The sequence below is a fragment of the Martes martes genome, assembly GCF_963455335.1.
Source record: "Martes martes genome assembly, chromosome: 6".
Classification (NCBI taxonomy): Eukaryota; Metazoa; Chordata; class Mammalia; order Carnivora; family Mustelidae; genus Martes; species Martes martes.
The window spans coordinates 111,224,704-111,513,061 of record NC_137893.1 but is presented as its reverse complement, the minus strand read 5'-3'; the positions used below and the strand labels follow the sequence as shown (position 1 = coordinate 111,513,061).

At 38.3% G+C, this 288,358-nt stretch overlaps 2 protein-coding genes across 5 annotated transcripts; one reads left to right on the top strand and one right to left on the bottom strand.

The window, feature by feature from the left end:
* Positions 1-45,874: 45,874 nt before the first annotated feature.
* B3GAT2 (beta-1,3-glucuronyltransferase 2) lies at positions 45,875-117,959 on the top strand (the record flags this gene model as incomplete). Its single annotated transcript, XM_080807186.1, has 4 exons — positions 45,875-46,489; positions 92,276-92,420; positions 117,639-117,787; positions 117,873-117,959. 4 exons carry the CDS (start codon positions 45,875-45,877, stop codon positions 117,957-117,959), a joined length of 996 nt encoding a protein of 331 aa, XP_080663312.1.
* A 307-nt stretch (positions 117,960-118,266) lies between these two features.
* SMAP1 (small ArfGAP 1) lies at positions 118,267-273,353 on the bottom strand. 4 transcript variants are annotated; one of them, XM_080807182.1, is made up of 11 exons: positions 272,801-273,353; positions 235,480-235,613; positions 217,184-217,269; positions 209,134-209,209; positions 197,977-198,057; positions 186,542-186,622; positions 143,143-143,233; positions 128,040-128,167; positions 122,566-122,737; positions 121,447-121,760; positions 118,365-119,386 (listed from the first exon to the last, which is right to left on the bottom strand). In XM_080807182.1, the coding sequence occupies exons 1-11, from the start codon at positions 272,916-272,918 to the stop codon at positions 119,252-119,254; spliced, it is 1,416 nt and encodes a 471-aa protein (XP_080663308.1). In that variant the 5' UTR covers positions 272,919-273,353; the 3' UTR covers positions 118,365-119,251. The 4 variants fall into 4 exon arrangements, with proteins under 4 accessions (XP_080663310.1, XP_080663308.1, XP_080663309.1 ...); XM_080807183.1 differs by having other exon boundaries at positions 143,143-143,227; XM_080807184.1 differs by lacking the exon at positions 197,977-198,057 and having other exon boundaries at positions 118,267-119,386.
* Positions 273,354-288,358: the final 15,005 nt, after the last annotated feature.

Sequence of the window (288,358 nt, the reverse complement as noted above, 5' to 3'; positions counted from 1 at the left end):
GATTTATACGTTGCACCTAAAGGCTTAAGGACTGAGTGGTACAAGGTCTTCGATGTGCCAAATCTCTTCTAAATGATTTTCACATAGGAACTCAATTAATTATTACAAGCACACTATTAGTATTTTCCGTTTAGAAAAGTGGAAGCTAACACCCAGCTGGGGATGATAATGGTCCCCATACAGGGTTATGGTGAAGAGTAAATGAGTTGATGTGTATAAGGGTAAGTCACTGGTCCGAAGTCCCAGAGTGTCAAACTCAGCAACTGCCTCCCTGAGCCCAAGCCCTTAGTTTTTTTAATCTGTAGCTTAAATTAAATAATAGTTTTTAAGACCAAGACTGTCCCTGAAAAAATATCTTCCCTGTGTGTAAGAGCCATCTTCAAAGATACCAAGGATGCCAGAAGGCACATAGAAAATAGCAATCCTGTAAGTTAAGATATTACTGTTAGAGAAGAAGAAATCTTTACTGAGGCTCAATCACTTGTCCAAGGCCAACCATCTAGAACTGACTGGGGCAATATTCTTTCTCAAGTTTAACCCAAAAGCTGATAGTCTGACCCAAAAGCTGATAGTCTGACAGTGCCCTAGCACCTTGCTTTCAGTGTATCCATGGACACATGGAGGCATAGCTTGAGAGTTGCTAGACATGCAGAATCTCAGGCCCCAGAGAACACAGTCTGCACTTTAGCAGACTGTGGTGATTCACATGCTTCGTTAGAACTGAGTAGCTCGGGGCACCTGGGTGGCTCAGTGGGTTGGGGCCTCTGTCTTCCGCTTGGGTCATGATCCCAGGGTCCTGGGATCAAACCCCGCATCGGGCTCTCTGCTCCGCGGGGAGCCTGCTTCCTCCTCTCTCTCTGCCTGCCTCTCTGCCTACTTGTGATCTCTGTCTGTCAAGCAAATGAATAAAATCTTAAAAAAAAAAAAAAAAAAGAACTGAGTGGCTCTGCTCTTATTAGCCTGACTTCGGGCTCCCTGCCATTTAAGACCTCCTAGGCCTCTTCCTACCTGAGTTACAGCCCAAAGCTATTTTCTGCTTCTGCAGGCCAAAGGGAGTGAGTAAGTGGGGAAAGATAGCTGATTGGTGAGTGTCAGAGAAAAGAGGCAGGTAATCAAGGAGAAGGGGAAGGTTGAAGCTTTCCCAGTTTCAATAGAAAATCTCACCCATATCTAAATCACTGTTGGTATGTAAAAAGTCTTACTTTATGTAAAGTCATTTCAAGTATCCTTGTTTTATCTTTCCAATCGTATTTTAAGCATATTATAAGTAGTGTGTGAGTACTGCATTGGATTTTTTCTTTTTCGAGGTAGCCTTGGGGTGCCTGGGTGGATTTGATGTTTAAGGGACTGACTCTTGATTTCAGCTCAGGTCATGATCTCAGGGTCCTGGGATTGAGCCCCGCATCTGGCTCTGTGCTCAGCGCCGAGTTTGCTTGGGATTCTCTCTCCCCCTCTCCCTCTGCCCTTACTTCTGCTCGCGTTCTCTATCTCTCTCTAAAAGAAATAAATAAAATCTTAAAAAAAAAAAAAGTAGTCCTAATTACATGAACCGTTGGATCTCCATCGGCTATGTTAAAAAGGAAAATGGGAGTTTATCTTTCTATGGCTTAATATTTAAAGGATGAATGTGTCAAAGAATGAAAAATCAACTAAGTAAATTTTGAAGACCTAATTGGCTTTATCAAGGCACTCTCGAATCCCACAGCTTCCCATCTAGCAAGTGGAGGGGCGCTCCTTGGAGGAGTACAGAATGGACTCCATTGTACAGAATGGAAGGCTTTCATAGGAAGGAGGGTGGGGCAAAGAAGTTATTAGCAAAAGAGAAGAAAGGATTGTTCCAGGCAAAGAGGTCAACATCCCTTAGGGAGCATGGGAGGGGGTCTTATCCTGAAGATCCCCTGGGCTACTTGTAGGGGCTGGGGGAAGGCCCTGGGCAGGGCCCCGGTGCTCCTTGGAAAATGACCGATGGGCCAGTGAAGACTACGTTTCTGAGGACAGTTGAAACCACAATTACATTAGGCATTAAGACTCGGTTTGGTGACTTGGCCTAAGTGACACCATTCTGGGCCTTCAGTTTTCTTTTTAACAAAGGTAAACATGAACCCAGCACCAGTCCTTTGATTTCATTAAGCTTAACACAGGCACTGCCCACCCCCATTCATTTTTTTTTCTTCTCCCCCCTGTAATGTTTTAAACTTAGTCTTCCCAAAATCGAATGAACTGTCTTCCTTCAAAAATCGCTCTTTATCTTATAGTATCTCAGCTTCTACCAAGATGTTCAGCTCAGGTACCTCAGCATGACCTCACAGACCCATTCCCCGCTCGTCCTGATTTCCTCAGTGTCTGGAATGTAGATGTCTTTTATCACCCACTACTGCAGATGATATGCGTGTGGCTTTTTACAATCCGACCCAATGTTTCTTCCTGCCACTCTTCAGCTTTCCCTCAGTTACCAGACTCTCCACAGATGTCGATCCTTTGCGGTGTTGGTTGATTGGACAACGGCTCTTGTCCCCCAAAGAACAGAGTGTGAAATCTCACTTGGGGAGGCAGCTAGGCAGACCCCCAGGACCAAGTCTTTTTCTCTGATGGCAGAGCCCATGGAGCGAGATTTTAGGAACCTAGACTTTGTCTAAAAGCCTGATGACTTTTTCATCATTCATCTGAAACTGCTTCCAGACTGGTTATAAAGGACAATTGCCAGGAGAAAACTCCGTTGAAGGCCCAAGCATTTACTCTTCTCAGTAAGGATAATCTCGTCAAAGACCCACGAAGGAGGAAAAACTAATGGCTAAGCTGAATGTGTTAGGGTTTTGTTTCTCTTTTAAGAAAACTGTCTCATACCATAATGGTATTTTAGTAGAACTCTGAAGTGTATTTATACAAAATGAGAGAAATTTTGGTTCCAAGTGTGGCAGCACCCTGTATCTGTAACACAGGACACAGAGTATTAAATACTAATATAGAGGGCAGGAATTTTAATGTTTATTCCCCCTAGAGGAATGACTGATACTAGGCAGGCACTTGATAAATATTTATTGATTATTGATTTTTTTTCTTGGTCTTAATAATTTCATTTTTTAGTTAAGCAGAAGAACTCACATGCCATCCATATGCAGTTTTCATATTCTTTTTCTGTAAAGAGAATTAATCATGACTAACCCCATTTTGAACTAAAAAATGCAAATTAGTTTTGTGTTCCATCTAAAATGCTTCAATCTCCTTCAGCTCTCACTCCGGAGGGTTCAGGATCTCCCATCTAGTGGGTAACTTCCCAACACATCATGAATAGTAACAGCTGATACACTGCTTTCTGGCTGGAACTGTGCCGGGAAATCAATAGTTCTTTGTTGATTAATAACTGATTTCTCCACTGATCAAAATGTACAGATCAATGCACTGTTTCATTGGATGGCAGCCTCCCCGCCCTGCCCTACAACCTACAACCACAGGGCAGGTTCAGCTCATGCCACCCTACTTGTGTTTCTCTCAGGCTCACAATGTGGCTGGGATACTCTATGAGGAACCAGAGTTGGGCCACACCTGAAATTTGACTTTCAAATTTTATAGCTCGTTATCGGTGCACTAGCCCCCCTTCCTGTCCACTAGATGGTGCTGCAGAGCCGTGTTTGTAACAGTTCACTGGGTTTGGAGAAAGGAGTGAAAAATATAGACAGGTGAAATGCTGTGGAATGCTTAAAATTTATGAAAGTTAATCCTTTAAACATTCTGGTCTGTGCATGTGTCTTGGCAGGCACTTGAATAAAAGGTCCAACCAAATGAATGGAAACACACAACATGCCCATTTATTTATTACTTCGGGCAGCCTGGAAGACACGTTTTCACGACAAGTACCTCCTGGCGCTTGTGTGTGTAAAATAAAGCAGCTGTGTACTCTGCGCATAACAATTAACGTGCTCCTTAAAGAATACAGTATACGGCACTGAATTCGTGAGAGAATGTATTGTGATCTCCCAGGACACTGCTCAGTGAAATCAACGGGTTGTCATCTCTCAGGTTCCTTAATTGCTCTAGTATCTTAAACCCAGATGAATTTAGAAGGAATTTAGTCAGAGATGAGCCTTTGTATTTCCAGTAATCAGCTTTCCCTTAGGACGGAAGGTCAAATTCATGGAAGGATCCCAGTTAGTCAAGGAAATCTTGGCATTTCTTTTGACTATGAGAGAACATTCCCTCTGGGTTGTTGCTATCCAAATTTTGCTGGGGAAACGGAGAAGAGGTTAACTAGTAAATGTGGCTCATTTGGAGAGCCATCTGAATCCTCTTTGGTGAAAAGGCTAATTTTGTCATTCTGTTGTGTTCTTTCCCTTTGTGGCACTGAGAACCTCTCTCAGCGATAACATAAATCAAGCAGATTTGGCTTGGAGGCAGCCATCAGCTTCCTGTCCACAAGACAAAATGGAGTTAACCTCATTTGCAATTGACCGCCCCCTTTTCACTGATTTTGAATTGTTTGGTTAACTCGCTTTGGGAAGGAGTATCAATAATTCAACATTAGCCAGTTGGCATGTCACCCTGACAGATGGAAACAGCAACAGGGCTATCGATTTGGTTATTCCCTCTCTGGGGGCAGCCGTGAAATCCCCCCCCCCCCACCCCATCTCCATCTATGGGATCAGTGAGAGAACACAAAATGGTTTCAACCCAGTTGCTACAGCCTGTCCAAGACCTCCAGAGGACGGCCAAATATGCAAATTTGCTGGGATGTTTTCACCTCAGGGAGAAAACAGGAATGAAGAAACAAAAGCGGAAGATTAACGATGCACCTGAGAAGGGAATTGAATGCCTGAGGGGCAGGCAGGAGATGGCCCAGAAAAAGTTCTGAGCCAGGGATGAGGCCCGTGCTTCTGGTACAACCTGTCTCTCTGGCCCCTGAGCGATGAATGGGAGGGAATAGAGGAGAGAGAGAGAGAGAGAGAGAGTGAGAGGGAGTGTGTGTGTGTGTGTGTGTGTGTGTGTGTGTGTGTGGAGAGAGAGAGAGAGAGAGATGGTAAAATTACAGAGTCGTAGACCACATTTATTGTGGATTTTTGCCCCTGGTTTGTCAGCTACTGCCACTAAGCTATCTTAGGAAGGCAAGGGACGATCAGTGTGTGCAGTCTGGCACACCTTGCTAGTAGCTAGAGGCCTTAGTTAAGGGATGAGCGACGCAGATGTTTGGTGCATGTCTATAGCAGCAATAAACCTGTTCTTGTTTTCTGCTTTGTGTCTTAGTTGTGTTAGGATTCATACAAATGATCATCCATAAAGACTTCAATCTTACCACCCAGTTTTTCTACTCTTCATCCCCCAATATAGTGTCTTTGAAAGTGATTAAAGTAGATGAGGATATGAATTTATTTCTGGGAGAAAAAAAGCTATTGTTTGACCAAGGTGTTGCCTCTTCTGTCTTATCTGACCAAGATGTTGTCGGTTCCAGGGACCTGGAAATCCTTACCTTTGATTGGCTCTTCTAGGTACTTTTGCAGTGTCCCCTCTGATTTCCTGTTCCAAAAGCCCATCTCTGCTTCTGTTACCAGCAGGGCTGCACCCCAAAGTAATGTCAATGAGCAACAGGGCCGTGCTGGCCAAGCCTTGAGTTCAAAGGTCTCTCTGGGGTCAACTGTGCCGTCCAGTCCACTGTTCCCACCACAGCGGCTCTTTGCATGACGGCTCCGTGCCTGCCCAGGTTCTCCCTGCTGATTTGGGCAGCCACGAACATAGCTCTATTGGTCCCCTTTCCTTTGGTAAATGCTCACCAGACTTGAGGGCTGACACCGATAAAATCGCTAAAAGACAATGTTAAAAAGAACAAGCATATGTCCATGCCGTAGGACTGGGAACAGGAGGGTACAGAGTTCAGTCATTTCAATTGGTGCGGGCTGAAAACCTCTCCTAGCCTCCCAATCTTATTGATGATTTATTCTGACACACTCACTACACCGTCTTCTTTCTGCTTAACGCTACTAATAACCCACATTTGCATGAAGTTTTAAACTTTGTAAAAACTCCTTGGTTCACATTACTTCATTTAATTATCACAAAACCCTTTGATAAGACATTACTTTTAAAGATTACTAAAACTGAGTTTCAGTGGAACTAAGTGATTTGGCTAAAGTTTCCTGGCCGATCAATGGCAGGGCCTGGTCATTTGAGTCTAAATCCCATAGCCTTTTTCCCTGATTCTGTCTTAATAATGGAATTCACTGGCTTTATATTGTTCAGTTAATTTCCTGACTATACTGGAATAATATTGGCAATAAATCCCAAAAAATGTTTTATGCTGTGCTCTCTCCTCACAAATCCATGGAGTTTCAACAAGAATTGAGTGAGGTCAGAGCAGAGTGGAAATAACAGGATTTAGGGTGTGGCTGAGGGCCAACATTACCAACCTATGTGCAAAGTATTTAACAACGCTGAGCTTCAGTTTTTTTCACAAATAAAGTGGAGATTATAATTCCTACTGAATACACCTGTGAGCATTAGAAATTTTTACAAATACAAAACAATGCCTGTTCTAATACTTGGTATCGGTAGACTAGCTTTTCTCATCTATTATGATTACTGGTATTAACTTCAACATCATTATTACTGAAAAAAATACGGGCCTAATATAATTACGGGACAATCTGTAAGTTCGGAACACTGACTTTAGAAGGTGTAATTGTACGCCTTTCCTCTTTATGGGTGGTAAAGATCAGTTGATTGGCTCCTACTAACAACTTAATGTTTTTCCACCTTCTGGATACTGGCAACTATATTATTGTCTGTGAAAATAGGGTTGGTCATAGAAACGATCATTTCTAGAAATATGGAAACTCTAGAAGACTTTGGGCACTTTGTCTTGTTAACCATCTGCCACTGATATACCCAATTTTGCATCCGATTTTCCCTTGTCCCTGCCATTGTCAATTACTTTGTACGATATCAAGATTTGGAAAACAGTTAATCAGGTTGGATTGCTAGGCAGCCTTGAGTCGGCCTTTGATTTAATCACAAACACATGCTGCTGCATTCATCAATTTTCCTTTTATGTAAGCTTCTTCATTATTGCGATGCTTTACCTTTGTCCGCAGCAGACGTGTTTGCTGATTTCCATGTCAGAGAAAAGAAATGTGATATAAACAGAAGTCCTCATGGGAAAGGGCAACCAAAACAAAAATGTGAAGTGAATTTAAAGATGGAACTTAGTGGAAAATCCAACGAGTCCAAATCCATGAAGTCTGTGTAAGAAAATGTGTTGTGTCAGAAGATGGTAGTGGCGATGCCTACATCCCACCAGAGCAGAAATACAGTTAAAGCAGGATAACGAAAACACAAGGAAACATTTCAAGGATGGGCTGAAGATAGACTCCAAGAGTGTGACAAGGATTACACGGAGAACAATAGATATTGTGCACTTAAAAAATATGTCAAGGGGCTAAGTCTCATGTTAAGTTTACCACAAAAAAGGGGAAGACACAAAACTTTTGGAGGTGATAGGTATGTTTATTACCTTGATTATGGTGATGGTAACATGGAAGTACATATATGTTCAAACTCACCAAATTGTATACATCAATTATGCAGTTTTTTGTATTCCAGTTATACCTCAATTAAACTGGGAGGAAAAACATTTATTGAAAACTAAAACAAAAACAAAAAAACACCAAATGCCTGATTACATGGAGACACTGAAGGTAAGAAAACAATGGCAATGTATCTCTTTCATTATGGCCTCATGGCTTACATCAAGGGCCATTCTGTTTTTTTACAAGGGAAAGGAATACAACTTCGTAGAACATCTCTGTAAGAACCAGGGAGACTCACAGTCACTGACTCTCAATGGCCTGTGGCCACTTCCAGCTGGAAATGTGAAAATATGAACATCATGTTCCCATTCATCAATGTAGCAGGTTCAGGAAATTCCAGCTGCTTGCTGTGGGTGTTCTTGCTTTTCTGGGTCTCACTTTTCTATGTCTAAAATGGAAAACTTAGACCTCTAAAGTCCTTTTCCAGTCCGCCATTAACAAACCTTGTAGCACTTTATATTTAACTCATTGATTTGCTCTTGTGACCCCCATTTAAACTTTTAAGGTGAGATAGACCAGGAAGGTGTGATTATTCCCATTCAACCCATGCAGGAACGCTCCCCAGAAGCCACCGCCAGGCCAATTGCACACTAGACTGCGTCATCACTGGGAGGACGGGCCATGCTGCCAAAGCTAAACCATTGTGGGACGTGCCTTGAGAAATAATTTGTCTCATTATGGTCAGGTGGCGTATACAAAGGACTGCACACTTGTATGGGCTCTCATGTGTGTGCGTGTGTGTGCCTGTGTATGCGTGTGTGTTACGTTACCAAAAAAACATTTACCCAAACTTGATCATTCACTACATTCACAAGAATTGGCTTTGGTTACTCTTGAAAGTATCCAAAATTCAAATCCACCTTTTTCCAGAAGGAATGTGCTTGCCGGGTGCTGCTGGCTAATTGAAATAAATGCAGTGTAGCCTCTGGAGACAGCAGAAGCCTCTCCTGCTCTTTCTGGGTCTTGTATCTTATGCCTTCCTCTTCTTAAATGGAAGAGGAATAGAGAGCTGATACTTGCTGATTACCAGAGCACAGGTTAGTGCACTTTCCTTTAGTCCTCGAGTCCCCCTGAGAAGTAGGTATTATCCCCACCACTTACTAATTACAGATACTGAGGCCCAGGTAGGGAGGATGGCTTGGTCATGAGTGGTGATGCCACAATGAAGGCCTGACTCATTTAGGCTTAAAAGCCAGTAGTCTAGGGACCCTACTGCCACTGTTCTGAGGGTGACAAAATTCATTTTACAGGTATAAGTTCTGATACTAGATACTTTCGAAATGAATTATATTTATAATCATGCTTATATTTCAGAGATGTCATAGTTATGGGAACTTTGGTGTATATATAGCTTAATTTCATTTTTTTTCACAGCAATATGTTCTTGGTTTCTGTTTATCTCATACGACTTATACGATGTTATTTATATCCTTTCATCTGAATTAGCTAACAGGAAAACCTAGAGTAGTGCTTAGCAATCTAAATGATTTTAGATTTGTTGTACCAAAAAAAAAAAAAAAAGTGCAGATGTCAAAATCATCTGAGTAGACCCCGCTAACCTTCCTAATTCTCTACCGTCTGAGTTGGTACAATACATTTATCCAATTAGGTTTTTCCAATGGTTGAAGAAAAAGGGAGAACCCTTTTTTCCCCTTGCCATGATCATTTCATTATATAAAAGGAAAATATCAAACAGATTTAGTAGAGTAGTAGCTTTTATAGAAGGAAGTAGGGCATGCCGTGTTTATCAGGCAGAACGGAGAACTTGAACAAAGGCAGAAGGATTGGGGGAACAAAGAGTACCTTCTGATTAAATATGCATTACTCACCAGCTCAGCTCTAGTCTGTCATTAACCCCCACTAAGCCCTTTCAGATGACACATCTGGAGATGAGTGGAAAGAAACATTCTCTGGAGAAGATGTCAATTTTTTAAACTAAGACAATGTATAAAATAAAAGATTAAATTATGCCAGGCGTCAATCAGTACTTTTCTCAGTGCTTGCTTACTTGGTTTACTGTCTACGCACGAGCCAAACATCATAATGCCTTTTGGAGAGAAACTGAGAAAAAAAATTTTTTTTGGTGTGGTTGGATATGATTTGTTGCAAACACATGCATGCTCAGAGGAGGTAATTAGCTATAGAATTTATAGAATGTTAAGGTATATTTTTTCGTGCATATTTTCTTCTTCCTTGAACATTAAAACAGTAGTAAACATTCTTTTCAGAGAACTTACCTAAAGTGTAGTCTGCTTAGCTTTTCCATAAAGGCAAGAAAAGATAATATCCCTACAACATATGTACTGTTTATCTTGGAAAATACACATATCCATGCATTTATTATCATTGAGAATGTTCATTTAGATAAATAAAGTTTAGGAAAACAAAGATTATACAGGAGGTGATAACACTTCAGCACTTACGCAGGCCATATACAGGCGCACTCACTCTACAGATACCGCTCTAAAATGTGTTACGCTTCCCTGAGTCATGAACAGATGTGTGGACGGTCATTTAACCTCCGCTTATTATCTCATGCTATCATATAGACTTTGGTTTCAGTATATTATGTTTTGATTCTCAGTGATGACTTGTATACATCTTAGTATGTATTTTTAATTTTCTGTGAATTCTGAAATTTTGACTTCTTAAAGAAACTCTCTGGCTGTGCAGAGAACACCTCTCAGAGCTAGCCAATTCTTAGAGACGGCAAAGGGGCCAGCTAGAAACATGCTTTTTTTTTTTAATGTAAATTCAACTAGTCAACATATAGTACATCATTAGTTTCAGATGTAGAGTTCAATAATTCATCAGTTGCTTATAACACTCAGTGCTCATCACACCACGTGCCTTCCTTAATGCCCATCACCCAGTTACCCCATCCACCCACCCACCTCCCCTCCAGCAACCCTCAGTTTGTTTCCCAGAATTAAGAATCTCATGGTTTTAAGAGACTCTTAATCTCACAAAACAAACAGGGTTGCCAGGGGGAGGGGCGTAGGGAAAGGGTGGTGGGGACATTGGGGAGGGTATGTGCTATGGTGAGTGCTATGAAGTGTATAAACCCGGCGATTTACAGACCTGAACCCCTGGGGCTAATAATAAATTATATATTTATTAAAAAATAAAAAAAAATTATAAAAAAAAGAAAAAGAATCTCATGGTTTGTCTCCCTCTCTGATTTCTTCCCATTTAGTTTTCCCTCCCTTCCCCCACAATCCTCTGAGCTATTTCTTATATTCTGCATATGAATGAAACCATATGGTAATTGTCTTTCTCTGACTGACTTATTTCACTCAGCATAATACCCTCCAGTTCCATCCACATCCATGTAAATGGTAAGATGTCATCCTTTTTGATGGCTGAGTAATATTCCTGTGTGTGTGTGTGTGTGTGTGTGTGTGTGTGTGTGTGTGTGTCACATCTTCTTTATCCATTCATCTGTCAGTGGACATCTGGGCTCCCTCCATGGTTTGGCTATTGTAGACATTGGTGCTATAAATATTAGGGTGCACGTGCCTCTTCAGATCATTACATTTGTATCTTTGGGGTAATTACCTACTAATGCAATTGCTGGGTCCTAGGGCAGATCAATTTTTAACTTCATGAGAAACCTCCATACTATTTTCCAGAGTGGCTGTACCCACCAACAGTGGAATTTATTCCTGGGCTGCAAGGGTGGTTCACCATCCCCAAATCAATTAACATGATTCATCACATTAATAAAAGAAAGGACAAGAACCATATGATCCTCTCAATTGATACAGAAAAAAAGAATTTGACAAAATACAGCATCCTTTCTCAACTAAAACTCTCCACAGTCTAGGGATAGAGGGGACATACCTCAATAACATAAAAGCCATCTACAAAAAGCCCACAGTGAATATCATTCTCAATGGGGAGAAACTGAGAACTTTTCTCCTAAGATCAGGAACAAGACAGGGATGCCCACTCTCCCCTATTGTTCAACATAGTACTAGATGTCCTAGTCTCAGCAATCAGACAACAAAAAGAAAAGGCATTCAAATTGGCAAAGAAATCAAACTCTCACTCTGCAGATGACATGGTATCTTGTGTGGAAAACCCAAAAGACTTCACCCCAAAATTGCTAGAACTGATACAAGAATTCAGCAACATGGTGGGATAAAAATCAATGCACAGAAATCAGTTGCATTTCTGTACACTAACAATGAGATAGAAGGAAGAGAAATTAAGGAATCAATCCCATTTACAACTACCAAAAACCTTAAGATACCTGGGAACATTCCTTTGATTTGCAAACTAATTTGTCAAGAGAGCCATACCTCCTCTATCTGGCCCCTATACCCCAGGAGGCAATATTCCTCTGCCTTAATCATCCCAGGGCCAGGTACCAGACAAATACAGAATACCCTCATAGCCCAAAGCTCACCAAAATTATTCCAACTAGCCAATCCTAGACCGTTGTTCTTGCCCTGTCTTACCTTTTCAGAGGAAACTCCAATAAAGGTAATGGCTTGACTGTTCCCCTCTCCTGTCATCTGGCTCCTGACCAAGCTGATGTCTTTCCCATGTGGCCCTGCATACGCTATACCTCCTGCTTCTAGAATGTGTGTATGTAATAGACTCTTTTCCTGAGCCTCTCTTCTGTTTCCTTCTAGTAACCGCATCTAACTGACCAACTCGTAAAAAATTACTAAACAAGGGCTGATAAAGTGTGTACTTAATTTTCTGAGGCAACTGTATCATTGAAGAGTCTGCTTTTTTCTGTGCCATGATGGTTGCCATTTCTCTATGTTGACTTCCCAGTCAAACCTGCCAACAGTACACTCTCTGACACATGTGCACACTTGTGAGGTCACACTCTCAACACCACAGACATCTCTACCCATCTTGTTTCTCTCCATCTCCTCCTCATTGCATCTAATTCCCTGCCTTCTGAAACCTAGAAAGTACTGAAGATCACCAGAGAAACCAAGCAAGCTTGTTAAATCAAGTTTTCCGTTTCCTAAGCAGGTTCTAATCCCATCCTACAGAATTTCCTCACTAAAAGAGGCCTTTCCTATTTTAGTTTGAATGTGTACCTGTATGGGGAATCATTGAGAATGCCAGATGCCCAACCACCACATGGGTGGGGCATGCCTTTTCTATCTCCATCCAGTAATTCAGTTAAAATTTCCTTCTTTATTAGAGATTAAATATTCTCGCTAGGCTCTAATTATCCTGCACTTTGTCAGATGAGATTCCTTTTTTTATCCTCTCTTGCACAATTTTAATGTATTGCTTCTGCTAAAAATACATAATTTTCTTAATTTAAAAATTCCCAAGCAATATTTTACTGAATTTTCAAAGGCAAATTGAGGATGAGAGGGTCCTTCCAAGTTTTTCATTCCATTTTAGGAAGCAAATGATCTCATCCCTAATTGTCGTGCCACAGGTCCAAAGCTATAAATAATAAGGTCTCAATCAAAATGATTCATTAAATTAATCAGATAAAGTGACCTTAACATCATCTTCAATTAAATATTTGTTTCTTTGTAAGGGAGTGGCTAGGGGGATTTTGTTTGCTATCAGTTGCTATCAGGAAAAAGAAATGAATGACTGACAACCAAACCGAGAGAAGAGATTTAGGGTTTTTTGGTCGGGTTTGGTTTTGTTAATCGACTTACAATTTGTCCTGGGGTTAGTATAAATTCAGCCTCCTCTCTTAAACCTTGTATGTCTCCAATTACGGTCTAATCCAAATTAATGTTCACAGTGCCATCCCTGGGCCATTGTGAGAGCCTTAGTCACCTAAGAAAAAAATCAGTTATGTTCAGTGCATTCCACTCACTAGACGAAAACAGCAGCAAGATAATTTCAGGAAGATTCTTAACAATAGTTGAACCACAACCATCTTCTGATTAGCACTCACTTAACTATACATTCATTTGACCGGAATTGCCTCTTTACCAAATTAAGATTAATTAAAGTTTTCTCATATGCTTATTCCCTCTTGAAAATATTTTCATATGGTTCTTAAATGTTAAAAATTACTATGTTTTTGCTTTCTGAAATTTGCACACAACCTACCTTGTACCCAGAAAAAGATCTGAGTACTTATAAAATTCAAGTATTACAACCAAATCAAATACATTCAAAATAGGTATAAGAAAGCAGGAAGTTTAAGCTGGGACCACAAGTGAGGTAAGCACAAAAAGTAGGCCATAAAGCCCTTCACATTTGCTAATGTAAATAATTCTTTTGCCTTTAGCGGCCCAACATTTTGTTGTATGTTTCATTTCACGGAAACCAAAATAGAGCTATTGTGCTCAAGGTAGTAAGCACCTATTAACATTAGCTGAAAACCAGCTGCTGAGATTCCAGCAGGAAAAGAGGCCAACAAATTTTCAATAATCTTTATAGACCATAAAATGCCAGAAGCAGAGTGTGGGGGTGGGGCGGGGCTTGTGTCTCCAGAAGCCAGTCTGTTCCAACCCACAAAAACCTGGTCTCATCGAATCAGAGTGCGTAGGGAAGAGACATGAAAACATTACTTTGCCCACTCGGTGCCATTTACCCTATCTCTTGTCACAGTGAAATATTCTTATTGTAGAAGATTATATTGCTGTTTTCCATACACTATTAAAAGAGCCTCAAGAGTAAAAACCTAACCTGAAGGAACTTAAATAACACAAAATTAAAAAAAAATAAGGCCCATGTCTACAAAAAATCTTCATTCATTTTTACTTAGAATATTAATATCATTTATTAATATATTAATATTGAGATATTAATATCATTTATTCCAAAATTAATGAATTCCATTAATATCGCTTAGAAGATGATCAAAATTGAGATCCTGCCCTTGGTAAGAAGGGTCAGGGGCTCTGGAAGCCAGAGCAGGGCCCTGGTGTGGCCACAAGAAGAGGTTTCCTAAGAAGCCAACAGGTTATGGGGTGGCTGGGTGGCTCAGTGGGTTAAAGCCTCTGCCTTCCACTCAGGTCACGGTCTCAGGGTCCTGGGATCAAGCCCTTCATTGGGCTCTCTGCTCAGCAAGGAGCCTGCTTCCCCTTCTCCCTCTACCTGCCTCTCTGCCTACTTGTGATCTCCGTCTGTCAAATAAATAAATAAAATCTAAAAAAAAAAAAAAAAAAAAGCAAGCAGGTTAAGACCCTGGCAGACCAACTGAAATCCCATCGTGAACTAATGGCACAAGGTAGAGGTGGAGGCCAAGCATGAAGTCCAACAAGCCAGAGATGAGGGGAGGAGAGGATGGAAGTCACTGAGGCAGAAGTGCACTGTTTAGACGCCAGTCTCTCTTCGTCCATTCTCCAGAGTCATTGCTGTTGGCTAAATGAGAGCATTTAAGGGGAGCAAACAAATGTGAATGTTAAGAGGCTCAAAATGCAACCCAAATGCCACCTGACTCAAACGCGCATGCGCACGTGCACACACACACTGACACACACACACACACACACACACACACACCCGGGGTTAGCAACACAGTAGGCTCAGACCGTAATAGTTATCATCTCATAATGGTTTGGGGTTACATATTTTTATGTCAACTTCACGGGCACACCAACGTCAGTTTATAATTCAAGTAACACTTTTCACCACCTTCTGTGTGCAGAGCCCTGGCCTGAGTGTTATGGGGGAGATAAAAACATGGCGCTTCCAACAAGGAACTTATTGGAAAGGGGGAAGCTGGAAGGAGGCTGGGGGGGAATGAGAAATACATGTGAAATGCTAAGCCAAGGATACACTGATGAGCACAATCTCCAAAATGCAGAATGAAAGAGAGAATCTGCTTCGGAAGAAGTGCCAAAAAAAAAAAAAAAAAAGACCAACCCCAGATCCTGCAATTGTTGAGATGGGATCTAAGCCTTGAAATGTGGGCAGAATTCCAATAGGAAGATACAGGGTGGAGATGCGGGAGAGCATTTCAACTCCGCAGAAACAAACTTAACAAAGCAGGAATTGAAAGGTGTGTAAAGGGAACAGTGACTCGATGTGTTATGGTGATTATTAGTCAGGTGACTGCTGTTCTAACTAACTTTGTTTGTAAAAGACCTACTCAATTGTCTTCAAGCTTTCAAACTTTCCCCAAAAGATCAGTAAAACCTGAAATAATTAATTCTAATTCTTCTGGTAAAGCCACAAAAGACTCAGTGTTTCACATATAAATCTTCATGAGTTTTAAGAACATTAACTCCTTTATTTTGCAGAATTCTGTGGCTGTGAACTTCTAATTACACTGACCGGATGTCCAGGAGAAACAATTACAAAGGTGTTAAATTAATCCCTTTAACAGTATAATCACATTTTAGCTTCCTAATTTAGGTGTGGCTAAATTGGCGATTGCAGTCTGTGTTATGGTAGATTTTGCATTTCATAGTTATAGTAGCTACCTTTTCATGAAATAACCAATTTATATACAGGGAAGTAAATTGGTTTTGGAGCCCAGAAGTAGTGCAGCAAGAAATGAAGCAAAATGAAACTTGATTATAACAAATCTGATATGGTAGATGACATATTTAATAAAACTCATTGCTCTTCATAGATAAGGAATCCCTAATACAGATGTGTCAAATAAAATGTTAATTATGCCATGGGAGAATTATTCAATATCTCATCTTTAGTGGAAAAGATAGGAAGACTACATAATTGCTTCATTGAAAAATTAAATAGTATTATCTTCTTTGTAAAAAGTTATGCCAAGAATCTTAATGAATTCTGGGCCTACCTTTTCAGAAAAAGTGTATTATTTTTTAAGTAGTGCAATACAAAACATTTTAAGTAGATGAAATAAGTATTGCAGAACTGTTCGAAATTCATATTTCCAAACTGCAGAACAATTATGAAATGGAACCACTTATTTAACATACTTTTCCAATTGATGAATCAAAACTATTGTATTGTAGAGATTTAAAAAAAATGACTTGAAAAAAAATCAATTACTCTTCCGGGATTCCATTCTAAGTCAATGTAAGTTAAGGTTGAAATTTGGATAACAGAGAGCATTTGTTGGGATTTGATTCCTATATGTCATGTTCTTGTTCCTCCTGTTGAAATTAATTTGATACTTAGAAATCATTTTTTTTCCTGGAGGTCTATTTTAGTTAATTTATATCTTAGTTTTCCCCCAAGATTATTTGCAGTGATTCAGAAAGATACAGGAAAAGACTGCAAGAGAAAATAAAAGTTGATGAGGAGAATGAAGCCAAAGGAAAATCAGGAGAGGAAAGCAATATGAAGCCAGAGGGAGGTGAATGACCACAATGCTGGGCATGAAGTCACAGAATCTCACTGAGGTGGCCACAAATTTGCCTCTAGGACTTCCAGTAGTTAGTGTATAAAGTGGACCACGTATCAGAAGATCCTGTGGCCAGTCATGTTTTCCAAAAATGGACATCGCAATATTTCCATACCTCATGTTTCCCATGTTTCCCCCATTCAAGAAGTAAGCTCTATTTCCCTTCTTGAACCTCGGGGATGACTTCATGACTGCTTCAACAAATGGAAAGGAATAGAAATGATGCTATGTGATGTCGGTGGCTAGGCATAAAATTTCTACCTCGCTCTCTCTCTTTGGGGATTATCACACTGGAACCCAGTTGCCATGTGTGAGGACTCCCAGGCCGCATTGGAGAAGGTATATATTAACTCTTTCTACCAACAACACCTGCAAAGATCTTAGCTAAATCCAGCATCAGACATATGAGGGAATGAGCCTACAGAAGATTCTAACTAACTCCTGGCCTTTGAGTCTTCCAGACACTGTAGAGCAGAGACACAACACCCACCATGCCCTCTTGGAATTCCTGCCCCACAGAATTCGTGAGCATAATAAATTATCATTTTACACCACTAAGCTTTAGGGAGACTTATTATGTAGCCATGGTAATTGCAAAAGTCCCTTAGAGGAAAACAAATCAGAAGATGTGGAACCATTCCCAGTTCTGAGAAACTAAAGACAAATTTCTCTTGTAAGACTTCACTGAAAGAATACTGTGAAATAATGAACAAGGATTTCAACAGTATCTGTACAGCAAATACGGACATGTTTTCCTTGGTCTCACCTTATAATAAGTGTCTGGGTAGACCGATTGCATCTGAGCAAAGGGCAGCGTTGCAAAAGCAAATACAGGAAGGGAGTGTAAAAGCAGCTCACGTTTACAGCTCTCTGATGGCCTAAACTGCTGCAAAGACAAGTTGTGATAGGTAGAAGGTGTATTCTCACATGTAACTCAAAGACACTATTGAGCTTAGTACTGAGGGGTAGAGACTCAGGGTGGTGGGGTGTGGGCCAGGGGATGTAGGACAAAAGTAGAAGGATAGAGAAGTTTTACTTCCTACCCTTTTTAAAAAATTTTTCTCTCTCTTTCTTTCCTTCCTTCTTTCTTTGTTTTTTTTTTTTGTTTGTTTGTTTTTTAAGATTTATTTATTTGAGAGAGAGAGCAGGGGAAGGGACAGAAGGAGAAAGAATCCCCAGGCAGACTTCCTGCTGAGTGAATGCAGAGCTTGATCCCAGGACCCTGAGATCATGACCTGAGCTGAAAGCAAGAGCTGAGCTACCCAGGTATCCCAACTTCCTATTCTTTATTGTTATTTGAAAATTGACTCTAATCATGTCCTTACTTAAAAATAGTTTTAAGAGTTAATGAGGCTTTCTGTCTTATATGAGAAACTTACAACCTTCCAAATTGGGGGGGGGGGAGGTGTTTTGTTTCTTGTTTTCCTTTTTGTAAGCCTTACTAATATATTTTGCCCTTGACATATTCTCTCCAGTAGAGATATCTGGGGGTGTATATAACTTTTTTCCCACATTTGTCATAACTGCAGGCAATTCTCCTTTTCAGTTGACCTGTATTGCTGTGTAGAGCTAAATTAATTACCACTATGCTTTAGTTACTGACTTTTGAGAGCTGGCATCTGTGTGATGACCAAGACCAAGGAGTAATCAGGGCATCGCAGAGTTCTGATTGGTTGAATTCCCTGGTGTTCTAATTAGTCAGAATCTCAATCTGTGATGTGTCTTCCCAAATGAGCAGGTTGTAGTAAGAGCACTTCCAGTGACATGATGTTGAGTTCATTTTTTATGTTATATGGCACGTAAGAGTATTTATTTGTTCCAAGTAGCTGGCAATGTCTAGTTGCACAGATCCTAAAGGTTGATAACACAGTCTCTTTCTGCAAGATAGCATATATTTTATAATGTATGCACTCAGGTGACTGAGATAGAAGAATGCCTATATGAGACCCTGAGCCAGGCAATGCCTCCAGGGGTGACCTAGACTTACCGTATATGTGGATTCCATCTGGCTATCCTTCATAAACATCCTTTCTCTCAGTGCAACTGCTGATTAATGAAGTTATGCCCCTTGAGAAGTTACCTGAAGTGCAGTTACTCTGTTACCAGTAAAGTTCAGATCCTAAATTAGGGTAAGTTTGACATCTTCTTAGGGAAATTAGAATGAGACGGGATGGATGGGATGGGATGGGATGCCAACTTTGTGGCTTGCCACCCCAAATACTGCTGCTCTCAGTGACATACCATGACAGATTTGGTCTTGGTAACTGTGTAGTCAAGGATTTAACCTTACTGAAGGAGATGTCTGGCCTTCTCCCTTTAGCCCTGAGAGGTAGTCTTGAAACCCTTGGAATTGGAAGTGTCTTTGTTTACCTGGAGGCTTTGAGTCACAACAACAGTGTGATGTAGGGTGGGGACTTTCAGTCAGGCGGTATCTGTTCAACTTCCCAAGAGACTGGAGATTGAGGTCTGACTTTTAGGTGACTAGCTGGGTTTATAATAAAGTTCCCGTAAAGAATCTGGGTACAAAGACTTGGGTGAGCTCCCCTGGTTGGCAATGCTCCATGTGTATTATCACACATCAGTACCAGGAAATTAACACCATCCATGATTCCACGAGGAGAAGAAAATTGGAAGCTCCATCTTTGGAACATTCCAGACTCTGCCCTATGATCTTCTTCTCTTGGCAGAGTTTAATCTGTGTCTGTTAGATCTAATAAACCAGAACTATGAGAATAGCAGCTTTCAGTGAGTTCTTTGAGTCATTCTAGTGAATTGTTGAACTTAAGGATGGCTTTGGATTTCCAAATTTGCAACTGGTATAGGAAGTAAGGCAGTTTTATAAATCAAGCCCCTTCTGTTATTGCAACAATTGGGAATCCTATAACCTGCAACTGTATCACTGGCAGTGGGATGAGCCAGACAAACAGCAAAGATTATCCAGGATTATGGGGAAAATAAAATAGGGGGACAACAATGGGCACAGGGAGCTGAAGAACAGTTTGTGAGTGAGGACTGATGGGACTTTCTGGCATTGGGTGGGAGGCTTAAACAATCAGGTTAGGGATGCCTGGGTGGCTCAGTTGGTGAAGCGTCTCCCTTCAGCTCAGGTCATGATCCCGGGGTCCTGGGACTGAGTCCCTCATCAGGCTGCCTGCTCAATGGGAAGCCTGCTTCTCCCTCTCATTCTGCCTGCTGTTCCCCTCGTTTATTCTCTCTCTAACAAATTAATAAATAAAATCTTTAAAACAACAAAAACCAGATTAAACAGAGGCCAGTCAGACAAAGCCCATCATAAGGAAGATCTTGCAAGGGGACCCACATATCTCCTGGTAGAAAAATGCCCAAATTGGAGACTTGGTCTAATCTTGAAGGGACTTCCAGGGCTCTCACCACCTCCAGTAGGCTTCCAAAGGGATGGAAAAATCCAGTTTCAGATGCCTCAGAGAATCCTAATGCCGTTCCTGCTTCCCTGCCTTGCCTCGCCTTTATACCCCAGTTTTCTGAGAAGGTGTGGGGAGGCCCAGTCTAGATCCCAATTAGTTAAGGAAACCACTGAGCATAAGCATAACTGAGCTAGTTATTCAGATTTAACACTCACCCAAGCTAATTTCTCTTGGACTTCATGAGAAGAAGAAACTGAGGGAGCCACATACCAAGGACCATCTATTACGGTTGTGCCACTAAAGGAAGTAATCAGTGTGGAATCAGGCCACTGTTAAAATGCTGCTCAGCATCAGGACCACGACTCTAGTACCTGCACTGACTCTCCTCCATATCTGTCCGTGTCTGTAAATGACCTCTTACCTGCCCATGGGACTTTGCATTCTGGCTCATGACATTATTGGCATAATCTGCCCAAACTTCAATGACTGCATGTGCTAGAGACCAAGGGTTTTAAAATCACAATTGAGATGACTTTCAGGAAGCATCATAGTTCCGTAAGAACAACTCCTCCCCCTGCGCCCCTACCCCGAGAGAGACTTAGACCTGCAAGTCTCCTGAGAACCAATGAAAGAGTTTGGGGGAACCTACTCTGACGGTGTTTAGAACTCCATAGAGCGATGCTTCCTGAGCTGTGGTCCCTGGACTAGCAGCACCAGCATCACATGGGAACAAGTTACCAGGTTCCACACAGACCTGCTGAATCAAACTCTGGAGCTGGGGCTCAGCCACCCATATTGTAGGAAGCCCTCCTGCCACGTGGTTCTAATGCATGTTCAAGTTTGAGACTCATTGCCCTTGAGGGGACGGGAGGGCCACTGCCAGAAGAGGGGAGAAGAGGATGGTGTATGGCCTTACCACTCTCTCACTACATCTGTATTTATACCACTGATAATCAAAGACTGCTTTTTATATATTTATTTTTCAAAGATTTTTTTATTGATTAGAGAGAGAGAGCCATCATGGGGTGGTGGGATGGGCAGAGGGAGAGGGAGAAGCAGACTCTCTGCTAAGCAGGAAACCCACATGAGGCTGGATCCCAGGACCCCGGGATCATGATCTGAGATGAAGGCAGATGCTCAACTGACTGAGCCACCTAGGCGACCAGAAAGGCTACTTTTATTTATTTTTTTAAAAGATTTTTTTTTATTCATTTGACAGACACAGCGAGAGAGGGAACACAGCAGGGGGAGTGGGAGAGGGAGAAGCAGGCTTCCCGCTGAGCAGGGAGCCCAATGCGGGCTCCATCCCAGGACCCTGGGATCATGACCCGAGCTGAAGGCAGATGCTTAACCACTGAGCCACCGAGGCGCCCCAGAAAGGCTACTTTTAAAAAATAACCAAAAGTGTTAAGAAAGTAAGAGGAAGGGAAAATTTTAAATAAGACAATAAAGGGAGGGGGTAAATTAATCAGAGGAGTAAGATAAGGAAATAAGAACAAAGTGAAGGAAAGAAAACAGAAAAGGAGCAAATGTAATTAGCTTATTTTTACATGTAATTTACTTACTTTTAAAATGTAAGTAAAAGGTAAGATGGAAGCAGGAGGTCTGAACGAATGGGAGAGATTCAGGCAAATTAAATAGAGCACCACAGCTGGAGCTTAGAACTGCGTGGTGGCTTTCTGCAGGCCTGGGCTCCTAGAGCATTTCCATGACCCGCTAATTAAATGACCTCTCTAGGCCATAGTTTCTTTAACTGTAAAATGGGTAGTATTGTTGTGAGGATTCCATGATGTACATGTTCAAAATGCTTAGCATAGTGGCACATAATAACTACTAAATTAATATTTTTTATTAGAAATAAAAATCTTTTGCTAAGACAACAGCATCACTAAGACGGCAAATTCTGATGTATATAAGGGTATATTTGTAACAAAACAAGTCAAGAGAAGCAGGGAGAGGAGAACAGAGAAAGAAGAAAAAAAGAGAGAGAGAGAGAGAGGAAACCCAGTTGAGACAAGTGATTTGGTAATATGGAATCCTAATGAAGTCTTCAGTAGAGTGGTTTTGTGTATCCAGCCTCTCGCTGCCCAGGCTTGATCCAGATCCTTTTTCTCAGGGCCTTAGAGGAGGCCGGCAACATCCCCATCAGTGGCCCTTGCCTTCTAGCCCGCTGGAGAAAGAAACATCTCAGCCATCTCAAGCCCACCTGCACCTCGCTGGGCTTCATCTCCGAGTTCCGCTGCTGATCTGCTTGACTTGAGACAGGCGCGCGCTGGGACTAGGGTTACTGGCTACTAACAGACTACTAACGGGGCAGGCCCTGCACCCCAGACGCACAATTATGCTCTGCCTTCCTCTCTCTACACTCAGCTTCCGGCCTCCACAGGAAAACCAGGCTGGGAGGAGCACCCCGACGAGGGAGGCAAACCCAGCCCCCCGCCCCGTTCCGGGTGCAGCCAGTAGATAAGCGACTGGATTTTTCTTGGCCTGCCCCAGGCTTAGTCTCCTTCCTGCCTCGCCCTTCAAATGTGCCTATGCTAAAGGTCCCAGATTTCTTCGGGAGAGGGGAAGCGGGTCTCTGTCAGGGTAGGTCCTGTCCCCTTTATGAAGCGGAACTCCACGTCTGTGCAGCTGCAGCCGCCCAGAAATCAAAGCAGCAGCAGGTGGTCAGCTGGTGCCTGGGAACTTGGGTCATTTTGGAGTGCTGAGACTTTAAGCTTCTATTTTTATAATACCGGATGCATCACTAGGGTGGTCGAGCTAATTAATTGTTTCTAGAATCTTCATTCAACAGGCATTTGCAAAGCAGCTGGGAAAAGCACACAGTAAGCAGAGGAATGTGCCATCGCTGTGCTAGGTTGTGGGGACAGGAAACCACCATACGGGGGCCTTATTCAAAGGTATTTTGAGCAGGTATAGTTTGGTTCACAAGGGACTTCTCAAGCTGAGTGGGAGGAGAGCTGACAAAAGGAGAGCTTATGAGCAGTTCCTAATTTTAGGAATTATTACCAAGTTCTGACCTGTGGGGCAGATCTAAAGTTTTTGGTTTATTTCTTGTGGCTCCAGGTAGGTTGAGAAAATACCGTAGTAACATTCCTATCTGTGCTGTGTGCTGGGGGTACGAGATGTAGCCATTCCATAGAACCTCAACGCTCAGTTTTGCCTGAATGTTCTGTGGCCCTGATCCCACAACTGACTGCATTCTCTCTCCCCTACATTCGTTCAGGTGCCTTGTCCCTGTCCACCTCCCCTCTTCCTGGTGCCCAACGTGGTCCAATAGCAGTATGATACGAGCCGCGTGTGGTTCTTAAATTAGTAGATTAAAACATAGAACAGAGAAAATTAATAACAATATATTTTATTTACCCCAGTACATCCAAAATATAGTGTTAGCCCATCATCGATATAAAAATTAAGGAGATCATTTACATTCTTTTTTTTTTTCCTGGAGTCAGACTTCAAAATATTTTGTACAGTTTATACATAGAGCACCTCTCAGTTCTAAGTAGCTGCATTTCAGGTGCTCAGCAGCTCAACCCTACCAGCCCGCACAGCTTTTGCACCTTCTCTCTTCAACTTTCTCCCTTTCTCCACTGCAACTTTCCCTCTGCCATTCCCTCCTCTCCTGTTTAACTTCTATGTAGATGTCTATAGCTGTTCGCAACTTGAAAGAAGGCATCATTTTATTACTTGTGTCAGAAATGTAAGCTTGTTTATTGCCTCATTATGATTTATAAATGGGTTTGTATAACATTAGCAAGTATGACCTTCGTATCAACCCTGTGAAGCAGGGCGAGCTGGCTCGTATTATTTGCCCTTGCCTTAGTCCATTCCGGCTGCTTTGACAAAATACCATGAACTGCGTGGCTTGGCAACAACAGAAATGCGTTTCTCACAGTCACAGAGGTTGGAAAGCCAAGATCAAGGTGCCAGCATGGTCAGATTCTGGTGCTGACTTAGGAAAGCCTCACATGTTGAAAAGGGAGCTCTTCCTTCCCTTGAAGGGCGCCAGTCCCGTCACGAGGGCTCTACCCCTATCACCTCATTCAGATCTGATTAAATCTCAAAGGCCCTGCCTCCAAATATCATTGTATTGGGGACTGGGCTTCAACATGTAAATTTGGAGTCGGGCATAAACATTTAGTCTATAGTCATAGATTGACTATAAGTAAAAATAATAATAGGGATGCCTCGGTGGCTCAGTTGGTTAAGCATCTGCCTTCAGCTCTGGTCATGATCCCAGGGTCCTGGGATGGAGCCCCGCACCAGGCTCCTCACTTAGCAGGGAGTCTGCTTCTCTCTCTGCCTGCACTAGCACCTTCTCTCTCTCTCTCTCTGACAAATTAAAATAACAATAACAGTACTGGCTAATACACGTAGCACTTAACAAATGCAGGCACTGTGTGAAGAACTCTGCATCAACAAACAATACACTAAATGAATTTTTTTTAAATTTATATTACCAGGGGTGCCTGGGTGGTTCAGTCTGTTAAACATCTGCCTTCAGCTCAGGTCAAGATCCCAGGGTCCTGGGATCAAGTCCCGAGTCCAGCTCCCTGCTCAGCTGGGAGTCTGCTTTTCCCTCTCCCTCCCCCTGCTTGTGCTCTCTCTCTCTCTCTCTCTCTCTCAAATAAATAAAATCTTTAAATAAATAGATAAATAAATAAATTTAAATTACTGGAGATTTTTTTCTCCTGTTGTCAAGTGCCCTTGTTAAAAGGGGCAGGGGAGAGAAAAGAACTATTTCTTTGAACCTACAGTTGTATGCCATATTACATGGTTAGAGTTGGTCTGGTAAACACCCCTTTCTCTCCCCAATTACCAGAAATCTGATGCTGGCAGCAACAAAGGGGGAAACCCAGAGTATCAATAAATCCTTAGGCCCCAAAGAGATTACCTTCTTTAAATATTGACTAGCATTTTCCATAGGGTTGTGCCAATTACAATTGGGATTTCGCGCACACCTTAGAAGTTAATCCTCATGAACCCCCCAGGTAGTTCCTATTGTTAAGAGTGACAAAATTGGGAGGGGCCAAAACTGGGACGCTGATCTTCTGACCTCAAACCCTGGCCTCTTTGTTCCACCAGTCTGTGTTTTTGCATAACAATGACCACTTGATTGCTCATTTTTTAAAAATGTGTGCAAATCAGTCCTATTCTAACTGTCCTGATTCATTGCATGTTCTGAGGCCAAAAGTGCACCCTGCATTACCGTCATCATAATAGCACCAGCCAATGCTTACTGAATACTTACAATGTTATTGTTCTAAGGGTTTTACATATATCAACTCACGCAATCACGAGGACTTGAAATTCTGAAATAACTTACATTTACACATCTCCTCTTATCCATTCAACTCTTTTACGTTTGTGGAAAACAGCCACAGTGGAAAGAATGTTGGCTTTGGGAAAAAAAAAGAATTGGATTCAAATTAAGTTTCTGATCCTTACTGGCTGTGACCTTAGAAAAATGTCTCTCTGTCTGTACCTACTTTGCAAGGTTGTTGTGTTAAAAGTGTGCCTACTGCATTGACCAGAACCTGGTTCACGTTAGCACTCGGCAGCATCTCTCAGTTTTAGGAATAATGACAGGAGGTAAGTACTGTGATCATATTCACTTGATAAGTGAGGAAGGAGTCTAGATAAGTAAGCCACGAGTAAATATCCAGGATATGGACTCGCTCAGGTCTCCTCATTCTGAGACAGCTCTTTTTCCCGGGGGGAGGGACATGTCATCACCCACTTGAGAAAGTTGACCTGGGTCTCAGGTAACTTGCCTGGCAGACTGTTTCTTGGAATTTGGGGGCTTTTGTTTTTAGTTAGTTGAAGTGTGACTCTAAGTAATTATACCATAGTTTGGGAATGATGATTTTGCTAGCTTAATTGCACCCTATTTGAATAGAATTCCAAACACTTTTCTTGCAAAATAATGGACTCAATTTTGCAGCCCTTATGCTACAAGTCTTCTTAATGAGCTCCTTTTTTTACTAAATCTGTGTGGGTAAATTCTTAGGCTGAAGCTATAAACTCCTGATGGGCAAAGGAATAAGGGAACTAATGCCCTGTTCGCTTTGTTTGAGGGATTCATATTCTACTTAGAACACTGAATACATGCCCAAGCCACGTCCTACTTAATTTGAAACTCAAGAAATAGAAACTAATAAATGTAGGCACTTCAATTGTCTAACTGTAGGCTCATAAATTAATTTGTTATGAAAGTAAAAAAAAACTAATTCAGGCCACTACCGTATTTAGAAGAATTTGGACCTAAGATACTGACAATATTCTAATTCCTATATTTTGGAGGTGGGGAGCTCATATAACCTGTGGTTACCTGCAGAGATTAGATTTATTTTGAGATAGACAGGAGATACTTTTTATTTAAGAAGACTCATTAAAACTTCTTTAACCCAAGCAATAGACTAAATGTTTGTGATTAGGTGAGGTGAATAGTGTCTCAGGAGGGGGATCAGTGCCCTTATAAAAGGGACCCCAGAGAGCTCTCTGATCCTTTCTGTCTTGTGAGGACCCATGAGAAGTCAGCAGTCAACAGCTCAGATGAGAGCTCTCACCGGACACCAGACCTCCTGGCACCTTGATCTTGGACTTACAAGCCACCAGCACTGTGACAAATGAATGTTTGTTAGTTAAGATACACAGCATCTGTGATTTTGTAATAGTATCCTGAAGGATGGTGGAATATGCCACAGAAAAATACACCACTTTGGGATTAGATTTATTTTGAGTTAAAAGGGCTTGAAAAACAATAGGTATAAGAAGCACCCGCTGATGCTTCCCTTTTCTTCCTGAAAACAGGAGATAGAACTCCCATGTGAAAGATGTCCTCCCTATACCAGGAGGAAAGAAACATTCCTATCACCCGAGACAAAGATCTGAGGCTGAGGAAATTCTGTATAGACCTTGTTAAAATAATTTTTATCTTCCTTTAGCCTCCCCATATATTTTAGTTACTTTTCCACCAAGCCCCTCTGTCCAACCTGATATAAAAGCATAGGTTTTTCCACTTCTCTGGGCTCTTCGTTTCCTCATGTGGGCTCCTGTGTCACATAAGACATAAAACATAAGTTGGTGTGCTTTTCTCCTGTTAATCGGTTTTACGTCTATTTAATTCTCAGGGCCTGCCATCGACCCGAAGTTTTGCCTTCCCTCTGGTTTCCAGACAACGAGGATGCGACCGTAAAAGTCTGAGATGCCACCACTACTGCTCTGTCCAGGGCCTGTGGATGGAATCCTGGGAGAACTGACAACAGCCAGCAGAATTCTTACTATAGTCAGCTTTCCCGGATCTCTGGAGTTCTAGCCAAGAGAAAAGGTAAAAATTTCTCCTTGTCCCTTCTTCTCCAGGTTCAGATTGGCAGGAGAAAAGAACATTTGTTTAAAAAACATAACAAAATGTAGTTCTCTGGACCGTGACTCTTGTGAATTTGGTTTTGCTTACCCATTGAGTATTGATCTCTACCAGGGTATCGTACCCTCCCTGCTCCCTACCAGGGATGGGGATCACTTTCCTCTTTGCCTCATCTTGTGTGCTGAGAGCTGGGCTTGGCTTTCCATCAGCCAGGGTGTACAGATTGGGCCTCTGGCTACATGCAGCCAGTTGTCAGACTGGGGACCCTGGGAATTTGGTGAAACAGGAATGAGGATTGCACACCATTTGCAGCTAGCATCTTACCAACAATTACTGGTTCTTAGAGGGGGTTGTCTTAGTCTGTATTTCTTTTGGCTGTCTTTGGGAGTGGATCTGGGTCTTCAGAGGGCTAATCTTTTGCAACATCTTTGGAGATGCCTTTTGAGACCACCATTCTCTATTAAAAGGCCTAGGGGTTTTAAGCCATTAAAAGGCTTTTACTGGTTTATATAGTCACATTGAAAGAGATGTCCTTTGGAAGATGTGGACTTCTATATCTAAAAGGATTTTTTAGAGATCTCTCATCTTAAATAAATGTCCTATTGTTACCTATGAGAAGATCAGATTGAAAGAAAAAATAATAAGGCAAAGGTGAGAATCAACTCTTAGATAAATTAGTACATGGTGTGTTTCTTTGTTTATACCTAACTCATGGTTAAAATTTAGAAGTAAAACTATAGCATCTCTTTTTACAATTGTATGTTTATGTCTATATATGTTATGTACATGTGATCTTTTTTCTACCTCCAGATGATATTGGTGAAATTAATTCATAAACAAGCTCTATGTAATTGGCTTAAGAAAAATAAGCACTATATTAATATAAAATAAGCACTTAATTTATAAATTAAGTGTTCATAAAACTCTCAGAAATATAGACATGAGCCCCAGTGTTTTTCAAGTCCACAAGATCTGGGATAATCTTCGATAAATAAAAGCTAGTTTAAGTTTGGTTGTTTAATAAAAATAGGCATGTCTTCAGAATTATCGACATTAAATATAGTACAGGCATACAAATTCTTCTATCTGGGCTTACTAGTCGAGTAAACTTATATTACCTCTCCTAGATGTTTTTAAGATTGTAAGTGTATAAATTCAATGTAAGAACAAAACATACAGTAAAAGATAAGTTGTTTAATGTATGTCAGGCATAATAGGAAGAAAAAGAGTTGGAGAAAACTATGTGTTGTTTTGTTTTTTTTTTTTAGATTTTATTTATTTATTTGTCAGAGAGAGAGAGAGAGAGCGAGCACAGGCAGAGTGGCAGGCAGAGGCAGAGGGAGAAACAGGCTCCCCGCCAAGCAAGGAGCCCGATGCGGGACTCGATCCCAGGATGCTGGGATCATGACCTGAGCCGAAGGCAGCCGCCCAACCAACTGAGCCACCCAGGCGCCCCAAAACTATGTGTTTTAAGGTTTAGGTTATTTGCTTCTGTGACTTCTAAAAAATATTTGTCTGATTTGTCTACAAGAAAAATAACTTAAGATGATGGATTGCTTTGTTTAATGTCTCATGAAATTTTGATGAGTAATTCAAGCATAACTAAGGTGAATAATTAAGTGAAATGAAAAATAAGTGAATTAAATGGATATAAGTGGGATAAAAGTTTATAAATGAACTTTTTCAATAATGATTTATGTTTGTAAAATGTATCTGCATTAAGAATAGTTTCTAAAATTTCCTAGTATCTTGAAACCTTAAAGTTATACTAAGTTCAATGATGGATATTCATTACATATCCAGATCCTTTCCAAATAAGATAAAATCCTAAAACATAATGGCTAAACATAAGTTTATCTATTTTTTTTAAAGATTTTATTTATTTATTTTTTTTGAGAGAGATAGTGAAGGAGAGCACAAGCTGGAGAAGGTTGGGGGGCAGGCAGGGAGGGACAGAGAGAGAAGCAGACTCCCCACTGAGTAGGGAGCCCAACACAGGGCTCTGTCCCAGGACCCTGATATCATGACCTGAGCCAAAGGCAGACACTTAACCAATGGAACCACCCAGCAACCCATTTATCTATTTTTGACTCCTTAAGTTTTATAAAGACAAAAGATATTTGAGTCTTCTAATAAATATGTTCTTGCTCTCTCTCTCTTTTTCTTTTTTTTTTTTTTTTTTTTTGCCACACTGGAAAACAGTGCTATGAAAAAACAGGTACCTATAAATTGTGAAATTGTATATTCATAAAATTTGCTAGTTTGCCACAAAATGCTAGTGTATGACAAACAATCTATATATGTAAATGAAAGTTCTAGAAACCTTAAGAGTGAATAGAGACAATTCTGTATGCAAAGTTCGCAAGGAAAGTGGGATGCATTTTTTATTACAAAAGGAAAAGAAAAATGTGTGAAAGACATGGTTTTGTTAAGGGAAAAAGAGACTAATTTTGTCTAAAATGAAATGACTGGTTGTTCAAGAATTCAGAAATGGAAAAAGTTAAGACAGAACCTAAATGATTAAAGAAAGTTGCAGAAGGTTTATGGGGAAAAAAATGTATATGTTCCAAAGTCAAAGCTGACTAAGATTAAATGGATTTATTTATAAGTTTTTTTTAAAAATGAGGTGAATAATACACTGATACAAAACCAGTGTTCAATTTTCTCTCTATTAAAATGACGGGGTGCCTGGGTGGCTCAGTGGGTTAAGGCCTCTGCTTTCGGCTCAGGTCATGATCCCAGGGTCCTGGGATCGAGCCCTGCATCGGGCTCTCTGCTCAGCGGGGAGCCTGCTTCCTCCTCTCTCTCTGCCTGCCTCTCTGCCTACTTGTGATCCCTGTCTGTCAAATAAATAAATAAAATGTTTATAAATAAAATAAAATAAAATGACAAAGTTTCTAGATTATTGGTCTCCTAATCCAAGAGCTATTAAAAGGTTTTCCCTTACCTGTGGAGTAGTGTGCCTAGGAAAAGGATTGTGTGTCTTATCAAAACAACTTCCTGTGTTTCATGTTAGCTTTATTAGGTCTTAGATTACTTAAAACTGAGTCTTCTCAATATTTGAAAAGCTAAGGGTTGTTTGTTTGGGTTTTTTCCCCTTTAAGGATATTACTTCCTGTATTTGCCTTTAAAATCTTTTATTGTCACTTTGGCTAGGTGGCTAACTGGATAGTTTTCATAGTGATCTGTGATCTGCTTAATCAAATGTTGAAACTTTTTAACACTTTACACAAACTTCCCAAAATCAAATTCTGACTAAGGTGTTTTTGATGTCAAACTAACTTTGGGATTTACTAAAAGGTCCCTGGAAAATTTCAAAAGATTTGTTCTCTCTCCTTATAAAAAGAGAGATGTGAAACTAATTAAGCTTATTTGATATGTTAAATTACATGGGAAACATAGTCAAATAAACATGCTATTTAATCTTCTTTAGGTTATATTTGTATGAGTATATACTACTGATGTATTTTGAAGACTGTATAAAATCCATAAAAATTTGTCTGGGTCCTTACTATCCATAAAAAGAGTCATAATTCCAATTATTACCTTAAAATGTTAAATGACACAGAAATAACCAAATTTCCTTGTAAATTACATCAAAATGAACTCTCACCAGATCTTTAACCATGGCTATTTTTCAGTTTTTTTGTCATTCACAGATAGTTATTTTTCACTCTGATGCTTCTCTGAAAGCTTTTGCAATCAAGTGCAATCAAAAGAGCTTCAAAGAGATTCATGGAAAAGACTTGGACATACAGGTTTCTGGTTACTTAAAATCAAACCACTAAACTAAACAAGAATTTCTAGAAATCTGGGGCACCTGGCTGGCCCAGTTGTCAGAGCATACAGCTCTTGATCTTGGGATCATGAGTTCCAGCCCCATTTTGGGTGTAGAGATTGCTTAAATAAATTAAAAAAAAAAAAAAGAAATTTTAGAAATCTAATGGAGTAACTGATTGATTCAAAGAACTGCTAACCCAAGATCAAACAGAACAAGAATTAACTACATGGACTAAATAAACTGAGTTTTTTTTTTAATTATTATATATTTTTTTTTGCTATAACATGACTTTTTAAAATACTTTGTTTGCCAGATTTAAAATTTTCATTTTCTCTTTTCTCTTAAACTATCTATAATTTGAAACAGTTTTGTAGATTATATCTTTGTAAACAGGAGTAAATCATTTATGTTTTCTCTCTACTGATCCCTTCAGAATTTGGAAATGCTTATTAACTGTTCTTATTTACATGACAATTTAGTTGTTTGCCTAAATTCAATAATAATCTGTTCTTCCTCTAACAGGACATAATTCATAACATCATTGTATTATTAAGGCTTTGACTTGGATGCCATATTTGAGAATGACATTCATAGAATTAGATATGATCAGACAGATTTAGGGAATTCAGGTTCATCTTATGGAGCCAATGCTAATAAAATCCCTTGAAGTCCCAGCCTGATACCATACTTACAGGGTTGCCAACCTTACAGGTATCTAGAAAGTTCACTTACTGGCACACTCAGGAAAATTAAGCTTTATGGAGGACCTTCAAAAGAAAGGAATTTACCCTAATCTATAGGTATTACAGGCAAAGTCTGATGGCAAGTTCCTGACTTGGCTTATTAACCTCTGTAGGCTTTTTAAATTTAATTTAATTTTATTGTTAAAGATGTATTTATTTACTTTTGAGAGAGAGAGAAGGAAGAGGGATAGAGGGAGAGGGAGAGAGAATCCAAGTAGACTAAGCACTGAGCACAGAGCCTGATGTAGGACTTTAGCTCATGACCCTGAGACCACAACCTGAGCCTGAACCAAGAGTCGGAAGCTTAACCAACTATGCGACTCTGGTGCCCCAACCTCTACAGGCTTTTAAACACTCAATCTGAGAATTTTTTATTGAAGTTCCAGCAAAGTAGACTTAAAAAGAGCCCATATGATAATTCACTATTCTTGTTGCACTTACATAAATAATCAAGCCAAACTTAATGGGAATAAACTTGTTTTACAAACAAATTAGTCTTCTTCAATAATCTTTAATAAAAATGGAGGGTAATTTTAGACAGGAAATTCTTTGTTTTTTTTCCTTCCAACTGACAGAGTTATTTATTTACTTATATCTCTCTCTCTCTCTCTCTCTCTCTTTTTAAAATTACCGTATAATGTATTATTTGCTTCAGGGGTACAGGTCTGTGAATCATCATGCTTACACATTGCACAGCACTTGCCATAGCACATACCCTCTCCAATATCCATAACCTAGCCACTCTATCCCTCCCCCTCTACCCCCCAGCAACCCTCAGTTTATTTCCTGAGATTAAGAGTCTCTTATGGTTTGTCTTCCTCCCGATCCCATCTTGTTCCATTTTTCCCACCCTGCCTCTCAAATTCCTCAAACCAGAGAGATCATATGATAATTGTCTTTCTCTGATTGACTTATTTCTCTCAGCATAATACCCTCTAGTTCCATCCAAGTCATTGCGAATGGCAAGATTTCATTTCTTTCTTTTTTTTAACAGCCTTTTTAAAAAAATTTATTTTCAGTGTTCCAGAATTCATTGTCTATGCACCATACCCAGTGCTCCATGCAATACATGCCCTCCATAATACACACCACCAGCCTCACCCAACCACCCATCCTCCTTCCCCTCCAAAACACTCAGATTGTTTCTCAGAGTCCACAGTCTCTCATGGTTCTTTTGATGGCTGCATAGTAGTCTATTGCATATATGTACCACTTTTTCTTTATCTATTCATCTGTTGATGGACATCTAGGTTCTTTCCATAGTTCGGCTATTGTGGACATTGCTGCTATAAATATTCGGGTCACGTGCCCCCTTGGATCACTACATTTGTATCTTTAGGGTAAATACCCAGTAGTGTGATTGCTGGGTCATAGGGTAGCTCTATTTTCAACTTTCTGAGGAACCTCCATGCTGTTTTTCCAGAGTGGCTGCACCAGCTTGCATTCCCACCAACAGTGTAGGAGGGTTCTCCTTTCTCTGCATCCTCTCCAACATCTGTCATTTCCTGACTTGTTAATTTTAGCCATTCTGACTAGTGTGAGGTGGTATCTCATTGTGCTTTTGATTTGTATTTCCCTGATGCTGAGTGATGTGGAATATTTTTTCATGTGTCTGTTGGCCATCTGGATGTCTTCTTTGCAGAAATGTCTGTTCACGACTTCTGCCCATTTCTTCACTGGATTATTTGTTCTCTGGGTGTTGAGTTAGATAAGTTCTTTACAGATTTTGGATACTAGCCCTTTATCGGATATGGCATTTGCAAATATCTTCTCTCATTCTGTCAGTTGTCTTTTGGGTTTGTTGACTATTTCCTTTGCTGTGCAAAAGCTTTTGATCCTGATGAAATTCCAATAGTTCATTTTTGCCCTTGCTTCCCTTGCCTTTGCCAAAGTTTCTAGGAAGACGTTGCTGCAGCCGGGGTCGAAGAGATTGCTGCCTATGTTCTCCTCAAGGATTTTGATGGATTCCTTTCTCACATTGAGGTCTTTCTTCCATTTTGAGTCTATTTTTGTGTGTGGTATAAGGAAATGGTCCAGTTTCATTCTTCTGCATGTGGCTATCCAACTTCCCCAACACCATTTGTTGAAGAGACTGTCTTTTTTCCACTGGACATTCCTTCCCGCTTTGTCAAAGATTAGTTGACCATAGAGTTGAGGGTCAATTTCTGGGCTCTCTATTCTGTTCCATTGATCTATGTGTCTGTTTTTGTGCCAGTACCCTACTGTCTTGATGATGACAGCTTTGTAATAGTTTGAAGTCTGGAATTGTGATACCACCAGCTTTGGTTTTCTTCTTCAACATTCCTCTGGCTATTCAGGATCTTTTCTGGCTCCATACAAATTTTAGGATTATTTGTTCCATTTATTTGAATAAAGTTGATGGTATTTTGATAGGGATTGCATTAAATGTGTTGATTTCTCTGGGTAGCATAGACATTTTGACAATATTTGTTCTTCCAATCCATGAACATGGAAAGTTTTTCCATTTCTTTGTGTCTTTCTCAATTTCTTTCATAAGTATTCTACAGTTTTCTGAGTACAGATTCTTTGCTTCTTTGGTTAGGTTATTCTTAGGTATCTTATGGTTTTGGGTGCAATTGTAAGTGGGATTGACTCCGTAATTTCTCTTTCTTCTGTATTGCTGTTGGTGTATAGAAATGCAATGGATGTCTGTGATTGCTTTTATATCCTGACACTTTACTGATTTCCTATATGTGTTCTAGCAGTTTTGGAGTGGAGTCTTTTGGGTTTTCCACATAAAGTATCATATCACCTGCAAAGAGTGAGAGTTTGACTTCTTCTTTGCCAATTTGGATGCCTTTAATTTACTTTTGTTGTCTGACTGCTGAGGCTAGGACTTCTAGTACTATGTTGAAGAGCATGGTGAGAGTGGACATCCCTGCCATGTTTCTGGCCTTAGGGGAAAAGCTCTCAGTTTTTCCTCGTTGAGAATATTCACTGTGGGTTTTTCCTAGGTGGCTTTGATGATATTGAGTTATGTACCCTCTATGCCTACACTTTGAAGAGTTTTGCTTTTTCAGCTTCTATTGAGAGTATCATAGGGTTCTTGTTCTTTCTTTTATTAATGTATTGTATCACACTGATAGATTTGCAGTTGTTGAATCAACCATGCAACCCAGGAATAAATCCCACTTGGTCGTGGTGAATAATCCTTTTAATGTACTGTAGGGTCCTACTGGCTAATATTTTGGTGAGAATTTTTGCATCTGTGTTCATCAAGGATATTGGTCTGTAATTCTCCTTTTTGATGGGGTCTTTGGTCTTGGGATCAACGTAATGCTGGCCTCATAAAATGAGTTTGGCAGTTTTCCTTCCATTTCTATTTTTTGGAACAGTTTCAGGAGAATAGGATTTAATTCTTCTTTAAATGTTTGGTAGAATTCCCGTGGGAAGCTGTCTGACCCTGGGCTCTTGTTTTTTGGGAGATTTTTGTTGACTGCTTCAGTCTGGTTACGGGTATGTTCAGGTTTTCTATTCCTGGTTCAGTTTTGGTAGTTTATATGTCTAGGAATGCACCCATTTCTTCCAGATATGCTGGCATATAGTTGCTCATAATATGTTCTTATAATTGTATTTATTTGGTGCTGGTTGTGATCTCTCCTCTATCATTCATGATTTTATTTATTTGGGTCATTTCTCTTTTCTTTTTGATAAGTCTAGCCAAGGGTTTATCAATCTCATTAATTCTTTCAAAGAACCAGCTCCTAGTTTCATTGATATGTTCTACTGTTCTTTTGGTTTCTATTTCATTGATTGTTGTTCTGTTCTTTATTATTTCTCTTCTCCTGCTGGGTTTAGGCGTTCTTTGCTGTTCTTTCTCCAGCTCCTTTAGGTGTAGGGTTAGGTTGTGTACTTGAGACCTTTCTTGGTTCTTGAGAAAGTCTTGTATTGCTATATACTTTCCTCTCAGGGCTGCATTTGCTGTGTCCCAAAGATTTTGAACAGTTGTGTTTTCATTTTCATTTGTTTCCATGAAACTTTTTTAAAGATTTTTTTTATTTGACAGACAGAGATCACAAGTGGGCAGAAAGGCAGGCAGAGAGAGAGGAGGAAGCAGGCTCCCCACTGAGCAGAGAGCCCGATGTGGGGCTCGATCCCAGGACCTTGGGATCATGACCTGAGCTGAAGGCAGAGGCTTTAACACACTGAGCCACCCAGGAGCCCCTCCATGAATTGTTTTTAAATTCTTTAATTTCCTGGTTGACCCATTCATTCTTTAATAGGATGCTTCTTAGTCTCCATGTACTTGAGTTCTTTCCAAATTTTCTCTTGTGATTGAGTTCCAATTTCAGAGCATTCTGGTCTGAAAATATGTAGGAAAGGTCCCAATCTTTTGGTACCAGTTGAGACTTGATTTGTGACCCAGGATGTGATCTATTCTGGAGAATGTTCCATGTGCACTAGAGAAGAATGTGTATTCTATTGCTTTGGGATGGAATGTTCTGAATGTATCTGTGATGTCCATCTGGTCCAGTGTGTCATTTAAGGCCTTTATTTCCTTGTTGATCTTTTGCTTGGATGATCTGTCCATTTCAGTGAGGGGAGTGTTAAAGTCCCTTACTATTATTGTATTATTGTTGACATGTTTCTTTGATTTTGTTATTAATTGGTTTATAGAGTTGGCTGCTCCCATGTTAGGGGCAGAGATGTTTAAAATTGATAGATCTTCTTGTTGGACAGACCCTTTAAGTATGATATAGGGTCCTTCCTCATCTCTTATTATACTCTTTGGCTTAAAATCTAATTTATTTGATATAAGGGTTGCCACCCCAGCTTTCTTTTGATGTCCATTAACATGGTAAATTGTTTTCCACGCCCTCACTTTAAATCCGGAGGTGTCTTTGGGTCTAAAATGAGTTTCTTGTAGGCAGCATATTGATGGGTTTTGGTTTTTTTTTTTTTTTTTTTATCTATTCTGATACCCTGTGTCTTTTGATTGGGGCATTTAGCCCATTTACATTCAGGGTAACTATTGAGAGATATGAATTTAGTGCCATTGTATTGCCTGTAAGGTGACTGTTACTATACATTGTCTCTGTTCCTTTCTGGTCTCCTACTTTTAGGCTCTCTCTTTGCTTAGGGGTCCCCTTTCAATATTTCCTGTAGGGCTGGTTTGGTGTTTGCAAATTCTTTTAATTATTGTTTGTCCTGGAAGCTTTTTACCTCTCTTTCTATTTTCAATGATAGCCTAACTGGCTATAGTATTCTTGGCTGCATATTTTTCTCATTTAATGCTCTGAATATATCATGCCAGTTCTTTCTGGCCTGCCAGGTCTCTGTGGATAAGTCTGCCGCCAATCTAATATTTCTACGATTGTATATTACAGACTTCTTGTCCCAAGCTGCTTTCATGATTTTCTCTTTGCCACTAAGACTAATAAGTTTTATTATTAGATTACAGGGCGTGGACCAATTTTATTGTTTTTGAGGGGGGGTTCTCTGTGCCTCCTGGGTTTTGATGCTTGTTCCCTTCACCAAATTAGGGAAATTCTCTATAATGTTATAATTATATAATTATATAATTATATAATTATAATGCTATAATTTGTTCCAGTACCTTCCAGTAACTTCTGCCCCTCTCTCTCCTTCCTCTTCTTCTGGGATCCCAATTATTCTAATACTGTTTCATCTTACGGTATCACTTATCTCTCAAATTCCCCCCTCCCCATGACCCAGTAGTTATTTGTCTCTCTTTTGCTCGGCTTCTTTATTCTCCATCATTTGGTCTTCTATATCACGAATTCTCTCTTCTGCCTCATTTATCCCAGCAGTAAGAGCCTCCATTTTTTATTGCACCTCACTAATAGCTTTTTTTATTTCAACTTGGTTAGATTTTAGTTCTTTTATTTCTCCAGAAAGGGATTCTCTAATATCTTTCATGGTTTTTTTGAGCCCAGCTAGCACCTTGATAATTGTCATTCTGAACTCTGGTCTGACATAATACTGATGTCCATATTGATTAAGTCCCTAGCCATTGGTACTGCCTCTTATTCTTTTTTTTTTTTTTTTTTTTTTGTGGTCAGTTTTTCCACCTTGTCCTTTTATCCAGATACAAATACATAAACAAGAGAATAAAATTCTAAAAGGGTGGCAAAGATCCTAGAAAAATATATGCTAGCAAAATCAGAAGAGACCCAAAACTGGGGGAGAGGAAAGGGAGGGGAAAAATGTGTTTACATTTATATATGTGTATATATACAAATAGATAGATAGATAGGTATAGATATATGCTGGTGAATAGAACAGAACCACACACTTGATTTTGGGTGTATTTTGGTCTCTCAGAAGAAACTACCTTCCAAAATTTTAAAGAAAGAAAAACTTATAGACATACAAATAAGGGTAAACACAATGAAGGGATGGAATATGACTGTAAAGATAAAAATTTTAAAAGATTCTAAAAAAGGAATCGATACAGTAAGAAGTTGGTTGAAAAAATAGAAAAAAAAAGAGGAAAGAATGTGATCAGGCTGGAGACTAAAACAAAGCCATGTGCTAGATTTAGGGTATATTTTGATCCATTAGAAGAAATTGTATCCCAAAATTTTAAAGAAAAAAAAATCTATATGTATACAAAAAATAAGGTTAAATACAATGAAGGGATAAAATATAACTATAACAATGAAAATTAGAAAGATTTTTTAAAAGGTATTGATAAGATAAAATAGTTTAAAATCTAGGAAATATGAAAGAGGAAAAGTTTAAAAATAGAATAAGAAAAAATAAAAATATTAAAAATATAAAAAAATAAAATTAAAATTAATAAAATTAATTAAAAAATTAATAAAATTAAAAAAATTTAACTGTGCAAAACTAAAAGATCACAGGGGAAAAGCCATGAATTCTATGTGTTGCTTTCCCCTAGCTCTGGAGTTCTGCAGTTCTTGTTGATCAGTGAACTTGGTCTTGGTTGGTTGTTTTTGCTGCTCTTCTGGGGGAGGGGCCTGTTGCAGTGATTCTCAAGTGTCTTTGCCTGGAGGTGGAATTGCTCCACCCTTGCCAGGGGCCAGGCTAAGTAATCTGCTTGGTTTTCTCTCGGTAGTTTTTGTTCCCTGAACGCTTTCTGTACAGCTTTGGAGGACAAGAGTGAAAATGATGGCCTCCCAATCTTCAGCCCCATAGGAGCCAAGAGCTCGGGGCCCCACTCCATAGTGTGTCCTCAGAGAAGAGCAATCAATCCCTCCCATCTCCCTGGTCTCCAGCCGCCCTCCGTGTTCATCCAGCCTGTGACTGAGCATTTCTGTCTGTGGTGTTCGGCCCCATTTGGAGTCTCCAAACCCTGCAGATTCCTGCAGCCTGTTCCTGTGCCACTCCTCCTATAGGAGGAAGGAGGGGGTCTCTCCGGATCTGCCACTTGTGGGGTCCCTGCTCGAAGACCAGTGGCCCGACTGTGACTTGGTTCATGGTTTAAGGTAACCACAATGTGAGAGCTCACTCCTTGGCTCTGTCTCTGTAACTGGCTTCTCTGCTGTAGTACCTGGGAGCTCTGCCACACTCAGACACTCCCGGTCTTTCTGTGACCCTGCGGGACCTGAGACCACACTGTCCCTGCAAGGGCTCCACCCCTGCTTAGCCTCTGGAGTGACATACTGCAGTGGAGCAGACTTCTAAAAGTTCTGATTTTGTGCTCTACTGCTCTCTCACTTGCCTGGAGCTGGTCCCTCCCGCCGCAGTCTATCTTACTGTTGCTTCGGAATCATGTCTCCACACGTCCTACCTTCCAGAAAGTGGTCGATTTTCTGTTCCTAGAACTGCTGCTCTTCTTCTCTTCGATCTCCTGTTGAGTTTGTAGGTGTTCAGAATGGTTTGATAACTGTCTAGCTGAACTCCTGGGACCTGATGATATTTCAGTCTCCTACTCCTCCGCCATCTTTCTTGTCCTCTAGGCAGTAAATTTTGTTTCAATACAATGTACAACAGTCTCTTATGGGTTGTTGGACACTGCCATGTTTGTTGGTTTTAAGGTTTTTTTTTTTCTTCTTTGTAAACTGCCTCCTGCTGTTTTGTACCTTTTGTGAATGCTTGTTTCAGTTCTTCTTCTACCGTCCTGACTTAGCATCATTAAAAACTAAAATTGCCCTTTTTTTCAAGGCTTGCAAGCTGAAGCTAAATGACTTTATATGAATTTCAAAGAAATCACCACAAAAGAGCATGTATAGATAACTTTCATGCCAGTTGCTATATAAGTCACTCAGAAAGTTCACCATAACATTTGATGCCATCACTAGAGACATTTGAAGAAACCAAAAATTTTAAAATATAAATAAATAAATAAATAAATAAATAAATAAATTGGATTGCCACTGTTTGTCTTCACTCCACCATCTAAAGCTGCTTCAAACCCAACATCTAAAAATCTTGACTTTTGAGCCCTCTGGACTCAAAAACTGAGTTTATAGTTTGTTTTAATCATTAACCTTTTTTTTTTCTTCTGTTTCAAAGAAAGGCCCCTCATTAAATGACTGCTACTCATACTATCTAAGGCCTAATTTAGATGCCCCTCCTACTTCCCCATACACCAGTGACCCCTGAAATAGGACATAATCATTTAACTGAACTGACCTATTTTCAGGGCTAAGAGACTGATTCAATGAGTTATGGAAATCTACCAACTCAGTTTCTGGACTGTGGTATCAGTATTATCTTGGTAAACAAACTGTGATACATAATAACTTGTTTTATGTATTTTAACTTTCTATAATAGGAGTTCTGAAACATGTAAAAGTAGACTCAGTAATACAAGAAACCCCACGTATAATCTCTCAGCTTCAATTATCAGCTTATGACCAATCACCTCTATTTTACGTGTGTAAACTATAGCGTTTAAAGTACATTATCTCCTTTGGTTCTTGTAACAACTGTGAAAGGTAGGTTGTGTAGTTTTATAGTAAAATTCTATTGCTAACAAATTCTCATTTTAATGTAAATGACAATTTTTAAGATAGCAAGGAAGAAGATATAAAGAATGCTAGTGTGCCTTTGTACCTGTTTTATTGGGGTTTTATGTACCATAATTCATTAATAAAATGAAAAGGAGGAACACTGGCATGTTTTACTTTCAGCTGGCATTCAAACTGAATAGAATTATTTTTCAATGAAATTGTTAGGATGGATTGCCAATTTCTACTTTTCTAGAAAACCACTTTTACTGAATAACCTTGATCCCAACCCATTACATAAAAATGGGGTTTTACTCAACAAACTACTTCTAACATCACATTTTGTACATAATAGCTGCAAATGTCTAAATTTTAAGGAACCGTTATAATTTAGAACAATTCTAGGCCAAACGTGATATTTGTAGAGGATCCAGATGCAAGAAAATAAATCAAATGAGCCATTTAATTTGTGGTTTGGATGTCATTTTTCTGACAGTTATCAATGAAACTGTCATGTATCCCTGGAATTTGGGGCTGTTAGAATTATTTATTTTGAATGTCACTCTTTCACATAACTGATATTTTAACAGAAAGTTATGTTCACATACTTGTGGGTATTGATTATCGATACCTTCACATGATGTTATTACTTACATGTGAATTAGTTCTGATTCTCTTTTCAACCTGATTTGCATACCCATATCATCATATAGACATTTACAAATACTTAATTGTGTACAGATTTTTTTCTTGAGCTCTTTCTCACTTGACTAAGAATATTCAGGGTGTCCCCAGATGCTCATTTGAAGGTTGATTTAGTCACACTGGCAGAACCCCAGGCTCAAATGTCAAATGGGATCAGTTCTATACAGTGCACTAATCGGGCTGCAATCTTTTTGCTCCAGAAGTTACAGTTGCCTATTACTCATCAAGGCAAAATGTAAATGTTTAGTGATTATACGATATGTTTTTGTTAACTCCCCAGATGGGATTTTTTTTTTTTTTACCTTTGTTTATCTGAGAACAACCACCGAATGCTGATGAAATGCTGTGGCTGATGCCAGCAATCTAAGGCTTCATTAGTACAGATGAAGCAATGCTCACTTTGTTACACAAATAATTAGAGAGATTAAATGAAAATAAACACTGAGAGGATGTACAGAAGCTCTGAAGTTAGGTAATTATTTTAATTACTCTAGTGACTTCCACCAACCTTCATTATCAGCCGCAGATCAAGTTTAAATTCTTTTATGTAAAAATATCATAGACTATATGGAAAAGTACTACAGCTATTCAGTGATTATGCTTCATAAAAATGACATTTTCTTCAAGCTTCCACTAAAAGGAGTTGTTTCCATTCTGGTGCCTGATAAACTCTCTAAATATTTTAGAAGTATGATACATTTTTGCACTTAAAAGTGTTTTACCCTGGTCTTATGTTTCAAATGGATATTCTTAATAATTTTGTATCTTTTTCTTGACTCAGACTTGCTCATGAAAGATGTGGGCTCACATTTTTGAGTTACTGAACGTAAAACAAAATGGCATATTCAGTCATTTGAAATAAATGTCACTGGGATTCATGTCATCCTTACTGCATGACAAGCAGCACCTTGTATTTGGGGTAAATATTTCTTTATTCCCCTCCCTACCTCAGATGGGGGAAGACTACCACTGACAACTTCCTGACAGGTGGGGGCCCTATTTAGGGGCATTGTCAGTCCTGTTTAGAAAGGATCTCATTTTTATTCCTGTGTGATGATGATTCTGCAAGATCTCCTGGGTTACCTGGAGATCTTTTGAACAAATCTTACCTGCATTTAAATACCATTCACTGCCTGCATAATGCCAGTTCTCAGTGAAATATTTCACCTAATTTATCCCATTGAATCCTTACAAGATTTCCATGGAGTATGTATTATTAACTCCATTTTCCAGGTAAGGAAACTGAGAGGCTCCCCGAGTTTCTAAAGTTGCTCAAGTGGTCCAGCTGGGAATCAAACAGACCAAGTTCCGCCTGACTTCAAGAACCATGATGCCCCCAACAGATGATTGAATGAGGTAAACCTGGATGCAAATGCTGACGAAAGATACTAGAAACAATGTAGTGACCTCCTTAATGTGAACAGGCTAGTTAAATGTATTGTAGGACACCTGTGACTTCGGAACACCTTTCAAATTTCCAAAATTTGATTCATTTTGAAAGTGTCTCATCTGTGAACAGGCTGGTTGCTGGAGAAGAAAAAATTAGGAATGGGTTTTTATGGAATAATAAGAATAACCAAGAATTCCCGACTAACAAAGGTTAGTGAAGTTTCTTAATACAGTTCAATAACCACTTGAGCTGCACTCCAGCTAACACACAAGACCTTTTTCTTCAACTACATTAAAAATTCCAGCAGGATGAACGAGACTTCAGTAATCTTGGCAAGGGTCGCCAGGTGTGTGTGCTGTTTTCTAGTATTTAAGAAAAGCCTTTCCTGGGTTCCCTCCCCCACATAATTGCTCCAAGATATTGACATTCGTTTCAGGTGGTGCACCCCCATGCCTAATCACCACACGTTTTCAGGAGGGTGTGTTATAGTCAAAGGACCATTAGGGTAACTGGAAATCAGGGAAGAGGTCTAATGGATTCATTGTTTCCTATGTTAGGAGACACTAATCTGCCAAGTTTGTGGTATGAGTTGTGGCTGATACCGGGAGGTCAGGACAGAAGACTAGCACTCTTGGTGCAAGGGTAGGGAGAGAGTGCCTACTAACTCCATAAATTTCACCCACAGGTTTCAGACCCTGAGCAGGAAATTAGGGAGATTCACAGACGCTCCAGCGCCAGGTGATAGATCAACAAGGGTAGAGCTAAGAAACTGAGGACTCTCAAAAAGGCTGGAAGGGGTGGGGTGGGCTTTCTGCTCCAGAGCTTTCCAGCGCGCCCTCACACAGAATGCGTCATGGGAGGGATTTGTGAACAAGACTGGGGAAGACAAACAACTGAGAGAAGATGGGCTCAGAAATTATTTATCATGGCCTGGGGGGGGGGGGGAGGCTTTCCTGCTGCTTTGGAAGCACCTCCCTGGGACGTGACTACGAAGCCTGGCCCCTCTTCTTTCTTCCTGGTACATGATAGACAGCCAGGGACTCGGCTAGTAGGTCTGCTAGATAGAAAAAGTCCCAACTACGCACCAGTTGTTTACTTGTCTTCCAGGCACTGTCATGGTTCTATATGTCTGGGTACGCTCTCTTTGATTTTGATTGCACCATGTTTATACATCTGGGAGGGCCCACCCCTCCCGGTCGGCTGTGTCCAGAGGGATTTCTTCCGGCAGAGCAGTGAGGAAGCGGCCACGGGCTGGACTCCGGGGACCCACCGTTCTATTTCCACTTCGCCACTTGCTACTGACCTCGGAGAAATCACTTTAAACTCTGAGCCTCAGCTTTCTCAGCCATAAAATGAAGGTGATTCCACTTTCCAGGCCTCTTTAAAAGGATCGTCGGGAGGGTCAAACGGAATAATTCTGATGGCAGTGAACTATGAGGAAATGGGACTCCAAATAACTGAGGGAAAAATAAGTTAAACCTACTCAGCTGGAGTTTCAGGAACCCCCCCCCCCCCGCCCCCACCGATCTCACTGCAGGCCTGCAGCAACCGTTTGGATGGATTTTTTCTCATGGACCATCTCACAAGCCAAACACCTATGCATCGCACCCTTCCGTCTCCCAGGGCTTCTATTGATTTTTGCTTTCCATTGGAAGCATTTTTTGCTGCCGCTGTCGGGTTCACACCCCAGCACACTAATCTTGCAGTTGGGGACCAGAAAAGGGATCTTTTACCCTCTCCGCCTTTCTCCCCTCACTCTCCACCCTAGGTCTCCCGAGTTTTTCGCACGTGAATGGGGTTTCCTGGCTGATCTCTGAAGACCTTGCAGTATTTCAGGAAGCTAAGAGCGTGCGGAGATCGGCTAACGAGCTTCCAGCCCTTCCCGCAGGTCGTGCAGCCCCGCGGGGACCCTCCTCCCGCTCCTCCGCGGTGCAGCTAGCTCTCGGGGCCGTCAGCGGCAGACCCCGCGGAGAGCCGGGGCCCCCCTCGCAACCTCCCCCTCGCAGCCCCTCTCCGCCAGTAGCAGCGCTGCTGTCTTCCCACAGGAGGACTGGGAGGACGCTGGAGTCTGCAGCGCCCCCGCCCCCTCGCTTTTTCTTTCTTTCCTTGCTTTGGGATCTTGCTGCCGGAGCCTGGAGAGGTTCAGAGAAGAGAAGAGAGGAGGACGGGAGTGCAGGCTTCCGCTGCGGCGCGCGAACAGAGCGGGGGGCTCCGGCGTCCCCTCCCGGTCCTCGCCGCCCCGGCTGGGATGTGACCAAGGAAAGCCCTCAGCGCCTGCCTCCCGCCCTCGAAGGTGCCCCCCAGAGAGCGCACTGGGAGCACCGCTGGAGTCCCTGCGCCCGCAGCGCCGCGGGACGGGAGTGGCAAGGAGCCCTGGGGCCGGTTCCCAGCTCCCACTCTTCAGAAAGAGCGGCTGGGGAGCACCGCTTTCCTGGCGCTCGGCTCAACTCCGGGGCCAGCGGCGCGCGGCTGGACAGAGTCCCGCGTCCCGCCGACTCACCGGGAGTGGGGGACAGCGCCTGCCCGCCCGCCTGCGCTCCCGGCAGCCCTACCTTCTCGGCACCTGCGCCGATTTCCCACGCCAAGGGGCTGAGCCCCGCGGCTCCCGGCCCCCGCAGCCTCCTCCGACCCCATGGAGAACGCGCCCGCCGCGGCTTCCTGAGTGCGGGCGCCGCCGCCGTCCAAACCGCGCGCTGGGGTCCTCCATTTCGCCCCTCTTAGGGGCGTCCGAGAGGCCAAGGAAGAGCGCACCATGAAGTCCGTGCTGTTCAGCCGCTTCTTCATCCTCCTGCCCTGGATCCTAATCGTCATCATCATGCTCGACGTGGACACGCGCAGGCCCGCGCCCCCGCTCACCCCGCGCCCCTACTTTTCTCCCTACGTGGTGGGCCGCGGGGGCGCCCGACTCCCGCTCCGCAGGGGCGGCCCCGACAGCGGCCCCGGGCGCGGCTGGGAGAAGCGCAACGACTCGCGGCCACGGCCACAGCCGCGGCCGCGGCCCGAGCCGCCTCTGCCCACCATCTATGCCATCACGCCCACCTACAGCCGCCCGGTGCAGAAAGCCGAGCTGACCCGCCTGGCCAACACTTTCCGCCAGGTGGCGCAGCTGCACTGGATCCTGGTGGAGGACGCGGTGGCGCGCAGCGAGCTGGTGAGCCGCTTCCTGGCGCGGGCCGGGCTGCCCAGCACTCACCTGCACGTGCCCACACCGCGGCGCTACAAGAGGCCCGGACTGCCGCGCGCCACGGAGCAGCGTAACGCCGGTCTCGCCTGGTTGCGCCAGAGGCACCAGCACCAGCGCGCGCAGCCCGGAGTGCTCTTCTTCGCCGACGACGACAACACCTACAGTCTGGAGCTGTTTCAGGAGGTAGCGGCCGGCCCGCCCCAGCTTGGGGGGTTGGGGGGTACGCAGGTGGGGCCTCGGGGCCGGCCGGGCTGCGACTGCACTTGTGAGTTCTCACTTCTCTGTACTCCCATTCGGGACTGCAGGTGGAACGCTCCTCGGGGGCAGCCTGCAGCCTCCAGGTGCCCTGGTGTGTTTACGCGGGCCATGGGGGTGGAGAGTGGACGAAAGGACCGCTGTGGTTCAGGAGAGGGAGTGTGGCCAGGGGCTTCGCAGTCCCCCTGGTCCTGAGATTGAGCCGAGCAAGTAGCACAGGTGAGGCGCGAGGGTGTTGCCAGCAACAAGGCTCTGGTTGGCTTGAGGATGCAGCCCGGATGGCAGGGAGAGCCTCTTGGGGAGGCGCGCTGTCGGGAACAGGTGTCGCAGGGACCCAGCTCAGTGCAGGCGGTCTTGGTGTACTTCCGAGTCTAGAACCATAACAGGGAGGAAGGTGGAGATGGTGACTAAAAATCAGCCCGGAGACAAACTTCTCTTAGAGTCTGCTGGCACTGAAATGGTTATTAGTGGAAACTGACTTCTCCGGGGTGTATGTGAGCCCAGCCTCTGTCTCTTCTTGCACGCCACAAAAGCCCTTTCTGATTCTGGAGATTGCCTCTTTTTCGAGGAAAACCTCTGGTAAATGAGTTGAGACTCTTCTGCCCTGTGGTTATGTCTTTCTGCAGCCCAAATTATCAGGCGGACAGCCCCATTCTTTTTCTCAACCTTTCTCTAAGGCCTCCCTCTGGCCAGTTAGCCAGGCCACTCTTGCACGTTCCCATCGCATCTTGGTGCTCCTTGTGAGGTCCTGGGTGCAGCGCGGTCCCCTGCTGCCGAAATGGCTCTTTTCCCTCTGAGGCCAGTCGTGTACAGAGCCCGCAGGGGTTTAGGACAGGTGTTACTGCTTGAGGCTGATATTTTGCAATCTGTGTGTGTTCTGTGAATGATTCCAGATTGCATGGTTTTCACTTTTCTTCCTTATACACAAGGATACCTGGGAGAAAACAAAAACTTGGATTCTTTGACACTTGGTGGAACTGTTGCTTTCCTCTACCCCAAATTCCCTGACCTGCTTCTGAGACTCCATCACACCCCCCACCAAGCCAAGTAAACCGTGTGTGTTTAGTAAACATAAACACCCCACAATTTCATCCTAATATTTGTTTGGCGTCCTTAACCTCAGGACAAAGTGACTTTGTACCCTTTCAGTTTAATTTTCTGCATATGTGGCTTTTGAGAATCATTTTTTTTAAGCGCAGTTGCCACCTTCATTTCTATTCATCCTCTCCTTCATGAATAAAAGGAGCAGTAATTGCTTTCCATCCTTTCTTCTCCAAATTTTTGCAGTGTAGGGCTTTCTTTCCATGTTCCTTCAGAAGAAATAGATAAGCTTGACATTGTAGAGGGTAGTCTTTATTATAAATAAGATTAGAGCTATTATCTGATTTTTTAAATTGGGCTTTAATTTTGATCCTGCTTACATTTTCTTTCCCCAAAAGATACGGTGGTTTGTATTCTGAAGCAAAGACCTTTACATTTCAATACACCATAACTTTAAACTCCAAAGTCTTTTTCTTTTCTTTTTGGACGTTGCCTTACCTGTAAGAACGTGTAGTCTTGTATAGGTAATGCACATCATCACTAGTCAGCTTTTTAGGGGGATGGGCTGTGAACGGGGAGTGACTTTTCAGTTTCTCTCCAGTTCTAGCCCATTTGGTGTAAAGAGTTAGATGACTAGAAGAGCCAGCATTACAAGCAGTGAAACAATTGAGCACAGTCTTCTTTTGATGCTCCCCAAACTGAAAGGAAGGCTTGTTGGGGAGGGATATTAAAGCAACAAGAGAAAAAACCACTAGATTTTTTTTCATTGGTCCATTGGAAAAAAGGAAAGAATATAGAGGAGGAGAGGGTGAAGAGAAAAAATAGTAGTGGCCCAGAGGAAACTATAAAGGGAAAAACAGGCAAAACTTACAAGACACTAACATTTTGTACAGTTGGAAGTAATGAAAAAAATCAAACTTATTTTAAGAGCATGTGCAACTCTTTTTTAATGGAGAGGTGCCAAGTGGTACAAAATATACAATAGAAGAACTGTTTAAAAAACGCCATACCCATGATACACTTGGAATTGAAATTCTATAGCTCCCAGAGGCCACTCCCAGACAGTCATTTCAAGACCAGTCCCTTTCTCTACCACCTCTCATCCTCCCCCACACACAGTGTTTTTGGACAGAGTGGGCATCTGTTCACCATGCATATATGTTGATACATTCAGCTTTCCTTTTTGCAATGCATTCTTCTCCTTGTAAGGCAAGTGATATTGAACTCTCTAAAAAGTCAGGTTAGTGGGATTTATGCATCCTTGGATTTGTGCAATAATGGGATGGCCTGCCTTATACCCGTTCAAAGATTAATGATTCCTTGTGGATTATAGTCTAGACATTGTTCTCTTGGAGAACCAGTAGGACTAGATAAAACATCTAAAAACTGCAACCCCTTGGGGGATGGGAAGATGCCGATAAAGGATGCTGTAGGGGTGAGGCGTGTAGATCTCAGTCCTCTATATTGTGCATCCACACAAATTAGTTTTTAAGTAATTCATGGTACTTAAGGAGAGAATGTCCCAAGTCAGGCTTCATCTTTTATTCATAGTGCTTCTCATTTCCATGGATGATGTTAATGTAGATAAGATAAAAGGAGGAAAATGAACCAGGTACAAATTAGCTCACTAAGCATTGGCTGCAAATGAAGGAAACTAAAAGATGAAAGGTCTCCAAATTAAATTAAAGGCGCAACAGGCAATCTGTGTTCAATTATTCCTCCCTGGTAACTGGAGAGCTGCTTTCTTCTTCCATACAGCTAACTGATTTTCAGCTTCCGTTCTCAACTGAGCTATGCTGCCAGGAAAGAAGTATTTGCTCCCTTATGGCCAAAGGCACTTGCAAATGAAGCTCAGGGGGAGTGGTAGCCACAGAAACTCGGCTGTCCAAGGCAGGAGATGGACAGAGCTTTTCAGGTTTGCAGTATCCCAGCAGGTCCTTTTGCTCTTCCTGTGGCCCGGATGGGGTTGTACTCTGCAGACCATAGGTAATCCTGCCTGCCAGACCACCTCATCTGTCTAACCCTCCGGAAAAGCTTATTTGTGAAGGATTTAAGCTAATTTAATACAAGCCACAACTGCAGATAAATGTGGCTCTCTATCTAGTCCTATTTTCAATAACACTATTGATGAGACTTCTGTTCTCCACTAGAAAACCTTCCAGTGTTTTCTGAGTTTAAAGCTGGTGCTTTTCAGGTGAAGTTGCTTTCACCTTTGGAAATCAATTGAATCAAAGGTTAAAAAAACAGTCCTTTCCCAGCAAGAAGGAAAAACTTTTAAAAATTTTACTTTAAATTTAATGAGCGAAGACTGGAAGACAGGCCAACTGTGAGACATTTAAGAGGGGACGTGAAAGGGCTCAGTTAATGAGAAGGCGTCTCGAAGATGCCTTTCTGGCAAGCAGTGAACTAAAGAGGCCCTTTGTTTCGATTTTTCTGTTGGGTGCAGTTAAGCTATTCGTGAGCTGGGCAGGTGGAGGAGTTGAGGCTTATTTTTCTGTCTCATTCCTTTCCTAAAGCATCAGTGTGCTCCCCTCTTTATATGCAGCTTATTGGAGCCACAATCCAAAGGATTTTCAAATTTGCAGTGTTTGGCACTTTCCCCCAAGTAGTAAATTCTGCCTGTTTCCGGAAGGGAGACCAGAGATCTATCTTTACTTTTACCTTTGATACAGTTACTTAGTGTGGGCTAATAATCTTTTCCAAAGTGAAGAAATCTAGAAGAATCTCTTAGGTGTAGCATAAAGTGACTATTTTACCTGAAATGTGCCCTTTTGTGTTTTATTTCTCCCCATCTAAAACCATATTAATAATCATGTTGTGGGGTTGATGAAACGTGAGAATTTTCTAAAAGTGTGTGTATAAAACTGCAGCCAATTTTCTTTGTCAGTGTTCAATCTAAAGATTTTCTGTATTCAGCCCTGGCTGTATAGTACTTGAGTTAGGGCTGATTTTTGAGTTTTCTATGAAGACCAGCTTTCATTTGGATTTTGATATTTTAATGGACCAGATATAACAATTTGGGTTTAAAAGACATTCTATCTTCTGCCTCTTCTTGTTGTCTTTTTCCATCATTCTTTGTCCTCCAACCTACTTTTCACTGATCATCTTTCTCATGAATAGCCATAAAGACATGCCCGGATTATTGTTTGGTGCAATGAACGTGTCTCTTTTAGACTGTTGTCTCCTGCTTCTTGGAAACTAGAGTGGGTGACTCCATTTTCTTCTGTCTACTCCACTTGCCTCTAAATTACAAGCTGGTAAATTTTCTCTTGTGTGAACAGTAATGGAATAGTAATTGCTTTTAAGGCATGCTACAAAAGCAAAATAGAAGAACCAAAGTCAATAGTCTTATTCATTAACTATTCCAGGTATTCAAGTAGTGCTTTTTTTTTTTTTTTTGGTACAGAATTCAATAATGTTCAGATATGTCTATTCAAACATTTTGAAGTCTGAGGAAATATTTACTCAGTCTGTATAGTTAACACATTATATACTCGATTTGCAATGCTGTTGAAGCATGATATTTAGGTTTTGCATGGATCTCAAGTCCTCCCTCCAAAACACAAATAAAATTGTTACACCAGTCTGTAGGTAGGCAGGTAAGTAAGGAAGTAGGTAGGTTTAGAACAGATTTCCAATTCACAGCAATAAATGAAGGTAATCCATTTTTCGTTCCTGGTAGTTCTTGTGCATAATTTGAAATAAATCTTAAAATACTCTTTATTGGGATGCCTACATGGCTCAGTCAGCTAAGTGTCTGCCTTCAGCTCAGGTCATGATCTTAGGGTCCTGGGATCGAGTCCTGTGTCGGACTCCCCATTCAGCAGGGAGCCTGCTTCTCCCTCTGCTTGCTGCTCCCCCTGCTTGTGCACTCTCTTTCTCTCGCTGACAAATAAATAAAATCTTTAAAAAATGAAATAAAATACGCTTTACCATGGATACAAGCAGAATGTAGTTGACATCAGTTGAGCACTTCACTATGGGCCAGGAACGACTCTTAGTGTTTGGACTTCTTTGTTCCTCACAACAGCCCCTGAGGTAGGTACTGGTATGTTCCTGTTCTTTCTTCCTACTGCTGATGTTTAGGTCTGAGCATAGTACTTCGGTGAGCGTGGAGATTTTTACAAGTGTAGCAGGAACCCAATGTAGTCATTTACTCTAGTATAATTGGCATCCCTATTTCATAGTTGAGTAGAAATGCCTAGAATTAACTTGAACAGGTCATGCAGGTCATTAACTCTGAACAGGTTCAGAGACAGAATTTAGAGTCCAAGTCCTCTGGTTCTAGAGCCTGCATTTTTCTTTTCTTTTCTTTTTTTTTTTTAAAGATGTATTTATTCTGGGGGAGATGGGAGGAGCCAAGGGGAAGAGAGCATGGAGCCCAGCACGGGACTCCACGTCATGACCAGGAGATCACCACCTAAATCGAAACCATGAGTCAGGCACACCCAGGTGCCCCTGGAGCCTGCATTTTTTACCTTTCTGAGGCTTATCTCATTTAACATGTGCAGTCAGATGGAAATATGTCATTGTGGTGAGTAAAGCATTTGATCAATAGAAGTTTTTTTTTTTTTTTTAATAAATAAAGGACCTAACAGTATGTATTTTAGGCTATTAGGCTTTACAGGGCACATATGGTCTCTGCTGCATATTTTGTGTGTGTGTGTTATGTTTTATTTATTTGACAGAGATCACAAGTAGGCAGAGAGGCAGGCAGAGATAGAGAGGGGGAAGCACGGTCCCCACTGAGCAGAGAGCCGGATGTGGGGCTCGATCCCAGGACCCTAGGATCATGACCCGAGCCGAAGGCAGAGGCTTAACCCACTGAGCCACCCAGGTGCCCCAGGAGTATTTTTTTTTTTTTTAAGACTTATTTATTTAGAGAGAGAGAGACAGAGAGTAAGAGTAGAGGAAGGGGCAGAGGGAGAGAATCTCAAGCAGACTCCCCACTGAGCACAGAGCCCAAGGCGAGGTTTTATCTCACAATCCTGAGATCATGACCTGAGCAGAGACCAAACAGTCTGATGCTTAACCAACTGAGCCACACCCAGGTGCCCCTCTGCAGGAGTATTCTAACACTGTTGCTGTCTCCTGCCACACTTAAACTCAGGTCTTGTCTTCTTGGATGTATCAACTTGCAGTTTCCCTTTTTGACCTTCCCCCCCCCCGCAATATCATTTGATCTTATGAACATTTTATTTCATCTCACGTTATCTTATTTATAGCCCACTGGATTTTTTTTTTTTCAAGTCAGGTGAAAACTGCTAAGTTAGTATATAAACTGTAGCCTTTTATACACACACACACACACACACACACACACACACGTAGTGGTTTTTAAAACTATTGTGAAAAAGGATCATTTCTGTGAGAAGATAAAACATTAAAATTAATTTTTCCCTCACTCGATATACAAACCTCAGCAACTATAGCTTCTGAGCACACTTGTTTTCAGGACAGACAGAACTGAATGGACGAGTTAAGTACTGGGGTAGAATGGGGGTCAGGGACAGTACTGAGGTATTTCACGCGGGAGGAGCTGGGGACCCGAGTCAGTCTGAGCTGAGCTCATGCAGGATAGGACAGCTGCTGGCTGTGCTGTCCCCAGGCTGAGGCAGCTCCTCCCTGAGCACAAAGGCGCACTTGCAGGAAGCTTCCGCAAGCGTGCGGCTCATGCCGGCCAGTGATGGCCCACACCGTCAGGTTCACAAGACTGGTTACTTGTTGGTAGAAGGCTTAAGTGTCTTGTCAGTTATTCTGGAGGGGGAGGGGATTAGGAATTTCCCTGCATTAAAAACAAAATGAATAAATCATTGGTTGAGTCTTTCTGCATGTTGGGAAAACCCTGCAGATGTCTATGCTGGGGGCAGTGATCAATCAGGTTCTCTACAAGTCAGATTATTTGGTCTTTTCTTTAAAATAACTGAAAACTTTAAAAGAGTTGTTTTTTTTTCCCCCCCAATCTCCAGCAGGGAAAAGAGAACTTTAAATAGTACAGTATGGGGATGCCGGGTGGCTCAGTCCATTAAGCATCTGCCTTCAGCTCAGGTCATGAGCCCTGGGGTTCTGGGATCAAGTCCCACATCCGGTTCGCTGCTCAGCAGGAAGTCTGCTTCTCCCTCTACCTCTACCTGTCACTCCCCTGCTAGTGCTCTCTCTGATAAATAACTAAAATCTTTTAAAATAAATAAATAGTAAAGTGTGTTACGTGCAGAAACTAAGACAGTCATTCCTTCAATTTGTAAGGCAGGTATTTATAAATTGTATTTTCATCTCTTTCATGAAAGCTGAATTTGCTAAATGCTGAACATTCTCCATTAACTGAGATTTCAGTTATCTAAGATAATTGTATCTTAGCAGTAATAGTGTATGGCTCTGCAAGATTCCTTCCACCTACTTGAGCTTAAACATTACCACATTGAGAAGATATTTGAATATAATTAGAATGCTTTCTCTCCACTTAACAAATGTTCATTGAACATCTACTGTGTGCTAGGTACTATGCTTTATCAAGGCAGAGAGTAATACAGCTGTGAGCAGAGAGGGTGCATCCCAGTCCTCACAGATCAAATGTCTGGACTAAATACGCATGCTAGGATCGGTGCCTGTTGAGGGAAATGCAGATGCCTGGGAGCATAGAGCAGAGACAGCTAATGGGGTTGTAGTGTGGAGTGATTATAGAGAAAGTGACATTTGAGCTGAGACCTAAAGGTTGATGGCACCTAGTGGGTGACAGGGCAGGGGGCAAGAGCTCTCCCAGTGGACAGAGCCATAGTTAAGAACCTGAGCAAAGAGGGTGTGTGAATATCCAGAGAACAGGATGATATCCTTGACAACAGGGGATGGGATGGAGGAGTAGGCAGCCATGTCCTCATCTCCTGCATGCCAGGTGAGACACTTAGTTTTGGGAGAAGAGTTAGCATCTCTCCCCAAGCCTGTCCTATAAAGAATAAAGTCTTCATTTTTTGTGTAAACCTGTGGCTTTGAAAAGTCTGTGCATAGCAGTGTACGGAGCATGCTTTCATTTGTTCCCATCTGGTTTTCAGATCACCCACCAGGCAAGTCTTTGACCTTTCACTATTTATTTATTTATTTATGTATTTATTTATTAAGATTTTTGTTTATTTATTTGACAGAGAAAGAGAGTGAGTGAGCCAGCATAAGCATGGGGAGCAGGAGAGGGAGCAGCAGGCTCTCTGCTGAGCAGGGATCTGAGAGACAGGGCTCCATCCCAGGACCCTGGGATCCTGACCTGAGCTGAAGGCTGCGGTTCAACCGACTGAGCCACCCAGGCACCCCTTAAATAGTAACTTAAAGATAAATGTGGCCTCTATGCTGACTCTAAGAGCTTTCATGCTAAAAGGGAGGGGGGGGGTGCCTGGGTGGCTCAGTGGGTTAAAGCCTATGCCTTCAGCTCAGGTCATGATCCCAGGGTCCTGGGATCGAGCCCCCACATCGGGCTCTCTGCTCCGCCGGAAGCCTGCTTCCCTTCGTCTCTCTCTGCCTGCCTCTCTGCCTACTTGTGATCTCTGTCAAATAAATAAATAAAAATCTTAAAAAAAAAAAAAAAAAGGAAAGAGAGATAAAGCCCGTGAATATTCCCTTCACACTCAAGAGGCTGGTGGGCAGCTCAGGTAGGTAGGAGTTAAAGGAGTTAAAGAGCCCCGGGTGCAAATCCGGCTTTACCCCTCAGTAAATGATTTTGCAAAAGCTGCCCGCCTCATAGGACGGCTGTTTAAGAACTGACCTACTGGCAAGTTATAAATATTAGTTCTTTTTCCCTTGTTCTCCTGTGTGGGTGACTGCCCCCGTTGAGAGGTATATCAAACAGCTGCTGCACTGGTTCGTTGGTGAGATGTCTCCAAATACTCAGTTTCTGCGATCTGGACTGTGCTTCTGGGGGCGAGGAGGAGGTGCAGGTGCCTGACTTTCCCCAATTAGTCTGTACCCAAGTGGGACTACATAAATTGGGTGTCTCATCGACACCACTGGGTGTTACCACAGTGATTAGAGGAACAAGATTTAAAAGGGGCTTGATACAAAGAGTCCTGGGAGGATGCAAGAGAATAAAAAGCATCTTAAAGGACATTTTAGGTTGAGAGGAGGCGGAAGGCCAATTCTCCTGTGGGTTAAGAGGTCTGAAGCTGATTCCTGGTTCAAGTTGGCCTGCAGGTAACTCAGAGAAGGTCCTAGGTGTGATTTTTAGCTACTTGGCAGTCCTAGGGCCTAGCTTGGACCCCAAGCCTGTTAGAGGATAGATTGTGGCTGGCACGAATGAATGAATCAGAGATAGTATGTTACAAAGGAGAGGGCAAATTACAAGGGAAGAAGACAATGAATCTATTTTTAAAGCACAAGATTAAAAGCAATAGCTTGGTTTTTAAGGTCATTTGCTAGGGCTGGGAAGGTCAGGAAAATTCCTCTTTCCAGTACCTATTGCAGAAGGCAGAGAAGATCCCTTTTGACCACCTCACCTTGTGCCCAGCCCTCTCCAGCCTCAACTGGGACACTGAGCAGACCTACAGCTGACTGGCAATTATTGGGAAGTCTACCCTGAGCTTGTTTTCTCTTTTTTCAAACATTGCTTACATTTTCCTAAGTAAAAAGCTTACAAAGCTTTTGAAGCTTGTTTCCTGCCAGAATGGGGAATGTAGCAGTTGGAGTGGGGTGTGTGTGTGTGTGTGTGTGTGTGTGTTTACCCATAAGTCCCCTCATTGCTTCCTTGCCTGCAAATGCTGTGAGTACTGTCCCTGTTCATTTCTCGTAGACCTGCACATTCCATGTCGCGCTCTCACAAGAATCGTCACACCTAGTGGTCTGGTGGGATGATCCTCACCTAACTCCTAAAAGAATTTAGTAAAATTGTACACTCTAGGATGTTTACAAATTGACGTCTAAATTTTTAAAATCACTTAAAATGGTTGCAAAGCATGTGAGTTTTATTGAATTATAAGTACATTTATTAATGAAAACTACATACAGCAGATATTATAAAAACTAGAACAGTTTTATACTGAACATCTTTTGATAAGTATGTTTTTCAGTAACATCTGGAAATTTTATATTGTTCCTTTTTCTATTTCCATTCTCCCTCAGAATTTTATCTTAGCACAATATTTTAAGGTTCAAGATCCTTTATTGATCCTCTAGTCACACATAACTGCAGTAACAAAAATGATTATAGATAGAATTTCAATTTTTTTTTAAAGATTTTATTTATTTAATTGACAGACAGAGATTACAAGTAGGCAGAGAGGCAGGCAGGGAGAGAGGAGGAAGCAGGCTCCCCGCTGAGCAGAGAGCCCGATGCGGGGCTCGATCCCAGGACCCTGAGACCATGACCTGAGCCGAAGGCAGAGGCCTAACCCACTGAGCCACCCAGGTGCCCCTAGAATTTCAATTTTTAAAAAAATTCCTATGGCTATAAACTAAGGTCTTAAAAATTCTTTAAGATTGAGTTAACACTACGATTAGTAGCAGTAAACAAGGAATCAAAAGAACATAAATGCCATGCATATGAGTACATATCATTTTTGTAAAATTGTTACTCATTTGTAGTAAAAAGCCCATAAATGTTGCCAACTTGGATAATTAACTTTTAAGCATAAAAGCTACATTTATTGGAAATTGGATTCTTAATGATATGGATGGAGCATTTTATTGTTGCTATCTCTTCACTGATGAATATTACTGATTACTAGAAAGAGATAGGATTTAACATAATTCTGTTCTCATTAGGTCAACCTTGTCTACATAAAGAGGTAAATAAGATGGAAAGCATTTTCTTGTAGTGGTGTTCTTCTGTTTTTTGAACTCTCAAGCTCTAAGCCAAAAACCATATGGTGATCTCTCAGCAAAAAAAAAAAAAAAAAAAAAAAATTTTAATGATCTATTGATGACATTAGGTCTCCTTCAATTTTGTTGAAAGCAAATAATTAGAAACCTCTCATCTTCCAAAGGGATTTATTACCCATTCATTAAAGACATTAACTTTCTTAATAAAGACAACAATGTTTCTAATTACCTTTGTTTAGTGCCCTAGAGATTTGACCATGGTGAGACAGTACATGTACTGTGATTCAGGCTGGGTGAGAAGTCTGCCCTTTTCTGAGCGGAGGGAAGAAGAACCAACCCCTCTCCCCAAGAACTGAGTTTTAGGAAAGCAGGTAAGAATGCTGAGGGTCTGAGAATTTCTTCCCTTCAAGCTCTGTGCTCGAATATTGCATGCAGAGTCTTTATTCAGGGACCATGCTCCCCAAGTCCGAAAACTGCAGTTTCGGTAGAAAGAGCACTAAGTTAGGAGGTGGAGAATGTGTGTTCCGCCCTCATCTCAGGGGAACCGAACTCCCGTTTTCTGATGGCTTGCTGTGTGCTAGGCCCTTCCCGAGTGTTTGGGTGTGTACGCTGCTGTTTAATTTTCATGGCATCTCTGAGGCAGGAGCTATGCAGCCTATTTTACAAATGAGGGAAAGTCCTAATACTCAGTTGCCTTACAGGGCCTGATACAACTGTAGGTAGTTGTTGTGAGATTTAAGTGAGCTGGTGTACCTGGAGAGTGGGCAAATGGGGCAACTTCCCTAACCATTCGGACATAAACTTCTCTCAGAAGCTGGTGGCCACAGGAGCAGTGGAAAGGTTCCAAAAGGCAGAATGTCAGAAAACCCTGAGCCACCATGACTGTACCGACCCTGACAGTCTCTGTGGCCTCAAGATGCTGCTGTCAGCTGATGGGAATGGGAATTTAAGTATGATCCATGTGTGGATGTGTTGTTTATCATCTAAATAAACTTGGCATTGCAGGATTGAAATGCCAGTGTCAATTTTAAAGGTCAAATGACAGTTTGGGGATATTTTTATAACTTTGGAAAGTTCTTCAGCTACATCTGTTCACACTGGCAAAAGTGCTAGAGACCTCCGCGGGGAGTCTTTTCTGTTGGGGGTGCTGCAGCCTTGCCTTGCAGAAAAGTTCTATTATGCACAGTCATTGGAGCTGGTATTTGGGCCTCAAGTCCTATTAATTGTTTTCATTTTTCTTGAATGGTTCTATTTAACTATTTACCTATTACCTTTCATTCCTGCTGGACATACTGAAAGGATAAGCTCTGTGATTTTTTATTTTTATGTTCTTGTTTTCCTCTTTAAGGATTTTTTTCAAAGTTTTTCTTTAAATTCCAATTAGTTGACATACAGTGTAATATTAGTTTCAGGGGTACGACACAGTGATTCCACACTTCCATACATCACCCAGTGCTCATCGCAGCAGGAGCCCTCCTTAATCCCCATTACCTGTTTCACCCATCCCCCCACCCACAGCCCCGCTGGTAACCATCAGTTTGCTCTCTATTGTAAGGAAACTGTTTTCTTGGTTTGCTTCTCTGTTTTTTCCCCTTTGCTCATTTCTTTTGTTTCTTCAGTTCTGCATATTAGTGAAATCATATGGTATTTGTCTTTCTCTGACTAATTTTACTTAGAATTATCCTCTAGCTCCATCCATCATTGCAAATGGTGAGATTTCATTTTTATGGCTGACTAATATTCCATTGTATGCATATACCACATCTTTTTTATCTGTTCATCAGTCAGTGGACACTCGGGCTGTTTCCATAATTAGGCTAATGTAGATAATGCAGCTATAAAGATTGGGGTGCATGGATCCCTTTGAATGAGTATTTTCGTATTCCTTGTATAAATACCCAGTAGTGCATTTGCTGGATTGTAGGGTAGTTCTATTTTTAACTTTTTGAGGACCGTCTGTACTGTTTTCCAGGGTGGCTGCTCCAGTTAACATTCCCACCAACTGTGTAAGAGGGTTCCCCTTTCTCTGAATCCTTGCCAGCATCTGTTGTTTTCTGTGTTGTTGATTTTAACCATGCTGACAGGTATGTGAGGTGGTATCTCATTGTAGTTTTGACCTGTACTTCCCTGATGATCAATCATGATGAACATCTTCTCATGTGTCTGTTGGCCATCAGTGTGTCTTCTTTGGAAAAATAACTATCCATGTCTTCTGTCCATTTTTAATTGGATTAGTCATTTTTGGGGGTATTGAGTTTTAGAGATTCTTTATATATCTTGGATATTAGCCCTTTATCAGATATTTAATTTGCAAATATCTTGTCCCATCCCATAGGTTACCTTTTAGTTTTGTTGATTATTTCCTTCACCATGCAGAAGCTTTTTATTTTTATATAATTGCAGTAGTTTATTTTTGCTTTCATTTCCCTTGCCTCAGGAGACCAATCTAGAAAGAAGTTGTTATGGCCAATGTCTAAGAAGTTTACTGCCTTGTTCTTTTCTAGGATTTTTATGGTTTCACGTCTCACATTTATTTCTTTCATCCATCCATTTTGAATTTATTTTTGTGTTTGGTGTAAGAAAGTGGTCCAGTTTCATTCTTTTGTATATTGCTGCCCAGTTTTCCCAACACTATTTGTTGAAGGGACTGTCTTTTTTCCCCATTGGATATTCATTCTTGCTTTGTCAAAGATTAATTGACCATATCTTTGGGGGTTTTCTGAATTTTCTATTCTGTTCCATTGTCTGTTTTTGTGTCATCACCATACATACGGTCTTGATCACTGTAACTTTGTAATAAAACTTGAAGTCCGGAATTATGATGCCTTCGGTTTGCTTTTCTTTTTCAAACTTGTTTTGGCTATTTGGAGTCTTTTGTGTTTCCATTCAAATTTTAGGATTATTTGTTCTAGCTCTGTGAAAAATGCTGTTGGTATTTTGATAAGGATTGCACTAAATGTATAGATTGCTTTCGGTAGTATAGACATTTTAATAATTGTTCTTCCAATCCATGAACATGGAATGTCTTTCCATTTTTTAATGTTATCTCCTTTTCTTTCATCACTGTTTTAAAGTTTTCAGAGTATTGGTCTTCCACCTCTCTGGTTAGGTTATTCCTAGGTATCTTATAGTTATTGGTGCAATTGTAAATGGGATTAATTCCTTAATTTCTCTTTCTGCTGCTTCAGTATGGGTGTATAGAAATGCAACAGATTTTTGCATCCTGTGACTTTACTGCATATATCAGTTCAAGCAATTTTTTGGTGGAGTCTTTTGAGTCTTCTACCAAGAGTATCATGTTGTCTGCAAATAGTGAAAGTTTAAGCTCTTCCTTGCTGACTTGGATGCTTTTTATTTCTTTGTGTTGTCTGATTGTTGTAGCTTGAACTTCCACTACTGTGTTAAATATCAGTGGTGAGAGTGGACATCCCTGTCTTGTTCCGGACCATAGAGGAAACGCTGTCAGTTTTTCCCCATTAAGGATAATATTAGCTGTAGGTTTTTCATATATGGCCTTTATTATGTTGAAATCATGTTCCTTCTAACCTACTTTGTTGAGGGTTTTTATCATGAATGGAGGTATTACTTTTTCAAATGCTTTTTCAGCATCTAATGAAAGGAACATATGATTCTTACCATTTCTTTTATTAATGTGGTGTATCACATTGATCAATTTGCAAGTGTTGAAACACAACTTGCAACCTAGGAATAAATCCCAGTTGATCGTGGTAAATGATTTTTGTAATGCATTGTTGGATTTGGTTTGCTGGTATTTTATTGAGAATTTATTTTTACATCCATGTTCATCAGGGATATTGGCCTGTAGTTCTCTTTTTTAGTGGAATCTTTATCTGGGTTTGGAGTTAGGGTAATGCTGGTTTCATAGGATGGATTTGGAAGTTTTGCTTCCTTTTTTATTTTTTGAAAGAGTTTGAGAAGAATAGGTATTAACTCTTCCTTAAATGTTTGGTAGAAATCACCTGTGCAGCCATCTGGCCCTGGACTTTTGTTTGTCGGGAGTTTTCAAATTACAGATAGAATTGCTTTGCTGGTTGTTGGTCTGTTCAAATGTTCTCTCTTCCTGTTTCAGTTTTAATAGGTTATATGCTTCTAGGAATTTATCCATTTCTTCCAGGTTGTCCAGTTTGTTGACATAGTTTTTCATAATATTCTCATATTTGTATTTCTGTGGTGTTATTTCTCCTCTTCCATTTGTGATTTTATTTAACTTTGTTTTTTCTCTCTTTTATAAGTGCATCTGGAGGTTTATCAATTTTATTACTTTTTTCAAAGAACCAGCTACTGGTTCCATTGATCTGTTCTATTATTTTTAGTACCTATATCACTTATTTCTGTTTTAATCCTATGTTCTTCTTTCTGCTGGCTTCAGGCTTTATTTGTTCTTTTTCGAGCTCCTTTAACTGTGAGTTTGTTGTTTGAGATTTTTCTTTTTCTTGAGGTAGGCCTTTAATGCTATATACTTCCCTCTCAGGACTGCCTTTGCTGCTTCCCAGAGGTATTGGACCGTTATGTTTTCATTTTCCTTTGTTCCCACATATCTTTTTTATTTCTTCTTTGATTTCCTGGTTGAATCATTCATTGTTAATTAGCATGTTTCACCTCCATGTATTTGTGGTCTCTTCAAATTTTTTCTTGTGGTTGATCTCTAGTTTCATAGGATTGTGGTCAGAAAAGGTACATGGTATAATTTCAGTCTTTGTATTTGTTGAGGCCTGATTTATGACCTAATATGTAATCTATTCTGCAGAATGTTCCATGTGTGCTTGAAAAGAACATGTATTCTGCTGTTTTAGCCTGGATATTCTGACTGTATCTGTTAAATCCATTTGGTCCAGTGTGTCATTCAAAGCCATTGTATCCTTGTTGATTTTCTGTTTAGATGATCTGCCCATTGATTTAAGTTGGGGTGTTAAAGTCCCTTACTATTAATATGTTATCAGTTAGTTCCTTTGTTTGCTGTTAATTGTTTTATATATTTAGGTGTTCCCATGTTGGGAGCATAAATATTTATAATCATTATGTCTTCTTGTTGGATTGTCCACTTTATGATTATGTAATGCCCTTTTTTGTCTCTTTTTACAGTTTTTATTTTAAAATATAGTTTGTGCAATATAAGTATTGCTACTTTGACTTTCTTTTGATATCTATTTGAATGATAAATGAGTCTCTTGTGGGGAGCATATAGATAGATCTTGGGTTTTTTTGTTTGTTTTTGTTTTTAATCTATTCTGACATCCTTTGTCTTTTGATTGGAGGAGTTAGTCCATTTACATTCAGAGGAATTATTGGTAGTTATGTATTTACTGCCAATTTTATTACTCATTTTGTTGTGGTTTCTGGAGATTTTCTCTGATCCTTTCTTTGTCACTTTTGGTCTCTCTTTTGCACTGAGTCTTCTTTAATATTTCTTGTAGGGGTAGTTTAGGTCACAAACTCCTGTAGTTTTTGTTTGTCTGGGAAACTGTTTTTTTCTTCTTTTCTGAATGATAACCTTGCTGGATAGAGTATTCTTAGCTGCAGATTTTTTTCCCATTCAGCACGTTGAATATATCATACCATTCTCTTCTGGCTTGCCAAGTTTCTGTTAAGAAATCTCCAGCTAGCCATATCGGTTTTCCCTTTTAAGTTAAGAAGTTTTTTGTCTTCCTGCTTTTAAGATTTTTTTTTTAATCACTATGTCTTTCAAATTTAATTACAGTACGTCTTGGTGGTGTTGATGGGACTTCTCTGTGCCTCCTGCATTTGCATGTCTATTTCCTTCCCCAGATTAGGTACATTTTCTGCTATTATTTCTTGAAATAAATTTTCTGCCCCATTTCTCTCCTTCTTTTGGGACTCCTACAATACTGATGTTATAACATTTTGTTGGAATCACTGAGTTCCTAAGTCTACTCTCATGTTGCATAATTTTTCTTTCTTTTGTTCAGCTTCATTATTTCCCATTATTTTGTCTTTTGGGTCACTAATTTGTTCCTCTGTTTCTTTCAGCCTGCTCTTCATTGCTTCAAACCTATCTTCAATCTCATTTATTGCATTCTTCATCTCTGATGGATTCTTTTTTAACTCTGTAATGAGGGTTTCACTAATGTCTTCTTTTCTGAAGCCCATTACGTATCCTTATGATTGTTGCTTTAAATTCTCTATAGGTGTGTTACTTATATCTGTTTCTCTTAGATCTCTGGCCACGGCTTTATCTTGTTCTTTCATTTGGGATAAATTCCTCTGTCTTGGCATTTTGTCCAGTCTCTGCCTTCTTCTCTGTGTTAGAAAAGCCAGTTATGTCTCCTGCTCCTGAAAGTAATGGCCTTTTGAAGAAGAGGTCATGTAGTGCCCAGAACCTGTCACTTGAAAGAGTATCTCCGTTGTGTGCTGCATGTGCTCTGCTGTTGTGTCTGTTTATGCCTCTCTCCTTTAGGCCAGTCCTTACCTTGTCTCTCCTTGCCTGCTGTGGGCAGTGTTTGGTCCCTGGCCTGAATGTGTTTAAGTAGGTGTGCTCTGGTCTGCTTGTGAAATGAAACCTGACACCACTTCCAAAAGGACTGAAGAAAAGGCTGTGCAGAACCCAAAAGGCTGTGCAGAACTCTCTGGTCAGGAGATCCAGTGTGGGCATGGGTTTGTGCTGGTCTTCTGGGGAGGGGCCTGCCAGGCTGGGACTGAGGCAAACTTGACTGAGAAGAGCAGTTCACCAGAGTGCTGGGGGATGGGGCTTGGTGTAAGCAAGTTAGGCAGCCAGTGTCTCTGCTGTGCTGCTGCCCACAGGTGGCTCTGTGTTTATGCTGAGGGATGGGGGAGGGAAATGGTGTCAGCCAGCTCCTTTGTTCCCAGAGAGGCACCTCCATGAATGCTGCCTCTCAGGGACAAGATCTGAGGAGAGTGAATAATCTCCCCAGTCTGCTCCATGCATTCTTCAGATGGCTGTTTCCATACCATGTGCCCCCAGGTAGTTTGCCTGCCTTCTGTCCTGGAGCAATGCAGTGCCCTGTGGGCTTTGTCTTGGCCAAGCTGGCTGACCTTTAAAACTCCAGGCTTTAAGCCCCACTGGTTGCAAGAACTCACAAAATTCAGCCTCTCTCAACTTCCAAGCCAATGGTTTTGGGGAAGTGAGCTCCTTGTGCAGTCCCCTGTGTGATCCTCTGTCCCCCTTTTCTAGGATCACAGTTCTCTCCTGTTAGTACTGCCCGTGATCCATTTCTCCCTTAAACCATGTCTCTGTACTTCCTACCTTCTTCGATGTGACCTCTTCTCTCTCTTTAGTTGTGAAGTTCTGTCAGTCTTCAGGTTGATTTCTCTGTTTAAGGATTTAAGAAACTAGAGTGTTAAGAAGATGGGTTGATGATGCTTGTGATTTCTGTGCACAAAAATAAGGTTTTTACAACAACCCTGGGTTTCCTCTGAAAATCAGTTGATTGTCCTGCAGTTTCAAATCTAGGTGTTCATTTGGTTGGCTCTTGTAAATCCAGTGACATTTAAAAGTAAACCCCTATTCTCTGTTTCTTATATATCTCTTTTTCGCAAATGATTAGTCAGATTGACCATCTTTCCATGTGCTTATTGATCATTTGTATATAGGTTTTGGAGAAATGTCTATTCATGTCCTTTGCCCATTTTTAAATTTAGTTGGTTTTTGTTTCTTTGTTGAGTTTTAGGAGTTCTTCATATATTATGTATATTAATCCTGTATCAGATATGTGATTTTCAAGTATCTTTTCCCATGCTGAGGGTTGTCTTTTTATTTTGATCATAGTGTCCTTTGATCCCTTAAAGTTTTGACTTTTTTAAAAGATTTTATTTATTAATTTGACACAGAGAGAGATCACAAGTAGGCAGAAAGGCAGGCAGAGAGAGAGGAAGGGAAGTGGGCTCCCTGCTGAGCAGAGAGCCCGATGCAGGGCTTGATCCCAGGACCCTGGGATCATGATCTGAACCAAAGGCAGAGGCTTTATCCACTGAGCCACCCAGGTGCCCCTAAAGTTTTAAATTTTGATGAAGTTTAATACAGTTTTTGTTGCCTATGCATTTAGGGTCCTAGCCAAGGAATTGTCACCAAATTCATTCTTTTTCCCTGTTTTCATCTAAAAGTTGCACAATTTTAGCTCTTATGTTTAGGTAATTACTGTTGATCTATTTTGACTTAATTTTTGTACATAGTGTTAGGGATCCAAATTCATTTTGCATGTACATATCTAGTTTTTTCTTTAGCACCATTTATTGGAAAGACTACCTCTTCCTCATTGAATAATCTGGACACATTTGTCAAAAATGATTTGACTATATATGTGAGGGTTTATTTCTAGGCTTTCTATTCCATTAGTATATATGTCTGTCTTAATGACAGTAGCAGTGTTTTAATTGCTGTTGTTTTATAGTAAGTGTTTAAATCAGGAAGTGTGGATCCTTCAATTTTGTTCTTTTTCAAGATTGTTTGGGTATTCAGGGTCCCTTGAGATTCCAAATGAATTTTGGGTTTATTTGGGGATCTATTCTATTGAGCTATGTGTCTGTGTCAGTAGCAGCCTTCTTTGATTACTGGTGCTTTGTAGTATAGTTTGAAATTGGGGATTGTGAAGTCTCCAGTTTTGTTCTTTTTTCTCAAGATTGTCTTGGCTGTTTGGGGGTCTTTTGTAGTTCCATACAAATTTTAGGATTATTTTGCTTTTGTGTAAAATGCTATTGGTATTTTGGTAAGGATTGAATTAAATATGTAGATTGCTTTGGGTGGTATGAATGTTTTAACGATACTAATTTTTCCTGACCATGAGCATGGAATAGCTTTCCATTTGTTTGTCATCTTCATTTTCTTTCTACACCTTATAGGTTTCAGGGTGTAGTTTTTCACCTCCTTGGTTTAAAATAGCTGTAGATATTTTATTCTTTTTGATGCCATTGTAAATGGAATTATTTCTTTTCTTTCTTCTGTTTCATTATTAATGCAGAGAAATACAACAGATTTCTTTATATTAATTTTGTATAGTGAAACTTACATTCTGCAACTTCACTAGATACATTTACCAGTTCTAACTTTTTGTGCTTAAGTCTTTTGGGTTTCCTATAGGTAGTATCACGTCATCTGCAAATAGAGACAGTTTTACTTCTTCCTTATCAATCTAGATGCCTTTTATTTCTTTTTCTTGTCTGATTGCTGCAGCTAGGATTTCCAGTATTATGTTGAATAAAATTGGACATCCTTGTCTTCTAGCTGTTCGTAGAGAAAAGCTTTCAGTTTTTCCTCATGCAGTATTATGTTACCTGTGGGTTTGTTATATGTCCTTCATTATCTAAGCCCACTTATCAGGAAGGGGTGTTGAATTTTTTCAGTTGCATTTTCTGCATCTATTGATGAGATCATGTTTTTTTATCCTTACTCTTGTTAATATGATATATTATACCAACTGATTTATGAATAGTGAACCACGCTTGCATCCCTGGAATAAATCCCACTTGATTGTGGTGAATGAATTTTTTAAAAAATATATTGTTGAGTTTGCCTTGCTAATTATTTTGTTGAGGATTTTTGTATCTATGTTCATATCTGGAAATATTAGCCTATAGTTTTCTTTTCTTTTCTTTTTTCTTTCTTTCTTTTTCTTTCTTTCTTTCTTTCTTTCTTTCTTTCTTTTTTTTTTTTTTTTAATATATCTTTGTCTGGTTTTGTTTTCAGGGCAATTCTGACCTTATAGAGTGAATTGGAAAGCTTTCCTTCCTCTGTTTTTTGGAATAGTTTGAGAAGAATAAGTATTAACTTTTATTTAAATGTTTGATAGAATTCACCTGTGAATCCATCTAATCCTTGACTTTTGTTTGTTGGGAGCTTTTAAGTACAAGTTCAATTTCATTACTAGTAATCAGTCTGTTCAAATTTTTTTATTTCTTCCTGAGTCAGTTTTGGGAGAGTGTATGTTTCTAAAAATATATCAGTTTCTTCTAGGATGTCCATTTTTTGGCATATAATTTTCTTTATAATCTCTTATAATCCTTTGTGTTTTTGTGGTGTTGGTTTTTCTTTCTCATTTTGTCCTTACGTGGGTTTGTGCTCTTTTTTCCTTGATGTCTAGTTAAAGTTTTATCAATTTTATCTTTTCAAAAAGCAGCTATTGGCTTCATTGATCTTTTCTATTTCATTTTTTTCTGCTCTAATCTTTTTATTTCTTTACTTCTACTGACTTTGGGCTTTGTTTAGTATTTTTTGTCTGGGTCTCTTAAGTGTAAGTTTACGTTGTTTTTTTGAGATTTTCTTATTTCTTGAGCTAGGACTGTATCACTATAAACCTGTCTTAGTACTGCTTTGCTGTGTCCCAGAGATTTTGAACACTGTGTTTTCACTTGTCTCCATGTATCCTTTGATTTCCTCTTTGGTTTTTTTCATTTTGGTTTTTATCATTTCATTCACTTTGACCCATTCATTTAGTGGCATGTTGTTTAGCCTCCATGTGTTTGTGTTTTTCCCAAGTTTTTTTCCCCTTATAACTGATTTCTAATTTCATATTTTTGTGATTGGAGAATGCTCAATGTGGTTTTTTTTTTAAGATTTTTTATTTATTTATTTGACAGACAGAGATGACAAGTAGGCAAAGAGGCAGGCAGAGAGAGAGGAAGGGAAGCAGGCTCCCTGCTGAGCAGAGAGCCCAATGCGGGGCTCAATACCAGGACCCCAGGATCATGACCTGAGCCGAAGGCAGAGGCTTTAACCCACTGAGCCACCCAGGTGCCCCCGCTCAATGTGATTGTAATCTTTTTAAGTTGAGACATTTTTTGTGGCCTAATTTGTGATCAGTCCTGGAGAACATCACATATGCACTTGAATGTGTATTCTGTATTTTGTGCTTTTTGGATAGGATGTTCTGTATGTATCTGTTAAGTCCATCCAGTCTGTTGTGCTGTTCAGAGTCACTCGTTCCTTATTAATTCTGTCTGAATGATCTATACATTAATATAAGTAGGGTGTTCAAGTACTCTATTGTATTACTGCACACTTCTCCCTTTATGTTTGCTTATATTTGCTTTATGTTTGGGTGCTCTTATGTTGGCTGAATTGATATTTACAATTGATATATCTTACTGATTAATCCCTTTATTATTATGTGTTGCCCTTCCTTGTCTCTTACTACAGTCTGTGTTTTAAAGTCTATTTTGTCTCATATACATTCCACTGTCTTGGCTTTTTTTTTTTTTTTTTTTAATTTCTATTTGCATGGCATATGTTTTTCCATCCCTTCACTTTCAGTTTGTATGCATCTTTAGGTCTAAAATGAGCTTCTTGTAGGCAGCATATAGATGGATCTTAGTTTGGTTTTTGTTGTTGTTGTTGTTGTTTTAAATCTATTCAGTCAGCCTGTGTCTTTTGATTGAAGTATTTAGTCCACCTATATTTAAACTAATTATTGATAGGTATGCACATTTTGCTGTTTTGTTAACTGTTTTCTGATTATTTTTGTAGGTCTCTGATCCTTTCTTATTTTCTTGTTCTCTTCCCATATCATTTGATGCTTGGATTCTTTTCTCTTTATTTTTTGTGTATCTATTACAGGTTTTTGATTTATGGTTACCATTGGGCTCTTATATAACATCTTATGTATATAGCAGTGTATATTACATTGATGGTCCTTTAATTTTTTTTTAAGATTTTATTTATTTATTTGACAGAGAGATAGAGATTACAAGTAAGCAGACGGAGGGAGAGGGAGAAGCAGGCTCCCCGCTGAGCAAGGAGCCGGATGCGGGGCTCGATCCCAGGACCCTGAGACCATGACTTGAGCTGAAGGCAGAGGCTTAACCCACTGAGCCACCCAGGCGCCCCGGTCCTTTAAATTTCAACACATTCCAAAAACACTAAATTTTTAATCCCCCCCCTTAATGTTTTATGTATATGATGTCTTATTTTACATCTTTCAATTTTGTGTATCCCTCGACTAATTTTTGTAAATGTAGCCAATTTTACTCCTTTTGTGTTTTAACCTCTATACTGCCTTTAGAAGTGATTAACTTACTTCTTCTATTTGCTTGGTTTTACCTGTGAAATTTTTCCTTTCATACTTTTCTTCTATTATGGCCTTTATTCTACCTGTACAGTTCCTCCTAACATTTCTTGTAAGGCTAGTTTAGAGTTGATGAACTGCCTTAAGTTTGGTTTGTCTTTATCTCTACTTCTGTTCTGAATAACAGCCTTGCTGGGTAGAGTATTCTTGATATAGGTTTTTTTTCTTTCAGCACTTTGAATATGTCATGCTGATATATTCACTGCTTTCTGGCCTGCAAAATTTCTGCAGAAAAATCAGCTGATGGCCTTGTGTGGCTTCCCTCGTACATAAGTGTTTTCTCTTGCTGCCTTTACAGTTCTCTTTATCATTACTTTTTGCCATTTTAATTTTTGTGGATCTTAATGTGGGCCTTTTTGGATTTATGTTGTTATAGAGTTTCTGTGATTTCTGGGCCAGGATATCTTTCTTTCCCTAGGTTAGGGGTGTTTTCAGCCATTATTTCTTCAAATTAGTTTTCTGCCCCCTTCTCCCTTCTCCTGGGATCCTTATAGTGCAAATTTTACTATACTTGATGTGAATTCCTTTAACATGGTCCATTTTAATTTTTTTAATTTTTATTTTTTTGCTGTTCAGCTTCATTGCTTTCCATTATGCTGTCTTCCAGATCACTGATCCATTCTGCATCCTCTAATCTCTGTTTTTGTTTCAGTCAATGAATTCCTTAGCCCTGACTGTTTAATTTTTTTATATATATATTTTCTCTTTGTTGATGTTCTCCCTGAGATCGTTTACTTTTCTTGAGTTCAGCGATTATCTTTTTGACCATAGGTTTCAATTCTTTATCAGACACTTTGCTTACCTTTGTTTAGTTTAGCTCTTCTGTGATTTTCTCTTTTTTCAGTTTTTCATTATTTTTCACTTATTCTTCTGTCTCATTTTGTCTGGTGGTCTGTGTCTGTTTCTATGTTTTATATAAGTTAGATTTCCTGATCTTTAAAGGAGTGGCCTTGTGTAGAAGAGGTCTTGTGGTGCCTGTAGTTTAACCCCCCCCCCCGTCACCAGAAAGAGGAACTCCAGTGATGTTCTTTGTGTGAGCTGTGTGCCCCTTACTGTTGTAGATGAGGTGCTGTTGTCTTCAGCCCAGGAGGCTGCAGTGACCTGCTTTGCCTGCTGCAGGGACACTGGTCATGGTTTATTCCTTAAGCTGTTGTGAGGGTTGAGGCCACCATGGGTTTGTTGGTAAAGGGGCCAGCAGTCAATCTAGCTGTCTGCAGTTAGCCTCTCTATGTGGGTACACCACAGGGCAGAGAATGACACAGATACAGATACACTGAAGGGCATGGCTTGCTCCCTGTGCAGCCAGCTAAGAGTGTGAGCTGCTAGAACTGTGGACACACTGCTGTGTAGGGTTATCTCCTCCCCTCCACAGGACAGGAATCACTTTGAAGCAGTATTGGTCCCTGCTGGGGTTACCTAGAGCGTTCGGTGGGTAGGATATGATTTGAGGAGGTGCCTGCTCAGGCAGATAGGTTGGATGGGGCAGTCTGCAGAGGAACAGGGGTGGGGCCTGAGGACGTAGCAGGATCAAAGGAGTTAGTCCTGCTTCCTGCAAGTGTCAGGCTCTGTAGGCTGGAAGAATGGGAGGAGAAATGGTGCCTGCCATCATCGTTTCTCCCAAAGAAATCTCCTGGAGATCTCTGCTTATCTGATGCACGTTCCAAGATCATCAATAAATTTCCTTCACATATACCCCAGGTATTTTTCAAACTGCTGTTTCCGAGCTAAGTCCTGGGCTGGCTTTCTCAGAGTCAGGCTGTCTGATTTTTCTAGCTCCTGAAGTTAGCTGGTTTTCAGAGCCAGATGTTATGGGGATTCATCTTCCCAGTGCAGGTCCCTAGTGCTAAGGGTTCCTGGTGTGGGATCTGATATTCTTGCTTCTCTGTGCTTATGGGGTCCCTCCCTTTTGTGGTTAGTCCCGCCAAAGATTTGGTTCTTAACTGTGCCTCCACCCCTCTTACCCTTTTCCCGGTGGCCTCCTCTCTACAGTTATTCTGGAATATTTGTCCTGCCAGTATTTGAGTTGTTTTCAGGGCTAGTTGCATAAATGTAACTGTTATCTTGTGTCTGCGGGAGGTGAGCTCAGGATCCTCCTAGTCCGCCATTATCCCCAAATTCCCTTTCTCCTTTTAGATTTATGTATTTTTTTGCTTCATGTATTTTGAAGCTGTGTTATTTGGTGCATACACCTTTACATTTTTGCTTTTTTCTTGATGAATTGATCCTCTTATCATTATGAAATTTTCCTCACCTCTGAAAATATGTCTTGAAAACTGCTTTGTTATTAATATAGATACAGTAGCATTCATATGCTTACTAGTTGTGTGGTATATCTTTTTCTTTCCTTTTTATTTTTTTTAAGATTTTATTATTTGTCGGGGAAGGGGGGAAGCTCACAAGCAGGGGTGAGTGGCAGGCAGAGAGAAAAGCAGGTTCCCCGCTGAGCAAAGGAGCCCCATGTGGAACTTGATCCCAGGACCCTGAGATCATGACCTGAGCCAAAGGCAGACACTTAACTGTCTGAGCCACCTAGGCATCTCTCTATCCTTTTACTTTTATCCTATCTCTGTTCTTCTATTTAAAGCATGTCTTGTTTCTTTGTCCATTTTGCTTTTTGATAGTCTTCTCCCAAGTTAAGGGCTTAATATGTAAATAAACCTTTTTTTAAAAAGTTACTGAATAAACAGCTTCTGCAGTGTGTGTGTGTGTGTTTGTGTGAGAGAGTGAGCAAGTGAGAACTGGGCTTTCTTAGTAAGGTTCACTTCAAGATCCACCTATATCTGTATTTTCTTTTAAAGACTTTAAAGTAATCTCTAGACCTAGTGTGGGGCTTGAACTTACAACCCTCAGATCAAGAGTTGCATGCTCAATTGGCTGAGCCAGTCAGGTGTCCCAATTGTTATTTTTGATCAGTGTAAAGTTTGGTCATGATAACTTAGTAAACCTTTTACTGTGGGCACAAAGTCTACTTACTATTCTTAGGAAAGTCCTATCAAATTTTAAAAATTTCCTTTCTTCTTCTGTTTGTTTTTTATGTTTTATGCTCTTATGTTTATCTACAGGCATTTATTCTAACATTTGTGCTGTGGATTATCTTATTTGTATGTGTCCTTGTGAAATGTATAGCACTTTGTGTGCAGTACTTTTAGTGTGTATAATGACATTGTAAAATAGATTTTTCTTTGTATTTCTCCAAGTTCCATATTTTAAAGATCTATGTTTATTGCTGTGTACCTCTCTAATCTATCGTTTCTCACTGTGAAAACTTTTTTTAAATTAGAATTCTCATAAATGTTCTTATTTACTTTATTTACTTGGGAAATTAGAACTTGCCATGAGGTACTTCACTGTATTGATCGCCGTAGCACTCTAATGCTTTATTAATCAATGGAAAAATTAAAACTCTAGTTCTGCTCAAAGAGACTATTTAGTCAAAGATTATACCAAAATGCAACATTCCTAATTTCCTGTGAATTAAATCCCTGTAAATGTGAATCCTGCACAGAAATGACCAGTATCCAACTCCTAGGACCTACCCCCTGGAGGATAGGTCCCTGATGCTCCTTATCCTCCTTCATTCAGGCACATACCTTCTTTAGAAGCCTTAGATTTATCTTCTTAAATTCATATCACATTTCCCCCTGATTGCAGCAGTTAGATTTTATAGCACTGAACCAAACCAATAGCCCAGAATAAATATGGCCAAAAAAGCTATTGTTAGGGATCTTTACTTTAGGCATCAATGTGAAGAATCCTGTAAACTTTTGAGACTTCTGGTCCAAGAACATGGCACATGTAACAAACAGGAAGCTTTTGACCACAAGTTACAAAACCTCAGACTAAATAATAAAAAAATGGCTTAAGCACTAAGCATGTAATCTCAGTTTACTTGGAGAATAGTACTGGCTACTGCAACAGGCAAAGCCTGACATCTGATAAGCTTGATAGAATAAGAGCTTCTTGTTTGGCCTTACAAAGTTTGCTGGGGATTGGTGACTCTTCTGGGCAGAGCTGGTGATTCTGACATCCCAGGGCTTCCATCTTGTCATTACACTAAGTGTCACACATGGCTTCTTCTGAGGTCATTCTAGTAAGGGAAGAGGGCGGGTTGATTGCCCAGGCTTTTTTGTTTTTAAGAGTTGTTGCATATTTAGGCACTACAACACTACAGTTTCCAGTTTCTTGCTTTTAATTTTAATTTTTTAAAAGTTTTTTTTTGTTTTTGTTTTTTTGACAGAACACACAAGCAGAGGGAGCTGCAGGCAGAGGGAGAGGGAGAAGCAGGCTCCCCGCTGAGCAAGGAATCTAAGGCAGGCTTGATCCAGGACCCTGAGATCATGGCCTGAGCCAAAGGCAGACATTTTACTGACTGAACCACCCAGGCGCCCCTTTAATTTTTATTTTTTATTGAAGTATAGTTGACACACAATGTTATATTAGTTTCAAGTGTACAGCATAGTGATTTGATAAATCTGTATGTTTTGCTCTGCTAATCACAAATGTACCTACCATCTGCCACCATACAGTGCTATTACAATACCATTAACTGTATTCCCTATGCTGTACCTTTTATCCCTGTGACTTAGTCATTCCATAATTGGAAGCTTATGTCCCCCAACCCCCTTCACTCATTTTGCCCATCTCCCCACACCCCTCCCCTATGGAAACTATCAGTTTTCTGTATTTATGGATCTGTTTCTACTTTTTGTTGTCTAGATTTCACATATAAGTGAAATCATGGTATTTGTCTCTCTCATCCTGACTTATTTCACTAAGCCCAGTAGCTTCTGGGTCTGTCCATGTTGTCACAAATGGCAAGATCTCATTCTTTTTTTATTGCTAGGTAATATTCCATTATATATACGACATCTTTTTTATCCATTCAACTATTGATGGATACTTGGGTTGTTTCCATATCTTGGCTACTGTAAATCAAATTGCAGTCAACACAGAGGTGTAAATATCTTTTCAAATTAGTGTTTTCATTTTCTTTGGGTAAATACCCAATAGTGGAAATACTGGATCATACAGTATTTCTATTTTTAATTTTTTCGAGGAACCTCCATACTGTTTTCCAGTGTCTGCACCAGTTTGACTTTCCCACCCACACTGCCCGAGGGTTTTCCTTTCTTCATATCCTCACCAACACTTGTTATTTCTTGTGGTTTTGATACTAGACATTCTGATGAGTGTGAAGTGATATCTCAATGTGGTTTTCATTTGCATTTCTCCAATGATTAGTGATGTTCAGCATCTTTTCATGTGTCTATTTGCCACCTGTATGTCTTCTTTGGAAAAATGTCTATTCAGGTCCCTTGTCCATTTTTTAGTTGGTTTGTTTGTTCTTCTGGTGTTGCATAGTATGAGTTCTTCATATACTTTGGATATTAACCCATTATTGAATATATAATTTGCAAACATCTTCTCCCATTTACTAGGTTTCCTTTTTGTTTTGTTGCTGTTCAAAACTTTTTATTTTGGTGTAGTTCCAGTAGTTTAGTTTTGCTTTTGTTTCCCTTGCCTAAGGAGACATATCTAGACAAATGTTGCTAAGGCTAATGTCCAAGAGATTACTGCCTATGTTTTCTTCTAGAAGTTTTATGGCTTCAAGTCTCACATTTAGGTCTTTAATCCATCTTGAGTTTATTTTTGTGTATGGTGTTAAGAAAGTAGTCCAGTTTCATGCTTTTGCATGTAGCTGACCATTTTTCCCAATACCATCTATTGAATTGACAGAGACTCAGAGACTCAGAGAGATAGGGAACACAAACAGGGAGAGAGGGAGAAGCAGGCTTCCTGCCATGCAAGGAGCCCCATGTGGGGCTCGATTCCAGAACCCTAGGATCATGACCTGAGCAGAAGGCAGAGGCTTAACGACTGAGCCACTCAGGTGCCCCCATTTCTGTTCTTTAATAAAGTTTTAAAATTTCCTTCCTGTGGTTCCTGCACTGCTCTCAATAAGTTTATGCCTAACACTCCATATTTGCTTTTGCTGTGGTAATGCTTCTTTTTGTGGTATTTGCTGATATATAGGAAAGCTATTGATTATCAGTCATCTCTGTTTAATTTTCTTTTGTGTGTGTATCTCTGTAAATTGCCTTCAACCTTTTTTTGTAGTAATAGTAAATGTTAATTAAATATTGGGAAAGAAACCTCCAGGTAGAAGGGTCTTACACGAAACAGAGGACAAGGCAACAGGGTTGATGTGTAATAAAACAAAGAATATTTTATTACTTTCCATTTCTGTGAAAAGAGAGGTTATATCTTAAGGCCTGGGAAAGAAACGTGAGTATGTGTTTTTCTTAGAACTTGTCTTAAAAGAATGCTGTGTGTGGTTTGCATGTGTATGGTATGTGTGTGTCCATCCTAGAACATACTTCATGTTGAAACTAGATGACCAGTAACTAGCATCTTTTAAGAATATCTCAGCACTTTAAAGGCCGCCCCCAACCACCAGCACAACTTTTCTCCATGAGAATAATGGGAGATGGGTAGTTGGTTTTCATATGGAGAAATTAGACAGAAATGAAGGAATTGGAAATTTCTCACATAATTATTATGGTTCTGAGAAAACTAGAGCAAAAATCTTTGGGATTAGTCCTCGTTCAGGAAAGCAATTGAGCATGACCAATGCCTCCATTCTTGTAGTGAATCCTGCTACCTCTTACATAATGATGAAAAAGAAGTTGAACAGTCCAGTATATGCTCCCAGTATTGCCCCCCCCCACATGCATGCATGCTCATATACATAGCACTAGAGTACATACTCTAAGACCATATTAATTTTTTAATGCTTTCAAGTCCATAGTATTTATAACTTTTTTTGAAATGTGGGTTAGCTTCTTTGCATATGAGTCATGAAAGAGCTAGGACAAAAATGAGATTAGCCATCAGATGTTGGTTAGAGCTCTAAACACCCATAATAAGTAAAATCTACAGTTTAATAAACACTTCCTTTCACGTGCTGAATATCACTGCCACGGAGATGAGTAACATGATCTCTACCATTAAAGAACTCAGGACTCTTGAAACATCTTGGGGAATGTGCAGCAAAAGGATCACATTTTAAAGGAGGCACCAGCTTACAATACTGAGCTGTATTGGCATGTTTGCCATATTTTTTGCAGACCTGGCTATATGTTTGATGTTATGTGAAGTTTAACTTTTTAATATATCCAAATGAGGATTCATGGTCATTGGCAATTATGTTCATATTTTCAGTAAACAGCAAATTTTACTAAAGTATATAGATCTATACAAGGGATAATAGAATAGGTGAAACTTATTTGAAATTTTTAGAAGAAACATATTTTAACATTGATGGCTGGAGAGAGGATAGGCTTTTTGGGGTGGGTGGATGTCCAAAGTAGGAATCCTTTTCTCCAGTCTGATGTGGTCACCATAATGTTCTACTCTTAGGCTGGGATTCTTTGCTGCAACAGTGTCTACTTTCCTAGAAGCTTTGAGGAAAGTAGAAATTTAAATAGCTTATAGGTTTAACCATGATGTTAAGTCCACACACACAATTAATAAGTGGCATTTGGTTGTTATCTGTCAGTCATCTGTTTCCTCATAAATATATTCAGGTCAAACCCCTTTAGCCAGGATACCACATGGATGACCTTGTCTTCCTCTCCTGCATTCAGTGGGGTGGCGTATATTGTTAGGTCATGTTATGGGTGGTGACACCAAGCTTGACCACTGGGTCGAGGCAGTGACTGCAAAATTTCTCCATTGTGAGGACGTATTTTGCTTTTGTGTTTGTTAGGTAAGTCATAGGTTGATACGAAAGTAGTTAAATGTCTTGTTTCTCAACTTCTACCCAAGAGTTCTAACATCCAGTGAACGTTCTTGCTTCAATTAGTACATTGTGGGTATGAAGTGGTTATTTTCTTGTTGCGTCCTCCTTTTTTCCTCTGTTAGTTGGCATCCTTCTTAAAAAGCAGCTTCACTCTCACACATACACCCCAAGTCGTAACCTTAGACTTGTTGGTCCTTTTCCCCTCAGTGTTGTTTGTTTAATCTATCAGAGTCCTTCTTCTTCTTCCATCTCCTGATGCTCAAATTGTTCCCACAATGACCAGCAACACTTCATACCTGCTTCTGTCTTCATTCCACATGTCTTTTGTTGTCTCTGAGGGCATCTTTGGTTTTCTGGCACAAAATATTCTAGACTCATCTTATACATTCCTTGTGCCAGTCCCGGAATCGGCCACTATTCCAAGGAGTAGGGAGAATGGTATTTACAAACTAAGATCAGGGTGCTAGATATAGTTATTGCTATTGAGGTGTTGATATTTTTAGGTCTTCTAATCATGAATTCATATCAAAACCTTTTAATTATTTTGTTTTGAGTTGTATTTATGAGGTATAATTTACTTATGATAAAATGTACTCATTTTAAGTGTAGAGTTAGCTGTATTTTAGCAAAAACACCCTTGTAACTATCACCTTATAACCATTTATAGGCAGTTTCATCATGAGCTCCAATCTGCTTTCTCTCATTATAGATCAGTTTGCCTAGTCTGGAATTTCATGTAATTGGAATAGTACCATATGTAGCCTTCTCTTCTAGTTTCTTTCACTCAGCATTATTTTTCTGAGGTTCATGCATGTTATGAATATTAATAGTTCACTACTTTCTATTGCTGAGTAGTAGTCTATTGAATGGATGTATCACTAATTGTTTATCTGTTTACAAGCTGATGTATGTTTGGGCTGTTTCCAGCTTATGGCTATTAGGAATAAAGCTTCTGTGAACACTCAGGTGCAGGTTTTTATGTTGACTAGGCTTTCCTTTCCCTTGGGTAAATATCTAGAAATGGAATTGCTAGGTCATAGGATAAGTATATATTTTTTAACTTTATAAGAAACTGCTGCATTGGTTTCCAGAGTGGTTGTACTATTTTATCCTCCCAACAGGAATGTATAAGGGACCCAGTTACTCCACATCTTCATCACTACTTGGTATTGTCAGTCTTTTAATTTTAGCTCTTCTGGTGGGTATATAGTGGTATCTTGTGATTTTAATTGCTGGCTTTAATTTGCTAATTTTTATTTTTCATGACTAATGATAGAGAACATCTTTTCATGTGCTAATAGTTCATTTTCTTTGATGAAATATCTGTTCAAATCTTTTGACCTGTTTTTTAATTAAGGTTAACAGTGGTTAAAGCTATTCATCCTTTAGACATCTTTGTTGAGCTATAAGAATTCTGTGTATTCTGCATATAAGCTTTTTGTCAGATATAGGTATTGGAATGTTTTCTTCCAGTCTGTGACTTGATTAAAAAAAAAAAATTGCTAAAAGTATCTTCTGGGAGAGTAGAAAATTTTAATTTCAATTTCTGATTTGTTTTTAAAGTTGGCATTTTTAGGTATTACCTGAGGAATCTTTGCCTACCCTAAGACTTCAGAGATTTTCTTCTGTATTTTCTTTTGCAAGTTGTATAAATTTAGTTTTTGTACTTAGGACTGTGATTCCATTTTGAGTTTTTATGAATTTGTGAGACATGGAGACAAGTTCTTTTTTTTTTTTTTCTCTCTCTTCTTCCCTTTCCCCTTCCCTCCTCTCCCTTTCTCTCCCCTCCCCTCCCCTTCCCTTTCCTTCACTCCCTTCCTTTCCCCTCCCCTTTCTTTTCCTTCCATAGATACCCAATTCTTCCAGCATTATGTACTGAAAGCTTTGTCCTTTCCCCCATTGCAATGCCTCGGCACACTACTTTAAAAAAAAAAAATCAACCAACCATCTATGGGAAGAACTCCTTATGAACTCTGATCTCTTTCATTTATTTACCTATCTTTACACTAATATCTCACTGTCTTGATTAGAGTAGCTTTATAATAAGCCGAGCCCAAGCTAGCTCCTCCCAGACAATCCATACCAGGATTCACAAATTGATATGCTTTTAAGCAGGTGGCGTACTTAAGTTGGCCATGTGTAAGCATTTACTTAATTGGTATTAAAACTTGAAGGACTGAAACTACAACCTAACTTATTTTCATTTATTAAGGTTTTAATGTTCCTTTTTCATGTATTTCTTGTAGTTCCTATGTTTCTAATGCTGTCTTAAATACATACTTTGAATATTAAATATACAGGAACATCTCTCATTTCCATACACACAACAGTGTTGCCTCCCTGTTTCTTGAAATGTATGGCCCATTTGGTGTGTTTCTCAGTTTTCCCACTTTGGAGATAAGAACACTTCCTGTGACAGCACCAACTAGTAATCATGGTGATTGACACTCAGCTTTGGGGCTGTGATGGGAGAGGTGGGGGACCATGGACAACAGGGGATGGCTATGTAGTAGCCTTGCCGTGCCAGCGTTGCCATGTGTAATGCTAGCCCAGCTTGCCGAATTTTCAGAGACACCAGAAATCTTTGGATTGTAACATGTCTCCATTTAAAACACAACATCTCTGTGCAGACCAAACCACACTTTGCTGCAGGACCACGTTTGGACCCGTGCTCCTTTGGTCTTCACAATACCTAAGAGCACAAAAAGTGAGAGAAAAATTGACACCCAAGCTAGAAAATAAGTCTGCATCATACCTCACAAGGGTGGATGGAAAAGGAATGATTGCCTTAGAAACTTTTAAATTATTATTTTTTAAATAATGGACTTTATTCTTGTAAAGTAACCAGTTTTGTTTACTTTTATTTTTAATTAAACTGTAGTGGATGTACATTAGTTTCAGTTGTATAGCATAGTGTAGTGATTCAACAAGTATAAACATAGGGACAACTGGGTGGCTCAGTTTGTTAAACATCTTCCTTCAGCTCAGGTCATGATCCCAGGGTCCTGGGATCGAGCCCCATACCCAGCTCTCTACTCAGTGGGGGGAACCTGCTTTTCCCTTTCCCTCTGCCTGCCACTCCACCTGCTTGAGTGCTCTCTTTCTGTCTCTGTCAAACAAATAAAACCTTTAAAAAAAAAACAAGTATAAACATAAAATTCTCACCATGGTAAGTGTAGTTACCATCTGTTACCATACAGTGTTAATACAGTGTTATTGGCTATATTCCCTATGCTATATTTTTCATCTCTGACTTCTAACTGGGAGTTTGTATCTCTTACTCTCCTTCACCTATTTCACCCCTCGCCTCACTCCCTTCCCCTCTGGAAAGTACCATTTTTTTCTCTGTATTTATGAGTCTGTGTCTGTTTATTTGGTTGATTGGTTTTTAGATTCCACACATAAGTGAAATCGTAAGGTGTTTGTCTTTTTTGGACTTATTTCACTTAGCATATTACCTGTTAGGTCTATCCATAATGTCACAAATGACAAGATTTCTTTCTTTTAATGGCTGGGTAATACCCCATTGTATATACACCACATCTTCTTTATTCATTCACCTGTTGATGGGCACTTCGGTTGCTTCCGTATCTTAGCTATTATAATTAATGCCACAGTAAACATAGAGGTGCATATATCTTTTCTAATTTGTCTTTTTATTTTCTTCGAGTAAATATAGAAGTGAAATTACTGGATTTTATGGTACTTCTATTTTTAGTTTTTTGAGGAACCTCCATACTGTTTTCCACAGTGGCTGTACAACTTAAATTCCCACTGACAGTGCACAAGGGTTCACTTTTCCCACATCCTCATTGACACTTGTTATTTCTTGTCTTTTTGATACTAGCAATTCTGATGAGTGTGAGGTGGTATCTCCCTGTTGTTTGGATTTGCACTTCCCTGATGTTGAGTGATGAACGTCTTTGCATGTGTCTGTTGGCCATCTGTATGTCATCTTCAGAAAAATCTCTGTTTAGGTCCTCTGCCCATTTTTAAATAAGATTGTTTGGTTTATTTTTGTGTTGAGTTGTAGGACAACTTTATATATTTTGGATATTAACAGCTTATTGGTTATATCATTTGCAAATATCTTCTCCTATTTATTAGTTTGCCTTTTCACTTTGTCTATGGTTCCTTTTCCTTTGCAAAAGCCATTTTGCTTAATGTAGTCCCCATTGTTTATTTTTGTTTTTGATTCCCTCACTTGGGTAGACTTATCCAGAAAAATTTTATAAGGATGATGTCCACTAGATTACTGCCTATGTTTACTTTTAGTGCTTTTATGGTCTCAAGTCTCACAGTTAGGTCTTTAATCCATTTTGACTATTTTTATGTATTGTGTAAGAAAGTGGTTTAGTTTTATTCTTTTGCATGTAGCTGTCCAGTTATCCCAACACCATTTATTGAAGAATCTGTCTATTCCTCAGTGTATATTCTTGCTTCCTTTGTTATAGATTAATTGGTCATATAAGTGTGGGTTTATTTCTATACTCTTTAGTCCATTGATATGTGTGTCTGTTTTTGTGCTAGTACCATACTGTTTTGATTACTACACTTTTGTAGCATAGTTTAAAATATGGGATTGTGATACCTCCAACTTTGTGCTACTTTCTTAAGATTACTTTGGCAATTTGGCTCATCTTCTGTGGTTCCATACAAATTTTAGGATTATCTTTTCTAGTTCTGTGGAAAAAATGCCATTAGTATTTTACTTTTTTAAAGATTTTATTTATTTATTTGACAGAGAGAGAGAGAGATCACAAGTAGGCGGAGAGGCAGGCAGAGAGAGAGGAGGAAGCTCTGCTGCTCTGCTGAGCAGAGAGCCCGATGCGGGCCTTGATCCCAGGACCCTGAGATCATGACCTGAGCTGAAGGCAGAGGCTTAACCCACTGAGCCACCCAGGTGCCTGCCATTAGTATTTTGATGAGGATTGCATTGAATCTGTAGATTGCTTTGGGTAGTATGGACATTTTAACAATTCTTCCAGTCCATGAACATGGTATATCTTTCCATTTGTTTGTGTCATCTTTATTTCAACAATATCCTAGTTTTCAGAGTATAGGTCTTTTACCTCTTTGGTTAAGTTTATTCCTAGATATTTTATTCCTTTCAAAAAAAAAAAAAGATTGTATTTATTTGAGAGAGAGAGAGAGGGGGCAAGAGAGAGCATGAGCATGACTGTAGTGAGGCGGGTGGGGCAGAGGGAGAGGGAGAGCAGACTCCCTGCTGAACAGGGAGCCTGACCTGGGGCTCCATCCCAGGACCCTGAAATCATGACCTGAGCTGAAGGCAGACTTTCAACTGACTGAGACATCCTGGCACCCGGTATTTTATTATTTTTGATACAATTGTGGATGGTATTGTTTTCTTTTTTCTTTTTCTTTTTCTTTTTTTAAAGATTTTATTTATTTATTTGATGGAGAGAGAGATCACAAGTAGGCAGAGAGGCAGGCAGAGGGAGGAGGGAAGCAGGCTCCCCGCTGAGCTGAAAGCCCGACGTGAGCTCAATCCCTGGACCCTGAGATCATGACCCAAGCTGAAGGCAGAGGCTTAACCCACTGAACCACCCAGATGCCCCAATGGTATTGTTTTCTTAATTTCTTTTTCTTGCTAGTTTGTTTTTAGTGTATAGAAATGCAACAGATTTCCATCTACTGATATTTTATTCTTCAACTCTACTGAATTCATTTATTGTAACAGGTTCTTGTCATGAAGAGATGTTGAATTTTGTTGGTTTTTCTGCATCTGTATGATTTTTATTCTTCATTTTATTAATGTGGTGTATCATGTTAATCAGTTTGCATATATTGAACCGTCTTTGCATCCTGGAATAGATTCCACTTGATTGTGGTGAATGATATTTTTAATGTATTTTTATATTTGATTTGCTAATATTTTGTTGACAATTTTTTCATCTATGTTTATCAGAGATACTGGTGTATAATTTTCTTTTTTTTTTTTTTTTTTTTTTTTGTAGTGTCTTTTTCTGGTTTTGGTATCAGGGTAATGCTGATCTCATAGAATGAATTTGGAAACATTCCTTCCTCTTCTATTTCCTGGGATAGTTTGAGGATAGTTATTAAGTTGTCTTCAAATGTTTGGTAGCATTCACTTGTGAAGCCATTTGGTCTTGGATTTTGTTGGGAGTTTTTTTGATTATTTATTTAATTTTGTTACTAGTAATTGGTCTGTTCAGATTTTCTATTTGTTCCTGATTCTGTCATGAAAGATTGTGTCTAGAAATTTATCCATTTCTTCTAGGTTGCTTAATTTATTGGCATATAATTTTTTTGTAGTAGTCTTATAATCCTGTTATTTTTTGGTTTTGTTTTGTTTTTGGGGTGTGTGTGTGTGTGTGTGTGTGTTTATTTTGAGTGTGTTTCTTTTCTTTCGTTTCTGGTTTCATTTGAGTATTTTTTATTACCCGAGTCTGGTTAAAGGTTTATCAATTTTGTTTATGTTTTCAAAGAATTAGCTCTTAGTTTCATTGATCTTTTCTATTTTTTTTTTCTAGTCTTTATTTCATTTATTCCTTCTCTGTACTTTATTTTCTCCTTCTACCAACCTTGGCTTTGTTCTTTTTCTAGCTCCTTTAGTTGTAAGTTTAGATTGTTTATTTGAGATTTTTGTTTGTTTCTTAAAACCTACATTGCTATAAATTTTCTCTTAGAACTGCTTTTGCTGTGTTTCAAAGATTTTGAACCAATGTGTTTCCATTTCCATTTGTCTCGGGTATTTTTTTGTTTTTCTCTATGATTTCTTTGTTGACTCCTTGGTAGTTTAGTATTATGCTTTTTAGTGCCACATTTGTGTTCTGGTTCTTTTATTGTAATTGATTTCTGGTTGGAAAAGATGAATATAATTTCAGTCTTCTTAAATTTATTGAGACTTATTTTGTGGTTGAACATGTGGTCCGTCCTGTATAATGTTACTGGTGCAACTGCTTATGTGGGCTGAAAGAGAGCAAAAAAATTGGTGCCCAACAGCACTTCTGTTCCTGGAGAAAGTTCCTGCAGATCTGCCTCTGTGGCACAGGTACTAAAATTAGTCAGTAAATCTTCATGTGCTTTTTCACTCCCAGGTGCTTTTCAAACTGTTACTTCTGTGCTGGGTCTTGTGCAGAGTGATACATTGTGCTAGCTCTTTAAGGCAGAGACTTGGCTTCCTGTGGCCTCTCTGGCTCTCCAGGAGTCCAGACCTGCTGACTTTTAAAGCCAGTATTGTGGTGACTTACCTTCCCAGTGCAGGTTCTCAGGGCTGGGCATTCCTGGTGTGGGCCTTGATCCCTTTGCTGCTCATGCTTGTGATGTCCCTTCTGACTGTGGGTAGCTATGCTGGAGGTTTGGCTCCCAGCTGCATCTCTGCCCCTCCTACTCTATTCAATGTGGACTTCTCCTTAGGACTTTAGATGTGGAAGGTTGGTTCTCCCAGACTTCAGGTTATTTTCAGAGTGAGCTGCAGTATATGTAGTTGGCTTGGTTTGTCCCTGGGAGGTGGTGAGTTCAGGATCTTCTCCCATCTCTTTCTGTCCCATCTTCCCTCTCTCCAAAAAACCGAAGTTTTTGATTTATAGAAAAACTGAGGAGATACTAGAAAGTTTCCTATACTTCATATCCAGTTTCCTCTTCTATTAACATTTTACATTATTAGAGTACCATGTATTATAATTAATGAACCAGTATGAACCAAAGTATATTCTTTATTTAGATGTGCTTGGTTTGTACCTGATGGCCTTTTTCTGTTTTAGGATCCCATCTTAGATGCCACATTACATTGAGTTGTCATGTTTGTTGAGGTTCTTCTTGGCTGGGACAGTTTCTAAGATTTTTCTTGTTATCGATAACTTGACAATTTTGAGGAGCACTGGTTAGGTGTATTAGAGGACTCCCTTCTATTGGAATCTGTCCGATGTTTTTCCTGAGTAGATTGTGGGATTACTGGTTTCAAGGAAGAAGACCACAGTGGTAAGTGCTACGTTCGTAACATCACATCAAGGGTACAGAGAATCAACATTATTTTATGATCCAAGTTGTTCTGGTTCTGACCATTGGAACTCTTTCGGTCGACTGTGTCCTTTTGACATACCTCCATCACTGTGGGTTTGGTTGAGGTTCTCGTGTGTTTGTTTGCTTTTCAACACTTCCTTACTTCCTGGTGATATAAGATGCTTCATGCTCACCTTGTGTCTGTTCTGCCCACTCCTAGAATCAGCCATTTCTCCAAGAAGCCCTGGTTCCTTTTATTGAAGAATGATATTAGAAAATATCATTTTCTAATATCATCTAATATCATATCATTAGAAAAATGATATTAGAAAAGACCTTTTCTAGAGGTAGCCTTTCTTGGTACATCATGAGGAAGATGCATACTATCAACGTGACTTACCAATGTTGATGTTAACCTTGATCATTTGTCTCATCAGCTCTCTTTACTGTAAAGCACCTTCCCCACTCCAGACTTCCTTCCAGGCTTTTCTTTTGGAAAGAAGTTACTGTGTACAGCTCATGCTTAAGGAATGCATTCCACCTCCTTGTTGGGAAGTTATCTGCATAAATTTTTTGGAATGCTTCTGAATGGGAGATTTGTCTATTGTCCATTTACTTATTTATTCAATCACTTATATATTTCAGGTTATATTAGTGTTTTGTATTTATTTATACTTTTAAGGTATAATCCAATACTCCTTAATTTGTTGTTCACATTGTTCCAGCTTTGGCCAACTGGAGCTCTTTCAGTTGACTCCTGCATGTCTTTTATATCCTCCGATCAATGTGCAGTTTTTTATTTGCTTTTGTTCTTGAGCACTTCCTTACTTTCTCACTGTAAAGATACCTTGGGATATGTCTTGTGTATTTTTTGCCTCAGACCTAGAATCAGCTACTTCTGCGAGTGGGTCTGGTTCCTTCTATTAGAGTATGGTATTAGAAACCAAGATCTGGGCACCAGGTGGGCTCATTGCTACTGGAGTGTCATTATTTCTGGGCCCCGTCTGCTGATAGAGCAAGGAAACAACCATGTGATACTAATCCATGTATACACATCTCTCTATCTGTATAACCATCTCAATAACCATCTGTATAACTATCTGTGATACTAACCCATGTAGACACATCACTCTATCTGTATAACCATTTCAGCTAAAAATGAGTTCATATTGATGTCTCCAGCTCTAATCTATAACCACATGGATAATTCCAGCCTTCTCTTCTGTTTGTCTGTAAATTCTTACTACAACAGTGAGAAACTTGACTCCTAACTGCCACTGTCCACAATAGATTTTCTGTTTTGTTTTGTTTTTTAATTAAAGAATGCAGGGGAATATTCCTGTTAGGAGCCCATGAACCTGAGTTCCTTTTCCTGGAATATTTTTGGTCTTCTTGTCCACAGTGGTTCATGCTTCAGGCTTTAGACTTAGCTCATGCTGATGTCCTCAAGGAAACTTCAGCAAATCCTAGATCACATCAGATCCTCCACATCCTGCTCCTATAGACTGTCTTCTTCCCTTACAGCCCTTATCAGCATAGAAATTAAGTAACTAATTTTGCAATTTGATGTGTCATTGCTTTTTCTGTCCTGGAATGTTGGCTTGTTAAATGAGAACATTGTCAGCCTTGCTCAGGGCCTAGCACAGCACTAGACACACATTATGTGATGGATGGTTTAGTGAAAAAATACAACAGGTATGGAAGAAATGTTAGACTTGATCTTCTAACCAATAACATAGGAGATGGGTTTGGAATATAACATTAGGAACATTTCTGCTTTCTAGAATTCTTAGATACTTTATGCACCTCAAAAGTTCATGCTGTGGGAATGGAGGTATAGGGAAATCAGGCAAAAAAAAAAAATCCTAGGCAATGTAAAGTTACATGAAGGACTCTGGAATGAGTAGCATTGAGCCAAGTGTCCATTAGTTGAAGGAAATTGTTGCTAAAACTATTAGGGGGCAGATGCAAGAAAGAAAGCACAGATATGACATTAATTTTCAAACTTGTTCCCAAAGAATTTTATGGGTACGTTGGATTATGTAATGTTGTTTCTCTGTTGGAAATATCAGATGTTTATGGACAGTGAAATTGGAGAAGGATCCTCAACTCCAGGTCATCATTTTTTTATTTCTTCCTTGTATTTGTTCTGCTCTTTCCTTGTGTCTTCTGTTTACTGGATCCTTTTGGATTTAGGGTGTTTTTCTTTCCCATTGCAGTGTTTAAAAAACAGGATACAGAGTGTCATTCTTTATTGTAATTCTCCTTAAGGTTACCTATAGCATTTTAATTTTGATTTATTTACTTATTAAAAAAAATTTTTTATCTTATTTTCAGTGTTCCAGAATTCATTGTTTATGCACCACACCCAGTGCTCCATGTAATATGTGCCCTCCATAACACCCACCACCAGGCTCAACCAACCCCCCATCCCCCTCCCCTCTAAAACCCTCAGTTTGTTTCTCAGAGTCCACAGTCCCTCATGGTTTGTCTCCCCCTCCAATTTCCCCAACTCACTTACAACATTTTAAATTTCAGAAGATCAAGAACTTTATTCATTTCCCTTTGGAAAAAATAAGACAAGACTTCACCTTACTGGTGTGTCTTAAAGGAAGCTAAAAGCATTTGTTTAACTCTTTCTGCTTTACTCTAGGCATTCTGATGATCACCTAGTATGATCTTCTGAAGTATTCCAGTCCCTGGAGCTGGCTCTTAGCTATTCCCCAGGGAGGGACCAAAAGGTTGTAAAGCTGCAGAAAAGAGTTGGCTAAAAACCCCAGGGGCTGATTGTTGGTGAGGGTCACCAGACACAGGTGGGGGAAGTAATTACCTGCCTCCCTCCTTTCCTCAGAAGATGAAGATGAACAACCACCTGCCCTGGGATAGTTTTTGTTGTTTTTGGCTTTTGGTGTTTTTAAAAGTAGTCTCCACAGCATTGAAGAGTGGAGCTTATCGCAGGCTTGATCATACAACCCTGAATTCAAGACCTATGCTGAGATCAAGACTGCTTCTTAACTAGCTGAGCCAGCTAGGTGAGCCAATGAGGCACGTCTGCCTTTCGATAGTTTACATGGCATTTAGGAAGAGTGTGGAGATGTACCAGAGGTATCTTTTGTGTCCTTAGTAGCCCTTGGGACTATGGAAATAGTCCACAATTTTGGCTGGTTAACCTTGCTGTGCAAGTTCCATCTATTTAATCGAGGTCGTGGTGGGAGAAATAAATGATAGATTATGACTTTGGCATTGAATAAATAGGAGGAGAATGCCTTGGGGATCTATTTGTACTATTGTAACTCTTAGAAATATGTGAATTGCTTCCTCTACATCTTCTATCTAGTGGTTTAGTCCTCTGTTTTAGATTGGGGCTCACACAGCCACTTGAGGTTGTGCCCCTTATGTAACTATTATTTTGTGTTAATAAAGTAACAAAACTTTTAAATACCGAGAATATTTCAGTTATATGAAAGTGCTTTTACTTTTAATAGTAACAGTCATTGTTATCTTTCCCCCTTCTCAGAAAAGGTGGCTGCTGAGGAATTCTTAAAGAGCATAGATTGAGTGAAAAGGACACAGAACAAAGGATAGCTCCCAGGGGTGAAATGAAGAAGTTCTGTAAATAGCTGTGCTATTTTCCTTTGAAATGTCTGGCACATTCCATGTGATACAGCGGTGGGGTACTGAGGGGCCGTGTGTCTAACTCTGATGGAGCGTTCCACGCTGACTCTCAGAGCAGTGCACACATGGCAGGGGCATCTGGATCCTTCCAAAGTATTAAAATACTTAAATGATAAGCTTTTTTTTTTTTTAATTTCACATACATAATCCTGCCATATCACCTGTGTTCAGATAGTCACTCTTTCACCTTTGAACACCCAATTCTCTGAAAAAAATCCCCCGTAAGTAAGTGTTAGCTCTGAGCTGCTCTCAGGAATTTGGAATGTGATAAGCCAAACCTGCATTTTCTAGCAAGAAACTGGCACAGAAATGGGAAGTTTTGTTTCTTGGGTTCATCTCATTACCTAGAACCTGAGGCTCTTCTGAAGTCTGTGGGCCAAATCCTGCATGTCTTTCCTGGCCCAGCTTAAGAAGAAAGCCTGCCGCAACACAGGTTTGGCCGTGTTTAATTCCCTCACACCAGTGGTCTCACAGTTATGGTTTATTATTCTCCTTAATGGTGATTTCTCTATTCCTATTTTAAAATTATTTTAAACTTCTGTTCGTTTATTGTCTGTCCTTCTCCTCTTCTGATGGTGAGCTGGTCCCTTGGCCTGCACAGACACACACTGCTTGCTTGTTACACGTGGTCTTCCTTTCAGTTACTACCTGATGCTTATCAAGAATTTTTTGGCACCTGACATACGTAGGGCACAACCTATGCATTTTCAAGAGGACACACAAGGTGGAGAAGGGGTCTGTTTCCCAGCATTTGGCAGATTTGAAAATTTAATGCTCTGGGTAAAAGCAATTTAGGAACTGAAAAATCATGCACATTTTAAGGAAATACCAACAAAGAACAGTACTGTTGTTAATACCTTAGAGATAGATATAAGGCCACTGTGTTAATTTAGGAAAAACGCATGTATTTAGATTTTAGTTTTTTCATATGTTTGCACGTTTGATACATAAGACAGATAGAAATGTTTACACTTTCTGGAGTGTGTGAGGGAACAGGAGTTTGAAGGTGGAGTGAGTTGGGGAGAGGGTGATATTTCTGTGGAAATTTTAGTAAACTTTCTGGGTTTTCTTTTCCCCACCTACAGAGATGACATAGGACACAAAACATTAAATGTTAATACTGATTCAAGAATTGAATCACGTGGGTGCCTGGGTGGCTCAGTGGGTTAAGCCTCTGCCTTTGGCTCAGGTCATGGTCTCAGGGTCCTGGGTTCGAGGGCCCCCGCCCCCGCCCTGCATCCGGCTCTCTGCTCAGCAGGGAGCCTTCTTCCTCCTCTTTCTCTCTGCCTGTGTCTCTGCCTACTTGTGACCTGTCTGTCAAATAAATAAAATCTAAAAAAAAAAAAAAAATTAAATCATGAAAATATTGCTGAGGAAAATGAGAAATCTACGTAAATGAAGAAAAATCTACGTAAATGTCTTATTCATGACCCGATTTTGTTAAGCTGTCTCTTCTCACCAAATTGATACATAGATTTAATGCAATCCCAATAAAAATTTGCTAAAATGTTCAAGGTGCATCTGAAACTCATATGGAAAGGAAAAGGAATTAGAACAGTCAAAACAACTTTGATGAAGAAGAACAAAGGATTAATACTACTGGACTACCAGAGTACTCTAGAGCCACAGTAAATCAGGACAGGGTGTTAGCATCAAGATCAACAAATGGACCAGCAGATCAGAGGAGAATGTCCATAAATAAACCCACAAAGGTGCAAAGACACTTCAGCTCTGGGACAGTCACATATCCATTTACATACTGTGGTTGGAACAGTTGGATATCCGTATGCAAAAAGGAGAAAGAACAGGGGCACCTGGGTGGCTCAGTGGGTTAAAGCCTCTGCTTTCGGCTCAGGTTATGATCCCGGGGTCCTGGGATCGAGTTCCGCATCAGGCTCTCTGCTCAGCAGGGAGCCTGCTTCTCTTCCTCTCTCTCTGCCTGCTTCTCTGCCTACTTGTGATCTCTGTCTGTCAAATAAATAAATAAAATCTTTAAAAAAAAAAAAAAAGGAGAAAGAACATAGCTTCAGGGGTGCTTGGGTGATGCAGTCAGCCCCTCATAGCATACTCACAAATTAATGCTAAATAGATCATAACCTAAATAGATCATAAACCTAAAAGTGACAACTATAATACTTGTAGAGAGGAGGAGAAAACTTGTGATTTTGAGTTAGGCAAAGATTCTATTTTTTTTTTAATTTTATTTGTTTTAGGAAGAGAGAGAAAGAGCATGTGCTTGCAAGGAGAGGAGCAGAGGGAGAGGGAGTTAATCTCCAGCAGACTCCATGCTGAGCACGAAGCTTTGGTGTTGGAGGGGGAAAAAAAGCTTTGGTGTTGAAATTGTCATTACAACAGTCCACCAAATGCAGCTGTGTAGGTTATACCCAAGGACACCCCCAGCTGAGAGGGTGAGTGGAGCTGAAAGCAGCCTGTACTTTAATGGCCAAGACATGGGCCCAGCATACGTGTGTGCCCGAGGAAAGGGAACTTTCTAGTTTGCTGCACAAAGGTGTCTTGTGGGCTGCTTATGGTCCTGTTTCACACATGTTTTAGAAGGTGGTGATGATGGCTTCCCCCCAGAATGCTGCCCTGCCATTAGCAAGCTTTGTTGTGAACATGTCTTTTCCCTTAAAGAAATCCAGTAAATCACTTTCAGCCGAGGGCCGTCTTTAACCAGAATTCCACCAGATACTACAGTGTGTGCTGGAAGAGAGAAGGCGAGCTTCTCCAGCGGCCCTCATGATGCCCTTCCTCCTTTAGTTGGGCTCAGTTGCCCTTGAAAGGTGGAATGTAGGGTGTGGGGTTTTTTTTGTTTTTTGGTCTTTCTCAAGGATGCCCAGTATCCCCTCTCTATCTGGATGCCATTAGTAACAGCCTCAGCCAGTATGTCTGTGTCTGTATAAATAAACAAGTCATAGAAAGGCAACTCCTGCGGCTTTTCTGAGTGAACTTTTTGCTGTCACTGAGCAGTCAAGTTTCCTAAGGGGAAGTCAACCCTTTCACTTCCAAAGATGCCAAGTATGAAGATTCAAACTTGGAAGCAAAGAGAAAATATTTTTGACAGTCACAACCTAGCTTCAAATAAGTGACGTCCAGATACTGACACCCACTTTCTTTCTCTCAAGCCTTGAGCCACCAGCTGACTCTGTGACAGAGGGTGGCTGATGGCGCCAAGCAGCCGGGCGTCGGGCATCAGTCTGCCAGTAGAAGCGTTCTGTCGGGACCTTCAGCTTCTGAAAATCTATGCCCCGCCTCCACCCCACACCGCTACCCCATTTCTACTATGTGGTTCACATTTCTTTCCTCCCTTCGAGTTGTTGTCCCTCAGGAAACTTAAACCACATCTCTTTCCCCTTTTTATAGATGCGAACTACACGCAAAGTCTCTGTCTGGCCAGTGGGCCTGGTTGGTGGGCGACGCTATGAACGTCCGTTGGTGGAAAACGGCAAAGTCGTGGGCTGGTACACCGGCTGGAGAGCAGACAGGCCTTTTGCCATCGACATGGCAGGTGAGGAGTGTGGACGGTGACCTTTGCTCCTCCCTGATTGTTCTTCCAGGGTCCTGTTTGCTGTAACAGTGTGCTGGAGGAAGGAAGCCTTGAAAGACCCTACGTCGTATTCTATTCAGCAGATAAACTAAGTAAACCTTCGAAACAGGCTTTTTGATTAATTCAGGTAGAGATGGACCTCATGGGTGCTTAGAATTGATTATTCTATCAGCTGTCCATGCAGCCATCTCTTCAACAAGCGTGTATGTGCCGGGTGCTGGGCTGAGTGTCCCGTCAGTGGTGGCAACCAAACTTGGCTCCTCCTCACCGGGGCTGCTGCCTGTGCCTTCTGGTTCCCCTCTCTAGGAGTCCAGTTGGTTTCAGTATATAACATGCTTACTGATAAGCTTAATAGTGATATAAAATTGACAAGCTAATCATTTTCATGCTTAATTGATAAATTCAGTGCTTATTGATACATTTAATAGCTGAAACATAAAATTGGGTTTCTGGTTTTTCAACCATTGCTTAACTGAGTATAACTATCTTTTAAAGTTTATATCCCCTGGAACACCTGGGTGGCTGTCAGTTATGAGTCCAACTCGTTGATTTTGACCGAGCTCATGATATCAGGGTTGTGAGTTCAGGCCCCACATTGGGCTCCATGGGCTCCACGTGGAGTCTGCTTAAGATTCTCTCTCTGCCCTTCCCCCCTCTAAAAAAATGAAGTTTTTATTCTCTGACCAATCCACTGAATTGAGAAAGACCTGTAGTAGTCCACAAATCCTAAAATGTTACATTATCATAAAGTGACTCCTTTTCAGTGGGTTATATAAGACAATGCCTGTGGTAACTGTGGAAGGAAGTACTTTAAAACATGAGGCTTAGAGGCAAGAAAAATCACTGACATTTATAACCTAGAGGATGGAGGCAGAAAAGCTTCAAGATTAATCTCCTCCATCTTCAACTCTAGAGCACAGCCCTGTCTGTCTGTCTGTCTGTCTGTCATCCTGTGCTTGGCCAGTCCTTTGTGGATATTTCCCAACTGCTCTCAAAATCTCTACACTCAGAATACTGATGGGACGAAGACTGCGTTTTGAACTGGATTCATCACTTTTGTTTTGACGATCCTATAAATTTGAGGGAGCAAGATCATGAAGAGTGCGCGGAGGGAGAGTTGTTGGGGCAAGTTCTGGTGCACGATGCTGTGGGGGACCTCTTGCCCTGCATCACGGGAGGGAACAGACTAGGATATTTTCACTCCGTGTTTAACAAACATTTCCTGAGTGTCAGTTTTATGGAAATGTATTTCATGGTCTCTGACCCCAAGGACGGTTTGGAGCTCTTACCCTTACCTGGTCCCCCTGTGCTGCGCTCCCCTCTCTATTTTCTGACCTCCCCCAACATAAGCCTTACCCGTTGGCCTTCGGTCCCTGCGGCCTCAGGGCTGAGTGCCGTCTCCACCGAATCCTTCACCTGAAGGCCGACAGAGGCGAGGTCAGCCATACTTGGAAGGTCCCGAGGGTTCCCAAAAGAGGCCTTTCCTCAGTGAAATGGGAGTTCATCGCTCTGAAATTAAAAGGCTGTGTCTTTGGAGAATCTGGCTTCTTGCCGAGAGGAAGTATAACTCTGAGCAGAAAACTTCGAGAACATTAGACAAAGTCTTTGGCTTCCCTAGGGCTTCGTTTCCCAGTGTGTAGAATGAGATGCAGCGTGAACCACCACTGAGGTCTTCTCTGGTGTGTTCTTCCTTCTCCAGGCTTCTGTCCTTGGGAAGCTCAAAGAGAAGCCAGGTCCCTAGTCCCCCCCCCCTTTTCTTTTAAAGATTTTATTTATTTATTCATGAGAGAGAGAGAGAGAGAAAGGTGGAGGCAAAGGGAGAAGCAGGTTCCCAGCTCCACAGGGGCAGGACTCAATGTGGGACTTGATCCCAGGACCTCATGTATTTTATCCTGAGTGGAAGGCAGACGCTTCACTGACTGAGCCTCTCAGTTGTCCAGCCTCTCAGTTGTTGAGACTGCTAAAGCAGCCAGCTGATGGGTGTTTGGTCCTTACCTTTCCCAGAGCCTTGCTTCACCACAGGCTTGGCATACGTGTCTCCTTATACACAGGATCTCTGCCCGCAACCCTGCAAGGTAGCTTCAAGGTGAGGACAACTTGGATTAAGTCTTTCTGGATTTTATTATAGGAACTTTTACGTAGATGATCAAGTATCCAGTAAACCCACTGAATATTTGCATTGAGGGGCGCCTGGGTGGCTCAGTGGGTTAAAGCCTCTGCCTTCGGCTCAGGTCATCAATATCTGCATTGATTCCCCCCAGAGTTTGAATCCAAATAGATATATCTGAAATTCAAGAAAGGCACATGGGTTTTATGCATTAGGCCTGGCCTATGACAAGATATTTGGTACCTTTTTACTTCTATGACATGACTGATGTTTGGCTTTTTGTGAACATTTCAATATATTTTCAAAGCATAATGACTATCATAAAGTATGAACGATTTGCCTGTTTCTTAATTATCCTTGTTTCAAAAGAGAAATATAATTTTTGTGTCTAAGAAAATAGGTTTTGCCACACTAAATTATTTTCTTCACACATGCACTTGCTTTTGCAAATTAGTTTTCAGTAAATTATTTAGTATTTTTGGAAGCCTTTAAGTGAGAGTGATTTGGTTGATCAGGTGATGATTCTGATTTGGAGGGAGTTTGTTCTCCTCCTAAAACTTAAAAAGTCACAGCTTTGTTTACATTTCACGCAAGATTCACGTACTCTCTGTGGGAAGCCAGGCCAGACCTCACAGACCTTCACATACAAACAGTACTTCCCACTTCATTTCTTCTTTTTTTAAGATTTTATTTATTTATTTGAGAGAGAGACAGTGAGAGCATGAATGGGGAGAAGGTCAGAGGGAGAAGCAGACTCCTCATGGAGCTGGGAGCCGCATGTGGGACTTGATCCCAGGACTCTGGGATCATGACACAAGCCGAAGGCAGTTGCTTAATCAACTGAGCCACCCAGACGCCCCTCCCACTTCATTTTTAAGTTACATGCACTCACAGTGTCTAGAAGGGGAGAGAGAAGCCAGAAAGCCGGTTTCGTGCTGGCTTCTGGACAGTCGGGACAGCTGCTCAGGAAACGGCCTGTGGGAGTGGAGTGAGAGGACCGCGCTGGAGCCTGGGCCTCTCCTGGATTCCCACAAGCTGAGTGAGAGACTTGACGGCTCACCATCAGGGCGCATTTCTACAACGGTCTTGCTGTGGGGGTGGCGAGCCCCTTCACTGGAAGCCCGTCGGGGTCTGTCCCGCCTGGATTTCTGTGAAGTCACAGCCTCACCTGTCACTCGAAGCTGATTTGAGTATCAGACCTTGGAACTGTAATGTTTGACGCCATTCAGGGAGTTTGACTCTGTGTCCATCTTTATTTTGCCATATTGGACTTGGCAGGGGCGATCTTTGCTCTCAGGTGAGGAAACACTGTTCTGGAATTACCTTGTAGGCACGTGTAGGGGTGTTAATGGCCTAAGCAGAGATTGTCGTACTGGGTGAAAGCTAAAAAAAAAAAAACAACCCAAACTTACGAACGATGACTACTGAAACCAGGGGTTAGGTAACCACCCACAGGATGGCTTGGGAGGGAGCGCAATGGCGGCCGTCCCTGCCCGGGGAAACAGCACGCAGGTGGCTTCTGCCCTGGCTACTGGCCACCCTGCTCCGCCGGGCAGGGAGACCCGGGAACACCTGCCTCGGGCTTCCGCTCCTACCCCTCGGCATCTGACCAGCAGCTAGCTCTGACTGACGCCAGCGAGGCACTCCACACGAAGTGTTTAGCTCTCTTTTGAAGTCAGGGTGTCATTTTCAAGTGACAGACTGCCTTTGGCCACTTCCAGGAAGGTGACAATAAGAACCATTGCTTGAAAGAACTGAGCTTAAAATAATCTTGAGCCTCGCTGGGAGGTGTGGATTTGTTCAAATTCAGAATTTAAGGCTGAGATCCCTGTTTTGAATTCTCACTGTGTGTGAGGTGGCAGGCAGGGCTCTGTGCTCCTTTAATGACAGTCCCATAGGGTTCCCAGTTGAGTGCCCAGCCCAGAGTAGGGCCTCCATTCCAGTAAAAACCCAGTGGGGTGCGCCGTTGTTCAGCTCTGCCCTAACTGCCCGGAGTCAGCTCAGACCCCACAGGTTAGCGGGCAGTCCCCACACGACTGCCTTTGCTTAACCAACAACAGTTTGGGGGTCCCAGCCCAACTGCACTCCTGACTAGCTGTAAATCTGTTGTTTTTCTCTCAGGTTTGACAATTTGCTAGCAGGACTAGTAAACAAAACTCAGGATAATGCTCTATTTATTATTAGAGTCCTTTTACAAAAGGTGCAAATTAGGACCAGTGACATGAAGAGACCCGCGGGCTGAGGTCTGGTAGAGAATGCAGAGCTGCTGTGCGATTCCTTGCAGAATGAGCTCTAGCCCCCTGCCAGTGCATTAATGCGTTCACAACGTGGGAAGTTCCACGGATCCTCTGCCTCCACAGTTTTTAGATAGTTTCATTATGTAGGCACATTTGATTGACTCAGTGGCCACACAATGGGACTCAGTCTCCAGCTTCTATCCCCAGAGGTTGGCATGGCCCCACAGCATGGTCCGGCATGGCCCCATGTTCCAATCCCCTAATCCTGTGCTTGATTTTTCCAGGAACCCGCCCGGCCCCCACTGTGGAGCTCTCCTGAGACCCTCAGCAGCCACCTAATCATTAGCACAAAAAAGTCACTCCCATCCCTCAGGAAATGCTAAGGGTTTTACAAGCTGTTGGCCCAGAATTGGCTGTCAGCTTTTCCCCATTGAGGATGATATTCTCTGTGGGTTTTTCATAGATAGCTTTTATGAAGTTGAGGAATGTTCCCTCTATCCCTTTTTGAATCGTTTTAATCAGGAACAAATGCTGTATCTTGCCAAATGCTTTTTCTGCATCAATTGAAAGGACCATATGGTTCTTTTCTCTTCTGTTATTGATTTGTTCTATCACATTGATTGATTTGCGAATGTTGAACCACTCTTGCATCCCTGGGATAAATCCCACCTGGTCATGGTGGATAATCTTTTTAGTGTACTGTTGGATCCTATTAGCTAGGATCTTGTTGAGAATCTTGGCATCCATATTCATCAGGGATATTGGTCTGAAATTCTTTTTGGTGGGGTCTTTGCCTGGTTTGGGGATCAGGGTAATACTGGCTTCATAAAAAGAGTCTGGAAGTTTTCCTTCTGTTTGTATCTTTTGAAACAGCTTCAGGAGAATAGGTATTATTTCTTCTTTGAATGTTTGGTAGAATGCTCCAGGGAATCCGTCAGGTCCTGGTCTCTTGTTTTTTGGGGGGTTTTGATCGCTACTTCAATCTCGTTACTAGTAGATATTGGTCTATTCAGGTTGTCAATTTCCTCATGATTCAGTTTTGGAAGTTTATAGGTTCCTAGGAATGCATCCATTTTGCCTAGGTTGCTTAACTTATTGGCATATAACTGTTGATAATAATTTCTGATGATTGTTTCTATTTCCTCAGTGTTAGTCATGATCTCTCCCTTTTCATTCATAATTTTATTAATTTGGGTCCTCTCTCTTTTCTTTTGGGTTAGTTTGGCCAATGGTTTATCAATCTTATTGATTCTTTCAAAAAACCAGCTTCTAGTTTTGTTGATGTGTTCTACTATATCTCTACTGTCTATCTCATTGATTTCTGCACTAATCTTGATTATTTCCCTTCTTGTGTGTGAAGTTGACTTAATTTGTTGTTGATTCTCCAGTTCTTTAAGGTGTAAAGAGAGCTGGTGTATTCTGGATTTTTCAACTTTTTGAGGGAGGCTTGGATGGCTACGTATTTCCCTGTTAGGACTGCCTTTGCTGTATCCCATAGGTTTTGGACTGAAGTGTCTTCATTCTCATTGGTTTCCGTGAATTGTTTAAGTTCTTCCTTAATTTCCTGGTAGATCCAAACATTCTTAAGCAAGGTGGTCAAGTGTTTAAATTCTTTCTAAACTTTTTCTTGTGGTTGAGTTCCAGTTTCAAAGCAGTGTGGTGTGAGAATATGCAGGAAATCATCTCCATCTTTTGGTATCAGTTGAGCCCTGATTTGTGACCCAGTATGTGGTCTATTCTGGAGAAAGTTCCATGTGCACTTCAGAAGAATGAGTATTCTATTGTTTTAGGGTGGAATGTTCTGTATATACCTGGAAGATACGGTCCATATATACAATGGAGTATTATGTCTCCATCAGAAAGGATGAATACCCAACTTTTGTATCAACATGGATGGGACTGGAGGAGATTATACTGAGTGAAATAAGTCAAGCAGAGAGAGTCAATTATCATATGGTTTCACTTACTTGTGGAGCATAACGAATAACACAGAGGACATTGCGAGAAGGAGAGGAGAAGTGAGTTGGGGGAAATTGGAGGGGGAGACAAACCATGACAGACTGTGGACTCTGAGAAACAAACTGAGGGTTTGGGAGGGGTGGGGAGTGGGGGGTTGGGTGAGCCTGGTGGTGGATATTATGGAGAGCACGTAGTGCATGGAGCACTGGGTATGGTACACAAAGAATGAATGCTGGAACACGGAAAAGAAATAAAATAAAATGGAAAAAAAAAAAAGAACGAGGCACAAAGACCAGATAATTTTTTTTTAATATACCACGGGCTCAAAAAGGATAGCTTTCATACCCTAAAGAAGGGTGTCTACCACATCCCTGTTTTACTAGTGCTTTCCTGCACAAAAACAGAGGGCACATTGGTGATGTCTCAGGGTCACTTTCAGCTTTGTCTGTGGATGTTTGAGTGACTTGTAAAAATAAGACGTGATTGTGAAGTGATGAAATCGTTTCATTTATGGCTTATGAGATGGATGAGAAGTCTAGGAGGACTCTCAGTTTTGGGGGCTGGAGTCCTGTGGACACGGGTGTGTTGAAGCTCTGGAAGTAGTTGAGGTCCCTGGAGGGCATCCCAGGATGGAGCCATTTCAAGTGGCTGCAGGGGGAGTGGCCAGGGAAGGGAGCAGGGCCTAGGCCGAGGGCAGAGGCAACCAGAGGCAAGAGGTGGGTGAGTCATGAATTTGACTATTGGCTGCCTTGTGTCTTGGATGTGAAAGAGGAGGGTGCTTGGTGGGTGTGGGAGTGTGAGAGCCGGGCATCCAGATGGTGTCATTAAGATGGTTGGCAATTAGGTATATTCCCTGGAACAGGGGATATACAGGAGAATGGGGGGCCTGAATTCAAGAGGAGTAAGAAATAGGCAGACTCCTCCAAGGAAAGTTAGATTTCCAGTAGAGCAAGAGGAAGTGGATGTTCAGTTGAGGAGAGGACTGGGGAGGTTTCACTTGGGCAGGACAGTGATCACAGAGGATGTCATGGAAGTAAGTAGCTGGAAGGGCTGCAGGGAGCTATGTGCAAGAAGGACAGGGGGATTATTTCTGAGGTCCAACTTAGGTGGCATGAGTTTTGACGGGTTTTGATTCTAAGGATTGAGGTTGTACGTGGGCCACTGTATTTATACTTTTTCTATTGGCACCTACCTTCTCCATCCCTATGGCTTATCCCCATTTCCAGTATAGTCTCTAGAGATGCAAAGGGCCCTTTTAAAAATGAAACTTAGATCCATGCTTTAGAAGAGACCTCTGGGGAAGTAGGATGAATGGTGTGTTCAGGGGTGGGGATGGCGAACACCACTAAGAGGCAAGAAGGCCAGGAACAACTCTTTCAAGAAATGTGGCAGGGTTGAGAAGGGAAGAGAGATGGTAACTGTTTCAAGGCGTAGGAGAAGTGTTTTTTTGTTTTCCTTTAATGAAAGAAGAGAAGCTGAAGTTTTGTGAGAAAAAGAGATGTGTTGAAGGCCCAAAGAAGAGGAAATGGGGTGGAGGGACTGGGGCTTCAGATGGACAAGTTGACTTTGGCAGAATCACCTCTTATTCCTAATAAGGAAGTGAGGTAACTAAGGAAACCGAGACCCGGGAAGGTGGAAATGCTGGTTGTTGGAGGCTGGCTGTCTGCTGGATATTAATGGGGTAGGAGGAGCACCGTGGACTGAATCCCGCAGACACTGCTGACCGTGGGACTGCATGGAGCCTGTGGGGAACACTCAGCCTCTGCCCCCAAGTAGTTGGTATCTAGCAGAGAGAGAATGGTTATGATAAATGTGTAACTTCCTGTCCCATGACATAGAAAATGAGGTATGAATGGGAAATTTTGGGTTTTTGTAAGAGAAAAGAGAACTGCTGCTGAGGACGGTTTGGCAAGGGCATTGTGGAAGACATAGCATGGGAGGGGTGCCTTAGGCGCAGGCCCAGGTCCGAGCGAGTTCAAGGAAGAGCAAACCTCAGGGTATATGCAGCTCTCAGGCGAGAGGCAAGCTCGGGGAAGCCTATGAGGACTGATTGACAAAATAGAAATTTGTCTTCATTTCTGTGGGTGTAGGGGGATTTGTGACATTTTTTAGTTTAGCTAGTTGAACAATGTTGTATGATATGGTGATAGTGGACATGTTAAATTTAATTTTGGTTTTATTATAATTTGTTGAATTATACTTTGAGTTGTAACTTAGGTGCAAAAGTAGATGGTGATTCAGGTAATTAGAACATTCTGTTAACCAGAATGCCAGCTGTATAAAAATAGGAAAATAGTAATAAAAATAGGAATCTTCATAATAGGAAAAAAGAAAATCCCATTGCCTGACAAGTTTCCAGGCTCTGGATTCATTGTGGGTGTTCTGTCCTTATGGAGGGTTGTGGAGTTTGGGCTCTCAGCCAATCACAGTTACACAGGGCCTTCTTTCTCTAGATATTTGTTGAGAAGGAATTTTGTCTGGATTAATTTCCTTGGCCAAACCCTTTCTTGGTAGATAACATAGTAGTAAACATCAGCCTGGGTTCAGATCAACAAAGCCAAATGAACATAGCCAGAATTGGCAATATTTTACTTTGCCTCGTGAATATAATTACTATAAGAAAGAGAGGTATGGGAGCTGGGTGGCTCCAGTCGGTGGAGCGTCCCAATCTAGGTTTTGACTTGGGTCATGATCTCAGAGTCATGGGATTGAACCCTGTGTCTGGTTGGGATTCTCTCCCCCTGCCTCTGCCCTTCCCACCACTTACACTCACTAGTGCACGCTCGCTTGCTCTCAAAAATTTTTTTTTTTTTTAAAGGGAGGTAATAACCTTGTTCTGCCACTTTGAGGCCATTTGTAAATGTATTGTTTTCCATGTGTGACTGCTTTGTGTAAGGAAGATAAAAATTAGTGTTCTCAGTAGAGTGACGGTGTGTCATACAGTTCAGTGCAGGGTCTGGGGACCAACATGGGACCTTGTCCTTAGGTTGGTGCGGCGTGACTGTCACTGGAGTGGAGTGTGGGCTCCCTGGGATGGAAGGAGAGCTGGGGGGCATGATGATTCCATCCTGAGACTTTAGATGCCACAGGGATGGTGACGGAGTGTTGGGGGGAAGGGCGGCCTGTTGCCCATTTGTTAGATAGCAAATCCAGAATGAGGTACATTCTAGAGACCAGCAGATATTCAGTGGCCTCGCCGACGTGTTCTGTTCTGTCCACAGGGACCGCATCTGTGCGCGGTTACGGTGGGCATGTGGGGTGAGGAGCGCCTGCATGTCTGTGTGCCCGTCCCCAAGGGACTTTGTCCAGGGCAGCTGAGGGCGGGGCGGCTGTGTTCAAGTGGGGCTTGGTGGAAGTGGAGGGGTATCCTTCAGAATTTCGGCAAATAAAACATTCAGGACTCAGAATTTTGAAAATGAGAAGTTATCGCTTCTCTCTGGGAAGCCCAGCTGACTTCATGATTATCGCTCGCTGAGCATCAGGCTCGTATCCCAGGCGTCAGGCAGTCTTTGGTGCTCTGGGTGCTTTCTTGTTCCATCTTCACTCAGTCCGGCAAGGGAGGTGCTAGTATTCTCCTCCTCCTTTAAATACGAGGAAATGGAGGCGTGGACAGGCGAAGTCGCTTGTCCAGAGTTGCACGGTGACCCGGCTCCTGTTAGCATGTCTCCAGAGATGGCACTCCCACTGCCCGCCAAGTGACCAAGTTCTTGATCAGTGAGCCTCCGTGCTCTTCATGTGCAGAATGGGGGAAATGGAATTCCTCACAGAATACGACATCAAGTGCAGGGCACTTGGAACAGCTCTGCTGAATGATGGGTCTCTTCACCAAGAAGCAAGATCAGACTGTGTCTGAGTTCCCCTGTCCCCTGGGTTCAGACGGCTCATAGGCCTGTCCGGGGGAATTGGCCCAGTGCTGTGTGTGGCTGATGACCATGGGGACCGGAGCGCTGATGAAGATGGACTGTGGGGGAGGGGCATCGCTGCCACCCACGCTCCACTGGGGCACAGCAGGCCGTGCTTGCCGAGTTTCCCCACCTAGAGATTAGGTGTCCAACCACCTGCCTTCTGGGGTGTGGTGAGGTTGAAAGGAGAACAGATTCTGCAGAAGTTTCTGCTGCTCTGTCAGTGTTTGAATTCTCACCACACAGAGCCGCTTCAGATCATTCCTGACGGTAACACCTAGGAGCATGTGAACTCGTTGCTTTGGGCTCATGATGGACTTTGTCTCTCTCCTGGCTGGTGGACCTGTGCTCATCATCATCCAGGGACCGAACTCTGCGTGCAGGATGGCATGTGGAGATAAACAGCATCCCTGGCTTTAGATTAAGTACTCCAAAAAGAGACTGATCAATAAGAGAAAACCAAAACAAAAGATCACTAGAAAGTTGAGAAGTAGATTTATGTTCATTTTCATGATTTCCCGGATGGCAAATCATTTCATAATTATGGATGGCACGTGGAGGAAGGATTTCAAAGAATGATTCTCACACTTTCTAATCGGGTCACAAGAGGGGAGAAACATCCTTTGTCACCACCTTGACTTTCCTAAGAGCTTGTGGGAGAGCGTCTGGAGATAGAGTTTTCATTTGGAGTCTATCGAAGAGGCAGACAGTGTGTTAGTGTAAATGAGAATTAAGGGTCATTGCCGTGCATGGTTGACCTGGGGGCTGGCGAGGTCAAGTCTCTGCACTGGCTTCAGAAGATGAACTTAGCAGGCGCTCTTCCTGAGCCCCCTGAGCAGCTGTATCACCCAACCCCAGACGCTGTACACTTGAGTCCACCTCATTTCAAATCACTTCACCTTGACCCACCACCAGGGTCAGCCAAGCACTGCCCCTTGCTCCTGGGCCCAGGGTAATCCAGATTGACACACGCTGCCTTCCAGAAAAGAGAATGTCACTTTATCTTCCCAGGTTTGCCTCACTAATTTCTAGTCCCTTTTCAAGGCTCATAAAGAGATAGCTTTTTCCGGAAAATTTTTCCTGATTTTTCCATCCACATAGAAACTGCTCCCACATGTTCCCCTCATGCACTTGTCGTTGGGGTAGTACTCACATGGGTGTCCTGCCTGCCCCAGGCTTCCTCTGCTCATGGAGCCGGGGAGCTCCACTGGGAGAGGCGTCATCTCTTCTACCTGCCTGGGCATGGCCGCTTAAAGTAGTAGCTTGAACAAATGTTTGCTGAATTCTTGAATTCTAACTTGTCTTTATTTCTGGTTTAAGGGTTATCAAAATTCAAAGTTTTACAGCTTCTTATTCCTTCTGAGCCCTAATTGCCGTTCTTTCTTTTTTTAGAAAATATTTTTATTTATTCATTTGAGAGGGAGAGGGGGCAAGGCACAGAGAGAGGAAAAAGCAGACTTCCCACTGAGCTGGCACGATTCGATCCCAAGACCCTGGGATCGTGACCTGAGCCGAAGTCAGACGCTTAACCGACTGAGCCACCCGGGCACCCATGCCATTATTTCTAAATGGTGAGATTTTTTGAACGTTGAGTTCTACTCCAGAGAGCTCTCTAAGGAGTGTCTAAGTTGGTGGGTCTCAACCTGGCTACACATCAGAATTTGAGAGAACATCCATATGTGGGCTTCTTCACTGATAGTTAAACCATAATCCTTGGGTGTGTGTGGGGGGGTGTCCGTAATTTCCTTTTTTTTTTTTTTTTTTTAAAGTCTGAAGTGGTGATAAAGTGCAGCTAGAAATAAGAACGGCTCGTGTAGGTGGTCAGAAGCTACTCTTCCGTTTCTTTCGGGGGCTTGTAGGTGTGGCCTCTTGCCCTGCCACCCACTGAGTCTCATCTGGAGGTGGGAGGTAGGGTAGCCCCTGCTGAAAAAGTTTGAGAATGTTCAGTAAAATTAATTTCCATAGAAAACACTTCCATGGGTCAAGCAAGAAGAGAATTTGAGCATAGGAGAGGAGTTTTTAAAATTACAACAACTGAAAAGCACCACCAGCAATCTAAAAGACAGTTTTCACCAGAAAGGCAAGTTTAATCTTTTTAAATTATGGTATAATATACTTGACGTAGAATTTACCATTTTAACTATTTTTAAGTAGAAGATAGTATTAGGTACATTCACACTGTCATGCAGTGATCTCTACTCTCCATCTCCATAAATTCTTCATCATCACAAACTGGTACTTTGTACCCATGAAACACTAACTAGTGCCCCACCCCCACCCCCACCCCAGTCCTGGTAAGAACCACTTTCTATCTCTATGAATTGGACTGTTTCAGGTGCCACATGTAAGTGGAGTTATGCACTATTTGTCCTTTTTAGTTCACTTAGCGTGATGTCTTTAAGGTTTGCCCGTGTTGTAGCTTGTGTCAGAATTTCAGGCCTTTTTTAAGCTGAATAATATTTCATTGTATATACAGACCACATTTTGTTTACCCATTTACCCATTGGTGGACATTTGGGTTTCCATCTTTTGGCTATTGTGGATAATGCTGTGAACATGTGTGTACAAGTAACTGTAAGGCACTGCTCTGAGTGCTTTTGAGTGTACACCTAGAAGTAGAATTGCTGGACCATATGGTATTGTATGTTTGATTTTTGTTTGTTTGTTTGTTTTTGAGGAACTGCTATACTTTTTTCCTCCGTGGCTGCATCATTTTACATTCCCATCAGTAATTCACAGGAGTTCCAATTTCTCCATATTCTTGCTACATCGTTATTTTCTGTTATTTGAAAAATTATTTTACTTCTATGTGCTGGGGTCTGAGGAATAGGAATACAGATACCTTCTTCTCCGGTTCTGCTGTATTTTCTGGGTTGGAATAGGGTGGCTTAGGGGCACATTCAGTAGTATTCATGGATAAGGTAAAGCAGAAAATCTCATAGGCAAAATAAATCATGAGACAGTGATTCTTCATCAGACACTGTCAACCTTGTTGACTGAGCCATTCTCAACACAGACAACACTTCATGTCCCATCAGAGTCCTTTTGGCTTTTGAGCCAAGAGACCACTTCCCCTTCTGAACTTCAGTCTTAGGTGTGTCTTAGTTCTCTGCCACCAACCTACCAAAAAAAAGCCATCATGGGTATTTTTAGTATCAGTTAATTAAGGCTTCTTAATTTATCTTTGATTCTTTCCATCCTGATTCAGCATCCTGACAGTTTCCTTAGAAGACTTAGGTTTCTGTGATGGTTTGTTTTCAGAGTAAAGATTCAAATGAATTGTTTATAGATTAAATAAAGAATAGGTCTTAGAAATGAAAAGTGTTTTATTTTTTCCACAAAGAACAATGACTGCTAAATGGCCTTTTAGGAGTTTTAAAAACTGGACCAAAAAAAAAAAAAAATAAGGCTTATCCTGAAGCAATTATAAAGTTTCAGTCTGTATTATGGGGCAGATTAACAGATCCATTTAACAGCCAGGTCATGCTTTTTCATTCCTTTTCTGCACTAGAAGAAAATCGTTTGAAGGTATAATTGGAAATAAATGTGGAAGACCAGAGTTCTGCCTGTCCCCTAGGAGCACACATGGCACACGAGTATTTAGGGTCAGGGCCATGAACATCTGTAGTTGAACATTTACGTGAAGTAGTGGCAATTTAGACATGATAGTCACTAAGTAAAGGACACATTCCTTTTATACAGCCCCCTTTAATTCTTTCTATATCTGATTTAAGCATAGTGAAAATGATTCCTGAAACAGTACTATCAACACATCTGTTTTTCAGGTGGATAGTTCACAGGTGCCAAGACTGGAAGGTACAAGATTATGGAAAGACAGTACTTAAGTAGCAGATTTCCATCTTCTAAATTGAGATATAATTGACATATAACATGCTAGTTTTAGGTATACATTTGTCTATATTGCAAAATGATCACCACAGTAAGTCTAGTTAATATCCATCACCATGTAGACTTAAAATGTTTTTGTTGTGATGAGGACTAAGTTCTGCTCTCTTTAACTTCCAAACATACAATATAGTATTAACTATAGTCACCATGCTATAATTCCATCCCCAGGAATTATTTATTTTGTAACTGAGGCTTGGTACCTTCAGATCACCCTCTATCTGCCTACTTCTGGCAACCATTAGTCTGTTCCCTGGATCTGTGAGTCTGTTTTTCTTTTTTAGATTTTACATATAAGTGAGATAATTTGGCATTTGTCTTTCTATGACTTATTTCATTTAGCCTAATGTACTCAAGGTTGACCCACGTTGTTGCAAAAGGCAAGATTTCCTGTTTATGGCTGAGTAATATCCCAGTGGGTATATATATATATCTTCTTATCCATTCATCCACCAGTGGACATTTAGGTTGCTTCCATGCATTGGCCATTGTAAATAATATCACAGCGAACATGGGGCAGAGGGCTGTGTGTGCATAGATCTTTTTGAGTTTTTAATTTTCTTTTATAAATACCCATAAGTGGTATTGCTGTATCATATGGTATTTTTAATTTTGGGGGGAACCTCCATACTGTTTTTCTTAGTGGCTGCATTAATTTGCATTCCTACCCACAGTGTGCATGGGTCCCCTTTTCTCCACGTCCTTGCCAACACTTATTTCTTGTCTCTTTGACTCTAGCCATTCTAACATGTGTGAGGTGATATCTCATTGTGGTTTTGATTTCCATTTCCCTGATGGTGAGTGATGTTGAGCATCTTTTCATGTCTCTGTTGGCCTTGTGTATGCCTTCTTTGGAAAAATGTGTATTCAGGTCCTCTGCTCATCTTTAAAATCAGATTGTTCTGTTTTTTTTTGAGTTATAGGAGTTCTTTATATATTTTGGATGTTAACCCCCTTAGCAATATGATTTGCCAATATTTTCTCCCATTCTCTTTTTATTTTGCTGATGGTTTCCTCTACTGGGCTGAAGCTTTTTTTATTTTGATGTGGTTGCATTTATTTGTTTTTGCTCTTTCTGCCTTTTCTTTTGGTATTAGATCCAAAAAATCATCACCAAGATTGCCATCAAGGAGCTTACAATGTATGTTTTTGTGTAGGAGTTTTATGGATTCCAGTTTTAATATTCAAGTCTTTAATCTGTTTGGAGTTAATCTTTGTGTATGGTGTAAGATAGTGGTTGAGTTTCATTCTTTTCATGTAGTTGTCCAGTTTCCCCAAGACCATTTATTGGAGAGTCTGCTATCCTTGTTGTATAGTCTTGGCTCCTTTGTCATAAGTTAATTGATGATATATGCATGGGTTTTTTTATGGGCTCTTCTGTTTCATTTATCTCTGTATCTATTTCATGCAAATACCGTACTGCTTTGATTATTATAGGTTTGAAATCTTCCTTATATTTTATTCTTTCTGAGGCAATTGTAGGTGGGAATGTTTTCTTAATTTCTCTTTGTGATATTCACTACTAGTGCATAGAAGTGCAATAAATTTTTGTGTATCAATTTTGCAAATACCATCAACCAAGAATGCTATATCTAGCATAAGTATCCTTCAAAAATGAAGGAGAAATTAAGATATTCCTGATAAACAAATGCTAGAAAAATTTATGACTAGCAAATATGTCCTGTAAGAAGTACTGAAGGAGTCTTTCAGGCTGAAATGGTAGGATACCAAACAGTAACTCTGATCCACACAAATATGAGTACCAATAAAAGTAAAGTATGGATTAATTTTTAAGAGAGTGCAAATGTAATTTTTACCTCTCTTTTTTCCCCCACTTTCTGATTTAAAAGACAACTGCATAAATAATAAATAGAGATCAGGGTTGAGAGATACAAAATATAGACATAATTTTGTGATAGTAGCACAAAGTGGGGAGGAATAATGGAGCCTACTATTTTTTTTAAAGATTTCATTTATTTATTTGAGAGAGAGAGAGAGAACATGAGAAGGGAGAAGGTCAGAGAGAGAAGCAGTCTTCCCATGGAGCTGGGAGCCCGATGCAGGACTTGATCCCAGGACTCTGGAATCATGACCTGAGCCAAAGGCAGTCGCTTAACCAACTGAGCCACCCAGGCACCCTTGGAGACTACTATGTTAAGAGCAAAGTTTTTGTGTACTCTTGAAATTGATATTGATTTAAGCTCGACTGTTAGAAGTTAAGATGCTAATTACAATCTTCAGGGCAACTGCTAAATAAGTCACTCAAAAAATATTATACAAGAAAGGGTAAGTGACGAAATGACACACTAATAAATATCTTTTTAATGCAAAATAAGATGGTAGGGGAGGAATAGAGGAATTAAAAGATATTAGACGTATAGGAAACAAATAGCAAACTGACAGATGTAAATTTTAATTTACCAGTAATTCCATTAAATATAAATAGATCAATTCAGTCAAAAGACATATGGGCACAATGGATTTAAAAAAAACAAACAAACAAACAACAAATCAAAAAGCACCATGATGGAAGTATAATGCTCTTTATGGAAAACATTTTGTATCAAAATAGGTTGAAAGCAAAAGAATGTAAAAAGACTTGCCATGCAAACAGGAACCAAAAAAAGAGCTGGAGTGACTATATGAATACCAGACAAAATAGACTTTCAGAATTGCTACCAGAGACAAAAAGTTATTTTATAATGATAAAAGTGTCAGTCCCTTATGAAGATAAAACAGTTGAAAATATATATGCTTCTTCCAATAGAGCCCTAAGATATAGAAAGCAGAAATGACCACACTGAAGGGAAAATACAATTCAACAATAACAGTTGCAAACATCAATATTCCATTTTAAATAATAGAACAATTAGAAGACAAACTAAGAAGCCTTGAAAAGTACTATAAATCAAGGAGACCTGTGACATCTAGAGAATACTCCACTCAACAAGAGAATATGCATTCTTTTCAAATGCACAATTGAACATTCTCTAGGATGGACTATAAAGTAATTTTTATGTTGGGCCATAAAACAAGTCTTAATAAATTTAAAATAGTTGAAAGCATACAAAGTGTGTTCTTGGGCCATGCTGGAATGAAATGAGAAATCACTTCCAAAAAGGAGTTTGAAATTTAAAAGCATATGGAAATTAAACAGCATACTCATAACCACTTGGTCAGAGAAGATATCACAAGGGAAATTGGAAAATATTTTTAGATGAATGAAAATGGAAAGACAACATACTAAAACTTAGGGAATGCAGCTAAAGCAGTACTTAGAGGAAAATTTACACCTACAAATGCTTCTATTAAAAAGAAAGATCTGAAACCAATAACCTAATCTTTTACCATAGAGACTAGAAGAAGAAGAGCAAACTAAACCCAAAATAACAAGTGGAAGAAAATAAAGATTAGGTTAAAATAAATGAAATAGGGAGTAGAAAAGCAATAGAGGAAATCAGCAAAACCAAAAGTTTGTTCTTAAAAACATCAAGAAAATTGACAAACTTTAGTTAAACTGCCCAGGGAGAAGGAGGCAAGCCTCAAATTACTAAAATCAGAAATGAAAACAGGAGCATTACTACCATTTAAAAAAGACTGTAAGAGAAAAGCATGAAAAATTTTATGCCAACAAATTAGATAATGTAGATGACATGGAGAAATTAATGGAAAGACTATTAAAAGTGACTCAAGGGGCACCTGGTTGGCTCAGTTGGTAGAAACATGCAACTCTTAATCTCAGGGCTGTGAGTTCAAGCTCCATATTGGATGTAGGTGTAGAGGATTACTTAAGAAAACAAAACTGACTCAAAAGGAAATAGAAGATCTGAATAGACCTATAAAAAATAGATTGCATTAATAATCAACAAAACTTCTATAGAGAAAAGAAAAGCCCAGTTCCAGATGGTTTTGCTAGTGAATTCCAACAAACATTTAAAGAAGAGTTAAAACCAATCCTTCACAACATTTCCAAAAAATGGTAAGGAGAGAACATGTTTGAAGTGATTGTATTAGGCCATTGTTATCCTCATACCAAAACTGGTATAAGAAAAAAAAAAAAAACAACCCATAGACCAATATCCTTCATGAATATAGATGCAAAAATTCTAAACAAAATACTAGTGGAGTTAATCCAGCAACATACAATAAAAAGGATTATATATCATGAGTAGGTGGGATTTAACCCTGTAGTATAAGGTTGGTTCATATACAAAAGTCAGTAAATATAATACACTGTATCAGTAGAACAAACAAGCGCCACCTAATCAAATCAATAGATGCAGGAAAAGTATGTGACAGAATTCAACATTTTTTCATGATAAAAACACTAGATTGATAAATGGGGAATGGAAAAGAATGTCTTTTATCTGATACAGGGCATCTATGAAAAAAAAATACTTAATAGCTGAAGATGAAAGCTTTTCCCCTAAGATCATGACAAGGATAATCCCTCTTCACAGTTGTGTTCACTGTTGTAGTGTAGGTTGTTGCCAGGGTAATTAGTTGAGAAAAAGGAACAAAAGATATCCAGGTTATAAAGGAAAATATCTTCAGTTATCAAAGCATGATTTTTTTACATAGAAAGTTCTCATGAATATATATATAACTTGTTCCACTCCATGCTGGGCATGGAGCCTACTTAAAAAAAGGAGGGGATGGGCGCCTGGGTGGCTCAGTGGGTTAAAGCCTCTGCCTTTGGCTCAGGTCATGATCTCAGGGTCCTGGGATTAAACCCCGCATCGGGCTCTCTGCTCAGCGGGGAGCCTGCTTCCCCCTCTCTCTCTGCCTGCCTCTATGCCTACTTGTGATCTCTCTCTGTCAAATAAATAAATAAAATCTTAAAAAAAAAAAAAGAGGGGAGGGGCATGCCTGGGTGGCTCAGTTGGTTCAATGTCCAACTCTTGATCTCAGGAGTATAAGTTAAAGTCCTGTATTGAAGCCTACTTAAAAAAAAAATCACAATTATTCATGCTAGTAAATAAATTCAGCAAGGTTGCCAGATACAAGATCAACACAAGAAATCAATTGTGTAGATGGTGCAACCACTCTGGAAAACAGTGTGGAGGTTCCTCAAAAAACTGAAAATAGAGCTACCCTATGACCCAGCAATTGCACTCCTGGGTATATATCCTAAAGATACAAACGTGGTGCTCCGAAGGGGCACGTGCACCCGAATGTTTATAGCAGCAATGGACATTATATAGCAGCAATAGCCAAACTGTGGAAAGAGCCTAGATGTCCATCAACAGATGAATGGATAAAGAAGATGTGGTATATATACACAATAGAAGACTATGCAGCCATCAAAAGACATGAAATCTTGCCATTTGCGATGACATGGATGGAACTAGAGGGTATCATGCTTAGCAAAATAAGTCAGTCGGAGAAAGACAACTATCATATGATTTCTTTGATATGAGGAAGTGGAGATGCAATGCGGGGGGGGGGCTTGGGAGGAGGTAGGAAAAGAAAAAATGAAAAGATGGGATTGGGAGGGAGACAAACCTCCCAATTGTTTTTGACAATCTCAAAAAACAGACTGAGGGTTGCTGGGGGGAGGGGGGACGGGAGAGGGTGATGGGGAAATGGACATTGGGGAGGGTATGTGCTATGATGAGTGCTGTGAAATGTGTAAACCTGGCGATTCACAGACCTGTACCCCTGGGGATAAAAATACATTATATGTTTATTAAAATAAAAAAAAAAGAAATCAATTGCGTTTCTATACATTGGCAATGAGCAGTCTGAAAAATGAAACTAAGACAATTTTATTTACAACAGTGTCAGTAACAATGAAATACTTAGTAATAAATTTAGCAAAATAAGTATCAGACTTGTATAGTAGAAACTATAAAATGTTATTCAGAGAAATTAAAGAACTAAATAAATAGGCATCTTCTGTTCCTGGATTAGGAAACATTGTTATGGGTTAGAAGATCTATTACTCAAATGGCAATATTCCCCAAATTAATCTATAGATTCAGGGTAATTCCTATCAAGATTCTGGCTGCCCTTTTTGCAGAAATTGTCAGAGTTACCTTAAAATTCATATGGGAGGGGCACCTGGGTGGCTCAGTGGGTTAAAGCCTCTGCCTTCAGCTCAGGTCATGATCTCAGGGTCCTGGGATCGAGCCCCGCATCGGGCTCTCTGCTTGGCAGGGAGCCTGCTTCCTCCTCTCTCTCTGCTGCCTCTCTGCCTACTTGTGATCTCTGTCTGTCAAATAAATAAAATCTTTAAAAAAAATTCATATGGGAAAGGAAGGCACTCAAAATAGCCAAAACAATTTTGAAAAAGAACAAAGTTGGAAGACTTAAACTTCCTGATCTGAAAACTTAGTACATAAAGCTACAGTAATAGTATGGCACTGGCATAAAGATAAGCATATGAATGAAAAAATGGAAATGACAGAGCACAAATAAACTCTTATGGTCACTTGATTTTTGCCAGGGGTGCCAAGACCATTCAATAGAGAAAGAAGAGTTTTAAAAGGTGCCCAGAGTTATGAATATAATAAAAGCCACTTAATCCCATCCTTTGAAAAGTCAAATTTCAGTATCTATGAATTATATCTCAATAAAGGGGTGGGTAGATAAGGAAGATTCATACACACACACACACACACACACACACACACACACACTCACTCTCTCTTTCTCTCTGAAAGACCAGATGTGCTCTGCTAGGAAGAGCTATGAGAGTGGATCACCTCAGAAAGAATTACAGAAGAGAGAAGTGCCACACACACATCTTTCTTTCTAAGACAATTCCCTGAGACAATTTGTGTGTGTATATATATATATTTTTAAGATTTTATTTATTTGAGAAGGGAGAGAGCAAGTGAGCTTGTGCTCAGGAGAGGGGTAGGGACGGAGGGAGAAACAGACTCCCCACCAAGCAGGGAGCCTACTGCAGGGCTCAGTCCCAGGACCCTGAAATCATGATGTGAGCCAAAGGCAGACAGTTGACCAACTGAGCCACTCAGGTGCCCCTACATGTATATGTTTTAATTTGGAAATTGTTATCTTTTTTTTTTTTTTTTTCAAGTGAGTAGAGACTGACTTTTGAAATTACCTGATACCTATTGCCAGTAGTAGAAGTGTGTCAGGAGCCCAGCATTCTAATACCATTATCCAGAGTGGCTGTCAGGACAAAAATATCATTAGTATCTTTCTTGTGACCAGACTAGTATTGTTGCCAAAATCTATCCTTTGGGAATTAGGAATAGTTTTGGCTTTTAACAGCCTTGCTTGAGATTAGATTATGTGTAGTTAGAAAAGAGAATATTCTTGTGGGACAAGTATATAGAGGTGAGACTGATACACAATAGAAGGTACTGGTAAGCACTACTGATGCTTTTAACTAGGGCTGGAAGGAGGAAGAGATTTGCTGGACTTGCTTTTTCCTGGACTTGGTTTTTGTTTTTTCCTTATTGCAATGACTAGGACCTCCAGTACACTGTTGAATAAAAATTGAGAGCAGACAACCTTGCCTCATTCCAGTCTTCAAGGGATTAACACTGTTTTCCACCATGAAGCATATATAATATCGGCAATAGGTATTTTGTAGATGCCCTTTATCAAGTTGAGAAAGTTCTTTTATTAGTTTGCTGAGTAGCTTTTAAAAAATCTTAACTTGATATTGGATTTTGTCAAATTCATTTTCTCCATCTATTATGATAATTTTTTTCTTTTTAAGTCTAACTTGGTGAATTATACTGATTGATTTTGAAAAGTCAAACCAATATTGCAGTCTTGGAATAAACCTCAGTCATGATGGAATGCCATGAATCCAACCAATTGAATCCAGCAAGATTTGGAGCTCACAACCTGAGCCAGAACCAAGAGTCAGATGCTCAACGGACAGAGCCACCCAGGCACCCCTTCAGTACTGTTTTAGATGCATCCCACATTCTTGTTTTTGTTTTCATTCAGTTAACCACTTTTTCATTTCTCTTTTGATTTCTCCTTATATCCTAACTTATTTAGAATTACATTGTTTGGTATCCAAATATTTGGAGATTTTCCAGATATTGTCGTATCATTGATTTCTATTTGAATTCCATTGTGGTCAGAGAAATACTTTGTATGATTTGAGTTCTTTTAAATTTATTGAGATTTAATTTATGACCCAGACTATGGCCTGTTTTGACAATGTTCCATCTGTACTTGAGAATATTGTGTATTCTGTTTTGTTAGATGGAGTGCCCTAAATGTCAGGTCAAGTTGGTTAAATCTTATATATCCTTATTGATCAAATTCGTAAGTTTTCTGTTATTTCTTGAATTTTTATTTTCTATCCCCTTTCCACCTTTCATTCGGTTTCTGTGACTTGTGTGTCACAGAAAAGGTCACTACCTTTTGGTAGTTTCAGTTGTTATGTCTTCAAGTTTACTAGTCTTTCATTCTGCAATGTCTTATCAGCTGATAATACCAGCCAGTGTATTTTTTACAACAGTGGGATACTTTTGGGTCTTTTTTCTATCTTCTGTATCTCCTTAGCATGCTCAATCTTTCTTCTACCTTTTTGAACATATGAGGTTTATTTATGTTTTAATATCTTTGTTCTGTATTATTTCTGTTGACTAATTCTGTTGATTTCTGTTGACTGTTTTCATTATGGGGTTGTATTTTCCAGTTTATTTGTGCATATGCTAATTTTTGTAGCTGAGGTATTTTGAATTTTATGTTGCTAGGTATTAGAAAATATATGTATGTTAGGTTATGTTTATACAGAGTATGTGTAACATGAATTTATTACATACATCCATATATTTATATGCACACACATGCATACATATACACACACAGGTATACACACATACGTAAGAGACAGTTATCTCCACCCTATCTCTACTTCATCTGAAGTCAGGAAGTCCTGTGCTAAGATTGGATAACCAGTTTTAATTTGCATTTTATTTTTTATACATCCATAGGACAGAGAATCCTACTCCCATGATTTTTGTAAGGCTCCTAGTATCTCAAAAACTACTGCCAATATCCTTAAAGCTAAATTAATTTCACTAGTAAAAAGGGTACATATAATACTTGAGGCATAAATACTTGGAAATTAAGAAAAGCCAAAATATCCATCTTGGGTTGGAAGCAGTGGTTTAAGGAGCTACAAAGTCTTTGTGCTGCTTTTAGAAGGTGAACTCTCTAATTCCCTCAGTTTCATAGCAGGTCAGATGATTCCCTGAAAGGCAACCCAGAGTTTGAGCCTAGTGTGTGGTTCCTACATGCTGGCTGTGACCTGCTTCCTTTGAAAGGCTCATTGAGCAGGGGCACAGCAAAGGGGGTAGGAGACTGAAGAGCATCTGAATTGCCCACCTCCCCCTTGTGTGTTAGAAAACAGAAAACCACTTTGTTACTGTGGTGAGCCACCCACTACCATCTCTTTCCAGGGTGCTGGCCTGCCAGGTGCACCCTTTCCTCCAGTGAGGCCAGGAAAGGGCCAGCCATCAGCTTTGCTTGTGGAAGTTGTACACTGTGCTATGTAAGCTTGCTTATAAGAAACAGAAGGTTGTTCCTGAACCAAGAAAAGCAAGAAAATATACATTCAGTGGTCACCATGATGAATGTGTTAAAGACAAGGGAAAATGAAGAGAATCAAAGTGGGTTCATAGCATTTTCTGACAGACTTCTCTACATTTTTGGATTTTGTTTTTTAGTAAGAATGGGGAAATAGTACCTTGAAGCCATGTGAAAAATATACCTGAATCTTGAGTGATTAAGGGCAGTCCTCATCTATAGAAAAAGAAGCAAGGCATCATAGGACACTAAAGTCAAAGTTCACCTATTAGAAAAGTCACTTTTTATGTGTGAATTTGAACCTTTGGCTTTTTGCTGAAGAGGTCTGTGGCTGTTTTAGCTGTCTGAGGAAGGCTTCAGACTTGTTAGCCCAGGGGTGCGAGATGCATGCAGGTGGCCTGATTCTGCCACCACTTTCACAGGCCCTTTTCCTATCATCAACCGTTGTCCAGCCGTAAGCCACCGGCCCTTCATGATATTTATAATGGTGTTTTTATTTATATACTGTGTTGAACACTGCTTTGCGGTTAGTGGGGTCTTTCCATTCGCTAATTTTACAGTGAGCTGAAAAGGTGTCACACCTCTTGCAGATGAGGAAATGGGGAAGTTTCAGGATCAAGAAAGTTTAAGTGACTTGACCAATGTCCCAAGTACAAGGATCCAGGCAAAAACAAAAGGCTTCTAATTCCAGATTTAATGTTCCTTCTGCTAGAATGTGCTGCTACCCCCCAGGATTTGTGGAGGATACTGGGCGGCCAGTCCTCAGGTTAAGGCTTTATTTATTATGTGTCACTCAGCATGTGATGTGTTTGTAGGTGGCTTAGCGGGAGGTATTTCTGTAGAGGAGGTAGGGCCTAGATGTGGGACTGGCCCAGTCTGGCAGGTGGAGAGGTGATGAGAATGCTGGTTGTGGTTTTCTCACAACTCCCCAATTACTGCCTGGGATCATTTGGTACTTACTTTGTTAACTATACTTTTGAAAAGAAAAAAAAAAAAAATCAACTCAGTTAATGAAGAGGACAAAATGTTGCTAAGAAGTGCTCCTGGGGATTGGTCCTCACAGCTAATTCTGGGAATTTAATAGCTACTAACAGCAGCACTGGTTCAGATAAGAGCACACATAAAAACGTTAAAGAACAGGCAGGAGACCTGGGTGGGCACACTCATACCCAGAGGATAGTTAGGGTAAGTCTGTGTGCTCTTCAACTACATGTAGTTCTTAATTCCCAGAAAGCCGAGTTTCGGGCGTGATGACCTCCATGAACAAGCAGCTGATTAGCAACAGCCTAGACTTTGTATTTTACGGTAAATGTTGTCCCTGCTCCCACCCCGCACATGCACCTTTGTTGTGGCCCTGAAGGTACTACATTGTAATGATTGGTTTTCCTTTTGAGACTGTCACACGTGTAATGCTCCAAGACCTGGCACATACTTGGCATTTAAAAAAATTTTTGATGTGTCCGAATTTTTAAAGAAAAAAGAGAAGTACACCAGTATTTTATTTTAAAGTCTTTTTTTTTTTTTTTAACTTTTCACAAAGGATTTGCTGTAAGTCTTCAAGTCATCTTGTCCAATCCAAAAGCCGTATTTAAGCGTCGTGGATCCCAGCCAGGGATGCAAGAATCTGATTTTCTAAAACAGATAACAACAGTTGAAGAACTGGAACCAAAAGCAAGTAACTGCACCAAGGTATTCATTTCACTTGTGCTGCTTGACCTTGTTGAGTGTCAGCGTTAAGAAGTGTGGCTACCCAAAAGATTTCCTTCCCCTCCAGGTTCTCGTGTGGCACACTCGGACAGAGAAGGTTAACCTAGCCAACGAGCCGAAGTACCGCCTGGACACAGTGAAAATTGAGGTATAAACTGAAGCAGCAGCTGGTGCAGTTTGCAGGCTAGTGGACGTGGGAGAGGAGCCCGGAGGTCAGGCTGCAGAACATTCAGGTATTGTTCGCTTGGCTTCAGGATGACAGCCCATGTTGGCATCTGACCGACATCTGTTTCAGCAGAGCTGGTCAGTTCACACAGCTGATGGGGTGGCAGCAAGTGTATGTTTTTGTTTTCATTTGTTCTGCATGTCTTCCCTACAACTGAACTGGTTCTTTGTACAGTACAGCTAGTGCCACTGTGGGATACCATTGTGAGTATCTTATGTACTTTTTTTTCCCATTTGGCCTTATAACTGGTAGAACTTAGCAGGTTTTAGAAACAAATAACAGGCATTTTGTCAACTAAATGTTCCCAATTCCTCACTTTGCAATGTTAAGTAAGTTCTGTACGGTTGGTGGCAGTATACACTGTAGGAAATAAAACCCACAAAAATAAAAAGGTCTATGGATTCATCTGTTTAATATAGGGATATAACATTTTGTCAATACTAGGCACCATAAGATGTAAACACAATTACTGTCATAAACCTGGATATACCTTCAAGGATTGAAAGTGGCTTTGTTTAGTTACCCTGTTTGCATATAGTGCAGAGAAAGGTCTTCGTGTTATTAGCACTATGTACATAAGAAGAGCTCCAAATTACAAGAGAGGCAGATAAAATTTGAGTTCTTTAAACATTTGTTAAACTAAGTTTTGTAGTAACATCCAGGTTTATCTTCCTTTCACTAACCACGTTCCCTGTTAAGCACATCATAACAACAGCACAGTGAAGTGAATGATGAAATAAAAGAATTTTGATACACTAGAAAACAGTGCTCAGTGATACATTTACATTCTATTTATATGATTAAATGTTCGATCATACAGTACCTTCCTACAGGATTACTGGCTAATTTGGGGGTGGGGTTTATACTGTTAGAGGTATTACTAACATGATAACTACTTCCCTTATATGCAGACATTAGAGCTATAATTTTATTGAGAGTAAAACTGATTACGCAAGTTGACTGAGCAGCTTCTCAAATAATGCGGTCTATGAAATCATGGGAAAGGAGCTAAGCTGCCCTTGACATAAAATGGTTTCTCAACCTGCTTTTCACATCAAATTTAATCAGTACAGACCAACACGGTCAGTCAGATAATTCTTAATATGAACAAATGGGGAAAAAGAAAAAAAAATATATGTACATGAATAAACAGGGGAACTAGATGCGTTTTAGCAAGGAATGTCAGGTGGTAGTTCTGGATGAAACTTGCATTGCAGTTTTCATTTCCACAGCTGTGTGCTGAGAGTCTGACCCGATGAGCTTCCAGACCATCCTGCTGTTGTGTTGGGGGGCTGGCCAAAACCCACTGTTGGGGTCGTACTACTGATACTCATGCCAGCCATTTGCTGATTCATCTGTGAAACATAAAAATCTTATTTTAAGAGGCTTACTTCACTTTTAATTCTTGTTTCTTTAGCCATAGTTAGACATTTTTAAGTTACCCTGTTGTATTAGAAGCTGCCTTTATTTGAAGTTAATTTATCAGATAATGAAGTTTAATAGCAAATGTATTTTTCATCAATGTGAAAGTTAGTCAAACCACAGGAGTAAAAGCAGACTACCAAACAATATTTCCCTAGAGAAAGCTACTTTGTTCCCTTCTTGTTCTTTATTTCCTTCCACCTTTTTTAACACTGTCCATAAAATGATCTCAATTATATTCTATTTATTCATTTTCAAGACTTCATTTTTTTTGTCCGCCAAAGATTAACCTCAAATGAAAAAAAAAAAAGTAGCAAAGCAATCTTTGAATTTGTATCTGAGTCCACTATCCTAACTTTCAACTCTACCAGCATGTCGTGCTTTAATGGTAAGGATTGAGGAAATTTTAGAAAGTAAAATATTCCAAAATTATAGGTTGTGTATGACAGCTATTATTCTGTCTTTATTAAAATGTTAAATGGTTCTATATATTTTCTAAATATTAAAAAAGGTCATAAAGCATAACTTTTCTTTAGTTCAGTTAACCATTAAATATCTAAAATTAATTTTCATTATATAAGGTGTAAGATTACCTGTATTTTTATTCCAGACTGGAATCATATATGTATAGAAGCATCCTAACCTTCTCCCTTCTAAGACTGATGATAAGTAAAGGAAAGGTAAGATTTATCACAAAGCACAGAGTAGATTCAAAATCTATGCTCAGTGTTGGAATGTACTCTTAATAAAGTTCATTTGTTATTTTGCAAAGACACTAATGTACCCCACATTGCTGATAAGGCATAAGTGTCTAGTTCCTCATACCTACTAAAGGATGCTATAACAACCTTGCACTGAAAGGGTTCTGGAAAACAGCAGCACCCCTCAGCATGCCTGGAAGTAAGGGCCAACATTAACTCCTTACGGATTCATCTGGCACCTAACCCGAGCTGGATGTGCTTCAGCACTCTGTCTACACAAAAGCTGTTACTGCCATTTGGTTCTTGAGGTTCCCAGAGGATAGAGATCAAGAGTCTGATGCATAACCAACTGAGCCATCCCCTGGTAATTCCTTTAAATAATGACTAGAGGGGCGCCTGGCTGGCTCAGTTGGTGGAGGGTAGAACTCTTGACCTCAGGGTTTTGAGTATGAACCCCACACTGGGTGTGGAGATTACTATAAATAGTGACCGTAAAAGCATTCATGTGATATACAGTGTTTTGGTAATGTTAATTATCACTATAGACTGTTCTCAGAATGCTCTCAAGGTAAACAGCTGACCAGAACAGAAACCAAGATCCCCCAAATGCTAGAGGAACATCAGATGAGAACTGTGAAGGGAAGAGTTGATGCAGCATGAACCCGAGTCTAAGGTCAGAATAATGGAGCACTAAAATAGAAACTGATTTGAAAGAAGGTATACAAAAATGTCAGCTTTTGGCTTTAAACTAACATACGAAGTGATGTCTGAGACAAATGTGGACCTGTCCCTAAGTAAAAAGGAAACCCAACATTATAAAGGTTTTTAAACAAAAGTATTTCTTATAAAGCCAAGGGCAGTAGTCAAATGACATAGAGAACAGCCTAGATCCCTCATAAAATAGTGCTTTGAGAAGAGGAGGCTGATCTAAGTGGACTATTAAAATATTCCACCAGGGAGCTGTTAAAAGCTTGATGCTAATTTCCATGGGGGGTGGTGGGGGTGGGCGTGGAACAGACAAGAAGTCTCTCAAGATGCCCAAGATAATTTCTAGTGATTACAAATAGGATGTTCGCCAGTGTTATAACCTGAAAGGAAAAAGTGCTTAACATTTCTTTACAGCATATTCTAAATACAGTCAGTGACAGCTCATTTGTCTATGTGATGTAACTTTGTAATACCTATGAACAGTTCTCATCTTATACATTACCCCTACTCAAATGGTTGTTAGATTAAATAAAACCATTTAGAAAATAAATCCAGTCTCTTTGATTTTGGAAATGACCCCTTACCTGTGAGAGGTTCCATTGGGGCTGTTGAGCTTGCGGCAGGCCAAACTTACTCTGGGGTGCACCCATCTGTCCCACCATTCCTCCTTGCGGGCCAACCACATTTGGAGGAAGTGGCATCACACTGGTTTGTGCATTTCCCATAAACCCATTGGGCATGGGCATGCCCACCATCATGCTCGCACTCTGTCCCATCACATTTCCAAGGAGGCCAGGAGCTGCAGGTGTAGGTACAGGCACGCCCATTGATGGAAAACCTTGAAATGCAGTCGGTGCTTGTGAGGTAAATGGTATATTTGTGGGTCCCATAAACACACCTACATTTTAAGAACCATGAAAAGAAAATGAGAAAACAGGACTATTGTATACAACTGCACTTACCTCTGTAATCACAGAAAAAGGATCACCATCTTTCTGAACTACCATGGCAAAAATTTTAATTCCAGTCTGCTCCTACTGCTCAAACTCATACCAATACTCTCATAGCTGGTTACTTCCAGAAGGCAGTTATAAACCTGAGCACATTTAATTAGGACAAATAAATCTTATGCAATAGTTATAAAAAATACCCAAACTATGTAGCATAAGATTATGTGCTGTTAGTGCAGATGTGTACCACTGGGCTCTCACTATCAAACACACAAGTGAGAGTTGATGGTGTCTGCCTTTAATAGAAGCAGGTGGGATGTTCTCTAACTTCAGCTCACTATTTAGAGGAAAGGGGTCTAACAGATTATGTAAACAACAAATCTTACTGTGCAGTATTTCATTTTAATTATTAAAAACTCAAAGTTTTGGAATTCTTGTGATAACCATGCTTATTGTTTACTAACAGAAAAATACTGTACACAAAGTTGTAAACTTCATGCAAATCAAGGTAATTCTTCAAAAACCATGTCCTGTAAGCTTGTGAAACAATATTAAGTGATACGTGAACAGCTTGTTAATTCTAAGTGAATAAAGTTTTGTGAATCCTGTAATATGCTTAATTCCAATGATTCATTTCAATTTTGTATTTGCACAAATTGCAACAAAAGCACTCATTACATAGAAAAATAACAATGGGTATATTTCTAGTAATGTTACTACAAGTTGTTGACAGCAGATTTTAAAATGAATTACCAGGAGTACTCTGTTGCTGAATGGTTCCTGTACCATACAAAGATAAGATGGAGTCTTTGGAGAGTTGTTTCTTTGCCACCTCTTCTGACTTTGTAGCTTGCTCAGTGAACAGATCCAGATCCCCAGATATTACTGTAGACAGAGTGGCAGCTGCAGGTATAGAAGGCGTCCCCTGAGACAAATACCAAAACAAGCTGTCAAATTCTGCACGCTAAAACACAGTTCATCTGTTACTTAAAATCTAAATGAAATTAGAAATGAATTAAAGAAGGTAATATGGTGACATTACAGGGGATCACTCATTCACAAGCCCACACAAAAACATCTAGGAGGAAGGTACAATGTTTCCTATTTTGAATCTGTTACTGTAAGAGAGGCAGGCTGAAGCTCTTTCACAATGAACTGCGTTTACTTGCTAAACTGACACTGAGTTTTTGCCCATCACATCCTGACCACAGTGGCTTAAACAACAGGTTGTAGATGGCCTTGTGAGGACCACGACTCCTGGGAGATACTGGGGCATCCCCTTTGGCAACCACTACTCCAAGGAACTGGTATCCCTTGGAATAAAGAACATTGCTACAATGACAGCAGACTCCAAGAGGATCCTGCAAAGGCTGATCTTGTCATCTTTGAAAAAAAGAAAAGGCTTTTTCAAAAGCTGCGTCAAGATATTTTTATAAACCTAACCTAGATCAGCTTTAACCACAACATTAGGATGTTTCTAGTCTATCCAGTAATGAAGCACAGCAAAACTTCAACCAACTATACTCTCAACCTTATCTTCAATCTCACTTTCGGACAAGTAGCAAAGGAACACAAATAAAAATAAACAAGTAGATACAAAAAAAATTTTTCACTTAATCTGTATCTGCATACAGATTAAAGTGAGGTTATTATAGTTGTGACTGTATAATGATCTCTACAGACATTAAATATTCAATCACATTTGTTTACATGAAATTGTTTTAAATATGAAGAGTTTCAAAGAATTCTAAGAACAGTAAAAACTGGGCAAGAGCCTTAAATTATAGAACAAAGTGAGAGTGGTAGATACAAGTTAAAGATCATGCATATGTTTATCTTAATTTTTTAAAAATTCAGACATTTAATAGCTTGGCTAAAAAACCTAGCAAAAAATTGCCATCTTAGCGTATACATAAATTCAAACAGATCATGTTGAATCTATTATGACAAATTAAGCAAAAATTTTGAAACAGAAAAGCCACTTAATTTTGCAAAAGATCTAAATGTGTAAGGCACTGGACATAATGGAATATCAAATATAACAATATGCTTGAATAAAGTGTTATCTGAACTACCAATGATGCAACAGAAGCTCACAGAGGCTATAAGCAAGAGCTCTGGAGCCAGCCTGCCAGGATTAGAATTCTGGTCCCACTGCTTACTAAAGAAAACAACGTATCCTTATATTGTCACTGAATCTCCATTGTCTCACTTCTCTGAACTTGGGGATAATAAAGATTTCCTACTTTACAGAGATGCTTGATGACCACAAGAAGGACTCTGTGGCAGGGTTAAGCACAGTGTTTACTATTAATGCTGTCAGGTAATGAAGCAACCATCTCACTGATATTTTCATCATGTTTAGTTTCTGTTCAATCTAAGAACCTGCTCAAAATCCAAAATGGCTGGGAAACCTATTACAGTAGGTCCCTCATTTCCACCCCTTCCAACATACATTCCAAGTACCCTGTGGATGCCTGAGACCACAGAGAGTACCAAAACTATATACTGTTTTTCCCCCCTATACATCCCTACCTCTGATAGTTTAATTTAGAAATTAGGCACAGTAAGAGATTAATAATAACCATAAAATAGAATATAACAATATACTGTAATAAAAGTTGTGTGAATGTGGTCTCTCTCAAAACACACCGTACTCGGGCACCTGGGTGGCTCAGTGGGTTAAGCCTCTGCCTTGGGCTCAGGTCATGATCTCAGGGTCCTGGGAGCGAGCCCCGCATCAGGCTCTCTGCTCAGTGGGGAGCCTGCTTCTCCCTTTCTCTGCCTGCCTACTTGTGATCTCTCTGTCAAATATAAACAAATGAAATCTTAAAAAAAACAAAAAACAAATACACTGTACTCACCCTTCCTGTGATGATGTGAGATGATTAAAATGCCTATGTGATGAGATGAAGTGAGGTGAATGACAAGTGAGGCATTGTGAAGACTGTTAAGCTACTAGTCATCACCTGGCAATACATCAGAAGGAAGATCATCTACTTCTGAACTGTGGGCAAATGAAACTGTGGAAAATGAAACCACAGTCTCCTCCTAGAGAAGCCTAATATTCACATGCTCTAAACATGTATATTTTTTCTGATGAGGGTAGATAAAATAGAATATCTACCTCAACACGGTCACAGTCTAAAAAGAGCCAAACCAAACAGCATGATGAGCAAGCACTCATATGTCTATTATTATTTTTTGGTGCTCCATTTGAGAGCAGTACAACTCAAGAATAAAATAATAACCTCTGCCTATCAATTTACACTTCAGGATGCTGCAGAATCCCTAACCAGAGGTTCTCGGGCTGTCAGGATCCTAGGGCTGATCCAAGGAGAGCGCACAGCACTTGTGCAGGTCTAGATACTGTTGGTATATGTATATTATAGATAGAAGGAAAAGGATGGCTTCTACAAGTCCCCTTTGGGGACTCTGAACCTCTAATATGCATGTACATTCTAGTCAGCTGAGTATATCTAACCCTCTTCAGAAGACTACACAGCCAAACTGGTACATCTCATTTTCACATGAGTAGGGAATCTCTCTCTCTCTTTTTTTTTTTGTTAACATTTTATTTATTCAATTGAGAGAGCACAAGCAGGGGGAGGGGGCAGAAGGAGAGAGACAAGCAATTGTGGGGCTGATCCTAGGACCCCGAGATCATGACCTAAGCCCAAGTCAGATGCTCAACCTTGATTGAACCACCCAGGCGCCCCTGAGTGGGAAATCTTTAAAAAAATAATAATAATAATTATGAATAAAATCAGCACTGAAAGAATTATAGGGGTTCAGAGTAATTCCTGTTTCTGTACAATCAATTTTACATAACAGAAACCCACCAAAATTAGTAAGTTACATAGCAGGAGTGTATGTATAAAATGTGTACTTTAACCTGCCTTTCCCCTTTCCCCATTTTGAAAGACGTTATTTGGAAAACACATGTGGGTTTTAACCTTTACATGTAGTTCAGATGAAAGATAATTCTGGTCCCCAAATATTTTATAGGGCTCAATACAACTGGCACAGTTTTGGTCCAAAAACAATACTCTAAAAAAAGAATTAGGTGTGATTTAAAAAAAGCAGTCCTGTTACTCTTAGTTATTGATGCAGAATGCACAAAGCATGAAGGTCAGACCAACCCCTCATAAAGGCAGGAGCTACTCTCCATATTGCTTGTCACAGTGATACTTAAGAGTTAAATAAAGTCTGCATTGTTCTACTTGCTTTGATACTGAACAGAATACATGAAGTAGTACACTGAAGCCTCAGATGTGGGGTCTAATTCTCCAAGCTGTTGCAAAGCAACTCTCGTAGTCCAGCGGAATCGAAAGAAGTCTAGCAGATAAAACAGTCTCACTAGAATGCTAGACCAAAAGAAACTGCTTTTCCTGCTCAAATTGTCAAATATTCTAAATGCTTCTTTTTGAAGCCACAACATTAGCATTAGACAATTTTTATCACCACATGAATATCCCTACCTGGACAAATTCACAAGATGCTTAATGTTAAATGAAGTAACAGTGGTAACAAACAGTTCCTCTTATGTGCTGGGGAGGGGAGAAGGAGCAAAGTCATAAATTAACGCTATCTTTTCTGAAAATAAACATTAATGCTGTAGACAATTTTGATAAATCTTTATCAAATAAAAAATTATTTGATAAAGATAATTTAAACTAATTCCTCAAATTTATTTGCTTAATTCTATTGGTAATTATACAATACAATACTATCATAATAACAAAAATATGTGTAATAAAAGTATAAGTAGTAAGATATAGATTCTTATTAAAACTTTCCACCCAAATAATATACATTTGCCTCCATTTTTCCAGAGAAAGGGGAAATATTTTACCTCAAAAATTATGCTGTACTGAAACAAACTGTTGTTCATTTATAAAGTATAAACTTAAAATAGAATCTTAAAGCTGTATCCTTAAGAGTAACCTATATACCTAAAAAGTTCATATATTCACCTTAAAGAAAGCTAAATACTTCATGGGATCACTTGCATGTGGAATCCAAAAAATAAATGAATGAATGAATGAATGAATGAATAAATAAATAAATAAATAAATAAATTTGCAAAGCAAAATGGTAATTTGCCAGAGCTCAGGAGTAGAGGAAATATAGGGAGGTTGGTACAAAGTCAGTTATAAAATGAATAAGCTGTGAGGACCTATAATGTGACGACGGCTGATTATACTATACTGCATAAATGAAATTTGTGAAGAGGGTGCTAAAGTGTTCTCATCAAAAAGAAAAAAGGAGTAAATACATAAGGCAACAGAAGCATTAATCAAATAAACACCTTAAGTATTTACCATTTTATTTGCCAGTTATACCTCAATAAAGCTGAAAAATATTTAAAGTATTGTTTAAACAATTTACAATATTAAAATAGGAATGAAGGCAAAAAAAAAAATTCCATGTAAAGAACACAATTCAAAATTTTTCCCATCAACATGTAAAAAAATATTCTGATCATTAATATTGTCCTAAATAATTTTTTAAAAATCATTTTAAAAAGTAAAAATATTGTGTCCATTATACTTCAATTTTTTAAAAAGATGGTTTTTTTTGTTAGAAGATTTTAAGACTAACTTAAAACAACTAATCTTCTTAAAAAAGAATATGAGTACTGAATTTGCTAGAATTTCTTATTCTTGGTTTTCCTGTAGCCAGAACTAAACACTATCTTGGGAATGGCTCAATAGAGCATTAAGAACTACTGGCTTGTAATCAATACTTAAACTCCATGGTTTAAAACCTCTGAAGTGACCATGTTAATCTCAGGTATGGTTGAAATAGTCTGAGTTTTCCCACTGGTTCACTCTAAACATCACTGTTTGCCTAAAGCAAGAGTCAGCAAACTTTAAACAGTGACTATTTAGGCCTTGTGGGTCAAGTGTCTGTTGCAACTACTCAACTCGCTTTTGTAGTGTGAAAGCAGCCACAGACAATATATAAACAAATGGAATGGCTGTTTCGATAAAAGTTCATTTGCAAAAATGAGCTGCAGCCTTAATTTGCCAACCCCTGGCCTAAAGAACAACACTTTCAAATCAGAGACTGCTCAGAGACAATTCTTTCAAAATTGAAATTTTGAGACTTTTTTTTTAATTAATTTTTAAAATTTTTATTAACATATAATGTATTATTAGCCTTGAGACTTTTCAAAAAGGGAATAAGCAGTAATCATGTAAAACCATATTCTTACTACATACCTGAGCTGGGGGTACGACAGTTGCAGGTAAGGGATTAGAAATCATTGGTCCAAAGATGTCTAGATCATCATTTAGGGATGGCACTGTGGATGCATTCCCATTGGTCACTGGTGCCTCAGCAGGGCCATCTGAAAAGAATACAGATTCTCATCCTAAAGTAGATTCTCTTAAATTACTTGAAACATGGCATTATTTTGAAAATATATGGTTTAAAAAAAAAAACAGTTCAAAAGTTGGCAACAAAATCTATGTCCCCCTTCTACCTCAGACTCTCTCCTCTTTCCCAAAGAAACTATTTCCAGTTTTATTCTCCCCAAAATATTCTTTACTCACTGGTTTCTAGGTATAATATATCCAAGTTTAATATATCCCGTTTTAACAACTGGTATTACACTTCATATTATTCTGTATCCTGGTGCTTCCTTATGTGCCAGGCACTGTTCTGAGTACATACATTAGCTCATTTAATCCCCATTACGTTATGAGACAGACACTACTTTTGAGATAACTGGCTAAACTGGCATTTGATACCATGTTCTTACAAATAATGTCTCTTCATAAATGTGCACATGCTACATGTGTGTATTATGGACATCACTTCACATTGTTTACCTACACTGGAATTAATTTTGAGGATTTAAAATGTCTGAAATGTTTAATTTTCAAGTTACAAAAAGAGAAAAAACTGCATGGAAAGTAAGAAAACAAACATACACTATGTAAACTGATTCTATAGGAAATATCCATAAAGCTTTGAAATAAACCCTTTTTTACTTGAGAATGGCCACCTTCAGCAATAGCAGTACCATGCCACTCAACTGTACTAGGGAAGGAAGTCTGACAATGACAATATCCTGTATCAGCTTCCTACTTACTCTCTATTCAAAAAATTTTCTATCTCCTTTTTACATTAGTGCAGATTATAAAATGTAAGTGGTGAGACTTGGGAGTGGGCTGAGTAGAGAGAGTTTGAGAGCACAGTCCACGGAATGGGACACCTCACACAGTTTACTGTGGCCACAACCAAATAACAGTTCAGAGTACCCCAATTCTAACCTCTTGGGACTTACCATCCTTATTGAGCTTCTAATTTAACAATTTACAATCTCATTTGATCTCTCTTTGATATACTACACACTCCTTAAAGATAAATCAGTCATCGTTCAAAATTTCTTCAACATTGAATGGGATGTCTTACACACGGCAGGCTTCAAATATTTGGCAAATTTAATGGAAGGTCTACCATATACTGGGTATTTCTGCCACAACCCATAGAAACTCACAGGTTTCTTCTCTTTTGTGAAATATAACTACAGAAACTGGTATATTTTATGTCCCTGTTTAAGCTTCAGTGAATCACAGATTATCATTAATTTCAATGAATAAATGGTCATAATTATGTATTTTTTACTCCTTAACTTAGAAAAGACAGTATAAAATTCATAAAAGATTAATTTTTCAGTGATGTCATATTATCATAACCACAAAAAATGTCTGTTTCCTATATATGTATTTTCTATCTGTATTAAGCACTATGGACACTTTTTAAAGGTGAAGCAATAAAACAATGCACAGATTATTACTAATTTACATAGAATTTTAAGCTAAGACACAACTATGACACAAAAGAATTCAAATATGACTCATGAAAGCATTTTTTTTTTCATTTCTAACCACAAATGGCAACATTCGTTTTGAAGTCAGACCTCTTGAAAGAGCTATTTCATGTTTTACAGTCCATTCCGCATTCCACTTAACATCGTGTGTAATACATCACATAAATAAACTATTTTAGAATGACAAGATATTCTAGGTTAAAAACACAATTAAAGGAACATCTTTGTGGTATCTGTAACAGCTCAGTAAAGAAGCTGAAAAAAAGTAACAAGGACATGTGAGCCAGTAGTGCCCATAAGCTGCAGAGCTGGGGACAGGGAAACAACCTTGTCAAACAGACATGTTTAATTCTAGCATATGAATAAGGAAGCATTTTATTAGTAGAAAATACAACTATATTTTATATATGTAGTTTAAATTCACATAAAAAAAGCACATGTCCTGTAAAACAGACTATGATGGTAAATGGTAAAAAAAAAAAAGCAAAAACCTGACAAGTTGAGTATAAACTTGTATTTCTAGTTTTTTAAACATGTATTTCTAGTTTTTCAGTTAAAATTCTTTGCTTCTTCAAGTAATAGCCAACACTAATAAGTAGGACAAATTTATGAAAAAAAGTACCTTACAAATGAGAAAATATTCTCTTTTATTTTTTTGGTGAAGCGAGAAAATGTCATTAATTGATTTTTTTTATTAAATTTTTTATTTATTTTCAGCGTAACAGCATTCATTGTTTTTTCACCACACCCAGTGCTCCATGCAATCTGTGCCCTCCCTAATACCCACCACCTGGTTCCCCCACCCTCCCACCCCGCCCCTTCAAAACCCTCAGGTTGTTTTTCAGAGTCCATAGTCTCTCATGGTTCACCTCCCCTTCCAATTTCCCTCAACTCCCTTCTCCTCTCCATCTACCTTTGTCCTCTATATTATTTATTATGCTCCACCAATAAGTGAAACCATATGATACTTGACTCTCTCTGTTTGACTTATTTCACTCAGCATAATCTCTTCCAGTCCTGTCCATGTTGCTACAAACGTTGGGTATTCGTCCTTTCTGATGGAGGCATAATACTCCATAGTGTATATGGACCACATCTTCCTTATCCATTCATCCATTGAAGGGCATCTTGGTTCTTTCCACAGTTTGGCGACCGTGGCCATTGCTGCTATAAACATTGGGGTAGAGATGGCCCTTCTTTTCACTCCATCTGTATCTTTGGGGTAAATACCCAGTAGTGCAATTGCAGGGCATAGGGAAGCTCTATTTTTAATTTCCTGAGGAATCTCCACACTGTTCTCCAAAGTGGCTGCACAAACTTGCATTCCCACCAACAGTGTAAGAGGGTTCCCCTTTCTCCACATCCTCTCCAACACCATTAATTGATTTTTACCACAGGTCATGTCAATCTAGTTTTTAAGATACCAGTGAGCCCAGGATACACTGTATGAGAACCAAGAGGTTCACTTACTCTAGGTGAATGATCGGTTTCCATACTTTATTTATAAACTATACATCTTTCAGAAACTTGTGTCTGTTCTAAGTAGTACAACACTGTACTTCGTTAAGAATATTTATTTATACTTTCAAATCTAAATTCTATTCAGTATCTAGGAGTACATTATCTAAACTATAAGACAACACACAGTACTTTGTTTTTGAAGTCTTATCCTTCAGACCCTTCATGTATCCTTCACACCCTTCACACTTCATACATGTGACTAAGAAAAATAACAGCCAACACTCAGTATAGTGCTTGTTTTGTGCCAGTCTAAAAAATACAAATACACAAACACATACATGCACTTCTTTAGTCTTTACAATGATGCTATGAGAGAGGTACTATTAATTATCCTCATTTGCAGATGACAAAACCATTAAACTTGTCCACAGTCACACAGTTAGAGCACAGCCTTGGAAACAAATGCTTAAAAACATGCTTAAGAATGTATATATAAAAAGTCATTTTCTTTAGATAAAATTGTATATGTGTGGGTAAGGGTAGGCGGCATTCTATATTACATGGGCTTAAACTAACTTATTTATTCAGTCCTTCACTACTGTAATTTAGGGTTTCCAGACTCTCACCACTACAGAAACAGTAAACAGTAAATATGAACAGTCCTTAACATAAAGCCTACACAACTCACTTCCTTCACATGACTTCATGTTCTACCACTGTAATGTAAACAGCTTCATTTTCTCATTCCATTAAAAATATATTTGCATTTAAAATCGGACTTTTTGAAATCTCAGAAAGGCATTCCACGTAAACCCCACCTACCATAGTGGAGTTGCCATGAAAGTCAACTCATTAAGTCCAAGCAACCGTGGAATCCTTTAGAATGAGGTAGATGAAGCATTTCCTTAGGAATACTGATCTTAATGGCAAGGTTGCCACTGTTTCCAAGTGATTAAGGAAGATACTGTTTTAATTCCAAAAACCCAAGATGAGGAACTTTCTCCCAGGTCTGACCAAGATTTCCAATCCAGCCTCATGACAGACATGGTGACTCTTCTCTGCTTTCACATCTACAACACATTGTCTTCTTTTCTCTTTACCCTGGTTTTCTCCCCATATAATCCCCTAAAAATGACGGATTTTACCCCCATCAATTCTTTTTATTACTACAAAAGCTAAGCATTCACAGAATTGTTGAAAAACAATCTTTAACCTAAACAAAAACTTAGCCTTGTATAATCAGTAAATACAAATTCTCAATGGTTTTTCCCTATGGGTTTTAATGTTTGTGAATTTGACTTCCTACCATGGCGTGCTGTTTAGCCTTCTCTATAAAGGATTGTTTCAATTCATTTTGAAGGTTGTGTTTTTGATTTTCAGTATTTAAAAAAGACAGTTAAAGACTGTCATTATCATCACTATAAACACCGTATTTCCTGGACATTTTTAAAGAATATTTACAGGTTATCATTTTTGTCTCTAGGAAAGACGGGAAAGGCATCTCCTTCCACTGTCTCCAGTTACAGAAACCAGGGCACCAACAGATTAAAAGACTTGTTCAATGTCACTTCCCTAGTTAAACAGCAAAATGTGCACTAGAATGGAGTCTTCTGGCCCCTAGGTTAGTGAATGCTCTTTACTTTAAACCACATTTTATCAGAAATCATGTAATTAAAACTGTGCCTAATTATAAAGACGTCATTTAAAATTCTGAAATTTAAAAGCCAACTTTTAAGTAATTTATAATTATTTGCACTAAGAGCAGCAGTGATACCAAAGGCTCAAAAACCATTCAGATGCACAGTTCTTCTTCATCTCCCCATTCCACTGTCCTACCAAGCCTAGTATCTTCTCAAATTTCTGGGGAAAGACATAGGTGGATGTGGTCATCAATGAGCAAACTGGGCTGAGGGAAGCAAGTGTGGGGTATAGTCAGCCCTGGGTCAACAGAGTATTTACATACCACAGTGAGTTCAATGAATCCTTTTGATCAAGGGTCCACTAACAGCTCAGTCTTTGCTGACTGAATAAAAGCTCAGAGGCCACAAAAGCAATGGAGAAGTGGATGTCTGTGCAAACTAATCAGAATTCACTGCAGACATGCACCTTGGTTTGAGTGCTGTGCTCCTTCCTCAGCTACAGAATGGTGGTGGGAGCAGCCAGCAGCAGGAGGAGGGAGCAGCCCCCTTTCATCAGTATGCAGAAACAGTAGTTGGTGGACAATAAAAATAATGGGAGATCCAGAGTACAAGAAAAGCCTAAGGCAAATGGAAGAAATTTAGCTGGGGACAACATCATAAAGAACGATAATGAAGCACAAAGGACCCCTTGAAAAGGCAATGAGCAAACTGAAGAAATTAGGACAATGCAGTAAAATGAAGAAAGAATTTCAATCTTAAGGATTATAGGATCAAGCCTATAGTTAGCTGCCTGTGGGTAACTATTTTCTTTCAATGTTACCTTAAGGTTTCAAACCAGTGTTTTATCTGAAAACTGAGTTTGTAGATGACTGCTTTAAATTACACACATACCATAAATTTACCAGAAAATGTTAAAATGTTTTGAGCTAAAGAAAAAAAGTTGTTAAAATCAGTGCTACATCTCACATGAACATAAGGCATGCCCAGCATGCATTTACCGGCCTACTTTGCATCATGACACTGATAGATGCCTAGAAAGAAGGTAACATTTCAAATATGACAAAGTCATGAAGGCCAGTCTCTGTCTTCTAGAAATCCTCAATATGGTGAATAAGACTGCTGATTCTATTAACTGTGGCTATACCAGAACTTACCTAACACCAATAATCCAAAAGAGTAAGGGTAAAAAACCAAAAATGCCAGGTACTTTCATCACTGCCTTACATAAAGTATCTGACTTTAATCATATCACCTTGAGAGAATTTTACACATTAAATCTAGGATTTCAACAGAAGTCTGGTGGTGTACTTAGAAAACTCAAGTGCCATAACCAGTTTGAGAAGCTTTTTCTGGAGCACCCAGGCAGAAACATCTTCCCATCTAGGGTTAAAACAGGTAAGTGGAAGTTGCCCTATGTCTCTAAATAAAACACATGGAGGGTAGGGTTGGCTTTACTACTACCCCGCCCAGGCACAGTACTTGACCTGAGCTCTCTTCTAAGGCAACTGATGACTCCCAAATCCAGAAGACCCAATACCACTTTCATTATAGACTCATCACCCACATTTGGTCAGCCAGGCCTACTGATTTTTCCACCCCAAATCCAGGGGCTACAAAGTGGTGGCCTTCCCAAGTACCTCAATATTTTCATTTATAGGGTTTTTTAAAAAAGAAGATTTTATTTATTTATTTGTTTGTTTGTTTGTTTGAGAGGGAGAGGCAGGGGGGAAGAAGCAGAAGAAGACAAGCAGACTCTGCACTGAGCATGGAGCTAGGTGTGGGGCCCCATCTCATGACCCCAATATCCCTACCTGAGCCGAATTCAAGAGTCCGACGCTTAACCGACTAAGCTACCTAGGCGCCCGTCATTTTTAGTGTTTAATGGCATCTGAATACACTTAGATTGATAGGCAGCCCCAATATGCCACAGGCCTCATTACTGTACCCTGGCACCATGTTTATAGCCCACAGTCCTTGTCCATGTCCTCTTGTCTTACCCGGAAGAGAGTAGAGCCACCTTCTAAATTTGATGCTTGACACAAAGCCCCATCCTGGGGCTTCCTCTCTCCAGTTCAATGACAATGAGGCTGGAATTATCTCTCCAAAGCAGAAATATGTCCTCCAGAGTCTCTCTGTCCACACGCCAGTGGATCCCTGCTGCCACAGCACCATGCACAACTAGTCACACACAGGTACAGGTAAGTCTCCTCCACCAACCATTACACCTTGTGAGCCAGAAGCACATCTTGCTCTGCTCACCTACAGATCTGTTCCAAGGGTGCTATCACAGTACCTGACAAGTAGTACTCTGGAGGTGTATGCTCGATAAGATGCAGATGGGTTTTAAGTCATAAGATGCCTTACAAAGGTAAGGCACTAGGAGACATGTTTACTGAGTAGCTGGTTATCTGAATAGTAATAAACACATTAGATCTTACTTGAAATAAATTTCCACAGGACAAAACAAAACAAACAAACAAACAAAAAACTTCTTTGGTCCTCCTCTGATCAGCAGCAGCAAGAAAATTAACCTTTGATTTGAGGAAGATAAAATTTAAGTTGGGAATTTTAGCATTGTTCCATATTTCAAACTGAATTCTCTCAACCAATTCTCTTACATAATCCCACTCTTCCCTCAGCAATAATTCTCTACCCTCCAGTTTCCAGACTTCAATCTCATCCCTGACTCAAATTACTACACACACACAAAAGCTGCATTTTCTGGTATTTACTAGAGTTCCATGAACTCTGCTGGCACTCAATAAATATTAATTGAATTATTCCTTTACTTGAGTGTCAGATACATTAGCAGGTCATAATCTATTTGTACAAATAATAAAAAATGTCAAAGAGCAACATGAGATTTTATGTATTACTAATCTAGTTTAAGGCAGATAAGAATATGATAAGTAAGTGGATGTTATGTTTTTCATTATCGTTTTTGACTAAGCATGAGTACACCCTTGCTACAACGAACACTGCCAAGTCTAATTCTTCATCAGTAACTACTGAGGCGTCATCCTAAGAAGGAATGAGTTTAAGTGGAAACTGTACTGATTAAAAAAGGCTGCTTCCATGAGATGTAGTAGTGTTCTCCTTCATGGCAAAACTTCTTAAAGCTTTATACATTTTCATGTTACTCAAAGAACGCTTTTTATTTTCTACACAAGAAACCATCTAAAGCTCTTTCCCTAATAAAAGTGTTATTTGGAATTTCTATGTACTAAAACACATGAATTGCTTTATGGAATGAAATAAACCATGTGTGTTACTTCGTGGATTCAAGTCATAAGTGTCCATTTGAGGGGCGCCTGGGTGGCTCAGTGGGTTAAAGCCTCTGCCTTCGGCTCAGGTCATGATCTCAGGGTCCTGGGATCGAGCCCCACATCGGGCTCTCTGCTCAGCAGGGAGCCTGCTTTCTCTCTCTCTCTGCCTGCCTCTCTGCCTGCTTATGATTTCTGTCAAATAAATAAATAAAATCTTTAAAAAAAAATGTCCATTTGATGCATATTAAAATTTTCAAGCTTCAAATTCTTTTCAAATGCTTTTTAAAAAAAGAAAGAAAGAAAGAAATAGGTGCCTGAGAGTTAAATGGAGCTATTTGTTTTTATTTTTTAGTTAATAAACTAAAAATGTAGTATTTAGGCTACTTTAGTAAAATGACCGAAGTGGCCTTAAAAGATGACCTTAATCCTCTCATTCTATTTGTTCTCCCTTTTGAGCCCCTCCATGCATGCTACCCATCCCCACGCTCAGGTCAGCTCTGGAGGAAGGGACCCCTTTATGAGTGGGGGCTACAGTGCTGTGCAGCAAGCCCTGCAGTGTTGTCCATCTTTCAGGAGACCCACACACATCAATTTAGAGCTGCTGTCTGAGAAGTGCTTTAAGGAGTAAATGTCATAGAACTGACTGTTTAAATAAATAAATATGTGTCTATATATTTCTGTACCATTTTATAGCCTCAGAAGACAAGAAATACATAAATATAAAACCAAATTGTATAAAACAAATTTCTTTCTAAATGTTTAAAACAGGGTGACAGACTCAATTTGAGGCCACCAGATTTCCTCAGTGCTTTTAAGGGAGCTACAAACCCTCTATTAGCCAAAGACCATGCTGTATGACAACAGTCTGGAGGTTATACAGCATAATTTGACTCCCTCTTCTGCACATCCCTTCAAAGGCCTGAGCTATCTCCTACTCCTCTCCTCTGACCCAATATTCAGGCTACAATCTCAGCACAGCCTTGCGTGCAAGTTACTGTGCTGTATGCCTCACATTTATTTATTCATTTAGATTTGGCCGTCAACCCTGGGTTCTTATTTCCATTCCCCAGATGAAATCACTAGAGCCCACATAAACTACAGGTTACTGCCTCTAAATTCAGTGCTGCTTTCTTATGGCACAAGGTCACCCTTGTGTCATAAGCAGTCTTAGAGTTTTATTTTGTGTCACAGCTTTAACATAGTGTAATAGTTAAGAACATGGGCCTGGCCTTGTAATCTACTAACTAGGTGACTTTGGACAACTTAACCTCTCTGTGCCTCAATCTCTTCATCTGTAAAATGGAAATAATGACAGTTCACCAGCCTCAGGTGATTTACCCTTCACTTCTCCTCAGCATGGACTCAGGACCACTTGCAAGGATTTGCCTATTGCCAGTTCTCTAACAGCAATATATTCATCTACCTGCATTTTCTTTCCTCCACAGGTGTGCTTATACAGAAATAAAACCAGTTCCTCCTTTTTGATAGGGTAATATAAGAGTTTACAATAGTTCACTGAACATACTCTTCTGAGCAGAAGCAATGGAAGTCTTCACTAGGTTTAAAACTGTATCGGAAAAACAAAACAGACTACAAAATTATTTAGGGCACTTATGCTACAGTATTCCTTCTCTTTGCCCCTCTCCTTGGAAAAATGGATGTGTATCTAACTACACAAACATCCTGCTGATCTGGGCAATGCAACAGGACACTGGTGGTGTTCGAGGGCCACTGCTGCTATGTCTGGCATTTAGTCCACTCATTTGCAAACTTGTTTCCATCTACAGCTTATGAACTTTGAAAAACAGAAGTTTCCCTGTAGGAACTTTCTGCTTTAAAAGTTAAGTAGAATGCTTTCTTTGGGGGTTTCATCCCTTAGTTTGTTTCTGTCCAAAAAATCTTTTAAAAACAAAAAATCCTAAAAAAAAAAAAAAAAGGGTAATGTATTCATTTCTCTCATCAGAGAAAACTGGAATGTATGTTACTAGAAAATTAAGTAGGTTATATACTGGTAACTACATTTAACTAGCATTGTCAGTGCATTTGAACTAGGCCATGATGATGTTAAGTTAAAGCTTTTATTTCCTGAAACACAAACAATGAGAAAACTTGAAAACTTGCCTAAAGCTGTATGTTCCTTTGAGCTTTTTGAATTAAGAAAAAACTGAAGGAACCTTTCTACCTACTTTCCTCTATAGAGTTCAGTATTTAAAATAATTTAAAATGAAAGTTAAGAACTTAAGAAATGTTTAGGCAGAAATTTCCCTAGATTAAAGTGAGTAAGCACAAAAATGATTATTTAAGCACTTGAATATACCCTGAGCTATATTTTCATTACCAAGATCATATCCATTCTTTGTACAATGCCTTTTAGGGCACTGAGGATCCAATCCTCTCATACACTTTCTGCAGTCCACCCCAGCCACACACACCCCTCTGTGCCTGGCAGGACTGCCGGTCAAGCCTCCTGGTAAGAAGCTAGGTTACGCTGTGGTGTTCCTGCAGTGAATGGACAACCACAGACAGAAACCCTGCAGGAGGGCTTTCTACCTTTGGTGACATATTGAACTGAAACCTGTAAGGTCACGTTTAACACGAGCAATTTATGATTCTTCTCAAGCCTTATGCTTAAAGCATTTGCTCAGCCCTGAAGCAATTCTCAAATGGGGTTTTCTACTTAAAAAAAGAAAGAAAGAAAGAAAAAGAAAAGAAAAAGCAAATAGCACTACTAGATGAGGGTATTAGTCCGGGAGGGTTATCCTAACCAACTGCTAAGCTGTCTGTCAGTTTTTATCATGTAAAAACTAAGCAGCAATCAACAACAACAGCAAAATGGAGACTAGTGTAACAGCATAATGCCCAGGGCCAGAATAACTACACAAGTAGGGACCATGAAGACCACCCCCAAACCATGCCCTAGAAACTGATTTTAATTCTCTTCTAACATAGCAGGTATACAGTCAAGTCAAGATGTATCTGAGTCTGGAGTCTGATTCAGGGATTTTCAGTCTGGCCCTTAGTGAAGAGGAACCCCTAAGACATTGGGTTATTTCCAAGATTAGAGGACAATTAATAACCAAGTATCTGCCCCCACTTCTGGTATTAGAGAGCAAAACACTGAATAAATCACATATTTACAGGTTTCAGACTCTAATTAATACCTAAAATATGAAGTAGTTCTTGCAGATAAATTGGGAATGTAAGGCAGAGGTCAGCAAATTATAGTCCACTGCCTTTTTAAACATATTTTGGGAACACAGCCATGCTCAATTGCTTATGTATGTGCTATTACAATGGGAGAGTTAAGTAGTTGCAGATACCATGTACCTTGCAAAAGCCAAAGTATTCGGCCTTTTCCATAAAAATCTTGCTGACCCTTGCTAAAAAGCATATTGAGAGCGTTTTATGTTTGACCTTGGGATGGGGAGTAGATCAGGAAAGGTGAGCTGAAGAAAACAGGTTTAGCTTGAGTCAGTAAGTTGAAAAAAAGACCATGGACTCACCAAAGTGCCATTTAAAGGGAAAATCAAATTACTAAAAAATTATCTTAATGGTTATCCTATTATGAGATTAAAAGTGATCCCAGGGGCACCTGGGTTGCTCCGTGGTTTAAAGCCTCTGCCTTCAGCTTGTGTCATGATCCCAGCGTCCTGGGATCAAGCCCCACATCGGGCTCTCTGCTTCATGGGGAGCCTGCTTCCTCCTCTCTCTCTGCCTGCCTCTCTGCCTACTTGTAATCTGTCTGTCAAATAAATAAATAAAATCTTAAAAAAAAAAAGTGATCCCAAATACAAACAGTGAACTTTAGGATTCACGGGCCCTCCATGGTCGTGTAACTAAACTAATGGTGAGGGTTTTCTCTGTATTTTCTGCAAACACTTTAAGTTAACACCTGTTCCAGTCTCAGTCACATGGGGATATACTGTCATCTTTGCATGACCATAAATCATACTTCAGGGCGCCTGCTCCCTACACTGTACCATGTTTCAATTTACAGGAGAAAACCAGAGCCCACTTAGGGGACAGTGGTATGCTTACCTTGGGAAACAGAAAAACAAACAAACTGCTGCCCAAAGTAGATACCAATAATCAATTCCGATTTAGGATCACTGTTTGTTTTGAGCTGGAAGGGACCTCTGATTCTCTGTGGTCTCCTGGACTTTCAGAAACTCATTAAATGTCATGCTTTGTAGAGCTTTAAAAAAAAAAGTCTGAAAAGATTTTTAAAAACAATTTAAGATGTTGATAAACCAGCAAGAGTCAAGAGTTGTACGTACTGTAGGTAAGATAACCCCCAATTCCTGCTACTAAAACTTCATCAGCAAAATAACCCTCTTTCTGATATTAGCTCCTATCCCTGCCATCTTTGGAACTCTCCCAGTATATGATCTAAAACTGGTAGTCACCAGCAAAATCCCCTATATATTCTTACCTTCTTCAAATATTCTCTTCACTTTCCTATCCTAAATGAACCTTGGTTCTCCCCTAAATACACTGTTCCCCAAAGCTCTCCCACTTTCAAAAAGAAAGCTGAGTCAGAAAACCCAGAGACTGTGAGTGAGAGAAAGAAATGTTAACTGCTACAAGCCAAGGAGATTTTGGAGTTGTTTGCTCCAAAGCTGTGTAACATGGGCAGCTATCACAGAAAGTGATACCAGAAGAGGGGTGCTGCCATCACCAAATCCTAAAATCTGTGGTACTGGCTTTGATGGTGGGCAGCAGAGGACAGGGAAACACTTATAGGATCTTGAAAAATGGAGACACTCCATGCGACAGTGCAACAGTTGGTAAGCAGTCCCCAGCAATCATTTGGAAAGTAGGAAACACATCAAAAGTTCTAGCAGAGATGCCCCCGCTGACCACAGAGGAGAGTAAGAACAAGAGATGTGTACTGATGTAAGCTTCTGAGCTCTGGTGGTTATTACTACACAACATTGTGGCAGCAAGAGTGGAGTATTTAAGGCCAGCCACCCCATTGGTTTACTAGATCCCACTGGCTAGTTAAGACATTGTTAGAGCAATTTTCTTGTCCTGAACCAGCAGATTTGCCTGTTCTACAGTTTCATTCTCAAAGGTAAACATTCTATAATTTCAGTTGGTCAGCAAATCCTATTGGTTCCACCTTCAAAATATATCCAGAACCTGATGACTTCTTTTAACCTCCAATGACACCACGGACTCTAAGCCACTGTCATCTCTTACCTGTATTATTCTAATAGTTTCCTTTTTGGTCTCCCTGCTTCCAGCCTTGCCCTGCTACAACTTATTCTTAACAGAGTAGCTACAATAATTCTTTAAAAATGAAAGTCAGTTCATGTACATTTTTGCTCAAATCTCTCCCCTGTATTTCCAGGACACTCAGAGTAAAATAAAAGCCACAGTCCTATTCAATCTACCTGCCTCTCTCCTCACCTGGCACACTCCCCTCCTCTGTCACGACTCTTCCCAGAGATCATTCCACTCTGGCTACATAGTCATCCTTGCGTTCTTGCACACATCAAGTAAGCCACTACTGCAGAGCCTTTGCACTTGCTATTCTCTCTGGTTAGAATGTTCTGCCCCACACATAGAGATACCCACAACTTCTTCAGGTCTTTGCTCCAGCAATACTCAGTGAGTACCTTCCATGCCCTGGCCACCCAACTTAAAATGACAACAACTTAACTTTACTTTACATATAGCACCTACCATATATGACCCATAATATACCTGAAGTGTTATTTACTGTTTCCCCAGATAGAATGAAAGCTCCAAAAGGTCAGGTACTTCGGTATCTGTTTCCTTTCACAGCTATCTCCCTAGTGCCTACAATGGCACCTGGAAACATGGTAGACACTTAATCAGTATTTGTTAAATCAGTGAATGAATCTGTAGGATAAGAGGTCTAGTTTATATTATATACTCCTAAGTTATAAAGTAATAAACCAGACACTTAGAGTGGAAAGGAAATGCCACAATGAAGATAAACATTCATATAGTTTTGTTAGGATTTTGGTATTAAGTCTTTTTTTCTTTTCTGTCATTTATAGAAAAGAAAATAAAGAAATTATATGAACTAGAATTCAACATAATTATTTCAGAGCCCCTGGACTAAAGCCCTATTTTCAAAATTACAGTTATATATATTTATTTTAACTTATACAGTTATATATACTTATTTCTACCACCACAGAAAAGTTTTATCTACAGGGATATATTTCCATGATTTACCAGTTACCTAAGAAATGAATAAAACAGTCAACTATAATTCTTAAAACAGAAAACAATATAATCAATAAGAACAAATATCAATTTTTAGAAAAGCAGTATATGAAGTTCAACTTTCATTTTTTTCTTTCATTTTTTCCTGTTAATCCTTCTCCAAACTAAAAACAAACAATAAAAAACCATTTATATTAATCACTAAAGGCTCAGATATTATTAAAAATAACCATTTATTTAAAGCTATTTTTGTAGGAAGAGAAGAAAGATATAAAAAGAGCTGACAGTATTTGTAGATAAGCACATATAAATATTCCTTGGATGGAAGCTTGTTTATTTACCAAGCAGACAACATATATCTGTCAGCCATAAGAATAAATATGACATTAAATTAAAAGGAGCACTTCCTATTGTCACTAAATAAATGAAATGAATTTAGCCACTAGACCTAAGTGTAACGCGCATTGCTTCAGTTAACCAAAATTAAATTTTGTTTTAAACCAGCACAAATTTCAGTAAGGCTACCCCATAATTATTTTGCTAAGGGAATCCCCCAACAAAACTAAAGAAAGAGAAGTGGGGTAAGAGGGTGGGAGGGAGAGAAGAGAAAAAGAAATCTACTCTTAATTTTAAATGTTGAAATGTCAGTCTACTAAGCCTCTGAAGATTACTTTGGTATCTCTTCTTTTCCCTAAGGAAGTCATTACTTATATTTCAGTGGAGACAATGCTGGCAGACACTAGCTCCCTTATTAAAGACTTCCCTTTTTGTGGGAACTGAGCACACTAATCATACCATTTTCAAATTCAGTTAACGGGTATCTTTTGGCATACTGATGACAAAGCCATTATATTCATTTCAAGTAAAGATTTCAATTATTTTATAACTCTTAAGGTGACTTGTATTTTTTGTTACTTACCTAGTCCTAAAAGATCAACAGTGGGTTCTGCAGCTTTTTTAGGGCTGGTACTTTTTTTGGGCTCCAACTGCTGATCTTCTTTCTTCTGCAGCTTTAAAGGAAAGAATCAGATTAATTAATTTTTCTTAAATAAACTGAACAAGCCTTTTAAGCCCCAATTAATTACACATATTTTGATAGAGTGTAATGAAGTGTATGAAGCGTAGTGTAATGAAGCCCAAAGAATTTATTACTTTATAAAAAACAAGTAAGCATGATCACTGAACTTGAAATGACAACCCTTACATATCAGAATCCCCAAACAGTAAATATACACACTTAATGCAATTGTTTTTAATCATCTAAATCCTTTATATGAAATTACACTTTTTAAAAGAACTCCATTTCATATTATTTGCTAGCTACTGTTAACATGCTCTGTTAACTAGAGGCCGGGGAGGCCTTAGAATCTTCAGGAGCATGCCATTACTTCCCTCATCCACTGCTGACCTGGAAGCCACCTCTGCACCAAGAAAATGTTGATGAAATGTTACCTGACAGGTTTTCCTCCTGAGTCTACATGATCATTTACATTTTTAAATATAATGTTCTTCTAGTTCTCAGAAACCCAAGTCACAGTTATACACTCTAAACTTTTTCTCACTTAAACAGAAATGTTCTGTAGGACAGGATGAAAAGAAGCACATCCACTGGATCGTCAACTCAAAAGCCTACCTCTCTTTTCACTTTTTTTATGTAGATATAATTGGCATATAACGTTATATTAGCTTCACATGCACGGCATAATGATTCCGTATTTGTATACATTGTAAAATCATCACCACACAGTAAATGTAGTTAACATCACCACACATAGTAACAGAATTTTTCTTCTAATGGTGAAAACTTTTAAGGCTTGTCTAAGCAAATTTTAAGTGTATAAGACAGTATTATTAACTATGGTTACCATGCTGTACATTACACCCCTAGGAATTATTCATTTTATAACTGGAAGTTTGTACCTTTTAATCCCCCTTCACCCATTAGCCCACCTCCCACCCCCACCCCTGCCTCTGGCAACAACCATCTGTTCTCTGTAACCCTGAAGTTGTTTTTTTATTATTTGTTTTTGTTTGTTTGCTTGGTGTTGTTGTTTTTTTTTTTTTTTTGACTCTACATGTAAGTAAGATCATATGGCAGTTGCTTTTCTCTGTCTGACTTATCTGACTTATTACTCTTGGCATAATGCCCTCCAGGCTCATCCAAGTTATCACAAATGGTAATATTTCATTCTATTTTACAGCTGAATAGCATTCCATTAAATATACAGCCTACTTCTCTTTAGACCAAGGAAATAAAATATTCATTCACTCACATTCATTCCTCAAACTATTACTACAAGATCATTTCTTCTACAACTATCTAAAAAGTTCATAACTTAGTTGTTATAGAAGTACATTTCTATTAGCTATACAGACACATAATTTCTAAGAACACGTATTTTAACTTTTTACTATTTACTCTTAACTTTTTGCTCACAACTATCTCCCTCAAAATTATTTATTATATTATTTATTTAATTAATCTACCATCATGGATATCAATTCTTTAATAACCTTCTCAAATACAGAATTATCAGCCTGTAACAATACATAATTCTCAGAAGTTTAACATAATCCATTTCACATTTTCTTTTGTTTTTCACCCCCAACAGAGGTAAGACTTACTTTGTTTATAGCAAAATAATTTCAAAGAAAGCACAATCTATAGCAACCATGGGGTCAATTCCAACTAAATACTTAAAACGCTAGAACGTCCCTCCTTCCTTTTTCCTGGACAGTCTATATTGAGTGCATAAGCACTCAAATCTCCAAGAGAATCTTGCAGAACCTCCTTCTCTTGCAGAACCTGACCATTCTCCCCTAGAGAGTGTACTGTTGCTTTAATAAAACTATTCTCTGGCTAAAATTAACAAGTCAAGAAATGACAGATGCTGGCGAGGATGCAGAGAGAGGGGAACCCTCCTACACTGTTGGTGGGAATGCAAGCTGGTGCAACCACTCTGGAAAACAGTGTGGAGGTTCCTCAAAAAACTGAAAATAGAGCTACCCTACGACCCAGCAATTGCACTCCTGGGTATATATCCTAAAGATACAAACGTGGTGCTCTGAAGGGGCACATGCACCCGAATGTTTATAGCAGCAATGTCCACAATAGCCAAACTGTGGAAAGAGCCTAGATGTCCATCAACAGATGAATGGATAAAGAAGATGTGGTATATATACACAATGGAATACTATGCAGCCATCAAAAGACATGAAATCTTGCCATTTGCGACGACGTGGATGGAACTAGAGGGTATCATGCTTAGCAAAATAAGTCAATCGGAGAAAGACAACTATCATATGATCTCTTTGATATGAGGAAGTGGAGATGCAAGGTGGGGGGGGTTGGGGGGAGGTCGGAAAAGAAAAAATGAAAAGATGGGATTGGGAGGGAGACAAACCATAAAAGACTCAATCTCAAGAAACAGACTGAGGGTTGCGGGGGGGAGGGGGGACGGGAGAGGGTGGTGGGGAAATGGACATTGGGGAGGGTATGGGCTATGATGAGTGCTGTGAAATGTGTAAACCAGACGATTCACAGACCTGTACCCCTGGGGATAAAAATACATTATATGTTTACTAAAATAAAAAAATTAAAAAAAAAAATAAAAATAAAACTATTCTCTTTCTTTTTGGGCACCAATCTCTAATCCTTTATTGCTTCAGGCCAAGAGTGGACACACAACACTTTGCTGGACAGGAGGATTAACATTAATTTACTCCTTCATTACAACTTGAAATCTGAAATGTAATTTCTAACAAGCCACTCAATAACATACAATTACCAGAATACTACTCTCATCTGGATACATGTTGAAATCTTTATAGCAGGAGTTCACCTTTACAGAATTTTTTAGTAAAAATTTATGAACGACGAGTTACTCAAAGGCTAGTGGGTTGTACTTCACTATATATTCTACCATAAAGTAGAGAAATTGCAAAGACTGAATCATCTTTATTGTTCACCCAGCAGTCTCAATTGTCTAAAACCAATCCATTAACAGAATTCACTGTCTTGATTCTGAGGATATACTGATTATTATAATTACTATATATGTGTTTGTATGTGTATGGTGTCACAACCAAATTATATACAATCTTGTTTAAAACTATTTTATGTAAGAAATAATCCTGCACATAACTTATTTCCAACATCTTATTTTGTTTTACTTACTCTGAATCTTGTTAAAGTTTCCTTTTTTCTTCTTTGCCATTCTTTATAATGTACTTATAAGTCCTTTTCACATTAAACTTATCAATACATAGTGTACTGTTTTTGAATTTAATATTCTTTAATAAGTTGTATTTTTAGGCTTCAATTTAGAAGAACTGTAATCTACATTTTACAATTTAGAACTGTAATCTACATTTTATTTCCCCACTCATACAGACATCTTTCAGTAACTGGCTCTTCATATGGCCTAGGGACATTGTAATTCCAAATAATACTTTACTGGGTGGGAGAAATAGGAGACATATAAATTTCAGAACAGGAAGGAGCCTCAGAAGACATTTACTCAATTTATTATGTAATGCATAAAACACCACTGTAACATCTCTTACGTGGCCAATCTCTCTGTAAGAAAATTTTCCAGTATTATGGCATCACTGGATATGGTGATACAGCTTATTCCATATTTGGGCAGTGGTAAATATTATAAAGCTTCCTCTTCAGGCAGCTTGTAACATCTACTCACTTATCCCTATACTCCACGACAGAGCCATGCAGAAAACAAGTGAGAAATTATTAAGTGGAGCCCTGACCCTGTCAGCAACCATAGCAGACCACTAATTCACATCAAGCCCTCAGTCATCTAAAATTCCCTGACATTTTCACTTGTGATACTATATTCAGGGCAGTTGAGGTTTGGATGCACTTATTTTGGAATTTACTTTTGTTCAGTTTGTTGGAATCCTTGTGTTTAAGATTTTTTGAGGAATTATTCTGTCATGCAATGTCTTAACTAATCTTTGTTGGTTATTTGAAAATTTGAACAATATGACATTGATGTGCTCCGATAATAAATATGCTTCAAAGAACAAAGTCCAGGATTGAGCCCTGAAGAATGCAGCAAACTCCCTTGGTACTAATATCAATTCTATTAACTGGATTTCTCTGGTATAGCTGTGCATCCAGTTCACAATCTATCTACAATCTGCACATAAGGCCTATCTGTCTACATCTTGACCAGAAAGTATCAAAGAATCTCAAAAAATAAGTTTAGTCTGAACCTAGTGACTGCTGTTAATATTTTGAGAAAAGTAAGCCATTAAAAAAAAAGTCGCATTTCAATTTTGCATAGAATTCATGTCAAGCTCAATGATACAAGCATTCGTAATTCATGTAAATTTTCCTTCTAATAATCTGGACATTTGCCTATCTCTAATCTAGTTCCTGTCTCAGCTTGTACAGTTTCTCAAAGAATGACCTATATAGTGCTTTATACATGAGGTCTGCAAGGTTTCCCATTATGTGTAACACCAACATCAAATGCCTACATTGGTAGGCATACATTGCAAGATTTTTGTGAGGATTAAGTAAAATAATATATAGAGTCGCTTTCATAGTGGGAGGACACATAACAGGTACTTCATAAATGGCAGTCAGTGGTGATTGTGGTGGCAGTTATGTGCCAGGTCTATAAAGCACTAGGAATACAAAGATGAAGAAGACTTGGTTCCTAAACTCCAGAAGCTTATATTCTAGTCAAGCAAGCAGACACAATCATATTGTGGTTCTGAGTGGATTAGTGCAAAGATGGTGTTTTTAAGAGAAAAAAAAAAAAAAAAAAAAGGAAGTCTTCTGGAAGCTCACAGGAATGTCATGCTTAGGCTTAGCATGTGTCTGAATAAGGCATTAAAAGGTAGGTGACATATATCTCAGTTTGCTCAGGCCACCTACAATTAATGCCTGTGATTCCAACTTAACTGTTAATAGTGCCTGGTTTCACTCTTAAAAGTACCCAGTTTGAAATACTCATCACTATTATACTTAGAGCCTTTGCCTGAAGACAGAACTACAGTACGGCTGGACTCAGGTATAAAGGGGTTCCTCTCCTTCTACCAGTGGTAAACTTCTTAAGGGCAGAACGATCCTTCAAAGTTCTGTAAGACTGTGGACTGCATCCATATGTCCAGTCAGCCTCTCAGTGGTGAATCAGCAAGACTGGGAAAAAAGTCAGTAATTACAATACAAGGAGGAGGCTGTATCTATTCCTATGTCTTTAACATTCATCTTACTCTTTTATTCTTGCTTTACATAGTAGTCTGGAGGTTTACAGAGAAAGAAAAAGAGTTTTTTATAATTACTACATAATAGCAAATTATAACTGAAAGAAAAAAAATAAATGGGGTGCAGCTGGAAAGGTGCCACCCCCTTTCCCACAACACAAGACACGTTCATGGGGAACCTGGAACCAAACTATTCACAGATGACCTGCTTCTGGGTCAAGGTTTTATACGTGGCTGAGAAGCTCCCTTGCTGCAATCCACTGAAAGTCAGCCCTCAACACAAGCATTTGTAAAAGTAATAACAAATACAGAAAAAAAGAAAGAAAAGAAAGAGAGAAAGAAAGAAGAGAGGGAGAGAGGGAGGAAGGAAGGAGGGGGAGGGCAGGAAGGAGGGAAGAAAGCAAGCTAGAAAAACATTAGCCAAACACCTAAGTTTAAACCCAGCTTGGACACCTCCCAGTTGTGTGGTTTTGAACAAGTCAGAGTATTTCTGAGCAGGGCCAGCTTTGTGGGTGTAACCTATGCACCTATGCAGTCCTACAGAATCCCACAAAAGGTTTAATAACTATTGCATCCTGAACTTCTTCATTTTATCTTTGAACTTGATTTTGTAAATCCAATGAGACAATGAAACCAAAGCTTCATAAGCACAGAAGGTATGTGCAACGTGTGCCCTTGCTTTCCATTTGCTTACAGGAGTCATGATGTTCCATGAGCACAGAATTCCTGTGTAAAGACCTAAGTGGGCACAAAATAAGCATATTAGTTCTACATCAGGGTAAGCAGAGTATTAACAGCCCAAAGAGGGCATGCTTTCTCCTTCTATCAGAACTTAAAAAGCAGAAGAGGGCAGTAGTCTGTAAGAAACAAGACAGACCAAAACCTCCTAATCCTTTCTTACTCATGTCACTTCCCTGTATCAGCCAACCATTTACAGTGAAAATGATGACAGGAGAGAGAAGGACAGAACAATGGATAATACCTTTCCTTTCAGTCCTTCCTTATTCATCAGTTAATCAAAACGAAGAATGTTGGTGGAATACATGCATATTAATAAGTGAAATAAAAAATACAGTTAGTTTTGTGCAGTATTCCCATTATTCTGGTAAGAACAAAATACCCATGCATGTACAAGCTTAGAAATACAGTGTGTAAATCTGATGATTTCACATATGAATTAAGTGTTCTTATGACTGTAGTTAAAACTTGCATTACAATATAAAGATGAATGATAAAATTTGTTATGTAAGTTTTAAATTTTTATTTACTTAGAACATTATTTTTTATTGGGGGTAAACTCTACCCCCAATGTGGGGCCTGAACTCATGTACTTAGAACAACATTACGTAGCATACAAAAGACACCCTGACAGTTGAGAGAATATACAAAAAAGAAAAAAGCTTTTATATTTTTAGTACCTTTAATGGTACTTTTTCCTTGTTTTTTGAACAAGGGCCTACAGATTATGCAGCTGTCCCTTTCTCTGAGCCTCAGTTTTTGATTAGTAAATTAATAATAATAACTATGATATTGACCTTATGACTGCTAAAATAATAATTAAATAAAACAATACTTCCAGTTCCAGTCTGGCAGATAAGCAACGTGAAAGTCACTATTTCATCCTAACAAGTAAGAATTGAACAAACTGAAAAATTAACATCTCCTCTTAAATTCAAGAGGAGAAGTCGGGATGCCTGGGTGGCTCAGTTGGTTAAGCCGCTGCCTTCAGCTCAGGTCATGATCCCAGGATCCTGGGATAGAGTCCCGCATCAGGCTCCTTGCTTGGCAGGGAGCCTGCTTCTCTCGCTGCCTCTGCCTGCCACTCTGCCTGCTTGTGTGTACTCACTCTCTCTGACAAATAAATAAATAAAATCTCATAAAAAAAATTTCAACAGAGAAGTGAGGTTGCAGGGCAAACAGTAGCCCCTAAAACTGGAGAAAAAGAAGGAGAACAGAGAGAATTTCAATTTATTGGAGCAAAAACCCAGCACCAGGGGCGCACTATGGCTCAGTGGGTGAAGCCTCGTTAAGTGTCTGCCTCAGCTCAGGTTATGATCTCAGGGTCCTGGGACCGAACCTAGCATAGGGCTCCCTGCTCAGTAGGGACCCTGCTTCCCCCTCTCTCTCTGCCTGCTGCTCTGCCTACTTGTGATCTCTCTCTCTGCCAAATAAATAAAATCTTAAAAAAACAAAACAAAACAAAACAAAAAAACACCAAAAACCCAGCACCAGGGTAGAAACCTGAATTGCATGTAACTGACAAAGTGCTGAGAAGACTCTTAACCTGAGCATCAAAAACTGCAGGATCCTATCACATGGGGTCCTCCCATTTCTGTGAGTTCTATATTCAAAAGCATTACCAAGCTTCTCTTAGTGAAGACTGGAGAAAAACTCCTTTAGATTTTGTCATGGGGTGAGGAAAAGAGAGCCCAATCTACTGGAGTTTTAGCAGTACCTAGCTTACCTGGGGTAAGAAAAATACTCAATTTCAGCCCCCCTCCAGCCATCCTGTTCCACCTAAGGTGGGGAAAAGAGGCACTTGAGAAGTTTGAGGCACTTGAGAAGTTCACTGCCAAGGGAAACAGGCTCACTAAAAGAAAAGGCCTAACCACAGGACTACTGAATGCTTGCTTCTCTTCTTTGCATACTTCACCACTAAATTACTAAAGCCCTATTTAACAGAGTTCCTTTCACCCTGTATGCTCACACTTAGCTTTCAACAAAAAAATTAAAAGGCAAACAAAAAGGAACAGTTTGAAAAGACAGAGACCAAGCATCAGAATGAGACTCAGATATAGCAGAGATGTTGGAATTATCAGACTGAATTTAAAACAACTATGACTAATATGCTATGGGCTTTAAAAGAAAAAGTAGACAACATGCAAGAACAGATGGATAATGTAAGCAGAGAAGTGGAAATTCCAAGAATCAAGGCTATAGATCAAAAACACTGTAACATAAATGAATAATGCTTCCGATGGACTAATTAGTAGACTAGAAATGGCTGAGGAAAGACTCTCTGAGCTTAAGGATGTGTCAATAGAAATTTCCAAAATGGAAAGACAAAAAAATAAACTGAAAAAGAAAAAAGAAACAATACCCAAATGGGACAAATATAAAAGGTATAATATACATGTTTTGGGGGTATGAGAAGGGGAAGAAAGAAAAAGGAACAGAAGAAATATTTGAAGCCATAATGACTGAGAATCTACCCAAATTAATATTGAATACCAAACCACAAATCCAGGAAGGTCAGAGAACACGAAGTAGGATAAAAAACACCCTGCTAAAAAACAAACCAAAAAACCCTCCACCTACCACACAATTTCCAAACTACAGAAAATAAAAAAATAAAGAAAAAATTCTGAGGGGAGAAGTAAGAAGGCAGAGAAGTAGGATGATCCTAAGTTTGCCTCCTCTCTCAAACACAACTAGATAAATATCAAATCATTCTGAACACCAAGAAATCAATCTGAAGTCTTAGAGAACAAAGTTACATGTCTACAAACTGGAAAAATGACTCATGGAAGGTAGGAACTATAGAGAGTTGATTTGTGAGAGAAAAGAGCTATTGGTGCTCCCCAGAGGAAGGAGCCCTGGTCCAGAGCGAGCAGAGAGAGAGAAAGAAGAGAGAGAGAAAGCAGAGGGTGGGGGGTAGAGAAAGAGGTAAAAACAGGCACAAGGACTACAAAAGAAAACTAGTCCTGAAAACCACTTAGAAGCAAAACAGAGAGGGCTACAATACTGCCAGTTTTCTATAAACAGAAGAGCACAGAGTCTGAAGTTTCAGAGGTCTGCAACATTGTCAGGTTCACGCCAGGGGATATGAGTGGTGTTCCAGTGGGAGAGTAGGGTGAGACCCCAGCAGCAGGCAGCCTGAGGATTCCCAGGATCACACAGGGAGAAGTGGTTCCCCTACTTGGAGTTCCTTTGGCAGAGGCAATCCGGCCTCTGCAAGGGCAAAGGACCCTGCAGGTATCATCAACCTATCCGGCTCACCAGTATAGGAACAAAGACACCTGCAGAGGGCAGCAAACCCTGCCACCAGCTGTATGTTGTGATTTACCACAAACTTTGAACCAAGACACAGTTGCATGACTGTCTTCTGGGATACCCCGGCACCTGATAGGGTGCAGGGAGATCCTATCCCAAAGGATAAATGAAGGTCCCCTTAGTCAGGGATCTTTAAAGTATGGGGTTTTGAAATTCAACTGCACCTGACATAAAACAAGAGTCCTATGCCACTGGACAGGCAGAAAGCTCAGACACAGACAGGATAAAGGCAAGGATATGACAAAAACCAGGGACATAGGAAGGGTTATTGTTTGCCCATCTGTGATTGTACTGAAAAGGGGTGACATACATTTCCTGCTCTGGAGACAAACCGGGGAAGGCATTTTCTCCCAAAGCCTACCACACTGATACACCTCAGCGAGCTAAACAAGGCCACTACACCAAGCCCAGCCCCACTGTGCTCTGCAGGCACATCTCCACGAGGGCAATTTCACCTAAGAACGGGAGCAGTAGGACCCTCCCCTAGAAGAGCAGCACGAACCCCTCACCCATACCAAGTCTAATGATCATCCAGTGCTACAAAGCTTCAGCTCTAGGGGAAACAGGATCTAGTATCCTTTAGGGTTTTTTGTTTGTTTTGTTTTTTTGTGAATACAGAAAAGGCAATTTTTAAAATATTTTTATCTTTTTAAATTTTATATATTTTTTAATTTCAAATGTTTTTCCTTTGCGTTCTACCTTTTCTCTATCAAGCTTCTCATAAAAGGCAGACAAAAACACATCTAGGATCTAGCTTCATGTATTTTATTTAAAAATTATTTTTAATTTTTACATTTTTATTTTGCTTTTTTCCCCTCCAAAATGATAAGATGGAATTCAACCCAAAAGAAATAAGAGGAAGAAATGACAGTCAGAGACTCAATCACTACAGATATAAGACGTTTGAACTAGAAATCAAAGCAACAATCAACAGTTGGACTTGAAAAAAATCACAGAAGACACTAGAGAATCCCTTACCGCAGAACTAAAATCTAGTCAGGGAAAAATTAAAAATGCTATAATGGAGATGCAAACCTGAATGGATGCCATAAAAATGAGGATGGACAAAGCAAAGGAACAAATCAGTGATATAGAAGATAAAAATATGGGAGTGCCTAGGTGGCTAGTTGGTTAAGTACCAGACTTAATTTTGGGAAAGGTCACTGATCTCAGGGTTGTGAGATCAAACCCCATATTGGAGCCCAATGTGGAGCCTGTTTAAGCTTCTTTCACTCTCCCTCTTGCCCTTCCCCCCTCACTCCCAACCCATGCTCTCTGTCTTAAAAAAAAGATAAAATTATGGAAAATAACGAAGCTAAACAGAAGAGGAAAATGAAGGTAATGGATCAGGAAGACAGAATTAGGGAACTCAGTGACTTATTAAAATGGACTAACATTCCTATCATAAGAGTCCCAGAAGATGAAGAGAGAGAAAAGGGGGCAGAAGGTTTATTTGGTAAATTATAGCTGAAAACTTCCCTAATCTGAGCAGGGACACAGACAACAAATCCAAGAAACACAGAAAACTCCTATTAAATTCAACAAAAGCTGACCATCGCCACGGCATATCATAGTCAAATTCACAAAATATACAGACAAGGAAAGACTCCTGAAAGCAGCAAGGGAAAAAAGGTCCTTAACCTACAGGGAAGACGGATCAGGTTGCAACAGATCTGTCCACAGAAACTTGGCAGGCCAGAAGAAAGTGGCAGGAAATATTCAACATGCTGAATGGCAAAAATATGCAGCAAGGCCAATATTCAGAATAGATGCGAGAAAGAAAGTTTCCCAAATAAACACTAAAGTTCAAGATCACTAAACCAGGCCTACAAGAAATTTTCAGGGGGATCCTCTGAATGGAGAAAAAAAGACCAAAAGCAACAAAGAGTAGAAAGGACTAGAGAACATCACCAGAAACATCAACTTATATAGGCAACACTACGACACTAAATTCGTATCTTTCAGTAATCATTCTGAGTGTAAAATGCTCCAATCAAAAGACACAGGGTGTCCGAATGGATACAAAAAATAAGATCCATCTATATGATCTATATGCTGCCTACAAGAGGCTCATCTTAGACCTAAAGACATCTGCAGACTGAAAGTGTGGTGAGAGAGAATCATCTATCATGCTAATGGAGGTCAAAAGAAAGCCAAAGGAGTCATACTTATATCAGACAAACTCAATTTTATTTTTTTAAAGACTTTACTTATTATTTGACAGAGAGAGACACAGTGAGAGAGGGAACACAAGCAGAGGGGGTGGGAGAGAGAGAAGCTGGCTTCCTGCTGAGCAGGGAGCCCAATGCAGGGCTTGATCCCAGGACCCTGGGATCATGACCTGAGCCAAAGTCAGATGCTTAACAACTAAGCCATCCAGGTGCCCAAACAAACTCAATTTTTAAAACAAAGACTATGACATAGGATGAAGAAGGGCATTATATCAAATTAAGTGGTCTATCCATAAGGAAGGTTTAACAATTGTAAATATTTACACCCTTAACTTGGGAGCACCCAAATATATAAATCAATTAATAATAAACATAAACTCATGGATATGAGTAACAGTATGGGACTTTAACACCCCATTTACAGCAATGAACAGATTACTGTAGCAGAATATCAACAAGGAAACAATGATTTTTTTTTTTTTTTTTAGATTTTATTTATTCATTTGACAGACAGAGATCACAAGCAGGCAGAGAGGCAGGCAGAGAGAGGAAGGGAAGCAGGCTTCCCGCCAAGCAGAGAGCCTGATGCGGGGCTCAATCCCAGGACTCTGAGATCATGACCTGAGCCAAAGGCAGAGGCTTTAACCCACTGAGCCACCCAGGCGCCCCTGCATTTCTATACACCAATAACAAAGCAGTATAAAATGATACAAGGAATCGAGCTTATTTGCAACTGCACCGAAAACAGTAACGTACCTAGGAATAAACCTAACTAAAGAAGGACATACAGCATCAGGCTAGCACAGCTGGTTAAACGTCTGACTCTTAATTTTGGCTCAGGTCATGAGATCAAGTCCTTCGTTGAGCTCTGCACTCAGCAGGGAGTCTGCCTGACAGTCTCTCTCCCTGCCCCTCTGCCCTTATACTCCCATGCTGCTCTCTCTAATAAATAAATCTTTTTAAAAAAGAGGGAAAAGATCTGTACTTTGAAAACTATAGAACACTTATTAAAGAAATAGAGGAGGATACAAATGGAAAGGCATTCTATGCTCACAGACTGGAAGAACAAATATTGTTAAAATGTCTATAATAAGACATCTAATATAAGATTTTTATAATATATGTACATTATATATAGTTATTATTATTATATGATATATAATATATGATATAAAATAACTTACATAATTAATAATAATATAGTTATAAGACATTTTATATAAAAGACATTATATACAAAATAGTCTATACATTTAATGCAATCCCTATCAAAACACCACCAGCATTCATAGAGCTAGAACAATCAATCTTATAATTTGTATGGAACCACGAAAGATACCTACTAGCCAGAAGAATGTTAAAAAGAACTGGAGGCATCAAAATTCTGGATTTCAAGCTATATTACTAAGTTGGAGTCATCAAGACAGTACTGTACTGGTACAAAAATCAGTGGAACAGAATAGAGAACCCAAAAGTGGACCCACACCAGTCAACTAATCTTTGACAAAGCAGGAGAGAATATCCAATATAAAAGAGTCTTTTCAACAAACAGTGTTGGGAAAACTGGATAGCAACATGCAGAAGAATGAAACTGAACCGCTTTCTTACACCATATACAAAAATAAATTCAAAATGGAATTTTGACCTAAACAGACCTAAATGTGAGGCAGCAAACCATCAAAATCATAGAGGCGAACATAGGCAGCAACCTCTTTGATTTCAGCCACAGCCAATTCTTAGTAGGCACATTGCCAGAAATAAGGGAAACAAAAGCAAAAATGAATTATTGGGACTTCATCAAGATAAAAAAGCTTCTGCACAGTTAAGGAAACAATCAACAAAACTGAAAAGCAACCTATGGAATGGGAGGAGATATACACAAAATGATATATCTGATAAAGCATTAGTATCCAAAATCTACAAAAAACTTAGCAAACTCAATACCCCCAAAAAACAAATAATCCAGCTATGAAATGAGCAGAAGACAGGAATAGACACTTTTCAAAAGAAGACATCCAGATGGCTAACAGACACATGAAAAGATTCTCAACATCACTCATCATCAGGGAAATACAAATTAAAACCATGATTAGATATCCACCTCACATCTGTCAGAATGGCTACAATTAACAACACAAGAAACAATAGGTGTTGGTGAGGATGTGGAGAAAGGGGAACCCTCTTACAAGAAATAATAGGTGTTGGTAGGAATGCAAACCGGTGCAACCACTCTGGAGAACAGTATGGGGGTTCCTTCAGAAAGTTAAAAATGGAACTACCCTACAATCCAGCAAGTGCACTACTGGGTATTTACCCAAAGGATATAAAAACACAGACTTGAAGAGGTACATGCACCTAGATGTTTAAAGCAGCATTATCAACAACTGCCAAACTATGGAGAGAACCCAAATGTCACCGAATGATGAATTCATAAAGAGGTGGTGTGTACACACAGACACACGTGCACGCACATGAATATTACTCAGCCATTAGAAAGAATGAAATCTTGCTATTTGCAACGATATGGATGGAGCTAGAGTGTATTATGCTGAGTGAAGTAAGTCAGTCAGAGAAAGACAAACACAATATGATTTCACTTATATGTGGAATTTAAGAAACAAAACAGATGTACATATGGGAAGGGGTTAAAAAAAATAAGGAGAGAGGGAAACAAATCAAAGAGAGGGGATGGACTAGATGGGTGATGTGTACTAAGGAGAGCACTTGCTGTGATGAGCACCGGGTGTTGTATGTAAGTGGTGAATCACTGGATTCTAATCCAGAAAGCAATATTGCACTGTATGTTATCTAACTAAAATTTAAATTTAAAAATGAAGAAGAAGAAAAATTTCTGAAAGAAGCCAAAGGGGGAATGAATAATACTTATCTATTGAGGAACTTACACTGAACTTCTCCTCAGAAGCCAGGCAAGCAAGAAAAGATTGTAATCAAATATTTTAAAGTATGGAAGAAAAAACCCCACAAACCTAGAATTCTGTAGTCTGCAAAATTACCCTCCTAAAGTAAAGGAGACCTAAAAGATTTTCTTAGACAAACAAGAATGGAGGGAATTTGTTGCCAACTGACTTGCCTTACCAGAAATTTCAAAGTTCTTCAGAGTGAAGGGAAATGATAAAGGTGAGAAACTCACAAATGTATAAATGAAAACTGTAAGTGGATAAAAGGTAAAGGTAAAATAAAATAAATACTACAACAGTGCTCTGTAAACTATAAAAATAAAAAACTACATAAACATTTCAGATTAAAACTCTTCCCTCTTTCCTTCCTTCCCATCATCTCAGAAACTGATGGCTCTACATCCCATCTTATCATCAGGTACTATGATCAGAACACAGGGCTGAGAAACATCCCTGACTGCTACTATACTCTCTCAGCCTGCTTTATCAGACACCTGACACTGTTTCAAGGTTTCCTTTATAGCCACAGTCCTGAGCTCTAGAAACTGTAGCAACTTACTACTAGATCACAAGAAACCTAGTAGAGAATTTCATCCTTTCACTGTTTGCATTAATATGGGCCAATAAGTCTACAGTGAAAACAGAAGCTCAGTGTCAGAAACTATTCACTTAATTCTCAGAGAATGTTTATCTATTTAAGCTCTTGATTTTAATAAAGTAAAATAATAATAAAATAAAATCACTGTTAGTAAAGAACAGAACCAATAGTTTATAGCTACTTTATTTCAGAATGTTATTTTACATAGTTATTAGTAAGACAACATTATTTGATAATTAATATGTCTAAATTCATGAGGGGCTTTTTTGTTTTGTTTTGTTTTTAAAGATTTTATTTATGAGCAAGAGAGAGCACAAGCAGGGGGAGAGGCAGAGGGAGAAGGAGAAGCAGACTCCCTGCTGAACTGAGAGCCTGATGTAGAGCTCAATACCAGGACCTAGAGATCATAACCTGAGCCTAAGGCAGACACAACCATATGAGCCACCCAGGCACCCCTCTAAATTCATGTTTTAAGTATTCTAGTAGTTTGGTAAGAAGTCCATCCAAAGGTATAATTTGATATTACCACAATACAGCCACGATAACAATTTCCATTTATGGAGTTCACATGTAGTCACATGTAGTTAACCCATGTTTTTATTTTTTACTTTTGTTAATGATAATCGGTCTAAGAATCATATTAACATATATGGGTGTGGAGACTGTGCTCTTTCAGACAAAGCGCAGTGAATTAAAGTACTGAACTACTAGTATAGATACTACTACCACTATCAGACCTACTACATACACTACTACTATTAATTACCTATCTACTTTTCTCTGCTGCAATAGCTTCCAACCTAACCTAGTCTCCTTCTCTTCTGAACAATGGAAATTCTCTTTGGCACTTAGTGCAGCTACTTCAGAATAATACAGTGCTCTCTTCTAATACTTTACTTCTAGTTTTTGCCTTCTTTTTAAACTAAAGAAAAGGCAGATAACCCCAAGCTCATGTCTTCTTGCTCTGCCAGAGAATTATGGGGCCTTAGCTTGGGGATGATTGGGAAGAGCATAAGGAAAAACTTTCAAGACAACTGAACACATCACACAAGATATCAGATATTTTACCACCAATGAACAGATTATTTATATGAAAAATCATTTAATTTCTAAAGTCAAAGACAAAAATGAAAGCTGCAGAGTATTTCCTACAGGATTTGTGTAAGCACAAATAGCCAACTGATAAGACTGCTTCCATCACTGGATACACAGACTTACTGCTGGTTCCTAGTGCATCATTACTGATTAAAGATTGCTATTAAAAAGAAGTTATTGTTAGGTGGTAGGAGCTAAAAAGGAGCAGTGGAAGGAATGCCCCAAGGCAGAATTCCAAGTCCCTGAGAAGGAATGATAGAGACAGGAGCTGAAGGCAAGGATTACACATTAAAGGGGTGGGGGGTGGGGAGCACAACATTTTGAGGTAGCTTCCAAGACCCCGGGAGGATCAAAAGCAGAAAAATGCTACAGGTGTTGAGAAAGTGTACTCCTCTTCCACCTCTGCCCCAGAGAAACCCAGACTGATTATAATACATTTGCATCGTGGGTACAGCCCCTCCCCACCCCCTACAGAGAAAGGCAGCCAGGAGGCTATGGTACAAACCTAGTAGGGTCAAAACTCTGCCTCCCAACCAATGGAAGGAATTCCCCAAACGACCTGAAGCAGCCTCCATTGGAGACTACCCCAGTGTAAGTCACTGCTCCTCCCAGCCCAGAAAGACCCAATAATATCCAGTCCCCAAACAATCTAAGGGCTGGTTCCACTTCTGAGGACCTGCCTGCTCTCCCACCTTCCGAGCGTAGTTTTGCTTTAATAAACTACTTTGTGCTTGCTACTTTTTTTTAAATTTAATTTATTTTATTTATTTGTGTGAGAGAGAGAGACAAGGAGCAGAGGGGAGGGGCAGAGGAGAGAGAGAGAAGAGAGAAGCAGACTCCTTGCTGTGCAGTAAGCCAATGTGGGGCTGGATCCCAGGACTCAGAGATCATGACCTGACCAAAAGACAGATGCTTAACTCACTGAGCCACCCAGGGCTCCTCCTTCTGACTGTCTTTATTAGAACGCAAATCCCCCATGTAAATCTCGTGGGGAAATCTAAGGACAAAAAAACTCCATTCATACAAGGCAGACTCTCCCACTGGTTACTGGCAGAGATTCAGGTCAGAAACTACGGGATTTGAATCGTGGCATTACTTACAGGCTATATAATCACACTCAGTTCCCGTTTCTTCATTTGAAGAATAAGGTGGTTGGATTAGACTGCTTATGTCCTTACCAGCTCTAAGACATTAACAGACTACAAATAAAGTCTACTGTGGGCCCTAAATATACAAATAAAGTCTACTGTGGGCCCTAAATAGCTCCACTCTATAGGAATGCATGTATGAGTATGATGAGGGAGCAGAAAGCAAGCTGAGGGCAAAGTACAAGCTGACACCACGCAATCTCCCTTCCTCCCAGGTGAGACCTGTGTGACATTCCTCAGGCACTCCTGGCTGCTCTAAAGTTAAGGGAAGGAAAAATAAACGTTAACTTATATAGAAATCCCAGCACTTGAGGGCATGAGTCTCCCTCAGTTAAAAAATGTCATAGTGATTTATAAGAAGCAGCATTCTTTATCAATAGCCTAACTTCCAGAGACCCATAACTCAATTTCCTACAGCCCTAACATCACCCTCCCTTCCATGAGCAACGTGGGAAACTGAGGCAGAAGGGAAAGTAAACAAAGTTAAATTTCTGATCTGCAGCCCACTGACAAGAACCTGAGATAAGAAGAGTAGAACATTCCTCCAGGAAGCTCCCAACTGTCTTCAGTTAAATGCCTTACCAGAGGGAATAAAAACTTTAGCTTGACAAAAGCCAGGCCTCCAGTTCCTTATCTTCTTTAGCAAATGGAAGTCCTTTTGGACACCTCCCTTTGTCCTTACCTCCCCCAACTTCCAAATATATAATAAGCCATTCCTCTCAACTCCACAGCAGCAGCTTTCCGCCCATGGGTCCTGTTGCTGTGCTTTAATAGAATCACCTTTTTGCACCAAAGACCTCTCAAGAATTGTTTCTTGACCATCGGCTCTGGACCTCACCAACACTACAAAACTACATCAAGTATGGGTGCTGTTGGGCCTCACCAAGGGCTGATGTATACATTTCCATACAGTCTATCAGCTACTGCACTGGAAGTTTTAGTGCAGGGAAATATCTTTCTAAATGGCAAGGCCTGTATAAATATTCTAAGATATGTCACAAAGATATTAATCAGTTTAGCTATTACCGTATTAACTAATCCTCTCAGAACTGCAAAGATTTATTAATAATTCATCTACCAGGAACTTTTTGCTATAATAGAAACAGCTGTCAATTTTAAAAATACCTTTTGTATTTTGGATAAACAATATTTTCTAGTATCATAGAGGTAGTTTCACCTCTTTATTTTTTAAAAATTTCTCTAAGGTAGGTTATTAAAAGTATCAGCTAAAGGGAAAAAAAATAGCCTAAACACTAAGCTGTTTATACATCCTATTGTAGGCTCAGTAGTTGTGTTACTTGTTTTAAACCTAAGGATGATACATCACCTCTGGCCTGTGTTCATTCAACACCACACCATTCAGTCAAGTGACCTGATAGTGAGCTGTTTGCATTATAAGCAAGGTAAATAGCAAGAATTTGCTCTTATGTAGCAACTGCCCTTCAGTTCCTTTTACTCCCCTAAATTATGTCCATCCTTCATGTTCAACCTTCCCATTACTTCCCTAAATTATGTCCATCCTTCATGTTCAACTTTCCCAACAGCACAATCATAAAAAGGATCATTTTTGCCAATCATCATTTTCCACAAGGGCAGCTTACTGACAGTCCACTAACATTTATTTGATAATTAAACCTCTATGTGCTGCTGAGCATCGTTCCAGGCACCGACATTCTACACTTGGCATTTTGGGGAAGTGAAGAGGGGGTGCAAAGTGGAGAAACAGACAATAAAACACATAATCACAAATAAAACAACAGTGTTAAGTGCCATTGGTAACTTAAAATAGGGTATTGTAATGAAGAACGACTGTAGCCTACCCTGAATCAGAAGTGCAGGGTAGGCCCCTCTCTGGTACTACTTAAAGTGAAATCTGAAGACAAGAACGAAGGCACTCTTGCGAATATCAGAGAAAAGCACTGTAGGCAGGGCAAAGAGTACAAAGGTCTTCAGGTCTGATTAGTTCTGAGAACAACAACAAAAAAAGATGGCTAGAGCAAAATAAATAAATAAAATAAGGGAGAGAGTAGAAAAATGTAAACCCAGAGACACAGATAAGGGCCTAAGGCTTCACTGTATGACTATTCAACAAGGTCTACAGAGCTTGATGTCATTCTTAGTACAACAGAAAGTCACTGGAAGATGTGAAGCAAGGAAGTAACATGATCTGATTTACTTTTAAAAAGACAAATCGGAAAAAAAAAAAAAGATGAATCAGAGAAAAAGAAAATATTTAGGACAATATTGCAGAGGAAAGATAATGGTGGCTTGATGGATAGCAACTGAAGATGGAGAGAGGTATAGTTACTAGGATTTGCTCCTGGAAGTGATGTGTCAGAGGTAGTGAGGGAAAGAAGAAATCAAGTCAATGCAGATTTCTGCCTTAAAACAACTCAGTGAGTTGACTAGCGATGCAGTGTCTTGAGATAGGAAGGCAGCAGATAGAGGATCAAGAAATCTGTTTTGGTGATGGCCAGTCTAAGACATCTGTTACACAGAGATGACAGGAAGAATGCTGAATAAACAAGCTGAGAGTTCTGAAGCTGGGTTAAGCCTAGAGAAACAGGGTGTTCTTTGATCATTAAGACTATGGGACTGAATGAGGACAGAGAAAGTACAAAAGAAGGGAGCCCAGCAATAAACTAGGGCCTTACATTTTGGGGCCTAGCAAAGGAGATGAAGACAACAGAGGATACTTAGAAGGAACAGGCAATGAAGTGAGAATAAAACCAAGAGAATGGAGTTCACGGGAACCAAGACAAGAAAGTGCTTCAAGAAAGTGGAAGTGGTCATATGTATAAAAAACTGATGAGAAAAAAGGTAAGAGAAAAATCCACTGGATTTGACAACATGAAGGTTACTGGTGACTTTAACTGGTGGAGTGTCAAGAGAGAGAACAGAAACTGGAATAGAATGCAAGAAGAAAACCCTGAGTAAGAATATATAAACAATGACCAAAGATGACTCTTTCAAGACTGGTGGTAGACAGAGGCAATAATAATTAGAGATAATAAGATACAGTTAAGAGGGGAAAAAAAAATAACAAGGAAGCAAGGGGAGAAATAAAGAATGAAGTTGTGAGGTAAAATATCTACGCTAGTTGGAGCAGTTGGTCTCTATAAGGTCTCCTGTCCATTTCATGAAGAGAAAAGTCAGGGCACAGATATAGGCTGTCTGTTTTGGTGCTGACAAAATGAGGAAGTTCCTGTATGACTGCTACTCTCTTGATCAAACATGAAACAAAAACATTACTAAAATGAACTGTGTATTATGTTTATAGAGAGAAAAGAAAGCACAAAGGAACTCTGGAAAACTAGAAAGCAAACATACTAGGAAAAAGCAAAGTAGAATTGAACTGCAAGGCAACATTCAATGCCCATTCAAGACTTGTAGGCATGAACTGAAAGTGAGACCAGTCAGCAGGTAGTTTCTGCTTGAGGGAAGGCATGGGATGGGACAATAATTGAACTGAATCAGTACTTGCCAGACAAAACTACCCCTGAGGGAAGAGTAGGACAGTCACAAGGAATTGAGTAGAGTACGACTGAGAAATTTATGAACTCAGGAGGACTATTTAAATAATTCTATTTTGAGGCACATCTTCAGCAATTTTCTCCTCTTTGTTAACCAGCTCACTTTTATCAAATCCTCATTTGACAGTGGCTTTGAACATAATTAAAGCAGTTTTCCAACAACATCATCTATTAGAAATCTTTCCATATTATGACTCAACCGTAGTGACCAGAGAGGGAAAATTTTTCAATAAGGACTTTCTATATACAATAACTAGTGTGTACATCAAAATATCACAAAAAGAGTGACGATATGAAAATATCACTGAAATTTCAACTAAAACCAGATGAGCCAGAAAATAAAATATGCTTCTATCTGGAAACACACCTTCCTCCTTTTCTCCCTTAAGGAATACTAGGGATCACCATGGGTCTAGAAAAGGGAAAAACTGAGGTCAAGGAACTTATACAATGAAGCTTACACCCCTACTTATAGATTCTGACTAGTTTTTGCGGTGGGAAAGAACAGAGGGAGGGCTTGTAGAGAGACCACAGGTAGGAGACAAAGGCTTCCTCTCTTCTCCATCTGCCCTTGTCTTTCCTTCAAACTATAAGCTCCCAAAGAATATATGTATTTTTTCCTGATGTCACCTTTGTACCCCCAATGCTAGAATAGGCCTCATCACATAAAAGAAGCTCAATAAATGCATATTTAACTTAGAACACCCAGGCAAAGACACAGAAGATTGATGGTCCTGGAGAAAGCTAGCACTGATGGGACTTAAATTAACATCTTTGTTCCTGGAGGTTCTTAGAAATGAGCGCTATCAGGTAGACTGGCTCCTAACCTGTTAAGTTGCCAGATGGGAGAGCAAGGAGACAATATCAAGAAATCACAATATCCCAAGAGCAAATGACAATTAAACAAACATGACTGGACTGTTACTGTGAGAATTAATTAGTACACAAAATGCTCAACACAATGCTTGGCACCTGTAGAAACTTAGTTAACCCATTCTTTCTATCTCCACTTTTTGGCCTATGATAGTAATGTAGCATATTCATTAAGAGCACATATATTAATATACAGATTCAAATCTTGGCTTGGCTACTCAACAGTTGTGTAACCATAAATAAATTACCAAATCTCTCGAGGTTCTCATCAGTAAATGAGAATAGTATAGTATCAATCTCACTGAGTTGAGAAGCCCATGAAATAACGTACATAAAGGGCTCAGAACAATGCCTGCGATAGTTAAACATCAAGTAACCACTTCTTATTTTTATTATCTTCATGACCAATCAAATCTAATTACTGAACCCTTTCACCTTGGCTGAAACATTCTTAACTAAAGGCTTAAACTTAGTAAAACTACCTTTCATTAAAGTGTTTACTAAGGAAATATTTTTCTGATTTTCTATTTAAGGACATTTCTAATTTACTGTAAGGAACTGTAAAGCTTGCATGCTTACTGAACAAAAGTCTTGCTTTCTTTCATTAAATAGGAAATGAAAGCTTTGCACATAAAATAATTGGATTTCTTCCCTTTTTATTGCCTCACTTGCAATAAAGCTTTAAATGATTGCAAAAACATTTCAGAAATTCCATGAAGGAAAAAAAATGTTTCCAATTTACTATAAGTCTGTAATAGAACCTAAAATATGGTTTTCTGCCACAACTTATACACTCCTTATCACAGTTACTTTAATAATGGGTATTTAAAAGCTATTATAACTTTGGCTGGTTCTTTTTTCTTTCAGGCTTGAGGGCATTTTAGTATATAGTTATTTAACTAAAAATAAGGTCACTATCATCTTCTTATGGCTTTCCATAAGACAGTAATTCTAATTTTAACTCCTCAATTCTTTCTTTTTTAAATTAAGTAAAACAGTAAGAAGAGAGCAAACAGTCTTGGGTGGAAGGACTTTCATGTATTAGTCACAATTGTCTCAAGCTACTTACATTATTTACTAATTTAAAGATAAGCTTTTAACTGCCAAGACATTCTGTATACTTAATTAGCACCAATAATAAACCTACTAGTTTCTATATCCATCAGATTCTTTTTTTAAGTGACAATACATACCAAGTTTTGTAAAACATGCAAAGCAATCGTAATTATTATATACTGAAGAGAATATACACTGATACAATCACTTTGGAAAACTTAGCTGGACATACACATACCCTATGATCCAGCATTTCCACTCTTAGGTATACACCCAGTAACTTGTGTGTATGTGTTACCAAAAGGCATGTACAAGAATGTTCATAGCAGCTTTATTTATCAAAGTCCTAAACCTAAAACTACTCATGTCAACCAAGAGTAGAATGGAAAAATTAAGTATGGCAAATGGAGACAACAGGAAAGTACTTGGCAATAAGAAAAGAACCCACAACAACATGGATGAATCTCAGAGACACAATGATATCAAAAGAAACCAGACACAGAAAGAGTACATACTTTATGATTTCATTTACATGAAATACAAAAGTGGACAAAACTTACCTATATTCAAAAATCTGAATAATGATTAACTTTGGGAAAGTGCTGATTAGGAGGACCAAAAGAGTGCAGAAATATTAGAAATGGTTTTGTACAGTGATCTGTGCCCTGGTTATACATGTATATAAATTTTTAAGCTGTAAATTTAAGATCTACTTATTATACTTCAAAGGTTACAAAAGGGTTAGGAAATTTTTAAAAATTAATAATTTAACTTCTAAAATGAAATCTCTATGAAGTTACAAAATGTCCCTTTCACTTTCAGACAGCTATATACACAAAATATAAAAACGCAAGTTTTTTTCCTTTTAATTCTCTTAATTTTCTCCTTAAAAAACAGGACATCTTGGGAAAAAAATGAAAAAAAAAAAAAATCCCAACAGCAACTTCAAGACCTACCTGGAGTGATATTTTCTAACACTGGTTTTACTGAGAAGAAGGAGAGAGAAGTCAAACTTCTGACTCTAGAAAGACTAACCTCAGCAGCTACTGATTACTCCCTTCTCAGTTTCTGGTTGTACTGACTAGTCTCTTTAAGTGTGACAGATTAGCCTATTTAAAAAGAAGAGCCTGGAGATTTAAATGCTTACTTAAGAATTCTATAGTGGTAAAAACAGGCTTCTAAATAATGCCTATTAATAAAAAAGTAAACTAACTCTGTATAATTAAGTGGGAAAAAATATATATCCATGATATCGCCCTAGATAGAACTTTTCTCACTGGCTCAAAATTACTTTGAATAATATATAAAGTTTTCACAATCTTTCTCTTCTCTCTGTACCAAGACATAGCATTCCTTCTTCCTCTTCACAATTCTGTAACATGAATTATGACTGTTTCCTTACATTTTATTGTATAGAAAAATGACATGAAAATCTGTAAGCAATATCTTTGGTGATATATCCTTTTTTTCTATTGATATGTCCAACAGATATTGCTTGTCTATGGTAAATGACTATTTGGTATAGATCTTAGCTCACATTTACTTATTAAGCAAAGGAAGGTATTCTTTAAATAAGTTTCTTAGTTTTTGCTTATAACATTCTATAGCCAACATGGCTCCAGAATTTCATCCTTAATCACATCTTTTCAGCTTCAAATACATCAAAAAATATGTGAGAAAACCCGTAAGATTAGTAAGGCTCAGAATTGAGATGAACATCTTCCCGGAGCAGAAATCAAATGGAAAGGCAGAGCAGAGAGAGAAACTGAAGTCACTTCCCTATAGAGAGCACTATGGGCAGGGAATCCAGTCCCCTGCCTGAAAACCGGAGGTACAGCAAGTCTTTCTAAAATGACCTTAAGAGGAGGCATATTAATGCCAACTCAGCAAAATGTTCCTTTCTTATTAGTAAAATTCAGTTTTAAGTAATAATTAATATGTGTGGTACCTATTTCAAAATCTTAACAATATGACCATTGTTCTGATAGGCTTCAACATACTGTCTCAACAAAATTGTATCACAGATACTTCCATTAGCAGTCAGTTTAACTCTCAGTTTATACAGATAATCAGTTCTCCTTATTTACCATCTGTGTCTAAGTAATCCTTTTTTTTTTTTTTTTTTCAGAAAAGAAAAACAATCATTTATTTGTACATAAACAAAGACAATTAAGTAACCAATACCAAAATATCTGTGATTTATTTGTGTAAAGAAAAATGAAAAGACAGTCATTTCCTTAGATGCACGAGGATGTTCATCTGTGTTCTGTGGATGGAGGGGAATTGTTCCCACAGGTATAAGAACTGGGTACCTCACTTCTCAGTGCTGTGCATCAAGAAATGCAAGTGTAAAAAACATCACAGAAAATCCCAACACCCCTAGGTTTTACACTTGGAGGATGAGAGAAGACATAATGAGTGAAGGTATAATGAGTGTATAATGAGCGAAGGCTGGGGAAATTATAGGAGGGCAGGAAGAAACTGGCAGAAAAGAGGCCAAGTTCCATCACTGTGGAAATCAGATTACAAGTGACTGAGCTCCAAGACAGTCAACTCCATGGCAAATAATGCCATGTAATTCCTAATTCCTTCTTTTCTCATCTCTTCTCCTATCTTCTAACTATCTGTGAGTGGAAATAGGGACATTTTAAGCAATCCTTTTAATTTTTTTATATTTTCACGTCACTTTATGCCTACTTTAAAGAATCAAGGGAGAATAGAAAATTACATTAAAAAGTTCAGTAAGAAATGAAATATGGAAAACACAGATTTTAATTCCACACGTTTCTGGTTTTGACAGTATAGACAATATTCTTGAAAAACATATGAACACAGAACTTATTGGATCCTGTAAACACTGATTCCAGATTTCAAGTTTTCCCTAATAAATGGCTACTTCCCAGTTCTTCCTACTCTTGCATCATTAAAGCATGGTATTTTCTAAAACTCTGACAGCTCATAATTTTGTTGATGAGAGAATAACCACTTCTTTGCTCCATAACTACAACAAAATATACTGCGAGAAAATAAGGTACTATTACATGCTATGACATTAAAAAAGTTGTTAAAAGAAAGAGGCCAATCACAAAATACCACATGTTATCAGATACCATTTATATAAAATATCCATAGCAGGCAAATCCACAGAGACAGAAAAATTAGTGTTGGCCACGAGGGATGCAGGGGACTTGGTGATCGCTAATAGCTAAGGGGTCTTTTTAGGGGTGATGACTGGACAATGGGGATGGTTGTGGAACTCTAATAACATAGCAAAAACCACTGAAATACACATATTAATGGGTGAATTTTATAATATGCAAAACATATCTCAATAAAACTATTATTTAAAAAATAACATGGTAGAAAAATGTACAACTGGACGATGTTATTAGCATGGTTTTTCCACAAACTGGATACAAAAAGACTATCATGGATTATACTTCAGTAGTAAATATTCCACCCAGTTTGAAGAATGCCAACATGCTATGGGGACACACTTGCACTCCCACAGATCTGGTATCCTCCAGTCCAGTTCTCTTCTTCCTCTAGAAGAAAGAGGGTTAGAAAGCCAGGAAGGAAGAAAGAGAAAATTGGGGAAAGCAGGTCTCATGAACAAACCTCTCCACCTCAACACCCCACCACCAAAGCCAAGAGTATCTCCTGGGTACCAATTCCTAAAAGAAATCTCTATTACAACACCTTCCTGGGCTCTGTTTTGTTTGCAAATATGTTTGTCTGTGGCAAAACAGCATCATATAAAAACCACAGGAACAGACTTAAAAATAGGATTTACAAAGGGATGAAAGTAAAAATAATGAAGAAATGGGAATGGAAATAAATACCTGCTGCCTACAGTTCTTTAGCAGCAGGTCACAAATAACCAAGCCACTACTGGCTATTCAGTTTGGGAACAAATTTTTTTTTAACTAAGAAAACAGTAAACTATGGAGTTCTAAATTCAAATCCAAAATATGTTCTTGATTTGCTACGACTAGTCATAACTTTTTTCTATAAATTGACAGCTGGAGAGAGTAAACAATTTAAATTTGAGGAACTGTATATATATACTGACAATGAACACCACTAGGACCTACACTGTGGTAATGAAATACTATTTTCTGCTAAAGGGAACCAGGGCTCCCTAGTAAAATGGCGGGCAGTTACAGGTCTGGGAAAGGCAATGTACAAGATGAGCATAAAACATTTATCATATCAAATATCAAGGAAAATATCATACTACTCACAGTAGCATCACAAAAAAGGCTTAGGAGCCAACCTGAAGAGGCTTCTCATCAAAGGATAACTTCCATGGATGGACTATACCATATATGTTTAAATCCATGAATACATAATGAGACCAAAAAAAACCCTAATTGTACACAACTGAAGGATGCTAGTGAATCAACTCATTATTTTGAAAACTATTAGATTAAGGGAAAGAATGAAGCTGCCTCTCCTATATGAATTATACTACCAGGTAAGCAAAACTAGTACAAGTATTTCAACTACTGAATGAAAAAGAAAAAAGAGAATTAGGATATCACCATTTTGCAGCCCCTAATAGATTCCTGGACATAGGTATTAATGTAAATGGGCTAACAATCTCAAGAAGAGAAATAGCCAGGTATTATTTCCTGATGGAAATATAATTAGAACATAATAGTCTAGCTTAAAAAAAATCAAATGGGAATGCATCTACCCAATTATAGGAAATACAAAGGGCAAAAGAAGTATGGAGATGCAAATCAGCAAAAGTCATACTGTGGGAAAGGAAAAGACACCCTTTTCCCCACAAGAAAATTACAAAGAAAAAAGAAGAGGTGAAGAAGGAATTACTAGATTAAAAAGCTTAAAAGACAAACCATTCTGATCTGCATTTTGATGCAAACTAACAAACTGAGAAAAAAACTATGACGTGTATGAGCTAACTAGAAATCTGAACATTATAGGGTATTTGGTGAGAAATATGTAATGGCTTGTCTTTTTTTAGTACATATGATGGCACTTTGTTGTTTTTTTTGAGACACCTTATCTTTTAGAGATATATAATGAAATGTTTGTGGATAAAATGATATAATTGCCCAGATTTGTTTCAAAATAATATGGGGAGAGTAAAGGTATAGTCGAAACAAAATTGGGCATGAATTGCTGAAGCTGAGTAATAAGTATATATACATTTGGCATTTTCCATTTAAAATTTAACAAAAAGATATTTTAAATATCTGGACTAAATTTACATTTATAAACACAATATACTTTGGGCAATAAATCCCAAAGATTTATGATCTTATAATTAAGGCAAATTTATGTAAATATTTTAACTACCTTACCCTGATAATTTTTTTTAAAAGATTCTGTATGCTATCACAAACAATTGTTTCAAAGACAATTCTCAACATCTTTGGGTCTTCTAAAATGACTTAAAGAGTAACTCCTTATTCCTTTACAGATCTTCTGGCTTCTACTTGGTTTTTAGAGAACTCAAAGCAGCCAGGCAGTAAAAAATAAATATTGAATTTATTTTCTGACCTTCCTTTACAATCAACAAAGAGATGGAGCCAGAAAGGATTTAAGCTTTATGAAATCTTTGCAAACTTAGAAATAGAAGAGTTACCAAGGAGATAACAATAAAAACAAACAAAATAGAGACAAAGGACACTCTCAATAAGTACGGAGACTGGATGTCATTTAAAAAGACCTTTTCAACAGATTTTAATCCAGAATTGTGACGGAAGAGAAAAAGTCCCAGTTTTCTACAAGCATAGATAACAGCAGGGAGAAAAACAGGGAAGTCCAACACTCTATTCTGTATCATTGCAAGGAACCATGATTACACAAACTGCTTTTAAACCTCTTAGAGATCAAAAGTTTAGCCCAAATCAAGTGTATTTTTCCTCAGATGTTTTCAAATCAGTTATGAAGAAAGGAGTACTTCCCCTTGTAGCAGCTGAAGGAATTTTAAGTTAACAATGCTGTAATAATAAGGTACTAGGTAAGAAAAATTAAGGACAGTGAACTAGTATCTACTTAGCAGAACCATACAAGTTTAGTTTCAACAGGATTTAGTGGTTAGGAAGTTGAAAAAATGGTAGAAGACTATGCTCTTGCTATATTTCATCTCATTCTGAGTCTGCGTGTTACTACAAAATTTGGCATCCCATTCTAGATCTACTAAATCAAAATAACTAGAGGTGGAAGGACTCTTATATCATCTAAGGACTACTGCTTCTGGGAATGAATTCCTATCACCAAAACCTATCTGCTGATGGTTTGATGGAAAAATGGAATCAGAGAGAATTTCTTGGATTCAATGCAATTCCAGGTATCATCAATATATCTGAAATAGACATTCGCTAATAAAGTAAATGCATATTTCATCATTAAATTCAAAGTACTAAACCAGTGCTATAATTTAAAGTCTAATGATCAGTTAAAATATCTTTAAATACAGATATAAATACAGAGAATTGGCATAATAATATCATTTTAGGCTCTGGCTAATGTAAAGTTCTGATGGTGGTTAATTACTAAACATCACACCAGTCAGTATCTTTCCTTGGTAAAGAGCCTTTTACGTTTGAAATGATTCTATACACATTATCACATGAAAGCAGGAATTTTTTCTTAGTACTGAATTTCTAATGTTGTGTATACAATGACTGCTTAATAAATACTTGCTGAATGACTAAATGAATGAACCTGATACAATAGCCCCTTGGAGTCTGACAAGGCTATTTGTTAAAAAGCAAAGTAAAATGCATTAAAACAAAAAAGGCTTTCAATCATTCTTCCACAAAGGCAGATGGTGGCTAATCTACTTTTATAAAGATAGCACTCTCCATTCAAGCCTCAATTATCTCTTGCTTGCACTATCACTCACTGCTGCTCCTCCTGTCAGTACATCTTATATTTTGCAGCCAGGATATCACCTTACTAAACCATTGCTCAAAGCAATATACTTCCCTACTCAAAATCAGAATTGATCCACTATTTATCATGAAACTTAAGGTTTTCTCAAGATTATCTCTGTCTTAAACTCCATTATTGTCTTACACTCTGGTTAAACTGTTTTATTTATTATTGCCAAGATGTGCCTTATAATTTCAGTCATTTTTTCAGACTATTCCCTCTGCTTGTTGCCCTCTCCTTTTCTTTCCTAACCACCTTCCAAAGTTCATGTCAGATATAACCACCACCACGAAGACTTTCCTAACAATCCCAACATGTTATTATTTCTGACTTCTCTTAATCTCCATACTCTGTACCTCTCCTGCACACTCACTCACTAAATATCTGGATGCAAAACAGTGGTAGCATTTAGTCTCCCTGAAAGCAACCAAACTGTCAGACCAAATTCCTTTTAAAATACTTTTCTCAAACTTACACTTAAATCACACAGAATAATCACAGTAGCCAAAACAGAACTCGCACTTGGTCAGCATGCTTTCTACCATAAAGAGAGGAGGGCTGAGTGTGAGTGGAATTAAGAACTTAAGAAGACACACTCAAAGAACTGAATTCAGGTGAAATGAAGAAACAGGATGTAAAATACAGTGTACATCTCAAGGTTCGAATGACATCTGATCAAAGCTACACAGCCTATGAAGCTAAAAGGGAAAGTTTCAAATGATGAAATGTCTAGAGAGTACTGGGCCCAGAGGGAAAAACAAAGACCACAGAGTCATCTCTTAAAGGTTATTAATATTCACTGCTACCAATATCCTCATCAGATTGTAAGGATGTTCATATCATGTAGTAACTCTGAAGTGGTAAGACCTGTTTTCATAATCTACAACTAAAACCCATTCTGGATACTTTAGAAGCAATAGCTCAAGAATACTTACCATTGCTACCAGAAAAGAAAGTATTTCTTCAGATCCACAGCTAATATTAAATATAGTAATAATAATAATGGGGACCAGGCCGGTAGCAAAAGGCCATAAACCAAGGCAAGAAAGAAATCTAAAAGAGATGTATATCTAGAACAGCCATCTTTTGACAGGCCACAAAACAGGGAGAGCTGGAAACCTCAAGGCTAGGGGTTCTATATATATATATATATACACACACACACACACACACACACACACACACATAAATATATAGATCGATACTTTTTTAAAATAAGAAAATGAATGCCTCCCAGGTGAGTGGAGAAACACCTTGTCCTTTCACCTTTGCATATTTTTTACTTTCTGGTCAGATTATATTGCTTTAAGTCAAATGCCACCAGGTGAATGCCACCAGGTGAATTAATGAATAAAGAAAATCCATCTGGGTGATTCAGTTGGTTAAGCTTATGCCTTTGGCTCATGACCCCAGGGTCCTAGGGTCAAGCCCCATATCAGGCTCCCTGGCAGGGAGGCTACTTCTCCCTCTGCTGGCTGCTATCCCTGCTCTTGCTTTCTCTGTCAAATAAATAAATGAAATCTTTAAAAAAAAAAAAAAAAAAAGCCAGACTGCAAAAACATCCCAGGCTCATGAATTATAAGAACAAATATTGTTAAAATATCTATACTACCCAAAGCAATCTACACATTCAATGCAAAATGCTACCAAAATAACATCAGCATTTTTCACAGAGCTGGAACAAACAATTCTGAAATTTGTATGGAACCTCAAAAGACTTCAAATAGCTAAAGTAACACTAAAAAAGAAAAAAACAGAGGCATCAAAATTCTGGACTTCAAGCTGTATTGCAAATCTGTCATCATCAAAACAGTACGGTATTGGCTCAAAAACACACAAACAGATCAGTGGAACAGAATAAAGAACCCAGAAATGGACCCTCAACTCTGGTCAACTAATCTTACAGGGCGGGAAAGAATGTCCAGGGGAAAAAAGTCAGTTTCTTCAACAAATAGTGTTGGGACAACTGGACAGCCACATGCAGAAGAATGAAACTGGACCACTTTCTTATACCACACACAAAAATAAACTCAAATGGCCTACATGTGAGACAGGAATCCATCAAAATCCTAGAGAACAGAGACAGCAACCTCTCTGACCTTGGTAAGACATGTCTCCTGAGGCAAGGGAAACAAAAGCAAAAATGAACTACTAGGACTTGATCAAGATAAAAAGCTTCTGCAGGACAAACAGTCAACAAAACTAAAAGGCAACCTGTGGAATGGGAGAAGATATTTGCAAATGACATATCAGATAAAGGGCCGGTATCCAAGATCTATAAACAACTTCTCAAACTCAGCACCCAAAAAACAATCCCAGTCAAGAAATGGGCAGAAGACATGAATACATTTCCAAGGAAGACATCCAAATGGCTAAAAGACACATGAAAAAATGCTCCACAAAGAAGTGGATCATACAGTATTTGTCCTTTTGTAACTGGCTTTTATCACTTACTATGATTTCCTTAAGGATCATCCAAGTTGTAGTATGTGTCAAAATTTCCTTCCCTCTATAAGGCTGAATATTCCATTGTATGTTTATATCACATTTTGTTTATTCATCCGTGATGGAAATTTAGGATTTTTTTCTTAAAATCTGATGGAAATTTGGGGTTTTCCCCCACTTTTTGGCTCTTATGAATAATGCTGCTGTGAACATGGGTGTACAAATATCTGTTTGATTCCCTGTTTTCAATTCTGTGGGGTATATATCCAGAAGTGGAATTGCTGTATTATATGGTCATTCTATGTTTAATTTTTTGAAGAATCACCACACTGGTTTTCATAGTGTGAAAACTTACACTCCCAATAGAGTACAAGGATTCCAATTTCTCCAAATCTTCACCAACACTTCTTATTTTCTGTTTCACAGTAGTCATCCTAGTGTCAGGTACAGTGCCCTATTTAAGTCCTGTAACAGTTTTCATTCCCATTTCTATTTGAAAATGTTGTGAAATAAGTTAAAAATTTTTAAAAATTAACTTATTAATATAATATAGTCTATATGCTAAAATTTATGGTAATATAAACTTTGCATAAGAAAATGATCATTATATAATATTAAGTAGGGAATGAGGAAACAAAAACATAAAAACAATGCAGTCAAACTAGAGGAAAAAAGTGAAGTAAAAACCAAAATGTTAAAATCGGGTCTGGGATCGAGTCCCGCATCGGGCTCTCTGCTCGGCTTCCTCCTCTCTCTCTGCCTGCCTCTCTGCCTACTTGTGGTCTCTGTCTGTCAAATAAATAAATAAAATCTAAAAAAAAAAAAAAAGTGGCGAGATTTAAATTTAAAATTGATTTTCCTTTATATTTTTCTTGTGTTTTCCGTAATTTTTATAATAAGAAAAAAATGGCTATAAAGAGAAATGAGACTGAATATCATTACAATGATAAAGATTTAGGAGCAGATGTAGGCTTGGTTAGGTAGTAAATAGAGACATGGGGAGGGCGGAGGATAGAACCAAATCAAAGTTATTGAGACAAAAATAAGAATGACATGTTTAGAAGACAATATCAACTCAGTTGCCCTGCAACGTGTATAGATCTGAAAAGGGATTAACTAAAAGAAAAAGTGAAAACAAGTAATGGTTAGACTCTGAAGGGCTTAGACAGTTGTACTTTCTTCTGTAAGCACTTAGGATAATCATTCTTCCCAGTTTTCAGGCCTCCACTACAAAGTTTTGATGATGTTGGAATCTTTCTTTTCTGCCTCTAGTTATTCTGGCACTCCAATACTTTCAAATAAATGCAGTAATCTAGACAAATATAAGTTTCACAAAAGAAATATTCCAGAAGATGAAAAACAACATCAAGACCCAGTTTCATGGATCTAGAATGTGAATTAGTGATTCTGAAAGGAGGAGTAATTTTGCCCTCAGGGGACATTTAGCATGTCTGAAGACATTCTGGACTGTGAGGAGTGGCAGGATGCTGCCAAACATCCTATAACACATAGGCCATCCATCCAGCACTGAGGCCTCCTCAGTACCTAAAATAGTATCTCACATGTGATAGGTACTCAAAAATGCCCAGTGTACATGTGTGTGTGTATAGTGTGTGTGTGCGCACGCGTGTGTGTATACACACACACATATATGCTCAAACTGAGGCTCAGAGTGTTCAGATATTTAGAAAATAGCGAAGATGAGAATCAAATTAAAGTCTTCTAACCAAGTCCAGGCTCTTCCATCTCTGTCTTCTAGTGCTTTGTTAATATTTTTCAAAAGATTCTTTAAAAGTTCATATCCTTTGATTTAGCAGTTCCAGTTTTAAAAATTGACCCTAAAAAGTTATCACATAATTGTACGCTGATTACATATACATATTACTTAAGAGAGATATTTTTAAAAATCTTACTGTACTCAGAATAAGATAAATTATGATGTATCCACTCAATGGAATGTTACTGAAGATAGAAAAGCATACATATAGCATCTGCTTTCAGTTCAGGTTATGATCTCGGGATCCTGGGATCAAGCCCCGTATCAGTCTCCCTGCTCAGTGAGGAGCCTGCTTCTCCCCTGCCTGCTGCTACCCCTGCTCTTGCTTTCTCTCTCTGTCAAATAAATAAGTTAAATCTTTAAAAAAAGAAAAAAAAAGACAAAAAAAGGACACTGAAGATTTAACAAAAGACATTGTTAAATGAGAGAGAAGCAGAGTAGGTTACAAAATAATATGTATAGTATGATTCCATGTAGATACATATATTTCCACTGGAAAACAATCAGGAAAGATAAACATCAAAAGGTTAGTGATAATTTTTTCTAAGTGGTCAGATCTATGGTGATGTTCTTTCTTTCTGCTTGTGGCATGTTTTCTAACCTATTAAAAACATACACAGTATGGGTACTATGGGGAGGAAGAAGGGAGAGGCTATTAAAAATCTGCTAGGTTTTTTAATCTACCCTGTTTCTTGGTTAAAGAATGAGTAACTATAAATCTACTAGACAGGTGTTTCCTTGGGGTCCCTGTGTGGCTCAGTTGGTTAAGCAGCTGCCTTTAGCTCAGGTCATGATCCCAGAGTTCTGGGATTGCATCCCACATGGGGCTCCTTGCTCAGCAGGATCCTGCTTCTTCCTCTACTTCTGCCTGCTGCTCCCCTGCTTGTGCTCTCTCATTCTCTAACCAATAAATAAATAAAATCTTTAAAAAAATTTATTAGACAGAACATTTGATTTCTCTCTACTTAGACATAGTACTGTGATCTTTTTCAAAGAGAAAAATACTAATTTTTAAAAAGGTACTTAATAGCTAAAAAAAGATAGGAAGTTGTCAATAGCAACTAGCAATCTATACTTTAATAAACTTAGATAAAAGAAAAGCTACATTAAAATGCTTTCTAAGCCAAATGTACAGTGATATTACACCTATTGTTTTTTAAATTTACAAACAAAAGACTATTATCAAACTAATCTCTAAGGTTGAGCATTAAGCTGAGAATGAAATGATTTGTAGAAAATACAAGGATTCTTCTCAACCCACTTACAAAAATATGCTCTGTGAGACATCTGCTATGCTTACTTACCTAGACCATATGTTTCCATGATTTCTTTAAAGGCATTAATTATTGGAAATATCAATGCATTCATGTATCATATGAAAGGTTTATTTAGCTTAAATTACATCTGAGAGCTTGGTGGCTGTAAATGTCTCTGTAAGATTGCTAAAAAAATATATCACCTATCAATATGGCATCTGGCAATGAGCCACCTAATTTCACTTTAATGTTTTACTAAGAACAATTTATTTGATTTACAATTGGTTACTTACTTTTACAGGGCTGTACTGAAATTTCAAGTTCAACAGACTTGCAATTGTGGTTTCTGTTTCTATTGTAAGATTAAATCACTTATATTTTCAAGTAAAAATCTATTTTTCTAAGTTTTATTAACATAAAAGACTTGTTCAAAAAAGCAACATTGTTGGTTCTTTCTTTTGCAACTAGGAGTTAGAAAAAAAAATCACTATTCATCTGTATCATTTTCTTAAAGAGTCAAATACTTGTCATATCTTGAAATAACTTTTTAATGATGGTATTATCAAAAGTAGAAACCTCCTCTTTCCCATAATATCACTGCTTCTTTACCTTCCTTCCTGGGATTTTTTTATTCTACATTGATAGACTTTATGAACTGATTTTTCTTTCAAGAATTTCAAGAAGCTAGTGGCAAATATCTGTGTAAGAAACACTTTTTAAATTTTACATTAAAAAATTATAACACATATGGGGCATGTGGGTGGCTCAGTTGTTAAGCGTCTGCCTTTTTCATGATCCCAGAGTCCTGAATCGAGTCCTGCATCAGGCGGGAAAGCCTGCTTCTCCCTCTCCCACTTCCCCTGCTTGTGTTCCCTCTCGTGCTGTCTCTCTGTCAAACAAATAGATAAATCTTTCTAAAAAATTTATAACACATATTTTGAGGACCATATGCCATTGACAGCAACCTCTTTTAAACCGAAGCACCCCACCAAGGGATATATGAATAAGTACATAGATGCCTATGTACATGAGCATAGAAAATCTTAAGACAAATTGTTTAAAAGTTATCCTTAGGTAGAAAGACTATTAGAAATTACATGATTTTTAATATTTTGCTTGTTTGTATGTTTTTTTCTACAGAACAGGTAATACTTAATAAAGACATAAAAGTTTGAATGTTAAGAGAATTTTAAGTTTATAAAAACATAAAAGTATTTTAAGATAGGTACATAATTATGACCCCTCAGTATAATTATCTCAGAGAGGAACTTGAATAAAGTTCATGAAAATATAAATCTTTGATAAAATAAGCTAAATTATTCTATTAATATATCCATCACATATAAAAACAATGGTACAATCATATGGTATTTGTCTATTGTATACCCGAAACTAGTATTACACTGTATGTTAACTACCTGAAATTTGAATAAAAACTTAAAAAAAATGGTACAATAACACTTAAATAGATTAACAGCTAAATAGAAATATCTAAATACCTTAAAGTAAGCCATTTTTTCCAAATTTTATATACATATGTGGATATATATGTTCTATATAAATACAGAAATAACTTGCATTAGGAATAACTAAATACCTTTTCTCCTAAATTAGACTTTGTGCTTTAACAGTAAAACAGCTAATGATTAAGAGATCAGAACTACTGTGGATGAGAAACCAGTATAAAATAGTATGGAGAACTTAGTGACTAAAGGCCAGCTCTGCAGAACACTGAAAGCCATCTTTATGGGAATTTTAAAATGATTTTAGGTATCTGTCCCTGTGTAAGTAGGTGGAATAATTCTAAATTTAAAACTATATTATTACAAAGAGATCATTTAGTAACCCTGTCATTAATAAATGAAGAAAAGGAGGTTCTTTGGTTAACTGACTGCCAAGGAGACAGTTAACAACAGACCAAGGGCTTGAATAAGGCTCTCTTCCTGACTCTGCTTCTTCCACTGCAACTAATTCTCAAAAAGGGGATGATTTCAACAAACTGTTTCTGTAGGTAAAGTTTTATGGGAAAACATTCATTTACTATTTGTTTTTATAAAGAAAGAATTGAGTAGTTGTGACAGATACCTTATGATCTACAGCCTAAAATATTTACCATCTGGTTCTTTACAGAAAAAAGTTAGCTGACTCTGAAGATTTTTTATCATATAATTCAGAAAGTTCACAACTTCACCAATAATAACCCATATGATGGGTTGTAATAAATAATACTAAATCCACAACATTAACAGTTACCTTAAAAGGGGTTAATCCCGCCACCACCACCACCAACACCAAGGAGTTGACTATTTGTCCATTTTCCATATTTTGACACAGACAGACTTCTTTTAGAAAAGAAAAATTATAAAACTTAGAACCTTCTAGAGGAGAAATTAAGACCTGATCATTTAAACTGAAAGAGAATTCATATATGTTCCTATAATGTAAGATTACTTCTCATCTACATGAATATATTTATAGATCACTGGCTATTTGGGAGAGAGCATAGTAGATAAATCTAAGCAAAATGAATTAAAGAGGTCAAATGCATGACAGAATATTTTAGAAAAAGTCAAATTCATACACAATTTTCCAGGAGAATATCTAAGGCACAAAGGATATCTATATCTATATCTATATCTATATATACATATAATTTATATATTTATATAAACATCTACCCTATTAATCACTTGATTTGTTAAACTTTTAGCTTTTACCTCACTCTTCTCAAAAAAGAAAGCAAACATGCCTCCAGCTGACCCTGTTAGTAACAGATGCTCACACACCACAAAAAATATAAACCTCAGTGAGACTTAAATACAAAATACAGTTTAAACAAAAGAAACAGACTGCTCAAGGAAAACAAGTTTATTTAAAGAAGAAAGAAGTCCCCACTAGAAGCTAATAAATCAGTAAAAGCTATTAATTTACTAGTGAAAATAGCATGGGATGAGGTTACATACAAACACACCTCTTTTTTAAGGAATCCTGGACAGTTAGTTATAAAATGATGTAGGATGTACAACAGGACTAAAAACTGCAATAACAAAGAAACCTGAAGACATGTATGTCAAATGAGAACACACACAAACACACAGGACCTGAGTCTTAAATCAGAAGACATGGGTTCAAATCTCTTGAGTTGCCAACAACTATTAATACTGAGCAAGTTACTTCTTGGTGCTTTAAGGTCCTTCTAGGATATTCTTTTTCTTCTTCTCTTTTCTTTTTTTTTTTCTTTTCTTTCTTTCTCTCTCTCTTCCTTTCTTTCTTTTTAGAGAGGGACAGAGGAACAGAGGGAATCCCACACAGGGCTTGAGATCATGAACTGAGCTGAAATCAAAGGTCAGATGCTTAACTACCCAGGTGCCCCTAATTTACTTCCTTATAAAATAAGGGATTTGGACTAGAGTTGTAAGGTTCCTTCTAACTCCCAAATTAGCTTTTTTTTTTTTTGTCTTAGATTTTATTTATTTGAGAGCAAGAGAGAGAGAGAGAGAGAGAGCATGAGAAGGGGGTAAGGGCAGAAGGAGAGGAGAAGCAAACTCCCTGCTGGGCAGGGAGCCCAATGCAGGACTCAATTCCAGGACCCTGGGATCATGACCTGAGCTGAAGGCAGACACTTAACCTACTCAGACACTCAGGTGCCCCTTAACTTATTTTTTTTTTAAGACTTATTTATTTACTTGAGAATGAGACAACAAGAGCATGAGTGGGAGGGGCAAACGGAAAAGGAGAGGGAGAGCAAATCTCAAGCAGACTCCGCCAAGATGAGCATGGAGCCTAATGTGGTACTTGATCTCATGACCCTGATATCATGACCTGAGCTGAAACCAAGAGTCAGATGCTGAATGGACTGCACCACCCAGCTGCCCCAAATTAAGTTATTTGTAAGTAACCACTTATTAAATCACTGCTATGTGTCAAGAACCATATTAATGACTTAATAACCTATAGAAATTAGTGAATTTAGAATAAGTATTTTAGGATAAATAATCCCTATCCAGTCTCATTCTTTTAAATACATGAAGAGATAGGAGATGAGTTTAATAGGTGCTGCCTTAAAAAATCAGTAAAATCGTTCTTTGAAACCAGACTGTATGAATTCTCTAACTAAACTGGTGACATTAGGCAAATCATATATTCTAAGTCTCCATTTATAACATGGGACCACCAACAATAATTCTGTAGATTTTTCTTTTTAAAGATTTTATTTATTTATTTGACAGAGAGAGAGAGATCACAGTAGGCAGAGGCAGGTGGGGGGATGGGGGGGAGAAGGCTCCCTACTGAGCAGAGAGCCCGATGCAGGGCTCGATCCCAGGACGCTGAGATCATGACCTGAGCCAAAGGCAGAGGTTTAACCCACTGAGCCACCCAGGCGCCCCAATTCTGTAGTTTTTGTGAGGAATAAAGATAACATACACAGGTGAAAAGTTGAAAGATTTCCTTTGATGTCAGAAATAAGACAGGGAGACCCTATCACTGATTCAAAAACTAGAAATAAGGAGAGCAATAAAGTTACAAAGCTAAGATATTTGCAAACACGTAACTGAAAAAAGACTAGGATCCTCTATGTGTGTGTATGCGTGTGCATAGATTGATACAAATGAATGAGGAAAAGCAAGCAATCCACCTGAAAAAACCAGACAAGAGATCCAAACCAGAACTCCAAAAGAGGAAAATCTCTGACAATACTATACAATGTAAAGAATGTGCCCAGACCAGAATACATTCGGTATACAATTTGGACAACAGTTTAACCTTATCTAGTCAAGTTCAAGATATGGGCAGATTATGACCCAACAACTGCACTCATAAGATATCTTAAAGAAATATGTGCTTAGATGCATGTACAGAAGTCTTCACAGCAGCACTGTTTATAACAGGTAAAGCCTGGATATAATCCAAATATTATTAACAGCTGAACGGATAAATAAAATAAGGAGCATATATATAATAAAATACTACAAAACAATTAACTGAATAAACTATAACTAAATATAATATGATTGACTGACCCTTATAAATAAAATGTAAACTAAAGAAAGCAAAATACAAAAGAATACTTGTGGTATCATTTCATTCATATGTTAAAAAATAGAAAGAAAGAAACCACACTGTTCAGAAATACATGCAGAGGAGGTGAACCTATTTCTAAAACGCAAATAAATTTTTATCTCTGGGGAGAAGGGAAGTGATTATTTTATTGGGAATGGTGCTGGGAGAGGGGCAGCTTCTGGGGTGTTGGCCATGATCTATTTTCTGACTTAGATCGTGAATACATGGGTGATCACTCTACACATATGTTGTATATGTAAAACTGTACACATAAGTTGTACACCTGCCAGTTTCTGGGACATAGGAAACAGTTAAGAAAGACACTATTACTTTATGATGATGATATTATTCTGACTACTATTTCTACTACTTTCACCGATATTACCACTAATTTCTCATCTGCAGACTATATATGACCCCTTAAAATATAAGATCAGAGAGAATATAAAGAAAAATGCCTGTATATGAAAATGTCTACATGCTTATAAAACTTCTTTGTGCTATTTCCTTTGTTTCCCTACTGTTACACTTCTAAATGTTTCTTCCTTCTTATATACTCTGCACTATCTTGACCACAAAATTTTGATAAGAACCAAAGTTTTTCCCTCTAGATGATTATTCTTCCAGCAAGGAACCTACCATTAGCAGTAGGAGTCCTAAACCTCTGCAGGTTGAGTAAGAATAACAGATGATAGGTAAACTGGTTTTTTTTTTTTAAAGATTTTATTTATTTATTTGACAGATCACAAGTAGGCAGAGAGGCAGGCAGAGAGAGAAGGGAGGAAGCAGGCTCCCCGCTGAGCAGAGAGCCCGATGCGGAGCTTGATCCCAGCACCCTGGGATCATGACCTGAGCCGAAGGCAGAGGCTTTAACCCACTGAGTCACCCAGGTGCCCCAGGTAAACTGGTTTTAATAAAACCTAAGTATCAAAAGGCAATAGTATAGGAACCATAGATTCTCACTGCTCACACATCCTGAACTGTTCTTCTCAAGCTCCCAAACCAGAGGCTCATTTCTCAGGTAATTGCTGTAGCCCTTTTTCATACACAGCAACAGAAGGCAAGTATTTACATGCAAGGCTGTGAAACGTTACACAGTCACTACATCAAAATGCTCATTGTATTTCAATGGTAAGGTTTTTATATAAGAGAGAAAATAAATAGATGATGTTTTAAAAGTGGTTATATCTTGTGAAGTACAACAAAAACTATTTTGATATTTCCAATTTTCGGCAATAAAAGATAACATCTACTAATGATTCTAAAATTCCTTTGTAATGCAACTGGAAATTTTAAGAAATTTCACTTAAAGTTTACTGATGCATATTGGGGTGCCTAAATGGCTCAGTCAGTTAAGTGTCTTGGTTTCAGCTCAGATCACGATCTCAGGGCTATGAGATAGAGCCCCACTTCAGGCTCTGCACTCAGCATGGAGTCTCCTTAGGATTCTCTTCTCCCTCTGCCCCTCACCCCCAGGCTTGTGCGTACGCATGCTCTTTCTCTCTCTCTAGATCTTTAAAAAAACAAAACAAAGCTTATTCATGCATGTTAAAGAGAAAGCAGAGGAGAATTAAACCTATTTAAGTAACCAGGTTATAATTACCAACTTAATTACTCCTTTGAAAAAAGTGTAATATTTAACATCTAAATTTAATTTGATGAAAGGTAAGAATTTAATTCAGTAAACTATCATTAAAACAAAGTAATATTCAAAGAAATTAATTTTAACTGAAAATCAGTATTTCAAAAAAATATTTCAAAGAATTCTACTTAGCAAAGGTCTTATAGTCCTATCATTTGCAGTTTACTAATTGTTCTTCATGACCTTGGAATCAAGACAGTATGAGATGAAAAACACCAGTGAATCAATGTATATGTATTTATCCTAAACATCTACTACAAACAAGAAACTGTTGGAAATACAAAGAAACATAGACTTGGTCCCCACCTAACTGATGCATAATCTCAGGAAACACAACATCTATGCATCTGTGTTAGGTAAGAAAATTTATCTAAAAATACAATTAAACATAATACAAAGTAGAAGGTAATAATATCAAACGTATAGCAATGTTGCCAGAATTTTGAGGAAGGGAAAAGTGTCATTAGTTGAGATATTAGAGGGGTTTCACGCAAAAAGGTAGAATGAGTAAGCTTTAGGTAAGAGGTGGGGAAAGGAAAGGACATTCTTACAACTCTTTGAAGGCAAAGATTGCTTTAATAAATGCCAGAGAAAGAACTAGTATGTACCTGCACTGTACATTTGAAGTGGATGTACCTTGTATATGTAATTTATGCCTTGGTTAGGTCAATTTTTAAAATTTCAACAAGTATCAAGGATGGTCCCTTTACTGATGATTCCTTTATCATGCTCCCATACTTTTACGATCAAATACATTCAAAAGCCAAGCTGCCATAATTATTTACCCAATGCCTTTTAAAAAGCTAATGTTCTCTCTCCCTCTAGTTTGCCTAAGCACATCTATCTTGCACATCACTGCCAAAATAATCTTCCAAAAGAACCTTTCTGAATTAGGTCTACCTCTACAGACTTTGGAATCTTACCCACAGCCTTTCCTCCAAAAAAAACAATCAAGATGGACTTTAAGGTTCTCTACAATTTGAGCTCAATCTACCATGCTGGTCTTATTTTTCACTACTCTTAATACATAGATATACATCCTTTTTCAAATATTTTTTCTATAGAGGTACTATTTTTCTAAATATACTTTGTCTATTTTCAGTTTCTATACCTGTCCTCAAGGTATTCCCTCCAAATGATATATTCTTGCCTTTCACCTTAATCCTACCTACAACTCAAAATCTACCTCAAATGTTTACCTTAAGCATCAACTCTTTTCTGAAAGCCCTTCAGGTATGATCTCTCCATTCTCTAAACTTTCACCAAAATCTGATTGTCCGTGAAAACTAAAAACATTTTTCTTTATGACATTCATAAGAGAATACTAGTCCTTGAGGAGTTCCCCTGATCTATATCCATAGATACATAACAGACTAAAATTTATACAGGACAATATAAAAGGACATGCTTAGTATACATTTTCATTCAAAAATTACTTAACAAAAGAATGATTATTCACATATTGTAAATATCCCAAAAGACATTCATATGTTAAGACTACAAAAATAAGAAGGTAATCTTAATGGATTTTTAAAAAAATGAATTTTACCTTTTCAGTTGTAAGAGGTTTTGTGGGCTTTTCTGGCTCCTTTTCTTTCTTTTTCTCTTCCTTTTTTTTTTCCTTTTCTTTCTAAAACACAGACCATAGTTTTGATAAGTTTACTTTGTAAAAAATGTCCACTCTTACCACATTTTTATTTTATTAGTTTGAGTAATTATTTGAGGGAGTGTTCAGTGATGACAATATCCAGTGATACTGAAATACAAAAGTAATCAGCAAATTCATATTGTCATTGAACTTACAGGTTGGTAACACAACAAAGAATATCTTTTCTTTAAAAAATTTAAGACAGGTGAAACGACTTGGAACTTCTTTGAAATTTTAGAACTCATTTTAAACAAATGAGACCTCTACTCAATAAATTCTCACTGTATCTTTACATCAGGTTAGGCTTCCTAATAGCAACCACAATGTTGAGATTTGAATAAGAAGAAAAAGTAAACTGACTGCTAAAAGAGAATTCCTTATCACACAGATGAAGACAGATTACAACATGTGAACATGAGGCAAAAAGGGGAAAAAATGCCTTAATTTTTAAAAATATCACAAAACAGGGGGCACCTGTGTGGCTCAGTTCGTTAAGCACCAATTCTTGATTTCAGCTAGGTCAAGATCTCATGGGTCATATGATCAAGCCCCATGCTCAGCCAGAAGTCTGCCTGAATATTCTCTCCATCTGCCCCCTCCCACCACTTGCACGCTCTCCCTCTCTTTTTAATAAATAAATAAATCTTAAAAATACCACAAAACATGCTTAGTGTACTACATAATGCTGTGATTTTTAAAAGAACAAATATAGTAATTTCCTCATAAAAAATGTTAAGGATATGCCTAGTATCAAAGCAAACTGATTAGTGGATTTAATCCAATCCAATCTAGGTAAACTGTATTGGTACTATGATGTCCAAAATTTGCATTTCCAAGAAAAATAAAGCAGAGTATAACATTAAAAACTTAAGGGCCACAAACATGCCCAAAAAGAAAAATGAAATAAAAGATTAAACCATGAGCATTTATAAGACATTTAAGGTAAGAGATACCTAGAAACCTAGAAGTGAATCACTACTACAAATGAGTATTAATTAGTACCTTAGTTTCCTAGCAGCAAATGGGAAAAGATAAACTGATGAACCTAGGAAAGGCAGAATAATAAACACACAAAACTTAGTCAAAATGCCTATGGGTTTGTTTGTACCTGTGTCTTTCAATGGTATTTGACACAACCTCTCTCAACAGTAAATAATTATTTATAATTGAGAAAAGACAACACCGGCAATTCCGAGGCTATAACATAAGGCATAAAATAAAAGTTCCTATGGGCGAAACACTGTGATAATCACCTTCCTTTCTAATTTAATTTATACAATAAGTGTCTGAAAAAAATGTCATCATAGTCATTCTACAAATGAAGGGGAAAAAAAAAACTTAGGAAAGCAAGGAAGAAAGCCACACACCTTATCAGTGGGAGGACGGAGGGAAGACAGACCCAAACTCTCAAGTCACTACTCATTGTCATCCAGTGCAGCACTGGTATTTATTACTATTCTTTCATACAACAATGGTTAATATTTACTGAACCCTTACTATGCGCAAGATACTGTCTTTACTCACCGAATCTTTAAACTTTATAAGTAACCTTATCCCATTTACTAAGTGAAGAATATATGAAATCTGCACCTCTACCTCTGAAACCAATAAATAATACATTATATGTTAATTAAATTTAAAAAAATTAAAAAACAAACCCAAAGCTAATATAAAAAATGAAATGTGCACAAATCCTTTATATACTATGAAATGTTTTCTAGATATTATTAATCAACTTTGGTGAGGAAGGCAATGTGATTAAACATTCTCACTAATACATTGGGGATGAACTGTTCTACACCCTCAAAGAACTATTAATTTCTCAAGGAAGGCACTATCCTGAGAGCAGAGAAGCTTGTCTTTCTAATCACTATGACTGGTAGGCAAATATAACATCAGCAAAAATGAATTAGATTATATAGCTGGATTTAAAAAAGAGAGAGCACAATTTGGTGCTCTTCACTACTGGAATGTCAGCTGCTAAAATATGGCTGTCATTTAATCTGATTATGGCAGGGGTATTATGACACAAGCTTTGAAGTAACATTAAAAACATGGGCTCTAAATTCAGGTCATCTAGTTTGATCCACAGATGACTACCATCTCTAGAATCAAAAGCTGCTAAGAGATTAGAATACTGTGAGAACCTAATTTGTTTGAAACTATTTTCTCAGCAAGAACAAAATATAGCTGTGATTGGTACTGTAAAATAGTTCCGGAAACTTGGTTGCTTTATGTACAAATGATATAGTGAAACAGACCTTCTGTATAAAAAAACAAAAAACAGGGGTGTCTGGGTAGCTCAGTGGGTTAAGGCCTCTGCCTTCAGCTCAGGTCATGATCCCAGGGTCCTGGGATCGAGCCCCGCATCAGGCTCTCTGCTCAGCGGGAAGCCAGCTTCTTCCTCTCTCTCTCTGCCTCTCTGCCTACTTGTGATCTCTGTCAAAAACAAAACAAAACAAAAACAAACAAACAAACAAAAAACACCAAAAAACAAAAAACAAAAAAACCCAAAACCGGAATAAATGTCAAATTTCTGTAAGATAGAGAAAAACGTGTTTTGGGTTCATTATACTCAAACTATACTTGAGTGATGTGATTAAAGGTCTTCAAAAAATTTTCATTATGTACTCCTACCTTAAAAAGTTGTGAGTATATATACTCTATCATGCATATGTATTTCTTTATAAAGTATATATAACACTATATTTATGCACATTATAAAACATGTATAATAGAAATTTTGAAAGGATTACATTAAAAAAGCACATATAGACACCATAAATGAACTACCTCAGAGTTCTAATATTTGATGCTAAAGACATCAGACTTTGGAGACAACTGAATTAGATCAATGCCTTTCTTTTAAAACACTGAAGTATAATTTACACGTAACACATAATTTCAGGTATACAAAATGATTCAATACTTATATAACACTGCAAAATGATCACCATCATAAGTGTAGTTTCCTCCTGTCACCATACAAAGTTTTTAAAGTGAAATACAGTACGGTAGCTCTAGTCACCATGCTATAAATTACCACACATAACCAATAAGACCAACAGTAGGGAGCTTACTGCCTATGTTTTTTTCTAGTAGTTCTATGACTTTAAATCTTGCCTTCAAGTCTTCAACCCATACTGAGTTTATTTTTGTATATAGAATAAGATACTGGTCCAGTTTTCCCAAACCATCTATTGAAGAGACTGTCCTTTCTCCACTGTACATTCTCGCCTCCTCTGGCATAAATTAACTGACCATATACATGTGGGCTTAATTCTATGCTCTCTATTCTGTTGGAGTAATCTATGTATCTATTTTTATGCCAATACCATACTGTCTTGATTACCATACCTTTGTAATATAGTTTGAAATCAAGGAATGGGATGCCTTCAGCTTTGTTCTTTCTCAAGATCACTTTGGCTATTCAGGATCTTTCGTGGTTCCATATAAATTTTAGAGACGTTTGTTCTATTTCTGTGAAAAATGTGACTGGGATTTTGATAACAATTGCACTGAATCTACAAACTGCTTTGAGTAATAAATTTTAACAGAATTATTCCAATCAATGAACATATAATAATTTCCATTTATTTGCGTCTTGTTTCATTCATCAGTATCTTGTACTCTACAGTGTAGACGTCTTCCACCTCCTTGGCTAAACTTCTACTTAGGTATTTTATGCTTTTTGATGTGATTGTAAATGAGACTGTTTTCTTAATTTCTCTTTCTAACCATCTATTGCTAGTGTATAGAGACAACAGATTTTTGTATACTGATTTTGCATCCTGCAACTTTACTGAAGTCGTTTCTTAGTTCTCACAGCTTTTTTTTAAAAAAAGATTTTATTTATTCATTTTAGAGAGCAAGAACATGCGTGTGCACATATGTATGCAGGCAGAGTTGGGGAGAGGGAGAGGGAAAGAGAGAATCCCAAGCAGACCCTGTGCTGAACACAGAGCCTGACAGGGAGCTTGATCCCAGGACCCTGAGATCATGACCTAAGCTGAAATCAAGAGTTGGGCACTCAACCAGCTGAGCCACCCAGTTGCCCCTAAGATGTTTTCCTTTATAGCAGAACTTAGAGCCTTGAAAATTCATTGTCACTGTTTTGCAAATCTGTTTGGTCCTTGGTACCCTTTTTCTCATGTGGACTTTGGGGCTAGTGTTGTACAAAGAACATTATCCATTCCATTTCCCACCTCTGACAGCTAAGGAAACAAGTTCCCAGAGAGAAATTTGTGAGAGTCCTGGTGTCATCAGACATGGGACTAGACTGAAAGCCTGTCCAGTTCTCTTTCCACTAGGCTTTTTCCATGCCATTTGTTATTCTCACAGCTTTTTGGTGGAGTCTTCAGGGACTTCTCTATATAAAATCATGTTGTCCACAAAGTAACGATTTTGCTTCTTTCTAATTTGGAAGCATCTTTATCTTTTTCCCGCCTAACTAGTCCAGCTAGAATTTCCAATACTATGCTGAATAGAAGTGATGAGAGTGGGCATCCTTGTCTTGTTCCTGACCTTAGAGGAAAAGCTTTTAGCTTTTCATTGCTGAGCATGATGTTAGCTGTGGGGTTTGTCATATATGACCTTTATTATGTTGAGGTACATTTCTTTCATTCTTGCTTTGATGAGTTTTTATCATAAAGGATTTTGAACTTTGTCAAAGGCTTTTTTTTTGCATCTGTTGAGATTATCGTGATTTTTATCCTTAATTTGTTAATACTGTAGATTGCGTTGATTGATTTGCAAAGGTTCAGCCCTCCTCACATCCCTTCAATAAATCCCATTTGGTCATGGTGTGTGTTGAGGATCTTTTTCATCTATGCTCATCAGGGATATTGACTTGTAGTTTTCTTTTTTTTTTTTTTAATTGTGTTATGTTAGTCACCATATAATACATCACTAGTTTTTAATGTAGTGTTCCAAGATTCATTGTTTATGTATAACACCCAGCGCTCCATGCAATACCACCATCAGGCTCACCCATCCCCTCACCTCCCTCCCCTCTAAAACCCTCAGCTTGTTTCTCAGAGTCCACAGTCTCTCATGCTTTGTCTCCCCCTCTGATTTCCAACCCCTGCACTTTCCCTTTCCTTCTCCTAATGCTCTCCATGTTATTCCTTATGTTCCAAAAGTAAGTGAAACCATATAATTGACTTTCTCTGCTTGACTTACTTCACTCAGCATAATCTCCTCCAGTCCCATCCATGTTGATACAAAAGTTGGGTATTTATCCTTTCTGATGGCTGAGTAATATTCCATGGTATATATGCACCACATCTTCTTTATCCATTCGTCTGTTGAAGGGCATCTCGGCTCTTTCCAGTTTGGCTATTGTGGACATTGCTGCTATGAACATTGGGGTACATATGGCCCTTCTTTTCACTACATCTGTATGTTTGGGGTAAATACCTAGTAGTGCAATGCCAGGTCATAGGGTAGCTCTATTTTTAATTTTTTTCAGGAATCTCCACATTGTTTTACAAAGTGGCTGCATCAACTTGCATCTCCACCAACAGTATAAGAGGGTTCCCTTTTCTCCACATCCTCTCCAACATTTGTTGCCTTGTTAATTTTTGCCATTCTAACTGGTAAGGTGGTATCTCAATATGGTTTTGATTTGAATTTCCCTGATGGCTAATGATGATGAACATTTTTTCATGTGTCTGCTAGCCATTTGTATCTCTTCTTTGGAGAAGTGTCTTCTGCCCATTTTTTGACTTGATTATCTGTTCTTTGAGGGTGTTAACTTTTACATATTTTACACCTAACAGACTGAGTCTTCCAGGTGCCCCTACTCTGATTCTTTTTTATATTTCTATCTTTTCAATGAATTTCTCAGTGAGTTCATCCATTTTTCTCTCCAGTTTAGTGATCATCTTTATGACTATTATTTTGAACCCTTTATCAGGTAGATTGCTTAACTCCTTTTAGTTTAGTTCTTTTCCTGAAATTTGGTCTTATTCTTTCACTCAGAACACATTCTTCTGTCTCACTGGTTTGTCTGACTGCTTTTATACATTAAGTAGGTCAGCTACATCTCCCTGTCTTGAAGGTAGTGGCGTTATGAAGAAAGTATCTTTTGGGGCCCAGAAATGCAAGCTCCCTGGTCACTAGAAATAAGTAGTCCTCTGTATGGGCTGCATACTGCTGTGCCCTCCTGCTGTGACTGGGCCAATAGTGTCAGGGGCATGCTGGTGGGTGGGGCTGGCTCCAAGGCCTGGCTGTTATTACTGTGGGCACACTGCAAGGATGGAGCTGGCCTCAGCCCAAATGGTGAAGAGGCCTGGCTATGGTTGCTGCAGACATGCTGGTGGGGGCAGTTGGCCACCAGAATGGCTGGCTGCAAGGCCTAGCCACAACTGTTGCAGGCATGCTGGTATGCAGGGCTGGCCCCCATTTCATGGGGCACGAGTCACTTTGGAGTAGTGTCTGTCCCAGCCAAGGCTTCCCATTGGGTGGGGGAGGTGGGTAGAAGTTGCTTTGGGTGGGGCACTGGTCCCGACAGAGGTTGCCTGCCAGGTTGTGGTGGGACAGGAGCCACTTTGAAGGGTGCCTGCAGGGGTAGGCTAGTCTGCAGGGGAACATGAAACAGGGTGAATGGTTGCTAGTGAGGCTGATGGGAAGGGTGTCAGAAAAAGCGTCTGCCAGAACTGGGTCAGCTAAAGGAGGGCAAAAAAGTGGTACCCTCCAGTACTGTGTTCCCTGGAGAGAGTTCCTACAGATCCCTGCCCCTCTGGCACACACCCTAATATTAGTCAATCTCCTTCGTGCATGTTCCAGGCACTTTTCCAACTGCTACCACTGTTCTGGGTCTCCAAGCAAGTGAAACTGGTCATGGGCCCTTTAAATGCAGGATCTTCATTCCCTCTAGGTGTCTTGCCCTCATAGAGTTAAGCTCCATTGATGTGCAAAGCCAGATGTTACAGAGGCTTTAACTTCCCAGTGCGGATACCCCCAGGGCAAGGGGAGCCCAATATGGGGCTTGAATCCCCCTCACTTCTCAGGGAGGACCTCTATACCTTGATATTTCTCCCACTTATGCTTTACTGTGCTTGGGGTTCATTTCCCAATCTGACCATGTCTCTGCCCCTCCTATTCTTCTTGACATCGCTTTTTTATTTTTTATTTTTATTTTTATTTTTTTTTGACATTGCTTTTTTTTTTTTAATTAACATACAATATATTATTTGCTTCAGGGGTACAGGTCTGTGAATCATCAGTCTTACACAATTCACAGCACTCACCACAGCACATACCTTCCCCAATGTCCATAACCCTGCCACCCTATCCCTCCCCCGCCACCCCCCCAGCAATCCTCAGTTTGTTTCCTAAGATTAAGAGTCTCTTATGGTTTGTCTCCCTCCTCGGTCCCATCTTGTTTCATTTTTTTCCCTACCTAACCCCCACCAACCACCGCCCCCTCCCGGCCTCTCAAATTCCTCATATCAGAGAGATATGATAATTGTCTTTCTCTGATTAACTTATTTCTCTTAGCATAATACCCTCTAGTTCTATCCACGTCATTGCAAATGGCAAGATTTCATTTTTTGATAGCTGCATAGTATTACATTGTGTGTGTGTGTGTGTGTGTGTGTGTGTGTGAGACATCTTCTTTATCCATTCATCTGCTGATGGACATCTAGGTTCTTTCCATACTTTGACAATGCTTTTTAAAATATCTTTAGCTGTTAAATATCTAAGAGCTGTTCTGCTAGTCTTCAGGTTCTTCTCAGAGAGTTGCTTTACATGTAGTTCCAGCCTTGGTATATCCATGGGAGGTGAGCTCAGGATCTTCCTATTCCACCATCTTCCCATGAGTCTTATCTTTAGCTTTTAACATTTTAATTATAGGATGTGTTGGCATGGATCTCTTTGGGTTCACCTTTTATTTGGAACTCCCTGGGATTCCTGGATCTGTGTGACTATTTCCCTCCCCAGGTTAGGAAAGTTTTTATCCATTATTTCTTCAAATAAGTTTTTGTCCCTTCTGCTCTCCCTCTTCTGCAGCTCCTATAATATGACTGTCATTCAGCTGTGAATGTTACTGATGTTGTCCCATAGGTCTCTTAGGTTATCTTTGTTTTAAAAAAAACTCCCCCCCCTCCTCCCCGCTGCTGTTTGGGTTAGTTCCACTGCCCTGTGTGCCAGGTCACTGATCTGTTCTTCTGCTTCATCTTGTTTATTACTGATTCTCTCTAGCATATTTTTCTAGTTCAGTCATTGTATTCTCCAGCTCTGTGACTTCCATTTGATATTTTCTTATATTTTCTATCTCTGTTGAAATTGTCTTCATCCATTCTTCTCCCAAGATCAATGAACATCTTTATGACTATTACTTTGAATTCTTTATCAGGTAAATTACTTATTTCCATTAAGGTTTTTCCCTCTAGAATGTTACCTTATTCTTTCATTTGGATCATATTTCTGTCTCCTCATTTTGCCTAATTCTCTGTTTATTTCTGTGTATTAGGCAAAATAGTGATCTCTCCTAGTACTGAAGGAATGGCCAGAGGAAGACTGAGAGTTTGTTTCATTCAGTCAACTGTCTGTGTAGTGTCCTGGAGGTAGCAGCCTGCCACAATTGCCTCCAACTGTTTCAGTCCCAAGAGGCCCAGAAATGCAAGGCCCACTATCCACCAGAGCCAGACATAAAAGCCCTATGTGAAATACTTGCATTTCCTGGCTTTAGTAGAGTCAGAGGGGAGCACCAGCCCAGGAAGAGCCAGCCCATCCAGTTTGGCAGTGTGGGACTATGGGGATGCAGAGAAGCAAGGCAAGCAGCACTAGCAAGGTAGAAGTAGTACAAAAATGGTGTCTCCTAGCACCTGTCTTCTGAGAGAAATCCAACTGACCCCTGTCCCTCTGGCAGACACTTTAAACTCAGACAATTAATCTCCTTTACATGTAGTCTATAAGATTTTTAACTTGCTCCTTTTGTACTAGGTTGCAGGACAAGTTAGTCACGTTCATATGCCCTTTAAGAGTAGAGTCTTACCTTCCTACAGCTTTCTGGGTATCCTTGACATGAAACCCACTGACGTCCAAAGCCAATTGTTTTGGGGGCTCATTTCTCCAGTGCAGGTCCCAAGGGTTGGGGTGCCTAACGTGGCTTGCTCCTCAGAGATAAGCTCCGTATTTGTACGATCACTCTCACTGGTGGATCTCAGCACCAGACATGGGTTTGGTGAGTGCATGTCTCTGCTCACCTACCTATCTCAATGTGTTCTTTTTGTCCTTTGTTGTGAAGGAGGTGTTCAGCTAGTCTTCACATCTTTTGTAGAAAAATACTGTTCTATGTGTAGTTATAGATTTGGTTTGTCCATGGGAGAAGGGCAGCTTTGGGTCTTTCTATGCCACCATCTTGAATAATCAATGTCCACTCCTTTCTAAGACTTGCGGGCAAGAATCACACAGTACAAAAGTGTGTTAAGGGTTTCCACCCTTTTTCTCACAGGAAAGCAGAGTTCCAGAGCAAATTTTGAAAAGGAAAACTTTGCCTTTGACATTCTTCCACTTTCTCACAGTAACATCCACACTCCTAGAATGCTTCTTTCCTGGGCCTGTGTGCTGACCTAAGATACCTACAACATTCTAACCATGTACTTCATGCTCCATAACTGTCCCCTACAGACTCCTCATAAAGACCCTTTGCTCTGCTAACTCTTAAGTTCAATGTATCCAGGTTTCCATTCTCATGACTTTCTCCTTATCACTCAACACAATTCCCCTAGGCTGCCTTGTAATCTCAATTCTTCTTTCAATCCCTCTCTCTCAAACTGCCCCCCAACAGCCCCCAGCCTGGATCTGTCCTCTGGGCTATACACATGTAATATCCAACCACCTACTAGATATCTGGATGTCCCACAGTCATAGTCAACTTTTAATTCATCCCTCCCTGCCTTCCTTTATTCTCCTCAAACCTGTTCCTCACCATCAGCCTGTACCCTTTTCTCCCAGGATAGCTCCATCTGTACTGAGATGCTCAAGCCAGACACTGGAAGTCATCAACATGTCCCAAACCACTGTCACAATCCACTGATTACTAAATCCCACAGATTCAGTCTTCTCAAAATCTCTTCAAACAACACTCTCCTTTTTATCGCTCTGCTTCCATTTTAACAATTGCTCCCATCATGTTAGTCATGGATTAAAGCAACAGGTTCTGAAACTTTTTAACGCCCATCAGTATGTAAATTATTGTCCACAGAGATAGGAAGCCATGTGACAACAAGAAAATCAGATCTTGTTATCCTTCTTACCCTTAAAAACTCATCATTAAAAGTACCAGGTCCTTCAGAGTAAAGACCAAAATCCTTCAGAAGGCTCAGAAATAGGCTGTCCTCTCACTTCTCTTCTGATGTTCTAGTCATCTCATCCACTTGCAAATACCCAAATAATCCACTTTGCCCACAGGTTTCTTTGGTTTTTTGTTTATTTGTTTGTTTCACAAGCTGCTTTCTCTGCTTAGACTACATCTTCATCCTTATAGCTAATATTTATTACGAATTTAAGATATACTGGGGTGCCTGGGTGGCTCAGTTGGTTAAGTGTCCGACTCATGATTTCTGCTTAGGTCATGATCTCAGTCAGGGACACAAGATCAAGCCCAGTGTTGGGTTTTGCTTGGGATTCTCTCTCTCTCTCCCTCTGCCCCTCTCCCACTCCCCACTCATGAGTATGCTCTCTTAAAAAAAAAAAAAATTAAGATGTATCAAAAGCATGCCTTCTATATTAAATACCAGCACAATGAGTAAATGTCAATCACAGCACACACTGTATGGCATTAGAAACCTCTGCAGAGTTATCTGTTTTCCTCCATTACGAACCACTGTCATTCTCTCTAACCACCCCTATCACAAACACATTCTAGTGACTATAACTGATAATTCTATATTCATAAATCTTTATTATGTGTATCTGTATGACTGCTACTATTGCTTGACATTAATTTTCTTTAAATGCTTATAACAACAAAATCTTCTTAAGAAAACATATCAAAGACTTTTCTAATATATCAAAGAATTCAATAGGAACTATAAAACAATTCCTGTAAATATAAACTAGTAAAGGAAACAACAACAGAAAATTGCTTCTTAAATGTTAAGATATATCTATAGTACCAATAAATCCATCTTCTGAAACTAAACAGATCAAAGCCCTTTAATCCTACTTGAAGCATAGGAAAATGTTTTTTAGACTGCTATATTTAATATATTTAATACTAGAGACGATTCAAATTACACCATTCCCAAATTACAGCACACTGTAAGAGAAGTTCATTTACCACTGAACACTACATTATGTAGCTGTATAGAACACTACCATACCTCCAATTTGTTTTTCTCAACAGCAGCTTGTAGAGAAGGAGAGGATACCAAAGGCTGAAGAGGAGCATCAGAGGAAGAAATCTGTGGAATGCAGATGAAAAGTCAGAAGAAGAAAGAGAAAAGGTGATAATCAGAACTGACAGGCACAGGAAAAAACCAAAACCCATATATTTCTGAGATATAAAAGCCCTTAGAAGTATGTTAGCTAAAAAAAATAATATATCAAGTGGAGAGCACTGCTTTTTTTAAATTCCCACATGCAATTTCTGAAAATAAAAGTATTTATTACAGAATAGTGTGTGATTTAAAATAGGATTCACTATGATATAAAATTTAAAATGTACTCAGATAAGATCATCCCAAAAGAATCTGAAAAATAAGCTTCTTGTATCGTAGAATTTTACTCAATGTTACTACTGAAATACTAATGCTCTAAAGCATGAAGACACATTGTTTCAAGTAGCAGGAGAGCATAAATGAATTTTTGTTTTTACTTGTATTAACTATTTTAAGAATGGAAAATAAAACTGTGCTGAAATAGTAAAAAGTCAAGTAAGTTTTAATCAGCTGTTTAAGAAAGACAAAAAGAAGTCTGGGAAGAAGGAGTGGGTTAATGCAATACAAAACTGAGCAGCAGGACTTAGCAAAAAGCAATACATACACTTCCTTAAGATCAGTATGTACAAACACCATTTCCAGTGCGGTATTTGTTGAATTACCCCAAAGCATTATGCGACAGTTATATATGCACCAGAGGCAATTTATACATGAAAATGGATTTCATCTAAAAACCTTTTCACACATCTTCCTACCCAATTTCTACATGCATAGTTGATCACTCTAATGGAAGCATTATCTTCCTGCTCTCTTTACTGCCAAAATATAACTGAAAAATGTTTACAAAATGCATAGTACATCTTTGGAGCCATAAAATTGACATCTGTATATACTGCCCTATCATATCAAGAGTGCCTCTAAGGAACTGTTTAAAATAAAAGGTGCTATTATACAAAGGTCAAATGTACGTGATGTCAAAATAACATTGCGAGGTAAGTCCTCATTTAATCTGCTTGTTACTAAGTTAGTTATGGTTTTAATTCTTGAATCACAACCCAAGATCATAAACTTTAGGGTGTTGTGTGTGTGTGTGTTTTTTAAGCTTCAACACTGCTTGTTGGCTCTGTTATAATTGTGAAAATTAGCCATTAATTGACCACTAATGGAAGTCACACATGGAAGAGAAGATTTTAAAAGAAAAACTGCACCTTAAACCCTGGCTTCAAAGTTGCTTTATTCTACTGGACACTTACTTGCTAAAGATCTTTAATTGCCACTTTATGAAGAAAATAAGAGACAAAGAAGCACACAAATTCACTTAAGATGATAACCTGTATCATAAAGACCTCTTTGCCCAAGCTCATGTTAATAGCTGAACATAAAATATAAATGAGAAATGGGTATATCAAGCATGCAGAGGGTTACCAACTCATGATAGTTCACTGTAAAAGTGTTTATTCTCCTTCTAACTGATTCGGCCAGCTTTAAAACTCAGAAGCAGCAATATAAAATTATTTAATAAGTAACAATAATTTAATAAAGCATTTTAATGCTCCCTTCCAAAAAAGTGTTAATACTATGTTTCAGCTAGAAAGAAACACAGAGGGTTGTTCAGTAGGAAAGACACTTTAAAAATCAACAGACAAATTAACAGGTGAACAAATTAACAAATTGTTGTATACCATAAAATGAACAATTACCTGCCAATACAAAAGAGACTGTCTTAATAGTACTCACAAAAATAGGGATGAATTTCAGAAATATGCTAAAAGAAAGAAGCCAGACACCAAAGAGTACAAAAGCACAAAGGAACCTTTTGGAGCAAAGGAAAGATTCTATATGCCCTCTGTGATGGCTACACAGGGTTATTTTTCAATGAACTATGGGTTGGGGATGGGGGATGAATATTAAGAAGCACTTGTGAAGAGCACTGAGTGTTGTTTGTACATGATCAACCACTGAATTCTACCTCTGAAACCAATATTGCACTGTGTTGACTAACTAGAATTTAAATAAAACTTTGAGGGAAAAGAAAAGTCAATAATTGTATCTTAAATTGTTTTTTATTGTACATAAATTTTATCTTCAATAAAATTCATTTTAAAAAAGTCAATGAGCAGTGTAAGATACATCATATGAGCAAGGAATGAGGAAATAGAAGTCAACATACTGACAATCAGAAGCAAGAAACACCACAGAACAGATAGATGAGGGAGAATTCAAAAAAGCAGGGGAGAAGACAAAATACAGAGGCCAGAAAAACCAGGTGCCCTTGAGTATTCTTTCTCAATCTCTCAGAACCACTTTTCACCATCTTCTCCACTAAGAACTAATAGAAAAATCACCATCATCTGTCACCTGGATTAATCCTTTGGCTTCCTTGCCCTAAGTCTTGCTCTTCTCCAAACTGTAACATTCTCAAATGCAAATCTGATCACTGGATATCCTTAGTTAGAAGCTTTAAACAGTTCATATGTATTACATAAGGACAGAGTCCAAACTCCTTAACCAGGCCACAAGTGTCATCTACTTTATCTCCCTACCCTTTCCTGTCCTACTAAACTACTGTCTAACCATAAACAACTCTCCCTTGGTTCTAGCTCTCTAGTCTGCTTCTCTTGCTTCTGTCTTTGCTTCTGCTGTTTCCTCTGCCTGAAATATCCACACTTTCTATTAGTTCTTACCCATCCTGTAATTTTAAGCTGACACTGCCTCTTCCAGGAAGTATGCCTTCATCACTCCAGTTGGAATTAAGTAGCCACTTGAGATACTCCCAAAGCACCTTCTATAATACATTCTTATTCACACGACATCTTGTAGAGATCCAATTACTTATCAGTATTCTTTGTTCAACTGACTGGAGTTCTCAAAGACAGACACTTTGTATTCTGTTCACTACCTTTAGCACTTGGCACTCAACAAGTCTCAGTAAATACTTCTGAATGTTAGAGCAAAATAAAAAAGGAGGAAAGGAGCATCTCAGAGGAAGAACCAAAAAGAGGCTCAATCTCAGCAATTAGCATTGTCCTTTGTAAGTTCACTGCTTGCTAGCATACTTTTCTGAAATCTCATATAAGTTAGTTACTATCAAATTCATAATTTATTTTGTAACTAGAATTTAACACACCATTTCACTGGATTCTAGTACTTTTAGAGAGAGAGAGAGAGCAGAAAAGACTTTGACCTTAGAAAATTTCACTGGAAATTGGTGGGGTCAGTAAATTCAGCTGTTATGACTGAATGTCCCTCTATTACCTACTGTTCTCCTGCCCAACCCCTCCATCCATGAGAGAATGCACAGTGGGAACCAAGTAAAGATACCCTCTAGGAATAAATGAGTTACAGTCCTTTCAATTATTCTCAAGCCCAGAGGTTCCTCTTTAGGCCACCATCAAAGTAACCTGTATGTGAAGAAACTCCTAAAGCAATACAACTACATAAACTCACCTCTTGCAAAAGAAAAACTGATCAGGCAAAACAGGCTTCCAATTCCCGCCTACCAGGATAAGGTGAATAAACACATTTTGAAATGGTATTACAAAGAAAATATCAGTATGATTATTTGAAGGCCATCAGGCAAAATGTTCTTTTATCTTTTCAGGAAAAGATCACATTATTTTCTGGATCAATTTTTTCTCCATACCACCATTTTCAAAAAAATAATGCTATAATAATACAATCTAGTGTTCTAAAACACTGAAAAACATAAGACCAATAAAAAAGGCCTTATGGATTAATTACTAGCAATACACTGCTTCAAACCCATTTTGGAAACTCTTGGATATGTTTTGTAAGTGGAGATTTTACCACAGCAATTCTCAAATGGCTGTGTCATGAGCTTTCAATATACTGCAAAGCTCAGGTTTTTCAGGAGCCCAGAAATCATCTTAAAAATATGATTTCCAGGGGCACCTGGGTGGTTCAGTCAGTTAAGCATCTGCCATAGGCTCAGGTCATGATCCTGGAGTCCCAGGATGGAGCCATTAGGCTCCCTGCTCAGTGGGGGAGTCTGCTTCTCCTCTGCCCTTCCCCATGCTTGTGCTCTCTTTGGCTTGTACATAACTCGCGTGCGCGCTCTCTCTCTCTCTCTCAAATAAATAAAATCTTAAAAAAATGATTTCCAATGTCAATGTAATTGAAACAAAAGCTGAAAATACATTAATTGAACTAATAAATAAATTGTACAAAAGACACCATCAAATGAATCAGTTCAATGAGGCTTATTAAAAGACTTTAATCAACTAAGTAACCACAGCCACCAAATATGTAGGAGAAGCCTAAATTTTAATATACTAACTTTAAAATCTTTGCATAGGTCACTATCAAATGTAGAAATCTGGAGGAAAACTTTCAAAATATAAGTCCTTTAAATGCCATATCAAGTCACTGGCAGACCATAATTAAAAGGCTGATGAAAATGTGGATGTATGAATCAAACAACTCAAGTCAAAATTGTGCCAATAATCTAAAGTCTTAAAGTTAAGTTTCAATATTCACATTTCTTAATTATCTGCCTGCTTGAAGGCACTTGGCACTGCCACCTTTCCCATCTTCCTTCAATATAATCATTACAATAGCTTATCTTTATTAAGCACTTATGTGCCAGGCACTCTATTAAAAATGCAACATGCTTCATCTTATTTAACTCTTACAACAATACTATGAAATATATACATCATGATCAGCTCTAGTCCACAGAAGAGGAAAATAAAATTGCAATGAAAAGAATTAACAAGGAAAGCCAACTTGAAACTGCTGTTTTATACTAATCCTAACTCACTACCTAATTATTCATCTAAGTTTCTCATCCCTATTAAAGAACATCTAAAATTCATTGCAACTCACATTGTCTTGAAATTACATATCTTAACTAATTATATAATCATCAATTAGCTGTAAACAGAGCTAAATAAAATTACTAGAGCTAAAAAAAATTACTAGTGCTATCTCATTTTTATAGTAATATAACATAGAAACATTGTTTCTAGAATAATTTCTAAGTTGAAATAATGAATTTACTTTTGTTGTATTAAATATCAGTCTTTATACACATACACATATATACAAAACAAGTAAACAGTTTATTGTTTTTAAACCTTTATGTAATATTCAATTTTATAGCAACTGATTATAATTTCATGTGAAATTCAGACTAGAGAATTGAAATCTTTATGTGCTACAAATTCAAGTATGTACTCAAACTGTGTTCAAGAGCTTTCTTCTGAGAAATGAGAAGTGGTAAAGGAAGCAACTAATATGTAAGACAAACTGAAACAAAACAAGCAAGTGCTTATTTTTAAAGTAACTAACTCCCAAAGATTATGAATTGTTTTCCAAGACAAAATTGAGGAAGTCAGGGGATCAGGATTAAATAGTCACAGTTACCTATACATTTGCCCCTCTAGTAGATTTTCTTTTTGTTTCTGATCATTATGATGGCAAATGAATAATGTGACTATGGAAATGTACGTAGCGTAGGAAGAAAGGGGGTGAAACAAGGGAGAAAGAGGAGAGGAAGAGAGTGAGAGAGAGGACAGGGAAGTGGAGAGAAAAGCTGCTGATGGAAAAGAGCAAATACATGGCAGAGTTCAGCCCCATCTACTCAAGAACTGTGAGCTCTTCTAGCAACTCACTTAATCACTGTGCTTGCAATTGTGATTCACTACTGGTTAGGAGGGGAAGGGGAGAGGACAGATTTCTGTATTCAAAATTTTTCAAATTCCCCTATCACTCATTCAGTTAAGGAACAACCAGGAAGGTCAGACTCATTCTGTATCACTGTGGTAAGAGTTCTAAGATGGCCATCACAATTCCCACCCACTGGTATACATACTCTATATAAAGCCCTCCCCTTAAGTATGGGCAGGACTGTGACTATAAGGGTCTCTCTTGACTAGGTTGTTATATGACAAAGGTTAAAAATTTACAAGTGTAATTAAGATCCCAAAATACTTAATAATGGGTTAATCAAATGAGAGACTCTTCAGGGTGTGCCTAGCCTGATCAGGTGAGCCCCTAAAAGGGGATTCCTAAAATAGGAGACGACGTGTGAGAGAAATTCTCCAATGAAGAAATAAGCTGCTATGTTACAAGAGAATGGAGTTAACTGTTAAAGACCTGAGGGTGGCCCCTAGGAACTGAGCGGTCCCAATCTGACAGCAAGAACATAGGACCATAGTCATACAACCATAAGGAAATGAATTCTGACAACAATCAGGCGCTTGGAAGACAATGAGCCTCAGATAAGATCGCATCCCTGGCCAATAATTTCAACCTGGTGATATCCTGAGCTGAGAATTGAGCTAACCCCTGCCCATACTCTTAGTCAACAGAAACTGTAATATAACAAATCCGTTGTCATTTGAAGTCATTAAGTTTCTAGCAATGTTAAATGGCAAGAGAAAATTAATATAATAACGATGCTTTACTCAAAGAAGGGAGAAGTCCTCCATATAATCCCTATTTGCCTTTTGAGACTTACTTCCTCATACACTTATTCCCTCCTCATCATCTACCCATCCTGGAAAGTCCTCTTTCACACTCACTAGACAAGACAGCAACCCAAACAACAAATAATAAATCCGAACTCTCTTTCCTCTTTATCTTACTTTAGCATAGATGAGATAAAATGTCCCTTCAACCTGAAATGTCCTTTCTGCACTATCAACACTCAGCTTACTTTCTCTTTGCTGAAATCCTACATTTCTATTAAGGATAATTTCAAACATACCTCCTTTAATAATTCTCCCTGTGAAAATTAACTAGTGCTACCTAAATTCTGTGTTCCCATTGCACTTTTATTCTTCTAACAGTTACTACAGTGTGCTTTAGAATACAACTCAGTGTACATGTACATTACACTGGATAATGTTTGAGATGAGAGGAAGCTAAGACTGTACAAAGACTGTATCACATCTGGGGCATCTGGGTGGTTCAGTTGGTTAAGTGTCTGACTCTTGGTTTTGGCTCAGGTCATGATCTCTGGGTCGGGGATCAAGCCCCAAGGGCAGGCTCCCCCACTCAGCACAGAATCTGCTGCCTTCCCCTCTCCTTTTGCCTCTACCCCTCTCACGTACTAGCAGGCACATGCTCTCGCGCACTCTCTCTCTGAAATAAATCTTTTTTAAAAAAATTCTACATTTCAATTTCAGTGCCTTGTAGGTATATATTCAATGTTTGCTTGTTCCATAACTAAATGAACAAATAAAGGAAGAAACAATCCAAGGGAACTTCAACAGCCAATATCTGAATTTTATATATAGTTTCAAAATGAGAGGCTAACACAGATCTTAGGGGTGAGGAAGAGAAGTACTGAGGGTTGGTATTAATAAGTGTTGATATATTATGCCCACATTTGTGCCCAGCACCATGCAGTTACTTTAAAAGATACAAAAGAAATGAATTTTTTTTTTTTTTTTTTTTTTTGTTTAAGGCTACAAAACAGTACAAACTGTAGTACCAAAACATTTCTACTTGGAAATATATTTTCCTTTGTTTTTGTTTTATCTAAACTTCGCTTTTCCCCTTTAAGTTTCCTCCCTTAATTCACACTTACAGTACTACACCACACTCAAAATCATATAGCCAGACCACAAGGTTCCTCCACAAGCAGCACATACAAACCTCCCTGTTTTCTCAGCCGCATCATGTTTATATGACCAGATACCACATTTATTAACAGCTTGCTGAAGGCAGTTTTTACAACTACAAATAAATGCCTGGGTATGAAGGCAGTACCATCCTAGATTCTCATACTCTATATGATGGATTCCTATGGGGCTTAGTTCATGGACTCATTAAACGGCCTGGCAGGCAGGGGGGCAATATCACAGAAAAACAGCCAAACTCTTGGTCACTGTTATCTTGAAGTTTATTGCTTTGTATTTTGCCACAACAATCTGAAATATTTATGTTTCAGAAGGGCAAGAAATTCGTCATTTTTTAAAAGGGTTTAAGAAATTAAATTACTGCCTTATATAGATAAACAGGGTCAGTCTTTAGGTCCTTACTCTTATTTAAAATAAAAAAATAATAAGAGCAGTTATTGTCAACACTAAAAAATACCAGCTAAGAGAAGACAGAAAAACTATAAAAATCAGACACAAAAGCTGTAAAGATAAAGCAATTTGGAGCCATTTAATATCAGGGTAACAGCCATATCAAGCTTAATAGCCATTTCATGACATCATCTTATCAGAGTACAACTAGTATAATCAGTATTCAAACTGTCTCTCCTTAGATACTCCCTTAAATGCACTAGTGCTCCGTAAGCATCTTAGATATACAGTTCTTACACTTTGTCTCAGGTTTATTTTTTTAACCTTGTCTCATCCCCATAAAGAAATTAAATCTCTCTGAAAGCAAAGGTCATGCCCTCTTTGGTTCAGTATACCAGGAGCCTGGGACTGTAACAAGTGACCAGAAACAATCTGAATGACTGTTCAATCTATTACTGAAGACAAAACAAAATATATAAATACATAGTGTAATTCTTAGTGATATGTAAGATTAGTTGTTTACACACTGATAGCCATGAAAGAGGAAAAAATGTTTTAAACTTGCTAGAATATAAATTTTTTAAAAATTATTATTTCGCTTATAAATGGATAGGTGGAATACATCTTCCCTTGGGTTAAATGTGATTTTTGTGAGCTTTTCTAAATCTTCATTATATAAATAATATAAACTCAAGAATACACAATCTTCTACCTTGGTATTTCCATTCTCCGGTGTAAAAAAAATGTAAAAACTTGTAGAATGAATACCTTTATAAACCTTACCAATACTCATCAAATGTTAACACTATGCCATGCTTGTTTTCTCTCTACACAGACAGACATACACATACACTCAGCTGCCAGGTTTCATTGAACCATTTAAAATTATCTCTTATTATTATTCTTTGAAAATGAGTTAGATATCATGACACTTGATCCCTAAATATTTTATCCCAGTACATATCTCTTAATGAATAAAGAAATTCTTTTAACTGAACATAATACTATTATCATATCTCGGGGGGGATTCCATAGCAATAGCTATCTTCCAAAGATAAAACAGTTTTCCTATCTATTACTACATAAAAACAATTTCCAAATTGTTGTCAAGAAGGAAAAAATATATAAATATAATTAAAAACAACAAAAATGTTTAGGATTTTTTAAAAGAGATTTAATGTGAGGGAAGCAAAATGTAAGAGACTATAACTACAGAGAACAAACTGAGGGTTGCTGGAGGGAACAAGGTAGGGGATGGGTTAGATGGGTGATAGGTATTAAGGAGGGCAGTTGTGATGAGCACTGGATGTTGTGTATAAGTGATGTTGTGTGTAAGCACCACTAAATTCTACACCTGAAACCAATACTACACGGTATGCTATGCGAACTAACTAGAATTTAAATAAAAACTTGAAGGGTAAAAAAGGATATATAATGTAAAGCTATATGTTTTTATAAACTATACAAAAATGATTTCTTAAAATTTCATATGAAAATATATTACTTATGTTTTATAGTCAGTCCTTTTCCCCCATAATACTACAAACTAAATTTAATTCTATGGACATTGTAAGTAGCGTTCTCAATACTATCAATTTTTATCAATCTTTTTTTTTTAACATCTTAATTTTATTTTTTTTAGTGTTCCAAGATTCACTGTTCATGCACCACATCCAGCGCTCCATGCAATACATGCCCTCCTTAACACCCACCACCCGGTTCAACCATCCCCCCTATCCCCTCCCTTCCAAAACCCTCAGTTTGTTTCTCATAGTCCACAGTCTCTCATGCTTCGTCTCCCCCTCTGATTTCCCCCAATTCACTTTTCCTTTCCTTCTCCTAACGTCCTCCATGTTATTCCTTATGCTCCACAAGTGAAACCATATGATAATTGACTTTCTCTGCTTGATTTATTTCACTCAGCATAATCTCCTCCAGTCCCATCCATGTTGACACAGAAGTTGAGTATTCATCCTTTCTGATGGCTGCGTAATATTCCATTGTATATATGATTTATCAATCTTTCAAAAGATTTCCTCTCCTGTATCCAAATGCAGCCTAAACTCTATATACAGGGTATCTTTGTTTCAAAATATACATTTTTGACACTTTATACATCTTTAGCAAGACTTTTTCATGACCAGTGTATTATAATATCCTTAGTTTGTTAGTATTTTATCAACTTTTTTAGTATATTGCTTCTCCATATGGACAGAAAAGAAAAACCCAATTTGTATACAAAATGAGATGAAATTATTATCTCCAAATTGCTTGACAGTTTACTTAACCACAAGATTAACTGTTTACAGCTTGGCTTATTAATCTAGGAATCAAAGGCGAAAAACAAAAACAAACCAAAAAATCCAATTGCGATAGTAAAGACAATTAGCTTTAAACTGTATTTAACTGGAATGAGAAAAATTAATCAGAATAAAGCTAAAAAGAAACAGATATAACTGATCACTACAATAAGGTCTCAACTATTAGGTATCAAAATGCTTGATAATAACCAATTACAATGCTATGTCTAAATATACATATGTCCGGACACATCCACTAAAGCCCTTAGGAGACGATAAATTGCCTTGTTTCTTTTTCACTCATTTCCAGAAGTGAGTGAAATAATTTTCTCTTCCCCCTTTCTCAATTAGTGAATTTATCTTCCTGCAAATTTCGTAAATTAATAAATGGCATTTACTCAGAACACATTCTTTTCTGAATCAAGAGTTCTGCTTTGTGAGCGCTCATAAATACGTGAAAAAAAATTCCAGTGTTTAAATTTTTTCAAGTATGTAACTACATATAATTTTACAGTAACAAAAAATTAAGCTGTTTTGTATGTTAAAAGTTTGAGACCTGGGGAGCCCGGATGGCTCCGTGGGTTAAGCGTCTGACTAATGATTTCAGCTCAGGTCATGATCTCAGGGTCATGAGATGGAGCCCTCCTGAGTAGGCCTCTGTGCTCAGCAGGGAGCTGGCTCGAAAGTCTTTCCCTCTGCCCCTCCTCATTCCTTCGGTCTCAAATAAATAAATCTTAAAAAAGAAAAGTTTGAGATCTATTCAACAAACATCAACTGGTGATACAAATGAAGATTTTACTCACATTTGTAATGGCTATTGCATTTTTATCGTAGTATTTCTTCTTTTCATATTTATCTCTGATGAAAAACTCCACTGCTCTGAAAACAGATAACTTAAGGAAAAGCATGAGTTCAGTGACAATGTATACTCCCCTTTATTCATTCCTTTCCACAAAGCCTACACTCTACATTCAAGTTTCCTCCTCCCCAGTCTGTGCTTTCCTCTCACATTATTTCTGCAACTAAATTTTGTAACTTACCTTTTTTTGGCCACACAAGTTCTCCCCATTCAACAAAAACCACCTAACCCAATTCTAGAATGAAAAGTAACCACACTCCCCAAATCTCCACCTCCAACCAAACTCAATTAAAGTTCATTTTAAATTCTCAGTGTAAGGAAATTAATAGCCATGTGGTACCCACAATGTACTAGACACTGTGTGCTATGTGTTGCCCATAGTTTGTTTCAATCCTTCCACAACCCACTAATTTATATATGTATATATAAATAATATATATATATTATTTCCACATCACAGATGAATAATTAGCAACTTAGAAAAATTATACAATTGTGATTTCAATACTTCTGTTCTTTCCCACCATACATGGCTTCCCCTGGTTGCATCATAGAGGATTCCCTGTGTTACAGAAGAATGGAGGCTTTTTTTTTTTTCTTTCGAAGCTGAGGAATGGAGAAGTCAAAAAGCTACAACCAAAGTCGGTACTATTTAATTTTTTGGAGTTAGCTGGACTAGCCTTCTATGTTGACAGAGTGAGCCATTTCTAGTGGGATTTCGGAGTTTTGAGTTATCTGATATTGACTTCTCTTAGCACTCAATCACTGCTTTATCGTATTTCACTAAAATGGGAATTCTTCCACCAGAGATTCATAACCTTTTCAGCACCATGACCCCCTTTGGTAGTCAGGCAAAGCCTATGAACTCCTTCCTGGGACAGTGCTTTTAAATGTGTAAAATAAAATACAAAGAATTTCAAAGGAAATGAATTATACTGAAATACAGTCTCTGCAGATACTCATTAAGATATCCTTCTGTTCAAAAGAATAGTTATCTGAAGCAGTAAAGCAATACATTTTCAGTCAATAACTCCTTTTTAGAAGTTAGTAACAGCCTTTTAAATTGACAGTTGAGGCAACAGGTAATAGAAAGAGCTGACCGATATACAGTGGATATTAAAAAGTTGGGGCATTATGAAAGCACTCAAAGTGGGCCAGGGAAGGCAAAAGGGGAAATCTAAACATTTAATTTATTAAGTCAGCTGAACAAAAGCTATTTTTAAAGACAGTTTCTACAACCTGAGTATGTGAAGGGCACTTTATATGATCTTTATCTCCTTTTTCCCTCTTAACAACCTATAAGGTAGGTACCATTTCACAATCAAAAGTGAGGCACAGGGAGTTTAAAAAGTCTTCTGGGATTCTACAGTACAAGGAAGAGTTGTGATTCAAAACTAGGAATGTTTAGCATCAGCCTTTTCAGAATGTTGCTGATCAATACCAGTTCATCTGTGAATCAGTTATTTTATGCTAATGCTAACAAATATTTTAAAATCTAGAAAAGAATGTCAAATTTGGAGGGTATTTTCAAAGCATCCTTGGAGACCCTTTTAAGTTAAAGGCCCCAAAGCTACCATCAGGCTGCTTATTTAGGTATGTGAAAATTTTAGCAGCCAAGAAGTTACTACAAATAAGCCATTATTTCCATAAAATGCAATAATGTTATTTTACTCAAACTTGTAATCAGCTAAATGTTAAGTGTGCTCATGATTGTAAATCCAAGTTCAGTATACATTTTTCTATTTTTCTAATAGAAAAAAATGAAACAATTAAAAAAGCTGGTCTTTTGGATTAGGTCTACGCGTATGGATATATTGAGCAATTTTTACTGTAGACACAACTATTTACCTCCACAAAAAAGAAGAGAACATACACTTCACTTAGACTGATGTCACTGTCACTTCAGATGATATGGAACATTTTTATTATTTGTACATGTATTTATAAACTCATGTATTTTAGCAGCAATTATATTTATAATTATATATTATATAAAATGCAATGTAGCATACATATACACAGCTATTTTTTAACTACAGAAAGTTTTTAGAGATCTGAATTCTTTAATTATAATTTTTATGTTTAAATATCAGAGAAAGTAACACTGATAGTTTTCCTTCTTAAAGATAGAAACAATATTCATTTTAGATATTGTTTAGAGTATACTATACCTTAAAGCTTGGAAAGATTACTACTCTTGTCTATGAAATTACTACTCTTATTTATGAAAAAATGATCATAGTTTACGATTTTAAAAATTACCATTAGAGAAAAAACTCATTAAAGTTAGAAATAGAATATATAAAATAATTTAACCAACAGTAAAGCTAAAATACTGAAAACTATGATGGTTTTATAAATACTGAATTTGAAAAAGGGAAACATTTTAAGTATGCAATGTTTTCAAGTGAAAAACGATACAAACATCTGGTGAAAATACATGTTGCTGTGAATTTTCAGAAGTAACAGGTATCAATGAAATCTTAATTTATACTTAATATATCTTATATAAATAATTCAAATATAGCTGAATCTGGTTCTGCTTAGGATACAAAACCCTCTCAGAAGTAATCTAAGAAGTAAAAAATTTCTAAAATTCTGAGACGAAAGCTGATGTTTTCCAAGGATATTAAAATAAGATAAAATAAATCATGAAGGCAAGAGAACTTACTTGATCTTCCTACTGTTAATATAAAACATTACTTTCCAAAAACCAATCAAAGCACACCACAAAGTGCATTTTTTTCCATGGGAGTCATCTGAAAAAGGACGGTGATTTATGGAACATGCTATATTCTCGATCGCTCTCAGTTCCTACGTACCTCTTAGAGCAAGAACATATCACAGAGTCTTTATGTATATTTGTACAAGGTCCCAAATGCAAGCCAATTTTTCATTGTTAATTCACCTAAACAAACAATGATTTATTACTACGGTCAGCAAATTTTTTTAGGGGGCCAGAAAGTAAGTATTTTAGGCTTTGAAGGATAGTTAGTTGGTCTGTGTTGCAACTACTCAACTCTGCCTTTGTGGCTCCAAAGCAGCCTTGAAAATACTTAAATCAATGGTCGTGTTCTAATAAACTTTATTTACAAAAACAGGAGCTGCCTCTTAGGCCTGTAGTTACTTATTCCTGAACGGTATCCCAATTTGGCCCAGAGGGCAAAAAACCGTCAAGTTGGATTTATAGACCGTCTCTGTGTCTACAAATTGTCACTACAGACAACTTAAGGAATTTTGACATTTTGACACATTACATGCTGACCCTAGTACTAATTCTCAACAACGTACACCCTCATTTCTGGTACCAATAGGCACTTATTAATAACTGGCAGTTGTTATTACCTCAAAGTCAGCTAATCTGCTGAACTTATACCTAGATACATAAAAAAAGATAATCACACTCAACTCATAAAGTTGTTGAGAGCATACATATGAAGCATTTAGTGAAGCACCTAACAGATAGTAAGCACTCAATAGAGTTAGCTTTTGCTTTTATATAATGTTGTATCTCAGTTTCCTCTCCTTTAAAATGGTGATACCATTGAGACCTATCTCACAGGATTATTGTCAGAATTAAATAAGCTAGTGTGTGTAAAGAACTAAGAGCAAGTGGCACGCAATGCTATTTAAATTTTAGCTCTTATTACCATGGTAAAGGGAGGTAATGGACAGAACTACAATGCTCAGGGCAAAGACCGCTTGCATATCATCAAGTATAAACAGCAACTGAGAAACAGCAACAAAAGGACCAATGGATTTGGAGATCAATCAATATTCATCTTCATTTTCTAGTCTCTAGGCATCATTTGAGACATGAGGATTTTTTTTTTTACTGATAGACATCAATAATACAACCCAAAATATTAGAAATAGAACAATAATATTTTTAGGAAATCAAGGTAAAGAAATATTAATAACAATTCAAGTTTAAGTGGTTGATTTGAGATTTAGTAAACAAAAACAAATACCCCAGAATTTTCCCCATGCCTATAGTTACAAAACATTCAACACAGTACCCTGAACTGTCCCTGTCCTCAAAACTAACAAATGATACTAACCAAACCCCCAAAAAGTTTAATATTACTTTGTATTTTATCTCTTAACATATTTATTTATAATTTGACTTTTTTTCCTTTCCTTAAAGATACCCTTTTAAAGACAATTAAATTAATATTTAGTCCCAAGAACCAAATCTTCCAGTTCCAGACACATTACCACTGACAGCAATAAAATCTTGAAAAGCTCAAAGGAGAAGAACTGCAGATTAGCTTTGGTGCACAACAGACCTCATGGAACTGAAGTAATTAAAGTTTTTAGATAAGATGAAATACCCTAATAATGAAAAGCTTAATGTAAAGCTTTATCATTTGTCATGCACTAGTACATGCAGCCTATAATTAACCACATCCCACATGAGAAATTATACTTTCACACAGCTTTTGCATAACTCTGTAAATTGTAAAGCTTTAAAAAAAAATGACAAATCTTGTTAAGAATGCAGTGAGGCCCCATATTATATGAGTTTTACTCACTTTGGTTCCACTTGTCTCTGGGGATGAGGCAACGATATTTAAATCAATAAAAATGCAGAGATGTTGGGCTTTTTAAAGAGCAATGAAATTTAGAATGATTCATGAAATAAAGGAAGGGGACTAGTTTTCTTACTAGTTTCCCTAATAAAACCTCCAAATCACAAAGCTTCATAATTAAAAGAAGGGACTAAAGTGATGTTGCTGTAATATTTAAGGTAAAACAATTTTTAAAGGCCATAGTATTTTATTAGATACAGGGTCTGGTCTCACGGCCAAGACATGGCATTTTATACTCAAAGTAGTCACCTATCTCAAATTTGTTTAGACAAAATCCCTCTTTAAGTATTTTCTAACAACCATTAGATTATCTTTTTATGAATAGTAAGAAACCAACACCTCATATAATCATAATTTGTAAATACTTTAGAAGTAACAGTTTGAAAACCCAAATAAGCATTCTTGAGCAAACAATGGCAAAAATATACATAATCCAAAAGCCTGAAATGAATTACACCAGGTACTTAAAAGTTATAATCTACACCTAGACCTTACGATCTAGCTGCAGAATCCCAAACCATAAGCCTATCTATTTTTAAAGGCCATCAAGACTCAAATGTGGCAACACTGATTTTACTCAGACTATCATCATTAAAATATATTCAAGTGCCCTTCTACAGAAGGAAAAGTCTGGAAGCTTTGAGAAGTCTCTTAATAACTTCTTAATAACTTAATAAGGGTGGGATAATAATAATCCTACCCTTCCCAACCTCCAAAGTGAAAATAACATACTCTAGTTCATTAGGTTGTTTGGAAATTTTAAAAAGATAAGGAAGATAAAAAGTCAAGCTCAGTGCTTGGCACACAGGAAACCTTTTGAAGCAGTAAGACTAGCTGTTGTATCTTCAGTGTGTCAAAGGTCAAGGATATAATCATACCCAAGTCCAATCAATTCAGTATAAAAAATCTCTTCCCTGAAATGTTTAAGTAAGTACCAAATACTTAAAAATACATCAGCAAAAATATCAGAATTAATAACTCACTACCTCATTAATCCTTTACTTCTATAAGGGTCATCATAAAATTAATGGTAATTACTTAAGAAATAATATCCTACTAACATACACAAAATAGTGCATAGAATAGTTCAATGTAAGAAGATACTGAGAAGCTACATACAGTCCTTTCCCGAATATCTTCAAAGCTTCTTTGAAAAAAATGTGGAATCATGATGATAAAGTAACTTGGAAGCCATTTTCACCCACAAGGAACCAAATAAAGGATACTACCAAAAATTACCCTGTAGTATTCAAAAGAAGTAAAAAAAAACTAAACTCAAACCAAACCAATCCTAACACACATACACACAAACTTCCACAAAATGGAGATTCTTCCTTGGAGGAATCTAATATGTCTACTCAGGCTTAGGGGTGAGAACCAGAGAGAAAAGAATAAATACAACCAGCAAGCAATTGGTAAAAACCACCTACGACATACTTGCTCACTCAGTTGTATTTTCTTCTACTATGCTCTATTCCCAGGGTTCTGCCCTAGGACTTCACTTTTCAGAGAAAGAAAAGAGTATTCCCAAGATGCTCAGTAAACACACAAAAAGAATAAAGGAGTACTGCCCTGGGTAAACATAACTTCAACTAACACTTTTCTATCATCTACATGCTAAATCACTCCATAATCTGCATTGCATTTCCTGCTTTCTTTTAAGGTCTAGACCCTCGTTTCCAGCTACTGAATGGGGATCTCCATGTATACGTCCAACAGACACCTCAATCTGCCCAAAGCAAAAAAGTATGGCTCAATACCTTTCATTTCTGACCCTTCAACCTTTATCTGGTACTGAATTTCTTCTCTCAGGGAATATGCAGATATATCTTATCTATAGAAACTCGACCAAGCTTTAAAAAATTTGGGGTCTTCTCAGTGTCTTTCTTCAGCCAATCTCAACCTCATCCAATTGCTCCTGCTTTCCTAATTTCCAATATTCCCAATTCCTTCTTATCCATTCTCAATGCCACTATTTAAATTTAATCTAATTCTCTAATTTATAACTTCATCATTGCTCATTTCAAGGCTGTACTAGCATTCTACGTGGTCTGCAACTCCAAGGTTTCCTCTGACTAATCTTCCTTGTGGTAGAAGTAAATGCTTCTAATGTTTCTCCTGCTTCAAAACCCTTCATGGCTTATCAAATCCTTCGACTTCCATGAGTGCATGGAATGAAGTCCACACTGCTTCTATCTGGTACTGAAAACCCTTCACAATCTGGAAAGTAAGCTTCTTCTGCCACTTGCCCCACTAAACGTGAACCTGTCACATCAAAACCTGTCATGTTCCCTCACTCCTTCATACCTCCAGTCACATAATTTGTTATGTCTGAAATGTACCTCCCACTTTTACCCTAGGAACTTGCTATAATAAAAACAGCCTTGGATATCGGATTGTTAAATTTGGGGGAAGAAGGTGGAGGGAGCAGAAATAGAAAAGGCCAAATACAAATACCAACTTTTAAAATAAAACTTAAAAGGTTTCTATGCAAATATAAAAATATATATAATGGCCTCTACTCTGTTAAGATCACTTTTTTTTTCACTGTCTGACCACATGAACTGTTTTAGTATACAAATGGGTAACATGTAACTGCTCTTTAAGAAACTACATTTTATTGTCAAAACTGCACCTTATTGTCACCTTTGGATAGAATCAAAAATACCTACAATCAATTTGATAATCTTAAAGAACAGATCAATTTTGATGAGCTATTTCCTCAAACTTCAATATAAGTTTGAGAAATCCTAGATGATCAATTGACTTTATCTTTAACAAATGTGAAAAACATCTGACTAAAATGCCTGTGTGAAAATATTCTACTTATTCATTAGGGCAGATTTGTAAAAGCAAACACAGCTGTGAAACCTGTAACAAAGATGAAATGCGAGCAGTAAATATTAGCATAAGTTACTTCAGCACGTCCACTTACACTAAATATGTGATTTGCCGTTTTAAATGCCTACATGCCAAACTCCTTAACATAAATATGATTACTATATAAAGGTGATCAAGAAGATCTCTTCAGAAATAAATTTTAAAACTATTCAAGATAAAAAAAAAAACAACTATTCAAGATGTTCACAAGTCAAATCTCTAATAATACTCTAAAATAATAAACAATGTATATTCTCCAATCAAGAGCTGGAGATCAAGAAGAATCAGTCATAATACTTTATACTTGGTCATAATTATATCAAAATACTATGTAGATCATGTATTACTTACTATTAAAAATTTACTACATACAAAGCACAGCTCAGGGCAAACCAACTTTGATCTTTAATAAGTAACAGTCTGATAAAGTTCACATCTTCCTAAATACAAACAGTTAAAATACGAAGTATAAAAATGAGTTAATTCTTTTAAAATCCACAATAAATAAAGTTTCAAGGATACTGATCTGTCTGTGGTCTTCGAAAGTTCTCTGGAAGATTGGCTTCATAGAGTAGTCTTGCTTTAGTATTTCCCATATCTTGCATGCACTAAAACAAAAAGAAAAATCAAGTATTTTCATTAGTCATATGAATATTAAAAAGTAATTACTACATACACATACATATACATATATACAAATATATACAAATACCAAGTAACATTTATTATTTCCAATATATATTCCTCTCAAAAAAATAAATTAAATCACAAGTATGAAATTAATTCCTCGAGTTCAAAGTAGAAGCATATTTTTAATTCACATTTATTCAACTTATGTGGACCTACAGTTTTCTAATGTCTTTTTCTGTGAAAACAATATCATCTTTATTTATATTCACTACTTCCTAAAAGTAATTCCCTGGTAGTTCATGGCAGTTTTATTATTGTTTTAGATATGCCATTTGAACAGCACTACCATTTCCAAGGTAACAACTCAAGATCAAATTTTGTTTTGAGTTTCAAAATACTCTTGGGTTTTCATGATTTACAATCAGGATCACAATGGAGAACAGATGAAAAAGAAATAGTGCTAACCTAGAACTCCACAGGAGTGGATTAATTTCTTTGGGGTTAATCTCTTTAAGAATCTACTGAAAGCTATGGATCCTCTCCCTACAAACAAACAAAAAACAGTACCCTATGACCCAAAGCCTTCCTAAAATCTATAAACCCCAAGAACAGTAACTACTCAAGAGGCATAAAATAATCTGATAATCACTTAAACCAGTTTAATTAAGTTCCAGTATCTTCTGTAAGGATTAGCCAAACAGTACTTCCTGGATAATCTATTACATTAGAAAGTAACATTTACAAACAAAACATTATTCATTTTATATGAATACAAGTTACAAATGTTACAAATAAATACATGCAAAGTGTTACAAAACATTTTACATCATTTACACAGAGTTTAGGTTCCTTAAAATGTTTTAATTGGTAGAAAGATCAGTCTGTATAATTCCTTCTTTTTTCTTCTGATTTCCTAGACACACACCCACATCCCTGAGAGGACAATCCAGATTTAACGGATTATCAGGTATGCACCTTGAGTTGTAGCACTCAAGAGTACACAGGCTGAGCCATCTTCCTTCAAATAAAAAATACAGTGACATGGGGCTCCTGATAAACCCAAGGGTATATAAAGTGAGGGGGGAAAACCTGTGTAAGGCAAACTGACAATATAAAGTCAGAGGGCTCTACTATGTCAGGACACATGCTAGCATGTATATGAGCAGAGCTAATATGTAATTCTGTGTGTGGGGAGAAGAGCTTAGAAACTTTCAGTATAGCCCACCCGTCTTGAAAAAAGAAAAAATGTTTTCCACCTCTAGTATTCAAATGATGCTTTACCTTTGTATCATGGTGGGAATTTAGAAGTAAAGATGATCCAAGTTATGTAAACATAAAGGTATTAAACATTTAGTAAGAGCTACAAGAAAAATGCCTCTTAGTTTGCACAATATCTGCAATAAAGCAAAAAGTAACTCATAGAAACTATGAAAGTAAAAAACTTGAGAAGTTTCCATCAAGTGAACAAGAATACAGAGAAATTCTAACAAAAAGTTTAGTAAGACTAAAAACAGTATCTACTATGTATGCCATATGTCATTGATCCTGTTACATTTTTCTTCATATTTGATAGTCTTGCAATTGATAATTTTTTCTTTTGAGTCCATAAAATAGAGGTGCTCTTTACAGAGATATCTTATGTTCAATGAATATGATTATACACATTTTATATAAAATATTTAATGGAGGTCTTTAATATTTTGACAAAATAAAAATTATTAGGAGCAAGGCATACATGTGTATTACACCAACTTATTTACTGTTGTTCTAGGGATGTTACCCATCACAATCAGACAAGAGAGAAAAAAAGAGGTATAAAAATCTGAAAGGGAGAAATAATGTGAAATGAGCCATTTTTTACAGGAGACCACTGCCAAAAAGTGACTGGGTACAGGTGCACCTGTGTGTGTTAGTTGGGATTAGAGGAAACAAGGATTCAGTGACATCACAGACGTATAAAGACTGTTTTGTAAGAAGGCTCAGATGGTTTCTAGGTTTCTAAAAAGTAGAAGATAGTAGTGTAGGAGGAAGGTCAGTGTCAAAGTTTCAAAACACTGCATTTAAAGGCCATATACAACACTTAAAAAATTTATCCTATTGGCCCTGAGGAGCAAACTCTGTCTAGCATTCGGAAGAAAAATGATGAAAATATCCTAACAACTACAATGATAAGCATTAGCCTCAATACTTTACTTTCATACATAAATTATACATATATAATTGTAAATTGCACATATATTAGAGAAATCGTGTGTGTGCTCACATGCGCGCACACACACACACACGCCATTTGAAACTTCAAAAAACCCTGCTTTAGGCATTTTTCTCCTATTTTGGCAGGAAAGGAAACTGAAGCACCAAGATGCTAAGTAACAGGCCCAAGATTATTAAACTCCATGAGTATTTGACTCTTCATAGAACCAGAATCAGCCCTCAGGAGTTTAGAGATTTCAGGCTACATCCAATGGAACTGAGGACTATCTCCTTCAGGACCTAGAAACACCAGGCTCTTGGCTTTAGAGGCTCAGTTTTCATTTTATAGACACAGAAATGAAAGCACAAAGAGGTTATATGATTTCTCTAGAGTAAGATAATGAATCAGTTACAGAGTTTAGACTAGGACCAAGCTCCCTAGTTCCAATCCTTCCCACCAGGCACCAGCTAATCAACAGAAGTGTCCAGGAAATTTCACCACAAAACAGAATAACACTGTTATTGCCTCCTTTATTAAAACATCATTCCTGTTATTAAAATATTATTGCTTTTCTTTTAGATTCTCTCAACCAAAATGCTTTGCCAAAATGCACTGCTGGAAAGGAGAATTTTAGTTTTTTTGGGCAATTTATGATTCAGTCTTCCAGAGCTGAGATGAGTGGACTGGTTGCAAATAAGTGGGGGAGGGAGATGGTAAACAGAATACCCTACTTTTTAAAGAAAAAGTTAAGTTTTATATTTTTTATTATTTTTACCTATAATGAGACTTAAGTTATCGGTAATGAGCTAGCTACTTCAACTACCATCTAGCTTCCTGGAAATCGAGTCAGACCCTAATGCTATGCACAATTCTGAAAAACTTCTAATTTCCAAACCTATTTTCACTTCTCCAAAAGGGGGAATATTTGTAAGGATATCAAATAGACTATCAAAAATTTTTAAATTTACCAATTTTCAAAATTCTTTGGCTTTAAAGAAGCATGTAATGCTGTCAGTAAATTTTTTTTTCTCTTTCTCTCTTTCAAACATGAAAAAGGGAGGAAGAGGACTCTTAATTACTTAAGTCAAAATGTCTACTGTTTATTTTAAAATATTTTTAAATAGGTATTTACTTAATAAACTATAGTTCTTCTCAAAATTAGATTTAAAAAAAAACAGTCAAACATTAGGTGAGCGGAATATATACTGAAATTCTTGACAAGGAAATGATAATAAAAAGTCAATATGCATTTTTACTTTAAGAAAAATATATACTTATATTGAAGAATAAGTGAAATTGTACTTCTGTTATGATAAATGCCAATTAGGTAGTACATACTTTAAAATTAGTGTTATTGTTCATTTTCAAATTCAATCTGTCCTCATTTTAAACACTGTATGTTCCTAGAAAGATCAATTTTATATTGTACTTTTTGCTCAAACCACCTTCATCCAAAATCAGCACCATTGTAATTGCAAAGGGAGGCTTCACCTGAAGATGGTATAATAAATCACACTTAAGAATCTCAAAACCTACTATTAAAAGTATTTTGTCCTTGTCTATCCATAATCTGTGTGTTTTTAGTTTCTCCACATAATCCAATATATAAAACAACCCATGCCCCAAAACTCACATATCACCTGAGATTCAATTTCAAAAGTTAACTATTTGAACTAGAGTGCCGAGAAACACCTACAGGCTAACATAGTTCCTTCACAATCTAATGCAGATAAAACATTTCTATTTCTGAAACTTTCTACGAAAACATTTCACCCAATCCTAGTTTCGGCACTAAAAACAATAAAACCTATATGCTAAATGAGTTCTAAGATTTTAATATTTTAAAGAGACTCAAGTGAACTGGGGTTGTCAATTTAAAGTTTAAATTTAAATTTAAACTTTAAAATTTAAAATTTAAAGTTTAAATTTACTTATGGGATTTGTACAATTTAATAAACTAAAACATACAAAAACCAGTGACAGATGGTAATAGCTACAACTTGCTACTACACATACAGAGTTCTCAAATCACTATGCTGTACACCTGAAATTAATGTAATATTATACGTCAACTGTATTTCAATTTTTAAAAATAATTAAAATAACCGAAAAAAAGTAAAAAATGTCACAAAAAGTGGGAACAGATAAAAAGAAAATAGGCAGGATCAGTAAGTAGGCAAACAAATGTAATAGGAATCACGTTTCATGTCAATGGGGGCATCTCCAATGAAAAAAATAATAATTAAGCAGCACACAAAATCAGCTTTAGTGAGAAAAGAGCCTTGAAATAGATGTAAAGATAAGAGGTAACAGGAACAGATAGAAACAAAACGTGCCTAAGTTTAAGTCTCTCTCAATATTAGGAAATAACTTTAAATGCCAAGATAAATGATGGACCACCTAAAGTTCCAAGTTAATAAGAATAAAACTTGTCAACCCCCCACCCCCGCCTTTCTTTAGTCTTCCAAAATCTTGGAAAGCAGAGCTCTTTGTGGACTCCAACTAAGTGATATAATTACTTCAGGGTATGACTTCTACCTATGTTAGCTCAACTAAAACTACAGTCCAGTCTAGGTTCAGTGGCTATGTTTAAGAACTCTGGGTCCTTGGACCTCCCCTCTCTTTCATCTTGTACACTCTCTCTCTCTTCTCAGTACCTACCTCCTATCTGTCCCATGTTTCCTGCATTTTCTCTCTCAGACACTAAGTAGTGCCTGGTCAACAGCCATTTATAGTTAAGCCAGAATTCACATTAACGTATTATTTCAGGAACCTACCAGTATAGTTTTCGAAATTTTTTGTGTGTACTGACTTGCCCTTTGGAGTTTACTGGCTATTTTAAAAAATGGAGTAAGTGGGAAAAAGAATAGCAGCTACAAAATAAAGGACTGAGATCACTAATTGCTGCTGTAAACAATTAAGTTATAGTGTGGCAATTAGCACCTTCTAAATTCCCAACGGCAAAAATGTAAATATTAAAATAATCAATAGAATCTTACATGTTAGTATGTAATAGAAAGGTGCTACATGTCTACACTAAATCTGGAGGAAGAAAGATAAAACGATATAAATTAAAACTCTTCTACCCAATTTTCTGAGGAATAGATGTGGGAGGGAATCTCACCTACGAGGTCAAAGACTATTGTGTAAGGATAGGAAAACAGCTAAAAATATATACTACATATATGTTTGTATATATGCACAAAATACTTCAGGAAAAGTATACAAGAAACTAATAAATATGGTTGTTTCTGTGGAGGAAAACTGGATGTCTGAGGGATAGAGATGGGAGGAAGACTATTCACTTTGCACCTTTTGTACCCTTTGAAGTTTGTGCCATGTCCATGTATTTCTCATTTCCCCAAAACAATAAGATAATTAAGAGAGGCTTATTAATCCTGCATTGTTTCTGAACAAAATACCCTCCAGAGGAAGCTTAGCTACCATATTCAAGCAGCATGTGAATCAGAACAAGGAGACTTCCTCCTCACTGCTATCCTCCACTCCTACTAGAAGAACACAGTGTTCTAGTGATCAAAGAGGTAATGAATCAAATTAAAATTGAATTAATCAATTAAATCAAATTAAATGAATTAATACATTTTAAAAAATTCCATCCAAGTATATCTTATACTCAAAATACAAAGTATAAATACAGCATTTATCATATCTTTTCCCAGCATGGTCATCTTCTTAAAAAAACAACTGTTGCGGAAGTTACATCACTGAATGTATCTGTTTTTCCTTCTTAAAATTTCAACAAATTTATTTTTATGTGGGTGAGGGAATACTACTTATTCTACTATTTTCTATTCATTAAAATTTTTAGAACACAAAGATAAGATTGTCAAACTGCCTTATCTGAGGGTATATATTTTTTAAATCTTAATGAAAAAGAGAAAATGAGTATTTGTAGTCCCTGGACAAATTCTTCATGTCAGTGACTCACCTCTACTACCACTTGAAATTTTCCAGAATAGTTCTCTATCTTCCTCTCAAAAGCCACCAGGATTTCTTGCATAGGAGCAAGCTTTTCAGGACTGGTTTCAAGATCTTTTGGATTCCAGCTGCTGGAAAAGAAGGGCCACCGTTTTTGGTCTCAGGAACTCTTCGTAAATATTTAATACAGAGTCCATTCCTTCAGTTTTCCTAAAATTGTATTCTTGGGGAATTATTCTCTTTCTGTTTTAACTGTTATTTTAAAAAACAAAATAAGTAAACCACGCATATTTAAAAATTAAAAATCCTAAATGATGATCTGGAATTAGAGGTACCAGTTCTCCTATTTTTCACAATTTCTAGATATTCTCAGAAACTGATTTATCTGTTGCAGCATTTGCTAGTTGTTACAAATTCAGAGAATGTATCTTTTAAAGCAGTAAAATTAAACACTGTTACAACAAAGTTGGAAAAGCTTTACTTCACACTCTTTTGTAATCTGTATTTACTATGAAATCCATGCCATTTGAAGTCTAGGAATAAACCACTACTTTCATCCTAGGTGCTTAAGGCTCATCTCAGGAGTCATCCTGGACTCTCCCCTCTTCTGTCAGAAAGCTTAGTGATTGTAACTCTTTAATACTTGTTATAACCTCCCCCTGGTAATCAACCCCTACTGCCACCACTTTAGTTCCAGATCTGGTCACCCACTGTTTAGGCCATTGCAGGAACAAGACTGTCAGATTTAGGTTCTTAAAAGGAACATAACACTAAATACCACTCTTCAACTTATAACATTAAAGACAACATTCCCTGTTCTGTCCCTATCCCCACCAACCCCATCACTGATAGGATCAAGACCAAACCAATCCCCCACTGCAACTTTCACCTTCATCTCCTGTGACACATAACTGCACCCAATACTCTGGTCACAGAAAACTACCTCTTTCTCAAATGCAACATGCTTTCTCCATCTTTCTGCCTAGAAGGCCCTGTGTACACTGTATTATGCTTCTAGAAATTCATAAGCAAATAAAGGTCACTATAAAAATAGTAATGAGACATCCTTAAAATATGTTGAGAACTTACCATAGCACTAGATACTGGTGATTTCTTTTTTTTTTTTTTTTAAAGATAAAGGAGCCACTACTAAGTAACTTCCTGAAGATTACCCAAACATTTAGTTAACAAAGCCCAAACTGGAATCCAGGTCTACAACACTACTAAGTAACTTCCTGAAGATTACCCAAACATTTAGTTAACAGAGCCAAAACTGGAATCCAAGTCTATAAAGTCCCAGCCTTTGACTACACCTGCTATCCTCTACCATTCTTACATTCACGCAAAGCAGGGAAGAGCAGTGACCACACCTCTAAAATATTATATGCAATGAAATTAATAATCATGTTTCCAGATGATCTATTCATACAGGTATTCATTCATTGCCACATAACAACTTCCTACCAAATATAGTACTCCATATGGAGATATAAGTTTTCTTCTTCAATAGTTTTGTATTCCTTTAGTTAAACTCTCTCAGTTCCACCTAGATTAGGCAGTACAGAATGAAGAGAGTTAAATTAACAAAGACTTCCACTAAGTAATATCTTACCATTTTGTTCACTGCTTTGACTCAAGAGTTATAGTCAGTTACTAGTAAAAGAGAATTCTAAAAACTATCACTGACCTTTCAACCTTAAAAACAATTTAAAAATCAAGAGGAAAATACAGGGCATAATCTTACGCATTCACATTCAGAATACATGCAACTTTTTCTCAGATGGATTGCTTAAAAGTGCAAATGTCTTACTGAACTTCACAGATTAAATTTCATTAGACAGTATCACATGTCTTTCCTCACCTCACTCTGCACATACAGGCAATACATAAACCCAAAACTATAAGCAGCTCCTTGCTCTGATCTTCTTTGAGGACAAGTCAATGATCCTGGCAAGGAGTCAGCAGAAGTTGAATCTCAATCACCTTTAAAAGTTTGTACACTTGGCCATGATTTGAGAAATTTTGTCTGCCTGACAGAATTCATAATGAGTACTCCTACCACAAAATAAGAAAAAAGTTACATGACTGGGGGTTTTCTTGAATAAATGTGTACCAAGAATTGTGTGCTGAAAGCTTATGTCCCTGGTTCTATTAAGCACTATGAAAATTTATCTAAGGGTCAAAACCTTGAGAGAGTAAATAATGTTCTAACACATACAGGTCAGATGTGGTTAAATCATGGAGCTCTTCAAATTAGCCTCCTTAAATGAAATTTTATTCTAAAAAATACTGCTTGTCAGGAATTCTTTAATAGCGGTGATAGTTTTCAAAGCTCCCAGAAGCTTCTCACAAAAAAAAAAAAAAAAAAAATAGAATCACTAAATAGAAAAACCAAAACCCCATGGACAATATTTACAACAAAAATTGGTGATCAAGTATCCCCACAAACCCCAAAATGCTATGAGGTAGAGATGAGGCACTAACAACCACTAACCTGCATGACGTCTGCAACTAATGGGGAACCAGGCAGATCTGAAAACAAAACACTAAAATAGTAAAGAGATAAAAACTGGAAATTACAGTGGACCAATCTAAAGAAAGCACATGAAACTGAAAAAAAGCATTTTTACCCAATCCAACAGCAAATACATACAGTCTACAATAAGCTTGAAATGGGGGAAAATAATCTAGCCCCTATCTATGAATTCTCCTAACATAACCACCAAACTTCCCTTCTAGGACCAGGCCCCACCCTGAGGAGGAAGTCCTGGGAAAGGATTCAAAACTCGAGCAGTAGCCGCCCCCCCTCAAAAAAAGAAAGAAAGAAAATAAAGAAAGAGAAGGTACAAAGTGGGAAAAGGAACAGAGCAAAAAAAAAATCTCAGAAAATAAGAGGCCTTATTTTTAAACACTAACACAAAAACCACTGAAGGGAGAGGTCTGTGCCGGTAGAAAAGCTATCTTAAATATCAATTCCTTTTAAAAGTAAAGAAAACTAATATCACATAAAAATGATCAAGAGAAAAGAATCAAGGTCCAAGCTCATACAAAGTTTTAGAAGAAGAGAATAAGAAGCAGAATAACATTTCTACAATGAAACCACTCTACAACAAATATGCTCAGAAAACAGATCAAAACTGTACACCTACTAATTTAGAACAAGCCAAAAAATATATGCATGATATGAAAGAACGTGTTAAATGAGTTAAAAGCCTGGTGAAGTTACGGAAGAACAACTAAATCAGAAATTAGAAATATTGGGGCACCTGGGTGGCTCAGTGGGTTAAAGCCTCAGTGGTTAAAGCCTTCGGCTCAGGTCATGATCCCAGGGTCCTGGGATCGAGCCCCGCATCAGGCTCTCTGCTTGGCCGGGAGCCTGCTTCCCTTCCTCTCTCTCTGCCTGTCTCTCTGCCTACTTGTGATCTCTGTCTATCAAATAAATAAATAAAATCTTTGGGGGGAAAAAAAAGAAATTAGAAATATTTGGGGCCACCTGCTGGCTCAGTCAGTGGAGACTGTGTCTCTTGATTTCAGGGTTTTAAGTTCAAACCATATGTTGGGTATAGAGATTACTTAAAAATAAAATGTAATTTAAGAAAGAAATTAGAAATATTCAGAATTCAAATGAAAACTCAGGAAAGAATTAGAAATAAAAGGAAAAATATTTCAGAAATGAATATGAAATAAAATGGAACATGAGAAAAATAAACAGAACAAATAATGGCCTATAAAAACTTGAGAGACAAAAAACCTTAAAGTTTTTAATTTTAAAAAAGTAATAAAAAGGATCTAAGAGAAAGTGACAAATATTGGAGTTAGACAATGAAAATCCAACTTACATGTAAGAGTGACACTAAAGAAAGCTCAAACAAGGAGACAGAACACTGAAAAACTGATTTCAAAAAGTCACTGAAATTTAAAAAAAAAATTTAAACTACATACTGAAAGAACATACCAAAGGCATTTCTTGTCTAAAAGAAACCTATTTATATTTAATGACATAAGTCAGTTAAACACAAAAGCGTAAAGAAAAAGAAATACCATGCAAACATTAAGCAAAAGAAGGCTACAGTGGCTACACAGCCAGGTGTAACTATCTTACAGGTACACCACTGCTGTGTGATGAAACGATAATCTGAGCCAACTGTATGCTTTTAAATTTTCATTAAGTAGTCTCATTAACAAAAATAAAAACAGGTAAAATTTATCTTAATAATGAATGCATCTTTCTCCTCTTCAGATGGAAATCGTAGTAACTTATCGCACCTTCTTTTAACAGTTTAAAAATGGTGTGATAAATTAAAACAAACCTGTACAACTGGATAATTCAAGTTAAATATAAGTTTCAATTGCCTATCAATATTCTAGTTCCAGTTTTCTATTTCCTAAGGATGGCAGAGATTCCTCACAGGAATGTTGTAGTTCTATCACTGAAATTTCATTTCACAAACTTAATATGTTTTTAAAGAATAATATGTATCATAATTTTATCTGAAATATACTATGTCAAGATCAAGGGAGAGAAAACTTCCTCCATACATTTAGCCACTTTCATCCCCTATCTTTTATAATCCTTTACATCCCAACTTTAATAGTGAAAATGGGTACAACATGACCACCAATATAAGTACCTATAATTTAATTACTTGTTTAGCAACAGAAAAATATTTAAAGTATCTACCAATTCTCTTTTGCCTATTCTCCCTGTATCTGGGCTGATCAGGAATTCAAACGGAGGTCATAGAACACAGTAAATACTGATGAGTATTACTGAAAACCTGTAATTTTAGCTTCCTAAGGACAATTTTTTTTTCTAAGAAAGATCAGAAGTTTATATTAAGACAAGTAGTCAATAGTATGATACAACTATTGCTAATTAAACTAAAACTACCAAGTTACTTACACAGGTATTTCTAAGAATAACAAGGTTTAAATAGAAATCTATATCCATCTAGTCAGTGATTTTTTTCCTTATAAAAGAACACAAAGAGTAAAAATGTTCAAAACATTTTTAGAACTTGTCTTTCAGATTTAATCTGAGAATACTGTCACATTCTTGTGATTTATCCAGAGTGCAGAATTCCACCATAAGGTAGAATCTGACTTTTAGGAAAAAGTTGAATAACATCTCTAACTGTAACATACCATTCTTATTCAAATGCAAATAATAAGATGAAATGGTTTTTGAATTGCTGTGGTAACCAAATTGCTGTGGTAACATAAAATCAAAGAATCTCAAAAACAGAAGAGACTTCAGAGTCATTTAAACTATTCCTTATCTGCCCATTCAATGCTTGAATCCCAGCTACAGATTTCCAAGTCGGTTGTCCAGCCTTTGCACAAACCACTCAAGTAATGGCAAACTCATTACTTTCCAAGGCAATCAATTTCAGTTCTGGGTGGTTTGAAATGCTAGAAAGTACTACATATCTAGTACCTGCATATATTTCCTTGGAACCTCCACACACTAGCTTAAGTTATACTCCTATGGCTTCCGTATTTGGGGAATTTAAAGATTTATTTATTTATTTATTTATTCGACAGACAGAGATTACAAGTAGGCAGAGAGGCAGGCAGAGAGAGAGGAGAAAGCAGGCTCTCCACGGAGCAGAGAGCCCGATGCAGGGCTCGATCCTAGGACCCTGGGATCATGACCTGAGCCGAAGGCAGAGACTTTAACTCACTGAGCCACCCAGGCGCCCCCGTATTTGGGGAATTTAAATATATATAGGAACATGGGAAGAAAAGGAAAGAGGTAAAGAAATGAAAAAGATACTGTATAAATAATATAGGACAAATTGGGGGCATATGCTTGATTTTTTTTTTCATTTTCTTCATTCTCCCCATTCATTGCTAAATATAGGAAACATCTCACAGAATTATATCAAACCAAAGACGGTTCTTGGTGTGCCATTGATAAATTAAGGACATACTGTGTTCTCACAACTGTGGTAGCCAACACAAGGACTACAAATGCACATATGGTAAAGTTCCTAATTACTGGAAGGTTACAATTAACAGACATGCAAACGGTAAATAACAATATGTGGTAGTAAATAATTAGGCACAACCTATATTTTGAAGGTTTATTAAAGTATGGATTTAGCTGGGTTTTAAAGAATGGGAAGGGTTTGGTTTGAAAAAAAACTTTTATAATTCTCAGAGGAGAACCAATACAAATTTCTTAGAAGAGAAGTCAAATGACCAAAACAGTGTTCCAGAAAGATTATTCTGAATATGGTATATAAAAGTGATGGAGCGGGGACAGTGACAGGAAGATCAGGAATAAGCTAAAGCCATGGACATGGTAGGAGAAATGAGAATGGAAAGCAACAGAAGCAACAAAAGAATTAAGAACTGATGGCATAATGAGGCACACAAAAGAAAGAGGTAAGAACCACAGGACACCACAAGCTTTTAAGATTAACCTGAACAATGGCATAACTAAGAAGCCAGTCTGGACCACCAGATAATTATTTAAATTTTAAGTGTGTCAAGTGCAGATTAGTGGCATCTATTAATCTTAACATTTACAAAGGCTACATATTAATAACTTAAATCCTTTTTTCCTGTTTCCATATGAAACATTTAGAAGTTTTATTGATACTGCTAAACAGCAATAGTTAATTTTGATATTCTATTCTTTCTTTTTTTAAAGATTTTATTTACTTATTTGACAGAGAAAGAGACAGAGAGAGAGGGAACACAAGCAGGGGAAGCAGAAGAGGGAGAAGCAGGCTTCCTGCTGAGCAGGGAGCCCGATGTGGGGCCCAATCCCAGGACCCTGGGATCATGACCTGAGCCAAGGCAGACACCCAACTGACTGAGCCACCCAGGCACCCCCGATATTCTATTCTTAATTTTACTCAAATGTGTAATGTTATCTGGCAAGAAGAAAAAAAAAATCCATGCCCCATCATATCTATTCCTTTCTCTTAACTTCTATCATTACATTAATAGCCAGCTTTCTGTTTTGTAGTGAAGTATTTTTCTTAAAGCAATAAGAATTTTAACTACTTCACATGAATTACTGAATATACAAAGGTGAACAGATATGTAAAGCCATGTTGAAATTTCAGTACTATGGAACAGACCAGATTGACTAACTCCAGCCTCAAAGAATATACAATTAAAATGGATGCTAGGGCAAACTACCAATTACTTCATGCCAAGGATATCCAAGGTTTCTTAAGATCAGTAAGTCCACAAACAGCAAAGGTCTCTAACAGGCAATCTAAAAAAGAACGGAAATTCACCGTAGAAGCCACTACTGGACAGAGAGGGGAAACCATCTGCACAAAAAAATAACCAAATCCATGAGGGTAAGTAAGTTCTCCTATAAGTACAACGGGGTAAAGACAAAACTAGAAAACCTCCACTAGGGGGAAAAGGCAAAAAAAGAAATAGTAAAAACAAAACAGAACAGAGACTAAATAAACCAAATAGAAGACATGGCGAGTAACATTAGCTTCTTTCACAAAGAAAAACCTTCAAGAAGGCAGGGGTAGTGTCAAGTGAAGCAGGAAGACCAAGGAGGAGGAGAAGAGTTGGATTTGGCCATTAGGGGTAACTAGTATTCTTTATGAGTGCAAACTCAGCAGAATGATGGGAACAGAAAAGAGTTAACAGCAGCAGAAGTAAGGTAAAAAAATGAAATAATAGGTAAAGATCTGGTTCAAGAAATTCAACCACTAAAAGGAGACAAGAGCTAGTCACTAGACTACAGAGACTGGCACACTGTGAGTACTTAGTAAGTGTTCAGTGGCTGAATAAGCAAACAAATGAATAAATACAGCAGAGTCAAGAGCTATTTGTTGAGGGAAAGATGGTATCAGAAAGACTTTTTTTTAATGGCAGAAGTATGTGAGTAATGTATTTCAAAGAAGAAAAAAGAATTTAAATGTGCCTCAAAATGCATATAATTTTTTTAATTAGGTGGAAAAGCAGAAAGGAAAGCTGCAAATGAAAATAAAGGTAGAGAAACTAGCAGCCACCCCCTTCCATTCTGCCCCTAAACAAGAGAACAAAAAGCTGAAGTCAAAGCAGGGTTTGGGGGGAATGGGAAGAAAGCAAGCTTCTATTCTTTTGTTTTAATAGAAAGCAAGAATGTGAGAAGAGTTGGGTATAAAGACCTTTCCTTCTAGCCAAAATACAGTCAAAGCTAAAGTAAAAATGATAAAGATATTAACAGAGGGAGTAAAAATGCCTACAAAATGTTGCAGGCAAATTCACTAAGGATAAATCATAGGCCTGTGGAAATTGGGCAGTTTCAAATGTAAAATTCCCCACAATATATTTTATAATGAATAAATCTCAGTTGTGTGGCCTTGGTGTTCCCAAGAAAATACTAACTACCATATCCAATAAATGACACTAGTCAGCAGTAAACAAAGAACCTGTGAAAAAAGATTACTAAAAGATTTATAGTTAGTCAAGTGTTGAAAGTGGTCCAAAAGTTATCAAGATAAATACCAAAAACATTCGGTATACTTTGCAATAGGGACAAAATCCCACTAAGATGTTTTATTAGACGGCACAATTTACAAGACTCTGCACAAAGTAAGCTAAGAAACTTGAAGGCACAAGTAACATTCCTCTGCAGTAAAAATAAGGTATTTTTCATTTTAACTCCTTCAGTACAATGAAAACTGAATTATTAAAAATTTTTAAATAATGGAGAAAAATGATACTCAATACTTGGGGTTAATGAACCAGTACAAAATTAAAAAAAAACAAAGATTTTAGTATTTATAAAAGTACAAAGTGATCCTTCCTAAAAATCTGAAAAGTGCCTGAGAATAAACCTAAGACAAAAGATCGTTTTTTTCGGGGCGCCTGGGTGGCTCAGTGGATTAAGCCTCTGCCTTCGGCTCAGGTCATGATCTCAGGGTCATGGGATCAAGCCCCACATCGGGCTCTCTGCTCAGTGGGGAGCCTTCTTCCCCCCCCTCTCTGCCGTCCTCTCTGCCTACTTGTGATCTCTGTCTGTCAAATAAATAAATAAAATTAAAAAAAAAAAAAAGATTTTTTTTTTCAGTGTTCCCAGATACACTGATTATGCACCACACCTAATGCTCCTTGCAATACGTGCCCTCCTTAATACCCATCACCAGGCCGAAAGACATTTAATCTAACCATGAACCACATTTTAAAAAAGAATTTTGGTTAAAATGTAAGGTGAGTAACTCTGTTTCCATGCTAATAAAAATCAAAATAAGTTCTGATAGATAAATTTTCTTTGAAAAATAAGCATAAAGCAATTCTAACCCAACTGTGATATGGCAGATGCCCTAAAACTTGATTCATACACTCAAAACATGTAGACAAATAATTGATATAAATATGGTGTGTATATGTCAGTTGATAAGAAGCTCTGCGGCAAAATTTAAGTAGTTACATTTTATGGAGACACACAAAAGAAGAATATTTTTATTTAACAGCTGGGTTCAGAGATTAAATCATGTTTCCACATTAGCTATTAAAGATCTAAAAAGATATAAAACTACCCAAAACTAAGTATCATCTTTGCAAATTAGAAATATGATTTTCATGAACTGTTGGGGTTGGTGGTCAGGGAAGACATAGGGTAGAAGTATATGCAGTAAAATACTTGCAAATAAATGCCTCCTGAGCTTTTTTTTTTTAAATATCCAAGAAATTCTTATAAAATGTCATATGAGTAAGAACACTAAATCACACTGTGATCGTCACTCTTCCTAATCTGAATGAAGAGTCAGAGTTAGTAAGAACAAGCTCCAAGAAATAAAAATCTCAATGTACAGCAACCTACGGGTACAGACATCAGTGTAGTGGTTGCCCCTAGAGAACCTGACTATAAATTGGCACAAGGAAATTTTCTAGGATGATGAAAATGCTCTGTGTATCTTCATTGGGGTATTGGTGACACAGTACAGACATTTGTCAAGACACATAAAACTCACACCTGTAAATTTTGGTCTCTGTAATTACGCTTCGATTTTTTTAAGTAAAAAATAAAATAAAATGCGCACGTATAAACAGAGTTGGATTATATCAAACATACCTACCATCACAGGGAAAAGGATATGTTTAAATCTGAGTAACAAACAACCTCAATAGACAACTGATATGTTTACCTAATCATCTCAAAATGCCTTAGCATCCAATATTACTAAAAATGAATTAATTCTATTTCACAAACATCCTCAAAAAGTAATTAATACTCTAAGCCACACAATGAATCAATCTGTTTATTAACTCAGTAGTACACTTAGTTACCAGTTCATCACAGATTTACTAGGAAGCCACATTGCTTAAGATCAGAAAGATACTCAAGGCAGCAATACTGAAGGTTTTAAACAATGAATAAATGGACTAATATTACTAATAACTGGTAAGCTAACATCAGGTATTTAAAATGTGCCATGTACTGTTCTAAATGCTTTCCCCATATTAACTTATTCTATCTTCACAGCAACGCACAGAAGAAGACATTCTTACTATTCCCACTTCATAAATGAAGAAACTGAGGTACCCTGAGATTAAGTATCCTATCAGGAGTACCTAGGTCTAACTCTGGCAGTCTGACTATCTAAAGACAACTTTGTAAATCACTTTGTTCTACTGCGTTTTTAGAATCAGCTGCCTTGAAATTTTCTAGGTTAAAATAAAGGTTGTACTTTATAGAATGGAACCTTGGGGCCTTCACCAATTACTTACTCATTCATATTGTATATCAGTCCCAGAGTGATTTTTTAAAGAACAACTCTGGCTTTGCTTGCAAGTACTTACAAGGCCCATCATAAGAATACTGGATGGCTTACTCATCTGTCTGTGTGATTAAGCTTCTTCATACTTTTTTCTATACTTTTTTTTAATAAAATTTCATTGTCTATTCATTTAATTTTTAAGTGAGCGCATCCTAACCTTATTTCTTATCACAGAACACTGAAAGAGGAGCTCTGTGGTATATAGTCATACAGAGCACCCTCTGGTGATAATTACTCATCAAAAGTCTTGCATTCCAAAACAGTAATTCTTATTTCAAGAAGATGACAGTTGGAACCATATAAATGATGTTCGAATACAATTTCAAAGACTGTATATTACTTAATAGTTGTTTTCAAAAGCCTGCCATTTTTAATAATTCAGTATCTTGCTGTGTAACTATAACCTATTCCGCAGAAAACCAGTGAATTTCAGATGCAGCCCTCTGACTGGGAAACTGCTCTCAGGTATAGGAAAAAAAACAGCTGCCCACCTCAAATAAACCTTTATTCAATTCCTTTTAACAGGCTAGCTGAGAAAAATATTATTTCTGGAAAACTGAATTGTCCAAGGATTTCATGTTTTGTCCTTAGGGGAAATGAACCATTAAAAAGGCAATACACCTTGGGTCTTGAATGTGTTGTACCTCCATAAGCCATTACAAACACCAAGTTACATTTTCAAGGTACACTGTATCACATTTTCTTGAAGACAACTTAAACAACACTATGAAATCTGTTACCACAGTTACTACAGAGATATTATCAAGAACAGAGCCTTATATGCAATGTTCAAAAAGCTCTACTTCCTTGATAAAACAAGTAAATTTTCTCCTCAAGGATTAGGAAAATACATAAAGTGCCATATTTCGTTTTATGTCCTAGCCAGCAAAATCCTCAAAAACTGATTTAAGAGTGAACTAAAAAAGCTATGCTTGACTTTATAGCCTGAAGATCTCTTGGCTATTGTTTTCAAGTATTTCTAATTTTTTTTTTTAATTTAAATCTTGACTCTATCTAGAATTTACTTTGGCATAAATATATCTTTAACACAGGAGTTTTACTTTCTTTATCCAAATCTTTATTTATTTATGACCCACTCCCCCCAACATTATATTCTATTCTTTCACCCTTACTTCACCCTATCCATGCCAATTTCTGTGTTCTTTGGTTAACATCCAAATTTCATATGTGGCACCTGCCATTTCAATATACTCCATTTCAGTGTTAACCTTTAGATGCAAGAAGGGTTAAAGACTTTAAATTCATTTTAAATATTGTAAATAATCTCTAAATAAGGTAATGTTTACCTGTATCTGTTCTGGTGTCCATTGGTCTAGGTTGACTGACTTGACCCTGGATATATGAACCCCAAGGTTTCTATGGATTCCAGCACATCTGATGCAAATAAACACACCAATATTCCAGGAAGCCCACCGAGGACCTAATCAAGGAGAAAAAAAGATAAATATTAAAAACTAAAGTAAATATTATGGCAGCTTTTAAGCAGCATTCTGATTTTTTACACAATTATAATGGAGCCTTACAGAATTTCAAATGGCACCAACAGCAAGCTTATAAATCAACCTTCAAAAACTTAAATGAATTTACTAATTTTGCTTTTCTAGAAACTTTCCCAAACCTATCTAAAAATTTAAAACTAATTTATGTGAACAGTGTTTTCACTTAGCATATTTGAACCAGGTACAGTAAAATCCCACAGTAAAAAGTTCTTCATTAAATGTGTAAGGTGTTCCTTAAAAGATTACCAACAAATATAAATCATAGAGTTTTTAATGAAATGAAGACATTAGTAAGAAACACACAACCAACCTAAAAGAAAAATGTGCAAAAAGATATGAATGGGTAATTCACAGAAGAAATGTATAACCAATAAACATAAAAAACATGTACGAGCTCTCTAGTAGGGAAAAAACCCTTTAAAATCTCCATTTTAGATTCAACACATTGGAAAAGAAATCTTTTAATCAACTAAATGTTAGAAAGACTGAGAAACAGTTAAAGTCTGCCTCAAGAAGCCTTATAATAACATGAATAAATCCCAACTATAACCCTGAATTAAGAAAAGTTATAGATAAACTATGGTGTGCTATAAAATGTTAGTTCTTTGGATCATTGTTTAAAAATTCTGAAAAACATGGTAGAGAAATCCACATAAAGATAAAAGACTACAAAGCCTTAGCTGTACTATTCTTTATGTCTTTGAATGTATTTTCTTAATAATTTTAAATATCCTTTTTTTAATTTAAATTCCATTAGCCAATATATAGTACATCATTAGTTTTTGATGTAGTGTTCAAAGATTCACCAGTTGAGTATAACACCCAGTGCTCATCACATCGCATGCCCTCCCTAATGCCTATCACCCAGCTACTCCATCCCTCCACCCACCTCCCTTTCCACAACTCTGTTTCCTGGAGTCAAGAGTCTCCCATGGTTTGTCTCCCTTTCTGATTTCCTCCCATCCAGTCTTCCCTCACTTCCCCTGTGATCCTCTGCACTATTCCTTATATTCCACACATGAGTGAAACCATAAAAAACATGTATGAGAGTAATTGTCTTCCTCTGATTGACTTGTTTCACTTAGCATAATTCCCTCCAGTTCCATCCATGTCGATGTAAATGGTAGGTATTCATCCTTTCTGATAGCTGAGTAATACTCCATTGTATATATGAACCACATCTTCTTTATCCATTCATCTACTGAAGGGCATCTCAGCTCCTTCCACAATTTTGGCTGTTGTGGACACTGCTGCTATGAACATTGGGGTGCAGGTGCTCATTCCTTTCACTACATCTGTACTTTGGGGTAAACACCCAGTAGTGCAATTATTGGCTTGTAAGGTAGCTGTATTTTTAACTTCTTGAGGAACCTCCATACTGTTTTCCAGACTGGCTATACCAGCTTGCATTCCTACTAACAGTGTAAGAGGGTTCCCCTTTCTCCACATCCTCACCAACATCTGTTGTTCCCTGTCTCATGAATTTTAGCCATTCTAACTGATGGAAGGTGGTATCTCATTGTGGGTTTGATTTGTATTTCCCTGACGGCAAATGATGTGGAGCATTTTTTCATGTGTCTGTGACCATTTGGATGTCTTCTTTGGCAAAGTGTCGGTTCATGTCTTCTGCCCATTTCCTGACTGGATTATTTGTTTTTTGGGTGGTGAGTTTGATTAAGCTGTTTATAGACCTTGGATACCAGCCCTTTATCTAATATGTCATTTGCAAATATCTTTTCCCATTCCATAGGTTGCCTGTTAGTTTTGTTGACTGTGTCCTTTGCCATGCAGAAGCCTTTTATCTTAATCAAATCCCAACAGTTCATTTTTGCTTTTGTTTCCCTTGCCTTTAGAGATGTGTCTGTAAGAAGCTGCTGTGGCCAAGGTCAAAAAGGTTGCTGCCTGTGATCTCTAGGAGTTTTGATGGATTCCTGTCTCACATTTAGGTCTTTCATTCATTTGGAGTTTATCTTTGTGTATGGTATAAGAGAATGGTCCAGTTTCATTCTTCTAAATGTTGTCTGTCCAATTTTCCCAGCACAATTTAGTGGAGAGACTGTCTTCTTTCTATTGGATAGTCTTTCCTGCTTTGTTGAAGATAAGCTGACCACAGAGTTAAGGGTCTATTTCAGGGCTCTCTATTCTGTCCCATCGATCTATCTGTTTGTTTTTGAGCTAGTACCATGCTGTCTTGATGATCACAGCTTTGTAATATGGCTTGAAGTCAGGCATTGTGATAGCCCCAGCTTTGGTTTTCTTTTTCAACATTCCCCTGGCTATTTGGGGACTTTTCCAGTTCCATACAAATTTTAGGATTCCTTGTTCTACCTCTGCGAAAAATGTAATTTTAAATATTCTTATGATTATTTTCATATATTGCTTGTATAATCAAAGTAAAAATGGAAAAATAAACATAATATCTGATAATTATGTCAACTATTCAGAAGTTTATACCTAATGGACTTTTATAAATCACCTGATTATGAAAAAAAACATACACAGTATGGGATATCAATAAAAACCAAGCTTCTTAAAACATTTATTAGACTTCTATTTTAAGTACATCCTTTTTATCTCAAGGTGAGATTTAATCTACAAAATAACACTGAAGCCAGTAATTACAACACAGTAAAACTAAACACATTCCTCTCCAAAATTCTTTAGGAAGTAGTTCATGCATATACAATTTATACCAAATATCCTGCTTTTAAGTTTGAGAAATGACACCTGCTTCTCCCTCCCCCTCTGCCTGCCTCTCTGCCTACTTGTGATCTCTCTCTCTCTCTCTCAAATAAATAAATATAACCTTTAAAAAAAAAAAATGAGCCCAATGTCTTGGTCTCAGATGTTAAAAGCCCCATGCTGAAGATGACACAACTACTCTATAGAGTAGCCACAGTAACTGGGGGTCTTCTTGTTATAGCATCTAAGCCTGTAATCTACCTAATTCAATGTGAATTATATTTGATTGTTGGTGACAGGAAGTAAAATGTGCCAGAGATTTAATCCTTTATTTCAGAGCCAAAATTCTAAGAGGTATTAAAGAATAATAAAGCACAGTTTCATCAGATCTTAGTTTTCCAGATTCAATTTAAATCACCAAATATGTATTAAGTGTCTGTTTTTTACGAAGGTATTAGATGAAGAAGACAAAACACAGGTTTTCTGCCTTCAAGGACTTGTACTCTAGAAAGTCATACAATGGTTACAGCATATGTACCAATGATGGGGGAGCACAGAAGAGGAAAAGATGAATTTTGGCCAGGGATATTAGTACAAGTTTTGTAGGGACAGTGGCATTTGAGATGATTACTGAAAGATAAGTCCAGTTATAACAGGTAAAGTCTGGACAAAGTACAGTTAGGGCCAATTTAATGTTAAAACCTGTTTCACTATTAGGACCTGCTTAGCCAAAGCGACTCCATATTGCCTAGGTAGTCATATTGTTTACATCCACGGACTTAATTCTGGGAATACACGCCCCAGCAATTCCTGGTATCAGTTCCGGGTGTCAATTCCAGGAATAAACAACCTAATAAGCCGAGACAGGTGGCAACATCCAATCAGCTAAAGCCACATACCTTGAGGTCTGCAGTTATGCCCTATAAAACTAGTCTGTAAGATGGGGGCGGGGTTGCTCTCACCCGAGACCCTGACCCGTCAGTCTGTTTTCTGATGCCTGGTGTGAAAATAAAGCTTTGCTTAACCTTCGCTTTGTATCAGTCTCCCTCCTTTGATCACAGACCCCATCTGTACATTCTAGGTAAAATGAACCATATCTCTCCCTTCCAACCTTGAAGAGTTTCCACTACGCTGTAAGGCTATAGCCAAATAAATAAATAATAATAATAATGATAATAATTCAGCATCTAATTATTATTAAGTTTCTTTTATATAAATACAAATTTGAATTCGAGTTGTGATATATATGCACCTAAATACCAAGTACCAAGTGGCTAATAACCTTCAAACAGAGACGAAAGACAGTTTTAAGATAAGGAAACTCTGTAGAAAGTGGGAAAATGAGGATTATGAAACAGTAACTTATTACATATCTAAACAATTTTAAAATATATCTAAACAATGAACAAGAATTTTACTGAGAACTGAATATACTTATCTTGTAGCTTTCATACCATTTGAGAAAGAAGATGAGAAGAAATTTCTCTTAAGTTTCTGATTACCATGACAGACTAACAGAAAAGCTACTTTGAATTTTTTTATAAATAGAAAATAAAGAGACAAGGAGCAGAGAATATAACACTAACTGCTAACTGTCATTTCTTTTTAAGACTTAGTTCTTCTATAAAGCCTTCTCCAATTCCCCGAAAACTTTTGTAACCTTTATCACAATGACCTACAGTTAACTGTTTTAGCTAAGTTTTCTAAAAATATTCTGTTTGAGAATAGGATCATTTTATTGATCTCTGTATACTCTCTATTCATTGTAACATCTGGTATAAAAACATAGGCGGTCTCTAGTTTACAAATGATAGCTAAGACCTTCAGCCACCTGAGTTCTGCTACCAAAACTGCTGGGAGGTATAATTTTAGAGGAAACCACTGCCCTACTGAATATGCAAGCCGTCATTCATCATAATTCCAGATACACTGTCTGGAATGTAATCCTAATAAATATGTGAGATAGGTAGTATTATCACACCATTTTCAGGACTAAGAAACTTAGAGTCAAATGCTAGAAAGGGAGAGAGAAAAAGCCAAGACTATGCCACAGACTGATCCCAAAATTCAACTGTGGAAATTGCACATCTCCTACTATAATAATTCCAACCTTCCAAACAAAATTCCTTTACACTGGCTGACTACTTTTACTTTATTCTGTCAACTTTTTGACATGCCAAGTCACTTACTGTTGAGGCCAATAATATAGATTTAAAGATGCAAATAATCTTTTCAACTCTCCAAAAGTATCAGAGAGCTACTCACAAGATTTCAAGTTCACTTTATTTCTTTCCCCATAATACTGAAGATTAGACGCAGAAGAACTGGATTTGGTTTAATTTGTTGGAGAAGGAAATTGTAAAGGACAGAGAATTTTGATCAAGGTGGGAGAGAAGAGGACAAGGGCAAAATCAACTAAGACTTAAAGAGTATTTTCATATGACAGCATCACAGTAGTGGATGCCTAGGGAAAGGGACACACCGTTAAAAAGCAATAAAAGATCCTAAAGAGAACAGCCTGTATCAAAATACTGTCCACAATCAAGCATGAAACAAGGAAGAAGCCCTTTCTCTTTTCCTATCCCAAAACCCTTTGTTCTTTACCCGAGCCTTTCACTGCTCATGGTCAGCTTAGGTTATAGATTTATGTTCATTTGTAGATCAGCAAGAGAACCAACAAAGAACTCCTAAAACATGTTTTCTACATTGTAAACAACCAAACTACAAACTTGCAAAAGAACCTGTATGTGTGCTGGGGGGAGGGGAATCATTGAAAATAAGCATGAGGAGGGGCCTTTTGGGAATGATGGGTATGTTCTAAAATCTATGGTGATAGCTGCAAAATTCTGTTAATACATTAAAAATCATTGTATTACACACTTAAAATAAGTGAATTTTACAGTATGTAAGTTATCTCAATAAGGCTGTGCTTAAAAAAACCTGTATACATTTCTTTAAATGTATGATCTCATGGGTAAGTGAGAGTTTGCTTGAGATTCTCTCCCTCCTCCCCTCCCTGCACACACCTGTTCTCTCTCTCTCTCAAATAAATAAATCTTAAAAAAAAGACTTCAGAATTAAACAAAAAGTTTAAAGTTCCATACGTAGTATTTCAACAATAATTATTCTATTGCCAAACCGTTTCTTCCAAAAACGTATACAACAGAACGTTTCATTTTTTAAAATATTAAGTATTTTAACATACAAGGTTTTACTAAAAAGGAAATACAATGTTCTTTTTTTTTTTTAATCTGAAAGTAACTAACATGCTTTGGTATGGCCTAGTCACCTATGGCTGACCCACCTCAAATTCATGTTTTCCTCTTAAGTAGAATCAGTGATGCTAAAAGATGACATGAAGGGACTACATTTGGTAATCAGGGTTTCCAAGTGACTTTACAAGCTTTAAAGAGTCACTACAATGCTGATTAGAAGAGTCATGTTATTTTAATCAATCACTTCCTGGAAGCTGGTATATAAAACATTAATAGAAGCCAAGTGACTATGATTACTAAAAAAATGAGCTCACAAAAATTTCCTTAAAACCTCTCCATTCAGAAAGATCATTTAAGTTGCAGAATTTAAATAATTCCCTCAAAATTTTTTTTTCTTTTTTAAGTCTGTTAGACTCAGAATAGCAACACATGTATTTAACCAACAAATATTTACTGAGTGCTTGCTATTTCAAGGTACTACTGTATCTTCTACTGTACCTTGCACAAGGACTCTGGAGATCCAGTGATAAATAAAACAGATTAAACGCCTGCCCTCATGGAGCTTAAATTTCAATGGAAAGCTGTATAATAACATGTAAAAGTAACAGTGTGTTAACAGCAGTGAGTATTATGGAGAAAAATAAAGGAAAAATGGATAAGGAGTACAGATGGAAAGGAGGAAGGGAGAGGTAATTGTTATTTGGTCAGGAAAAGCTGTATTTCACCAGAGATCTGAAGAAGGTAGGGGAACAAACTATGCAGCTATGTGGGCAAGAGGAATTAAGGCAAAAGCAACAATAAGCACAATGGACCTGCGAAAGTGGATATGCCTTCATCAGGTTTAAGGCATACCTTAAGAAATGTTTAAGGCATGTTTAAGCAATACCGATGAGGTTTTGTTTATTTTTTTAAAGGGTCTGTGAAGGGCAACTTTTGCATCCTTACATCAAATACAGTAATAAAACACTTGCTATGAAATACTTGTAAATGGTTGTTGCTCAAACTATTTGTAGTCCCTAAAAATAAATCAGCATAATCAGTACATATACAGACTCCCAGCATTTTAATTCAGTGCCCAGCACGTGCTTAGTATGTATGAAAGAAAGACAAGAGAGAAAATAAAACTAAGTAAGAAAAATAACTCTAAGATTCCTGCAAAGAATATTTGGGGCATGCATTGCTATTCTCCCAGGAATTGGAAGGGGTTATAAGGCAAAAACCAAAAGCAATCTACCGTACTCTCTCCAAACCTCAAAGTCTAACTGCAGGAAATAGAGCAGGCAAATATATTCAGAGAGACTTATGTCCATTATCTTAAGAAAGCACACTGTGTTAGGGCCCCTGTGTAGCTTAGTCCGTTAAAAGTCTGCCTTTCATTTTTTTCCATCCCTACCCCTCAAAACCCTCATTCTGTCTCTCAAATTCCTCATATCAGGGAGATCATATGATAATTGTCTTTCTCTGATTGACTTATTTCATTCAGCATAATACTCTCTAGTTCCGAGGGAGACAAACCATAAGAGACTCTTAATCTCACAAAACAAACAGGGTTGCTGGGGGGAACGGGGTATGGAGAGGGTGATTGGGTTATGGACATCGGGGAGGGTATGTGCTATGGCGAGTGCTGTGACGTGTGTAAGCCTGACGATTCACAGACCCGTACCCCTGGGGCAAATAATACATTATAGGGGTGCCTGGGTGGCTCAGTGGGTTAAGCCTCTGCCTTCAGCTTGGGTCATGATCTCAGGCTCCTGGGATCGAGCCCCGCATCGGGCTCTCTGCTTGGCAGGGAACCTGCCTCCCTCTCTCTCTGCCTGCCTCTCTGCCCACTTATAATCTCTCTCTCTCTGTCAAATAAATAAATAAAAATCTTTAAAAAAATAATAATACATTATATGTTAATAAAATACTTAATTAAAAATTTTTTAAAAATAATAAAGCAGTGCTCGCTTTGGCAGCACATATACTAAAAAAAATAATAATAAAGCAATAGACGTACAATGTGGGAAAAAAAACTGAGGGTTGCTGTGGGGAAAGGGGTATGGAGAAGGTGGTTGGGTTACGAACATTGGGGAGGGTATGTGATATGGTGAGTGCTGTGAAGTGTGTAAGCCTGACGATTCACAAACCTGTACCCCTGGGACATTATACGTTAATAAAAATAATTTAAAAAAGAAAAAATAAAGTCTGCCTTTCACTCAGGCCATGATCCCAGAGTCCTGGGATCAGGTCCCATGTCAGGCTCCCTGCTCAGTGGGGCACCTGCTTCTCTCCTCCTCTCTGTCCCTTCCCCTGCCCATGCACATGCATGTGCTCTCTCTCAAATAAAGTTGGTTTTTTTTTTTAAAGCAGACTGTGCTTACAAATGCTCTGACATCAATCTAAAAGTCTGCTTATTTACATGACACCATCTTTCATTCATATTTGTTGAACCTGAGAAATCAAAAATTTATTCCTGACATTATTGGGACAACTGGTGAAATCTGAGTAAGGTCTACAGATTAGGAAACAGTATCGTATCAATTATGATTTCCCATTTTGATAATTGTACTGTGGTTATATAAGAAGGTCCTTATTTTTAGAAGATAAACACTGACACATTTAGGGGTATGGGAGCATATCTAAGAGTCCAACAAAAAGGAAGTATGTGTGTGCATGTGTGTGTGTATCTCTATATACATGGAAGAAAACAAACGTGGTAAAATGTTAACATTTGAAGACTAGGAAATGGTGGGGGAGAGTATTCTATTAATAGTCTCCGTCATCTTCTTTTTTTTTTTAAAGATTTTATTTATTTATTTGACAGAGAGAGAGATCAGTAGGCGCAGAGAGGCAGGCAGAGAGAGACGGAGAAGCAGGCTCCTTGCTTGCGGAGCAGAGAGCCCGATGCGGGGCTGGATCCCAGGACCCTGAGATCATGACCAGAGCCGAAGGCAGAGGCTTAACCCACTGAGCCACCCAGGCGGCCTCCTTCATCATCTTATATGCTTTCATTTGTAGAAATGAATAATAAATGAAAAAAATACTTACACATAATCATTCAACAGAGAACTATAATAAAAAGTAAAAAAAAAAAAAAAAATCCCTGCATTCACACTTCTCTGAACATCAGTTTCTTCATCTGAAAATTAAAATGCCATCTTCCTTATTCAAATGACCACTATGAACATTGAAAGATAAAATCCATATGAAAGCACTCTATTATCTACAAATCATTCTTTGTAAGACTAACATGTCCTTTTCTCTGTATTACACACTTTCTCTTGCTAATTTCATCTACTACTATTAAAAGACAAAAATCTATACTTCCTATTCCACTGATTATGATACATAATAATTTTTAAAAAGAAATAAAACATTAAAGTTACAAATTAATTATGAAACTTCTCAAAATCAGAAACACAAAGTTATTTTTTTTAATTTAGAAAATGTGGTATATTTCTGGCACTGATCTTTTCTCTAAGCATCAGATTCTTAATAACCAACTTGGATACCACAGCATCACCAGTTAAACATGTCCAAGATGGAATTCACTTCTCCATTTAGCCCCTCTCTCTCATCCTCCTCTGTCTGTCTCTCTCTCTTTCTCTCTCTCTCTCTCTCACACACACACACACATACACACAGAGTTCTTCCTGATTCCTCCAACTCAGTTGATAACAACACTATCTACTAATGACTTAAGGTGAAAAATAAAGAAGTCATTCTTACTCCTCTTTCATCATCCATAACCAATCAAGCAAACACTCTGGTCATTTTATTTTTTACTAATCATTTTATCTTTTAATTTTTTTCAAATCCATGACTTTAATCTCATTCCAGGTGGGCCTGTGCCCCAGTTCAGGATCTTATCAGCCAGAGTCCTAGATTACTACAATGTCCTCTGAAATAACCTCCTGGATCCAAAAATTGCTTTTCAGATTTATAACCCATCAGATAAAGTTTAATTCCCCTAAGCAACTTATAAGGACCATCATGGTCAACTACACCTACTTCCCTAGCCCAACTTCTAGTAACACTGAAATATTTTTAAGATTTCTCCTGACCACTTAAGAGGAATTATTACATTTTAGATTTTATTTTCTTGTTTTGTTAATTTGTCTGTTTCTTTAAGTTTCTAGCAGTATAATTTTTTTTTGCAAACCTCAAAAATATTTGTGTACATAATCCACAGTGATACAAAAAGGAAATTTGCTAACTCTGAGCCTTGTGAGAAGAATACTACTAGAAAAATGGATCATAGTTATAAGAAATACAAGAACAGTAACAGCTTACGGGCAAAAAGTGAATGAGGCACTGGGAATCAACTGAGACTCAAGAATTTCCTTACAAGTTAAGACTGAAGTAAGACTAAATATATTAATATGCTCAGTTATCACTGAACAAAGAAATTCTTTAAGCTGAAATAGGACAAGACATATTTATTTACCCTAATGCCAATGACCAAGAAAATATTTAAAATATTGCAAAGAGTGCCCTCTTTCCAATAGGGCACCTGGGTGGCTCAGTCAGTTAAGCATCTGCCTTTAGCCCAGGTTATGATCCCAGGGTTCTGGGACTGAGCCCTGCATTGGGCTCCCTGCTCAGCGTGAGGCCTGCTTCTCCCTCACCCCAGCTCCAGGCTTGTGCTCCCTCTCTCCCTCTCTCTCTCTCAAATAAATAAATAAAATCTTAAAGAAAGAATTACTGGAAAGAGAACTTGTGTGGAGGAGGGAACAAGAATAAAATAGTCTGTTTTCATTTTTTTAACAAAACCTGTTCTGAGAAAATCAGCAAGTGACAAAGTCACATAACTTTTTCTTTCCCAATCAAAAGCAATAAAATAGATACATTAAACTTAAAAATTGACATTTTTTAAGCTCTTCTGATAAAGATAACTAAGAAAAGTAAGAAGCAACAACAAAATTGTCTCCCCAGGATATTAAAGAAAAAAAAGTCCTAGTTCTATTTAAATGGTATAATCAGAAACAAAGTCACCTAAAAATACAACTTGAAAATGTGTTCAATTTATACGTTTTTAATATTAGGTTTTAAATGTCTATTTTCAGGGCTCCTGGGTGGCTCAGGCAGTTAAGTATCTGCCTTTGACTCAGGTCATGATCCCAGGGTCCTGGGACTTGAGTCCCATGTCAGACTCTGCTCAGTAGGGCTTCTGCTTCTCCCTCTGCCTTTTCCCCCTCACTCATATTCTCTCCCTCAAATAAATAAATAAAACCTTTTAAAAAATGTCTATTTTCTAGCCTTTCTAAAGGCAAGAAACAAAGATCTCCCAAAGGTACATCATAACATAAATGTTTAAAACCACAGACGAACTGAAAAATCTTAGAAGCAGTTAGGGGAAATAATGCATAACGTAAAAAGAAACAAATAAAACGATGACAATTTTCTCATCAGAAATAATGCTACAGGGGCGCCTGGGTGGCTCAGTGGGTTAAAGCCTCTGCCTTCGGCTCAGGTCATGATCCCAGGGTCCTGGGATCGAGCCCCGCATCGGGCTCTCTGCTCAGCGGGGAGCCTGCTTCCTCCCCTCTCTCTGCCTGCCTCTCTGCCTATTTGTGATCTATGTCTGTCAAATAAAGAAATAAAATCTTTAAAAAAAAAAAAAAAAGAAATAATGCTACAAAAGAAAAAAAGAAATAATGCTACCTAGAAGACAGTGAAACATCTTCAAAGTACTGAAAGTGAAATTTTGTACACTGAGAACTGTTTACCAGCTAAAATATCTTTCAAAAACAATGGTGACATAAAGAGGACAGAAATCAATGAAACAAAAAAGGAAAACAACAAAGAAGGTCAATGAAAATAAAAGGTGATTATTTGAAAATATCAGTAAAACTGACAAACCTTTAGCCCAACTGATTAAGAAAAGGAGATAAAACACAAATGACCAATATCAGGAAGGAGAGAAGTGGCATCATTACAGATTCTAAAGATACTAGAAAAATAATAAGGGAATATTATGGATAACTTTATGCTAATAACTTCACTGATACTTTGAAAGATCCAAATGAGCTCTTTCCACAAGGAAAAGATAACCAAATAGACTTTCTATTAAAGAAACTGGATCTGTAGTTAAAAACCTTCCATCAAAACCCAGGTGGTTTCACTAGGGAAATCTACCAAACAATTAAGGAATGATACAAATTCTACACACACTCTTCAGGAAACTGGTGGGGGTGGGGGGGTGGGGGAGTTGGAGGGGATGGTAATTCCCAATTCATTCTAGAGGTCAACATAACCCTGATACCAAAACCAGACAAGGACATCATAAAAAATTAAATGTACAAATCAAGACCCTTCATGAATATTTGCAAAAACTCTTAATAGAATTTTAACAAATTAAATTCAGGAATATATGGAAAAGATAATGACCAAGTGTGGTTTGTCCCAGGAATGCAAGGTTAGTTTAATATTCAATCAAAATCAAATGTAATCCCCTATGTTAAAGAACAGCAGCAACAAAACACTATGATCTCAAAAGATGCAGAAAAAGCACTGATACTATTCAACATCCATTTCTGATTTTTAAAAAATCTCTGAAAACTAGAAAGAGGGGGACTTCCTCAATTCAATAAAAAAATCTGTGAAAAACTTTTGGCCAACACATATTAAAGGGTGAAAGTTTGCATGTTTTCTCCTTTAACATCATGAATGAGACAAGTAAGTCCACTGTCACCACTCTTATTTTACTGAAGGTTCTAGCTACTGAAATAAGGTAAGAAAAAGAGGTATCCAAATTGGGGAGGAAGTAAAAATTATCTTTGAGGATGACAATCATCTAGGTAGGAGATAGGTATCTATAAAAAAGCTATTAAAACAAATACACGAGGTCAGCAAGGTTTCAGGATACAAGACAAATATGCAAAAACCTACTATATTTCCATATTCCAACAACAATCAGAAATTGAAATGTTTGGGGTACCTAACTGGCTTGGTCAATGGAGCACACAACTCAGGGTTGTGAGTGTGAGCCCCACACTGGGTGTAAAGATTACTTAAAATCTTAAAAAAAAAAAAAGTTAAAAAATCCATTTACAATAACATTTAAAAATAAAAACTGCTTAGAAATAAACCTGACAGAAGATAAATAAGATCTGCATCTTGAAGACTACAAAATACTGCTGAGAGGGGGTATAGCTCATGGGTAGAGCATCTGACTGCAAAATACTGCTGAGAGAAATAAGATGCAAATAAATGGAGAGATATACTTTGCTCATGGATTGGAAGGCTCTTATGTTGTTAAAGATGTCCATTCTCTCCCAAATGGATCTACGTACTTAAAGCAAGTTCAACTAAAATCCCAGAACATAACTTTGTAGAAATGGACAAACTAGTTCTAAAATTCATAGGAAATTCAAGGAACCTAGAATAGCAAACAACTTTGAAAAAGAATAGCAAAGTTGGAGGACTTATATTACATGACTCCAAGACTTATTATAAAGCTACAATAATATGGATATTGTAATATTAGCATAAAAGTAAACAAAGAGATCAATGGGACATAACAAAATCCAGAGGTTCTCCCAGATAGCTGTGGTTGATTTTTGAGAAAAGTGGAAAGGCAATTCAGAGAAAAGACATTTTTGCAAGCAATGGTGCTGGAACACCGAATACCCACATACAAAAAAAATTAATTTGGGTTCATACCTGTATCATATACAAAAAGCAACTCAAAATGAAAAATGGCCATAAATACAGAATGGTAAAACTTTTAAACAGCATGGGAGAAAATCTTCAGAATTTGATTAGGAAAGAATCCATAAACTTGCCCAAAAATATATAATCCATAAAAAGAAAAATTAATAAATCGGACGTCATCAAAATTAAAACTTTTGTTCAGGGACACCTGAGTGGCTCAGTTCGTTAAGCATCCGCCTTTGGCTCAGGTTGTGATCTCAGGGTCCTGGGATCGAGCCCCACATCGGGCTCCCTGCTCAGTGGGGAATCTGCTTCTCCCTCTCCCTCTGCCCCTCACCTTGCTTGTGCTCTCACTCTCTCTCAAATAAATAAAATCTTAAAAAAAAAAAAAAGACCATGTGAAAAGGATGCAAAGACATGCTACAGGAGAAAATAGTTGCATATATCTGACAAAAGACTAATGTCTAAAGTATACAAAGCACTTTCAAAACTCAACACTATCTTGATAATGGAGGAAAGTACACATGTGTAGAGGCAAGGGGTAGATGAAAAATCTCTGTACCTTATTAATTTTGCTATGAACCTAAAACTGCTCTTAAAAAGTCTACTAGGAAAAAACACAACTCAGTAAAAAAAAAAATCAATTAGAAAATGAAAGACGTTTCACTGAAGAAAATATACAGATGGCAAAATAAGCACATGAAAAAGATGTTCAAAACCATAAGCCATCAGGGAAATGCAAATCAAAACCAATATCACTATCATTACACATCCAACAATGGATAAACTAACAAACAGTGACAACACCAAATGCTAGAAAACACATGAAAACAATGGACTTAAAATAATACAGCCACTCTGGAAAAGCTTTGCAGTTTTTTTTATGATTCTAAGTATGCCATTACCATACAACCTAGTAATTGTACTATGGGCACTTAACAGAGAAATGAAAATTTATTTCACACAAAAACCTGTACACGAATTTAAAGCTTTATTCATAATAGTCAAAAACTAGAAATGGCTCAAAGGTCCTTCAACAGGTGAATGGTTAAACTATGGTACATACACAACATAAAATTCTACTCATTAATATAAAGGAAAGAACTATTAATACATGCAACAACTTGGACAAATCTCCAAAGAATAATACTAAGTAAATAACACCAATCCCAAAAGTATCATATGATTTCATTTACATAATATATTTGAAATGACAAAATTTTAGAAGTGGGAAACAGATTAATGCTTGCCAGAGGTCAGGGATGAGAGGGCTGCAAAATGGGAGGAAGATGTGTCTGGTTATAAAAGGACAATGCAAGAGATCCTCGTGGTGATGGATCTGTACTGTATCTTGACTGTGGTGGCAGAGACGTGAATCTACACCTGATAAAACCATATAGAACTAAACCCACACACACAAATACAAGCAAAACTGTAGAAATCACAGTAAAACTGGATGATTATACCGATGTCAATATTCTGGTTATAATACTGTGTTATAGCTCTGCAAGAGGTTACCATTAGAGGAAGCTGATAAAATATCTATTTTTTCAATCAGCCAACATCCATTAAAGTATGATTTACCCTGTCATAAAATCTTAAGTTTCTCTACATATGCTCTGGTTTTTAGCTTTCCTTCCACCCAAACACACATCAAAGGGAGAAAGAGGCTATTATCTCAATTAATAACACAGAGAAAACATGACTGTTATTTTTAACTTAACTTTAATCTTCCAGAGAATAAAAACACTAGAAATGTTCAATGCTCTACATTGAGAAAACTGTACTCTAATAATTTGGCTATATATATATATGGCTATAAAAGGACAATGCAAGATATATATATATATATGGTACAATAAATTATGTAGGTACAAAAAAATATTAAAGGAAAATACTACTAAAGAGATTCCCTTAGTTAATTGGGATTCTTTATTAATAACTGTGCATATCTAAAAAAGGTTCATAGAAAAGAAAGAAATTCATTGCAATTTTAAGAATAATTATTTCATTAAAATAATAATCCTTGTTATTTAAAATTTAAACATTAGAATAACACTGTCAATTGTACTTTCTGTGATATGTAAACATTCTTTCATCTGCACTGTCCTACACGGTAGATACTAGCCACAGGTGGCTATTAAGCTTTGATACATGGTGAGAATAAGGAACTGAAAATTTAACTTCAGTTAAATAGCCAAATATGGCTATTGGCTACCACCTTATTAGGCAGAGTAGATCTAGAACTTGCAAAAAAAAAAAAAAATTCAAACAAGAACACAAAACACACAATGTAAAAACACTCATCAATGTAGTGGGTATTTCTCATCCATGACACTACTGGCCCTTTGAGCAGAATAATTCATTGCACAGGAATGCCCTAAAGAAAATATATTCCTTTCAAATGATAAATGTATTTTTCCTAAATGTAATTTAATGGCCACTCTTGATAATATGGAGTATTGCCTCACTGGAATAAATTACTGAAGCTATTAAGAACAATAATACATTTTCACCAGCAGAGGGCAGATATATGTTATAAATACCTCTTAAACCAATTTCAAATGTTTAAGAAGTACAATAGTACTGAATCAAAAGACACAAGTATATTAACTTACACAAAAGGAATTGTACTTCTTGGAGTTAAGAGAGAAAAAGTGCCAAAAATAAACATATTTTTCAAAAATAAACTGGCAGGTCTCCCCAGAAACAAGTTTTCGTCAACTTGATAAGTTGATTTAGGAGTTAACTGTAATCCTTCAAACCAAACAAAATAACCCTGATGAATAAAATATGAGTCAAACCTTATTTTTCAAGGCCATTTACATATACGTTATAATATTCTGTGGGCTGCAAAATAAATTCTAAAGAATTTTCCTCATAGGATATAAAAGTTGCCAGAATTCCATGGAAAAAGAGAGCATTTGTTTCATAAGTAAATTAAATGCCAAAAACAAAACAAGCAATAAAATTTGGCAAAGGTGCTAAAAACAAACAAACAAACAAAACCAAACGTTTGCCTCAGAAAAACTTGAGAAATAGTCCCAACATACTGAAGATTTCATCCACTTTCTTGACTCTCACTACAGAGGATGGAAAACAGGTTCTGAAGCAATTTTACAACAGACATTTTCATAAAGAGCTTAGAAAACAGTTTTAATATCTCCCAAAATTAAATGCCCTTTTCTGGCCCCTCTTACCACCCTACTGCATTTAATATTCCTGACTATAACCCCTTCTGAAAGCTGTCTTCTAAAGCTTCTCGGTTCTGGTTCTCCTTGAAGTCTCACAGGCCACTATTTATTTTTTCCTTCAACGATTCTACTTCCAACTGCTGCCTCCCTCCGGTCTTGGTCACTGACCTTCTGATCTGTAAGTGTCTAATCCACTCATGGCTTTGGCAAACATGTCCACACAGATGATTCCCAAAGAAATAATCACTCCTTTGTCTATCCCCTTTCCTAAATTTCTGCCTGGTACTTATACCTGCTTCCAGGAATGTGAAAACCACGTCCACTAAGTATATGGACAAACTTGTCCTACCTAGAATAACTTTCTACCTAGAATAACTTTGCCACTCTTTGCCTTTAAGTTTGATTTTCCTCTTCCTCAAGAACTACCTTTTTTGTTAAAAGGCTTCCCCGACTCCTGCTCTTGGTGATTTTTACTTTCTCTGAACTTCTATAACACTTAATGCTTGCACTACTCCTTCCACGTAGGTATCTAGAATATATATGTATATGTGTGGGTGTGTCTATGTAGACACACACACATACAGATAAATATACATAGACACACATACACATATATAAAATAAAATATATTAATATATAATACATATATAGTCTTTGTGCTTATGGCTTGACTGCCTCCTTTTTTTAAAAAAATATTTTATTTATTTATTTGACAGAGGGAGATCACAAGTAGGCAGAGAGGCAGACAGAGAGAGGAAAGCAGGCTCCCTGCTGAGCAGAGAGGCCGATGTGGGGCTTGATCCCAGGACCCCGAGATCATGACCTGAGCCGAAGGCAGAGGCTTAGCCCACTGAGCCATCCAAGCACCCCAGCTTGACTGTCTCCTTAAAGTAACGGATCCTAAAGGGCGGGGCAGGGCTTCTGTTGTATACCTCTGATTGTCTAGTGAAACAGCACATAAAAGGTTAAAAGAAAATAACAACCTTCTTTTCTTGAGCCTTCTATAAAGTATTCTTGCGCTCAGAATCTACTCAATTACATTATTTACCAAATAAAATATAATTCACAAATTCTTCCTGCAAAGTAAACAACAACAACAACAATAAAAAAACCACTAAATGATTCTGAGTGCTTTAAAAACAAAACAAAACAAAAACCCACAAGATCCAACATAATTATCATACCCTTACTCATTTATCAAATCCTTATTTTGTACCAGACATTACTTCATCACAAGCTCAGTTAACTCTCATAACTCTGTGACAACAGGTATGGCCATTTTACATATGATGTGACACAGAGGCTTAGAAAGTTTAAATACCACACTCCCACTATAAGGAAAGGAAGAGAGAGGGGAGAAAGCGAAGAGAGGGAGAGGAAAAAAAAAAATCAGAGGTAGCAATGGGAGAGCTAGGATTTTAACACAGAGCAGTCAGCCTTCAAACCCTTTGTTTTTAGCTACTGAACTAGTATCCTCTCAAGGATAACAGCAGAGCAATGAATCTAACAACCCACAGTCAACTAAAGGAAGAATACTAGAGGAAAAGTTATTATAAAACTTTTTAAAATATTTATTTATTCTTTAAACTTTGGAAAAAGGAATATGTAAATAAGTTCAAGTATCACAAGGACAATGAAAAACTTTAAAATCTACAAAAACTACAAAAAAAAAAAGTATTCCCCTGCCATTTTTCAAATGTTGATTTACTTTGGCAAAGAAATTAAACAGTCATAATAATTTAAGGATTCACTATTATCAGGGTGGTACAGAATAAAAGGAGAAAATGGAATGAACCTTAATTTTAAGAATCAACAATCCTTGTTTCACCTGCCTGTCCTAAAGTTTAAGCCTTGTCAAACCTGCTTCTTACTTTGTTCAAGGACATAGCATCATTCAAAAACTCAGCTTAAAAGTTCAAAAGTTTGAGCAAGCATATTACAGCTTTCCATTATTTTGTTTACTCTTTCACAAATATTCTAGTGCTTTACACTTCCAAAAATTTCCCTCTCAAGCACAAAGATATACAATATTTACAAAAATCCCTCTTTTTAAAGCTGTTCTCAGCACTATTTACAGATTTATCACAGAGATAACATTTGCTTTTAGATAACACCTGAGACACCAACCAACAGCACTCTAATTTTGAACATGTTTACATTTATTGCCAAATCTGTGTTTAAAAAACCTGGCTAAGTAAATATTTAATATGTAACCATTTCTCAATGAGATTACCAATTTTTTTCTTAATATCCTATCACTAAACAGATAGGGTTTGGTTAAGCACAAGAATGCGGAATTTACCACCCATCTCATTGTACAGATTGTAAATGTAAAGAAAAAGAAAAAACTAAAAAGCTGAGAATTACCTTTTGCAAAGGTCAAGGGTAACACATTCATTTGTGGACTAGAAAATAACAGACCAGATAACTTCGGTTCACTGCCAAGTTCTCTCACTGTTACAAAGTTTTAAGCAAGTCATTTAACCTCTCATGATTGGTTTCATGACTCTACTAGGAGATAAGAGCAGGTGAATGACGGGTCTCTTCTACCTCTAAACTTTCTATAATTTCATACTCATAAAAAAAAAAAAAGTAGATCAAAGGCGTGAAAATCTTCCCAAAGTGCTCCACCATTACTTACTAATCAGTCTTATAGAATCTAGGAGTGAATGTTGCTGCCTACCACTATACTCAGAGGAATGAATGTTGCCTGGTATTTTGTATTATGGCCCAATGACTAATCAAGAGAAAAATGTGAAAAACACAGCCAACCCCTACCCCCCAAATGAAGGGGCAAATCATAAAAGAAAAAAAAATGGCCAATAAGCACATTAAAAATGATTAATTTGGGGGTGCCTGGGTGGCTCAGTGGGTTAAAACCTCTGCCTTCAGCTCAAGTCATGATCCCAGGGTCCTGTGATAGAGCCTGACTTCGGGCTCTTTGCTCAGCAGGGAGCCTGCTTCCCCCGCCTCTCTGCCTATCTCTCTGCCTACCTGTGATCTCTGTCAAATAAATTTTAAAAATCTTAAAAAAAAAGATCAATTTTAAGAAATAAAACAGTGTGATAACAATTTTCACCAACCATATTAAGAAAACTTTTCAAAAATATGAACACCAGTGACAGGCTGCGTGTAGACAGTCAACTAGTCTTTATATACCACTGGTGGGAAGGTAAACTGGCCCCAAGATTCCTGGCAATACTAATCAAACAGGCTTTAATCTGCATAACCTAACATATACTTTTCACATATAAGACTCTGAGGAACTAATTTTGTGTGCCCAAAGCTTTGACAATAGGACTGTTTGTAACCACAAGTTCAAAAACAAATGCCCATCAATGAGGGGACAGATTAGTTTAATATATTTTTATCTTAAAAATACTTACTATTAGCAAGTATTCTATGCAGAGAATAGATTTAAACGCCCTACCAAGTCCCACTATCCTTATTCTCAGCAAATGACTTCATCACCTAATTGTCTCTTACATTTCAGACCCCTGTTACTGGCCCCTGCCATATAAACTGATCCTCATTCTTCCTGACTTTTTCTGCTAAAATTAAACACTTCATTCAAATTTGTTTTGAATCAAACTTTCCTCCAAATCTTCTATAAATATTTTTAACTATATAAGCTACTCTTCCTTCTTAGAGACCTTGCTTGCTCTTAGCCATGGAAAAGGAACATCTACTTGTTCCTGCCACTCTCCTGCCTCCATGCCACAGTGACCAGGGAGGGCATATGGCCCAAGCTGGGCCAGTTCATCTCACCCAGGAATACAGTAAATGATCTAAGAGACAACCACCTGTAGGAAACCAAATAATAGGTCACATAGACTTAGGAATTAGTGAGGTATAGGCAACCACATGAATAAGGGAAAGTAGCCAGTAAAGAATGAAGCAGGCAAGAAAAATCATGTGTTACAGACCCAAAGACACAGAGAGAGCCAAAACAGAGAAAAATGCTGCCTGAATCCATCTCAAGCTATGTACATCCTATTCATTCTAATGTGACTAAGACAGAAACCATGGTAGGTATCGTTGATTTACTCATACAACATCTATCCCACCCTATTTCTGGTGTGCCTTCCTGTAGTCAGATGATGTAAAGCTAAGAAGCTCCATTTCTCGGATTCTTTTGTAGAGTTTTGAATGAGAATGTTTCCACCAATTAGATGCACTTATGCAATATTTGAAATCAAAAGTGAAGTGATTATCTTCCTGCTCTTTTTGGCGATTTCCTATAGGAAGGCACGATCATAAATGTCTGGTCTCCAGCCTCTTGGGTGTGAAGAAGCATTTTTGATGTGGATAATGGATAGACCCCACACTCCAGTACCTAATCACCGGTTTATAGGTGTTGTAAGGCAGATGTAGCTTTCTAATCCCTGGACTACAGCTAATTTAGTGTTTTCTTAAGTTCAACAGTTCTAGTGACAGCCTCAGGGCTAGTGGTTCCCTGGAAGGTCAATTCTGCTGTTACCTGAGAGTCATTCCTACTTTTCTACCCTTTCCAGAGCTTTTGTAAGCACCTGATTTCCTGTATTAAAGCATTTCTGTTAACACCTAGAATGTTCTGTTTTATATGCTGAAGCCCTATTAAAGCGATCTCAACTTGAAACATACAAAAAGACTATGATTACAGTATTCAAAGTCATTGGCTTTTATAAATCTGATTAAAAGAAGTTTTACACAAGCTTAAAAAAAAGTTAGAAAATGAGAAATACTGGGTGAGGTCTTATTTTCCAGAAAGAGAATCACTAAAGTCATTTCATCACCTATGTAATATTTCTAAGTCCACTGAGATAAATTAGGTTTTCCTATATTGCTTGTATTGTGGTTATCTTTTGTAGATAATGTCTTAAGCTGGCAATATACATTATTCTTCTGCCCAGGATGCTCTGCCACTCCTCATCTATTCATTCAACAAAGAGTTACCTAGATCTTAAGTGCCAGAAACAGAAAAAGACAAAAATCCCTGAATTCTTAACATTCTACAAAGGGAAATGATATTTAACAAAATTAAGTATATAGGGGTACCTGGGTGGCTCAGTCAGTTAAGTGTCTGAGTTCGGCTCAGGTCATGACCTCAGGGTCCTGGGATCAAGCACCACATAGGGCTCCACCCTCAGCGGGGCATGCGCTTATTCCTCTCCCTCTCCCGTTCCCATTCCTGCCAACTCGTGCACACGCGCACATTCTCTCTCAAATAAATAAAAAAAATTTTTTAAGATTTTATTTATTTATTAGAGAGATGGAGAGAGACCACAAGTAGGCAGAGCAGCAGGCAGAGGGAGAGGGAGAAGCAGGCTCCCCCACTGAGCAGGGAGCTCGATGTGGGGCTTGATCCCAGGACCCGGCAATCATGACCTGAGCTGAAGGCAGCCACTTAACCGACCGAGCCACCCTAGGGCCCAATAAATAAAATTAAAAAAAAAAAATCAAATATATAACTGAGTGAGGACCTAACTAGGAAGGAGGGCCAGCCATATGCAGGTCTGGAAGAACATTCTCCAGGGACAGGAAATAGCAAATGTGAAGGCACTGAGGCAGAAGCCCGATGACTATATTCAAGAGCACGGAGGGCAGTGTGGACCACTATAAGGGCTCTGGCTTGGACTCCAACATATAAAAATAATAAATGGTTTCTGGTGCAGCAATGACATGATCTAACTGATCAGATTTAACTTTTTAAAGATCACTATGGCAGGGCACCTGGGTGGCACAGTCAGTTGAGCATCTGACTCTTGGTTTGGCAGATTGTGATCTGAGAGTTACAGGATGAGGCCCATATTGGGCTCCAAGTTCAGCGCAGAGATTGCTTGGGACCCATTCTCTCCGTCTCCCTCTGCCCTTTCCCCCTGTGCTCACTCTCTCTCAAATAAATAGATAAATAAATAAATCTTCAAAAAATTTTAAAAATAAAAAAGTAAAGATCATTCTGGCAACTGTATTAGAATAGGCCACAGCAGGCAAAAATAAAAGCTGGGAGACCAGTTGGGAGAATACTGGAGTCAACATGGGGATAAATTCAAAAGTTTGGAGCCAGAGCAAAAGGGGAGAGTAGGATGGGCAACACTGCCCATGGAGCAGGCTTAGAGAATGAAGATCAAGATTTCAGTTAAAACATGTTAATTTGGAGCTACTGAATGCACAGCCACATACAATTGGATGTTATCAGTATGGAGTTCGGGGACAAGGTCTTCTGGTCTGAAGATATATAACTGGGAATCGATATAGAGTCAATAGTTAAAAGCAAGAGACTGGCAAGGGAGTGAATAAAACAGAAAAGAAGTTCAAGAACTGAGTCATATGAGGCAAGTCTCCCTCCTCTTCTGATTAAAAGAAAAAAAGAAAGAAAAAAAAACACCAATGCCCAGTGGTATTTTGCTTAATTCTAGTTCTGTTTCTATGCTCTACAATGGAAAGTTCTAAATAATACAATGGAAAGCTATTTTGCTTTAAGCTATTAAGCTATTTTGCTTAATTCTAGTTCTGTTTCTATGCTCTACAATGGAAAATTCTAAATAATACAAAAAGCTTTGCAGTCAGGATTCACACACCTTACACAACTTCAATTCATATGGCAATTAGCAACTGTGCTTTACACATAACTGGTGTTCATAAAATACCTGTGAAATGGGGCACCTAGGTGGCTCAGTTGGTTGAGAGTTTGCCTTTGGCTTCGGTCATGATCCCAAAGTCCTGGGACTGAGTGCTGTATCAGGCTCTCTGCTCATTGGGGAGTGTGCTTCTCCCTCTGCCTTTCACCCCACTTCTGTTCTCTCTCTCTCTCTCTCTCTCTCAAATAAATAAACAAAATCTTAAAAAAATATACCTGTGAAATGAATACTTCTTTAAGTAACCCTTGGATAAAATCCAAGACAATAACGATGAGCATTAGAAGTTCTGGTGTATTTTCATGGTTTGTGCCAGTTCTTTTCAATGTGTTCTTGAAAAACAGGGTGATGGAGAAGTAAAATTAGAACATACATTACTGCATTTTCAAATGCTTTTTAACAACAGCTATACAGCACTAAAACAGCTCCACGATAATCCTTTACTGACCAGCATCCTAAAATGATTAAGGGCCTATCATAAAGAGCCAACAGTTAATGTAATTATTCCTTAATCACACTGTCTTTGTAATCATAGTTTGATTTTTTTAAAACTTCTTCTGTTCCCTTGGTATGTTTACACAGACTCTGAACATATTAAGAACAGCTGATATATATTAAAAAATAGCCATTCAGTATAAGATTACCTTATATCCAGAAACATACTATCAGTCAAGACTAGTTAATTAGTGCTATTAATTAATTAGTTAATTAGTGCTATTCTTCCAACTGGGGGAAAAAAAGACCAAGAAGAACTGAACATTTTTTTATGTGCAGAGAGGACCCCTTACTTATTGGTAGTTTGAGTTTATTCCTTAAGCACAAAAACTAAAAAATTTTTTCTTAATTTTTATTATCAAAAATTTTCAAATACAGAATGGAAAGAAAGACTAGTATAGTGAATACCCACATACTCACTGTCCAGGTTCAACAATTGTTAAGATTTTGTCATATTTTCCATTTTTTATAAAGTACGGTAACTTCAGGCATCAAGATACCTCTTTTTTCAGTATGAATTCCTAAAAAATATAAATTTTCTTCCCATAACCACAATATTACCACACCTACTAAAATTAATAAGTTCTCAATGTCATCTAATATTTAGTATGTATTCTATTTCCAACTGTTTCCCCACAAAATTTTTTTGTAAAGATCTTTTTCAAAAAGTATCCTCTCAAGAATCAGGGACTGTGGTTAGTTATATCCCTTAAATTCCTTCTGACTTAGAAGAGTTCCCCTCCCAATTTTTTTTGTATCATTGACTTTGTAAATATTAAACCCAGTTTTAATATAAAGAGTAATTACAACTTCCATTTAAAATATTTTCAAGTGACACATACATATATTAAATGTCACTGATCCGTATAATGTTCCTTACTTCATGTGAATTCTGAAAATCATTTGAATATGAGTATCAACATCTACCACAAAGATTATAGCTCAGTTGAGTGGGAATGGTTTATAGATCTGCCCCTTAGCTGGGCTAACAGTATTATTTGAGACTGATACTCTTCTCAAAAGCTTCAGAACCTTTTAAACTAGAAGAAGTTGGAATAGATCTGATGTGAACAAGTTTATTGAAACTGAACATAATGTTACTTTAGCCATTTATATAGGTTATATATACATGCATAAGCTTTATACATTCATTTAAATATATGAAAATATTTTTACATGTTTTTCCAATTATTTTTAGATCTCACAAGGTGTGAACTGGCAGCCTGAAGGCATTCTTCTGTTATCTGAAGCATTTTTCACTGTGAAATTTAAGAACCTCAACTATTTTTTTTTTTTTTGCCTTCTAGTATGTCTTGTAAGTTTTTCTGGACAGCTGGAAATGATGTACTGGATAAATGTAACTGCTGTGAACAGTTTTAGTAATGCAGTGGAAAAGCATCCCAAAGTTCTATCATTAGATCTCGGTCTTTCAGTAAGCCTCTGCCTCTCTACTATGAGTTTCTCAAATATCAGTGCCCCCTACCATGCCTATTCCATTCCCATGAGATGGGATGGCTAGAGTAGGCTGGAATTGGCATATCCCTTCTCTCCTGTGAAAGGCTAAGGTATCTGGAGTCAGGTATTTCCCTCCCCCCAAGTCAGTTAAGCTCTAGTTAAATAATTTCTCCAGAGGGCAGACCTTGCTAAGAACAGAATGCTCTGGTATAAATTTCCCTTTCGTTCCTTTTCTTACTTCCCCTGACAGAAGCATTAGATTTTTCTCCCATATTCACTGTATTTAAGCTCCTAGAGATAAAACTCACAAAAGTATGGGGACTATCCCCATAACTAAACCCCCTGTAGTTTTTGACTCAGATTTGTCCACAGTGAGCTACAGCAACTTGTCAATTACAGTTTTTCCTACCCCAGTACTCGTTCTCACAGAACTGTGACTGAGTTGTGATCCTCTGTATTCGCTGATCTTTCCTATTCTGGGGACAGCAGGTTGCCCTGTGACCTCACTTCTCTGAAGATCTAAGATGAGATGTTGATTTTTCAGTTTGCTCAGCTTTTTACACGTTGTTAGGACGAAGTGGAGACTTGAAGAACCTTCCAGTCTTGAAGCTAGGGTAGAAACTGGAAGTCCCCTCAACCCTTTTTTTTTTTTTTTTGAAAGCTAGACAAACATTTATTTTAGGTAAAAACCTTTGTTTCCTGTTGTTTATTGGCATACTTTACCAACTAAGTTAAAAACGCTCAAAAGTATAATTGCCCAAATTTGAGACAAGAAATAAAAGGCCAAAAAAGAAGGCAATCACCTGATAGCCTTGTCTTATCTACGGAAATAAAATCATTGTCTCCACTAAAAAACAAAGCCCAGATAACAACTAATTTTCAGTAAATAAACAACAGAAGGGAAACTACTTCTGCACAATAGTTGGGCATAATTTCCACAATGAAAAAACATTTATTTTAATCTAAAAATATGGGAAGAGTTATAGTAGAAACAGACGAGAAACCTTTGCTTATAGAAAGTAATAATGCAACTAGAAAAGGAAACCACATTACAAGAGAATGTGTCTCTATCAAATATTTGGACAGTTTGAGTTTGGTTTTTTTTTGTTTTTTTTTTTTGCTTCCTACAGTAATCACATCAAAAAGGTAACTCCCATAATCAATTACAACTTTAAGTTAAAAAACACTTAAAATTCAGAAAAATCTCACAACAATAAAACTTAGTGAAAATCTGGAGGAGGAAGGAGTTTTCTTATATCTGAAACCTTGGACAACGCTCTTAAAAAGTAACTGGAAGAGCTAAAGACTGTAATGCTAAGTGAAGTTAAGTCACAGAAAGACAAACACCCTATGATTTCACTCATGTGTAACTTAAGAAACAAACATACGAGCAAAGAAAAAAAGAGAGAGACAGAGACAAACTAAGAAACACTCTTAACTACAGAAAACAAACTGATGGTTACCAGAAGGGAGATGGATGGGAGATGGGTGAAATAGGTGACGGGGATTAAAGAGTAAAGTACAGAATTACTGAATCACTATACTGTACACCTGAAACTAATACAACACTTATTTTTTTAAGATGTGCTTGTTTTTTACTTTTGTATTCAGTTTTTAATTTTAATTCCAGTATATCTTAAAAAACAATAAAAATAAAGTAATTGGAGGAGAAAAGAAAACAAAAATGTTCATAGGTCTAATCATACATGACTTAAGATTCAAATTTAACATTTACTGACTACCTACTTTCCATCAAACTATACATGCCTCATGTCCATTATACCATGCAACAGTAACACAGACAATCCTATTAATATATCAATATTTATTAAGATTATACAAATTTAATACTAAAACTGTACACAGAGGGGCACCAGGGTGGCTCAATCAGTTAAGCATCTGACTTCAGCTCAGGTCATGATTCCAGGGTACTGGGATGAAGCCCCTCCCCTGCCCCCAAAATCAGGCTCCCTTCTCAGCTCTCCCTTTGCCCCTCGTCCCCTCCCCCCACTCATGTTCTCTCTCACTCTCTATCTCAAATAAAATCTTAAAAAAAAAAATTGCATCTTCTAATCCATGAACATAGTACATCTCTCCATTTCTTTAGGTATGCTTTAATTTCTCTTAGCCATCTTTGTTAAGTTTATGGAATACAAATCTTGCATGTATTTTGTCAAATTTATTCCCAAGTTTTCGTATGTTTATGCTATTGTAAATAATTTTTATTTCAACTTCCAATTGTTTGTTGCTGGTATACAGAAATAGTTAACTTTTCTATATTAACCTTAATAAAACTCAATTATTGATTCTAATAGCTTTTTTTGGTAAATTTCTAAAGATTTTCTACATAACTCACAGCGTTGCAAAGGGTCTGTTAAATGACTCTTGCATGCATATACTTTTAAAATAATTCCTATAAGAACTCCTAATTTGAACTGTACTAACTTCACTATCCTGTACCATGCTAAGTACATGCACAGCAGCACCTTTAATAAAAATGTAGGTTCGATATGTAATTTTTATCACAAATCCACCTGTGGGAAGCAAAATAGTGATCCCCAAAGATGTCCATGTTTCAATTCCTCTAATCTGCAAATATGTTACCTTCCATGGCAAGAGATGCTTTGCAGTTGTGTTTAAGTTAAGGACACTGAGGTGGAATTATCCTAGATTATCCAGGTAAACCCAATGTAATCACAAGCAACCTTAAAAGAGCTACAGAAATAGATGTACTGATGCAAGCACAGAAAGGCAGAAAGAGACCTGAAGATGACACACTGAATCTGGAAGAAGGGGTCATGAAGCAAACATCACAGATGACTTCTAGGAGCTGGAAATGATGAGGAAACAAACTTATTTTGGATTCTAACCTCCAGAACTATAAGATGATAATTTGTATTGTTTTAAGAAACTAAGTTTGTGATAATTTGTTATAGCAGGAACAGGAAATTAATATGCTTGTGATGATCATTTCTCTTTAAAAATTGTACTTCTGCTAGTTTTTTGGCACTATTCACCATTACCATCCTTCACCAAAAGCAACTTTCAAGAGTAGAAATGCATGAACTAAAAAAAATCTAAACTAGACTAAACCATAATTTTTAATGACTGCTCTTGTACTGAAAGATAAAGCTATCCTAAATATGACTTCCCACAGAAGTTCTAAAATCCCCTTTATTTTCTTTTTAAGTTTGGGTTCAAGCTAATCACTGGTCCTTGAAATGCACTCTTACAAAAGATCAGTGATAAACGTCTGGAAGTCTATCATCAATCACTCCTAAAAGCAATCACTTGGATCTCTTGTGAAAGGGAGACCAAAAATTGTCAAGGGGAGGAGGAGGATGCACAGAGAATGGAGAATTACTAGAAGGTTTACAACTCTCTGCCTTTTAGATTCTCAAAGTCCTCACATTTACCATTCAAGATGTACATAAGCATAAAATCAGCACATATTTCCAACAGCATTTTATCAAAGCTCTGTCTTAAATGAAATTTTTAAAATCATTTCTACATGGTACTAAGTATGATTAAATGGTATGTATGTATGGTACTATGTATGACTAAATGTATGGCTATATATGGCTATCCAGTCTTAAAGTATGGCTTTAGTAGATGACTAGAACAGATAGTTATTTCTTTGATCTCACTGGCATTAAAGGGAAAAAGATTCAAACAAAAGGAGTCCTCAATCTATGAGGAATACTCTTGCAAGTTATATGGTATGGCTTGAGATAAAGATAATACCAGGTAAATCTGCTCAGGTAGACCTAAGTCATCAGTGAAAAACTTTAAAAAGTATACAGGTTCGACCATGATCCAAAGTTCAGTAAGTCCCTAAAATGCAAACCCTTAATAATACAATTTTTAAAAATTAGTAATAATAGTAAATATCAACACAGAAGTGACAGGAAGCATGGGTTTCAGAAAAGAACACAGATCACATCAGAGTTGAAATAAATCTTTGCAATAAGGCTCACAGGAAGGACAACTGGTCACCAAGTGAAGCAAAGGCTGGACTCAAACCTAGCTTTACTAACTTAATCCTGGTCAGTGCTCTTTCAATTCTATCAAGTTATTCCTATGGCTTAAAAATCCAGGGTAGATGATCAGTACCTGACCTAAGAATAGAACTGCAGAAAGAGAAAACAAAGAAACTATATGGAAGACCAAAACACACACACACACACACACACACACACACACACACACACACACTCTCTGCAAAAGGATTCATCAAAATCTTCGATTTGTAGAATAAAGTTTAGTGACCAGAAAAAATTCTGCTTTGTTTATATTAGTATTTTGAAGTTATGGTAGTTCTGCTATTAAAAACAAAGAAATAAGACAAAGACACTGTCCATGCTGGAACATATTTGGCCATTACCTCTGAAACACATTGTCAGCTTTAAGGTGATAAGTCTCTTCTATCACAAAATTTCAACTGCAAAAGCATGTGTTTTATCTTCCATGCCATCAAACATGCAGTTAAATAGCTCTGGAGCTAGATATTATAAATTCAAATCCAGATCCTACAGTCCATCTTCCTACTTCCATATCATCCCAATAAAGCCAGAATTTCCTCTAATGCTAATACCTGCTTCTCTGGGCTACCGGAGATACAATGAGATTCTAATATATCCTGTACAATATACTGGAGGAAAATATATATTATCAAATATGTTGGGAGGTTCACAAAACCACCCTCAGGTTTGGTAATTTGCTAAGAGGACTCACATGTCTCAAAATACAGTTGTACTCATCACTGTAATTTATGTATTACAGCAGAAGGATACCAAGCATAATTAGTGAAGAGAAAAGGTACACGGAGCAAAGTTCAGGAGAAAACAGGCACAAATGTCCAGGTGTCCCCTTCTGGTGGAGTTGCACCAGACACACTTAATTGTCTTAGTAATGATTTCTGACAAGTGTGAAATATTGCCCATTAGAGACTCATCAGAGTCTCATTAGAGAACTTGATGCCTAGCGTACTGGAGGGAGGGTGGGAAGGGAGGGTTATCACATAGGCACCCTTGCCTAGTACATATGGAAATTCCAGACTCCCAGAAGGAAAGCAGGCATTTAACATAAACCACACAATTGTACAACAAACAGTTCGGACACAGTGACTGACTCTTACCACTTAAGGTAATGAGATCTTCCCCAAATCCAAGTTCCCTGATGCCAGTCAAGGGCCAAATTTGCAAGTAAGGCCTGCTTCCAAAAGTCTAACAGATTAGCAGATCCTTTAAAGCTTGGACCTTATCTACCTGTTCCCTGCTTCATCCCCAGCTACTATGTCTTAATACCTTAGGAAAATTACTTAAGTTCTGCATGTCTCAGTTTCTTCATTTGTAAGATAGAATAATATTACCTACCTCAAAAGGTTGTTCTGAGGATTAAATGAGTTAATATATTTAAAGTGCTCACAACATTGCCTGACAAGAAGAAAGCACCATATAACTTCTGTGTATGTGTAATGTTTACTTGTTTTCTTTCTTTCTTTCTTTCGAACTTCCAACCTTACCTCTTACCTTCTCCTCCTTCCTTCCTATCTTTTTCAAGTCACAGAGCTTTCCCAACACTAAACTTTTAATGAGTCTACAGTCTATGCATAGACTAGAATTTAACACATCATTGTCTCTTGTCTATTGAGATCCCTAACTAGTTTGTGGACCATACCTCGAACTTCTAAGAACACACAACAGTATTTGACATGAAATTTAAACTTCAGAGTGCCCAGAACATACTGATTTACCAACAAAATTATATATATAGACACAGATACAGATATAGATATAGATAAAAATATATATTAAATCAATTCTTTACAGGGGTCAGAATGTAAGGCAGTCAACAAAATGGCCTCCAAGTTGCTTTGCTCTTCTATTGGGAAACGGAAAAAAAAGTGAGTTGATTTTATCCAGTGAAGACTATTAGCAATAGTCATAGTAGTAACAACAGTAGGAAAAGGCCTGAATTTATAAAATATATAATTAGAATGTCGAACATTTGCCTTTGCCTTGGGTTCAAGCCCTTATATGTCAATAAAGGTTATATATATATGTCTTGTACAGGGCTATATATATCTTGTATTGAAATCAAGTAATGAAAGAATATTTTAATCTTTTTTAAAAATGACAAAGAAAAAGAACTAGGAGGGGAAAAAAGGAAGGGGACAACATGCAGCCCAAGTTTTAAACTGATGAGTCAGATAAAGATCAATGGTTTCTATCCCAGCTCTGATACCAGGGCTCTACACATAATCACCAGAGAAAACCTCAAGATCAGCAGAATTTTAAGAACAACAGACCCATCAAACTGAAGGTTAGTATTTTGGGGGAACTTTCAGATTTACAGTTCTCTTTAGATGAATTATAATCAGATTTCATTCATATATATTTATCCCACAAGCATCAACATCATCATAAACATCATTTTCTCAGGGTGAACTTTACTTTTTAGTATGAATTACTTTAAACTAAGTTTATATGAGAATTCTTAAATATCAAACACTTAATGAAATTGCTCTCCATCCTCACTGCCTTGTAGTAGACTCCTGGATTGAGTCTCACAACCTTCATTTCATGTTTCTACGTTTTGAAGAGATTAGAAAGCTAGAAGACTCCCTTGCCAGCAAGGTGCTGGACATATGTCTATCAGTTATTTGCATGTGGAAGGTAGAAGTCCAACAAAGGCCATCTTTCTATAGTAAGGGCAACTGACAAAAATGTCTAATAGATATTGAATGGCTGCAGTAACCACAGTCCTGGTTCCCCCATCTGTTCACCAGTTTCATGGTGAGAAGCAGCTGTGGCAGTAGTGGTGGTATCAGTAGCAATGGTATTAGTATAAGGCCTTGAAACCACTACTCCTAGTCCAGTAGTGGCTCCCTGATTTTTGCTCTTCCAGTCCTTCCAATGTAAGCATCCTATTCCTTAAAACAACTACAGCCATTCTGTTTCCTGCCCTATACCCCAACTTGCAACACAATGACATTAGGTGAGTTCAGATCCTTATACTCTTGCTCACACTACTGTTACAATTAGGTGACATTCCTGGAATCTCTCACCATTTCAGTTCTTCCTGACCTGCTACCATCAAATTTGGTCATGCTTAGAGAAAGCTTACCCTAAAAAGGCCACATGTAAATCTCTTATGTTCTCTTATATCCCTGTACCTTGTATGTGCAGCTAACCGTGCCCTTCAATTCCTTTTCCATATGCTGAAATCTCACTCTACTTTCAGAACATAGCTCAAACAAGACTCCTGTGAATACTTCCCAACAGGGTCACTCCACACGCCCATATGTGAACTCATTTCCACATATCCTGCTGCCTGCCCTCAGCTCTGTACTCATTCACATTCACTCATTCAAGGAGTTACATTAACCTACCACATTGTGTAGAGGGCCGGGGATACAAGCCTAAACAAGACAAACAAGATCTCTTCTCTCTTATAGCTATAATTCAACAGGGAAATAGATTACCCAATAAAACCAAATAAAGTTTAATTACAACTGTAGTAAGTGTAATAAAATATTCAGGATGTGTCTTAACATATAAAGGGAAGCCTAACCTAATATGGGAGAATCGTTTCCCTTCAAGAGACATTTAAGCAGAACCTGAATGATACGTAAAACTGATCAGGCAAAAAAATTGTTAAAGAGCTTCCTAGGCAGAAAAAGCATGTGCAAAGGCCTTGAGGCAGCATTCTAGGAACTATGAAGAAAACCAATAGCAAAAGTCAGATGCAATAGGGACAACAGCCCAAACTAAGGGGGGGGGGGGGGAGTACTTCTTACAACCACTATTATAACACTTGGTACACTGTTTGGGTATTATTCATTTACAAAAATGCAGTCCTCATTACAAAACCTCCTTTAGGTCTTACTAATTTTCTTAGCCCCATAATCTAACAGTCTTTAGCGGTGTCCCCTCAAGTTAAGATCTGTGGAATGAAGAAATAAGTGCTTGATCTGGGCAAGGAGCTTACCCTCTTAATAAAAGACAGGTGAAACAAAACAATCCCTTAAGGGTTCAAAAACCTTATGTTTCTGACTATCCCAAAACTTACTGGGCAAGAGACACATTTTCATGCCAACACATGTTCAGAATCAAAATTAGTATTAACCATGAATTTAAATACTAAAAACTAAACTTTAGATTGGCAAGGAGCCCTAAATCCTCAGGGCTCCATAAAGTGCCACCAACTAATAACCAATAGAATTGCATTAAAACTCCCACAGAGTCACAAATAAGGCCAGGGAGAGGAAGTGCTGATCCATCTGCCTGTTCTTATTCTCCAGTTGCTCAACAGATCTGGAAAGTGTCGGATTATAAGCAGGAAACTGGCACCTATGCCATCCTTTTCTCCTTCCTTACTTCCTAAATAATATCAATTCAGAAAACACACACACTGGTGACTCAGTAAGAAAATGTCAAAATCCAGGTGATATAACTTTGCCAACTATTATTATAAGTCAAGAGAACAAAGTAATCTTTAGCCCTAGACTTTAGTCTTTGGTACATGTTCTCAAAGAGTACAGGGGAAGTATTTTTTGGGTAAAAAAGAAAATTGAGTTAATTAAGAAATAGTTTCAGGGGCACCTGGGTGGCTCAGCGGGTTGAGCCTCTGCCTTCAGCTCGGGTAGTGATCTCAGGGTCCTGGGATCGAGCCCCGCATCGGGCTCTCTGCTCGGTGGGGAGCCTGCTTCCCCCTCTCTCTCTGCCTGCCTCTCTGCCTACTTGTGATCTGTCTGTCAAATAAATAAATAAAATCTTTAAAAAAAAAAAAGAAAGAAAGAGCTTCAAAAATACATGAAAAGCTTGATATAGTTTATTAGACAGTGAGGAAAACATTAATACATACACACAGTATGGAACCTCTTTATAATAGCTGATCTGCAGAATAAGAACTGTAGCCTGTCTTTTAAAGATAAATTTAATCAGAATTTCACTACCTACAATTACTGTGTCATCTGGCATATGTAACAATGAATCCAAAATCATTTAACAAGCCAAGAACTCTACTACGAGAGCTCTATAATAGGGTTCAAACATATAGAACACTTAAAATTTTTACAAAATATATTAAACTATTATCAATAGCTCAATTATGTCAAATTTTTGAACTACTATAACTATGATATCAAGTCTAGTTAAACTTAACTGTGATATTTTTTCCTGGAAGACAAGATAAAACAGGGAAATAATTTAGAAGACAATTTTAATATTATTCAAGATTTAGTAGTATCAAGGAAAAACTAAGGGTTTTTCCAAATCATGCCTGGAGTTCATACCCTTCACACTGCATCCTCAAACTCCTGATACTACTCTCTTTTCTCCCTCTTTCTACATTTCTCAAAAACAAATCCACAAACAAAAGACCAAGCAAAACCAAAATAAAACCATTCACTCAATATATATCTATGGACCTCAGTGGCAATACAAACAGAGAGCAAAACTAATGCTCCCTTTTCCTTCAATTACAATAAAATTTTTGTCTTAAATTTAAAAGTACACGATTCTCCTCTCCTCGCTTCAAAAAATGAGAATGAAAATGTTACCATGTGGCCCATAATGGATTTTTCAAAACCTATACATTTTTAAAAATTTTTTTATTTATTTTCAGCGTAACAGTATTCACTGTTTTTTTAAAAAAGATTTTATTTATTTATTTGACAGAGAAATACACAGCGAGAAAGGGAACACAAGTAGTGGGAGAGGGAGAAGCAGGCTTCCCATGGAGCAGGGAGCCCGATGTGGGGCTTGATCCCAGGACCTGGGACCATAACCCGAACCCAAGGCAGATGCTTAACGGCTGAGCCACCCAGGTACCCCAAAACCTATACATCATTTTAAGAAGCATTAGTGAAAATCTGATTCTATATAGTACTTTTTGGGGGACAGAAATTTAAACAAAAATTATTTTTCACTTATTTCTATATCTAATGAAGGTACTTACTGAAACTGTTACTATTCAATTTTTAATAGATTTAATGTATACTAACATCTCTTTTTTTTTTTTTTTTTAATTTGAGAGAGAGAGAGTGAGAGAGAGCATGAGAGGGGAGAAGGTCAGAGGGAGAAGCAGACTCCCCGTGGAGCTGGGAGCCTGACATGGGACTTGATCCCGGGACTCAAGGATCGTGACCTGGGCCGAAGGCAGTCGCTTAACCAACTGAGCCACCCAGGCGCCCCTAACATCTCTTTTTAACCATGTTACTTATCACTCAAAATGCAGCTCATTTCTTTTTCTGGCCTTTTAAAGGTCCCATTTTTCAGTGTTTTACTAGTGCAGTGATGAGTAAGTGAGACTCAATACAGTATTCCACCCCGCCCCCAAAAACCACACACATAATCAAAATCAAGCAAACAAATACTGCCATAATAATCAGGCATTTTTAGCTAATCACCTTAAAGGTTACAAAGAATAAACGTAAGGCTGGGTCAGTCAAGTTACTGTGATACTGAAAAGTGCTTCTAAAATAGTCTAGTTAAACAGTATTCCCACATGATCTTCCAGTAATCAGGTACCTGTTGTGGTAGTGAAGTGACTTGCTGAGGCTGTGTGGCTTAGTCTAATCAAACATCATCAGCCTACTGAAACGTGACTCATTTATATAGTATTGAGGAAGAACAGTAAAGCTTCAAGAAAAGTCTAAGTCAGTAACAGAAATCTGAAATGACAATTCTCAAAGCCGGACTCCCGCTTTGGAGAACTACCCATTCTTCACCAAATAAACAAACCAATTTACAAATCAGCAAGGTCTTTTCCTAAACATATGACAGGTTTGTTTTTAAAAATCTGAAGCATTTTTCTCATGAGATTACTTATAAGACATTAAATATAAATCAGATCTCCAAACCCAAACATATAGGCTAAAAATAGTGTATCTATTTTAAAGGCTGAGGCAGAAGCCCTCCAACGGAACAAACTAAAATTAGGGTTTTTGTTGTTTTTTTTTTTTTTTTCAATCTCTGGATCTTTAAAAAACGCACCTTCAACGTTTTGGGCCACACAACCCAGTGTCCACATGTTCTCCCAAACCAACTGGGCAAAGATAATCTAATTATTAAAACCTTCAGGAACATAAGCCCACTATCCAAGAAATCCATATTATGAAATTCCTCCTCATTCGGGTTAACACCCAGACTAAAAAAAAAAAAAAAAAAAAAAAAAAAAAAAAAAAAAATTACTACTACTACTACAACTAAAGACCCCTCCCCAATGGTCTCACTCAGTACAACTCCAACCCACCAAAAAGGACCACCATACTCTTTGTCAGGAAGAAGCAAAAGCCCTGTACACAGCTGTCAGGTGGGCAGGCAGGTAGGGCTCCACCTGGGATACCGAGCATCGGAGCCCTGAGGGACGCCGCGGTCACTGGGGGAGGGTCGAGGCAGACACCGAGACTAAGGGTGGCCCCACCCACGGATGTGCCTGCGAGCTGAGGCGGGACGAGGGCAACCCTTTAACCCTAAGCACTGGCCAGGCAGTTGCCCCGCTCTGCGCTCCCAGCCGGGCTCCGGCCCCGGCCGGGTGGACGGTCCGAGCATCGCGACGCCGGCACCGGCTCTGCCCCGGGGTCGGCAAAGACGGCAGGCTAGGGCTAGTGCCGGCGCCCACGGGCCTGACCTCGCCGCCGCCTCTGGTGGAGGTGAGGGGCTACTCGAGCCCGAGCCCGCCCTCCCCTCAGGGCCGGGGCCGGCTGGGCGCTGCCGCGGCGTCCGCTCCGGCCCCGGGCGCCGCGGCGACGGGAAGGTCACTCGCCGCAGGAGGCCCCGACGAGGGGCGGCGACGTCCGCGCTACCTTTGGCCTCGCAGTCGGCGCAGTACTTGTTGTCCTCCTCCCTCAGCAGCTTGGACAGGATGAGCTGGTGCTGCTCGTTCAGCTTCTGAGCCTTCTCCCGGCAGGAGCGCGTCGCCATCTCGTCAGCGGGGCGGGGAAGAGCCCGGGGCAGCTACGGCGGCGGCGGACTCCGGCAGGAGCTGGACAGCGTGAACACACCTGGAGCCGCCGGGACCGCGGGCGGACTCAGCCCAGGAAGCGGCGGCGGCGGCAGCTGCAACTGGAGGAGGAGCGGCGGCGGCGGTGGCAGCGCCGACGTGTCCCGCCTCCTCGCCGGGCCGGCCCCGCACGCACCGCCAGAGCAGGCGAGGGAGGGGGAGGGGGAAAGAGGGAGACGGGGCCGAGGCTTCCGGGTGGCGCCGCAGGAAGGAACCCAGGCGCTGGGCTCGCTGCGCATGCGCCGATCTTCCCGGGAATCCTGCCCGCCGGGACTTGCTGCCCTAGGCCCTTCGCCCAAGGTGATCCGAGGAAGGTACTTCGCGCTGCCCGCTGTGGGCTTCCCCGCTTTGGGGATGAGATCTTCCCAGAGCGCCTCGGGTAAAAACGGGTTAAGGAAGAACCTTTACAAAGAGGTGACTTTCACTTCCTCCCTTGCGTTTGCTCTTGCCGGGGCAACATTGGAAATGCTGAAATAAAGTGCGTGCATTCGTGTATTCATTCATGTTTATTCACGTGCAGTTTTGAAACAGGAACTATCCTAGAAGTTGGAGGACACAGGTAGAATAAAATAGTCAAAACAGCCCCTTACATTTTAGGGGAGGGAAGTAGTCTGGTAGTGACATGTATTAAGGACTAACATTTACTGAGTGGTTACTCTGCCAAGAACTATTAACCTGTTTAACCCTTATCACAATCCTATGATACGTTATTCTAATTATGCAGATGTGTAAAATGAGGCATGGCAGAGTTAAGTAACTTGTCCTGGCTACAAAGCTACTCAGGGGAGGAATTGAGATTCAAATCCAAAGCAGTCTGATTCCAGAGTCTAAAACACCTAGCAATAAGCGTTTCCTAAGGAGGAGAGAGTGTGGCCAGGGAGGCAAATTCTGGATGTTTCCACTTTAACAGAAAGCTGTATGAGTAGTGATTTTTTTTTTTAAAGATTTCATGTATTTACTTGACAGAGAGAGAGGTCACAAGTAGGCAGAGAGGCAGGCAGAGAGAGAGGGAAGCAGGCTCCCCGCTGAGCAGAGAACCCATTGCGGGGCTCAATCCCAAGACCCTGAGATCATGACCTAGAGAAGGCAGAAGCCTAATCCCTGAGCCATGCAGGGGCCCCTGAGTAGTGATATTTAATGCTTGAAAAAGAAAACTAGGGAAAGAAGACACTTAATTAGAACCCAGAGTGCCCAACCCAGCCCCATGGGATTTGAACATTGAGTGAAGTTATTTGACTATTTTGACATATCATGCTTATTAGCAATTTCTCATATGAGGCTGAAGAAATCAGAATACATGCCTGTGGTGGAGCAGATGCTAAGTAAGGCAATGAGCCGGGGCCTATGTCTTATACCTTTCTACAGGGCCAATTTGCTAGCCCAGGTCCCGCATAAAGGTGACCCTCAGGCTCACCTATCCCTGTTCTTGGCATCTCAAAAATGCTTGTGGAATTCATCAGGCTCCTGGGTGGCTAAGTCAGTTAAGCTCTGACTCTTGATTTCCACTCAGGTCATGATCTCAAGGTGGTGAGATTGAGCCCTACCTTGGGCTCCATGCTGGCCATGGAGCCTGCTTAAGATTCTCCCTCTCTCTCTGCCCCTCCCTCACCTCCCTCTCTTACAAAAACAAACAAACAACAACAACAACAAAACACGTGGAATTAAGTTGAATGCTGAATAACTAAACAAATTAGAGCTTAAACTGTGTGGGTCTGACAAATAATGACTAGTAGGATATCACAGTGAGTTCCAAAAGACAGAAAAAAACATTATGTGGGAGGTAGAACTTTTAAGTAACATCTAAAAGACTGGCTTGATCTAGATGGAGCCAAGGAAGGAGATACTGAGCAAGAGCAGCATGCACAAAAGCACAGAGACTTCAAGGAACTCAGAAAACAGACTAACGGACTCATCACTTAAGATGAGTGAGAGATAAGGCTGGATAAGTGAAGTGCAACAGAATTAAAAAGGTTTGGGGAAATGACCAAAGCAATGTGGCCTTGATGCAGCCGACAACAGAAAACCTACAGATTCTTCAAGTAGGACAGTAGCAGGAAAAAAACCCCCTGCAGATTCTTCAGTAGGATAGTAGCAAGAAAATAAATATCCCCCATGTTTGGGGAAAGTTAGTCCAATAATCCCAGTTAACAAATACGACTTTTGAATGTTTCCTCCCCTCCCAGGAAATTCTGCTTACCGCTATAAGAATTAAGAAAAAAACAGAAGGGGACACCTGGTGGCTCAGTCGTTAAGCGTTGGCCTTCGGCTTAGGTCATGATCCCAGAGTTCTGGGATCAAGTTCCACATGGGGCCCCTTGCTCAGCAGGGAGCCTGCTTCCCCCTCGGCCTGATGCTCTCTCTCTCTCTCTGACAAATAAATAAAATCTTTAAAAAATGAGAGAGAGAAAAGAAAAAAAAAAACAGAAGACAGGCTTACCACCAAGAAATGATTAAAAGGACACAGCACTGTCTAATAGAAATATAATGCACACTACATACACTTTTAAATTTTCTAGTAGTCACATTTAAAAATAGAAAAAAACAGGCAAATCAATTTTAACATTATATTCTTTAATCCAATATATCCAAAATATAATTTTAGCACATGAGTAATTGTTAAATTAAAATTAAAAATTATTAGTGAGATAATTTTACATTCTTATTTTCCTATTGTTTTCAAAATCCAATGTGTATTCTCTACTTACAGCTTGCTTCAGCTTGGACTAACTACACCTCAGGTGCTCAATTAAAAATCTAAGTTTGAGTTGACTGTTTATTAGGGATGTAACAGAAAACACAAAAAAGGGATCCCTGGGTGTGTCAGTGGGTTAATCATCTGACTCTTGATTTCCACTCAGGTCATGGTCCCAGGGTCCTGAGATGGGGCCCCATGTCATCAGGCTCCACGCTCAGCATAGGGTCTGCTTGAGATTCTCTCTCTCTCTTTCCCTCTGCCCCTCCCCCACATTCTCACTCTCTAAATAAATAATTTTTTTTTTCAAAAAAAAAGGAAAGAAAAAAACAAAAAAAGAGACTGATACCAAAAACATCTTGGAGGAAAACAATGTTGCATAATTTATCAGTGTTCATTAAACAACTTCTATTCAGTCCTCTGACAATCAGAAGCATACAGTCTAATCTGAGATGCAAACTGTAACTAGAAAAATTAAAAGCCACACTGTAAAGTCCGCAGCAAAGATGAAGTGCTCTGGGAACAAAAGAACAGAACATCAATAGCCTGGAAGAATTGGGGGAGGCCTCACAGAGTACATTATGCTTAATTTTAATACAGGTAGGAATTTTTCAAGGGAATATGGATATAGAGGAGGAAAAGACTATATTAAAAAATATATATATACACACACATACACATACACATCGATTTCTGACTTCTGAAAACACGGTTCTGTGCTGGAAGGAGTGAGAATATGAGGCAATATGGACCTAGGATGTACATAGAGAACATGAAGGCAGGGAAGGAAGCAAGGTGGAGAAGTAGAACAGAGGCAAGACTGCAGCCAAACTACCTAATTTGAATTTTACGTCATTAGTACATTGATCCAGCAGAAGTTTTTACACAGAGAAAAGATTTGGCTAGCTTTGTTTTCTATAACTATAATGGCAGGCTAGAGAATGTGGGATGGGGGCATATTATTCCCAGGATCAGGGAAACAAATTACGGACAGGGCTGTTGCAATAAGTCCAAAGGAGATATGCTGAAGGCTTATTTTAAGCCAGTAGCATAGAGTTTGGAAGAGACAAAGTCAAATGATGTTTTAAAATTAGAAGCAGCAAGATGTGGCAGCTGACTGTTTGTGGGGGTTGAGAAAAAGGAGGTGAGAATAACACCAAGGTTTCTAAGTTGGGAGACAGGTAAATGGTGATGCCACTCACACAAGAGAAAAGGGATAGTTCAGTTTTGGGGTCAGAGGAGAAAGGGTGTTTACTTGAGGCCATGTAAAGTTTAAGGTGTTCATAGGACATCCACCTCCATATGTTTCATAGAACGTTGCATTTCTACTTCTAAAGCTCTAGGAGAAGTTAGTGCTGGCAAAAGTCATTTGGGAGTCACCTACACTTAAACGGTCATACAAGCCATAAGAGTAAGTGAAATTCCCCTAGAGAAAGCATGCAGACAAAAAAGAGAAGAGTCAAAGGGACAAGACTCTGGGGATTGCCTGCTAAGTGATGAATGAACACAGGAAGGTGAAACTTTGAAAGAGGTGAAGTATGGCCAGGAAGAGAACCAGAAGCTATGGTAGGAGAGGTTTCTGAGAGGTAAGGGTGAGCGACTAATGCCAAATGTCCATGTACTCATGGGTCTTTTCAGTTCATTGTTTTTCTTTAGGCCAAGAACAAGAGAAGAGAAACCATCTGGTGAGACTTCCCAGGACTGCAACTATACGGTATTTCAGCAAAATGTTGAGGGAGTGATGAGGATGGTTAGAAGGGGGGAATAAAGAAAATGTAGATACAGGAATAGAAAGCACAGCTAGAGTTAACTGTAGAGTGTAAGGTTAGTGTCAAAAATGTGTGTGGGAGAGGTGAGGTCAGAACAGCTAAGTGACTATAGGTTCCTTTGATGCCAAAGGTGATGATTTGGTGTCCTTAGGAAATGAATGCTAATAGCTTAAAAAAAAAAAAAAAGGAGTACCTAGGGACCTAGAGTACCTAGCTCTTGGGGAAGAAATAACTTCTACTGATGAGGTCCAGATGTCAAGATGTCTATAGATGTTTGATGGCTGGAGAGTGAGGTTGAAGGTCTGTTTCTACAGATTCTTAGAAAAGTGAAATCCTTTTTAATTCTAAAATTCTGTTTCCATTTGGAGAATAAAGATAAACAGGCGTAGAGAGTGTTTGACTCCAATGGAGCTGGTATTCCACAGAGGACAAAGAAAAGGAGTTGCAAAGTGGGGGAGTGGGAAAATGAAGGAGAATTATGGGTGGAGTCAAATGGACCACAGTGAGCCATGTATGAGTCTGTAGGTGGAACGTGTGATTCAATCAGTAGGTAACAGACAGCCGGGAGAAGGGGGGTCACAGTATTAAGAACCACTGCTTTTTAATCCCCTTCAGTGGGTTAGTAATTCTCACACCAACTCTTTGAGGTAAATCTTCTTTATTCATAAATCTTTGAGGTAAATCTTCATTATTCATATTAGGAAATATCAGGCAGGATGGGCTAATGTTAAGTAACAAACCCCCAAATTGTAATGACCTCAATTAATAGAAGTTTATTTCTTGGTCATGCTATGTGTCCATTGCGTTCTCTTCCATGTTGCCCTCTCACAGGGACCGAACTGATAGAGTCTTTGTCATGCTCCAGGAGAAAGGCAACAAGATTACTTTTTTATAGGCTTCTCCCCAGGAATAACATATTCTACCTCTACTCTCAATCCATTGCCCATTGTGAGCGCATGCCATGTGCTAATATTAAGGGAACCAGAAGTGTAATCCTATCATGCACCCAGAAGATGAAATGGAAACATCACTGAACAGCACAGAAACTGTGGCTCGGAGATGTTGAATACTTTTTGAAAGTTGCCTAGATATTAAATAGCATAACTGGCATTTGATGCTAGTTCTTTTTGGCATTAAGGTCCTGCTCTTCTCATAAGCCATGCTACCCCCGGATAGAAAACTGAGTAGAACAAGTTAGATCCAACAATGATAAGAGTTAAAGAGAGACCAAGTGCATTAAAGCAAGAGAATACACAAACATGGAGGTGTGTGAACAAATTCAACATACAACGTACACAAAGAGGGAAGACCCAGATTTTATTTTTGTTTGTTTTCAAAAATTCTATCATGGAATGTTAATGTGTTTGTAGTTCTTAAAAACTTTGCCCAATTGGTATGTGAAGCACTCTTTTGATCTAGGGTTGGATACCGATGGACTCTCCTCAGCGTGGAGAGTGTGGTGTTTGTTGAAGATACATGACTTCCACACACTTCTTTTCTACCTTCCTTCAGAAGTGAGTTATTTTCAAATATACAGTATTGCGAGAGTATCTATTATAGAAGAACCTACAACCTCACACTGCTCAATGTAGGAAAAAGTAATTTTCAAATTCTAAATGTCTCATTTTTACCCCCAGTACAAAGACACTGAAAGGTTTTTTTGGTGGTAAATGGTAACCAGTGTCCCCAGTCACAAAAAGCCTGATTACAAAGAGCCAGAAGAGCACATCCAGCTCTTGCCATCTTTGTTGGAGATGAGATAACCAGGCAGGAGCCTGATGGATACATAGAATGTAGCCAGTCCTCAAGTTTGGGCTTGGGCAACTCTAGCCTTCATTCTTCTAAGCATTTTGTTGAGGCAGAATGAAACAACAATTAGAAAAATTTCCTGAACTTGTTCCCTCCCATTATCCTCTACACTCTCAACACTACCAGTTGGTTGCTCCGTCTACTCATTTATTCATCCGTCAACATTTTGAATTCAACATTCAACATATTTTTAAGTTCCTTCTAGTTTCAGGCACTGTGCAAGGTACTAAGGATAAAAATTAGTGAACAAAATAGTCAACCCCATCCTTCACTCCTATCGTAGTTTATTGTCTGTATTCACATATCAGTTTCTTCCAGGATCTCATCAGAGGTCTTCAGAGCCCCTGCAGTTAATGTCCAGAACAAGCCCTTAAAGAATATTTGTTGAGGGGCACCTGGGTGGCTCAGTGGGTTAAGCCTCTGCCTTCAGCTCAGGTCATGATCTCAGGGTCCTGGGATCGAGCCCCACATCAGGCTCTCTGCTCAGTGGGGAGACTGCTTCCCCCTCTCTCTCTGCCTGCCTCTCTGCCTACTTGTGATCTCTCTCTCTCTCTGTCAAATAAATAAATTAAATCTTCAAAAAAAAAAGAATATTTGTTGAATGCATGAATGAGCAAAAAATTGAATGTAGGAGCTTGTCTATGAAAACATATGGTTTTTAGAAGCAAAATTAAGAACTACAATGTTTTAAGCAATTTTTTTAAAAAGGGAATCTAGTGCATAAAAATTCTGTTTATATCACTCCTAACTCACTTCTGATCTTGATCAAGTTATATTTTATCTAGTGTTTTCCCTTTCCTCTCACTTAATATTATAGTCCACAGAGTTTCTTCATCTCTATTTAGAAAGAAAAAATCTAAGTAATCAGAAATACACATGCAACTTCAAGATTTAAATCAGAAATACACATGCAACTTCAAGATTTAAAACAACAACAACAAAACTAACCTGGGACGAGCTTTGCTTTCACAAATTTGGCCTTGGAAGGAATATAATTTAACTCAACCATGCTCAGTTATTTGAGGGAAGACTCAAAGATAAGTGACTAAAGGCAATTTCATCCTGCTAAGGCAGGAGACATAAACAGAAATGGAAAGATACATGTTCTGCCTTTTTAAGGGTGTGGTGGGCATTCACTGCTTTTGTCCTCCTAGAGCCATCCCCTTCTGTAGCAGTGTCCCTATTTTCCTCTAGGGAACTATCTCTTTCCTCTATTGAATCCAATGTAGAAGGAGGGACTGTCAGCTAAGGTCCCCTGGGCATGTGCCCAAATTAGGCCATTCAGATACTTTCCTCTAGAAAGCTGGGCTTGAACGGAGTGGCACAAAGACGAGAACAGCTGGAGACCGCTCATCCCTATTGAGATCTGTTCATCTGTTGGATCCTGCTCCCTTGATCTGCGCAGCTACTTCAGCTGCTGTCCTTTCTGAAGCCCGCCTTTTAAGTTTCCCTTTAGATTCTTTGGCCACTGATAAAGTCTTCTAACACATTCGTCTTTTGTTTGTTAGATATAAAAAGTCAATCTGAAACTGACTTATGTAGGGCTCCAAAATTATTGGTAATGAGCCGTGTGCCATCTGATGGAAGTGGAGGGGCCATGTTCTCAAAGAACTTTGCCACTTTTCCTGGTCTTTAAAGGAACTTATTCCTTTTCTTCTAGGCCTTTGAGGTTTGGTAACATTGCTGGGATGAGACACTTTCTATGTGAGATTCTCTGCCGTTCTCCTTGTTGAACTTCTTATCAAACGGTGCATATTATCATAGTAATTTTGAACTAAAAGTAGCATCATCTTAGGAGAAAGGGGGAAAGGAAATAGGCATAGGCTTTTTTTTTAATTTTTTTAAAATTTTATTTATTTATTTGACAGAGAGAGAGAGAGAGATCACAAGTAGGCAGAGTAGCAGGCAGAGAGAGAGGGGGAAGCAGGCTCCCTGCTGAGCAGAGAGCCAAATGCAGGGCTCAATCCCAGGACCCTGAGATCATGACCTGAGCCAAAGGCAAAGGCTTAACCCACTGAGCCACCCAGGTGCCCCTAGGCATAGGTTTATTTAAATTATTTTTAAATGGTATTTATCCTTTACTACCTTAGGACAGACAGATTTCTTAGGACACAAGATGCTCTAACCATAAAAGAAAAATAAATTAAAAATCAGACCTCATTAAAATTAAAAATTTCTGCTTTTCAAAAAACACCATTAGTAAAATGAAAAGGCATTGTACACCTTAAACTTACAATAAATATACAATGCTATATGTTACTTATATCTCAAAAAAGCTGGAGAAGGGATGCCTGGGTGGCTCAGTCAATGAGGCATCTGACTCTTGATTTCAGCTCAGGTCACGATCTCAGGGTGGAGACCTGTGTTGGGCTCCACATTCAGCGGGGAGCCTTCTGGAGATTCACTCTCTCCCTACACCTTTGAGTCACCTATGATTCATTCCAAATAAATGAAATGTCCAATAAGTGAGTTACTCACTTCATTTCTTTCTTTTTAATGTCGCTTGTAATTCATTTCATCAGCTCCTCACAAGCAGAAGACCTTCTCTGTTTCCATACTCTTCCTGACCGTAATTCATCCAATGACTTTTTTTAAAAGATTTTATTTATTTATTTGACAGACAGAGATCACAAGTAGGCAGAGAGGCAGGCAGAGAGAGAGAGGGAAGCAGGCTCCCTGCTGAGCAGAGAGCCTGATGTGGGACTCGATCCCAGGACCCTGAGATCATGACCTGAGCTGAAGGCAGAGGCTTAACCCACTGAGCCACCCAGGTGCCCCCAATGACATTTTTTTAAGAAAAAATTTTAAGAAAATTTTTCAAGAAAAATTTTTTAAGGGAAGGAAGGGTTATCAGCTTTTCATCTGCTCCGAAGTAGATAAAGTACCTGAAAAGACGAAAGCCCAAGGTATACCGGCAGATCAAGGATTTGAGTCTCCATCCATTCATCCATCCAAGAAAAATATTTTGAGCAGGTGCTATATCCTAGTCCCTGCAGATATATTCACAAGTGAAAAAGATACCCTTTCTATTCTTAAGTACCTCATAGGCTAGGGGAGAAGACAGATAGTAATCAAATAATCACACAAATAATGTCCAGAAGGAACGGAAGATAGTGTTAGGAGGGCATAGAAAGGGGAGATTTGGCCCCATTGTGGAAATTGTCTCTAAGCAAGGAGACACCTTAAACTGACATAACTGAGAACTGAAAGATGAATAGGAATAAAAAGATGTTTGTGTCACGGTTGCGGGGTTAGAAACGTGTAAAATTCGTGTTCAAGTGAGTGACAAAAGACTTGCATGGCCAGTCTGAGACCACAAAAGGCAGCACGGTACGAGGACTCCCCCCAACCCCCTACGGTGGTCATGCACCCGGAGCTCGTGCTGTGAGGAAGCAGAGCTGACTGACAGCCTGAGGATACCGCTCTAAGACAAGACACTCTTCTAATAGGGCAACATTAGCTTAGCCACAACTTTCTCGGACTTCTTCTGGAACTGCAGCTTTTCCTAACAGTCCTCCTTCTTGCCTCCTCTCTTTCACAGGTGTTAACTTGCATCACAGTTCCAAAGCTCTCCTACATTCTCTCTCCTCCTCCCCTTTATTCTTCATAGGCTTTTTTCTTTCTTTCTTTTGTTTTTTTTTTAGGTTTTATTTATTTATATGAGAAAGAGAGAGAGAGCACAAGCGGGGGGCGGGGAGGGAGAGGGAGAAGGAGCAGCAGACTCCCTGCTGAGCAGGAAGCCCAACTCAGGACCCATCCCAGGACCCTGGGGTCATGACCTCAGCAGATGCTTAGCCGACTGAGCCATCCAGGTGTCCCCCATAGGCTTTTTTCTTAATAAGTATCTTTCACGTCCAACCTGTCTTAGTATCTGCTTCTTGGAGAACTGGAACTAACACACACTTTTAGGCCACAGTTGTCATTTTGGTCTTTATCTTAAGAGTAATGGAATGACATGACCAGATTTATGTTTTGAGAAATAAACATTCCTGTCAGCCCTGTAGGGAACAGATTGGATGTAGGCAAGACTGGATGCAGGGAGAGCAGTGAGGCATCTTTGGCAGTGATCCAGATGAGATGATGATAACTGGATTGGAGTGATGGTTATGGAGATGGTAAGAAGTAGGTAGATTTGAGAAATGTTGAGAAGGTAAAACCAACAAGACATAGTAAGAGGTAGGAAGGAACAATGTGATTATAGTTAACAATATTGTATTGTAAACTTGAAGTCTGGGAAGGAGGTAGATCTTAAGTGTTATCATCACACACACACACACACACACACACACACAGAAAGAATGCGAGCTATGTATGGTAACAGGTATGTTAATTAACTTGATTATGGTGACTACTTTCAATGTATACATATATCAAATCATTAAGTTGTATTCCTTAAATATATACATCTTTTTAAATTGTCAACTATACCTCAATAAAACTGAGGATTTTTAAAAAACTGAGATTTTGCCTTGTGCAGCTGGGGGGATGGTGCCAGTCGCGAGTGAGGCAATGTCAAAACAGGAGACTCTTTTAGGGTGATCGTAAGTCTGCAGCGCCTTGGAGATACCCAGATGAAGCTGTCAGGCAGGCAATAGTATATTGGAGCCTGGAGCTCAGGGAAGAGGTCCAAGCTGGGTATAAACTAGTGGTTGAAAGTATGTAGGTGGTGCACATTATTACATTAAAGAAGCTGTGGAGGGGCGCCTTGGTGGCTCAGTGGGTTAAAGCCTCTGCCTTCGGCTCAGGTCATGATCCCAGGGTCCTGGGATCGAGCCCCGCATCGGGCTCTCTGCTCAGCAGGGAGCCTGCTTCCTCCTCTCTCTCTGCCTGCCTGCCTCTCTGCCTACTTGTGATCTCTGTCTGTCAAATAAATAAATAAAATCTTTAAAAAAAATAAAAATAAAGAAGCTGTGGAAGTTATGCCATGGTAGCTAAAGAAGCTACGGATAAAATCACACGAGGCGGGAGAATTGAGAGAAAATGCAGGTGGCCTAGGATTGAGTCTTGAGTAACATCAATATTTATTGGGTATTGACATAAGCCAGACATGATGAACCTGTCCAGGTGACCAAGAAGGAGAGGTAGAGAGATAGGAGAAACTCTTTCATCTTATTAATGTTTATTGTTATGTAACAAACCACCCCAAAACTTAGTAGCTTCAAACAACCACCACTTTATTTATTTTTTTTAAAGATTTTTATTTATTTATTTGACAGAAAAAGATCACAAGTATGCAGAGAGGCAGGCAGAGGTCGGGGGGAAGTAAGCTCCCTGCCAAGCAGAGAGCCCGATGTGGGACTCGATCCCAGGACCCTGAGATCATGACCTGAGCTGAAGGCAGAGGCTTAACCCACTGAGCCACCCAGGCGCCCCCCTCCTTTTTTTTTTTTTTAAAGGACAACCACCCTTACTGCTCACTGTCCCATGGGTCAGCAATTCTGGGCCGTCTCATTTGGACAGTTCTTCTGCCATCTTACTTCAAGTCACTTATGCAAATATACTCACTTCATGCCTTGACATGGGTGGATGGCCCATGAAGGCCTCACTTACATGTCTGGGGCCTGGGATAGCTAGAGTGTCAGGAACTGCCAGCCTCTCTCTTCCTGTTTTCTCTCTGTCTCTCCATGATCTTTCATCCCAAGTTGGCTAGCCTGGGCTTGCTCACACTGCAAAGGCAACATTCCAAAAGGACAAACCCCAATGCACTAGAGTCATGTTGTCAGATATCTTACTGGTCCAAGCAAGTCACATGTCCAAGCTCAGAGTCAGTGTGGGAGGACAGATAGGAGAAAATCTTTCTCTATATAAAGGTACAGAGGTTAGGAGGACTGATTTCTTGGAAATGGGGGTTGGGAGTGGGTAACAATTTACCACAGTAATCCTCTGCTTAGGAACTTATAGTGATTTCTTCTTATTTCCCATCAAGACCAATCTATATGACTTCTTACCACAGTATACTATTTCCTGTTCTTTCTAGTCAGGCTAGTTCTTTCCTTGTGTTTCATTCTTCCTATGACCTCTGCCTGAGCTCCTTCTCCGTGTCTCAGCCTTCTCCATCTGGTTCATTTTACCAATTTTAGGCTTTCCAACCTTCATATTTATGCTCCTTTCATTCTTTTAGCCTATAACACCCCCCTGTTTCCCTTCCTTCAGTCCTACAGCAAAGACAACATTAGTCTAATTCTAATCTCAACTGCCTCATGAAGCCTCCTTAGGTTATTCTGCCTTCATCGATGAGACCTGTCTATAAATTCTTATTGATCTAATAAATAAAACAGTTTTGATCTTAATTATGTGTATTTTGTACTGTTGGCTTCATACAGATATACCTTTTTCTTACAACTGGATTGCGAATCCCTTGATGAAAGAAACTGTGTTGGGGCACCTGGGTGCTTCAGTCGAGTAAGCATCTGTCTCTAGCTAGGGTCATGATCCGGGGTCCTGGGATGGTGCCCCTTGTAGGGCTCCTTGCTCAGCGGGGAGTCTACTTTTCCCTCTCCTTCTGCCCTTCCTCCTGCTTGTGCTCTCTCTCTTTCTCTGTCAAATAACTAAATAAAATCTTAGAAAGAAAGAGAGAAAGAGAGAAAGAAAGAGAGAAAGAGAGAAAGAAAGAAAGAAAGAAACTGTGTCTTAGACCTCTTTAACATAACGGCATATAAAGAACAAAACAGCATTCTCAAGAATGTTACCGCCTAATAGAGGAGACACTCCCAAGTTAAATCGGTGACTGATTCTAACAGAGTATAGGAGCTATTTAAAGCCTAAGAGCGGGGTACTGTGGGAAAACAGTCCACAGCCTCTAAATTTGTTGTCGTTGTTGCTATTATCTTTGGGGGTCTTTTGTTTGTTTGTCAGGTTTTAGCAAGGCCAGGTGCGGTCACGGAAGCTGACCTCTAGACCAGAACTGCACTGGGGGGTGGAAATAACCAGAGAAAGGCCGGGAAAAGCAGCATGAAGCTGAGGTTTGACAAGAATGTAGGTAAAGTGAAAAAAGAGATCCTGGTTCTTTTGGAACTCCAAGTTAAGTCAGACTAATTAATCAGAGGACCTAATCTAGCTGGAGGATAGTGAGAGGGGAGCAGTAAAAAGATTTGAAGTTGGGCCTTCAACACTGAAAAAGCTGTCTCTCCACGTTCTTTTGTGTTATTCCTGATGCACGTTTTGGAGGCAGGGATTGGCCCAGTGTTGGTAGGGCACTGAAGGGCCCGCCTCCTCGGAGGTCGGGATGGGGCAGGGTGGTGGGGAGGAGCCTCTCATGGTCCCTGTTCCCTCAGCTGCAGGACTCCTGTGCTGTACTTGTCATCTCTGTTCACTCCCAAAGGAAAGGCCTGCAAAGGCACGTTAGTCCTAGCCTCTACTTTCAACAATGAATGGAGAGATATCTCTGACATCAAGAGCTCAATGTTCCTGTTTTCTCACGCTTCAACCTATGAAACTGTCCAAAATCATGTAGTTGAGTGACACTGATTACAATAGGCCCAATTTCAAACAGTGATAAAGCAACCATGGGCTTTGTTCCCAGGCAATGGCCACCCAGTAATGCTGTGGTTGGTGAAAAGTAATTTTAACAGCAAGCCACCAAACAAATGCTTCTCTGTGTGTGACTTTTTAAATAAAAATAGATGCGATCCCTAATCAACCTCCAATACTAATTAGTCCCTTCTCAAATCTTGTAAATGGTTAGTCAACCTCATTTTAGAAAAGGCCAGCTGTTTTGTAGAGAACTCATGAGAAGAAAGAGACAAAAATAAGTTTACTCCACCAAGCTATTTTCCTGTGGGCTCCTGGTGAGATAGCAAGCGGTTTGGTGATGCATCTAACATAGAATTTTCTTTAGACATATCTGAAGCTCTAATAAGCCAGATCCTGTTGGGGGAGGAAATTAATCCCAAACACAAGGAAGGCATTTGCAAAGTGCTTTAACTCTTCCAAGTCTCCTGACCACAAAATAAATAGCCTGCAACAGTCAGTAATGGTGAGGCTGACCTGAACAGGAGGCAAAGGAAACATTCCTAGTTAGAGTGGTCATTTTGGGGAAAAATCTAAATGTGATTCCAAATGACCTATTTCCATTTAAATAGTTTAGAGGTGATAGCAAACAGCTTATGATATCTGACAGGGATCCTCAGCCTGTTTCTAGCCGGCGTTCTCTCCCGCAATGATTAATGCAACTATCATGAAATATCTGAATCTTTGCCTTTCCTCCCTGCTAAGAAATTCTCAGGCATTACCACTCTGCGGCCATATACAGAAAATAAGTTCATAAAAGCAATTTCCTGTGGGTTAGCTTTAGTTTTTCACCTTCTAAGAATCATGTTTTAGGAGTGCCTGGGTGGCTCAGTGGGTTGAGCATCCGACTCTTGATTTCAGCTCAAGTCATGATCTCAGGGTCCTGGGGTGGAGCCCCCCACCCCCAGCCCCATATTGGGCTCTGCACTCATCTCAGAGTCTGCTTGTCCCTCTTCCTCTCCCTCTGCTTCTCCCCCCACTCTTTCTCTCTCTAAAATAAATTAAATCTTAAAAAAAAGACAAGAATGTTTTAATGCACAATGATCTCAGTAACTAAGATTCAAATAGGTCAATGACTCACATTTTTGTGTTTGTTAAGAAGGGGAGGGGGACAGGCAAAGAAATGAAGCATGATTAAATGTAGTTTAATTTTAGAAACATTTTAACCGGAAAGGAGTTCAATGAGGAAACTTCATGTGGTTATATAAAATTACAAAAAAGTTGGAAACTACCTAAATGCCCAACAATAAGTAAATAGATAAATCATGTATGACAGAGACACATGTAAATATCAAAATCATTTTTATGGAAAATTTATATAACATGTAACTATATGATCATACTTACATTCTAAATAATTTGCTGAGGAAAAAACTCTGGAAGAAAACACATCAAAATGATAACAGTAGTAGAATAAAACTAAATTTAACAACTCTAGTGCTTATCATGCTTTACAGTTTACATGGTATTTTTACATTTATTCTCTATCATCTATAGCAACTGAGACCTTAGCACACCATTTATTTCATATCGAATCAGGCTAACTGTATTTGACTTTTCACAACATGATATTAAGCCTAGC

What these genes read in the sequence shown, in the direction of transcription:
- SMAP1 (XM_080807182.1), bottom strand. Translation starts at nt 272,918, where the DNA reads ATGGCGACGCGCTCCTGCCGGGAGAAGGCTCAGAAGCTGAACGAGCAG. An exon ending in CGCCGACTGCGAGGCCAAAG is followed by an intron (nt 235,614 to 272,800) that starts GTAGCGCGGACG and finishes CTCCTTGATTAG; the next exon opens with GTCCTCGGTGGGCTTCCTGG. An exon ending in TTGAGAAAAACAAATTGGAG is followed by an intron (nt 186,623 to 197,976) that starts GTATGGTAGTGT and finishes TCTGTGTTTTAG; the next exon opens with AAAGAAAAGGAAAAAAAAAA.